General features: G+C 48.2%; 18 protein-coding genes and 6 long non-coding RNA genes across 40 annotated transcripts; 15 read left to right on the top strand and 9 right to left on the bottom strand.

Annotated features, from left to right (window-relative positions):
* Nucleotides 1-13,160: 13,160 nt before the first annotated feature.
* On the top strand, nt 13,161-102,744 carry LOC6902313 (uncharacterized). Of its 2 annotated transcripts, none has more exons than XM_002133804.3 (6): nt 13,161-15,052; nt 91,126-92,207; nt 92,274-92,528; nt 96,518-97,373; nt 97,450-98,093; nt 98,644-102,744. In XM_002133804.3, exons 1-6 carry the CDS (start codon nt 13,216-13,218, stop codon nt 101,005-101,007), a joined length of 7,038 nt encoding a protein of 2,345 aa, XP_002133840.3. In that variant the 5' UTR covers nt 13,161-13,215; the 3' UTR covers nt 101,008-102,744. The 2 variants fall into 2 exon arrangements, with proteins under 2 accessions (XP_002133840.3, XP_033237349.1); XM_033381458.1 differs by lacking the exon at nt 13,161-15,052 and adding an exon at nt 16,342-16,678.
* LOC26533866 (uncharacterized) lies at nt 18,758-19,820 on the bottom strand. Its single transcript, XR_004469683.1, has 2 exons — nt 19,169-19,820; nt 18,758-19,119 (listed from the first exon to the last, which is right to left on the bottom strand). It is a non-coding gene; the product is annotated as an uncharacterized lncRNA (long non-coding RNA).
* On the bottom strand, nt 92,641-95,708 carry LOC6902314 (ABC transporter F family member 4-like). 5 transcript variants are annotated; one of them, XM_033381459.1, is made up of 2 exons: nt 94,186-95,708; nt 92,641-94,050 (listed from the first exon to the last, which is right to left on the bottom strand). In XM_033381459.1, exons 1-2 carry the CDS (start codon nt 95,581-95,583, stop codon nt 92,884-92,886), a joined length of 2,565 nt encoding a protein of 854 aa, XP_033237350.1. In that variant the 5' UTR covers nt 95,584-95,708; the 3' UTR covers nt 92,641-92,883. The 5 variants fall into 5 exon arrangements, with proteins under 5 accessions (XP_033237350.1, XP_033237352.1, XP_033237351.1 ...); XM_033381461.1 differs by having other exon boundaries at nt 92,641-93,867; nt 94,027-95,708; XM_033381460.1 differs by having other exon boundaries at nt 92,641-93,732; nt 93,868-95,708.
* Nucleotides 102,745-113,100: 10,356 nt separating the features above from the next.
* Nucleotides 113,101-113,691, top strand: LOC117184505 (uncharacterized). Its single transcript, XR_004469905.1, has 2 exons — nt 113,101-113,214; nt 113,601-113,691. It is a non-coding gene; the product is annotated as an uncharacterized lncRNA (long non-coding RNA).
* Nucleotides 113,692-117,317: 3,626 nt separating this feature from the next.
* On the bottom strand, nt 117,318-127,447 carry LOC4815405 (uncharacterized). Of its 2 annotated transcripts, XM_001355687.4 has the most exons (5): nt 127,319-127,447; nt 124,928-125,093; nt 124,711-124,828; nt 117,802-117,872; nt 117,318-117,729 (listed from the first exon to the last, which is right to left on the bottom strand). In XM_001355687.4, the coding sequence occupies exons 2-5, from the start codon at nt 125,042-125,044 to the stop codon at nt 117,550-117,552; spliced, it is 486 nt and encodes a 161-aa protein (XP_001355723.2). In that variant the 5' UTR covers nt 125,045-125,093; nt 127,319-127,447; the 3' UTR covers nt 117,318-117,549. The 2 variants fall into 2 exon arrangements, with proteins under 2 accessions (XP_001355723.2, XP_015041382.2); XM_015185896.2 differs by lacking the exons at nt 117,318-117,729; nt 117,802-117,872 and adding an exon at nt 124,156-124,567 and having other exon boundaries at nt 124,640-124,828; nt 127,319-127,446.
* A 1,062-nt stretch (nt 127,448-128,509) lies between these two features.
* On the top strand, nt 128,510-132,055 carry LOC4815569 (mitochondrial fission process protein 1). Its single transcript, XM_001355685.4, has 4 exons — nt 128,510-128,542; nt 131,226-131,337; nt 131,412-131,637; nt 131,700-132,055. Exons 1-4 carry the CDS (start codon nt 128,525-128,527, stop codon nt 131,860-131,862), a joined length of 519 nt encoding a protein of 172 aa, XP_001355721.4. The 5' UTR covers nt 128,510-128,524; the 3' UTR covers nt 131,863-132,055.
* On the bottom strand, nt 128,606-130,926 carry LOC4815909 (hsc70-interacting protein 1-like). The gene is made up of 3 exons (XM_001355686.3): nt 130,651-130,926; nt 130,385-130,542; nt 128,606-130,271 (listed from the first exon to the last, which is right to left on the bottom strand). The coding sequence occupies exons 1-3, from the start codon at nt 130,827-130,829 to the stop codon at nt 129,325-129,327; spliced, it is 1,284 nt and encodes a 427-aa protein (XP_001355722.1). The 5' UTR covers nt 130,830-130,926; the 3' UTR covers nt 128,606-129,324.
* Nucleotides 132,043-137,837, bottom strand: Gss2 (Glutathione synthetase 2). 5 transcript variants are annotated; one of them, XM_001355684.4, is made up of 8 exons: nt 137,479-137,832; nt 137,182-137,413; nt 136,887-137,099; nt 135,618-136,003; nt 133,337-133,379; nt 133,022-133,260; nt 132,582-132,966; nt 132,043-132,514 (listed from the first exon to the last, which is right to left on the bottom strand). In XM_001355684.4, the coding sequence occupies exons 2-8, from the start codon at nt 137,338-137,340 to the stop codon at nt 132,215-132,217; spliced, it is 1,725 nt and encodes a 574-aa protein (XP_001355720.4). In that variant the 5' UTR covers nt 137,341-137,413; nt 137,479-137,832; the 3' UTR covers nt 132,043-132,214. The 5 variants fall into 5 exon arrangements, 4 of the variants coding, with proteins under 4 accessions (XP_001355720.4, XP_015041380.1, XP_033237453.1 ...); XM_015185894.2 differs by lacking the exon at nt 135,618-136,003 and adding an exon at nt 134,024-134,157 and having other exon boundaries at nt 137,479-137,829; XM_033381562.1 differs by lacking the exons at nt 135,618-136,003; nt 137,479-137,832 and having other exon boundaries at nt 137,182-137,320.
* Nucleotides 137,838-148,052: 10,215 nt separating this feature from the next.
* Nucleotides 148,053-150,230, top strand: LOC4815433 (probable serine/threonine-protein kinase mps1). Its single transcript, XM_033383188.1, has one exon. It carries the CDS (start codon nt 148,100-148,102, stop codon nt 150,128-150,130), a length of 2,031 nt encoding a protein of 676 aa, XP_033239079.1. The 5' UTR covers nt 148,053-148,099; the 3' UTR covers nt 150,131-150,230.
* A 6,595-nt stretch (nt 150,231-156,825) lies between these two features.
* LOC6902310 (mitochondrial import receptor subunit TOM70-like) lies at nt 156,826-158,541 on the bottom strand. Its single transcript, XM_002133801.2, has one exon. It carries the CDS (start codon nt 158,539-158,541, stop codon nt 156,826-156,828), a length of 1,716 nt encoding a protein of 571 aa, XP_002133837.1.
* A 12,188-nt stretch (nt 158,542-170,729) lies between these two features.
* Nucleotides 170,730-172,265, top strand: LOC26532215 (uncharacterized). Of its 2 annotated transcripts, none has more exons than XR_004470347.1 (3): nt 170,730-170,837; nt 170,890-171,028; nt 172,020-172,265. It is a non-coding gene; the product is annotated as an uncharacterized lncRNA (long non-coding RNA). The 2 variants fall into 2 exon arrangements; XR_004470348.1 differs by lacking the exon at nt 172,020-172,265 and adding an exon at nt 171,090-171,363.
* A 371-nt stretch (nt 172,266-172,636) lies between these two features.
* Nucleotides 172,637-173,214, top strand: LOC26534448 (uncharacterized). Its single transcript, XR_001452674.2, has 3 exons — nt 172,637-172,691; nt 172,744-172,882; nt 172,944-173,214. It is a non-coding gene; the product is annotated as an uncharacterized lncRNA (long non-coding RNA).
* A 34,581-nt stretch (nt 173,215-207,795) lies between these two features.
* On the top strand, nt 207,796-208,909 carry LOC26532277 (uncharacterized). 2 transcript variants are annotated; one of them, XR_001452672.2, is made up of 3 exons: nt 207,796-208,295; nt 208,343-208,432; nt 208,666-208,909. It is a non-coding gene; the product is annotated as an uncharacterized lncRNA (long non-coding RNA). The 2 variants fall into 2 exon arrangements; XR_001452673.2 differs by having other exon boundaries at nt 207,810-208,295; nt 208,343-208,909.
* An 8,730-nt stretch (nt 208,910-217,639) lies between these two features.
* peb (zinc finger protein pebbled) lies at nt 217,640-228,148 on the top strand. The gene is made up of 3 exons (XM_001355682.4): nt 217,640-218,228; nt 220,375-221,275; nt 221,617-228,148. Exons 2-3 carry the CDS (start codon nt 220,439-220,441, stop codon nt 226,630-226,632), a joined length of 5,853 nt encoding a protein of 1,950 aa, XP_001355718.3. The 5' UTR covers nt 217,640-218,228; nt 220,375-220,438; the 3' UTR covers nt 226,633-228,148.
* Nucleotides 228,149-228,371: 223 nt separating this feature from the next.
* Tpt (tRNA 2'-phosphotransferase) lies at nt 228,372-229,268 on the top strand. Its single transcript, XM_002133799.3, has one exon. The coding sequence runs from the start codon at nt 228,548-228,550 to the stop codon at nt 229,166-229,168; it is 621 nt and encodes a 206-aa protein (XP_002133835.2). The 5' UTR covers nt 228,372-228,547; the 3' UTR covers nt 229,169-229,268.
* A 499-nt stretch (nt 229,269-229,767) lies between these two features.
* Nucleotides 229,768-231,532, top strand: Cht11 (Chitinase 11). The gene is made up of 2 exons (XM_001355681.3): nt 229,768-230,863; nt 230,927-231,532. Exons 1-2 carry the CDS (start codon nt 229,887-229,889, stop codon nt 231,318-231,320), a joined length of 1,371 nt encoding a protein of 456 aa, XP_001355717.2. The 5' UTR covers nt 229,768-229,886; the 3' UTR covers nt 231,321-231,532.
* Nucleotides 231,473-235,440, bottom strand: Tmf (TATA element modulatory factor). Of its 3 annotated transcripts, XM_001355680.4 has the most exons (6): nt 235,236-235,440; nt 234,500-235,159; nt 232,855-234,439; nt 232,484-232,775; nt 232,196-232,423; nt 231,473-232,122 (listed from the first exon to the last, which is right to left on the bottom strand). In XM_001355680.4, the coding sequence occupies exons 2-6, from the start codon at nt 235,122-235,124 to the stop codon at nt 231,904-231,906; spliced, it is 2,949 nt and encodes a 982-aa protein (XP_001355716.3). In that variant the 5' UTR covers nt 235,125-235,159; nt 235,236-235,440; the 3' UTR covers nt 231,473-231,903. The 3 variants fall into 3 exon arrangements, with proteins under 3 accessions (XP_001355716.3, XP_033237583.1, XP_033237582.1); XM_033381692.1 differs by having other exon boundaries at nt 232,196-232,775; nt 235,320-235,440; XM_033381691.1 differs by having other exon boundaries at nt 232,196-232,775.
* Nucleotides 235,441-236,633: 1,193 nt separating this feature from the next.
* LOC117185105 (uncharacterized) lies at nt 236,634-237,083 on the bottom strand. The gene is made up of 2 exons (XR_004470617.1): nt 236,992-237,083; nt 236,634-236,919 (listed from the first exon to the last, which is right to left on the bottom strand). It is a non-coding gene; the product is annotated as an uncharacterized lncRNA (long non-coding RNA).
* Nucleotides 237,084-237,243: 160 nt separating this feature from the next.
* On the top strand, nt 237,244-241,270 carry LOC6902307 (E3 ubiquitin-protein ligase znrf2). The gene is made up of 7 exons (XM_002133798.3): nt 237,244-238,606; nt 238,667-238,793; nt 238,872-238,967; nt 239,057-239,162; nt 239,246-239,316; nt 239,908-240,115; nt 240,177-241,270. Exons 1-5 carry the CDS (start codon nt 238,103-238,105, stop codon nt 239,301-239,303), a joined length of 891 nt encoding a protein of 296 aa, XP_002133834.1. The 5' UTR covers nt 237,244-238,102; the 3' UTR covers nt 239,304-239,316; nt 239,908-240,115; nt 240,177-241,270.
* Nucleotides 241,271-242,283: 1,013 nt separating this feature from the next.
* nonC (serine/threonine-protein kinase Smg1) lies at nt 242,284-259,770 on the bottom strand. Its single transcript, XM_001355678.4, has 9 exons — nt 258,844-259,770; nt 258,380-258,788; nt 255,952-258,295; nt 252,294-255,878; nt 247,270-247,565; nt 245,785-247,195; nt 244,725-245,711; nt 244,290-244,656; nt 242,284-244,213 (listed from the first exon to the last, which is right to left on the bottom strand). Exons 1-9 carry the CDS (start codon nt 259,244-259,246, stop codon nt 244,014-244,016), a joined length of 10,002 nt encoding a protein of 3,333 aa, XP_001355714.4. The 5' UTR covers nt 259,247-259,770; the 3' UTR covers nt 242,284-244,013.
* mAChR-C (muscarinic Acetylcholine Receptor, C-type) lies at nt 249,096-250,898 on the top strand. The gene is made up of 2 exons (XM_001355679.4): nt 249,096-250,063; nt 250,152-250,898. Exons 1-2 carry the CDS (start codon nt 249,261-249,263, stop codon nt 250,882-250,884), a joined length of 1,536 nt encoding a protein of 511 aa, XP_001355715.4. The 5' UTR covers nt 249,096-249,260; the 3' UTR covers nt 250,885-250,898.
* A 1,339-nt stretch (nt 259,771-261,109) lies between the features above and the next one.
* On the top strand, nt 261,110-267,169 carry Usp16-45 (ubiquitin specific protease 16/45). Of its 3 annotated transcripts, none has more exons than XM_001355677.4 (5): nt 261,110-261,250; nt 261,873-262,306; nt 262,380-262,966; nt 263,035-264,272; nt 264,341-267,169. In XM_001355677.4, exons 2-5 carry the CDS (start codon nt 261,914-261,916, stop codon nt 265,648-265,650), a joined length of 3,528 nt encoding a protein of 1,175 aa, XP_001355713.4. In that variant the 5' UTR covers nt 261,110-261,250; nt 261,873-261,913; the 3' UTR covers nt 265,651-267,169. The 3 variants fall into 3 exon arrangements, with proteins under 3 accessions (XP_001355713.4, XP_015041376.2, XP_015041375.2); XM_015185890.2 differs by having other exon boundaries at nt 264,347-267,169; XM_015185889.2 differs by lacking the exon at nt 261,110-261,250 and adding an exon at nt 261,400-261,537.
* A 624-nt stretch (nt 267,170-267,793) lies between these two features.
* LOC4815571 (lysozyme) lies at nt 267,794-268,796 on the top strand. The gene is made up of 3 exons (XM_001355676.3): nt 267,794-267,975; nt 268,063-268,212; nt 268,279-268,796. Exons 1-3 carry the CDS (start codon nt 267,822-267,824, stop codon nt 268,422-268,424), a joined length of 450 nt encoding a protein of 149 aa, XP_001355712.1. The 5' UTR covers nt 267,794-267,821; the 3' UTR covers nt 268,425-268,796.
* Nucleotides 268,797-271,012: 2,216 nt separating this feature from the next.
* LOC6902306 (hornerin) lies at nt 271,013-274,251 on the top strand. The gene has a single exon (XM_002133797.3). The coding sequence runs from the start codon at nt 271,956-271,958 to the stop codon at nt 274,077-274,079; it is 2,124 nt and encodes a 707-aa protein (XP_002133833.2). The 5' UTR covers nt 271,013-271,955; the 3' UTR covers nt 274,080-274,251.
* Nucleotides 274,252-282,013: the final 7,762 nt, after the last annotated feature.

Consider the following 282,013-nt stretch of genomic DNA (forward strand, 5'->3'; position numbering starts at 1 on the left):
TCCTCTCGCCTTTCGGTCAGATTTGAATTGTGCTTTTACCGGTGCTCCCGCCGCCTCTTCACTTCATTAGCGCCTCTGTGCCTCTGTGCCCCACAAGCCAGAGACAAAAACGAAAGAAAAGATCCAAAAAAAAAAGAGAGAAACATTTTTAACACCTCAACGTGGAGCAGGGACGTGATGGGGCTATTGGATTACACCAAAAAAGAAGAGAAGAAAAGCAAAAGACACAAGAAACAAGAAACAAGACGGAAACCGACGGAAAACATAAGCGAAACAGGAGATGGGGCTTAGACTGCGGCGAATCGAAGCATCGAATACCCTGGAAGAACCGAGGGGTGCTGCCGCATGACGATGCAAAGTGACTTGGCAGACACTGAACAGTTGTAATCTTCTTTCATGTACAGAATCTCGTTTACGAAAGATCGCGCGTCATGCGGCAGCGTCCCTCGGTTTTGGGTGTGAGTTCAGTAAAAACGCGAATACCCCCACCGGAAAGGGTATGAAAGGTGGAGAGAAAAACGGGATGCGGATTCGTTCGGTTCACTGATAATGATCATCAATGCCATATTTAACGCCATTTAGGCAACAGGATGGGGATGCCACATCGAGGAGGAGGAGCATCCAGAGAGGAGGAGGAGTAGAAGAGAGATTGAGGATGGGAATGGGAATGGGGATGGGGATGAGGATGAGGCTTGGGGCACGCTGGCAGCTGTTGGCTGTTGAACAATGAAATGTAATGGCAATACGTGCATTTATTTATAACGGTGTAATGGACCAGACCAGACCAGGCCAGGCCAGGCCAGGGCAGAGATGAGAGGCGACCAGAAGAGATCTTGCCACAGAAAGTGGGGAAAGAGAGGCTCTGCCGCAAAGTTTTTTGTTTCGTTTTTGGTGGAAAGTTCGAAGCGTGAAGCGAGCGAAACAAAATCTCTCAAGAGATGCTGCCTCTCTCTCTCTCTCTCTCCCTCTCCCTCTCGCTCGCTCTTGTTAGCATTTGTGGGCGTCTCAGCATCCTCTTCCTCTTCCACTTCCACTCCCACACTTCGCTAGCTCTGTCCCTGTCTCTCTTTGTGAAATTTTCGCGAAATTTATATCGTACTAAACGGCGGAGAAAAGCAAAAGAGGAAACGTCGTGATGAACGCATTTTGTGTGGAGGAACCACGGCACGGCCATGGCTCTCTAGCGCTGCATGCTGCATGCCCCCCTGCTCTCCAGAGAGACAGATAGAGACAGACGGAGAGAGGGAGAGGGGTAGAGGGGGAGAGGAAATACTTTATGGGCATTGATAATTTGAGCCATAATGTGCAACGAAATTGACTCGCTTTAGTGCCGGCTAATTTATGTATGCCACAGGGGGAGTGCACACTCGTACGAGTGCGAGTGTTTGTTGCAAATAAATAAGGGATTTTATTTTGTGTGTAAATTGTATTGTGGGAAAGTAATGTTGCATCGCAGGGGGAGTGGCGTACGATTTTTTATGGCATCTTTTGGGGCAGCAACCGACTTGAGACTTGAGAAAATTCATTCAGTGCTTCCATTGCTTGGCATTTTATTTTAAAAAAAGGCTCTGTTCTACCGAAGGACATTCCTACTGTCTTCTGGTCTCTCCTCCCAACTGCTGTCTACTCTCTCTGATTCCGCTCCTGATTCGGTTCCCTATAGATATCGCTATCTGATTTGATCGATCTTGCTTGCTCTAATGTTGCCTCAATCTCTTTGAATACTTCATCTCTATACGTACAACGTACGTACTCCTCCTTTCCACTCCTTAGGCTCTTCCGTCTTCCTCGAGAACTGTCAGAATTTGTTCGACCAATCTCCGGCATTCTTTTTTCCCCCCGACACAATGACGGCTGCGATGATGGAAAGATGTTTCTGCTTTTTCTTTTGCTTTTTCTAAGAACGAACTCCCGGGAGATGCGAGAGATGGCTGATGCTTGATGTCTGATGTCTGACGATGGGAGGGTTGGGAGGGGGCCGTGCCTCATTTTGTCATATGCCAAACAATTTGCCATTGTCATTCCCTCGTCTAACACGGCGTATGCGCAATTACTTTAATTTACCCGCCGCCTTAAACGTTTTTAATGAACGTCTTGGCCGCAGAGCAGGAGGAGAGCCACGGGACAGATTGGGTGGCGTGGCATGGCATGGCATGCCAAAGTGGAGCAGCGCAGTAGCGCTGTGGCACATTAATTGTTAATGCCACAGCAATGACTTCAACTTCAACTTCGGCTACGACTACGACTACGGCTCCGGCTGCCGCTTGAGCTTCAACTGCAACTGCAACTGCATCTAACGGCAGCCTCCGCGCGCACAAATGGATGCAAACGATGACGCGGCGCGAATTGAATGATGCCTGCCCCAATGCAGTGCGGCAATTGTCGAGTCATTGCCCCATCTGGGGGATGCCTCTCCATGGAGATGGAGCTGAAGGGGGACGAGGGTGAGCAGCGAGCAGAAGCATTAGCTTCAAATCACAAATAGATTACGAAAATGGCCGCAATTTCATCTATGGCTGATGTTCCATGTTGCATCATTTAACGTCAAACATTTTCGGTGGGGCTTTGCCCCAAAGGAGGCTCATTCGATTGAAGGAACGTATGAATACGTGAATGGATATATGAAAGCGTTTCATGCACTCTCACAATTGCATATAGCCCAAATAACTATCGAAAAAGTTGACTGAAAATCGAGTTGGCATGCAAAAAACGACTCTTCTAGAGTCTCTTTAGAGCCTACAGTATCCCCAAACATAATAGCCAAAAAATCTATGTATACCGCTCTGTCAGTTATGTGGCAGTTCTTAGACGATTGATCACGCAAATGCCAAAGGTCCTAGAGAGCTACGCGTTTGGGTCAGAGAGTACATGTCTCGCATAAAGAGCAATTATTTCATGGAAGAATATGTTCTGAATAAGCTCTGTATCTTCATTGATGTACATAGGAGCTGGAACATTTTTTTCCTTCTTGCAAAATTCGAATTCTGCTGGAACTCACTTTCTCCAAAGCAAAACAGATCCACTTGCACATATTTTTAAAAGGATTCTAGAGTTTTATTAAAAGCAAGAAAAACAATGGACTGAATAATAAAGGGACCCATCTGCCCGAGCGGCTTTCCCCTCAACGTGTCCCCCGTGGAATCTCTTGTGATGTTTGCTGTTTTGCCATAAACACTTCATCGACACTTTGCCCAGTGTCTGTCCGTCCAAAGGCCCAGTTTTATCCGTAGCCACCTCAAGCCCCAACCCCAACCCCAGGCCATATCCTACGTCCTACGTCCTACGTCCACTTCCACGCGTCCGAGTCCGAGTCCACGTCTGCGTCCCAGTGTGTGCGATACATCAAACATGAGCTGCAAACAGAGCTTATTGTTGGCTGGTTGGTGGCCAGTGCCAGTGGCCATGCCACTGCTCCTCCTACAGAGGAGAGGCGAGGCGAGGAGAGGAGAGGAGGGACGAGGAGAGGCATCATCGGAGCCGCATCAGTTTCAACAACTCCTGCTGCTACACTTTCCTTTCAGGCCAAGAGTTGCGGAAGCGAACATTTAATTGACTTGGCGTGTTAAGCGTTGCATACCAGCACATAACAGCAATCAACCGACAAACAACTTGTGGGACGTGCAGCGAGAGGACTCCGACTCCGACTCCGACTCCCGACTGCCGACTCCCGACGACGACGACACACTTTGGCCACTTAGTGAGGGATTCCGGAGCTCCCAAGCTTCCCACCTTTGAGCACTCCCAGCAACTCCCCAGACTGCAGTTTGGCATTCGAACAATGCCAAGTAGCTACAAAGTTTATTGAGCGCATCTGATTGAGCGCATCATCATCATCATCATCATCGTCATCGTCATCGTCATCTGCAGCTTCTGCTTCAGCCTCATCATCATCCACGGGGGCTGGAACAGATGGAGCTTAGCTATGCGTGGCATGGCGTGGCATGGCATGGCATGGGGGGCTTTGCCTTAGCCTCTGCATCACTGCATCTCTGCCCATTAGCGCTGTCACTTTTGCCGCTGGACACGCATATCATTTACAAAAACAAAACCCCAAGCCCCAAACCCCAAACAGTGGGTAAACCACAATGAAACCAGGCAGTCATAAGCCGATTACCATCAACCCGCGGACAGTGGACAGTGGACATGGGACGGAGGACAGAGGACAGAGGACATTCGAGGTCAGGCACATGAGCAGTTGGACAGTCGCACAAACACTGTTGGAGCCTCTGATACACGTACAGTGGATGCGGTTTCAGTTTCGGTTGCATTTCAGCAAGAAATTTACGCGTTGTAAACTTAAGCGGCAAAATCAATTAGCGGACAATGTCCGCAGATGATTTCAAGGAGGGCTCCTCCTCCGACGAATTCCTCGCTGGCGATCCCGTCCTGATCTCGATCATTGAAGAGGTGTCAAGTGAAGGGGAGCCCCAACATTCCCAGACAACCACCAATGGCATCAGTGAATCGGGGATAGTGATGTGTGATGCTGAAAGATCCGATCCTGTAAAACGAGTGAAGATCACTTCTCAGAGAAATACAGAGAGCTCTCTTTAAATTCCTTTGGTGTTCACGATCGCATGTCCGAGAGATAGAGAGAGAGAAAGTAAAGCCGTCAAGCTTCCCAGTTACTCTCCAGCTACCGTAAATCCAGAGAAGCACCTTCCAGGGAAGGCAGCACCTTTCGTGGCAGAGATCGATCGCGTGTGATCTCTGAGGCCAGAAGATTGTGGCATCGCTTGGAAAGGTGTCGCTGTCAGCGGTGGCAATCTAACCTTTTTCTGCTGTGTAGCAAAACACTCTTACAAGCCTCAATTAGCAGCACAGCACAGCAGAGAAGATCAGTGTTGGAAAGGGGGGGGGAGGATCAGATCGGATCAGTTAAGGAAAACGTAACCTTGGGATCGTGTGTGATCCGAGATAGGAAATCAGTGGAAAGAACTGCACACTCCCCAGACAACAAAGGAGGGAAGAATCTTTGAACCTTCGGCGGCTATGGAAATGGAAAGCTAAAGCCTAAGGCTTCCTCCTCCTCGAAATAATCTCAGTTGGAATATCAATTGGTGGTTTAAGGTGTCAAGTGTTCAGGGCCTCATAGAAAAGTGCGTGAAGTGACGTGTCGTGTCGTGATGTGATGTGACGCTTGTTAATTAAATTTTAACGCAACGCACTTTTGGGTTGATTCACCCCTACACCCCCCTACACCCCCCTCGACCACTCTAGAACCCCTAGAACCCCTGGAACCCCATGCGACAATCCGCCAAACAGTCGTTGACTTTTGTCAACGCCCCGTGGAATGGAGTTTGGAGTTGGAGTTGGAGTTGGAGCTGGAGTATTCGTGTGAGCTTTGTCAGCGCCACTAAGTTTTGGAGTGTAACCCAGGAGCTGCCTATGGAGTCGCACTTGGCATCAAAGTATCTGCCACAGAGCGGGAGCGAGAGAGAGAGTCGCGACCTGCCCCGGGCAGGGGCCATGGAAGGATTCGCGCGCTTCAAGACCGTACCCGAATTTCCCTTTCCATTCCGGTTGTAGTTCCTTCTGGGTGCTGGGTGCTGGGCGCTGGGTTGCTGCTGCATTTTGTGTGAAGAAATGAAAACTTCGATGCTTAAAGGTTTAACGAACTCTCTCTCTCCCTCGCTCTGGCGGGAATCTCCCCTGTCAGTCAAGCTGCTAGCCTGGACGAGAACCAGGACCAGGACCAGGACCCCGGGATATGAGGACCACAAACGTCAACGTTTCTCTCATTCTCTCTATCTATCTCTCTCTTGCTGTTGCTGTTGTTGTTGTTGTTGTTTTGCCTTTGACGTTTGCTTCATGCAACAAAAAACCCAACAAAAAGAATCTGTGGGTGGGGCGCGCGTTGCAAGTGTAATTTTTACTTTCACCCTAGCCTCCTCCACTCTCTGGGCCTGGGATTGGGACTGGGATTGGGATCTCCCATGTGAGCCGCCCCGCCACTTGTCCCCATGGAGATGCGCGGACGGGGCGACGGGGGGATGGATGACGATGATGATGACATTCATTCATGCCCAAGAGCTACTCTTAATGGAACACACAAACAGGGCAGGAGAGGCAGGCAGGGAGGCTGGGAGGTAGGGAGGCGCTGGAAGATACACGTACTTGCGAGGGAAAGGATTGCTCCATCTGCTCCACTGGAGAGAATCCTCGAGGATGGATGGCTGGACGGACGGACGAGGGGTTGGCTGTGGCACGGGAATCAATCTTTCATTTCCTTGGCTCTAATGAAAATTGGGGAGTGGGAAAAACGTTAATGAATTGCATTGCATTGACCAGTGGATGGATCACCTTTTGAATGATATGTGACTCCAAGGCTACTGGCTACTCGCTTGCCCCGCCACAATGCGGCAAGGGCAGTGACCTTGTGACTCACCCTCCACGCCAGATACGACCTCCTGGAACACGGGAGCACTCCCCATGCATGGGGGAGAGGCTTAAGAAATTATGCACAAAGTAAAAGGCGCTTGAGTGAACAAAATAAAGAAGATGGAGCCGAGTCGAGCCAAACCGAGCCGAACCGAGCAGCCCGGCTCTGCAGCTCTTGATGATGACGATGATGAAGGAGAAAGGTGACCCATGCCCAATGCTAGATGCATGAGGCATGAGGCATGTGGCATTGTTCTATTTGCAACAGCAGCAGCAGCAGCAGCAGCAGCTGAGGGGAGACGAAACAATGGACCTGGAATGCCGCCTCCTGATCCCTGGGTGCCCCAACGGACCGACACCAACACCAACACCGACCCCTCCAACCATCCACCCATCCATCCATCCATCCATGTAATTATGTGGAGCATGTGTCCTGGATGTAGTTTGCTTTTCACAAAATCATGGGGGAGAAGCACGAACGGGCAGAAATCCGGCATCTTGAAGTCCTGCTCCTGGCGCGGAGATTCTCTTGGGGTGACTTTGGGATTTTTTTGCATAACTTGCTGTCAAGTGTAAATAAATTCGAGAGTTGGAGAAAACATGATAAATAGACAGAGAGATCTTTGACCCTTTGCAAAAGGGAGCCTCAACCTACAGCCCAAAGATCCTTAAGATCCTTAAGAGCCTCATTAAATGGAAGAGTACGTGTCGGGTTTTCGATTAATAATTGCACGGTTTCCCCCACAATCCACTCATCATAATCACATAGAGCCAGGCAATCGACACTCCATAGATACTGACTCTCAAGCCTTGCAAAAGAGACCATCTTTCTATGCCACATATTTCCTACGATAATATTCTGGGCCATACATACATTTCTCTTTTACTCGCACTCAGCAACACAAACGATAAAACTCCTCATCATCTGGCTTCTATGATCGAGAGACCAGCAATAGATTAACGGACAGCCAAATGGTGGATAGAAAGCAGAGGACCATACACTGTGAACAATCTTCTTCATGGACAGCCAAATACCCAAATTAAACTAAATTCATAATTAATAAATCGGAAAAATTATTAATAAGTGAGTGAGCTTGAGATTCCAAGAAATCCTATAAGGTCTAACATATGATACGATGTTCTTTACGTTCCTGAAGGAGAAGACGCCTTGAGTTTCGTGATAAAGCATGAGCTAAACTAAAGTCTTCAATCGGCTATTCCCACAGATCGTGAGGGATTCGTTGTCGCTCGGAAAGACCCAATCCCCAATCCCCAACCCCATTGATTTGCAATTAAAGCCCACACTTTTGTCGGATCAACGCACATCATATGCACAGTAATTTATTCTCTGCCTAGAGCGGATTCTGTGTTTGAGTACTGATGACACTGTAGTGTTCTATATCGATCCCGTCGCAGCTCTCCTCGTCATCCAGCATCTTGAATGAAACATAATGATGCGGCTTGGACCCACGACGAGCTCCACGACGAAACAACTTGAGGAGACCGCCGAAAGTCAACCGGAAAAGTCGAATGATGTGTTTAGCTCTCACTGCCATGATTGATTCTAGGCGGACGGGGCGGAATGCAACTTAAATTCGAGAGACTTGGGCCTTCCAAATGGGTGTAAGCAATGCCACGACTTATCCTACAATTTGGATGGGGCTTCGGCTTTAAATTTTGCTTCTAAAAATGAGTGAAATGAGTGAATGCTTGAAAATCGAACGCCAAAGACAAAGCCAACTCCAGGGGGGAAAAGTGTGTGTGTGTGTGAAAAGTGAAAGCAAAGCAATTGAGAAAATGTTCACAAATGAAAACGACACTTTAGCATGCACCCAGAAACAGAATTGCCCCATCCCAACTGCAGGCCAGAAAGGCCTAAAAGAAGCCGCTATTAGGGAAAGCCAGCATTGCACATGCACATCCAATGAAGCTTATCACGAGAGCGGGGAGAGAGGAGAGGGGGCGGCTGGCTGAATGGAAGAGGATATGCAGCATGGGATGCGAGAGATAGCGCACATCACGGCTTCACCTTTATCCCTGCTGCCGCACCCACTCCATCCTGATGCTCCTGATGTTTTCATTTTACTTTCTTGCTGGCAAAAAACGAAACAAAAATGAGAAAAATGAGAAAAATGTGGAAAATGCAGGCAAATCATGTTGAAGGATGTAAAGATGCAACTTAGGAGGGGGTGGCGGGTGGGGAAACTAGCCTCCATCTCCATCCATCTCTCTCTCTCTCTGTGTCTCTGTCTCTCCACACATTCTTGAGTGCACGTTGGTGCATTTTGGCTTCCTTTCACTTTGGAACGCTTTTCCCGCTTTTCCTCGTTTCACTCGCACTTTTTGACAATGCGAAGGAGTGGGGGCACTTGTGCGACAGGGCCAGGACACTGCCAAGTCAATGCACCCATCCGACACAATCAACGAAAGCGAGTGACAACAAGGGAACCCCAGAACCAGGCTCAGAGTAGAATCCATAAACAAAAAAAAACATGGGGAAACATACACATTCGCTGAAGGGTTGCTGCCTTTTTGTGTGGAGGAGGAGGAGATGTTGCTCTTTGGGGGTAGAAACACTGGCACAGAGTCCCTAATTGGTCAAGCTCTCAATGTTTGGACATCCAGCTACCGCTCTGAAAGCTCTGAGAGCTCTGGGGTAAACGCTCTCCCTAGAAGCAACTGGAGGATCTCCCTCTCCAAGCTGCCTTGTAGCAAACTCTGAAAGAAGTCTGAGGGAACTTCGATCAAGGAAATTCTGAGAAAGCATCTCAGATTCCCAAGGAATCTCGAAATGAAGGAAAGAACTGCAGCAGCTGCAGCAGCCGCTCTTTGGAGTTGCACAAACGGAAGGCGAGCACTAAATTCGAGATATGTTTTCTAATTACTTGTTCGCACTCGTGCCTCATCCAATGGATGGATGGACGGAAGAATGGATGGATGTATGGATGTATGAATGTATGGAATGGAGGGGGGACTGACTGCGATCTCCGACTGGAAATGGAGTCGGGAATGGGTTGTCTCGGAGGCTGAGTGAATTGGCGACACATAAATTGTAAATATGATAGAAGAACATGCAACACTTTTTGCTGCCTGCCTTGCTGCCTTGCTGTCTTGCTGTCTTTCTGCCTGGGGTTGTTACTGCCTCCACGCCCCAGCATTTCAGCATATAATTATCGCAATGCATTTCTGTTGTTGCAACTGCTGCTGCTGCTGCAGCTTCTGTTGCATGCCCCGTGCTTGCAGAGAGCACACGCGCCAAGCAGCCACGCAGCCATGCAGCCACTCGACACTCGGGGCTGGGAACGGGGAGTGGAGACTGGGAGTAGAGTGAAGTGGAGTGGAGTGCAGGAATGGCCTTCCTTCTGTTTACCCCATTAAAGTTATGCTGCAGCTGCAACATTTTTGCAGTGGCTTGTCCTCTCTGTGTGTTGTGCGGTGCGTGCGTGTGTCTCTAATTAAGTGCCCCATCGGGGTCACCACCGCCACCGCCACCGCAGCAGCCACAGCCACCACCCAATCAATCAGCGAAAGTCACTTGAGAGAGAGTGAGAGAGAAAAAAAACAGAGAAGTCGAGCAGGAGATAAGGAGAGAGAGAGGAGGAGAATGCAGGAACTTGAGATTGAGAAAGGAAGCAAAGACTTCCGCCACGCATCGCATCGTCAGGGAAGATGCTTGATGGATTTTCCACTCTTCCTCATTGCTTCCCCATTGCCTCACATCGTCACCATCCTCACCATCCTCCCCATCCTCTCCATGTGGCAACTTCACTTCACTTTCCTTTCAGCACACTACGGAGTGCACCATGGATGGAAAATGTGCCCCCGGGGGCTGCAGGGAAAATTATGAAAAAACAGAGACAAATACAATCGGCTTTCAAGCCCACACAAAAAACCTCGACTTAAAGATGCCCCTTAATATTCAGAAAATATTTAAAACACTTAAAAGCAGGCCTGACTGCAACAGTAATTGTAATCCAAGAGTAGGCCCTCTCATAAATCGCAATCCCTAAGATCCCGAGAGATCTTATATCAATCGATGGTCCTAGCTATAAGGCGGGCTTTAAGTCTATCGCGTCATGCAGACGCACACCTCGGTGCTCACTGGACTGTGCATCATTGTACATCGAGGGGGTAGCAGACCTGTGACACAAACCGACATACCCCATGCCCCTTCGGCCACTAATGGGTAGATCTTAAAATTATCAAACAGTAGAGAAAAACAGAAGGAGAGGAGACACAACAAACGCAAGCAAACTAACTAACGCAAGGGGAAGCTTACGCACATACGAAGAGCTATAGTACGGGATGGATGTTGTTTAAGGCAGCAAACAGAACGGAGCAGAGCAGAGCAGAACGGAAAGTTTACCCTAGGACTTGTAGAAGGTAGCTCAAGAGGGTGCCGTCCCGTTCCGTCCCTACGCCCAAGGGAAGTCCAGGGAGCCCCCAAGAGTCCTGTGCCCAGGGTTACGGGTGCTACACTCTCCCTGGTCTTTTCATTCGTTTTTCGTTGGGTCCCTGCTCCCCCCATCCACTCCAGTACTCTTGCTCCCAGCTCCATCTTCTGCTGTACCCCTTGCTACCGGCTCCCAGCTCTACTCCACTCCACTTCTTTCTGGCTGCGCCCCTTGTTGTATCTGGCTGTTGACAATGCCATGCGTTAGGGGTTTTTGATGTTTCCCCAGCGTCTCCAAACCCTAATCTCCCCTTCAAACACAGAAACCCTGCCTCCTGGAGATTCAAGTGCACGCAGAGCTTTAAAAATTCCAGAAGCAGAAAGAAGCTCATTGCGAGAAAGAGAGAGAGACAGAGACAGAGAAGCGAAGCGAAAGAGCGAGAGAGAGAGAGAGAGAGAGAGATTTGTTGAGTAGCTAAATTTAGACGCTAATTTGGGGACCTGCTGTGTGTGTGCCGACGTGATCGTTCGTGTCCAGTTCCCCAGTTCTCAGCCTCATCTCGGGTTACACCTCCCCCCTCCTTCCACCCGCCCAGCACAGACATGCCCGAATCGAAACAGAACCGACGGATAGACGGTTAGACGGACCGACAGACATCTACTCAAATTACCAGTTGAATTTTTTCGTCTGTCTTTCGGCTGTTGCTGGAAGGATCCCTGGGTTCACTCGGAAGAGAGAGAGAGCCATAACTTCGGTGGCATTATCATCGTCAACTTTATTATGTTCCTTCCCCTCGCCCTCGCCCTCGCTCTCGCCCTCCTCTGCTTTCTGCCCCCCTCCACTGTCCTCTATCTGTATAATAATCTTGCCAAACCACTGACATAATCATCTCTTTCGGCTTCGGCGAGAGGCTTAGACGGTAGTAAAATAGCTGAAATTATGATGAGAATAGGCTCGTACAAAAGCGGCTAACACATTCCTGGAGGAAAGCTCTTAAAGCGGAAAATGTGATCAGATTATAGCCCGTCGGTTACCTGATTAAAGCCAGTGCAGGAATATATTTTATAGGTTATATAAACTATAAGATATTATTTGTATCATAGAGTTGAAGCAAGTGCGTCGCTCCAAACGCTTCCATTTGTTCGGGGCACTGCTGTAACAGAGCCCTGGTTAACAGCCTGTTACCGCTAACGTTAACAGCCAGTGGCCGTTCCCTGTTACAGCGAACTGTAATGTAAATACTCTTTAACAGCGCTCGCTCTCACGTTCCACACGGCCCTTGATAAGGTGATTATTCCCAATATAGATATACTAGTTCCTAACCAATAGAACCAATAGTGTATGAAATCGATCCAAGTCTTGGGTATTCTTCTTTACTGGTAAGAGTACTATTTCTGACAGCTGTTCATCCATCAGCAAAGGCTTTCGGGGTAGTACTCAGCAGTACTCTACTCTCCTGCCCTGCATCTTCGGATCAGCCAGACGCCTTTCTTGATTCTGCTCTACTCTTTTCAATTAATGCTCGGCTAAACCTTTGAAGAGTGAGCCCAAAAAAAACAGAGGAAAACCAGAGGCAAGCAGAGGAAAAACCCTTTGGCTGTGGTCCACGGTGGCAGTGTCAGAGTCAAAGTCAGGGACTTTGTTGAATTAGTGGCAATTAATCACGGCGACATGTGTGGATGGGTAGGCTGGATTGTGGCATGCTGAAAGCCGAAGCTCTGAATGCGGCATTTACTTGCCGCACTCGAGCGTGCCGCCAAACGGTCAAAGTTCCGGGAATCAACCTCCCATCCGTCCACATCCACCGACTGGGCGCTGTGCCAGTTGTTGCTCCTATTTGTATGAAGAGAGAGAGAGAGAAAGAGAGAGATGGCATTCATGCAGGTGTACACAACTATGTCTATAAGAATTCCCTGGATTCCTGCTGGGAGTCGATGAATCAGAGGTAATATCATTATTTTAGCTGCGATTAATATTAACAAATCTCTGGTAGAGAAGGAAGGTCCGATTCGCCAGTACTCGTAGAAGGATGTGTCTTGTACAGATCCGCCACAAAGTTCGCAAAGAAAGGCGCAGAATAATTGACGATAACTTTAAGGAGGTGTCAGATGTTTGAATACTTCTGATGACAGTTTAAAATTTTAAATTCCACATCTAATGAGTACCAAACACGTTTTTGCATGTTCCTTTTTGCAGGTCGGAGCAGAGCGAGGAGTAGCATCAACCATGTGCCATGGAGAGCCTGGGCCTGGGAAGCAGACGCAACAACAGCGGCAACTCCAGCGCGGGTCCTACGACGGGCATCATCACTGCTTCCCCTGTGAATTCCACTGCCAGCAGTGCGGGAGTGGGCGTGCCAGTGGGCGGGGGAGTGGGAGTGGGAGTGGTAGTGGGTGGAGGGCACAGCCATCACCTGGGCAAGGTGCTGGTCCACTCGAAGATGAAGCATCAGCATCCCGCCAATCAGAACTACTACACGCAGCAGCAGACGCAGCTGCAGCGACTCAAGCAGCAGCAGAAGCTCCAGCAACAGCAGCAACAGCAACAGCAGCAGCAACAACTGGAGGGGATTCACGGAGTGGGTGTGGGTGTGGCTAAGCACTGCCTGCAGTTCCCGCCGCCACCGGACTACCCGCCGCCAGCAGCAGCAGCGGCAGCGGCAGCAGCAGCCCCTCTAGCGGCGACTGGAGGGCAGGAGCGGAATGGGGGCAGACGACAGCTGCTGCCCCGCTACCCCGATCCCGATCCGGATGCCATCGAGATCTGCAACGAACAGGAGACCTCACCGCACCACCTCAAACAGCTGGCGGCGCGCCAGAGCAAGACTCTCGGCAGGATCCACACCCATACACACACGCACACGCACTCGCACCATCAGCAGCAGCAGCTGCAGCAGCAGCAGCAGCATTCGCTGCAGCAGCACCATGTGCACCACGACTACTCCTACGCCTACTACGAGCCGGGGGCCGCCATGCGCCACTCGAACGTGCCCCGGCCGGAGGGAGCGGCGGCAGCCAGCAAGGGAGGAGGAGCTGTAGCCGCTTCAGCGTCAGGATCTGCTGTAACGGCTGGGACCTCCACCTCCTCCTGCTCCTCGTCATCGTCGTCCGGCGAGCCTCCGCCGCCCAACTCCATACGCGCCCTCCTGTCCAAGGGCAAGAAGAACAAACAGCTCGTCTCCCCGGCCACCCTGCAGTCCTACCAGACGCGCTACCACAAGCTGGCCACCGCATCCCGGCTGGGGCTGGGGCAGAGCGAGAACTTCTACGAGGAGATCAACGCGGCCGCCCTCCAGTCCTCCTCAACAATCATCTCAAAGCCATCCTCCTGCACCCACCAGCAACAGCAGCAGCAGCAACAGCAGCAGCTGAGGGGCACTGTGGGCTCCCATTCGGCGGGGTCCCTTAATCAGACGCTGGTCGAGGAGGAACTGCGTCGCGTACAGAGTCGCCACCACAAGATCCTGGGCGAGCTGAACCTTAGCGTGGAGGCCATGCTCATGCCGGAGAGTCCGCCCAAAGTGTTGCAACAGCAGCCCACTGGCGGAGGGGAAACTAATAGCAATCTCCTCGCCGAAACTGGCACTCCCTCTGCCTCTGCCTCTGGCACGCCCCCCAAGCCTACTGTCTGCGTGACGGCGGCCAGCGGACAGCCGTCAATGATGCTGGCGCGACTGACCTCCACATCGGCGGACAACATCTGTGATAGCAGCGAGCCCGGCAGCAGCGGCGTGGAGCAGCTGCTGGCAACGCTCAAGACGGCTCCGTCGACGGGGGCGGGCGGGACTGGCCTTGGAACCGCATGCGACCTGGACAGTGGCTTCAGCGGCAGCAGCGGCGCCAGTTATATTGGCAGCCTGCGCCTCACCAAGACGCAGCATATCAAGTGCGCCCGCCAGACGCCTACGGCCGCCGCCTCCACGATGTCCACGATGGCCACACAGAGCTGTCGGTCCTTCCAGCGGGCGGCCACTGTCTACGATGAGGCGGGCATGGGCATGGGCAGCGGCAGTACCTTCCTTACGCGCGCCTCCTGCGGTCGTCGCATCCTCAGCTGCGCCCGGATACGGGCCGCCGAGGATCCAGGGCCGAATCATCATCTAAATTTAAATCATCGAACGGTGTCGGCGACGGGAACGGGAACGGGTACGGGGGTACATCTGATGCCAGCAACGACGACGGAGTCGAAGGCGCGCAGCTTCTGGAACCGCAAGGGATGGCGCAAGCTGCCCGGATTCTCCACATCCACGTCGAGCATCAACGATGCGGGCCTGCAAGGTGAGTGGAAAACTAAAGATTAAGGGAATTCAAATATAAAAAAAAAAAGCCCGCCAATCCGTTAAACACCCGCTAGGTGGCAGGCTAAGCAGCAGCGCCACCTGTGGGACAGCAGCAGAAGTTGCCCGCTTCGCTTCCGAACTGCCACTGTCTGCCGCTAAGTGGCGTGAAACCTGTATCTTGTGTGCCTCACAGATGTCGCCACTGCTTGATCGAACAGCTATGTTGATCGAATCCGTTAAACACCCGCTAGGTGGCAGGCTAAGCAGCAGCGCCACCTGTGGGACAGCAGCAGAAGTTGCCCGCTTCGCTTCCGAACTGCCACTGTCTGCCGCTAAGTGGCGTGAAACCTGTATCTTGTGTGCCTCACAGATGTCGCCACTGCTTGATCGAACAGCTATGTTCAGGCTTTTCCCCACAGATGCCGCCAGCTACTTGTACTGGAGCATCGTCCCATTTATCGCACGTTGCCTGCCTGTCTGCCCCCCGGACGGGTCCAATTCGATCCCCGCTGTCCCGCTCTGTCGCAGCGTAGAGCGTTCTTTTATTTTTATCAGCAGCTCACTCGCATCTGTTTGCATGCACAACACAACAAGGCAGGCAACGATCCATGATTTTTGTGGCACATGCTCTGGTGACTGTGCTGGTGCTGGCTTTGGTTTTGCTCTTGCTTTTGCTTTTGCTTTTGCCCAGTGCTTGGACAAACCCTCGCGTTCGGTTTCTCGATTGTATTTTCGCGCTGCTCGCGGACTCACTGCCTGACTGACTCGAGCTCTGGCTTTGACTCGAGCTCTGGGGCTGCTGCTCCATTCACATTTACGTTCCCGCACTCGATGTGGATGTGGTTTCAGTAGAATCGATCTTGTCGGGCATGCCGCGTGCTTTTTTCTGTGCCATTCCGCTACCCAAGTGATTCGAGGCGCGCTCGCCGGTTCCAAAAAACACAAAAAAACAAAATAAAACTTACTTTCTGTAATAAACATTTTTTTTTTTGGTTTTTGTGCAAGTGCAAGTGGGGTGAAAGAATAGTTAATTTGTAAGGCACCTGTGTCCGAGTATCAAGCATCTGAGAGTATCTGTGTTCTTGTGCGTGTATCTTTTTGCGTGTGTGCGTTTGATAACTCCACAGAACACACATAATAAACACACACACAGAACGAGAAATTGTAATTGTAATTGTGTGGATTCCTTCAGATTCAGATTCAAATTCAGCTTCAGCTTTGAGGGAGGCGTTGACTCGCACTCGCACTCGCACTCGTTCACGTATTGATTTATAAATAATGCCCAAATGATGCCCGAAATGTTGAGTTAATCAGCGACCGATTTGTTTAAAAATTCTATTAAATTATTAATGTGTGTGCGCGTTGTCTTTTCGTCGGGCTATAATTAGCTGTGAGACGAGACAGAACGAGCGGGAAAAAGTGATGCAATTGTTGTCCGGCGGATGATCCATTGATCCATGACTAGAAAGAGAGACATCACAGCAGCGAGAGATGGCATTTCAATTGATTAAGTCCGCTTTGGATCAGCAGCTTACGCAGCAGCAACAGCAACACCAATCGCTGAGGCGCCACAGCAATCTGGGTCTGCCCCATCAGCACGCCACAGGAGTTGTCCTTCTAAAATGTGGGTAAACGTATACCAAAACAAAACAAAGCACCTCTACTACTACTACTACTACTATTTCTACTAAAAACCTTCCAAAATAAGTGGATGGATGGCGACTTAAATACGGATCGGGGCATTGCAATGCGGCTGGACAGCTGTTGACCAGATGATTCACTCCATGCCCCCGCTACACACCTCCCCATATCACCCCCCATAACCATTCCCTGCCAGTCGCCGCAATTTTTTGTTGTGTTGCCAAATGTTGCTGAAGCTATTTTTGTGCGTAATTCGCTATTGGTTTGGTTTGGATTGGAATGACTCACTAATAGTATGATTTGTAGTTGTTCTTGACGGGCCCCGAGACGAGACAAAAATAAACGAATTTCAGTCTATTTATATATTATTTTTTAAGATTAAATCTATAGAAAAAAGGGCAAAGGTGATACAAGCAGAGTACAGGAAATGAACGAATTTACGAACGTTTAAAGCTCAGTGGATCGATTCCCATAACTGGACATCAGCTATGGGTCTAAGGAAGCAATGGTGGTATAGGGGGGGGAGTAGAAGATATAGAGATATAGATAGATAGAGTACCAAAGAAACTGTCATCAGGAATCAGACTTCAATTTCAATCAAAGAATTCTCAGGAATTCCTTTAAAGCAGGATATCCTGCAAGATACATCTAGAAAGAAATTCATTTGTGACCAATAAATTAGAATAAATTTCAAGGAAAATAATATGAGGGGTTGAGGCCTTGGCTAACAGATTAATTCAAAAAGAAAGACTTTTTTCGCAGCTCAAAAACATGAAAGACTTCAAAAAGTAAGCTCTATTTATTTATTTGTTTTGCCTAGACCGAGATAAGCTGCTGCCAGGGCCTTTGACCATAGAATTATTTCAATGTATGTATATTATAAGGCTATAAGAATTATTTAAACTATTTACAGATATTAGATGGAGTTAAAACAAGTATTTAGATGTCGTGGCATATATGTGTTTCTTTTAGGTATTCTGTCACTATTTGTTTGTTTTCTGTGGAGGGATTTCCTAGGGTTTTGAACATTTTTGTGTGTTTGTTTGGATAGTTGCGGGACGTAGGTTGAGGATGTGTTCAGTCGGTTGTGGAGTTGGAGTGTGTACTATATTTAGCAACAATTGCAACATTTGCAGCTCCATTGAAAGCAACAACTTCACAGCACGAGTTCAAGAGCAAGACATCACAGAGCAACAGCAACATCCACTGACATTGGTTCAGGCAGAGATCCGAGATCCGTACTATGGGGACATTTTAGTACCAGAGTTGGGTCAATGCCCAGTGACACGCACATTCTGTTGCATCTGTGTATATCATATGTGTGTCTCTATATAGTATGCGAATATTCTCCATTTCTCGATCATCGACAGAGAGAGAGAGAGAGAGAGAGAGAGCAGAGCAGCCGCAGCGACGGAGTGCAACAGACTAACTTGAAATAAATTCGAAATAAATGCGTTTACTTAAAGCTGTCAAAGCTCTTTATTGTTGTTGATCTAGTACCTCTCCTCTCCCCTGCTTTTCCTTCCCTATGCACTCTCCTTCTCCCGTGCTCTCTCTCTTTCTCTGTACAAAAATTAATCATCAGGAGGGGGTGGCGCAAGGTTTTCAGTTTTCAATTAAAAACAGTAATTCAAAGTATTTATACAGATGCCTGGAGAGCACAGCCAAAAAACAGAAAAACAGAATAACAAAAACACATGCAACAAGTCTGTAGTCGCCGAAGAGATACCCTGTATCGGTAGCGGTACAATTTACAATTAGAGCAATGATTTATTGAATCTTGCCCCACCATTTAGTATCTTCATTTGGACCTCATTTCGAGTGCCATCGCCATAAAAAATATTCGAACAATTTGAAATTAAATATCATTAAATATTTTCAACGATTACAGGGTATGGAAATAAACAAATAAATGCCAAATAGTTCTTGCGGCTCGCTCTCTGTTCCTTTTCACTCCTTTCTTCTCCTCAAATTAGTTCCTAGAATCCCATTCAATTATTCATCATAAAAAATGCAAAAGAAAAGAGCAAAACAGTAGGAGAATAAAGAGAGAGAGAGGTAGAGAGAGAGAGAGAATTATTATTGCAGTATTTTGCCGCTTTTGTCGCAATTGCTGTTGACTTTTGATGCTGCTGTTGTGGTCTATCATTGATGATTGTTGGGTGTCTGTCGGCTGTGCTGCTGTATCGTTGGTGTATCTTCAAATATGTATGTATGTATGTGTCTGGTGTTGTGTGGTGGCATTGTGGCATTGTGGCATTAGCAGCGCGTGTCTGAGTGCCGCTTTAACTAAGCACTCGTTAATCAATGTCGCCACAGAGTCCCAGTGCCCAGTCCTCGGTGCCAGTCCCCCAACCGCGTTTCCAGTCCCAGAGGCAATAAACTCTCTCAAAGCTCGCGATGGTTTGCTAACTCCTTCATCATCTGGGGATCGATAGGTAGAATCAATAGATTTCAAGGGGTTCCAATTTACCCTCAAGTGATGTTCAATTGGTATATTTTTAAAGCGTTCATTCCATCTCAGAGATGATCCTAGTTCGATCCTAATTCGATCACTTTTATCGATGACCTTCCAACCATCGGCTATTACGAATAATGAATCGTGTTCGAATAATGTGTGTTCCATAAACTGTTCCTTGGGCATAAAGAAAAGAGGCAAAATGGCATTGGATATTTACATATATTTAATGACATTAGGGTGCATGGACGTAAGAAGAATTTCAGGAAGTAATAATTATGAAATGGGAGGGAAAAATACCCTTTTATGGCATTCGAGTATACACTGTACTTTTGGCTGTTGGCCAGGGCTAAGATGATGAGCCAGTTTGTTGTCCTCCCACTTCCACTTCCACAGGCACTGCGTCTCCGTCTCCCCCTACATTCCTGCATTATAGGCCAACTCTTTAGCCCCCCTTTAGGCCAGAGACACAGGCACAGGCACAGACACAGGCAGAGACGTAGAGGGAGCTGAGAGTTTGTCATGTACGACACGAAATTCGTGTAGCCTTTGGTGGATTGGGTTTTTGTTGTTGTTGTTGTTGTTGTTATGTGTCTCTGCTGCTTAGTGAAAGTGTTTAGACTTTGCCTGCATCTAAAAACAAGCAGCAGCAGCCGAAAAACCCAAAGGCAAAAACAAATGTGCTCATTATTTAATTTTTGAAAACAGTATTTACTTGGCATACTTTTTGCTCAGCACCAGCAGCGGCATCGAACACACCTCGGGATGGGATCGGATGGGATGGTTGGGGATGGGGATGGGGCATGGGGCATGGGAGTTGCAGGGTGTACACCGCGGCGTATGCGCAACATTAATTAAAATTCAAACAAAAAAAGAGAAGGAACAGCCACAGCAGTGTTGGTTTTTTTTTGGTGTTGTTGCTGTTTTTTTTCTGTGGCATTTGTTGGCCAAAATTTGCATAATAACAAACCACAACAGCACCGGGCAGCGAGCAGCGAGCAGCCAGCAGCCAGCGAACAATGTAACAACCGACAATCGTCGATCTGAAACTTATCTAAAATTATAACAAACAGTCCCCCAAAACAATGCTCATACGTACTGTTGTACTCACTGCAACAACAACAACAACTACAAAAAACCACCCAAAAAAAGTGCCCGAAAAAGTGGCATCGGTTAATTTCCATTGAGATATGGAAACACTTTCGGCTGATTAGGTTTTTTCCTTAGGGTCGGCTACAGACACTCTTTGTGAATGTGTTTTACCAATGGGAAATATAACAGAACGGAACAGACAGAGAAACAGAAGAATTTCTTGCATTTTTAACGGCAGTACAGATTTTGGATGGGCTAAGCGAGGAGGTGCCCCTATCAGGTTGTGAACCCTATCAAATATCTAAAAACAATGCTGACTGATTCGAAAATCTACATTCCAAATTTATTATTTTTATTTCAAAATATTCTTTCGTATCATATCCCTTTCTGTATGAAAATGGATCGTTCTTACTCTTCGAATAATGGTGGTATATTTTATTTAAATAAATCTTTTGTAAAAATACCAAAAATACCATTAGATTCGAATTGCATTATATTTCTTTCTTTTGTATAATTTATCTCTTAGAACGGTGTTTTTTGCATTTAAATATGGATTATTTTTTAGTATGAAACGATAGGTATCGTTCCTTATTGGAAAATACTTCGATCTAACTATAGTTTCTTGGAAATCTTTGGGACATCCCTCTCTTAAGCTGGGTTTTCTTGAATCAATTTTGAAGACTCGTTAAACGTTCTGAGCTTGAGTTCGAATGATTTTTGGAAAACATAACCAGCTATCGTAAATCGTATTATCGTATCCGTCCACACATGAGGTGTTCCAAATTAATACCACGCACTCGCTTGGTGTAACGAAAAGTTTTCTTAATTACCCGACGCGATACCGCGAATCGTTTCTGCGAGTGCAGACGGCTCTGCTCTCCTCTCCTCTCAGGCTCGTCGTGTTCACTTTTTGTGGGTTTGTTCTGCATGGAAAAGTTTTACTGTGTGCGGTCTGTGCTTCGAGTTCGAGTTCGTACTCTGTATTCGGTATTCAGTATTCTGAAAATTCTCCCAAAAGTGCATGAGCTCTGGCGTTTGGCAGTCTCTCTTCTCTGCCAAAAACAAACTTTCAATTTTCAGCAGTAAAATTCTGTCTCATTAAAATAAGTCCCTTTATTTGAGCGGATTTGAATTTCTGAGTTTCTGTCTCCACTAGCGGTTACTTTTATGCAATTAAAATTTACGTTGTGTCTGCTCATGTATCGAATTGAATATACCCTTGAAAACAGTCGACCAACAGTCTTAGTCCTTATTCTACTCCTCGACTGAGGAGTGAACATCATAAGCGATAAATGGCTGGATTGTTGCTTCCTGTGCTCAGATATCTATCAGATACATTGTGCTCTTAGCTGTACCCATTTCCCATGCAGATTTGCTCACGCTCTATAGTTCCAACGAAAGTGTTGCCATTTCTTGTGAAAAACAGCTCGAAATGCCATTACTTTGCCCATCGGTTGGCCAATCAAAAAGATAACAAATCATGCATACTCGTATGTTGCACTTCGATTGTCAACATTTTATCTGAATAATTCGACAATCTACGAGTATTTCCATATAAAATTGAGTCATGGAAATGGGCTTGTTTCCCCATCAAATCGAAAGGAGAACTGCCTTTTCCACTGAATTTCGTTCAATTTTGTGTGACCTGCCATTGCAATTTGCCAATGGCTTTTCTTTGTCATCGAAATATAATGGAATTGTTAGCTATCCTAGAATTATTTCTCATCCCCGCCCACACAGCTGTCAATTTTCTTGCGAAAAGTTTTCCCCCAACAAATATTTTATTGCGTCCTGCAAATGAGAGTGTATTTGTATTTTCCCCTCCATTAGCAGTTCCACCTGAATTGAATTTAACGGACAGAACTACAATTATTGTTACTTACTCGTACAGTTTGCATATGAAAAGTGTTTGCTTTTATTGCGAGTGCGAGAGTCTTGTTCCCTGTCTTTCAATCCATAAATATTGCAAGACCTTGTCGTCGAAAGGAAAGTGGAACCGTTGTTGGCGTTGCTGTTCTTTTGCCTGGATTCTGCTTCTGTTTCTGTTTCTGTACATCACTTTTGTAGGCCATGGCCAAGATGATTAATGGCCGAAATATACATACAATATACGTACATCGTGGACAGTATTTTACAAGTGGTGCTCTCTCCCTCTCCCTCTCTGTCTCTCTGTCTCTCTCTCTTAACTTGGCTTAGTTCGAACCGGCGGCACACGCGGCCAATTATCGCTGTCAATGCCAATTGAAAGCCATAAATAAATTTGTGAGCCTCCTTTGAGAGAGAGAGAAGACCGGGGCGGGGCGCCTGCGCGCCTGAGCGCCTGAGCGCCGACTCCTTGAGATCTACATTTGCCAATTGGCTTTCGGTGTTGACACCATTAGGCCGCCCCATGGTGGCGCTCGCGTTGCATGGCCGCGTTGCATGGGTTGCACGGGAGCACTCGTACTGGTATTGGTACTTCCACAGTGAAGCCAGCCGAAGTTTCACTGGCTATAGTGCTTAGAAATATTTATCGATTAGTTATCGACTAGTTTTTTGTACTATTTATCGATTAATAGAATATTGTTTTTATTTAATGAACGATTAATAACATTTGTATCTATTAATACTCGATAAATTGTCTAATTATTATAGATTTATAGTCTTTTAATAACAGATTAATAACCTATTTATTATCGATAAATATCCGATGTTTTACAGATGAGCAACCGTTTGTTTATCGATTATCTATGTTCAATTTTTCACAAATTTATCATAAAAGATATGAAAATGATTCGCAATTGTTGCTCTCAAGGCTCTTCAGTCCACACTCCTCCTCACTCTCCTCGGCTGTTGTGGCTGTTCCTCCTTAACCTTTGGTTCACTGGTTGTTCACTTCCTCTGATGATCTGCTTGCTGATCCATACGAATAGATAGCACTTTCCACAAACATGTATACATATACATTTCTGCCACAGAGAAGGAAGCACTTCCGACCCTCAAAAGTATTCCGACCACAAGTGCGATGTGTCATGTATTGTAATGTACTTCAGTTTTTGCATATGAAATATTGTATTTTCATATCGAATCGAGGTATCCCCTATATGGTATCATATCCTATATCTTCTATTACTATACCCCAAATGGAATGATGGATCTCCAAGGAGTTGTAGTACTTATCTACAGCGACAGCTCTTTTCCTTTTCCTTCGTTTTCGTTTTGGTTTTTGAGTGTCTCGTGTGTATCGTATCTTTGTGCAAAAGCCAATTAAAGTGCACCAAATAGTTGGCCAATTGTTCCTTTGCCCCGTCATGGGATTGCTCCACTTTACGTGATGCAAAATACGAGACAGAGATGCAGATAGAGAGAGGGAGAAAAGTTCAAGCGATGTGTCTTCCCTCTGGTCTGTCGGTTGACGGTTTTTGTTGCAATGCATTGCATGCCACTGATCAGTCGCCTGAGATTGTGTGCGGTAAGGCAAGTATCTGTCACCTACACCCCCTACTCCCCCCTTAATTGGCTGAGAGCCATTCAGTCCGTCCGTCCATCCGTCCATAGCCGCATTGCGCATACGCACCGTTGACCCAGCCGCATTACTTTCGCCTCAGAAACCGAAAATTCGATTTAGAATCCGAAGCAGCAGAATCTGGGGCAAACAAGTGTACTTTGCCGAATGAATGCATGCCCCCGTCAGCCACTGCCACTGCCACTTATAAGTGCCCCTGCCACTGCCACTGCCTCTCCACTGCACTCCACTCTCTGTGTCTCTGTGTCTGTGTGCTCTGTCGCTTAATTAAGTTTTTATGTTCGACTGTCAGCAACTGGATTGACTTGAAATCGCACTGCAATAAACAAAAAAGAAAAATGGCAAAAAGAGCGTATGAGTATCTCTAACCAAAAAGCGTATGGCCAGCATTTTGTGGCACAAAACGTTTTTGGCACGCATTCTGTGGCTGCTGGGGCTGCTGGAGCTGCTGCCAGCGATGACAGTGGGCTGCTGCTGCCGTTGGCCGTTGGTCAACAACATGATTTATGTGGCCAAGCGTTGAGCCTGGGCGTGGCCTAGAGCTGTGAGCCGGAAGCAGACGATGTTGGCCAGACGCGAGCCAAGGATGATAGACATGCTCCAGACAACATTTGCCGCAGAATCTCACAGGCACAAGCGACACAAACAGAAACCGAAACAGAAACCGCAGCAGCAGAGAACCACAGCCAAAAGATGATCATTTCCTGCTTAGAAGTGCTCTTCAGGTCTCTGCAAAGCTCCGCATCCGATGATCTTCTTGGGCTCCTTACTTTGTTGCGGCGAAACGAATGCTCGCTGGCTCTCCTGTCAGCGATTCGTTCCTCAAAATAAGCCCAGAACCAAAACAAAGGTCCGCAGCATATCGTCCCTATTCGTTGTCTTGAGCGGATCCAAAGATATAATCGTAAGGGAGAGGAAAGGAGAGTGCCGGGGGAATGTAGAACCAACTGGCAACTTCAGTCAAATTAGGGACTAATCATCACTCACTTGCCCCAAAATCCAGACACAAAAGCGGGGAATTTTTCGGAATATTTTGAGAAGAAAAATTCGCGAAAAATCTTAGGAGACTTAGAGCACTGCACATCGGAGGCAAAATAAATACTGAGCTCCGTTTCCGATCTCTGACAGGGATCTTTGGATAATGATCTAATCCTGCAGGAAATCGATTAGGATACTGCTGATACCCTTTGCATCTCCTTTCATCTCTATATTTTGCATATTCCTCATTGGCCATTGTCTTTTGAGAGCAGAGCAAACAGGGGATCAAAAGGGAAACGAGACCCAAAGATCATATCATTGTCCCATGTCTGACGATCGCGATTCGCACTCTTTTCCCTTTGTTGTGGGTTAATCAATAAATCTAACCCTTTGGCTTGTTGTCGCTTCTGATGCAGATCGACAGGGGATGGATGGCTGGTTCCCTTGCCACAAAAACCGAATGAACCAACAGAGAAAACAAAGCAAACAATACAAGAGACAGAAAAAAGCTATAAAATACGTTTTTGAATTTATTTTGAACAAATTTCGAGACGAAGAAGCAAGATTTCTCAAAGGATCAGTTCTATGAGATAAATGGAAATTAACATCACAAATTTAAGCTTAAACTTATTTCGGATGTAACTACATGCAAGAAGGAGTTCTTCTTCTTATGATAACAAGTAGAGAGTAAAGTCTGGGGATGAATTGCAAGATCGAAGATACAATTCGAATACCCTCTCGGTCGCTCTTCGTTTAAAAAAGAACCGCAGAGTATTGGTATGATATATTGATCACACTCTGACAGACTATATCTCTTATTGATTATTTCATATTGCTCCTCAAACACTGATTGATCTGCTCTCTGGTTGTGAGAACACGAGCATCGATTGTAGGTCTGTTTCCACTCCAACCGGATGGCAGCAACCCACAAAATCGGGGGGAATCGGGGGAAAAACATCTACATAAATCCATTCATTCAGCCATTTATCGTGTGGCATGCTCTCTGTTCCGCACTCGGATTGCATAATTGATTGCGGATTGTGCGGGGGACAAGAATGGAATGTCCATGTAATTGCATGCCAGGTGTCATAAAGCTCTTTGCAATTTGTGTGTGTTGTTACTCTTTTTTTTTGGTGGGGCCTGGGCGAGATCCAATTCTTTTTTGTTCGTTGTATTTTGTGGCAAGTTGCACTTTCGGTTTCGGTTTTGCTTACGATTCGGTGGTGGTGGTGTTGGTGGTGGTGGTGTCGAGTGCCCACGCACTCTTCCGCCCGCATTCTCAGACGACGCGAGGCGACAGAGTCCAACAACGACAACGACAGGGGGCCAAGTGGGGCAAGTGGGGCAACTGGGGCAACGCGGGACATTGCCCACTTTGGTGCTTATTTAACACAGTCTAGTGGTTCAGTTGGTCAGTTCTGGTGGCAGCCAAATTCGCTTTTAATGAGAAGCCGAAAAGCGTAGCCGCCACCGCCACAGCCACAGCCACAGCCACAATTTGCCTCGAAGTTGCAGCTGGAGGGAGGCCGCCGTTGTCGCTGGTGCAACTCCACTCCTGCTTTTGTTGCTTTTGTCGTCATTAAACATAAATTTCCATGAATTAACAACTGCAGCGACAGCAGCAGCAGCATAAAGTGCAGCAACAAGAGGAGCAGCCAGCCAGCCACAGGAGCTGCATCCATTGGTCCGGACAGTCGATTCCAGTTGCCAGCCACCTCCACAATTCCCCACATACCCTCTCGAGCAACAAGAGCATGCCCATTTTGTGAGACGACAAGGGAGAACAGGGAATAAAGAGCAGATTAAAGCAGTTCTTCAGTTAGATATATGTATGTCTTCCTATCCATAATCAGAATAATGACCTATATATGTGGTCCCATGTGGACCCTACAGTCCCATGAGCAATCGCTCATTAGAGAAGCTCCAGTAATTGTGCAAAAGATATGCATTCTGAGCCCTTTCTTTACCTTCTTTACCTCGTTAAGACTCTCTAGTAAAGAATGCCAATACTTTGAAGATTTGAGCCCCTCTTGGTTTTTGCAAAAGGTGGTCATTGCAGGGTGCTCAATGCTTCGACTAATGTAAGCCTTGACCTACCGCTCATTGCTTTGTTTTTTGCGATTGGAAGGAAGAGGAGGGTCAAGAGGAGCGAATGGCCTAAAACCCATCGACTAAAAACGAAATTAAATTGTACAAAAGAACTGAAAACCTACCAAACGTTGAACATTCAAACAATATTATCGAGACAAACCTGAGAGTTTGCATGATCTATCAGAAATTCTAGGAATTTTAATAGTTGAATATTTATCGGCAATACTAGAATATCCTGAGGTCTTTGACCCTCCGTCCAAATGGATATCAAATGGGGAATATTAAATAGAAATAATCTCCGAACGTGCCTGACACTCCATTTGCTGGTGGCCCCATTCGGAAGAAAATCTACGGTACGTTTACTTCTTGCCCCGCAAAAGTGGTACCCTTAAAAAGAAAAGGGAAACCCGAGGCCCATAAATACGATTTTTGTTTATGTGTACAGCTTTTATTTTTAATTAGTTTCCAAACAAATCGATCAGCGGATGACTGACAGATGGATGCTGCTGTTCACTTTTGCTTATGGCAGAGAATGTGCGAAACCTTCGATAGCCATAAATCCAGTGCGATTTATTCCTTTGTTCCCAATGTCTGAAACGACTCGAAACGTGGCTCCAGTTTGCCAGTTCGCCAGTTCTCCAGTTCTCCAGTTCCATTCACATTCACATTAACCCACTCAGAAGGAGCTGGCTCTGAAGGCCTGGCTCTGGCTTCCTTCTTGTGGTTTTCACATTTTATTATTTTGAGATTGAAACGCGTCAAAAGCACGCCTGTAACACGATCTTTTTGTAGAGATGAATGCCATTGGGGGAAGGGCGGAGAGTAGAGAGGAGACGTCTCTCGAACACTCGAAACAATCTCTTCGGGGCTCTGGGGGTTGTGTGCCATTGAGGAAAAGGGTTCTGTTCTGTTCTGTTCTGTTCTGTTCATTTCTGTGGTTATTTTTTGTTTGTTTTTGCTGTTCTCGAAAGCTCCTACCCCGCACTCTAGAGTCTAGAGCCCATTCGGGCAGCTGGTCGTCTAGAAGTCTGGCATTCTGTCGTCTGTCGTCTGTCGTTTGGTGAGTGATTACGGCACGTGAGTGGGGCAGTGTATCTGCGCGATACGAGTGTATTTGAGCTGTGAGGCATTTCCACTAAAAGATGGAGGAACTTTCGATGGGGTGTATCCCCAAGTATCATTGATTTCAATAAGCAACGAGAACACAAGTAAACACAAGAAGACTATCTTTTGATACGATGCGAGACTCATGACGATGCATATTGCTGCCTCGCTCAATCATAAGGTCAATCAATCAATGATGTCCTAGAATATACACTACTTGGGCCATGTAGATCCCCTTTCAGGTAGTAGCCATAGCCAGAAGTTTGGAGTTACAGAGTTACTCTTTCGTAGCAGAGAACGGAGACACATATTTCTTCAAAGATTTCAAGACTTCTGTTCAGAATTTCAGACATTCGAAATCTTTCATTGGGGAATATGGTTATGTATTTTGCAGTAGATAAAGGGCTCTGCTTCCTCCATGGAAACTCCGAACTTTAAACTTATTTGAACGCCCCAAAATGATTGCACATAGCCATGGCTCACTGTACTAAAGGCTGCCTTTTTGAGTGCGCCCAAATCTTTGGGTTTTAGGCTGCTTTTCGGCTGATTTTTGGTGCCATGTCAAGTGTCGAAAATTCGGGGGGCATACGAAATTGCGGTATGCATCAGAGACAGAGACCGCCACAGAAACAGGCAAATTAATTTTCGAACCGGCTCTTAAAGCCCATCCGCAGTCTTCAGTCCACGGACCACAGATGAGGCCGGGGCTTAAGACTTAAAGCCTCTGACGCAGTGTCTCTGCCCACAAGAATACTTACCTTTAAGAGCCCATGAAGAGCGGGATGAAAGGCGAAATCAGTTTGCATGAAATGCGATTTGCATTTTCCACCCAAAAATACACTCTGCCCCTCCGCAAAAGAAAAGGGGGGAGCGAGAGTAAGTAGGTATGTGGGCATGGGGGGCAGGGCCCACACAGGAAAAGGTGAGAGAGAAGGTGAGAGGCTTTTGTTCTGAAGGATGGATTATGGTTCCGATTGTTCTGATGTTCACCGCCTGCTGTCGCTGTTTCTTGCCAGAAATAGAACGTAATTAACGGCAGGAAATTTCACTTTTGCGCTTCCATTCAAAATTGTTCATAGAATTTCCCAAACCCCACAGAAGCGGCTCAAAGTGCAGACCCAGACCCAGGCCACGAAAATGATATATGGAAGTCTGTATGCAAATGTTCTCGTACATACCCACATATACTATACTGTATTGTGTTCTCTGTGCTTCGGTGCTCGGTGCTCGTTGCTCGGAGTTCGGTGTGTGAGTACTTATGTCGAAAGTTTCGCATCTGAATGGCATGCAACGCAACAGTAAGCTTGGGCGTTCAATTTCCACGAAAAGTCCACACGGTAATTGAGAGAAGCTCTAGGAAAAGTGTATTTTACAGTAGTCAGGGCGCTAGAGGTGGTCGTGATAAGGAGGAGCGATAAGCTTCGATAGGCAATAAATGGAAGACGATAGGAAAGACAGTACCATATGCTTGAAGTCAGTGTAAAGCGATAAGCTTTGAAACTGAAATCAGCTTCGATAGGCTTCGATAAATTGAAATCGATAGCAATTCAAACAAATTTTTACCTTCCTAAGATCTGTATCGATCATTTTGCAAAGTTCTGCTGTTTAATTAGTATCTTCTCCCAAACGTTCATGAGTTCAGGTTTCCCTGGTAGATTTCCAGCAATCGTTTATTAGTTTAACAAAGAATCAAACATCATCCACTGCCGAAATCTACCATCTGCCAGGACAAAGGCAATGACTGCGACTCGAACCCGCGAGGAGAGGGTATGTACAAACTACGCATTACGGAGAGAGTGCACGAGCACTCCGGACATCCCCGCCCCGTCCCCTATACCCATCCGTATACCTATACCGATGGACGGCTCCATGGTGTGCACTCACAGACACTCAAACACTCGTGAAAATCGCCAGAAAATAATTGAGAGCACGCGCACTGGATTACACGAAATTATTTTATGGCAGGACTTCCAAACGGGGGTTGGCTGCATTTGCATGGCAGCGTCTCCCTGCGGCGAGAGGGAGGGAGGGAGAGAGCGATGCTCTCCTGAAGTCAAAAGGGTAAATCGGTAACTCTACGAGTGCTCTACGTACATCTGCACGATGGACGAGTTGATCTTGGTTAAAATGTTTGCGGTTTGCGGAATGGGCTCAATGGCCTGGAAGCTAGAGTTTCGTTGTAATACACACCCCCAAAAAACGGTTTATAAATATTGATATCACTACTGTAAACATCGATAACCCCTCGATGGGTCATAAATAATACCGTAATTCACTTAACGATCCCCGAGATGGCAATCTGTGAGTTTTGCTTCGGTGTGAGGGGTGGAGGGTGCCAGAAGATTGGATTTAATGGCTAGATAGAGCCATAGATGGTTTCTCTAACGAAAGGGAGGGACCCAGTATAGTCTTTTGGATTATGGTAGAATATGCTAGAAGGGAAATGAAAACGATTCCAGGAAACAAGACTTGGGGGGTGGGGGGAGGGACTTTGTGCCAGTAAGTTATACTATCTTTGAGCCAGAGCTCCTATTGATTCTCAAGAGTATTTAAAGCTTTAGTTTTTCTTTTCGAAGTACCCCTGCCACATGCCACATATGCCACATGCCGATACTCTCTTTGAGCCCGAGATGAAACTCAAGTTTCAAGCGTTTTCCTGCTTAACGTTTCTTGTTGCTCTGTTGCTCTGTTGCGCTGTTGTTGGGATTGTTGTTTTCAATCGAACGATGAAATTAATTGTCTCCTTTTACGCCGGCGGACTGGCTGGCTGGCTGGCTGGCTGTCGGTGCCACTTGAATGGATGGCACCGCGCCTTACCTCAATGTGTGGCATCCTCACACCACACACGACGGCGATTTCGGTGCCTGCTCCGTACGTTTACGGGTGGTCCCTGAAAAGGTGTTAGGCACCCCCATGCCCCATCTACCACTCCCCCACTCCCCACCTTCGTTATTGTCCCGCCCGCCCGCACCTAACACTTCATCGGAGGAGGAGTGTAACCCTAAACGTGGAACAAAAACTTAACCTTGCGCCAGGCACAGCGCTGCAGGCACGGCGTTGCAGGCACAGTCACAGCCACAGAGACTCGAAACAGAGAGAAACAGAAATGTCATTGTTTACAAGTGGAAAAACAGTAACAGAAACAGAAAAAGAAAAAAAAAACAGATTTTCAGAATCGTTCAAGCAAATTGCCACAGCAGCTGCCACAGGCATCTATCGCCCTACTTTGGGCTTAAGCAAATCCCTCCCCCGTCCCCCGTCCCCCTTCCCGCGGCAGCCCACCCGCTAATTGTCTGCAATTTATATCGAGAGTACGATTATACGAGTATATGGCATATGACAGCTGGTAGCCCAAGCCGCAGAGTAAACACTGGATGGACTCTCCCCTAAAGCAATACCTTCCATTCTCACATTGGGATGCGGTACGATGGATAGTTCTTAGGTACATATATCCTAAATAGAAAGCATTACTCATCGATCCATAAAGCAAGCCATGAATGCTGAGAATTGGATGAAAAAATAGACCCTAAGACAGAGGTTTCAGTCAGAGAGAGAGAGATCGTAGATGGAGATGGAAATTCTTAGCGCATAACTTTGGCACAATCACGCGTCATGCAGCTGCACCCCTCGGCCTAGCAATTCTGGCATTGAATATTGATTAATTGGTTGTTGATTTGGTCTCTATCTGTGGCAGAGCACTCACTGTAGGCACGGACTGCAAACTTGCTGCGATCACTGTTTGACTGTAGACTGTAGATAAAACCGATCGATGGACATGGTACGGGTAAGGGTAAGGGACTGTGTGACTGTCCGTTGACCGTCAGGATCAATTAGTTAACATGAACAATTTCACGCCTCGTTTGGTGGCAGATTAAAGCGAAGCAGCGGGTGAAGAGTAGATAAATAAACCGAGGGAGCAAAGCAGAGAGGAAAGAGAGCCAGAAGGAAGGGGAGGCCCATAGACAGAGGAGGATAAAAGTTGGTCAATGGATCCATCCAGCCGTCGGTTGATGATCGATCTGAAATCGCGTGTCTGAAAGACATTTTGGTGGCTTCTTCAATTATTTTATGGATTCTCTCCCATACTCATACTCATACTCTCCCTCCCTGTCTGTCTCTCTCTCTCTCTCGCTTTTTGTGAGATCCACTTGAATGAATATTTTGTGAGGGCAACAACAATTTGCAGCCCATTAGAATATACATATAGGTCGTATCTATTTTGTTTATAGATATTTTGGAAGATTCTCCAGATCTTAGGAATTTGCATTTTAAAATTGTATTTTTAATTTTTCTGCACACGAGAGATCTTGGGCTCTACTTATCTCTCTCTCTACCTCCCTCTCCACCCCAATTTCTGTATACATTTTGTGCATTTCGCTGTTTTGGATTTTCCGCGACCTTCTCTTTGCCCCCTGCCCGACCCCCCCCCCCCCCCCCCCCTGCTCGCCGCGTCCACCCCTCTTCTGCTGTGGTTGCCTTTGGCAAAGAAAATGTTTTGCCAATTTGGCGATTTGAATGTCCGATACACTCGATACAGCGGACATGAACGATGCATAGTCATAATTTTGTTGGCCAGGCTTTTTCGCTTTTTAGCTTTTTAGCTTTTGCCAGTGCCCGAGAGTGAGATTTATCTAAGTTTTCGATACTCCCTGTCCGCAGCCTCTCTCTGGGCCCCGCCCCCTTGGTAGCCCCCAGGGGCCCCAACACAAAAAAGCAACAAAAGTTGATAAGTTGTTGTCGTCGTTGTCGTTGTTGTGTCGTTGTTGTGGTGTTTGTTGTTGTTGCTTGGGTTGTTGATAGGTAATTTACATAATTACCTCAAGGCGTGTCGACCAACAATTGTATGTGGCACCTACCTAGCAGCCCCCCAACCCCCCAGCGCCCTAGCCATCAGCCCGATGCTGCTGCTGCTCAACAGAAATCAGAAGTCAGGGAATTATCCAGACCACAGAGCCCCAACTCAACTCAACTCAACGACGGATGATAAGCCGCCAGAGAGCCAGAAAGCCAAAGAGCCAACCTGCTGCTGCTGCTGCTGCTTCTGCTGTTGCTGTGACACCAAACAAACAAGGCAACAAAACGACAAAAATTACACATATTCCTTGAGGCAGGGGATCGACTAGCAGATGCCCCTTGGCAGGCAGTCGCATAGCCCTGAGGTTGGCTTCCGCAATACGCATTTCCAGCATGGCATCCCTTTTCCAGTGTGGCTTGGCAGTGAGCGAAATGTAGGCTATAGATTGCTCCTTTTTGGAGGGACTTGGGCCTTGCAATCCCAAGTCGAATCATTTCAATAAATAATAACTTCAGTGAAAGCTTCTTCTTGGATGGAAAACCGGCTTTCGTTAAGCTCTAATAGCTCTAATAAGACGATGCTTAAAGACTCCCTGAGACTCCATCGAACCGATATACCCGAGGGGGCACACACTCCGCATACAATTGGTAATCAAGGCATAACTATGCGGAACTGAACAGCCAGTCCGCCACAAAGGGTGAAGTGCAGTGGGGGACAGGGCAGGGGCAGGGGCAGGGCATGAGATGGGTTGGGGTCTGTCAGGGGGCACATTGAACTTTTCTGAAGAACGAAACGAAAGAAGAAAATAAGAAGAAATCTGGTCTGCTGTGCTGCGGGTCGGTCACTGCCACTGCCAGTGCCAGTGCCAGTGTCAGTGCCACTGTGCAACAAATGCCAAATGCAGGCAGCTTCGCACACCCGGCGTTGCAGATGCAGTTGCAGTTTCAGTTTCATGTGGATAGATACTCGTACAAGTGCACGAGTTCTGGAACTGGTACTCGCACTCTTTATATATAGTACAGATATATCCATGAAATCCATGTTGTTAATGTTTGTTTGTGTGTCCCTTGTTTTGTTGCAATTTCTGGATTTTGCTGCATAATCCCTGCGCCCAGGAACTGTCAACACATTACATACTATATTGTTGTCCCTCGTTTTTGCCCTTGTGGAATGTACAGTGAAGATTCTGTGAATCAAGGAAAGAATTCCGCGATTCAGGGCAATCCTCCATTGACAGAAGGAGTATCTGTAGCTGGACGATCCTTGGTTGTCCATCTATGTCCATCTATAAATATGCAAAAATTACAGAGATGGGTATCCTGCTCCTTTGCATTGCAAATTAAATTATGAAACTATTACTATTTTCAATAATCGGATATCTTACATCATTTGGTCTTATTTTGGGAGCAGCACTCACCAGCCGTGTGGAACGTGTCCTTGCAACGTGTATCCATGTCCCTGCTCGGGCTTCGATTCATTGCGTAAAAGAGCAATTTGTCGTTTGCTTATTCTATGCTTATTATGCCACAAGGCCTTTCTTTGCCACACAGCAACAAGAACCCCTCCCCTCCCACTGCCACTCTCCTGGCTCTCTTCGACTGGGACTCCCACTGGGGGAGCGTGCTTTAAGTGAAACACGAGCTTTTAATTTAATCGACTTTTCCAGTGGCTATTTTTGTTGGTTTTCGGTTCGACGTTGGCATTTATGGAGCCTATAGCTAGTTGTTTCAGTATTTTCGGTATATTTAGTATATTTAGTATATTTGGTATATTCCGCACATAGTATTATTTATGCCTTTTTGGTAGAGTCTTCGTCTTCTAGGGTATTCGAAGATTCGCTTCTATTCGGCGTCTTTCCCAGGAAGAAAAGGATAATTGGATGGCTTGAATGTGTGTGTGTGGGCGTTGGCCTGCTTAAGCTGTTTACTTTGTGGCAGGCAACGGGAGGAGCCACTTGGAGAGTCAGTCGCTTGTGCCTCTGCTGCTGGGGCGACTGTCGTTTGTGTCCGGGGGCCACAAGGCGCACGTGAACGATGCGCATTCAACTGTCTTGCCGCTTGCCGGTCGTCCCCCTCCAGACTTGCCCCAGCCACGTGCCACAAACAATCGAATGGAAAATTTGCATCCTCTAGCAACTAACATCGCCCCTTCCTTTGCCGACAGGCTTAAGGCTGTTTGACATTCAAATGGTCAGGCCTCAACAGGTTGCCAAGTTAAGTGGATGGCGTGGCAAGGACTTGGCAAATCGCTTGGATCGGCCATGGCAGGCGATGGCACAACTTTCCTTTGCCATGGAATCGGTATATAAATAACAGCAGAACGGAGGATAACAGATACCGCTTTATACCCAGACAGGATAGATTTTCCAGTCTCATTTAGCAGGAGACTTTTCAAAGACATTTGATTGTTTGCTGAACTGTTTATTGTGCTTACAGGGCCTATATAGTAATATCTGTGATACTTTGATTCGACTCGAATACGCTACTCGTTCCTTCCTTGTTCCCTCAACATTTCTATTCCACTCGGATACCCGTTCTATTCAGCATTCCCTTTGCATTTATGTATTGCGGTAACCACTTCGTATATCATTTACCAGATTGCACAACATTTTGTTTTGAGTGGCACAAGCAGACGGCGGCGCTCATCTAAACCCCATACCCATGCCCCGTACCCATACCCATTCGGCTTTCCGTCTGCATCTGCAACTCCAATTCCAATTCCATTCCCGGTTCTTCCCGCTGGAGCACAATGATGATTTCGCAATCGATTTTAATGGTTTTTGGGCTTCGTTTGATATTTATCAGATGCTCCTCCGAGATGCGGTTCCCTCTCACTTCCGTGCCTTCCCTGCCTACCCTGCCTACCCTGTCTTCATTGTTTGTTGTGTGTTTAAGAAGCAGCAGCAGCAGCGTTGTGACCCATATAAAAATTAGATCACAATGCACACCTTACAATCGGGATTTGGTATTGAATGGGGGTAGGGGTGTATATATAGGAGATGGGTAGGGGCAAGGGGTAATGCGAGACAGACATTTGATGGCATTGCATAATCCAGGGAGTGCATCGAACCAGAAGCAATTAAAAGTCGATACTTTTATATTTCATTTGAATTTTTGTTGTTGTCTGTTATCTTAATGAGCAAAGCTACTTAGGTCTTAATGTGGAAAATATTTGGGTTACCGCAGCCCAGTCTCCCTCTCCTGCTGGGAAGCAGCCGACTTCTTCTCCAACTGCCAACTTCCAATCCCAATCCCACTCCCACTCCCACTCCTACTCCCACTCCCACTCCTGTCCCTATTCCTATCCACCTCCTCCTCCTGTGCCCAGTACTTGATGCTCATTGTCTGGGGCATTGTCTGGGCCATTGGGTTCTCTTTCGCTTATGCATCTTAAGTGGCCTATTAGAATATGAATGCCCTTAACACAGCCAAAGAGTGCGGTGAGTGGATAGAGGATGGAGTCCAGTCCCTGTGCCAGTCCCCCCTTCTATCCCTCCTCCTTTGTCCACATTATTATGTATTATGTATTATGATTATGTATGGATTTCATTTGTTGTCATTGTCGTTGCGTTGAGTCGAGTCTCTGGTCTCTGGATCTCTGGATCTCCGGTTCTTGGGTTTGGTATTCTCTAGCTCTCGATCGGACTGGCTCTCGTGGAAAGGTGTGAAAAGAGAGTCGTGTTGAGGACAATGCCAGCAAAATAGGCAATCTGCCTGAGGAGGCGGCGGCGGCAGAGTCGCTAATGAAGGTACTGTGCTGTGGCCTGTGTCCATGAAGAATTAACACCTACAGGAAAACGTTGGAAAACCCAAAGAGACAGGGAGAGAGAGGGAGATACAGATTTCTGTATCAGCTGGAACATATTTACTTTGAAGACTACATATAAGCACATATGTAGCTCGTATAAGATCTAGAAAACTGTTTATATCCGGCATGCAAGGAGAACAGGGCTTTCAGAACTTTTTCCTCACAAATAAGAAAGTTACTCATTTAAGAACCATGGACTCCATGGATAGTGGACTTGTTTCAATGGCGTGCCACAGAGCTAATGGTTAATGGTGGATCGATCAACGATTAGTCCCTGCCCTGAACTTGCATCAGAGTTTCTATTAATTGTAATTAAAAGGGATCACATCCCATCCCCCCTCGTAGACGGCGCCAGCCAACGCTCTGCGATTGTCTGTGGATCGATCTTAATTGAATTAGAAGGCGATCCGTATCCAATGGAATTCGTATTGCATTTTCCTCACGCTCAGTGGCTGTCTCTGTTCGGTTTCGTTTTCGGTTCTGTTCTGTTCCACGGATAGCGCGGATCGGGAAGTGTTGGGCAAACAAACAAATGGTGGAGCGATGCCCCATCCCCTTGGCACAACAGCCAAGGGAGCAAAACAAATTTTCATTAAGAAAAGCGAACAAAAAAAACATGCATTTCGATTTCAAGAACTTATGAATGGGTATACGCATTCCGTTCCATTCCACTCCGTTCCCATTCCTCCGCCGCCGCATACCGTTAAGTGCAATGCGAACTCATTTTTGGTCGAGTGGATGGCGAGGTTTTTCCCTTCTTCGATGCACATTCGAGTATAATTGCATTCAATTTCCTGTTGCCACCATCAGATATCTCTGTATACATTCGTTCGATATGCTATAGAACGATGTGCAGTGCGTTCTAGGGCTATAAGGCTGTAAGATGGTGGAGTATGAACGATAGAAGAGCGAACATTGGTTTTCATTGAGTTTATTCTACAACTAATGCCAGCCAATGGCTGTTCGACAAACTTCGATGAGGGAGTATAATCAATAAATGAATTAATAACTAATATCTTCGACAATTACATGTGTAACCATCTCTTTTGAAACACGCACAATGTTTCGATTCGGTATATAATCGAATGTTAATTTTGATAATCGATAACCTGCGATAGTCGATGGTTAATTTGATATAAAATCAATATCTTTCGATAAGCAGCTTCCTTTGAATCCTACCTTTCGATTCGATATACTCCCGAAACGCACTGTATGCACTGATCAATGATCAATGATCCAATTCGACTGTTGGCCAAGGTCTTCTCTCGGGTCTCAAATGAAACCCATGCTCCATTATCAAAGATTAACGAAGATTTTCACTTTCCGTCACGACTTGGAAAGCTTCTACCCATCGAATCGATTGCCCAATCGAGCCATACATATTTATAACACTTTCATTGGCGACCGACACCGACCCCCCAACTCCTGGACCATTTATTTATTGGATTGTAAAAACAGAAATAATTCGAAGAGCATTTCTTGGAAAACTCCGTTAAAAATGCATAAAACCAAATCAATTCTACCACCAACATAAACATTCTCGAACCGTATTTTTGAATACCACGAGTAATAGTAATAACAATGGCAATAATAAGGCCAGATATGGGGAAAATCAAGAGAGCTGGCTCCCTCCATCCACCTAGAAAATGCATAGAAAATCAACCAAAAGAACGGGAACGGGGATTTTTTTGTGGCAAGAGATAGGGAAGAGCCCCAAGAACTTTTGGGCCTGCCTCTCGCTTGCTGTGTGTGGCGTCGTGAAGTGGAGCTTAAGTGGTGACCCCGACGACTTCATTATGCAAATGCTCAGATGCTCATACACCAGCAGCACTTCAATCATTCGGACCAAAGTGGCGGCTATAATTATGACAAGGCGCCTCCTCCCGTTTTTCCAGCCCGAAAAATAGAGAGAAAATCATTTCTTGCTTGACCGCGTTAATAATGAGCCAGTCCCCGTCCAACTCCCGACTGCCCACTGTGGACCCATCATTTCCATCACAGTTTTCATGGGTTTTTAATTAGCGTTCGATTCGAAATGTAAGGTGACATCTGCCGAATCGAACTGCACCGAACCGCACCGCACCGCCTTCCAGCATTCGTTTTCCTTCATCTTCTATCTGAAATTAATTTAAAGTTTTATGCTAGAAGCATTTTTTATGGCCCACTTGATGGCTGCGTTGAAAGGGAGAGAAATTTATTTGGATCGTAATCGGAGCGCCCGCATAAACCTTTGACCATAGCCTTGGACACCGCGCTCTCAGGGCTCAGGGCACTTCTGGTGTGTCTTGCGTCGGTTGCCCTGGTTGCCCGGGAAGGACAGAGACTGTGTGTGTGGCAACATCCTGGACTCGACTCTTATTCCCTTTGTCATGTTTTATGTATGTACACAAAAGAGTGGACCCCGGGGCCAGAGTGGATCCAAAGAAGAACATTTCTGGGCGTGAGTTTTCGTGAGTCTTTGGCTCTTCATTTTGCTGGACCGAAACATTAATGCATATTTATGGCACAGGACTGCGACTGTGGAGACCACACTGAAATGGGTTGACAAGTAGGCTGGTTCTTGTTTTTTGATTTTTTTCTGTTTTTGGGGGCCCATTTGATGGCCAATTGACAGCTGATGTGGTGCGGATCATTAATCACAGCCGAAAGGAATCTTCTGCTTTGATGTTTGCTTCGCTCACAAGATCGAGAGTAATTTATGAGAAATGGCAAAGCCCACAACCGACCAAAAAGGGGTCAACCATATAAGAGTTTTCTCCTTGGTGCAGTCCACCAAAGTCTGAGAAGAGTTCCGATACTAATACACATCATTTCTTTACTTAATCTATAAACTAATTCCCGCCCACAACGACACTTGATTCCATCTACAATCTTGACAGGTTGGCAGTCCCGTGCCACAACAATGCATCGCTAGGGGTCACGACATGCGTCGCTGTCCTCAAATTGCATTGGTTTTAGTGCTATTTACATTTATTTCCTATTAATGCCTAAGCCTCTGGGTATATTATAGAAATCTAGAGTTGTTATAGAAAATAGCAATCACTTCGATGGTACTTACGACCTCTGTTGATATACAAAAACAGCTACCAAATTGGGAAAACATAAGTTTATATTCATCTTTCGGTTGGAAGAAGGTATCCGATGGTATGCATAGTTTTAGTGGACACAACAGGTATCCCATAGTCCCAAGGCACATCCCACTATCCCATATATAGCATTCTGTCGATTGTTTTGCTTCTCTGTTTTCCTGTTTACACGGACACGGTTTATATGGTTGCCAGTGATTTGAATCGAATTGGAATGGAACCAATTGACAGCCAGAGCTCTCTGTCACATACACAGAGAGAGGGACATCGGAGGTCCCTACCACGCGCCTTGTCCCCACTGCCGCTCTCCCTCTCTCTCCCTCTCTCCCTCTCTCTGTGTATGGTATGTCCCTAGGCAGCGTGGAACCTTGGGGATGGTAGGATGGTGGGATTATGACGCATTTCGAGTGTTATCCAGTGGATTTTCAGCGTTCTGTCACTCCGATTGTTGTCATTGTTTTTGCCCTTGATTTATCATCGCTTGCGGTTTTCCCCGGAAAAGGGTTCTGGGGGTAAGTGTTTTTGTGTTGTGTCGTTAGGGATTTCGAGGGCTAACGATGGGGGTTGTCCTACCCTACCTACCCTACCACCGTCTTCTTATTTTTCACGCATTTTCACACGCTCTCTGTTCGGTTCTGTTCTGTTCTGTTCTGTTCTGTTCGACCCATTCTCAATGAAGAAAATGACTTGTTAATTTTCTAATTACGAAATCATTTTCGTTACGAGAGCCGCTGCCTGAGTCCTACCTGCGTCATAGTATCACCTCTTGGGCCTACACCACACGTTCGTACTCCTCTCCCGTTCCCACTGGTGTTTCCTTTTTTGTTTTTTAGGGTTTAGGCGGCGCTGCTTTTGAAGGGCTCTACCAGGGCCAGAGCCAGGGCCAGGGCCAGGGCCAGGAGAAACCTGTTTGATTTGTCTTAATTTCTTCCACCAGCCGAAAAATGTTCATTATTGCGCCTGTGGCGCTGGCTGTGTGTGTGCGAGTGAGTATCTGAGTGTGTGCGAGTGCACAGGGAGAACGAAATCGAACAGTCCACATAGCACATGTCGGATACATTTATTTGGGACTACTTTTCTCTCAGTGCATCCTGTGTGTGCGTCTGGGTGTCCGACCCCGTCCCGCTATCAGCGCCAGTTCATCAGCATGTGAGCCGAGAGCCTGTCTGTGCCTCCTTTTCTCCTCTCACTCTTCCTTTTCATCTGCTGACTGCCTGTTGCCCTCTAAAAAGAGCAAAGGGCGGGTACATTGGCCATGGCATGCAATTCAAACTGGTGTTTGGTCGGTGATTTCCATCTCAATGACTTCTATGAACAGTTAGTTTCATGGTTCTGGAGATATATGTATGTTTCGTAAACGTTACTTGAGATGCATATGGTATTAGTACAAATATATTTATCAATATGCACATGTCTTGTGTTTTTTCCTATAAGTAAACACACGAGACATACACACTATAGACGCTATATGTACATTCATATGTACCTCCCTGAAGAGTGTCGTATTGCCAAGGTTACATATGGCTTTAACATTCCTTGGGATCTGATTGAAATGGTTTTTATTTATTTTTAGTCTGTGGTTTCATTGCGATTAAAGGGTATCCCCTCGGTCGATAAGCTTTCCCATTTAGTATTTTCAATTTGTTTTATGTTGTGCGTAAGGTACAATGGGATAAAAACATAGAGATGGATGTTTTTTACCTGTTCCCCTGATGTTCTTTGTGGCTTTGTTTTTTTCGTTTTCGTTTTTTGTTGTGTTTTTATCATAATCATTTGTGAACTGAAGCTGTCTCTGTTCCTGTTCTTTGGCCCGCTGCGTATGTCCGATGCGTATCTCAAAGGTACAACAAACACACATGCATGCACACACACATACAGTTTGATGCCTGCATGAATGATTTCTACTGCTTGGCAGTTTCAAGTACTGCTTCTCCCTCCACTTCTACTGCCGCTGTCTGTTGGTAATCATAATTATCTTTAATTTTAAGCAAGCAGTAACAAAAAGTAGAAGAAATGCAGCAGCAGCAGCAGCAGCAGCAGTCGCAGCAGCAGCAGCAGCAGCAGCAGCAGTCGCAGCAGCAGTCGCAGCACCAGCAGCAGCAGTGGCGTTATCTTCTCTCTCCCTCTGGCACACAAAAGTCGAATTACATGAATGAACAAAGCAGACAAGAGCTTGTCTGTCTCACTCTCTTTGCATCTCTGCTGATGCTGCTGCTCTGCTTCTGTCAATGTCACTCTCTTCACAACAGGTGGGTCGGTCTCCGTCTCCCCGTCTCCCCTCGCAGCAACAGCAGCAGCAGCAGGAACTGCACTTCTTGCTAAATACATATTTATCTGGGGATGTGGGGCCCTGGCCTAGAAGTCTTTTCTCTTGTTGTTTGGCACAATGCAGGTGCATTCATGGTGGCAGCAGCAACCCCCCCCCCCCCCCCTCTTCCACACCACCCACTATCTATAATCAGCTGTTATCACTGGGCAAACTTTCGCCCTAGAAAGAGACAGAACTCTGACCGGCTTTTGATAGGCTCTCAACACCGGCCGCGCCGGCAGCGCCCCAGCAACGCACCGACAGCAGCACCTAACGGCACCAGTCACCGGCAAAATGTTTGGCAAACATGCGCAGAAGCGCACCAGGCGGCATAGCATACGAATGAAGGGGGGACCATAATTCTGCCGGTTACTGTTTGCGTGGGAGAATTTGCCAGAACTGGCCACCCACCTCACACACACACGCTCACACAGTTAACGACACGACTGTACGTGTACGCAACTGTTGCTGCTTCTGCACTTTGCACTTGATTTCGTCTGCCTCTGTCGACGCCTCTATGCACTGCGCCGGCGTAGGCAATGCTGCAATTGAAAAGAGAGAGAAGGAGAGCGAAAGCCAGCAAGGGGCGGTGAGGGGAAACTTCGATCAATGCACAGGCAAAGGCACGGAAAACAATTCAAGTGCAACGTCAGAAACAAGAGCGGGGGAGTAACAGAAGAAGTAGAAAATGAAGAAGAAAGACGAAGAGCCAGAGAAGGCAGAAACAGAAGCAGCGACAGTACAACAAAACAACAGATGCAGTAATTTCCGGTGCCGCTGCCGCCCTGCCTATTGTTCTCAATCAGCTAACGCCATCTCCCTACCCATCCATTCTCTCTCTCTCTCTCCCTCTCTTCTACCCTCTCCCTCTGTTGTGGTTTTTGCGCAGACGCGACCGTTGCAATACTTCTGCTTCTGCTGCTGCGATATGCGGGTGCGTCATGCAGAAAATAGTGCATTGGGGAGAGTGGGGAAGAGGACGGACAGTGCATCATACAAGAGTGCGAGCAGATAAGAAAATTGACGCATTTTCGGGATTATCCCACCCCCTTTAACGGATTGCTCAATATTTCATTCATAAGTTGCGGTTCTCTTCTTTGCTTCTCTGCTGCTGCGGCGGCTACAGTGGAGCAAAACATAGCAGGAACCACATTTCTGCCGACAGTAATACAAATAAATAGCACATACATACATACATATGTACATATTTATATATAATACATCAACATATGGTATCCACCGTATCATTGAGAGCGTACATTGCAGGCGTGCACTGTAAAGAGAGAGAGAGCGAGAGCTCTCAGAGTGCCTTAAAGAAAAACAAAGCATGTAAGGAGAACGAGGTGAGGCATCATTGCAGGCTGTTGGCATTTCACCGGTGCGCCATACCTTTTTGTACATTCCCTTCAGATGCTGTCTAGCTACATTTGAACCGGTTTCCAGCAACATGAGTACGGACTACCGCAACATTATTGGCAACATCGCTCTCTGACTTAACTCAAAAATAGCTCTTCGCTCACTCAAAACTACTGAGTGAGTTTTCTCATGACATAGTATGCCAAGTTGGGGTGGATCTAGCTTGCATGCGTTGTATTTTTACTAATGGGCCATACCTTCTTTTTTTCCTTGCCGGCAGCATGTTTCTGGCAGCATGTGGCGAGCTACGCCGATGTTGTCTTCAAGGTATATTAAGCAAGTGGGGTGGATTTCACCTTTCATGCGTTGGCTTTTCTGGCCGTTTCGCCTCTTGTCCATACCCTCTTCTTACTCAGTCTTTGTAGCAAACGTGTAGTTGCCGTGTAGTTGCCATGTACGAAATTGAGCAAATGTAAACATTTTACAAACTGGGCAGAACGGCCTTCCGCCCCCAAAATCGAATGAACCGCGGAAAAGGAAACACCGAGTGTCGGATGATTTCGTAATTCAAAAAGTTCGCTGTTATCCGAAGGAAATATCCATATTGATAAATAAATATCACCTGTTATAAAAAAAAAATTTTTTATTTCGAATTTCGTCGTTTGGCGTTGATCCAGTGGAAGTGGAAGAGTTGACTTTTTTTTACCGTTTGGCGTTTGCCGTTTCTTTTTGTGATCCAAATGCAACCCGAAACAGAGAGATAACTGCAAATTTGTGAATAATTGTTGCACTTTTTTTTGTTTGTTTTGCGAACTGCAGTGACAGTGTTGCCGCGTGTGCTATATTGGCCAAGAACTTTGGCCGCTTTCTGCGAGTGTGTGAGTGTCCCCCCTCCCCGTCCAGGCCGGGCGGCAGAAGCAACAAGTGCCACACACAAAACACAAAACAAACCGAACATCAACATTTCGGAATTCTGAGACGTGCGTGTCGAAACAAGTGTCCAAAACTCGAAAGAGTTGGTTTTTTTGAAAAACGTGCCGCCCCAGAGAACCTTTTCTCGAAATATACGTTTTTTGCATCTGCAAACGCAAAGATCTAAAGTGCAGCCATAAAGCAGAGGCAGAAGCAACAGCTGTCATAGCAAAAGAAACGAAAGAAGGAAAGAGCAAAACAAAAGTGCAGTGACTCCAAAACCACAAAGCGATCAACAGAAACAGAAACAGAAACAGAAACGACAGAATAAGAATAAGAACATTGTGTGAATGTGTGTGTTTAGTGGAGAATAGAAAACACGAAAGAACGACAAGAACAACAGAAAGAAGCAACCAACCCATCATCCATCGGTAAAACGAGGAAAGAGAACAAAAAGAAGGTAAACGATTACAAAGCGAATTGCGCATGCTGCATTCGATGATGCGGTGGTTTAAGTCTGTATAACACTTCCCTATAGGGCAAAAAAAACGAACAAACACTTGCTTATGTTTGTAGGTACTGCGCGTACTGCTTTTCTGCTGCTTGTCCTGTCCTTGTTTTTGGGCTAAATCTGTATGACACTCAAGATAGGACCAAATTGGGAAGTTATTTCGGATATGAAAAAAACAAAAGGGAGTGGAATGTGCCAATAATGATACTGATAATACATTGAATACACAGGACAAAAATATTCTACTGCTTTTCAGATTAATCCTCATTAATCCTCACAGTTGGAGCCCACAGTTCCCAGTTGAAGATCAAACAGCTTGATAACTGAACGGAATCACTGTATGTACTTTTATATCATTTAATATACACACTCGACACCTGAACAAAGTACTGGTTTCACGGCAAAAAGTGTTGTTAAATGATTGTGAAATCTTTTTTTCTGTGGTTTTTTTGTGTGTGTTTTGGATTTGAAAACTTGGGAGCATCGACTCCCCATTTTGTTGCAAGATAAACCAAAACTGATCTCTAAATGTATACTGTCAATACGTCTAAGGTACCTATAGATATGGGAAATCGCAGTATCACAATTCTCCCGATCTTGCACGGTCACTTCTACAAATTCGTAGCTGAAACGATCATATGCTTGATTATTAGTTCTTCTATCTTTAATCATAAACGATATCTGGCCAAAAAATGTTTTTTGTTATCGAAATTCAATTGCATTAAGCAGCATGTTAGTGTAATCATGCATCATATGAGTGTAATTCATCTTCATGGATAAAATACCACCTACCGTATGTTGGGAGGGGCTGCTGCCATACTGGCTTGAGTTTTCAGATGAGTGTCATACAGGCTTCAAATCTAATGCGAGTGTCATACAGGCTTAGAATATGATTTAAGTGTCATACGGACTTTGTGTGATAGCGGGAGCGGTAGCGGGAGGGGGAATTAGAGATCGAACTCCGACTAATGTGTGTGTGTGCGTCAGTCAGTTTGCTTGGCGTTGGTGTGCGTGTGCGTGAGCAATTAATGTCTCTTCTTCTGCTTCTGCTTCTGCATCGTATTGATAATTGCTCTTCTGCTCCTGCTCCTGATCTCTGCTTCTCTTAATTTATGAGCCATTGCAAGAGAGCGGGTTGGGTGGAGTTGCTTCCTGCTGCTGGTGGCTCTTAAAACTCCCTCCCGGCCCTACCCCCGTGATCCGCTGGCACGCCGCCACCGCCCGCAGCAATGCATATTTATTGTTTGTCTCATCCCCTCCCCTCCCCTCCCTTACACTCCTTAAAGCCCCAAAAACCCAAAAATCAAACAAAAAATTTAAGAATTCAACACGCAGTTGCATTTACATTTTGGTTTTTTTTTGTTCTCTCGATTCCTGGAACTATTCTCAAAGAATGAGAAGCGAGAACGAAGCAGAACGGAAAAAGCAGTAATTGTATGAAAGGAGAGGAGTGGAGTGGAGAGAAGGTAAGGCGAAGCGATAAAGAAATCAACCTCTTTGTGTGTGTGTGGGGCCACATATCAAACTGCAATTGCCCTCCACTGTAATCCCCTCAGTACCCTCTGCCCTGCCCTGACCCCGCACCTTCTGACAAAGGGCAAACCGAAACATGGCCGTAGGCCAGAAATCCACAAAAAAAAAATGTATGCAAAACAAAACAAAAAACAAAAAAGCGTACAAGTTCAGGCGAAACCCCCGTTTCAGCCACACAGCCACACAGCCACAGAGCGTATCAAGTGGACTCTCTTCGTGCCGTGCCGTGGCCGCCTTCAATTTCAGGCCTCCGGCAAATTGATCCGCGCGCGCACTCTCTTCCGCCACTGCCGCTCCCGCTTCGCCATTGCTCTCTTGCTCTTTGCTCTCTTTGTATTGCAATTTGATTCGTTGTTGTCGCATCGCGTCGCTCGCGCATGCTCGTTTTCGAAGGTTGAGGTTGGAGTTGAAGTTTGGCTTGCGGCTGCTGGGGTTTTGGGAGGGGGTTGGAACTGTAGCTGGAGCTGTAGCGCCCACTGTCATGATCGATCGAACTATGCTTGATGCTCCTCCTCTCTCCCTTTGAGGTTTAATCAAATTAAATGCAGGAAATGTGCAGTTAAACGAATCCCCCCTCCCCTGCCCCTTGACGGTCTGCCTGGCTACCTATCTGCCCCTCCCTCCCGCACACAGCAGGGGCTGCAGCCGAGGGGCTGTGTTTCCGAGGAATCTGCTCAATATGTCGCACATCCATCGGCCACACATGTTTGGCATTTGTAGGGTTCGAGGAGAAATGCATAAACAGGAAGAGATCACACACATACAGAGACACACAGACGTACTGCACACAGCACTCCTTTTGTCTCTAAGTAGCGAGAGAGCGAAAGAGAAGACACCAGCCACGGGACACACACTGGACACACACACACACGCCGTTTGACAGGCGCTTGACAACAAATTGAGCTATTTCCAAAAAAGACAAAAAAGTGAAGCAGTTGAAGAAGAACAACAAAACATAAATAGAAAACCTAAACAAAATAAAGCACTGCACTAGCGAGAGCGAGAGATGGAGAGATGCAGAGAAAGTTGCGTCATCTGGCGAGAATTTTAAAGACGATTTGAAATCAATCGATCCGATCCTCCCTCTAGGGAAAGTGAAGCGAACAGACCCCCGATCCCACCCCCGCTACACTTTTTGTGGCCCACCGTGCGCGCTCTCCGTGGAAAAGCTGTGGAAAAGCAAAGCAAAGCAAAGAAAACGAAATCAAAGCAAACGCAGAAAGATGAATGATTATTTGTTTCTTGTCTGTGCTTTATGCCCGACTAACTGAGACAAAAAATTAGAAAAGGAAAGTTGATTTTCACTTGCAAACCCAAGGGCGGGGTGGGGCGGGGAGGTTTCTTGGGGGCAATGCGGAAAATGCCTAGAATGGGAAAATCAGCAATTAATTGGATACCCAGAAAATACTTTTGCCGAAGCGCCCTAGAGGGGAAATTCGTTTTATAAATGTACTTAAAAATATGTAGAAAAATACCAACCCCTCCATCTTCTTCGATCCCTTTCGATCCTCTCTTCGGGCTGCTCTTCGGTGCCTGCCCCTTCCCTTCTCCCCTTCTCCCCTCCTCCTGCCAGCGCAAACTGCAGTTAACATTGATTAATTCGTTTCGTTTTTGTTTTCGGTGTTTTCGACGCTGTCGCTGTCGCTGTCGTCGTCGTCGTCGTCGTCGCTGTAGCCGCCTGTCTTTTCATTGCTCTTTTCCTGTTGTTTGCATCTACATACATACATACATATTTTCTCGGTTGTTGTTGGTTGTTTCGCTTTTTGACAATTTTCAATTTTCCCTCGCATTTCTCAAAAATCATGTGTGTGGCAACATGTGTGCGGCTGTGTGCTCCCCTTTTTGGCGGCGGCACGGCCCGCCCCATCATCCATAAGGCCAGTGCATTTCTTTTCTCCATTTCCCTGTGTGTTTTCTTTTGTATTTCTGTTGTTGTCGGCTTCCTCCCTGCCTCTCTTTTAGCCCGATTTTTAGGTTTCGATTTCATTTGCGTGTAGAAATGCATTAACAAAAAACACACACACACACACACACACAAGTCCACAACAAATTGGAGTTGTCGCTGGTTCTTGTTGTTGTTGTTGTTGTTTAACCGAGAAAATTGTCTTCAAAGTTAATTTCTGTGGCCCAAAGAGAGAGAGACAGAAAAGATAATTGGTAGATCTACTAATGTATGGAATTTTCCGACAGCTTTTTGCTTTGGTTCTGTAAAAGTACATCGATCCAATCTACAAGGAACTATTAATAGTGCTGGAGAGTGTTCAAACAGTCAGGTGTTCAAACAACCAAAGCGGCAGGTGCACTTCTCAGTGTGTTTCTCTTCCAATCTGGCTATAAACACAGCCGATTTCGTAGAACATTCCAACAATCAGTCTGAATTATTTTTCCATAATTCCCCTGTGCAATCTTCATTTTCGAACTAGTTCAGGTTCAGCCGCGGTTCAGCTGCCAAATAATTCGAGTTCTCGCGGCTTTCGACCGTTTTTAATTACTGTTGCCGTTAATCTCTCAATCAGTTAATTGTTAATTGAAAGATAATCAAATGCTAAACAACGATGAATGACGCTCTGAACCGGCAGAGGTTTATTCCACTCATTCCCCTGCCCTTGCCCCGTTCCCACTCCGTTCCTTCGTTCCCTTGGAACGCGAATGCGAATCCGAATCCGAATCCGAATGGAGAGAACTTTGAACGCCTGCTGCCACTTGAACCACTGCACTTTTGTTGGGGCAGTCGCGCGTGCCAGATAAGCCTACGAAAAGCGTGTCATGGAAAGGCGGGGAAAGCGCTCTAGTCTCTCTCTCTCTCTCTCTCTCTCTCTCTCTGGGGTTCTACCCGCATTAATCGCTTGCGTGCAAAGGGCACAAAGCTCTTTTCAAGTTGAGGGGATTTGCAAGGAATAAGAAAGTATATTTCGTAAAGATTTCAAAACAATCAGGGACAAAAGCGATGGGGAAACGGGTTTCCCCCCCATTAATCATCTTAATGGATGGATTCCTAAAAGACTTAATAATAAAGATGCAAAAAAGTTCCCATAAGCGAACGGCTACTAGAAATGGATCTAGGGACTGGAACCACCAGATGAAATACACTCAAACGAACAAGAACGTGGCCGCTCTCTGGTCATCCATCCCTTGGAAAAGGTCAACTACTGTACTGCAACGTGTAAATGCAACGTGCCACCACCCACGCCACCCACACCACCCACTCTGCCACATAATGTGTTCTCTGTGTCCCTCTCTCTCTCTCTCTCTATCTATCGATGGTGTGTGTTAAGTGTTTTGATGAGCGTGTAATGGGCTCATGCTGCTGTCACGTTTAATTGATGGGAAATGCTACTCCCTATTCCCATTCCCATTCCCATTCCTATCCCTATCCTTATCTTGCCTCTGTGTGTGTTGCACGACCCTTGAATGCGAATTCGAATGCGGGTGTTGCAGCAGGAGAGCGGGGTGTCAGAGGGAGGGTCTCTTCACACAATTTTATTCTCACAACTAATTTAGTTTTATTTGATTTTACTGTTGTCTCTACCGCCGTTCCACCACTCCGGCACTCCACTCTCTACGCGTACACCCCGCCACTGCATTCAGAGGGGTATTATCATTCTGATGGACAGCTTGGCTCGGCGTAAGAATCCCGCTTCATGTGGGAGATCATATACTTCTTCTCTATCTCTATCTCTATCTATCCATCCATCTATCGTGTCTGTATGCCCAAAGGGTACACTAAAATTCGTTAGTTCATTTGGCCTTTGTTTCTGTTCTTCCTCCTCCTCCCCCTCCGCCCCTCCTCCCCTCCTCCCCCTCACAGCGACCAGCGACCACTTGTGGTTCATTAAACTAGCAATTTATCCATGGGGATGCTTAAGTTAATGCTATATTTAAGCAGAAGTTAAACTTCCATGCGGGTCATAAATAAATATCGGGAAATCATAGATGCAGGGACTCTCGAGGCGTGAGGCCAAAGGCCCGCCAGTGTTGTGTAATTGCTTGTCAATTACTGTACCGTTACGGCCGCGAAGAGCTTTTAAACCGAGAATAAAATATTGTTTTGTTCCCCGATCCGATAAACGTTCGATATTCGCTTTAATGAAAATCAAATTAAATGAAAGAAAAGAGAAGAAACAAAAAAGCGTTCTCATGCCGCCGCCTGCTCGAAGGAAAACTTGAATTTAATGTCATTTGGCCGATAAATCTTTTGGCTCAGATCGGACAAAAATTGGCCAACAAATTGTAATTTACGATGGAAGATGCTGCCTCTGCCTGCCTGCCTGCCTGCCAGCCTGCCACACACAAAAGATGATGATGATGATGGGGATAGAGAGCTCTGGAAGTCTCCACAATTCCCACGTTCAATTGTGCCACAAGTTGCACACTGTAGTGCCGCACTCTGGCAGTGGCAGTGGCAGTGTGGCAAGGGCAAGGGTCAGGACTGTGTGTGTGTGTGTGTGTGTGTTCCCTACATTAGAATGTGTGTGGCTGTGGGCCTCCCTGGTGGCGCCGCCGCTGCTGCTGCTGCTGTTTGGCAGCCTGTTGAGTCGAGTCCAGAGCCCTAAATCGTAAATCAACATCACACCACAACACATCCACGGCTGTAGCATGGGAGCCGAGGCGGGGGGATTCCGATCCCACAATGGGGAAGTGACAATGTCTGTCTCTCTGTCCCTCTGTCCCCTCCCCCTCCCCCTCACACACCCACAACACTCCACAGAGAGAATGTCAATCCCCCTGAGAACAATAATTGTGGAAAGATGGTGTGTTTGTGTGGAAAATCTGTGGGAACTTCAAAATCCATCAAAAGCACATATCGAAGAGATTTTCAGTTGCTATTTTTCGATTCTAATCGATAATTTATCGATAAACATCTGTCTATTCGATAGCTCGATACAACAAAATATGACACTATGATATCTCGAAGTTCTATTGATACTTCGATCTATCCTTCGATAACTGATTCTTCGATAGATCTTTCGATCGATAAATGATACTTCCTTTGATATTTTCCTTGATAAATCTTTCCCTCGATAACAGGATCTATCGCTCCATAATTTAACGATGGAATCGACTGAAAATCCAAAGCTCTTCCTGGAACCAAGAGAACAGACAAGCAGCAACAGCTGCTGACCCTTTCGTAGGGGTCATCCCCATGAGTCAACCTCCCACATAAATTTCCATTATGTCAGCGAACATTTAAAGAGGTGGAGTGAAAGATAGAGAGTGCGAGAGAAAGAGAAAGAGAATTTGGTCGACATATCCTCCCCGCCCCCGGTATTTCCCCAGCTCGTATTCCCTTGGCCGAATGGCCGAATGGCAGGGAGGCGGAGGCGGAGGAGGTGTAGGACAAGAGTTAGTTGAACTCTTGACCAGCTGTTGCCGCCGCTCAAATGTAATTCACTTAATTTTGTACCCCACTCTCGGACTCGGACTCGCACTCGCACTCGCACTCCACCTTCCTGCAGCTGCTGGAGCTACTCTGGAGCTACTGTGGAGCTACTGGAGCTGGAGCCAAATTTTTGCATGTTTCGCACATAAAAAATATAAAGAAAATAATAAAAAGTAAAGAGTGCTGGCCCGGTCTCCGGTCTCTGGTCTCTGGTCTGGTGGCAGCTTCCAAGTTGTGCCGCCACTTTGTTTTCAAATTGTTTTCCACTAGTTTTTATTGCCGCCACAAAAACACACAAAACAGTACGTAAATCTTCTCAGTGCTACCTGGAATGTGTGCGTTTGGCTAGAGCTTAGAGCCCCTCAGATTCAGATACAGATTCAGCTTCAGCTTCAGCTTCGGGCTCAAGAGACGAGACGCTGGGCTCCATCAGCCATTAGCCATCTCTTCCAGCTCCAGATCCAGCTCCAGCTCCAGCTCCATCTCAAACTCCATCTCTCCTCCACTCGGTTTGTATTTTCAAAAGATTTGTATCTTAGATTTTATGACAGTTTCTCGCTCGCTCTCGCTGGCTACGTGATTTTGCATGTCGTCCGAGGGGGCAACGGGGGCAACGGGGCCAGCAGGGGAACCCACCAACTGGGCAAACACGTACGGCATACGTACGACAAATTTGCAGTTCTCCATGGGGTAGATACCCCTCACCAATGGGGGTATATGTGTTGGGTTGGAGTGAGAGTACATGTTAGTATTGAAGATTGCTATCGCTATCGATTATCTATCGATTTATGTAGGAACAAAAGTGTGACAAGCAAATATGCATTAGCTGTGATTCCCTGTGAGTTGTTGCTATCGATTATCTATCGATTTGTATCAATGATCTATCGATTGCTATCGATTTTTGTCGATCACTGGGTGCACCCCTTCCCATATTCGAATGATATCTCCTGTATCTCGTTCTTATTTCCGTTGATGTTGATTTGTGCTTTTGCCTTTGTTTTTTTGCTTCTTTTCGGCTTAAAGTCAGTTGGTCGATGGGTTAATGGTGGACTGGACCGAACAATAAAACCCAATAGCAAATAACAGAAAACAAAAGCACCAGTCAACAAGGAAACAGGGAAACGAGCTAAGTGCACTCCACATACGAGTGCGAGTGCGACAGCGAGTGCGAGTACGAAGGCGAGTACTGTACTCGCCAGTCCCATGTCTCGTACAATAAATTCAGAAATTCGTTGACACTCTGCTTCTCTGCCCTGCTCTCTCCCTCCAGATTGAAAGTCTCGTCTCTCGTCTCTCGGTTTCCATTTCATTTGCTCTTTGGCCGCGAGTATGTAGTATTTTTTCCTGTTTTTTTCGGGGGAGGCTTCATCAATCATGGCACTCGCTTGCCCCAGTCGACGGCGCAGGCGCAAAGGCCAAGTGTTTGACGGACTGTTTGACAAATGTGTGTGACGATCAGTGTTTGCGGCGCGGGGAAGACTCCCCTAGAGGGTCGATGAAGCGTCGAACAAAGTTCACCGTCGATCGGATGTTTTCATCGGCGAAATACGGGATTTGTTTTGGGAATCGAAGCATGAAAGTAGCCCCAAAAAACTCAATGCTCAGCAATCGATTATGCTATCGATTAATGCGATACTTCGATTGCAGCCAAGAATCTAGTACGGGTTTTGCCTCCTCCTCCTCCCTTTCTCTCTCTCTCTCTGGCATTCCACACAATTTTCGCAATTGAATTTTAGTTGCAATCAAAATCCGAAAATATAACTCGATTTGTGGCATGCAATTTGGGTCAGGGGTAATCGATGCTGAATCCCGTCGAATGTATTTGAATGTTGCACAATATTTGGTGTGAAATTTCGAATGTGATGAATGCATCTCCTTCTAGTGCTACTCAGCCCCCGCCTCCGCCTCTGCCTCCTCAAGCTTCGGCATCATCGTTGTGGGGCATATGGGGCATGTTTCCCATGTAACCAATTAGTTGGGGCCAGTGTGCCCCCCGCCCGGTATTTGTGTGTGTGTGTGTGTGTGCCGACAAAGAAAGCTACTGCCAAGCACTACTGCCGTTAGGGGGCATCCGTCTCCTCCCCGGCCATCCTCCCTGCTGTTTCTGCCGCTCGTTCCATTCGATTTTAGGTCTGTTCTGGCAACCTGTTAGCTCTCCCCGTGCCGCCCCTGTTCTGTTCTGTGGCGGTGGCGTTGCCGATGGAAAGACATTAATTACAATCCCGGCCCAATGCTAATGATGGTCCATTCTGATGAGGCATATATAGTGGGGCTAATAGGTTGCTTGGCTGCACCCTCCCACATCCCACACCCCACATCCCACCCTGTGCTGTGCTGTGCTGGGCCTCTCAGTTCTGTTCTTGGAAATATATATGTCAAAGCGGGAATTGGATTGCAGAGACCTAGGGCCAGGGACCCCTAATTCCCTGTGTGGCATCGAAATTGTGTGGAATTCTCGTGTCAATTCGTGCTGAAATTATGGCCCAGCATCGGAAAGGACAGCAGTAGCATTCCTCGTATATTGGGGTCCTCGGTGCGGTTTCCTCGGAATTTTCATTACACTCAAATGCGGTCGTTGTTTCCCAGAGACCAGTAATAATTGCAATAAGCGTGTGCTTCCTGGAGCGGCAAACCAAAAGGCCAATAAGGGTCTGTTTCCTGGAACCCCGCTGCACCTGGTGCACCCGCTGCAATGGGGGGCGAGTCCTTGTTTTAAAAGCTCAGGTCTTGCTCTGAAGAGCAAACAGGGAAAATAATCCCTCGATCCTGGACTGCCTCGAAGATCATAGATCATTGAAAATAGGCAAAAAGTGTGATTTTATGTGAGATATTGCTATCGATTTATATCGATAACAGCTACATCTCTTGCCTCAGGGCATATATCTTGTTGTGGGAGGATAGATTTACATTTCCCCGATTCCTCTTTACCGACACTCTCTGTGCCCTGCCCCCAGCCCCTTCATTGCTCTCCACCTTGGGCTCCAGTTCCTGCTCCTGCTGCTGCTAATGCCTCTGTCCTCGTCTTCGTCTCTATCGTGTTCTTGATTGTCCATTTGAGACAGAGACTAACTGGGGGATTTCCTCCTAATTGGCTGCCAAATGAGTCGGACAGTAATCGACTCAATTGACACGCCTACTTCCCTCCCTCCCCACCACATTCTGGCTGCCGCTCCTTCCGCTTTTCTTCCCCTAATTTGTCTCTAGTTCAAGTTCAACCGAAACGACAAGGGGAGCGCCTCAACAAGGAATGTAGAGGGGAGTCAAGCATCGAGATAGAGAACCCTTCACTTACTCTACCCGGCAATCCATCTTAATTATTCTGTGCTGTGTATCCATTCGCTTATGGGAAATTCGGCTAACGAATGTGCCGCAGCTGGCACCACCGTGCACCCTTCGCAGCTCCGCGATTAGGGGAATGTAGAGGTGTGTGTAAATCAATTCTTGATACGTTGTTTATGCCACTCCACTCCGCGCTATCGCACATTCGGCGGGAGGTAGGGAGGCCGGGCGGACGGGAACTGCGTGCCCCTTGGGGCCGTGTCACTTTGCTGCGATTTCCGAAACAAACTTTTCAATCAATATTTAATACGAAATCTCTTTATTGATTTATACGATTTTTGTGTGTCTGGGCGGTGGATGGATAAATGGATAGATGGATGGATGGATGGATGGGACGGCCTTGTCCGTTGTTTTTCGTCTATCATTTGATATTCTTTTATTTCGCTTTGTCTTCTACTGTAAGTGCCCTTGAACTTTATTTGTTTCTTGATTTCTTGTTGATTGCTACGAATTCAATTGAATGGAAACGAGCGGAATGGAATGGCACTCGAATGGGAGTTGCTTCTGGACTTTGGAGATTTATTTGCGGCTGACCTTTGCCACACCGCAGTACCCCTCGCCAGGCCACGCCACGCCCCTCCTATTATCATAATCATTATGTTTTCTGTTTTATGTTTATCTCCCTTTTACACTTCCTCCATCGTTTACATAAATTTTCGGTTTATTAGAGGGAAAATCAATTTTCTCACTAATTGAATATTTTTTGGGTTTCTATTTTTTCGTTTTGTTTGAGGCGTTGCTCAAAAGATTTGCATAAATGTGCGGTAAATACTCGTACACTAAAAAATTTGCCTAATGCGACCTTTGCCCAAACTTCGGACGAGACCCAAGCAAACATAACCTCCAGAGCGACGCTAACCTCAAAGTTTGGCACCTTTAACCCGCTTAAGGCCCAGCCCATGGGCCCTCTCGAGAATAGTTTACTTAGGAAGCTTTTCGGTAAAAGATTAAAGCAAATTTCGAAATCGAAATGCGGAACGCAATTTGTAACAATTCGAATAGGTTTAGATATACATAGATAGAAGTGTGGAACAGGGCAAGATACAAGAGATTGAAGTGGGGTCAAAGGAGAGGCCCCGATAACTGTAATGCCAGGCGGAAACCAACCGATGGGCGACGCTGCATGATGCGCGATACGTTATAGCAGGATATCCATGTACCCAACACCAAGTACCTACGGCAGCCCACACTCTTCCGTTCTCTTGAGACCTGCAATCTGTAATAGCAAAACTATAGGAATACAGATGTGCGCTGCCGCATGACGAAAGGGAAATCTCTCTGCCACTCTCGGACCATGGAATGGAATCGAAACGGAGTCTCTCTTGAGACTCTTTCTACAGATTGAAGGAAGCACAGAAAGAACTACTGCTGCGAGTAGTGCCTATCATTGCAAAGAGCACAACGGAGTAGGAGTAGGAGGAGGAGGAGTTCGAGTTCGTGTTCGAATTGGAGTAAAACCGTACAATAAAACGAAAAAGAAACCCAAAACGAAACGGGAACAGAGGGTTCGGCACCCGATGGCCCCCATCGGGGCTGCTGATATCATTTATCATGCTAATGCCGGGAAATCGGAGCGAGAGAGCGCTGTGTGGTGTGTGTGGAAAAGTGGAACGAGCTTTGACACGCATCAACAGAGCAATAACAAACAATGGGGACTGGGAACGGGGGAGTAGGAATGGTAATTCCAATGCGAATGTGCGATGGATGGATGGATGGACGGAAGGAGGAAAAGGCTGCTGCCCCACAGCAGGCCCCACAGAACAAAAACAGAACCTGTCAAATGCTTGGCGATTTTCAGATATTTAATCTAAATTTATATTGACAATGTTTTTGCACTAAGCTATGCGACAAGTCGGGGCTAAATGCTAAATACTAAATACTAGATGCGGATGCGGATGGATGGAGGGATGGTTGAATGGATGGGTGCCCTAGCACTCCCTTTTGTTCGACGGCTTCTACGTGGAACAAACTTTTGCAGAACGAACTTTCCAAGAGAGGGGAATGGAGAGTGGAGAGTGGAGAGAGGGAGATGGATTTTCCAGTGGAAAAGTCAACAAAAGGCAGTGCCGCCCCACTTGTGGCAGTAATGGTATTGTAATGATGTGTGATAAGAGCCCTGCACTTATCAAATTTAAGCGTGCACACACACGTTTCATTATCAATGCCACACAGGCGACAACAATGTGTGGCGTGCGGCAACAGAGGACACAGTGTCATCCTCCCGACCCAGCACACAGAGTGGGCTGCAGGCACAACTGTACCGCACTTTGTCCGCCTCGATTGGCGTGTTCCGCACAGCTGTACCTGTTAATACCTCCATTGTGCGATGGCCACACAGATGCTCGGGTGAAGGGAGAGCGGAGAATGGAGAAGGACACAAGTGGCTGTGGACAATTAGCCAGAAGCCATCCTTTGAGCGAGGACGGATTGAAAGTGATTGAATTCGAAAGGAAACATAACATTTTGCCAACAACATGCCACACAGCAAACACAGCGAACACAGCCAAGGGAAGCAGCCAATGATAGAGATTCATAAAAGTGCTAATTGCGTATTGATTATGTGATTGAAGATAGCCATGCCACGAGGTGGTTGGGGTTATGCTTTCAATGAGTGCACGTAATACAGCAGGGCAATTTCCCCAACTCGCACTCTGGTGGACTCTGCTCATTCGGCACTAATTACTTGCATCTCGCAGTTTAATTGACAATTGCATTCGCTGATAGATTTGCCTTCCCTCGGGCCCCCGCCCCCATGTGAATAATGCCAATTGATCGATTTGTGAGCTCGCACGACAGTCATTCTGTTTGTTGTTGTGTCATCCATCCAGGGCGTCAGTCAGTCATTCCGGCGATCAGTCGATCAGTGCACCAGGCAGGGGCAGGCATTCGATTTGTCATCGTGAGCGTCATTCAGTTCGTCTTTTATCTAGAGCGACATTTGCTCAGTTTTCTAGAAACGACCCAAAAATACTAGAAAAATACTGAACTGTTTGCGAAAATGCTAGAATAATCCTGTACGAATAATATGAGTGTAATACCAGAATCAGACCTTCATTCAGAGGACACTAACGATAGAAAAATACCGAAAAATACCAGAATATACAAAAAAATACTGAAAAATACAGGAAAACTAAACACATTCTAGAATAATACTAGACTAATATCAAAAACTGAAAATTTCGTTAAAATTACTAGCTTAATACCGCAAAGAATCTTATCGCAGAATAATATCTGAATAATCCCATAAAAATTCCATTGAACGATACGTAGGATCGTACATGAAGCCATCAAGTCTGCCGCTCCATCATTCACTGCGGGAGTCAGTCAGGGCTACTCGAGTCAGTCCGGCAGTCAGTCCGGCAGTCAGTCCGGCAGTCAGTCAATCAATCATTCACAGATGCTTCGCCCTCATTAATTGGCCTGGCCTCTTGTGCTGTTTTCTGTGTTTCTGCTGCCACTTGGGTGGCGACTTTGTACGCGTTTTTATATGTACGCCGCACAAGTACTGTACAGAGAAATGCGAAAAACAAGAGCAGGAGCACGCAAATTGTTAAATGCAAAACGCCGGACAATTAAGCGATTTCCGTGGCTGGTTGCTGGTTGCTGGTTGCTCTTTTTGTTTTCACTTGACAACCGTACGACCCCGCTAGGAGCAGTCCCTGAGAGTCGTCCCAGTCGCCTGCTGCGGCGACTCTCGCGCTGCGTCGCAAAAAATACTCGTAATCGCCGGCTTGCAGCTGTCGTCGGCGAGAGATCCCCAGTATCAATCGCATGCAGCTGGAACGCAGTTTTCCCATTTGGTTTTTCCTGTGCATCTGACAAAGCCTCGGTGCAGCAGCCTTTGATATGAAACACAAGCAACCGCCAGAGCAACAGCAACAGCAATACAGCAAAAAGAAAAAGGCAACCGGCAGTCGACAGTCGGCAGTCGGCAACTTGGAAAAGTGGAAAAAGAGGGCAATGAAAATGCCAAGAATTAATTAACAAATTGATAAGTTATTCACTTTACTTCAGTTGAGTTCACTTCACAGTTAGCCGACATCTCTGATTGCCCCACAGAGAGAGAGATGAAGAGAGAGAGAGAGAAGTGGGCCCTAAGATGGCAGCACTCTTGATTGTGGGTGCCACAAAAGGGGTCGGGGTCTAGGTCTTCTTGTTATCAAGAAAGGCAGCCCAAGAGCTCTCATCTCTCATTAAGTTTCGATTGAGGAAATCGCCCAAGAATTGGCTTTAAGTGTTGATCTTCCGTCTGTCTGTCTGTCTGGCTTTCTATCTGCTCGACTGATGGATGATCAGGCGGAGGGATGATGCGACCCAAAGCAGTGTCAATTGGCAATTGGAACGAACGGAATGAAACGGTTTCGATTGGTTCTTTGACACTAGTTCTTCGATTGATTCCTTTGAGCGTTGCTTTAATACAGAAGTTCCCTATCCAGCTCGAGTTTTCTTTGGCATTCCTTGGGGCATGTGCTTTACTCTTTTGCCACAAGATTTGTTGCTTTTTTGTTACCGAAACTGGTTCCAATGAATGCCATTTACGTTGCATCATCTCCACTGGGTAGATGATGACGAATTCTATTCACGTATTCTTCCCATCCATTTTGTCCCTCTCCTCTCTCCCTCTCTCTCTCCCCTCTCTCTCCCGTTCGCTTTTCCTTCGTATTGGGGGGATCCAACCTTCTGTTTGTATTATGATTATTTTTATTATGCGCGCATTGTCAGCGTCAAAACTCTTTGGATTTTGCCATTTTTGCCTGTTTTTCTGTTTGCCATTTGACTGTCGTCGTGGGGTTTGAGGGGGGGAGTTCCTTTCCTTTCCTTTCCTTTCCTTTACTTTACTTCCTTGGCGCTTGGCTTTGGCTCTGCTTCTGGGATTGTCATCACCATCCATCCGCTTGGGGAACTTCGGTCGCCGATGAGTGGCTGACACATGGCTGATGGAAATTGTTGGCACAACATATTCTTTTATTCTTTCATCTCCATCCATCCTGGAGCCCTGCCTTCTGTTTGCCCTTCTGTAGAAGTTGGTTCGCATTCCAAGTTCCATGGTGCATGCTCCGCCTCACGACGAGGGAAAATCTTGGCACTTCTCAAGTTCATCCGCCAGTCCATCAAAGTGGGCGAGAACTTGACAACTATTTTTACATGTCTCTGCGTCACATAAACCAAAATCGAAGCCGCAAAGAGCCGCAGCAGCAGAGGGCTGAAGGGAATACGGCCAGGCGTAGTGGTTGGGGGAGTGTGGGGCAAGTTTACGATAGGCTAAGGTCTTGCCGACAGTGTGTAACGAAATTATTAGGCAAGAGGATGGAGAGCCCAGAATTGGAAACACTTTTATGGGTAGTCGTGGAGTATGGCATGGATATTCGGTTACAGTAATCGATATATTTGTCACAACTTATCGCTCATTTATCAAAATCGAGCAACAAAAATAAATAATTTGATATCGATGAATGATATCCAGAAGAACAGTCGAAATTCCATTCGCAATCGAAGCTCATCGATCATGCATACATTTGTATATGTACATTATCATCTATCAATCTATCGAGCTGCCTATCGACTCAGCCAGAATTCAAATTGTAAATATATCGTCATATATCGAACACAAAAACCAATGAAATATAAGATCATCTACGCATGAATGTGTGACTGCGATTCTGAAACGCACTGTCTTTGTAGTAGTACTCCCCCCTCCCCCTCCCCCGCCCCCTCCCCCACCTCTGCCTCCAGTTATGGGGGGGTTGGATTGTATTTGTTTATTGATTTGTAATTTAGTCGGTCCGGCCTGGCCTGGCCTCATTTCGTTAACCAATTTCCCCTCCATTGCCCCGCATTTCCCAGCCCGCTGCCGTATCTCCGTTTCACCGTTTTCCCAGTTAACCATTTCCACAGTTAAACATTTCCCATTTCCCCATTTCCCCATTTGCATTTCTATTTTTACTTTTATTTGCCCTTTTCACTTTCATTTGGGTCTAAGTTATTAACTTTGGTTCCACCTTACGTCTCCTTACGTCTGTATCTGTATCTGTGTCTGTGTTTGTGTCTGTGCTGCCCCCCTCTCCCCCCAGTCTCCCCGTTTCAGTGTGTCTCTCCCTCCTCCTCTCTAGTTTGCTGAGCTTTTCACTTTTCTTTTCTCTCTGCGTCTCCCTCCCTTCCTCCTTCGTGCCGCCACGCCCACACGCCCACACGCAACTTGTTGCGCTTTTACTTTTTTCTTGGACTGTTATTTATTTTGTTGTTTATCGTCGTGTTCCGATTTTTACCGTTTGTGCTAATTTGTATCTTCTCGTTGTTCCATTCCAGGTGAGTAATCCATCCATCCATCCCGTAGCCAGTGCGCCAGGCAGCCCCTGCTGGACTCCATACCATTCCATTCCATTCCTTCGTCCCAATAATCTTGATCTTTCGATCTCGGGTTCACGGGTAAGTGTTCGGGCGGTTATGCTAACGGTTATGCTAAGAACGCCAAGAAGAGAGCTCCGGCACAGTGTGCCGCAGGAGAGATGCGAATGGAGATCTCCCCCCATTAATCTTCGAAAGTATTCCTTCTGTCAGACGGGACGGCTCTTCACGGTGTGTGAGTCACACGGGTCTCACAGTCTCACAGTTCACGATGTGGTAGAACAGACCTCCGAATCTCTCTCTCTCTCTCTCTCTCTTTTCGTCTTTTCCTAACTGCAATCGGCAGTCCCTCTTCTGCGCAATACGATAAGTGCGAATACACAGAAAAGATGACTCACAGATCCACATACGCGAAAGAAGAGAGATTTGCCGCTGGGTTTCCTCCCTTGGCAGAGTATATTCGGATTATCAGCAGATGGAAACTGAATATTTTTTATTTTAGAACGAAATATATATTTATCGATAGTCGATTCTAACCGATCGAGCTAGTAAATCAATCGAAACATATCGATAATAGTTTTTGGATTTCTTTCAAGAAGAATTTTGAGCGATAGAACTATCGATATTCGATCGATGACCAGTTATCGAACTAGAAATTATCTTTAATTTCATGCATGAAAAGTATCTATCGAAACATATCGATAAATTATCGGTCACATCTAACGGTCAGTATCGTTTTGAAAGGGTATCAAGCATTCGTTCGGAACACACCCTTCCCCCAGATGGCGGCTGCTGTTCCTGTTTCTGTTTCTGTTTCTGCTGCTTTTGGCCATTTATTGCCGCCAGGGGCCTGAAAAGAACTTGGCAAATACCAAAACAACACAAATTTATACACATGTATCTCTCATCTCTCTCATCCACTGACGGCGGCTGACTCATCCATCTGACTAGAGATGTGCAACAGCAGGGGCAGCAGCGGCCGCCCCTCTGCTGCAACCTGCATGACGTCAGCCCCAGCGATGAGTCTGACTGAGGGGACCCCTGACCTGTGCCTCTGCAACGTACATAACCCTTTTGCATAGTTTTTGATTCGAAAAACATTGTTGTATCTTTTGTATGTTTGATTTTGGTGACCCCACCCTCTCTCCCTCGCCCTCTCCCTCTCTCTTTGTCGCGGTCGCTGGAATATTAGTTCACAGATTGCCTTTCACTTTTATCATTTGATTTGGGTTTTGCATTTGAGATACAATGGTTGTCGATTCCAATCCATTCAATGGTCAACCGCTGCTGCGGCGGCTGCTCCTGAACCTCGAACCCCGAACCCCGAACCCCGAGCCCCGAACCCCGTTCCTTCGTTATTGTGCAATCTCTGTGGGGCAAAGAGGTTCAGTCAACTTTCACCCTCAACCCCGCCAACCACCAACACCAGAAAAAAAGAAATCCACCATCAACGCACTCGGGCCGAAGGTCGCACTCGTACTACTACCTCTCCCACTTTGTCGTCATCGGCCATCTGCCATCTGCCATCGGCCATCGACCATCGACCATTTGGCAATCGTCAATCGATCTTATCAATAGACGAATGGTTCGATGCCCCACAATCGAAGAAGAGCCGGCGACGAGCCACACACGAAACGTGTTCATAATTTGTCAAATAAACGCGGCGGACACAAGGCAACTGGCACAGTGGAACGAGGAACGGGGAACGTGGAATGGAACCTTCAGAGAAGGCGTCTGCTTGGACGACTGATGAGCGAGGAGGGGAGGAGATCCTCAATCGAGATGTCACAGAGATTCGACTGCCAATCGAATATCAAGTGTCCACGATGATTTCTGGCACCACTGTGCCGGAATTGGGATGTGGGGCTATGGGGCTATGGGGATGTGGGGCTGGCTGCCAACCAATTTTCGTTTGCCCGTCAACTGTCGCGAGGTTTCTTGAACTCTCGCGCCTCGAATGTCGCCTCGCTTGTTCTCTGCTCGTCAAAACTTAATTGGGCATTCGGCGGCTTCCCACGCCACAGGCCACAGGCCACAGCATCCACTCGGAAGAAAAAGCACCCAAAATCGCCACCCACTGAGCCGCAGCTCCCCCCACTTCCCTGTCCCGTCCCTGTCTCCTTCCCTGTAAATGAAAATTAAATATCATTTAATGCAAACAAAAATAAGAAAAATACGTTTAAATACCCCACATTTATGGCATTTGTTGTATTTTTTTTTCTGTGGATTGCCTTGAACCTTTAAGCACAAAAAAAATACTTTTTATTTGGCAGTTTGTTGCTCTCTCTCTCTCTCCCCCTCTCTCCGTCTTGCCAGATAGCCATCTATCTCTGTTCTTGCCTCTTCGTCTTTAGGCGATTCCCGGAAGTCCAAATGTTCTTTTCTTCTTCGTCTCCCTATGGCTTTCGTTCGTTTTCATAGCTTTTTAAATGGTGCAAAATTGTGATGATTATCCATTATACGTATACACATAATTTGTTTATATATTGTGCACAATATTCTACCCCCGTCTGCCGATTCCCATTCCCATTCCCACTCCCATTCCCATTCCCATATGTGTTATTGTTTCTTTCTCGCGGGGTTCTATACTGTTTATGTTTATTTCGATCCATGATTTTTCGTATCATTTTCGTGGCGCTGCTTTTCGATTTGGCGTCTGCTGCAATCGACAAGTGACTTTAATTGGCTTGAACTTGCCCCCGAGAGAGGTGCCCCCCACGTGGGCTGTTGGCTCTTTTCGCCGGACAGTGCGGTACACAGCTGTAGGGAAAGACAAAGTCTATGGTCAGAGACTTTGATTCCATCGCTAGAAATAGTTCATGAACGATCGATATAATCAAAGCTCGCATCGTCTATCGATCAGTCTATCGATGATACGTTTTTATGTTAATTCTTCAACAGTTGTCGATCTAGTTATTATTATTACGTACGATCTTTTAAGTTCAATATGTAGTTATCGAAGTTATCGATATCGATTTTTGTAAAATTGTTCGATTTTAAGAGCATCAAACGGATGCCGATTCGATTACAGGCGTTGATGACGGATCGATAACTGATTGAACCATCGATAAGAGTTAAGGAACCCCAAAGAGTGACTCGTTCCAATGGGTAGGCATTTCATTCGTGTAATAGCTGGTAGCCTTACATCCCCTGGTACGCACTGTACTCGTACTCGCACTGCTCGTAATATTTTTACGGCCGTCTGTACGTGCGTGTTCGAGTTCGTGTGCGACTCGGCAAAGTGTTTTATGCAGTAAATTGTCGGAATAACGATTGCTCTGTGCTGAGGCTCTGCCTCTGCTGTTGACTAAATTGTTGCCCATACGAAAAGCTCAAGAATTACTCGTGTATACTTTTTCATCTATGATTTCTTCCATCATCTACAGATACTACATATGTATGTATCTTTGCATCTGCACATCTGCGTATCTGTATCTGTATCTGTCTCTAAATCGCTTCTATATATGGAATAGCGCTCCAGCTGTATGTTAATTTGCTTCACTTTTCTGACTCTGTCTCTGGGTCTGGCTCTGGCTCTGCTCTGGCTCTGCTCTGTCTCTGCTTCTGCCTTTGTTTTGTCGCATTTTGCCATTTCATAAAATTTCATAAATTATTGCACAATTAACCTTGAACGTTGAGCAGAGCAGAGCGATACATACGCGTAAATGTATCTACGTATCTGTGTATCTGTGTATCTGTGCATCTGTGTGTGTGTGTGTGTTTCCCTTTTTAAGTTCTTGCTGGGTGACTAGGCACCTCGGAAGCGATCTGTGGTCTCTGGTCTCCGGTCTCTGGTCTCCGGTCTGTGGGGATCTCTCTGTGAACTCTGCGTTGGCCTGCGCCAACTCTCGTTCTCGCTCTCCCTCTCCCTCTCGCTCGATCCCTCTCGCCCCCAGGCACATCGACACATCGACGGTCGGAAGATAACCCATTTGACACTCAACTTTATGACAGTTTTGCGACTCATTTAAAGCGTATTAAGTTCTTGCCTTGCCTTCCTTCTCTTTCGTTCATTTGGTGTCTTTTTGCTCACATTTTCCCATTATTACTCGTATTATTTGTCTTTTTTGTTTTGTTCTTGGGAACGCAGGAGGCTGTCTGTCGTTCTGGTCAGGGCCTAATGTCGCGGCGGCCTTTCTCATCGCCGGACGGAGTGCTTTGTCTAATGTTTCCGAATCGGAACCGGAATAGGAATCGTAGGTGCGGGACAGAAGGAACACCGGGACACCGATTATCCCCAAAAATCGCGTCAGACATGTGTGTTCCCCTTTGTTTCCGCATTGCTGTGGTTTCCAAGGCATTCGACACTGGAAACAGAACTCGGTATTGTTTTGTCTTATCAGCATCGAAAGAATATATGCATTTAATGTGTTCCTCTCTCCCTCTCGCTCGCACCGTCTCTCTGTCAGAGGAATATATTTTATAATTATTTATTTGACATGGCATGCCTTAAAATCACATTAAAAATAATTCAATTTGTGTTTTATTTTGTATCGATAAGTATTTATGTTTATATAAATGTATGTACTGCTGACGTGACGAGATCCAGGAGGTCCATCCCTCCAGGTGGGCATCTACGATGAGGAAACGATGTGGGCCACAGTCTGTCGAAGATTTATCTCCCAGAATTCCAAATAAAATGTGGCCCAAACGCTCAAATAGGCTTATCCGTGGTGCCTTGTTCCTTTGCCAGTCATTGGCGGCATGTTGATCTTGAAGGCCATTAACGATCATCGCCATGAGGCTTGACCTTCGATTGTCCATGAAGGGAATATTTTGGATTGAATAAACGAGTATGTACTGGTCAGCGGAGTATTTAAATGTTGACTGAAGGCATGACGATCCTTTCAATAATCTCAGGGCAACTAAAGGACTCTGCACAAGGAGGATCTTGTGGCCGCCCTGCCTTCAGATTTCTGTACTGCTTGAAGTTGGTTGCGTTTGCTGGAGTCTTTCTGGAGTCTTTTGCCTGGAGTCTGGCCCTTTCTCCATGTTTGGTTAGATAACTCATCTATATTTATGGGCCAGAGATCTTAATTAGATCTACTAACAAATCACTCTCTACCGCGGCCAACGCAACTGGGAAACTTTTGCCTTTTTCTTTTCTCTTTGCCCCCGACTCGACTGGGATGATTGATCGACTTTCTGAACGGAGCGAAGCATGTCAAAAGATCTCTGCTAATTAGTGTCTGCCACAGATAGAGAGCGGAGTTGCACAACTTGCGGCGGGAGGAAAACTGTATCTCTCTAATGGCCGGCAGGCCGAGGCAGGCAGAGAGATCCGCGGCAGTGTTTGGATGCGAATATTCAATTTATTCTCCGAGGAGTTCTGCTCTCGACATTTTCCATTAGTAAATGCTCTCTGTTCTCTTTCGGTTTCTCTCTGGCTGGGAGGCCTGCAAGGGCTTCCTGGGACTGGGGTTTCGTGTAAATGAGAATGCTTCTGGCTCGAAGCGCGCAAAAATCTGCATATAATTGGTCACGAATGGGGAAAGGTACAGCGTGGAGGGTGGAGAGTGCAGAGTGGGGGTGGGGTGGGGGTCAAGTGGTGGACACGCTTGGTTAGTGCTCCCAGCACATCCTTTGAAGCGGAATTCCGTTCCGCTGATGGTTGTACGGCAGCCACAACCTTCACCCACACAGCACAGCACACCCCACAGCCCACACCCCACATCCCGCATCCCACCCTTTGCAACAATCGACCGACTCCCTTGCCCCCAATATGATTGGCTGCTGCACCCATACAGATTTGCCCTCAAAAGGTCCGGAATGTGAAATAAATTGCATTTTGCCGCCAAAACAATTGAAGACTGAACCCCCGAACAAAAATTCGGACAAAAATTTGATTTGCAATCAACGAACCCCAATAGATCTCGAAACTCGATGGGGAGTCCACTCCACTCCACTCCACTCCATGCCACACACAGGTGCACAAACTGTGACAATGGATTGGAGTTTCGCTTCGCTTTTGGGCTTCGGTGTTTCGGTTTCAATTTCAGTTTTGGCTTCGGGCTTCTTCTTTGACTTGAACTTGAATGGATCTGTGGTGGAGAGCGCGCCAGCCAGCGGTTGTGTCAATTATTGGACCTACAAGTGCGTAAGAGTATCTCTTTAGTAAGCAAACATCTGCAACATCATCATCGTCATCGCCATCGCCATCGCCAAAGTTTGTTTCGGATTGAACCCCAACTGCGTGCATGAGTCGCTGAGTCGCCGAGTCGCCGAGCCGCCGAAGGGCAAACTTGCTATAAAAGTCACGTCCTTGACTCAAATGTACAATATTTGCGGGGCTCTCTCAAGCGACAAAGAAATACAACATACGACAACAAACAACAAAATTAACATTAACAACGAACAAAAATAAAAACAGAAACCAAAAGGCAACTGTGGAGGCAAGTGATGTTCGAGGTGTGGAAAACACTCGCGAAAAGTTGGTTCAAGTCTGTTCTACTATTTAAGATGGGGTGCTGGTTGCAGAGGAAGTCCTCCCCCCTCATAGGTAGGACTTTACACACCTTAAGTTTCATTCGTTCGAATATGAGGAGATTTGGGTCAAATGGTTTATTCCTACTGTTTCCATGTTGTATGACGGTACCACTAACGCCAGCCTATGAGCCAAAGTGTCCCATTTAGGAACACTAAGAATGGAACCTCGGGAACAGCCACCACTTGGGAACCCTGGGAGTGGAACACTCCCCACAGGGGCGCTCTATTTCTCTTCCTTCAACCATAAATCCAGCAGTGCAATCTCTCGTCTCTCCTTTTCAATTCCATTCGTGCCTATTAGGAGGGTACAACATCGAAATTCAGTGCAGGGGATCTATCAGAGATCCACTTGAAGATGTCTTTCTCTGCCTCTGTGCCTCTGTGTCTTCTCCGTTCTTCTGTTATCATTTGCCATTTGTTTAATTCTCCTCTGTCTTGCTTCTCTTCTGTTGTCGTTCATTCTCTTCCCATTCTCCCACACTTTCGTTTCTTCGTTCGCTTAACCGTTAGTTGCCCTGTGACTCATTTCATTGACGAAATCAACGCGGGATACAATCCCATCCGATCCAAGCGATCTCGTCCCAGCAGAATTCTGTGGAACTAAGTCGTGGAGTTCTGTCGAATCACCACAACCTCCCCCACCATCCCCGGCCCTCCCGCTTTGTATTATGGATTCCCCTGTTCTCTTCTGTTCGGTTCTGTTCTGTTCTGTTATTTCTCCCTTCGTTTTTTCGCATTCGCAGAATTTAGTTTCCATTTATTTATTTTGCTGATTCTGATATAATGGAAGAAGAACGGAGCATGAGAGAGAGGGGCAGGGGTCACAGCCATTGACCCTCGACTGCGCAAAAAAAAGGGTGCTGCCGTTGCGCCGGGGAAGCGATCATTCAGCATTCGCTCCTGGGGCCTGGGATTGGATGAAAGGAAGGATGAAGGAAGGGAGACAAGTGCTCGTGTTAGCATCTCTTGTCCTTTGGACACACTGTCTCTCTGTCCCTCTGTGGAGGAGCTGCCAGTCTGCCTGCTTTGGCTAATCAAATTGCTTGTGACGCAATCAGGCATCCCCCACAGGCTCCACAGCCACACCCACTCGCCCGTGCCTGTGGCCCGCCACAAAGCCCCCTCCCAAACGCTCCTCTTAAGCTGGCCGCGAGTGTAACATCAACTAAATTAATGTAAATTGAATGACACGCAATGGGGCCCGCAAAGCACTCGACCCGGAGTTGGAGTGGAAATGGGAGGGAGGGAGAGTGTTCTGCTCCTCTGCTCTACTGTACTCTACTCCACCGTTCATCCTGTCTTCCCGAGCTCTTCCCGGCGAGAGAGAGAGAGAGAGGGATTCCATAAGGAACGGCAGGAACTCTGGGGAGCTGAGAGAGTGGAGCAAATTAAATTTATTTTGCCGCCTGGACCCACCCTCCGAGACCGCCACAGACCCCCCTTCATCTCGCTTGCACGCTAGGATTCGGCAACGACTTCTCGGTGCTTTGTTCTCGTCAACTTACACTCCTCTCTCGTCTCGTTCTTCTGCTTCTCTCTCTCTCTCTCTCTCTCTGCCTCGTCAACGGAACAGACTTCCTGCCTAAGTCCCTCTCCTCTCCTCTTCTTCTGCCGCGTGCCGCGTGCCCGCAAGATGCATTTCTATAAGGTGGAAGAAGCACTTCATCGATTCCGATAACAAATATCGCTGTATAGGTCTAAGAGTCCCTTCACTGATGGTAGCTTTCGGTAGCAGGGGTATTCGTTCTACAAAGAGATGTATTCCCAGAAATACGCGCCCTACCCTATTCCTTCGTCCTTGTTCCTCTTCCTGTGGATACGTGCGTGCGGCGGCTCTCCTTCGCTTCCATCCATCCGTCTATCCGTCCGTCCGTCCGTCCGTCCGCCCGTCCGTCGTTCTCTGACTTTGAATATGCTAATGAGCGTTTAATTTGCTGTCGTAGTCGCTGCTAGCATCGGACTTTGGCTGTCTGTCCTGTCGTCTGTGTGAAATAAACCGTAAACGCTTAAAATTCACTTTCAACTTTGGGGCTTCCTCCGGTGCTCCTCCTCCCCGGCTGCTGCGGCGACCTTTAGTAGCTACTAAATTAGAATTTAATTTGAATATTGTCTTTGGCATCGTTAAGTCTGGCACTGGCACTGGCACGCCCCTGCGCGGAATCGTTGTGTAATTGTTGTAAATGCTCCGAACTTCTGGCTGTATCTGTGTATGCGAGGCAGCTAGGCTTGTATCTGTATCTGTAGCGACAGATGCTTTGAAAAAGATACAAAAAGATAGACGCCAAAGAATGGAATAGCCACCATTTAGGAGATACTTATTTAGCAAGCAATCTCCCACCGAGGGGTAGATTGGTAGTTTCCTGAGATACGACACCAACAGGTGGTAGCACTTCTGAGTACGGAAACCGGAAAGATATGGAAATGTATAGACACTGCAGTACAGATACAGATACTCCCAGTTACATCTGGGCGTCACCTCTGAGGAGATGCTAATGGAGATGCCCCAACGACTGTCAGATGCTTGTCCCAGAGGTTCTATCTGGAAAGTATCTAGCGCGATCGAAAGATAGCCAGACTCCACTGCCGTTTACAAGGCATTTCCTCAACTGAGCGCCGATCGGCGATCAATCAACATCGAAATTGAGCTCAATTGCAGCTCGGGAAACAGGCCCAATCGATATGTATCGCAGTAGCTTTCGCTCATTGAATGTCAAGTTTACAATCGTTTAACCCGTATGTTTCGCAATTAATTCTGTATCTGCTGTACTCGTACTCGTACTCGTATCTGAGTATCTGTATTTTATGACAGCTCATGAAACTCTCAATGTCAATGTCGGGGGCGTCTCCGGCGTTCTTGAGACGCTCGGACTCCCTCTCACATCCGTGGGAGTCTGTCTCTCGGCAAATAAATAAAATATTTATTTATTCATTGCTATTATTGCTTTTTTAACAACAATCGAATGGCGCTGGAGTGGCGCTGGAGTGGGGCTGGAGTGGAGTTGTAAAACTAAAGTCCAATCCGAAATGCAATTTGTCAACGCTGCACGGCTGAGAAGTGATTAATTTTTGGCCGGTTAGTGGCCGGGCTATGGGTTATTTATAGCCTGGCCTAGTGTTAACCCAACGTTCAGTGGGTGCCCTGTACAGTGCGTGTCATAGCAGGGGACACTCGGGGAAAAGAGCTCTGATGGCGCCTGGGGCGCCTTTTGTTTCTCCGAGTGTAGACATTCGTGAGTTTTTTGATTGCGAAACGCACTGTACTACATATGCAAAGTATCCCGCCGAAAATTGTTTAAACATCTGGACATATGACATATGTTTCGAGACCCACAACAACGGCAGACCGTCCACGTCTTTGCCATTCATTCATTCATTCAATTTGCATGTCGCCCACGTCTCCGAGTGTCTCTGCTCTGTCTCCGGGGGCCTCCGCTTGGGCCTCCGCTTGGGCCTAGGCCTGGGCCTGAGAGCTGAGGAAAAGCGTAAGATATTTAAGCTTTAAGCGCCTTAGGCAACGACTCCGATGACGACTGCAAATTAATCTTATTAACTAAAAACCGAACAAAAGAAGACACAAATTTCGCTTTCATTTCATTTTGCTTTTGGTGTTTTGTTTCGCTTCGCTTCGTGTTGTTTCGTTTCATCTTTTCATTGATTTCAGTGCACCAATCAGTGGGCGGCAGTCGAATCAGTGTGGGCTGTTGCGGCACCAGCCATAATTGGCAGGTCGTCTGTCTGCCCGTCTTTGGGGGCGAAGGATAATCGAGTGCTTGGCCTTTGACTTGATCTTGAATGCGCTGTAAAACTAATTCAAATCTTACTCTCTTCTTTTCGTTCTCTTCCGCAGGTGAGTCGAGTCGTGTCCATTCCAGTCGATAGTCCGAGCTTGGACTAAGGGCTGCTCTTCCTTCGTTGATGAAGAGGAGGTCGAAATGTTCGAGTGTCACGATGGATGTCATTTTTGAGTGTGGCAAGTGTAGAATACGTAGATCACAGTCTGTGTCCTCCTGTCTTTCTCGCTTTAGTCTTTAGCTGGGCCTACGATACACACACACACACACAGTAAACACTCCAAAAATGAACCCATTACAAAGGACACTTCCCGGACACTGGCCGGTGCGTGGAATAGTTGTAAGAATATTGTTATCGATCGATATAAACCTGTTAATCGATTAATCACCTCTGTTTCATTCCCATTTGTTTCCAACCTCTGAAGCGTCTGTTCTGTAATGTTCCCTTCTCATTTGTTTCCTTCTGTCCCTCTCTCTCTCTCACTCCATCCCCACCGCTTTCCCCGTTTGGTCTCTGCTTGGCTCATTGTTTGAGGAACCCCGATTGCCGTGGATCCCCGCCTAAGCAAACGTTGCCACAGTTGCCACACAGTTGGCGCCACACGCAGCCAGCCACACGCTAATCCAATGGATTGGATTGTTGTTGGGCAAACACGAGGGTTATCTTAATTAAGCCAAACTGCAACGTGTGTCAACAAGTCTGTCTGTCTGCCTCCCTGCCTGCCTGCCTGTCTGCCTGTCTGCCTGCCTGCCTGTCTGTCTGTCTGTCCCTCTTGTCACTTGTTGCAACCAAGCCCCAAAAAGATATGCAGCACGCACCTGCCCCATCCACTCCGTGCTCTTACTCGTACTAGTCTCGTCTCTTCCGTGGGCCTCCGCCCATTAGGCCACGTTTCGTTTGTCGTTTGGCACGTTTAAATGTTTGCGCATTTGAAAACTGATATTTCCCCCGTCGCCGAAAAGAACCTGAAGCCGAAGTCGAAGCCCATACCGCTGGCCTCTCTGCTGACTGCTGGCGCTCGTTGCCATGACAGACATTCTCTGCGCGCTCTGTGACACACATTAAAGACCTTCTTCGTCTGCAGAACCCCTGTCTCTCTCTCTCTGCTGTTTACACGCATTTACATGGCGGGAGGGGGTTCGGGACGGGACGGGACGGGAGTCATGGATAGGTCTTTAGTTAACTATAACCCAAAGTCGTGTGTGTTTCCTTCTGTCTGTCTGTCCATCCGTGTAGGGAGCTGGTTCTGGGGGGATGGGGTTCGGTTCTGTTTGGGGTTGGGTTCGGTTTGGCTTTGGCTTTGGCTTTCGAGTAGAATGAAACACACCCAAAAGCAACAACAACAACAACAACAACAGAGGGCAAAAAGAACGCTTGTTTCTCCTTTACAACATTGAGACAACATTGTCATGGTCTATTTGGCTTTGGGGTTCGTTTTGTTTTGTTTTGCTTACAACTCGGAATTCCTCTAAAAATTGAGCTTCAAATTGACGAAAGACTGTACTAGTTTGGAGTTAATATACGAGTGTAAATGAGTGCGAGACAGATACAGGTACATATGTATCCTTTAGAGAAGGATGCTCCCGCGCTTAAGCTGTCATCTGTTGCCCTTTCCAGTCCACATTTCAGTGGTTCTCCCTGTTCCCTGTTCCACATTCCCATTACCGTGTTCCTTTCCCATTCATTTCAGTGGATCTATGGCTGAGGCTCTCTTTTCCCATATTCCCAAAGTACGTGCCGTGTTCCATTACCATTCATTTCAGTGCTTCTCTGTCCATTTGCAGAGTCGGTGGGAGAGAGACAGAGAAGCAAAGAGATAGAGAGGGAACACTTTCCAAGAATAACATTTTTCGGTGGGTGCGTTTGGCGCAATGTTTTAATTGCTGCTTGTTGCTGCCCCGCTCGCTAGTCACGAGTGGAGTGCGGCATGGGGCACGGAATGCGGAGGAATGTGTTTGCGAGGGAGGAGGGAATTCAATTACGAGCCACGCCTGACACAACAGGAGAGAACACACACAGAGAACAGAGGAGAATCAAGAGAGAACCTACCAGAAACCTGGGCTGATTGCCCGACAGTTGTGGACGTCGCGGACTCCAGAGGGGCGGGGGCAGGGGCGGCGGAGGATCCAATTTCGCAGCTAAATTTACCTTTCCGGCCATGCCAGGCCGGAGGGTTAACTTAACTCCTCCCGAGCTTAAGGGATTCCCTGTTAGCGCCAGAGTATTTTTCCTTTGGGCTGCAATAATTTCCTCTTCTATATTTTTGTGTGTGTGTTTTCCCGAGGGATGTGGCGGCAACAACATTTTCTAAAATTACAAACAGCCTCCTCGACTTCCCTCTTTTTTGGCTGGAGGGGGCAATGGATACGATTTCTATATTAAGCATAATTTGAAATTATTTTACATTTTACGGGCTGCAGGAGCCCCCCCCTCATCTGGCAGTCCCTGCTCCCCCCATCGCCGTGTGTCTGTGCCCTGGAAGTCTCTGTCTCGGGCCCGAGTGGAAATTAGTTTGGGTTAAGTCGCTTAGAAATTGACTTATAATGAGACTAATTAGACCAAGGGGTTCGCCACTCCACTGGGCAATCGGTTCACAGAATGAGTGGAGGCGAGAGGCATCGGGGAATCGTTCGTGCAGCAATCGAATTCCCGTCATGCACACGGCATCTATGTTGTTCATTTCGTTTCACTCTTTAAGCGTCCTTTTTTGTTTTTAGAATATTCCACCCGCTGACGCCGACGCCGACGCTGACACCTAACCTGTCCAAAATCTCTGAAGTTGAAGTTGAAGCTGAATCTGAATCTGTTACTGATTCGTTCCGTCCTTCGGCTGTCGTGTGTCTGTTTGTCGACTGTCAAACGACTGGCTGTCGGGGGTCTCTCTCGGTGTCAATCCTGGTCCTGGTCCAGGTCCTAGTCCTGGGCCTGGCTGTGGGTACCGGTACCGGTGTCAATCCCAGCCGCTCGCCTGGTCCCAAACTCAAACTCGAACTCAAATATTTATACCATTTACATGGCTAAGCAGGCTGGGAGGACTCCTGTGGATGTGGATGGGGCTAGTCCTGGGCCTGGGCCTGCTGTGGCTCTGCTTTTGACGCTGACTGACATTGACTATCACGGGTCCCTCCACCACGTCCTTATGGACTGCTTTGGCCCCCAGGATAAAGGTCCTCGCACAAGATAAAGGCTACGCCCATGCCCGTGCCCTCGCCTGTGCCTGTGGCTGAGGGCTCCAATCTAATTAGTTTTCTTTTTGGTGGTATTTTTAGGCGACCATCTCTTAAAGTAGTCCGAAGGCATTCCACTGACATTCAAGAGACTCTCCGTTCTCCTTTCTCCGTTGCTCAACATTTAGTTTTTGTTTTGCTCTGTTTTCGATTTTGGTCGAAAGATTGGGACCTGGAACATGGCTTTAACCTCTGGAGATATGCGTTCACTTTTACATATTTTATGTTAATTTTCTGGGGCGGCGCCCCCCACGGGGAGCGAGAAGTAGCAACATATTTAGGCCATGAAATTGACATGATTACTCGTACAACTTGTTGAAGTTGAGCCTGCCCCTCGTCGTGCCACACCCCGTTCGAACGGATTCGGAGCCCCTCCTACGCGCTCCTCTCTGTCTCTCTGTCTCTGTCTCTGGTTAATTATGTCATGATATTTTTATGTAAGCAGATCGCTTCCAAACAGAGAGGTCGTCGTCGTCGGAGGAGGAGGAGGATCGGATATGATGTGGAAAATGTCGCATTTGCATATTTCATGAACCCCTACCTACGAATGCGGCGGCCGGGCGATCCATGCGATCCATGCGAGTAGCTAATGAAGCTATTCCCCCACACACACTATACAGATGACCCCACGAGAAACCCGAGAAACCCGTGAAACCCGTGAAACCCCAGATGCGACCCATACCCCCCGCCGTTAAAACAGTTTGTTTGCTCATTTAGCGCATCGATTCAACAAGTTTTTTCGGACCTGGATTGTGTGGTTCGAGCCAATTGCGAGAAAAGTTGGAAAATTATGCTAAACATCTTGTCTGAGTGTGTGAGAGAGACCCGTTGGAGCGGCGACCGGCGACCCGAAGCGGAGTCTCGAACGTTTGCCGAATCAATTAGCCCCGATGGCAAAAGGGTGGAGAAACGGGTGTAGGTACACTGGGAGAAAGGAAAATGGAAGAGACAACACGCAAATACAGGCAGAAAGTAGACACATTGGAAGAATACTCGCTAAGGGAATACTCGCTAAAGGAATACTCGCTAAAGGAATACTCGCTAAATGAATAGTCGCTAAAGGAATACTCCAATGAAGAGTACTCGTCAAAGGCATTCACGGCATAAAGATACTCTCTGAAGGATTGATATTCATTGAAGGAGTAATCGGGGGAAGAGTACTCGTTGGAAGAATACTCGCTGGAAGAATACTCGCTGGAAGAACACTCGTGTAAGATATACTTGTAAAAATAGTTCTCGTTGGGAGGAATAGTCGCTTGAGCAGTACTCGCATTATATACACTCGTTGCAAGAATACTCGCTGGAAGAATACTCGTTTGAGAAGTACTCGTAGAAGGAATGATCTAAGAAAAGCGAATATAAAAGCCCGGAGAACAGCCCAACAGTTCCAGTTTTCCTCGAGTACAATTCACACATTTCGCCGTGCCATTTGGCAAGTCTCGAACCCCCGTTTGCAGCGGTGCAACCTCTCGTCGCGAAGAGAACACGAGTAACCACCGGGGGACTTGATTTACTATTTGCCCTGCCCATTGATGTTGAAAGGAGGAGGAGGAGGCACTCCATTCAGTCATTCACTCACTCACTCGACTCGACTCCATTCGATTCGATTCAATTTGATGCGATTCGACTTGTGATCAATGTCAATTGGATTTTTATTGTTCAATCAACTCACGCACCTGCAGCGACAGCAGAGTCGTAGTCGATTAATGTTAATCGATTTGTTGCTGCCGCTGCTGCATTGTTGCATTTGACATGTTTGGTGAAATGGCTTGCCCCGAACGTGCACCTCCACCTTCACCTGCACCTCTCGAGTCTCCCATCCATCGTCCACCGTCTCCCGAGTGGCGGCAACTTTCAAAGTCAACAACCAGATTGAAATGAGAAAAGTAAACGGTTGCTGCTGCTGATGCTGCTGCTGCAACTTGTTGTGGCCCCCTCCCTCCCTCTCCGCTTCCCACCGTCTCTGGTTTTTGGTAGAGAGTTGGCTTATGAATGTTAAGTAATTGCATTGAATTGTTGTTTGCCCTCCCCGGCGGCGGCGGCAGCGGCAGCCGGGGATAATCGCCTAGGTCCCCGAGCTCCACATTTGGGGATCATCGCATGGCTTTTATTTTATTTCTGTTTTCTTCCTCTTCGTACGAGTTCAGTGCGTAGCCAAGCACCGTTTAAAGACGTGATTCCACACACCATAATTGATTGGCTTTTGAAAGAGAGCTTCGGAACGGCACTGCCTCCGAATGGTGCACATGCTGTGTCCAACAATACACAGGGAATGGCATACTATATGGATAAAAAGATGGATACACAGATACCAATCTGGGAGAGACTTCTTTGAACAATTCATTGGTCGAGAACTAGTTATCATTTGCCTAAATTTAGTGTTTAATTATCATTAAATTGTGAATAGAAGTACTTTTCCCATGAGCATAGGATTCTCCCATCTGCACACCTGTAGATTTATGTATGTAGCACTACATATATGTATCTAGATACATGCCACTGTGCCCGTACGTGGATACCATTGTTGTTGCTCATTCTCTAGTCGACTTTTTTTTACGTTTCATTTCGTTCACTTTTCGTGTTTTTTCTGTGGCGCCACTCGCTTGGCTTTTGTGTCTATTTGTTTATGCTTTTATCGCCAAATGAAATTCTTGTTACAAAATTATAAATCACAGACAGAGACCCCACCACCACCCCCACGCCCCTTTCCCCCCGCTTTCCCGCTTCTGCAAGAGTTATGCAAGAGTCTCTTTACACCCTGTAAAAGCGCCCAAGGTTGTGCTGTCTGCTGTCTGCTGTTACACATTTTCTTGGCCCAGTCCCCAGTGCTGACCACACGCTGTGCCTAGGCCCACACCGTCCGCTTGCCGCCTCCTCCTCAGCCCCCATGTCTTTTTGGCCAAAAAGTCTCTCTCGAGACAAAAAACGTTGACGTTTGCTGACAGTTCAAGCAGCCGGAGCCTCCGAAGGAGGAGGCACACAGGTGTCTCTTGCTGTTGCCACTGCAGAGGCCATAAAGGTTAAGTGGCCCCCTAATGTGGCAATTCCTTCAATGCTCTGTGTGCCGAATACCCCGCATAAACTGCAGAGACGATCAGATATTTCATACCTCTTTGGATTCAGTATTTGCGTGGAAGATCTCTTGAGGTCTGGGAGAATGTTAGCATAAGCGAACGGCTCTATTTCTTCGACTATCGTGGCCTTTCTTTGCATCTCTTTGCTCTTGGGGAGGCGATGGGGCGGCGATAGGCGAATTAAGGTCAAGTTTGTCGCCTGTGCGTGCCATCGTCATAGACAAAGTCATCATCATCATCATCATCATCATCACCATCGTCGTCGCTGTAGTCCATAGCCTGTATCTGTATCTGTATCTGTAGCTGGTTTTTGTGCGTGTTGCAATCTTTTGATTGTCGCCGCCGCCGGCGAAAAGGCAGCCACATGTCGCCGTCGTCGTCGTCGCCGTCGCCGTCGCCACATGCCCCAAACCCCGAGATACAAAGAATCAATCATAAAAATTTAACTTTGTTTTTAGTGCTGCTTGTTCCTTCTATTTTTTTCAAAGTCAGCTTCTGCGCGCACAGTCATTAAACGGAAATGTCGCAGAAAATGCTGCAAGATGGGATTCAGTGGGAGAGGAAAAGGAACGGGCTCCAGGAGTACCCTGTAATGCAGAATATTAGATGGAGTGGTGGAGGCGATAATGGTCTCCAGGGAGTCTTAGCTTGTGACATTTAGACAAGGGGCAAAATTCTTAAGAATTACACGTGCCACGCGTCATACGGCAGTGCCCCTCGGTCGGGTTTTAAGCGTTTCTGTCCGGCCAACATCTTCTCCCGCGCTTATTCTCAACTCTCCTCTGACAGATCTTATACATAGATCTGTGAAGATACCAACGACGATCCTGGGGTTTCTTTGTCTAATTTCAAGCGACTTTTGTGAGGGACTCTGCCTAATCGACCCCGTACGACACGGGCAATCCGTCGGTGGAACATTAACGACAATCTCAAATGTGTCGCACTGACACAGTGCCTCCCCCTCCGTCCCCCCAAAGCCATTAATGAATATTAGCAATAGCTTTTTTTGTGGCTGTTCGTTCACTCTTTTGGCAGTTACTCGACATCTTTTAATAGATCGTAAACGGGTTTGCGGCTTAACCTGTTGCCAAAATACACACAAGCAAACAAACAAAAATAAATATTAAATAAATGGAAGAACAATATTTATGGCATTCATTCGTAGCCCCGTCCCCTGTCCGCTCCACTCCGCTCTGCTCCGATGCGATGCGATACGATTGTGGAGCTTGTATTCGATTCAGATTTCTGTGCCTGACATTTGTGCCCGGTCATGTCTGCCGCCCCCTGAGGCGGAAATATGCTGCCAGAAGAGAGGCAGAACGACGATTTGCTAATTAAGAGAAACGAGGTGGCAGTCCATAGCCAAAGCCCCGGCCCCAGCCCCAGCCCTAGCCATAGCCTCTGATCGCATCGATCGAAACAGCTGCTGTTACGCTGCGCTGGTCGCTGGTGATTAAAACAATACGAGATACAAGATACAAGATACGAGATACGAGTGAGTATAAAAGGAAGAGGGGAACGCACTTTTCGAGCTAGGAAATTGAAATTCAAATCAATGCAGAAAATTATAGTGCGCGAGAAATACGAGTAAATATGGAAATGGCAAGGAATGGGGGAATTGGAAGTGAATGAAAGCCAAAGTTGAAGCCCAAGCTAATGTTCGTTCAAGCCAAAGTCGAGGCAGAGATGGCAGAAAGACATGGGCTGGCATATGAAATATGATGATCAGGCTGGAAGGGAGCCGGAGGGAGCACTGGCACTGGCACTGCCTCTGCCACTGCCTCTGCCACTGCCTCTGCCACTAGCCAGAAATCAAACAAACAGTCAAAAGCGCAAGACATGGCCAAAAGAAAGGAGGGCAAGGAGGATGAAGTACCCCGATGAAGCCCATGGGTAAAGGGCATTGGCTACAAACAGACTGCGTGTCTCTCGCATCGGATCTCTAACCGCAGAGGAGCAACCCCACCTTCGATGGGCTGGATGGGAGGGAAATTCAATGGATATGGAAATGTGGAAATGTGTGCGTCGTGTCGTCGATGATGCCTTGCTTTTATGATCCGTTTGTTGTTTCATTATGTAATCAAGCAACGGGGAAGTCGCAGGCGACGCCCTCACGCACTCGCCGTGCAAAAAAAAATAAGGAAAACCAAAGAAAATGCAGAGCTTAAATAAAGATACAGATACAGACACAGATAAAGATAAAGATAGATCAAAGACCCAACTTCCGATGGGTGTCCGCTTACAAAGCTGGATGTTCAAATTGAATTGAACCGAACCAGCGACAGCGACAACGACAACGAGCGAACAAAACAAACAAACAAACAAATCGTATAAAAATAATCATAATAATCCATCAGAGGCAGAGACAGAGAGAGGGAGATGCAAATCAAACGATGAAGGAAGTAATATTTATGGCATTGTGGAGCGATGGATGTTGATGACATCATTCGAAACGCTTTTGACGAGTGTTTATGCGAAACGTTTACAGAAGCAGTCCAACATGCACCTAAGCGGATCTAGAACCGCCTAAGCCGCTCGCTTAGGGGACATTTGCTCAGGGGACAGCCGCGAGCAACGTGGAAACCGAGGTGCTAGAACCCCAAGGTCTGCCATCTATCGAGTCAATTGGAAACGCATTCGGGTATACGAGACGATGAGATGCAAGAACTACATGCTCGGATACTCGAGTGCTCTTGGGGGATTCATTCACGGATTCACGGGTGCCACCATAGGGCATTCCCGTTTCGAGGTCTCTTTCGGGTTTTCGTGACTTTCGCTGGCGAGAAGATTGCCTTAGAAGTGAGTCACAGATCCCAGATTAATGTTTGTGCAGCACCAGTGGTCGTGCCCTTCTGTGTGCGCTTTCTGTGGCTTTTGAGAGAGTGTTGATGGGGGATGGCGGCCACCTGTATATGCCACACGACTTTCACTCTGAACTTGTGGCGCATTCTTGGCCAATGGCCATCTGCAAATTGATGACGGCCCCGTGGATGTGGACGGAGATGTGGACGGAGATGTGGATGTGGACGGGGATGTGGACGGGGATGTGGACGGGGATGTGGATGTGATGCATTCAACTTTCAGCTGCCACTTGTGGCATTCCTTGTGGCATAGCGACACACGGCGGACCAACGTTTACGATCAATTATCGATATTGCTTATTATTTTATTAAAGCCATATATTGGTTTGGCGTTTTTGGTGTGTTTCGGCTTTTGGCTCGGTATTTTTCTGGTCTGGTTTGCTCATCAGCTGCCATCGGCCAAATTATGTTGTTGCGCCGGTCATACTCGTAATTATAGCGCCATGGAAGCCATGGAAGCCATGGAAGCCACGGTTACAATCTGTACTGCAGTGTATGTACCTGCACTGGGCCCTTACTTTGGAATGGAGTGGATATTGTGCTGTTGTCGAGAGGTTTGCTGCCATCGAAACACAGCATTTCTTTGAAGAATCTCACAAGTGTGCCTAGACGCCACCATTGGGGCGATTGTAGTATCGAAAAAAGTATCGAAGATTATCGAAAGGTATCGAACGGTATCGATGGTGTGGGTGTTAAATATTTCTGAAAGTGTGGCCCATGAAAGGTGTGCAATGATTCTGCAAGAAAATATAAAAGTATCGAAAGGTATCAAACGGTATCGATGGTGTGGGTGATAAATACTATTATAAACTGTAGCCCAAGGAAGGTATGCAATGATTCTGCATGCATATAGAAAAGTATCGAAATGTATCGAACGCTATTTGGAACGGTATCAAAAGATTCGGCTCTCCTACGACTAGCCTTTCACCTTTTTGCTTTCATGTTTTTGGTGTTGGTGCGCAAAATGTTTATATTTCGAATCAAAAATTGTCCACAAATTGGCGCCTGGAACGCATGTGACGACAGCTGCCAAGCGGCCGCTGAACGACAACAATTTATGCAAATTGCAATTGCCGAATCCCGAAAACTGGGTGCCACAGCCAGCCGGAGAGGGGTGCGAGGTCCATGATGAAGACTGCACCAACACCAAAATTCCAAAAAAATACATATATCCATGCGTTTGGGGGCCACTGCGTTTACGCGACTTTGTCGGCGAACAGACGAATGCCGCCAGTGGAGCACGAAACTTGTTCCACTGATAAGAGAAGGGGGTCTCATGCCCGGGCCGGGCCGGGCCCCCTCCCCCCAATGAAAGTGAAACCATGTCACACACACAAGATACAAAGATACAGATAAGCCGCCACTGAAAGAGAGCGGGAAGGAGGGAGCGGGGGCGATGATTGGTTGTAGTATTTGCCGTTTGTAAAAATCATAAATAAATAAAAGAAGTCCCAAATGTAGTGCCGCCATAAGAGCGGAAAAAGGGGCAAAACCCTAAACGAAATTCAGGCAAAACTGTAGCTGAAACCGAAGCCGAAACTGTATTTACCTGTGGCGCTCGCTCGCTCGTTTGCTCGCATTTCGCAATGATGTTGCAACATTTGCGCGGGGGGCAGGAGAAGCCCAACAAATCTTTTAGTCGAGCTAACTAATTTAACACCAAGAAGGCCAAGGCCAAGGACATGGCCAAGCCTCCCGGGAGTCCTCCGTTTAGATGGAAATATAAAGCACAATCGTCCAGGAGAGCAATGGCAAATGGGAATAATGTTAGCAGGAATTTTCCCGAGCAGAACAGGCAACAGCCAACAATTTCCCCGAAGTGCAGCACGAAATTAAATAGAATTTTCCAGAAGAGGAAAAACGTGGATTCAAAGGAAACCTGTGGAAAGCGGAGGGACAGGGTGATGGTGAGGGTGAGGGTGGAACGAAGTGGAAGGAAAACACAATCTGAATCTGATGCACTCCAAGTGCAAAACTTAAGCGAAATGATTGGATAATTTCTTAGGAAATTAACTAAAATTTTGTTTTCTACCTTTAATAAAAGCCAGAAACAACAGTTAACAGCGGACAGCAGACAGCAGATAGCAAAACATCTAACAATCGGACAGGTGAGACTTCCAGTTCCATCCACTTTTCGAAGGAAAACGCCACGGAGAAATGCCCATGCGCTGTGTGCATCCCGGGGCAGTACATATTTCTTTAACTCTAAAGAAGAAATATATAAATGGGAAAGTTGAGAGCAGAGGCCATTCCTTTGCGCCGTTAATTGAAGGGCGACACTGGATACTTCCCTCTTTATGTTCCACCAATTAAGAGGCCACTAATTAGCGTGCGTGGACATCCTTCCGAAATTCGCTGGTGACTCGGCGTTTGATGGGTAGCAACTAGCAACAAAATTTGCATGAAAAATCCTTGTGAAATTTGAGATAATAACATAATTTAATTGGACGAAAAGCGGGAAAAGCGAGAAATGCGAAAACATTGAATATTGCATCGAATGAAGAAGAGAGAGAAAGGAGGAGAGAAACAGGAAAAGCAAAGGATATTACTCTTTCGATTCCAATTCGGATCCATCTTCGAGCAGACATCCCCTTCATGAGGCGATAAGCTTCTACGCTTTGTTAACGAGCTTCAGAATCCAAAAGTGTTGCCTTTGGTAAAAGTACATTGGGATTTGATCAAAATGAGAAGCGAAAGAACCTAGAAAATGCATGAAGGAAGAACGAGAAAATAAAAGGAGAAAAGGGAAACATGTTAAGATTTCAAGAGGTCGGGGTCACCCATTTTGGCACAATCCCCCGAGCCTTCAATCGAGTGACAAAACTTAGCGAATCAATGTCCCTGATGGGGCATGCTCTTCGACATTTGTGGGTGTTGTATTGTTTTTCGCTTTTTGTCGAGCTGCTGCATGGAGTTCACTAACGAAGAAAACTGCAGCGCGTGGCAGGGCATCGGGTTTCCTTTGCAACCACACAATCACATCAGTCTCCGCCACACAGTCTCTCGCACGGGTTGGCACAGCCATCGTTCAATCCATGGGTGAGAATTTAATTTCCGAGTGCGCTCTCGGGGCTTTTCAAATGCCGCAACAAAAGATCCTGCAATCCTACATCCTCCTGCCTCCTGTTCGGGGCAATATCCGTGTGGATTCGGCGTTGGACATTGACACTCCGTGCAGTCCGGAGGCTCCACAGTTATTGGCCAATGCAATTAAGCCACGACTGCCAGACAACACACAAAAACGGGCTTAAACTCTAAGGGCAATCGGCTCTTCTGGGCGGCATGAACCTGGAACCTGGACCTGGCAGTGACACTGCCAGGGACCTGATGATGATGATGACGATGCTGTTGCTGTTGCCACTGGGAGAACATTTTCATGGTGCCACTGGGGTGTGGGCCACTTGAAGTCGGTCGCCAGCAGCAGCACCAGCAGCATTGTTTTCAGCTCAGCGCCCGCTAAAAATAGTCAAAGGCATGTGCCCTCCATCTGCATCGCCAAGCGGCAGGCAAGCAGCCACATCGAGGCATCGACATCGGCATCTGTGGCTATGTTTCCCCAACGTCTCTTCTTCTCGCGTTCTATGTTTAAGGAGGGAAAGTTTTGTGCATCGGGAAGCACAGAAACAACCCGCCGGATACCCAGTGAAAAGACCGATAGGCGCTGCTGCAGGGCGCGTGAAACAATTGGATTGGAGGAAAACAGTTTCAATAAAGTGGAGCAATCGAGGGAAATAACTCGTATCATCCAAGACAGCGGTGGGCTCGTCCTTCCTCCCAGCTGTTCGGCGCGAAACTCTGATGCCCGATGCTGCGAAAGAGTATCGCTTGTCTCTCAATCTCGGATCAGACACAGATCTGCCTGCGCACTGATATGCCCCAAAACCAAGTAATGGGATGTGCCTTTCGGAAGGTAGGGAGAAAAATAAAAAGCCATCACACAATGACGAGACGAGACGGGTTTCCTTTTTCAAAGCGGCCTGCAAGGAAATGCCTTAAAATAGGCAACAAAAGAGTGAAGACTGCTGCACACACACACGGGGAACGGGAACGGGACTGGGACTGGGACTGGGACTGGGAATATTTTGCATGGACGAAGGCATCCCGAAGGCGAAGGACAGCCAGGAGACCAGGGAGTGCAGAACCGTCAAGTGCACAGAGCACCAGCAGCACCAACAGCAGCACCAGCACCAGCGCCCTGCCCCAAGTTGCCCAAGCAATTGAGTTCGAGTTGACTTCGAGTTGACTTGGAGTCGAGTCCATGGCGAGGCGTTCTCGTCTCCCGGGTTTTGGATGGTTGGGTTGGGTTGGCTGTTCATTCACATGAATAGTGCCGAGTAGGAGAAGGAGAGCCCACAGCAGTGCACCGTGCCCCATGCCGCATGCCGCATGCCGCATGCCGCATGCCTCCTCTGACATACCTCAAAAGCGCAGACCCACTCGAAGCCAAAGTTGCAATTGAAAGAAAGAAAAACGAGAGAACAACGAAAAGTGCACGGGCGGACGGGCGGACGGACGTACGGGTGGACGGGTGGACGGGCGGAGGAAAAATTATATGCCACGCGCTCTTTGCGGCGCTCTGTGGCACTTTGCGGCGCTGTGTTTAATTTGGATCTGGCGCTTTTCACATGGGCGCGAGTACGCCGAGGTATCCAATCAGCGCTGCACCGCTTAAATAATTCATGTGGGACAATGAGTATCTGTACCACTGACTGACTAGCTTTGTGGCGGCTCTCCTGCCACCTACGGCTACTGGAAAATGGGGAAAACTAGTTCCCGACCGACAAACAGAGACAGGGACACACACAGAGAGAGAGAGAGGGAGAGCGGGAGAGTGTCGATTGCAGAATCGGAATGGCGGATGGATTATATAGGAGGCGTGCCGCTTGACATTAACAAGGTCATCCCGGGGGCAATTGGCAATCGAATATCTATAATCAAAATGCCTTAACTATTGATGAACGGAAACGAACAGAACGGAGCCGCCAGGCGGAAGGCGGAAGGCCCTTTGGCCGATTGCCTCCACACCAGTCAATGGCCAATGGCCCAGGCAGTGGTTCGGTTCGGTTCGGTTCGGATCTCCTCAAATGGAACCAGAAGGCAGCCGTGCAACCCCAGATCTATTCGGTAAGGCCTCCCATTTGGATGCTTGAACACCTGGCCTTCGAACCCTTTTTAAACCTCTCGACGGCATGGCACTGAAATATCGCAGATTTGTTAGCCTCTTGTGCAGATTTTGTGGCAGAATTCCAGCGAAAGACGGCTCAAGGATGCACAGCAGCAGCAGCATCAGGAGCAGTTCCTTGAACGCCGTTCAAAGTGCTGCCACAAGAAGGGAGTAAACTCCCAGAACCCGGGCAAAGTTGCTTCCAGGTAAAATTCACTAATTCCCCTTTTTATTTGTCCTGCTCCGAAGGCTGGTGCGCCGTAAGCCTCTTTGCGGCTCGTGTTTTCCAGGTCATCGGAGAGCCCTCGCCTCTCGCCTCTCGAACAGTTTCCCTGGAGCTCTGGCAATCGCCTTTATCAACTTTTGAGTCACTCAAGTTTTCATGGAAACCATTCGCAAAGAGTCCCTCCCTCCCATCCCTCCCATCTATCCCTCCATCCGTGACCCTCCTGCTTTTCCTCACATTAACACCTTGCCCGCAGTTGCGAGGTTTTCCATTTTATTTCGGATATAAATGTGTCTTTGATTTGATCTCTTCTGCCGTTTGCGATGTTCGATGTTCGTTGGAGGAGAACTTAAAAAGCAATTTACTCGTGGAGCCCGCCAGCCCGCCAGCCCGAAGGGGCAATAAATAGAACACGAGACCGAAATCGAAATCGAAATCGAATTCGATGCAAGAACAAAATACGGACTTTTCGCACCACAAAATACACGGAGAAATACACGAATATTGGCCCCTGAGAGTGTGTCTGAGTGTTTGAGGTGGTTTCGGGCATAATTAAGTGCAAATCTCTGGGCAAATTGACTGTCTGCGGCAGCTGCTGCTGTTCACTGTGGCACAGCCACTCACCTCAACCCCCACCCACCCCCCCATTGACTCATTGATTGAGTCAACAAACGAAAAATCATTTAGCCAAAAACGAACATTTGGCCGATCGGTCGAGAGCCCCGACCGGGACGGACAGACCGACTCTGCGGCATTTTAACCCAATTTTTGGTTGGCGTTTTTTTCCTGGCTCTCTGGCAAATTGAACAGAATTTAATTGCTTGGCCCCCAATCCCCATGGAGTGTCATTCCTGCTTGCTTGAATGCATCTGTGAGCATCTGTGAGCCATTTGCCACTCAGATTGAGGCCCAAAGATGTGTCAAAGTGCCTTCCTTTGCTTGAGATACTTATTGCACCTCAAATGAGCGCTAATAGCGATGCGAATAGCGTTAGATGAACACATCCTGGGAATCTCTGTGAATAAGTAAAACCCATTGCAAAGTGCCTCTCGATTTGATTGCCTCCAGTCACTTGACTCCTGTTTGACGTCTTGTATTTCCATCGTCCCATCAATCTGGTGCTGGTGCGGCATTCATGAATATGCAGCAGGAATGCCATTAGCTTTTCCCTTCAGGAATCTACCGCTGTTGCTGTTGCTGCTTCTGCCACGTGTGTGATTTACATTATAATAATTAGTTTATGACAAAAGGCACGCGCCTGACTTTGACTTTGACTCCAGGACAGCTCTGGCTCCTGGCACCTGGCACCTACTCGGCGGTAGGGATGTGCGGCATCAAAATTGCAAATGGAAAGCAATTTCCACACTTATTACAGAGACAGACAACGTGTGAGAGGCGGAGTGCGGGAGGGTTTCAGGCTTCAAAGATAGCACCAGAGACAGGGACAACCCCAATCCCAAACAGGGCCTGTGCTTCGAAGAAGGAAGTACCTCCTCTTCTGCAGGACATCCCGCAGTATCCGCAGTCCTAGAACATTCGATGGGAACCTCTCAAGCAACGCATCTCCATGGACCTGTATCTCTGGCTCGGTTTGTGCTGAAGGTGTACCAAATGAGGTGGCGGTGCGGCAGCACCTTGTCACTCGATTAAGAATGATTTCCCAGAAGAACTTGTCGTTCCACTAGTTCCAGTTCCAGTTCCAGCTCCAGCTCCAGCTTCTGGCCTGCATTCGGCGGGCCTTTTCGAGTGATTAGGAATTCAGAATGAATCTTACCTCAGGCCTTTGAGACCTACAGCTACTCCGCAGCCGCGCGCGAAGAGCTAGATCTACTTTGAATAGATCTTGAGGGTAGCGTAATGCTCGTACAGCCAAAAGGGTATTCAATAATCTGCCTGTCTGTGGGCTCAACCTCCTCCATGGCTTTTCGTTTGGTTTTTTTTGCATTTGTCATTTCAATTAGCAATGGACCCGAGAACCGAGACCCGAGACCCGCGATCCGTGTCTCTCTTTGTCTTTGCCTTTGTCTCTGGCGGCGGCTTTGGATCTGTCTATGGCTTTGGCTCTGTGTGTTTTGGCCCTGTTCTGGCTTTCTGGCTGCTGCTGCTCGACCTGTGGGCGTGAAATGAGTTGGCAAAACAATAAAGAACGTATGTACCGAGTACTCGTATATAATTTGTATAATTTAAAGTGCGCTGGAAAGCAAGGAGGGAGGGGAGACAGGGAGAGAGGGAGGGAGCATTAGCATTCGCAGAGATCTCTCGCCTGTTGTTCTGCATTCGGCATTCGGCATTAATGAGTGGCTCATTAATCACTCGCAGCAATTGGCAGAAACGCAGAGACCAACTGAAATGGCATCGAATGGAGTGAATGATTGACTGAATGACTAACCGAATGACTAGATGACTGCCTGCCTGACTGACTGACTGACTGACTGATGGACCAATAGGCAGCAAAGCAATAGTTATGCAAAAAAGCTCACGAAAACTATTGCATGAGAGAGAATCTCGCGAGAGATGGAAGATGGAAGACGGCTACGGCGACTCCCCCGCGGGCTGCTGCCTCGCGTATGGCGTATGATTAATATTTGACTCGCAAAATCATTTTCCATTATGCAAAAAAGGAGTGGTGGAGCGGTGGAGCGGTGGATATCTTTTGCGTGCCATGTGGTTTCCGCTAACTGTTGCACGCGCACACACACTCACACACACACACACACATCGATATCCATATCCATATCCATGATGATAATTAATGAGCAAAACGATTCACGAAACACAAACGCAGTGTAGTGTAGTGCAGTGCTGTGCTGTGCGTATACGTGATTTCGTTTCGTTACATAATCCAAAAAGCGAAAACCAAAATCTATGCAGAGAGAGGATACTCGTATCCATTCGTTTTCGTAGAGTGGGATCGGTATTTGGGGCAACACTCAAAAGAATCTCCCGCGTAGGTGTACCCGCATATGCAGTACCCCCCCACCCCGCCAGTGGGCCTACAGGGCTACAGAAGGCTATCTGCCTATGGAAAGCATCCACAGATGTTTGGAAAGCGAAGGAAGCATTCGTCTGTTGATGCGTATCTATCTATCGTATTACAGAACTTCTTGGGCATAAAAATAGCAAGTAACTAGCTATAAGACAGATCGATGTCTGGAATAGATATATCTAGCGTTAGATCGAGGTGTTCGATAATAATTCCAGCCTCACTTCAAGTGAATATCTCTTAAAGGAAGTCAAGGAGTGGTGGCTACAACCTCAACAGTTTCTATGTACTATATTGGACTCGCTGCTCTATCAGTAAATACGAGTGCTGGCTTTTGACCAGGTGTTCAAACATCCCCGGCGCCCCGAGTGTGTCTTCATTGCCCAACCTGTTCGATCGTTCTTGGGATCTCTTGTGCAGCACAAGGCAATGAAAAATGCTTGAAAAATTGTATTAAACGCAAATCCACGGAGAAAGTTCAAAGGATACCTTTTTTTTCGGTCGGTGTATGAATTGAAGGTCTCCGCCAAGGATGGGGCTGTCTGGCATCGGCATATTGCCTTTTCTCATTCTCCCATCGAAAGTTATTTAAGATTAATTATAAAGACTCCCCTCCACTCCCCTCCACAGCAGTCGCGTGTCGCGTGTGTATTTGGAGATTATGTTAATCAGAGTGTATGCACAAAAAGATGTATGTTTTTGCCGGCAATCAACTTAAACGATGCCCAGCACCAGCCCCAGCCCCAGCCCCAGCACCAGCACGAGCCCCATTCCCCTCATCCAACGCTCTCTTTTCAATATGTGAAAAGTGTGGGGCCCAGGACTTGGAGGACTTTCGGGGCTTTTGCCTGCCTAAAAGTTACACAAACTCAATTTTGTAAAAGCGAATTTCATCCCCCTTCTCTCCCTTCGGTCGTAATCTGAAGATGTTTTCACAACTTGCGCAAAATATTTATACAATTTTTCTCCCTCTTTTTGGGGACACAAACCCACAATATTTGAGAATGGATTAAGTGGGGGATGGGGCGATGGGAGGAGAGTCCCATCTCCCGTCCAGTGCAGATTTTGGGACAGAGAAAGCAAAGCCCGAAGACCGAGACGGCTGTCCAGGTCCATGCCACGTGATGAATGGTCTCTGGTCTCTGAATCGGTTCCGATCTGGAATCCGTAATCGAAATAGCCATGGCCCAAGGTTTTGTCTTGGGGCTTGTCCCACGCCTCTGGATCCTCTCTCTCTCTCTCTCTCTCTCTCTCTCTGTCTGACTTTGGGCATAGGATAAAGATCTACAATCATTAAGATTTAGAGCTTCCATTGCCGTGAGGCACACAAACGAGGACGCCACAAAGGCAATGCCCGAGAGTGCAAAAACAAAATACGCACAACGAACGCGTGACGAGTCGCAGTGCCACTATTGCCTCCTGAAAGGTGAAGGGTATTCAAATATATTCTGCCCATAGCTGCCTCTAATTCGAATTCTAATGCTGCTGCTGCTGCTGCTGGTCGGGCGGAGTTGTGTGTCTGTGTGTGGGAGGTTGCCCCATGGCCACCAGGGCCACCACTTGACAGTTGTCCCACACTCTCCAGAGCAGCACAGAGCAGGCACTCACTCGTATTCGCATTCGCATTCGCACTGGCATGAGTGTGAGTGCTTGAGTGCTTGAGTGTTGGCCAGAACTTTGGCCGCGGCGGCGGCTTTGGCACTTTGATCAGCGCGAATCCCACGCCGCAAGCATCAAGCGGCAAGCGGCAGGCGACTGCTGCCACAACCAGACATGGCCATGGCCAAATCCTGTTTTCGGTCAAATGTTGGCCAACTAGATCTGCATATGGGCCACAATGTGTGTGTTTGCCCACAATTAACTCACTTGCAAAGCGCACAGTAATTGGCCATTGAATGGCTCTAGAATGGCTCTATACATGGTACGTGTGGATCCACATTCACACCAAATCCACACACCGTTTTCCAATCAATCATCGAAGTAACACTCTTTCCGGCCGTTCTTTTGCATCTTTCAGATGAGCATCGAATAAACTCCGGCTCATGGGAGGACACCTTGGACGACCAGCAACAGCAGCAGCAGCAGCAGCAGACGTCCTCGTTCATCCACTCGCCGTCGTCGATCAATCCGGGGCACAACGCCAGCATCACAACAGCGCAGCTGCATAGCGCCTTCAGTCGACGCATTGCCGAGCAGCGGGAGCAGCGAGAGCAGCAGCAGCAGCAGCAGCAGCAGCAGCAGAGGTCCCTTAACAATCTCTGTCTGAAGGCCAGTCCTAGCGCCAGCCAGGACATCGGCGCCCCCACAATTGCCGGCGGAAGCTTCAGCGCCAACGGTGGCCAGGCTGCCGTTGGTGTTGGCGTTGGCGTTGGGGCAGTCGTAGGCAGCAGCGGCGCCTGCAGCAGCACCAGCAGCGAGCGGGACAACAAGTCGCCGAGTCGTGAGAGTGAACGGGAGAGGGAACGGGAACGGGAAGCACCCCCCACTGCGTGCCACTCCGACGAGGAGGTATTAACCGAAGAGGAGCAGACCAGCAGCAGCGTGAGTTCTTTAAGCGCCAACAATCAACGCAATTCGCAATTGCGTTCCACCTTCAACAAGGCCAAGCAGCATTTGTCCTTTGACAAATGGCGCACGGCCGGCACCGGCACAGGCACAGGACCCGCTTCCGGTTCCGGTTCAGGCACCGCAGCAGCAGCAACCGGCACTTCTTCTAACTCTGGACAAACGGCATCCACTGATAGCAGCAGCAGCATGATTATGCGCAGGGCTAGCGCCTGCACTCTGCCCGCCTCTGGCGGCGGTGGGGGCACAGGCTCACAGCGCGAGGACCTCACGACACCCGGCGAGTCCCCAGGCGGACGGCTCTCGCGCTGGTTCTCGATACGTCGCGGCTCCACGCACCAGTACGATGTCCGCCAGTCGACGAATGCCAGTTTCGACACCCCAGATGCGGCTGCAGCGGCATCCGCATCGGCATCGGCATCGGCGGCTGGTACCGCCTCGTCAAAATTAGGGGCAGGAACCGCGCAGGACAGCGCCTCGCCCGGTAAGCTCTGCACATTGGGCGCCAGCAAGATGATGCCCGGAGTACCGGAGGTAAGTAGTCCCCCCAATCCGAAGGAAAGCACCTAAAAGGAGACCCTTGCCTTGTCCCTCTTTCAGAACGAAGATGACGAGGGATCAGCGGCAGCTGCAGTGGCCGGCAATCGCTTCGACATGGACATGATGCTGACACCGGGAGGCAGTCGTGGAGCCGCCAATGGGAGTACCCGAACGGCCCACGGACGTCTGATCGTGCCGATGCTGCCCCCGGCACCGGCCGGGCTCTCGCAGCAGCAGCTCAAGCGGCGCCACATTGTGGCAGCCATCGTGCACAGCGAGAACTCGTATGTGGCTACCCTCCAGCGTCTAGTCAATGTGAGTACCAGGCAATGTCCGACGATGCTGGTGGAACCGTAGGGGACGGATGTGGAAGGGAATCCCCTGGAAGGAAGCTGCAGCTACAGCTACAGCCACAGACACAGCCAAATATAACGATAGAACGATAGCCTAATTTATATTTAGAAAAAGCAAAGATCTGTAAACACTGTGTACTCGTAATTTTTAGTTGAAAGCCAGAGGACAACAAAATGGCTTAGAGCTCCACTCAGTCCTGCTCCGATCTCTAGGTCACTCTGCTCTCCTCTGGCTTCTGTTTAGGCTCCGAAATTATTGAGAGTGGGTGGTGCGGACTACCCTTCCATCCTTCTTCCTGTTGCTGCGGCTGCTGCTGCTACACCTCGGAAGAAGGTGCTGTCCGCGCATTCTGGCGTGGCCCTTGGACGAAGCGCTCTTTGAGCGAGAAGGTTATCGGGGGCACAATGATCATCGCCTCCATGAACTTTGGCGGCTCATTTAGAGTCTTCTTTTGAGGCTTCGCTTTATTGCTCTTCCCTTGAGGATCCTCCTTCTGGTTCTCCTCTTGAGGCTTCTCCTTCTGGTCCTCTTTTAGGGGCTCCTCCTTCTGGCTCTTCTTATTTTGAGGCTTCGCCTTCTGGCTCTTTTGAGGTTTATACTTCTGGCTCTCCTCCTGAGACTCCTCCTTCTGGTTCTTCTCTTGAGGCTTCTCCTTCTGGCCCTCTTCTTGGGGCTCCTCCTTCTGGCTCTTCGCTTGAGGCTTCGCATTCTGGTTCTTCTTTTGAGGTTTATGCTTCTGGCTTTCCTCCTGAGGATGCTCCTTCTGGTTCTCCTCTTGAGGCTTCTCCTTCTGGCCCTCTTCTTGGGACTCCACCTTCTGGGTCTTCGCTTGAGGCTTCTCCTTCTGGTTCTTGTTTTGAGGTTTATGCTTCTGGCTTTCCTCCTGAGGATCCTCCTTCTGGTTCTTCTCTTGAGGCTTCTCCTTCTGGCCCTCTTCTTGGGGCCCCTCCTTCTGGGTCTTCGCTTGAGGCTTCGCCTTCTGGTTCTTGTTTTGAGGTTTATGCTTCTGGCTTTCCTCCTGAGGATCCTCCTTCTGGTTCTTCTCTTGGGGCTTCTCCTTCTGGCCCTCTTCTTGGGGCTCCTCCTTCTGGGTCTTCGCTTGAGGCTTCGCCTTCTGGTTCTTATTTTGAGGTTTATGCTTCTGGCTTTCCTCCTGAGGATCCTCCTTCTGGTTCTTCTCTTGGGGCTTCTCCTTCTGGCCCTCTTCTTGGGGCTCCTCCTTCTGGGTCTTCGCTTGAGGCTTCGCCTTCTGGTTCTTATTTTGAGGTTTATGCTTCTGGCTTTCCTCCTGAGGATCCTCCTTCTGGTTCTCCCCTCGAGGCTTCTCCTTCTGGCCCTCTTCTTGGGGCTCCTTCTGGGTCTTCGCTTGAGGCTTCGCCTTCTGGTTCTTGTTTTGAGGTTTATGCTTCTGGCTTTCCTCCTGAGGATCCTCCTTCTGGTTCTCCTCTTGAGCCTTCTCCTTCTGGCCCTCTTCTTGGGGCTCCTTCTGGGTCTTCGCTTGAGGCTTCGCCTTCTGGTTCTTGTTTTGAGGTTTATGCTTCTGGCTTTCCTCCTGAGGATCCTCCTTCTGGTTCTCCCCTCGACGCTTCTCCTTCTGGCCCTCTTCTTGGGGCTCCACCTTCTGGGTCTTCGCTTGAGGCTTCGCCTTCTGGTTCTTGTTTTGAGGTTTATGCTTCTGGCTTTCCTCCTGAGGATCCTCCTTCTGGTTCTTCTCTTGAGGCTTCTCCTTCTGGCCCTCTTCTTGGGGCTCCTCCTTCTGGGTCTTCGCTTGAGGCTTCGCCTTCTGGTTCTTGTTTTGAGGTTTATGCTTCTGGCTTTCCTCCTGAGGATCCTCCTTCTGGTTCTTCTCTTGAGGCTTCTCCTTCTGGCCCTCTTCTTGGGTCTCCTTCTGGGTCTTCGCTTGAGGCTTCGCCTTCTGGTTCTTATTTTGAGGTTTATGCTTCTGGCTTTCCTCCTGACGATCCTCCTTCTGGTTCTCCCCTCGAGGCTTCTCCTTCTGGCCCTCTTCTTGGGGCTCCACGTTCTGGGTCTTCGCTTGAGGCTTCGCCTTCTGGTTCTTGTTTTGAGGTTTATGCTTCTGGATTTCCTCCTGAGGATCCTCCTTCTGGTTCTCCTCTTGAGGCTTCTCCTTCTGGCCCTCTTCTTGGGGCTCCTCCTTCTGGCCCTCTTCTTGGGGCTCCTCCTTCTGGCTCTTCTTTCGACGCTTATTCTTCTGGCCCTTCTTCTGTCCCGCGCCCTGTGGCTGCTTCTTTTGGCTGTTCTCTTGGTGCTCCTGCTTCTGAACCTTCCCCTGAGGGTACTCCTCCTTCAGGCTCTCCTCTTGAAGGTCTTCCTTTTGGATCTTCGCTTGTGGATCCTCCTTCTGGATGTTTTCTTGAGGCTGCCGCTCCTGTGTTTCTCCTCGAGGTTCCTCCTTTGGGGGATCCTCCTGATCCGCTACATTCTCCCCTTTTGTCTGTAAAGAGGCTTTGCAGGTTACTGACAGATCCACAACCTCCTGCTGATCCCCACTCTGAAGCACCTCGAGCACAATTGTCTCCCTCTCGGGCATCTCCTCCTTGACAATCTTCTGGACGTCCTGATGCAGCATGGCATCCAATTCCACATCAAACATGTCGCATATTTTGTCGCTGTCGATAAGAAGATTGATTTCAATGGGCACCAGCATGTAGCGCTCGCCCGTGATCGGATCCATTTGGATTTTCCCCAACTGCTGCTCGTCCTGCGGCTCGATCCGATTGATCACCGGGCCCAAGGGTGTGGCTGTGGCCCACCTGCCGACCTCCTGCTGGTCGGCTTCAGCGAACTCCTCGACTAGATCATCGTAGTAGCTGGCCACCACGAACTTGTGCACCTCCGCGGGCTGCAGCTGCAGATATCCCTCTTTCTGTCCAGCCTCCACCAGCACCTTGACCTGGCCGAAGGCTTCGGCCATCAGTTGCTCCTCTGTTTTCGGCAGGGTCGATTCTGCCAGCGAACTGCCAGACTCTTGACCCTCCTCCAGTACATCAGCCATGATAAACGAATCTACAAATCAATTCTTGTATGTAGTTTAGATCCGTTTGGGTTGTGGGGATAGAATGATATTGATTGTAAGGCTCTGATTACTCCAGACTTGATCTGACTCGTTGTGAAAATATCAAATGAAGTGTAAATCAAAGTAGGGAAAAGTCAGCTCTCTTATGGGCCCTTACGAGTACTTGTTCAACGAATTAAGAGGGGCCTTCCAAGACCCTAGACCTACAGGAAGGAAGCGGTGGGCATGTCCTTGACGCGGCCTATTGATGCTCGGACTCGGGACACACAGGCGAATGCTGGCAAAGAGAATGGCTTCAAAGGCCTGCCCACCGCTAAACGAGACTCTAGATCCAGATCCATGAATGCATGACACCCCTCCTTCCCCGTATTACTCATAGCTAAACCCACCGATATATCGTAACTATCGTAACCTCTGTAGCACCTGTAGTGTAAACCGCCTGTGATTAACCATTAACCATTAATCTCATGTCAAATCATTTGATCTCTTTACATGCCATCCATCCTGTTCCCATGCATTAAATATGCCATATGCCATATGCCATATGCCATATGCTGAATCTTCATAACTAATCGTAATCCTAATCTAAACACTAAACACCTAACACTAACCAACACTTGCACACACACATTGAATCTGTATCTACACTCGTACTCGTACACACAAAGTAGTTGCAAAATTAGAACCAAACAAAAGACAATAACCCGTATACCACACACAAAATCGAACCGAAAATCAAAGCACAAGCCAAGAGCAGGTCCTTGAACAGAAACAATCCCCAAGGAGGTAGCTTTTTTGGTAAACCAAAACATCATCTCGAATGTCGAACCTCGAAGGGGAACCCAACACGCAACTAATGAGAATCTCTCTTCTGTTCTTTGTTCTTTGCTCTTTGTCCTTTGGATGTGTTTAGGATTACAAGAAACCCTTGGAGGAGTGCAACCCACCCGTTCTGAATCCAGTGAAGATCGCCACCCTGTTCCATTGCCTGCCGGACATCCTGCACTCGCACAAGCTGTTCCGCATCTCGCTGGCTGAGTGCGTGCGCAATTGGGACAGGGACGAGAAGATCGGCGACTGTTTCGTGAGCGCCTTTGGGAAGCCGCAGCTGCTGGAGATCTACTCGGGCTTCATCAACAACTTCTCGGCGGCCATGGAGCTGGCCAAGATGGAGGAGAAGCGCAAGTCCGCGCTGGCTGACTTCTTCAAGGTGAAGCAGATCAGCGCCCATGACCGTCTGTCGTTCTTCGGGCTGATGGTGAAGCCCGTGCAGCGCTTTCCCCAGTTCATACTGTTCCTGCAGGACCTGCTCAAGTACACGCCCCAGGGCCACCACGACCGCATGTCCCTGCAGCTGGCCCTCTCGCAGCTGGAGCTGCTCGCCGAACTGCTCAACGAGAGCAAGCGCGAGGCGGAGCAGTATCAGGCCTTCAAGGAGATGCTCGGCCACATCTCGGGCACCTTCAACACGCGCGCCCTCAGCAGCGTCAGCGTCAGCGCCGACGGCAGCGGTCCCCGTCCCCGGTACCTTCTGCGCGAGGACAATGTCACCCACATGGAGTTTAACCAGGCCGGGCTCATGGTGAAGTGCAAGCAGCGACGGCTGCTGCTGCTCAACGACAAGGTCATCTGCGTGTCCGTGGCTCCCAAGCAGTCGCACGACTTTGGGGCCACCGAGAAGCTCACCTTCAAGTGGATGTTCCCCGTCAACGATGTCGAGATTGTGGACAACAGCACATCGGCGACGCTGTCGCGAATCCTCACAGCAGGTGAATACATCGTACATCGAATATATATTTTCGAAGTCCTTAATCCTCAACTCTTGCATCTTGCACCGTCTTGCAGGTCTCAATCGCGGCGGCAGTCTCAAGTCCAACGGCAGCACTGGCCACGCCACCGGCAGCCCCTACGCCCACGGCACGCTTCCTGGCCATGGCGGAGCGGACAGCAGCTCTCCGGCCGCGGCTTTGACAAGCGGTGCCGACAACCTGTGCAGCGAGATGAGCACTCTGATGTACGACTACGAGGTGATCTCGCGCATCCACGATCTGGTGGGGAGCCTCAAGGGCAGCTACAAGGATCTGAATGCCAACACGACGCGCACCGTCCTGAATGCCATACAGGGCTCTATTCAGCGCAAGGACGAGGAAATGGCCTGGGTGGACTCGTGCTGTCTGCAGGTGGTCGGCCGCCACAAGTCCGGCAAGGAGGAGACCTTCACATTCCAGACGCAGAGTCCGCACGTGAAGAAGGAGTGGATCACGGAGCTGCGCCTGGCCCAGCTGGCCCTCGATCCGAACAACTCTCCCGCCTGGGAGCGTAGTGGCTCCCAGCCGGGCCACCCGGCCATGCAGTCCGCCGATCGCCAGGTGCCGCATCACACACCCGAGCAGTTGCAGCTCCAGGAGGCTATACAGCAGAAGCAGTCGCGCAAGATGCCGCTCTTTGTCAAGGCAATGCCCATCTTCAAGTCACAGCATCAATCCGAGGTGCGTACATCTCGTGGAATCACGAGCCACCAGCGGGGAGCCACTAAGAGGGGCTCGTGGGGAAATGGAAGACTTTTCAGGCAGAATGGCAGCACACTCGTCCTCTCTCCACTCTCCCTCCGTCCCTCCTTTTTTCAAAGAATAAGCTAATCTTGTGTCCATCTCTTTAAGGCATCAATAAATGAGCCTGATTTATACCCCAATATACGAGTGAGTCATCAACGATTGTGGAACACGAACAACGGGCTTCTTGAATGCTTTGCAGAGAGGCCGATGGACATACTCGTAGTATCTCTCTCAGAGACGCGTCTTTGCTGCGGCACACGTCATAGCAAAATGAATTCAAATGAGACTGCCAATGAGTACTACTTCAGACGATACAACGATAATAAACCAATCCAATGCAATCCAATCCCTTTCGTTAGAACATCTTTAAAGATTCTATTGGTCAGGTGCTTTGAAGCATTCCCGAAAGACCCCAAAGAATGCACTTGGAATGCTCATAGCTTGCTTTTACCCATTTTATATCCTTTGTTTTGTTTGATTGCAGGTGCGCTGTGGATGCTATTACAGCATTGCCAACGACACGAAGCAGAGCGGCAATGCGCGACGGCGGCACAAGCAGCTGAACTACCTGTGGATGTGCAGCAGCGATGGTACCTCCTCGCACGTCGCAATCTTTGCCCAGCATCCGCAGCAGGCGGGCAATTTGAGGGAGGCCGGCGGCTTCGATCTGCAGGAGACACAGGTGTCGGCACTGGAGTTTATCAAGGGACTGGATCAGTGGAAGATCCAGCGCGAGGAGCCGGCAGCGAGCCTGCTGGGCGATCTCATTTGGATGGGCACCGACAGCCGCAAGCTGTTGATCTTTTCGGCCCGCAATCCGGAGCAGGAGGAGCAGCTCGGCAGCTACGCTGTGCCGGGTGCCGTGAAGCGGATCCTCTACCATTTTGATGCCATCTACGTGGCCCTCTCGAATGCAAGCGTCCTGATCTATCGTCGGGCCTTCGACGGGGTCTGGCAGATGCGCGATCCGCAGCTGATTGCGCTGGGCGAAACGGGTTTCCCCGTGCCCAGTCTGCTGCCGATCAACATGAATATCTATGCCTCGTGCTCGAACCGGGTGTACGTGCTGAACGCCCTCAACGGGGAGATCCAGCGGAGCTTCGAGGTGCAGCACGGGGCCACCCAGGAGGTCAACCTGATGGCCCACTCGGGCATCGGCCTGTGGATCTCGCTGAAGAACTCCACGGTGCTCTGTCTCTACCACACAGAGACGTTCAAGCACCTGCAGGATATCAATATCGCGTCCAGCGTGTTGCGCCACGATGGCCGAAAGGAGCAGCCGCTCAACAACACCTCTGTCTATGTGACCGCCCTGATGGCCTGCAAGGGCCTCCTCTGGGTGGGCACCAATGTGGGCATCGCTGTCACCATTCCGCTGCCCCGCCTCGAGGGGGTGCCCATAATCAGCGGCGGCATCAACATGTCGTGTCACGCGCACTTCGGGCCGATCACCTTCTTGCTACCACTCATCCCGAAGGTCTATCCCACCTACAAGCCGCCGCTGACCGGGCTTACTGTACCGACAGTACCCAGTATGGGCGACGACCTCCAGCTGCCGGCCATCGACGCCGATCCAAAGCTGGAGATCGACGATTGCTCTGTTGTTTTGCGCCGCGATCTAAATAAGTCGGCGGATAGCTCCTCGATTCCCTCTGGCTCCGTCATGATTCGAGACCTCAGCACGGAGGCCCCAGCCGCCAGCGGTGACTTGGCCGTTCCCTCGGCCGCTTCCTCGCCGCGCAGCTCCAAGCTGGACAAGCAGGGATCGCTGGACCAGAGTTTCACGGCCAAGATCCGGGCTTCACTGGCCAATTCGCCGGCGTTCCATCGCAAGCGGTTCCGCGATCTGGGCGCAGCCCAGGATGCCAGAATGTCCAAAACTCTACCACGGGGACACGGCTCGACGGGTGGAGCGGCTGGAGGCGGCGCATCAGGCGCTTCTGGGAGCGCTGGAGGGGGTTCAGGCTCGGGCTCCCAGCATGGCAGTGAGCAGGGCTACTGCGATGTGTACGGACTCTATGGCAAGCTGATCTTCGTGAAGGAGGACTACGATGCCGAGGAGGGGACGCAGGGCAATCTCATGGACATGATGTACGAGGGAATGCGTCGATCCGATCCCGAATTGGCGGCAATACCCGGCAAGGTGTGCACCCTGGATCGGCGCCTGCGCATGAAGGCCTCTAGGCCGCGCTCCCTCGATCTCTCCAATTGGTCCGTGGACTCCAAGTCCTCTAGCCTATACACCTCATCGGGCAGCGAGGAGAGCATGGGCATCCGTCTCTTTGGCGGCCGATCGGTCTCCCGCAACAGCAGCAGCGCCAGCCACAAGACATCCGGCACTGGCAGCGACCTGGGCAACATCTCCGAGAACGGCCTCATGACCACCGCCGACATCCATCATCATCAGCAGCAGACCCAGACCCAGACCCAGCACAGCACTCCCAATAAAACGGAGAACACCTTGGGAGCAGGAACCTCAGCAGCAGCAGCAGCAGGAAGTGCAGGAGCTGCTGGCCAGTCGTCGGACAAGCCAGCGGCTGCCGTGGCCACACTGAAGCGCAAGCAGAAGCAGAACACCAAGCAGCAGCAGCAGCAGAGCGCCGACGGGCCGCGCACCGTGATCACCCTGATGGGGGGACGTGGCTACTGGCGCCACTTGTGGCAAAGCCCAAACTCATCGCCCAGCCACAAGGGTGGCAGTGGTGGCAAAAACGAGGCCTCTGGCTCCGGCTGCGGACCGAGCGGCTCGGGGAATGCTGGCGGCAGTGGGGGATCCTCGCCGTCGAGTCCGTCACTGACGGCCAACTCCAATGATGCGCACATAGTGGTGTGGGAGAAGAAATTATAAAATCAGGAGTTGGTGTGCTGCTGCACCCTTCAGCAGCAACCCCACCAGCACCATCCGCCCCTCACGGAGCTGTGGCGCCGCATGGGAGAGCAGCAGCAACAGCAGCTGCAGCAGCAGCGGCGGGGACGCGCACGTGTCCGCTTCCGCGGATCGTTTATGCAGCGGGATCGCAGTGCCGGCAACGAGGGCGGGGCCCTTCGTCCCAGCACCAGCACCGGCGGTGGATCCGGAGGCATACTGAGCTCCAGCTTGAAGCGGCTTACGAAGCTAAAGCGGGGCGGCAGCTTGAAGGAGTTTTAAAATGGCAGGATGGAATGGAACGGGACAGAGTCCTGCAACCACAACCATAACCACAACCATAAATATAACCCATAAACATAACCACTTTTGGTGTACAATTTAGGCCAATATTTAAGGCACAAAGTCCGCGGCCACATATTACTTGTGTAGTAGTTTTTTGAAGGGTTTCCCCATGAAGCTTTGGGATTCCCCAAAATATCGAATATATTTATTACAATATATAGCGAATCGTTCTGAACAAAACAGCATCCCAGCCCCATCCCACACTCGATCCATTATGCATTAACTCCATTATCTGCACTATCTGCATTATCTACATTATCCATTTGTTTCCTTCTCGCTTATTCTTATTCTTTAATATCTAAAGTAGCCATACGAAAATGTGTTTTTTTTTTAGTTTTTATATATTTAGTAAATAACTGAATATCCAAATATACACGCGTGTTTTTTTTTTTGTCGATAGTCGTTTAAGATCTACATGTTATATAGCAACTATATAGAGTGCTAAGGAATATACAAATACATATACAGATACATATACATTTATATCTATATATATACATATATTGATATTGATATGGATATATCTATAATCTACAGATCTAGGCTAAGAAAAGGGAGCGGCAAAGCCAACAAAGCTAAGGGAAATGAGAAATGTTGTCTGTACAAACCATTTGTTATTAAGGTAGTAGCTGAAACAGAATGAAACCGAAAAAGAAAATGATAAATAGGAAGCGTGAATGAGAAGAGAGTTTCTATACAATATACATATGCGACACATATGAGTAGGGACTGGCCGGATTGTGTGAACGAGGGAACAGCGCTATAAGATATATGGATGAAAGTGTTTGTTGAACTGATTATTATTGAACTGGCAGGAGGATCAAACATACATATGTATGTACATTTGTATTTATATGCCTCAGAAAGAGTTAATTTTTTGGATCACATACTAAATACTCTATATTGTTGTGTAGCGCACTGTACCGTGCTTTTGTCCTCTTGTCGTCAGTGTCGTAATTTTGTTGAATTGAATATACATACATATTCGGAGGCATTTCCTCATACGATTTCATAACGAAATTAGTCGAATCGTTGTCCCCCACCATTATGGGGTTATGGGACACATACTCTTATATGCATTGGATGTGCACACGAACCACGGAAACGGCAACAATTTATAGAACTCTATGTGTCCACGAATATTTGTAAACGTTTACAACAAACAAATTAAACAAGTAAAACAAATGATTTTTTTCAACTAAGGCACTTGGTAATAATATACAACTGAAACAGAAGACGGAAAACAGAAGGAGGAATATCTTAAATATATACAACACATATACAATACTTATATACGATTTACATATATATATACAATACTTATATGAAAAATATACATGAGTGTTTAATAAAAACATATTCATCTGATAAAAAGAAAAATAACAACTAAAAGCGGAAAACCACAAAACAAACGAGGGTCGAATCGAATCGAATCGAAATGTATCCGTTTAATCAATCATATTTTTTGTTTTTTTTTTTCGGTGGATATCTTTTGGATATATGTATGTAAGTCAAGCATAATGAAATTATGTAACTTTTTTGATATCACACACACATACATATGTGCGTTAACGCGTTAACGCACCCTCCCTTACATGCATAGTAAAACATCTAAATCAATATACGCGTATACGCGAAATATATTTACCTAAATATCTACACAACAAATATTGTATTGGATCTACCCCGATCGACACCGGGAAACATCGTATACGTATATAGATGGCATAATTATCAGCAAGACGGAACATCAATTGCTTTCTCTGTGTATTAACAACAACAATATTATACGAGTTACATATTTATGCATGCAAAAAACAAAGAAAATGTATTAAAAATAGTCAAAAAAAATATATATACATTTATTCGCATTTTTTATTTTCAAGCAATCTCCAATGGTATCATTCAAATTTAAACTACAAAGGCCCAACAGACAATGGTCTGCGATCTTTTCAATGTAGAAAATTCTCTCCTGAGCAAAAGATTCGCGGTTCCAGCAAAGACAATGTAATAAGCTGTAAGCTGAGTAACGCCCATAAATTTTCAATAGCGCGGGCATAAAAAGCCCATGCAAGCAGGCAAAGCTCAGCCTCAGGTTCCAAGCGCTGTTTTGTTGCTTTAAAAAACAAAACCGACAGACATGGCTACATCGACTCGGCTATTGATGGTGAAGAATATATATGTACATATACTTTTTGCGGTCGGAATCGCAACCTTCTGGGTGTTACAAACCCAATTTCCCCACAAATCTAATATACCTCTAAACTCTTTTTGGGTATCGGGTATAGCAAGAAAATATTTTCGGCCCCGCTAAATGCTTCGGTGGCGACATCCGGCGGCGAATTCGGCAAGTCTACCATTATCTACATGCCGTTCTACATTTCATTCTAAATTCTACTGGGATGAACTGGCATACCGACTGTACGACCGAAACATCCCATGTTCGCATATACAAAATAGAGATATAGTTCTAGTTTTGTTCAGTTTAGATAATAAAGTGTAGTATACTGTATGGTTAGTGCTATTAAGAAGTCGCATGGCCATTCACTTGGTTCGTTGCCCGAGGAACCACCACGGATCCAAGAAGGTACGCTGCACTTTTAACAGCAAATTTGTGCGTTTTCGGTTTTCTCGAATCTTTAATATTGTGCATGCCACAGATCTTCCGCCTTTGTGGGGGCGGAAGTGGGCGGGGCTAAGTTTTGAAGTATACTTGTAGCAGTGACATCACAGAATCCCGAAGCTACGGCCATGTCGGAAGTATTTGTTTAAATTGAAATAAAATTATTTGGCGGCGGCGGTTTCGGCGGTTCCGGCGGCGGCAGCCGCCCCCCAGGCTGCTGAGTTCTGCATCGTTATGAAGGGCCCCTCCGGAACACTGTGGTCTCTGGGCCACTGATTCCAGATTCTGAGCGTCAAAATATTGTTACATTTAGCTTGTTTCCCAGAGGGCAATGCCGGCTAGCTGTCGACCCCAGGGCTGGGTAGTTCCCCTTGCCCGCCAAATGTAGACAAAAAAGGAGACACACTACTTCTCGGGACATCAGAACTAACAACAACCTAACAACAACAAAGAAAATCATAAACAGACGGCTATCAAGTGGGTGAAGCTTGGGTGTTATCACTTCGCGCGCCCGCCCTACCTGTGACCAAACACAACGTTCATTTTGGCCACCCTCTGCTGGAACGGTAACGGCTGGCCTAATCCATGGCTTACGCCACGCGTCCTCCCTCTATTTTAAATTTAACGCATCATACTTCAGTCTATATCCAAGCTTTAATAATTATAAATTGACAACTTCATATTTCTTATTAATAAATAGCTATACTCAAAATTATCCCTAACCAAAAAGAAACACCAAAACGTTCGACACAAAGACAAACACGGAAATAACTGCTGAAATTTCGTTTAACCTACAGGGATACCCTCACCCATTCGTACTGGACTATGTGTAGATGAGTGGGGACTGGATCCGTCTTACGGGAGTTAATTCAACTCGGGCCCCTACGGAGACCTGACCTACCAAGAGCTCTTGTTAAGGGTCCCCGGGACATAAACAATAACCAATATTTTCCACAATTCACTCGCCCAAATACGGTGGACTGATGGGACCCCCGCGTCACCCGCTAAGGGTTAATCTTCTGGCGTTGACCAGCTGATCGCAGATTTACGTTTGTGAAAGGTGTTGGTGTTTTTACATACATATTTTTTTTCACTGGCCAAGATTTTACTTTAAACGTTTTGAGCTTATACTAAATACAGAATAAAGGACAACACACGGAACAAAATAACATTTACAGTGGAACGGTGTTTGGAGTGCGGATTATTTGTTTTTCTTTAAGTTCAATAACGTGGGCTCGCTGATCGCTGGCCGTGGCCGGTCAGCCCTAAATTTATCTAGGTTCGTGTATACGTGTGCGCGTGTGTGTGTGTGTGTGTGTGAATAGGATTTCGAGGTTTTCCCTTTGTAAAAGAGCCCAAACGTGTGGCACGCACTGGACGGCGATGCAACGATCGTGCGGTGTGGCTAGAATCGCCCTGGCCGCTCACTCGACCTCTTTCACCCCCTCCCTTCACACGTCCCGCGCTACTTGGCTCACACACGCGCAACTGGAACGAACTCACTCAGGTCCCGTTGTATCGTCTTCTTCTCTGCAGTCGACTTTCTCGGACTCCAGTGTTCCTCTCCAGGAAATCTTCCGGCCCGGTTCTAGTGGCTGTATTCCTTGCCGGTTCAAATTCAAACTGTTTGTTTTATTCACAAAATTTCGGATCTCGACGTGACTCCGTCCACGCTCCACGATTTTCATAACCCAATCCACGTTTTCTAATCTTTTCACTCCTATTTATCCCTTTTTCCCTTACTAATACATATAACTAATCCTATTCTCTTCCTTATATCCCCAGTAACGGCTCCAGCTCCCCCCGATGTCCCCATCGACCATCGAGCCTCCCTGGACTTCCGCTAGATGGCGCGTCGCCCTCAGCCCTGGCCACCTATCGTTCAGGTGGGACTGGAACACCACCACGAGTATGTCGTCAGTCCCAGGAGGGACAACATACGCGTGGGCATGCCCACCGGATTCCGGAACACTATTGAGCACCCGCCGGCGTGCCCTGTATTCTTCTGCCGCGCCCAACGTAGGCCACACCCACACCTCACTACATTCTCAGGTCTTTGGCGTGGTACACTCCTATGGGACGGCCGTTAAGGTCCTCCAGAGCATACGCGTTCTCTCCTACTGGCTTCACTACCCGGCATCGGATGAATTTGCGCGCGAACTTGGCATTAAAGCCTTTTCCGAAGTCACTAAGGACAAAATTTCGGCGGAATACCTCTTGTCCCGGCCTCGCGTAAAACACCCGAGCTCGCTGGTTGTACCTTACCCTACTGCGCTCGTATGCCTGATGTAAACTAGCGCGAATCCTCTCTTGGATGAGTTGTCGCTTGTCCTGACCCTCCAGCAGCGATATGTCATGCTCGCCGATTGACCGCAGTCGCTTTGCCAACTTGTAGCATGACCCATGCAAATACATTTGCTGCCCGAAGACTGCAAAGAATGGCGTTACGCCTGTCGCCTCGTGAACCGAGTTCCTAATAGCCAGTTCTATCTCCGGCAGATGCACATCCCAGTCCCGGTGATCGTCTTCCAGAAACGCCCGAATCGCGCTGAGTACTGTGCGATTCACGCGTTCGGCTGCGTTACTCTGCGGAGAATACACTGGCGTCCTCATATGAGTGACTCCGAATGCATCGGTCATCTCTTTAAACGTTTTCGAGACGAACTGAGCCCCATTGTCCGAGTGAATCATCTCCGGCACTCCAAACTTGTAAAACACCTCGTGAACGAGGAATCTTACAACTTCCTTTGCCGTGGCCTTGGTCATGGTCTTTAGGAACGTGAACTTCGAGAAATGGTCAACTACAATAAATATCCACGCCTGACCGTTCTTTGACCGCGGATATTTCCCCAAAAAATCAATATAAAGTTTTTGGAACGGGCGCTCAGTGACCACTTCTTGCCCCATGCCGACCTGCATCCGATAATTCGGCGCTTTCGACTCCTTGCACACGGTGCACCGTCGGATATAATCCCGTACCTCTATCGCCATGTTCGGCCAGTAAAACTGCCTACGCAATAAGTGCAAGGTTTTCGCGATTCCTCCGTGCGCTGTCTTCTCTTCCGAATGTGCTTTGTCTATCAACGCGGCCGTCAGCGAACTCGGAACCCACAATTTCCAGACGGCGCCCTCCAGTTGATCATCCAATCGTTCAAAGCGCATGCGCTTGAATATCATGCCGTCAACAATCTGGAGATCAGGTAAGCGGTCTTGGTTCTCTGTTATTTCCTTCCTTAACTCCTGATATTCTACAGATTCAAACTCCACCGTTTCAAAACCCAGGATACTACTCGGATCCACTTCCAGCTCTTCAATACTGCGTGACAATGTATCTGCCACTACATTGTCCGCTCCTTTCCGGTGTTCTATGCCGAAATCGAAGGCCTGCAGTTGAAGGGACCAACGAGCTAAGCGACCATCCAGGTTCTTCATGGTCATGAGCCATTTGAGACTGGCGTGGTCAGTTATGACTGTAAACGGCATAAGCTCTACGTACGGACGGAACTTAAGGATCGCCATGAGAGCTGCCAGACACTCCTTCTCTGTCACTGAGTAGTTTTTTTGGTGGCAATTCAGTTTGGCAGAGAAAAACGCTATGGGCCTTTCGTTCTGCTCGTCATCCCGTTGGAAGAGTACGGCTCCTACCCCATAATGTGAGGCGTCGCACTGTATGTAGAAGTGCCGCTTGAAATCCGCGTGTACCAAGACTGGTGCCGAGGTGAGTGCAGCTTTTAGCTCCCCCATGGCTCGTTTTGCCTCCTCCGTCAATTTAAACTTCCCATTTCCCGACTTTTTCAGGGCGTCTGTGAGCGGACCGGCCATCTCAGCATAGTTTTTCATAAAGCGCCGGTACCAGCCCGCAGTTCCCAGGAAGCTACGCAATTCTCGAACAGATCGCGGCTCGGGAATGCGCAAAATGGCCGACACACGATCCGGATCCATCTTCAGCGCTCCTCCTCCCACTATAAATCCCAGGTATTTAATGTTTTTATAGCAAAAATGAGATTTGCTCAGCCCTATCGTTAAATTTGCTTCTCGTAGACGCTCGGCAACCTGTCGCAGAATCTTCACGTGCGTTTGGAAGTCCTCAGCTATAATCAGCAAGTCGTCGAGATACGCATAGACGTTTGAACGCATCTCAACCGGAATCACCTTATCGACCAGTCTACATAGGCGTTGTGCGGCGTTGCAGAGGCCAAAGGGCATCATACGGAACTGATACAGAGGGCGTCCCGGCACCGTGAACGCAGTATATGGTCGACTCTGCTCGTCCAGCTCGATTTGCCAAAAGGCGAATTTTAAGTCGACGCTGGAGATATATATCGTCTGATCGAGACGCGACAAAATCCCCTCGATGCTAGGAAGTGGGTAAGCGTCCTTGATGGTTACTTTGTTGAGCTTCCGGGCATCGAGACAGAAACGATTTTTGCCCGGCCTTCGCACCACGGTGGTACGGTTGCTCCACGGACTATCACTGTACTCGATGACTCCCAAAGCCAACATTTTGTCCACCTCACCACACACCACTTCCTGCATCGCTGGCGACAGCGGGTAATGTCGATCCTTCACAGGCTCGGTCTTCTCCACCAATTGAATTTTGTGAGTCTCTCTCGACGTCCTCCCCAGGCCTACGGCTTCGAAAGTCAGAAACTCTGCCTTCACCTGATCCAAGGCTGCCTTTTGCTCTTCTGACAACTCCCATTCTTCCTGCACTATCTCCTTCTCCGGGCCTTCCACATAGTGGGCGACTTGATCAGCCAGCACTTCTTCCACTAATCTGTGAGATGCCCCTACTGGACCTTCTCCCATCACCTCAGGAGCCAATGAGAATACCCGCCAAAAGTCTACCCCCAAGTAAATTTCCTGTTCCAAGAAAGGGCATACGAAAAACGTTAATCTTTTTACCTCTCCCTTGTATTTCACCGGTAATTCCACTCGGCCAACGATTGCGCGATCTTCCCCATTCGCTACCTTCACTATAGAAGAATATCGACGAGCCTCCACGCCCAGCTTCTCCAGGAATTCCTGACCATTACACCCTAGCATGCTGTGTGTAGCGCCTGAATCTAACAGGCCTCGCACGGACTCGCCCATTATAGAGATTTCTGCGAAAACTCTCGGGTCTTCCTTGCACCAACGCTTTACTGAAGCAATCACCTGCCTCCTCATAGCTCGCCTTTGCTTAAATCGGGATCTCGCCTTTCTCACCCGCACCGACAGTGCTCGCATACCATCCACTCGGAGTTCAGAAAATATTCTATTTCTGGTTTCTAAATAATTTCTTAAGCGCTCTTCATATGATAAGTTCCTTAACCTAGCATGCAATTTACGTCTATCTAATTCATTTTTATTTTCTTCTACTTTCTCTGCGCAGGCCCCTTCTGTGAGCGTGATTCGCCTGCTTGGATCGCACCCCTCTTCACGTTTCCCGCGCAATTCGGACAGGTTGGACAATATGCATCGGGCTTTCCACACCGGTAGCAGAAAATTCGCCTCTCCGATGCCATACAATCCCTAAAGCCATGATCGGTCTGCCCGCAGTTCCAGCAAATCAACTTCTGTGGACCACGCTGTGTCACTTGCGCTTCCTCAATGACCTCTGCCTCTTCATCGCTAATCGACCGATCCTGCGCGACCTCGCTGACGTTCGCATTCGCCCCGCGACCATAGTTTGTGGCTTTGGGTGCTCCTCGCCATGAAGATCGAGCCTTCCTCTTCAGATGTGCCTCTATTTCCACGCACTCATCCCGCAGTTGGTCTAAGGAATAAACCCGTAAGCCGTAGACGAAACTCGCTATCTCATCTGTGAGTGCCTTTTTGACGATTTTTATCATCTCCTTTTCAGGTGGTGGCATCTCCAACCTCGACGCGAGCTTTCTCATGACGTGGAAAAAGTCTTCCACACTCTCGTTTGACCGCTGCATTCTTTCTCGCAGTTCTCTCATGCGGTCGAACTCGGACGCCGTGCCTCGGAAACGAGCAATTAAGTCGCCCCTTAGTTCCTGCCAAACACCACCGCCATGATCACGGATGTACTGCCAGTACCATTCTCGCGCGTTTCCTGTAACCAGGTGATGAAATCCCCTTAGAACTTCATCCCACGGACAGCGGCATTGGGCTTGTAGGAATTCAATTCGGAACACAAAATCTTCGACTGTCATTTTGTTGCTGTCTCCGTCGAACGTCACGTCCCATTTTTCGACTCGGCCCCACCGTGGCCAAGGTCTATTACCCGGGGGATTTGGATGCGGATCTTCTCGAGGAATTCCACCACCTCTCCTACCCTCGCCACGACCCTGACCCGAGTGTCTGTGTGCTATTGGGTTTCGCCAATTTCGCGCTTGATGCCCACCCCGTTGATGCTGCTCACTGGATGCGGTCTGTCCTACTCCTGAAGACGGTTCCGGACCAATACCACCTCGCCCCGAGCGAGACAAAAATGGTTTTGGTGGCGGAATCGGCGCATCAGTCGTGCTAGACGGCTTCCTTTTCGGGATTGCTCCTCGATACTCCTGTTCGTGGTGAACCTCCTCCCGCTGCGGTTCCTTCTGCTGCTGCAGCTGTCTAACCGGCTGGAGTACCTCGTTTAGTTGGTGCATCATCTCGATAAACCCCTTACGCAACTCTTCCTGCAACACCCGACTAATCGAGTCAGTGTTCGCTGCCCTGTGTGTCGCATGAGCCTGGGCCAACGATACGTTGACTGCTGATGCCAGTTCGGAAGCAAGCGTGGGTGTAGGATCGGACATTGGCCATTCTTCTGACCTGGCTTGGACCGGTGTTCTTGGCAACCCACCCACAGCTCCAAGTTCCTCCCGAGCTTGATCAAACATCGCCCCTGACCTTTCTCCTATCTGGTCCACTGTTTTGTTTACGCGTGATCGCGTAGGATACTGTCGACTACCCCCTTCTTGTGGCATCTGCACCGAGCAACACCAATATTACAAAAAAAAAAAAAAAAAAAGGATACTCCTAAACTAAGATAATATATATAAATAAAGAAATAAATACCCAAAGAAATAACTAGTAAGAATAAATAACACCACGCTTCGGACCAATAAATACTCCGATAAATAAATAAATAAAGACGGATATAAATATTGCGTCAACTAGCTCCGTTAACGATAAATATGCAATTAAATATTTGAATAAATAATTAAATAATAACATACATGTATACTTGATCGACACCTAAAACACTCAAACTTCAAACACATTCAACACAACACAAAACCTAACAACAAAAATTCCTAACAGTTCTTCTTCTTCTTACTAGATTCATTAAGAGGGGGACACGTGACTAGCCGGGACCGGTAACCGCTCCAGTTTCTGCGCTCCACTTGACAGTCGCCCTACGGATATCCTACAATTACGAACACCACCTTTGTGTGGCCTGTCATCTACTCTAGTCATCGCTCTACGCGATGGCCGATAAACGAGAAGCCTCACGGTGCATGAGCTCACTTTGCTTGTGATTTGTTCCTGTCATCCATCATGCCGATCTGCCATGACAACAGATGCATCGCGGGTTGTCTTTGCGACTCCCGGGCCACCTACTCCTCACCACCTCTCGGCAGACAGACAACAGGTCCAAAAACACGAAAGCGGCTTTGTTTTAAACAAACAGGTGCGAAACTACAATGAACATTTACCTACATGACTTACTCTAACTTATTCCAATATCACATTCCATCACAGATTTATTCGATATCACAGTCCACCAGGCAATGTGTCCGTCGCAAACTCCCTGTTCATTTTTTTGTTGAACGGCAGTGACTTACGTTCACTTGTGACATCGAATAGCGACAAAATGTTCAACTGTAATTCGTAAGTCCCTATCACATATTTTATATTTCCGTTAACTGCCTCCGTCTATCCATCCCTAGCATCAATCACCCCGCGCCATTAAGGACCAGCTTTACGCTCACCTTAAGCCTGCAGCAGCGACTTCTGCCGGGACAGCTAAACTGCACTTCGCGAGCTGCCGTCTTCTCCACAAGATTTATTTTTTTTTTCATTCCCCCGCATCTGCCTTTACCAGCCCGAGTGACATTTGTTGTAATACCACTCGAACCTGCGTCAGTCCAGATGCATGCGAATTCGAAAAACGGTTGGGCGCCATTTGTTACATTTAGCTTGTTTCCCAGAGGGCAATGCCGGCTAGCTGTCGACCCCAGGGCTGGGTAGTTCCCCTTGCCCGCCAAATGTAGACAAAAAAGGAGACACACTACTTCTCGGGACATCAGAACTAACAACAACCTAACAACAACAAAGAAAATCATAAACAGACGGCTATCAAGTGGGTGAAGCTTGGGTGTTATCACTTCGCGCGCCCGCCCTACCTGTGACCAAACACAACGTTCATTTTGGCCACCCTCTGCTGGAACGGTAACGGCTGGCCTAATCCATGGCTTACGCCACGCGTCCTCCCTCTATTTTAAATTTAACGCATCATACTTCAGTCTATATCCAAGCTTTAATAATTATAAATTGACAACTTCATATTTCTTATTAATAAATAGCTATACTCAAAATTATCCCTAACCAAAAAGAAACACCAAAACGTTCGACACAAAGACAAACACGGAAATAACTGCTGAAATTTCGTTTAACCTACAGGGATACCCTCACCCATTCGTACTGGACTATGTGTAGATGAGTGGGGACTGGATCCGTCTTACGGGAGTTAATTCAACTCGGGCCCCTACGGAGACCTGACCTACCAAGAGCTCTTGTTAAGGGTCCCCGGGACATAAACAATAACCAATATTTTCCACAATTCACTCGCCCAAATACGGTGGACTGATGGGACCCCCGCGTCACCCGCTAAGGGTTAATCTTCTGGCGTTGACCAGCTGATCGCAGATTTACGTTTGTGAAAGGTGTTGGTGTTTTTACATACATATTTTTTTTCACTGGCCAAGATTTTACTTTAAACGTTTTGAGCTTATACTAAATACAGAATAAAGGACAACACACGGAACAAAATAACATTTACAGTGGAACGGTGTTTGGAGTGCGGATTATTTGTTTTTCTTTAAGTTCAATAACGTGGGCTCGCTGATCGCTGGCCGTGGCCGGTCAGCCCTAAATTTATCTAGGTTCGTGTATACGTGTGCGCGTGTGTGTGTGTGTGTGTGTGAATAGGATTTCGAGGTTTTCCCTTTGTAAAAGAGCCCAAACGTGTGGCACGCACTGGACGGCGATGCAACGATCGTGCGGTGTGGCTAGAATCGCCCTGGCCGCTCACTCGACCTCTTTCACCCCCTCCCTTCACACGTCCCGCGCTACTTGGCTCACACACGCGCAACTGGAACGAACTCACTCAGGTCCCGTTGTATCGTCTTCTTCTCTGCAGTCGACTTTCTCGGACTCCAGTGTTCCTCTCCAGGAAATCTTCCGGCCCGGTTCTAGTGGCTGTATTCCTTGCCGGTTCAAATTCAAACTGTTTGTTTTATTCACAAAATTTCGGATCTCGACGTGACTCCGTCCACGCTCCACGATTTTCATAACCCAATCCACGTTTTCTAATCTTTTCACTCCTATTTATCCCTTTTTCCCTTACTAATACATATAACTAATCCTATTCTCTTCCTTATATCCCCAGTAACGGCTCCAGCTCCCCCCGATGTCCCCATCGACCATCGAGCCTCCCTGGACTTCCGCTAGATGGCGCGTCGCCCTCAGCCCTGGCCACCTATCGTTCAGGTGGGACTGGAACAATATGCAATATTTTACAAAAATTCAAGCTAGAACAAGCTACAAATAGATATATAGATTTCTAATTGTGTTATTATTTCATCTAACTCGCTATTACTATTAATACTATTACTGTTGAATTTAAATATTTCCCGATGATTGGTGGTTGTGGCAACATTTGGCATGACGGCGCAATCCATATTCGTTAAATTTCAAAAGAATTTAAGTCGAATACATCAAACAAGTAAATATTTCTAAAATAAACCTTATACTGTGGCGCGGTTCTTATTTTACTTTTATTCTCTTCTTTATTTTACGTCTCTTTTATCTTCTTGACGATCCGAATTAATTGCCCCCGACTTATCGCAGTATTATATTGCCTCAAAACTATCGCATAAAACCTATCGCAAAAAACCTATCGGGATCGGGGTTAATATCGGTAAGGGCTAATATGGGGTTGGTTAGGGTTAATATGGGGTTGCCTTAGGGCTAATATGGGGTTGCCTTAGGGCTAATATGGTGTTGCCTTACAATGCTTAATATTAATTTTGGTCTTAACGATATTCATTTGACTGAATAGCCGTTCAATCACGGCATTTGATCACGGTAGACTTAAAATTCCAATGGCAAATTTATTTATTTTTATTTATTTATTTATTCGAAAGATTTGTTTTTGCCAGCACCTCCCCAACGCTTGACCATACTGTTGGGTTGGTACAATACTTAGAGCGATCAAAAAAGTCTTTGACAAAAAAGTTGTTTGTCATATGGAAGTTGATCCGATCGTTCGTAACCCCATCCACATCTAAAACACTCTTCTTCAAGTTGGAGAACAAATGGTATATGTCATACACCATAATCTTTCGGTTATCTTCGTCGATTCGGCCTCGGATGCCAGGTAACGGAAGCAAGACTTTACCGTCGGCATTAACTCTCGGGTCGTGTAGACAATAACCGGATCGTGGTCCAATTTTTCATCTTCATCATTGTGGACGGATAACCAATTCTACTTAATTTATAATTTTCCCATGGATGGTCAAAGACTTTTTTGAATTTACCGAAGGGATTGCGTGCGACTACCATGAGAAAATCGATCGCTCTAAATATTGTACCAACAGTAGGGTCAAGCGTTGGGGAGGTGCTGGCAAAAACAAATCTTTCGAATAAATCGCTCAATTTGCCATTGGAATTTTAAGTCTACCGTGATCAAATGCCGTGATTGAACGGCTATTCAGTCAAATGAATATCGTTAAGACCAAACTTAATGTTAAGTATAAGGTTTATTTTAGAAATATATACTTGTTTGATGTATACGACTAAAAGGAGTTAGACTAGGGAGTTAGATGAGATAATAACACAATTAGAAATCTATATATCTATTTGTAGCTTGTTCTAGCTTGAATTTTTGTAAAATATTGCATATTTTGACGCTCAGAATCTGGAATCAGTGGCCCAGAGACCACAGTGTTCCGGAGGGGCCCTTCATAACGATGCAGAACTCAGCAGCCTGGGGGGCGGCTGCCGCCGCCGGAACCACCGCAACCGCCGCCGCCAAATAATTTTATGTCAATTTAAACAAATACTTCTGACATGGCCGTAGCCTACAAAATGACCCACATGTATTATAATTTTTCTGGGACCTGTCGCGTGCCTGCTGTATGTCAATACGCTCACAAATTGGCATTTCTTGTAGCCGAAAGTATTAACAGATTCCCATCATCTGGGTTAGAAAATCAGCTATACTTCCTATAAAAGCTTTGTCAAAAATGTAATTTAAGTGTTGGACAAATATAATTTTAAACAAAATTAAAATACTTATTCTCACACTCATTCTTAATCAAAAACGTACAACGTGCAATGGGCAAACTGAAGAAGATTCAGTTTAGTCAATAGAAATAAGAATAAGTATTAGAAAAATAACAATAAGTAAGATGAAAAGGAAGAACCGCCGCAACCGTCGCCGCCGCAACCACCGCAACAGCCGCCGGAACCGCCGCAACCACCGCAACCACTGCAACAGCCGCAACCGCCGCAACCACCGCAACCGCAATTAGTCAATAGAAATAAGAACCAGTAAGAGGAAAAAGAAGTGGTCCGAGCAGGTCAAAAATATGGATATAATTGACACAGAGCGCTTGGTGCCGGCCTTTTTATAGGAAAAGCAGCAGTCGTCGACGCAGCCGCGTCAAAATGGCGGAGCTCTGCTTTGCCGTAATGTATGTACAGTATGTATATGTGTGTGTATGGGAATGGGCTATGGGCAGCACACATACACATATATGTACTAGAAATGGGCAAGGACTGAAAAAATTTGGCACGACTCATCGTGGTACTAAAGTAAAAAGTTCCAGCACGCACTACCCCGCACCGTTAAAAATATTCAAAACACGGTTCAACACGTTTTTCATGATTTATTTGTACATATGTATGTCCCCTCATTATATTCATATATGTTTTATTAAACAAAATAAGCATATAAAGGATCTACAAATAAGAAAGCAGATGCTGACATGACACCACCGTATCAGTACATTCACCATGACATCACCTTATTACTAATTTCACAACGGTCGCGACTGCGCTGTTGTCATTCGGCATTTTTCGTGGCTTCGAAAAGCACACACACACCCGTCCGCCGACATACATACATACAATGTATGCATGAAAACCCACCCTTTACTGCTACGTAGAAAAGTGAGAGAGAGAGGGAGAGAGAAGTTGTAGCATCTACTACTGCTAGCTATAAATGCGACTGAAAGGCGCATAGTAGCGAGTGTGAGTGAGATGGCATGAGTTGATTAACCCTTAACAGACCCATGGTGTTTAAAATTTTAAAATAAAATGATGTTACATATATATTAATATTTACATTTTTTGCAGGCATTAATACTTTTCGTCAACATTTTAAGTTATATTAAAACGTATCTTTTACATAATATATGTATAAATATTGCTTCTAATTCTATGTTATTTTTTTTATATGCTATATATATGTATATATTATATATATATATATAATATAATTTGCAATATGTAATTTTGTTGTTTTCGGGACACAAGGGTTAAGGGTTAACTAAATTCGTCCATGAACAACCTTCATGAACAACCACATCAACAAGCATGCATGCACTGACGGTAAAGGAAAACACGAAATTCTATGGAGTTGGAGAATGAGGAATTTGTCTTGTATACACACTGTGGGCACGTACTATGTAGGAGCTGCAGACTGTCCGTTGGGACAAGTTTGTATCCAGATTTCAGTAATTTTATTTGGGAATTTATTGGGGCAAATGGGAATTGATGACATCTTTGAATGCAATCACCGATTTTACGAACTTTTTTGTCTATTTTTGAATAGTGCGGACTTATATATATGTACATACATATGTAGGTAGGTCGATAAGCAGATTGTAGGACATGATTTGTAGAAAAACATATAGACACACATCTTTATTCGAATATAATAAATGACAAGTTGTTTGGTATAAAAGAAAGTGAGACAAAAAAAGTTGTATATGTATATGTAAGTATAAGTAAGTGTAACTAGCGCCAAAGAACGTTCTACAGTACAGCCGAAAAGTCCTTTTCTCGTTCTCGTTCGCGCTCTCGCTCCTGCCTCTATCTACATATCTCTCTCCTCCTCTGTCGTCGTCTCCTATATACTATAGGAGGATACTACTCGTACTCGTATATATGGCGTATATATGGGAAGCGGCGACGCCGTACAAATGCTTCGAGATTACAGATTCGACTTGAACACTCGCTGAAATGGGTTTGAGTATTGGTGGGGTAGTGGGATACTGGGGTAGTGGGGACTGCGGAGTGGACGCTGATGCTGCTGGTGGTGGTGGTGGCACTTAGATGCCGCGGTAGGACCGATGGGCCAGGAAGGCACTGATGAAGTAAAGAACGGCATTGACCAGACCCAAGACACCGGCCACCATGTAGCCGTCGTGCTTGACATCGCGCAGCCGGATCAGCAGGCAGATGGATGCGGCCAGGATCAGTATGGCAGCGACGCTGTGGTAGATCAGCTCCTGCAATAATACAACCAATACGGGCCCAATGAAAACATGGCAAAGATCAATGCAAGGGCTTGCGGCACTCACGTAAATCGTCTTGGCGATGATGCCCCCCGTGCTGAGGGAGGTGAGGCAGGCGAGCAGTAAGCAGAACGTCCCTATCATAAACGTGATGACCAAGGTCGGGGTCACCAAATGTTAATGTGTGTGTGTGTGTGTAGGAAGCTTGGTTGCATACGGTACATAAGCCGTCTACAGTTTGGTCGTCGCAACTAGAACTTGAACCAGTTGGACTGCGGAGTGGGTATCCTACGGTGCGCAAGGGAGGGTCTGAAGACACGGCGACAGCCTCTGATGATTGCGATGGAAGATGAGTGACAGGCAGTTATGGTACTGTTTCTGATACTGACTTTATTGATAAAAATGATTCTTATTTATAGGTAATCAAAAGGTACAAAAGTGCTGAGTCTGTAAAATATATGTTTGTATATTATGGATAATTTTAGTGTCTGGTGGGCAATTGCGACATTTTGATGGTCAGCAACACACCCCGACGCCTGAGGTGTACGAGCTATCTGCTGCCGAGTACAGAGTGCCAGAGTGGACAACGAACACCGCCAACCGAATCCTGCCGACGCCTCTAATCCAGAATGTACTGTGGCGACTAGAGCCGCGGGGACGGACCCTGTTCGATAGCTGGTGGTTCGAGAAAAGGTACAGGATCCACCGCCGCACGAGTCTTCGTAACTCTCGTCGGGGGAGAAAGAGGCGGGTGTAACGAACCTAAAAGGTTTCGATACAATCCGTCCCCCGACCTATAATGAGCGCATCGCACCGCACCCCACAACCAGCGCCCCCTCCGCAAGCAACCACCGATCAACACGCGCCAACTCCAGAACGATGACCAAAGACATCAGGTCACGCGAGCTTTCCCACACTCCAAGCCAAGCCATCGGCCGAGTGCGGTCTTCCGGGCTCATCGACGGAGGAAAGTCGGCGCCGCCAAAATCTGCAACGATCACCAAGAACGGCAAAGTGCGCCCCGACGCGGAAGTGCATTTGTCAAACCCGCCGACCCAGCAATACGGGCCTATAAAAAGACGGCGACGAGAACCAAAGAGCAGCTTACGCAGAAAGCCTTGCCACCGAAGGACTTTGGCGAGACTAACATGGGAAAACTATATATTGATAACTAGAACTGGTTATCCGTCCGCAATGATGAAGATGAAAAATTGGAAGATAACCGAAAGATTATGGTGTATGACATATACCATTTGTTCTTCAACTTGAAGAAGAGTGTTTTAGATGTGGATGGTCAAAGACTTTTTTGAATTTACCGAAGGGATTGCGTGCGACTACCATGAGAAAATCGATCGCTCCAAATATTGTACCAACAGTAGGGTCAAGCGTTGGGGAGGTGCTGGCAAAAACAAATCTTTCGAATAAAAAGACGGCGACGAGAACCAAAGAGCAGCTTACGCAGAAAGCCTTGCCACCGAAGGACTTTGGCGAGACTAACATGGGAAAACTATATATTGATAACTAGAACTGGTTATCCGTCCGCAATGATGAAGATGAAAAATTGGAAGATAACCGAAAGATTATGGTGTATGACATATACCATTTGTTCTTCAACTTGAAGAAGAGTGTTTTAGATGTGGATGTTCAAAGACTTTTTTGAATTTACCGAAGGGATTGCGTGCGACTACCATGAGAAAATCGATCGCTCCAAATATTGTACCAACAGTAGGGTCAAGCGTTGGGGAGGTGCTGGCAAAAACAAATCTTTCGAATAAAAAGACGGCGACGAGAACCAAAGAGCAGCTTACGCAGAAAGCCTTGCCACCGAAGGACTTTGGCGAGACTAACATGGGAAAACTATATATTGATAACTAGAACTGGTTATCCGTCCGCAATGATGAAGATGAAAAATTGGAAGATAACCGAAAGATTATGGTGTATGACATATACCATTTGTTCTTCAACTTGAAGAAGAGTGTTTTAGATGTGGATGGTCAAAGACTTTTTTGAATTTACCGAAGGGATTGCGTGCGACTACCATGAGAAAATCGATCGCTCTAAATATTGTACCAACAGTAGGGTCAAGCGTTGGGGAGGTGCTGGCAAAAACAAATCTTTCGAATAAATCGCTCAATTTGCCATTGGAATTTTAAGTCTACCGTGATCAAATGCCGTGATTGAACGGCTAATCAGGTCACGCGAGCTTTCCCCCACTCCAAGCCAAGCCATCGGCCGAGTGCGGTCTTCCGGGCTCATCGACGGAGGAAAGTCGGCGCCGCCAAAATCTGCAACGATCACCAAGAACGGCAAAGTGCGCCCCGACGCGGAAGTGCATTTGTCAAACCCGCCGACCCAGCAATACGGGCCTATAAAAAGACGGCGACGAGAACCAAAGAGCAGCTTACGCAGAAAGCCTTGCCACCGAAGGACTTTGGCGAGACTAACATGGGAAAACTATATATTGATAACTAGAACTGGTTATCCGTCCGCAATGATGAAGATGAAAAATTGGAAGATAACCGAAAGATTATGGTGTATGACATATACCACTTGTTCTTCAACTTGAAGAAGAGTGTTTTAGATGTGGATGGTCAAAGACTTTTTTGAATTTACCGAAGGGATTGCGTGCGACTACCATGAGAAAATCGATCGCTCCAAATATTGTACCAACAGTAGGGTCAAGCGTTGGGGAGGTGCTGGCAAAAACAAATCTTTCGAATAAAAAGACGGCGACGAGAACCAAAGAGCAGCTTACGCAGAAAGCCTTGCCACCGAAGGACTTTGGCGAGACTAACATGGGAAAACTATATATTGATAACTAGAACTGGTTATCCGTCCGCAATGATGAAGATGAAAAATTGGACCACGATCCGGTTATTGTCTACACGACCCGAGAGTTAATGCCGGCGGTAAAGTCTTGCTTCCGTTACCTGGCATCCGAGGCCGAAATCGACGAAGATAACCGAAAGATTATGGTGTATGACATATACCATTTGTTCTTCAACTTGAAGAAGAGTGTTTTAGATGTGGATGGTCAAAGACTTTTTTGAATTTACCGAAGGGATTGCGTGCGACTACCATGAGAAAATCGATCGCTCCAAATATTGTACCAACAGTAGGGTCAAGCGTTGGGGAGGTGCTGGCAAAAACAAATCTTTCGAATAAAAAGACGGCGACGAGAACCAAAGAGCAGCTTACGCAGAAAGCCTTGCCACCGAAGGACTTTGGCGAGACTAACATGGGAAAACTATATATTGATAACTAGAACTGGTTATCCGTCCGCAATGATGAAGATGAAAAATTGGAAGATAACCGAAAGATTATGGTGTATGACATATACCATTTGTTCTTCAACTTGAAGAAGAGTGTTTTAGATGTGGATGGTCAAAGACTTTTTTGAATTTACCGAAGGGATTGCGTGCGACTACCATGAGAAAATCGATCGCTCCAAATATTGTACCAACAGTAGGGTCAAGCGTTGGGGAGGTGCTGGCAAAAACAAATCTTTCGAATAAAAAGACGGCGACGAGAACCAAAGAGCAGCTTACGCAGAAAGCCTTGCCACCGAAGGACTTTGGCGAGACTAACATGGGAAAACTATATATTGATAACTAGAACTGGTTATCCGTCCGCAATGATGAAGATGAAAAATTGGACCACGATCCGGTTATTGTCTACACGACCCGAGAGTTAATGCCGGCGGTAAAGTCTTGCTTCCGTTACCTGGCATCCGAGGCCGAAATCGACGAAGATAACCGAAAGATTATGGTGTATGACATATACCATTTGTTCTTCAACTTGAAGAAGAGTGTTTTAGATGTGGATGGTCAAAGACTTTTTTGAATTTACCGAAGGGATTGCGTGCGACTACCATGAGAAAATCGATCGCTCTAAATATTGTACCAACAGTAGGGTCAAGCGTTGGGGAGGTGCTGGCAAAAACAAATCTTTCGAATAAATCGCTCAATTTGCCATTGGAATTTTAAGTCTACCGTGATCAAATGCCGTGATTGAACGGCTATTCAGTCAAATGAATATCGTTAAGACCAAACTTAATGTTAAGTATAAGGTTTATTTTAGAAATATATACTTGTTTGATGTATACGACTAAAAGGAGTTAGACTAGGGAGTTAGATGAGATAATAACACAATTAGAAATCTATATATCTATTTGTAGCTTGTTCTAGCTTGAATTTTTGTAAAATATTGCATATTTTGACGCTCAGAATCTGGAATCAGTGGCCCAGAGACCACAGTGTTCCGGAGGGGCCCTTCATAACGATGCAGAACTCAGCAGCCTGGGGGGCGGCTGCCGCCGCCGGAACCACCGCAACCGCCGCCGCCAAATAATTTTATGTCAATTTAAACAAATACTTCTGACATGGCCGTAGCCTACAAAATGACCCACATGTATTATAATTTTTCTGGGACCTGTCGCGTGCCTGCTGTATGTCAATACGCTCACAAATTGGCATTTCTTGTAGCCGAAAGTATTAACAGATTCCCATCATCTGGGTTAGAAAATCAGCTATACTTCCTATAAAAGCTTTGTCAAAAATGTAATTTAAGTGTTGGACAAATATAATTTTAAACAAAATTAAAATACTTATTCTCACACTAATTCTTAATCAAAAACGTACAACGTGCAATGGGCAAACTGAAGAAGATTCAGTTTAGTCAATAGAAATAAGAATAAGTATTAGAAAAATAACAATAAGTAAGATGAAAAGGAAGAACCGCCGCAACCGTCGCCGCCGCAACCACCGCAACAGCCGCCGGAACCGCCGCAACCACCGCAACCACTGCAACAGCCGCAACCGCCGCAACCACCGCAACCGCAATTAGTCAATAGAAATAAGAACCAGTAAGAGGAAAAAGAAGTGGTCCGAGCAGGTCAAAAATATGGATATAATTGACACAGAGCGCTTGGTGCCGGCCTTTTTATAGGAAAAGCAGCAGTCGTCGACGCAGCCGCGTCAAAATGGCGGAGCTCTGCTTTGCCGTAATGTATGTACAGTATGTATATGTGTGTGTATGGGAATGGGCTATGGGCAGCACACATACACATATATGTACTAGAAATGGGCAAGGACTGAAAAAATTTGGCACGACTCATCGTGGTACTAAAGTAAAAAGTTCCAGCACGCACTACCCCGCACCGTTAAAAATATTCAAAACACGGTTCAACACGTTTTTCATGATTTATTTGTACATATGTATGTCCCCTCATTATATTCATATATATGTTTTATTAAACAAAATAAGCATATAAAGGATCTACAAATAAGAAAGCAGATGCTGACATGACACCACCGTATCAGTACATTCACCATGACATCACCTTATTACTAATTTCACAACGGTCGCGACTGCGCTGTTGTCATTCGGCATTTTTCGTGGCTTCGAAAAGCACACACACACCCGTCCGCCGACATACATACATACAATGTATGCATGAAAACCCACCCTTTACTGCTACGTAGAAAAGTGAGAGAGAGAGGGAGAGAGAAGTTGTAGCATCTACTACTGCTAGCTATAAATGCGACTGAAAGGCGCATAGTAGCGAGTGTGAGTGAGATGGCATGAGTTGATTAACCCTTAACAGACCCATGGTGTTTAAAATTTTAAAATAAAATGATGTTACATATATATTAATATTTACATTTTTTGCAGGCATTAATACTTTTCGTCAACATTTTAAGTTATATTAAAACGTATCTTTTACATAATATATGTATAAATATTGCTTCTAATTCTATGTTATTTTTTTTATATGCTATATATATGTATATATTATATATATATATATATAATATAATTTGCAATATGTAATTTTGTTGTTTTCGGGACACAAGGGTTAAGGGTTAACTAAATTCGTCCATGAACAACCTTCATGAACAACCACATCAACAAGCATGCATGCACTGACGGTAAAGGAAAACACGAAATTCTATGGAGTTGGAGAATGAGGAATTTGTCTTGTATACACACTGTGGGCACGTACTATGTAGGAGCTGCAGACTGTCCGTTGGGACAAGTTTGTATCCAGATTTCAGTAATTTTATTTGGGAATTTATTGGGGCAAATGGGAATTGATGACATCTTTGAATGCAATCACCGATTTTACGAACTTTTTTGTCTATTTTTGAATAGTGCGGACTTATATATATGTACATACATATGTAGGTAGGTCGATAAGCAGATTGTAGGACATGATTTGTAGAAAAACATATAGACACACATCTTTATTCGAATATAATAAATGACAAGTTGTTTGGTATAAAAGAAAGTGAGACAAAAAAAGTTGTATATGTATATGTAAGTATAAGTAAGTGTAACTAGCGCCAAAGAACGTTCTACAGTACAGCCGAAAAGTCCTTTTCTCGTTCTCGTTCGCGCTCTCGCTCCTGCCTCTATCTACATATCTCTCTCCTCCTCTGTCGTCGTCTCCTATATACTATAGGAGGATACTACTCGTACTCGTATATATGGCGTATATATGGGAAGCGGCGACGCCGTACAAATGCTTCGAGATTACAGATTCGACTTGAACACTCGCTGAAATGGGTTTGAGTATTGGTGGGGTAGTGGGATACTGGGGTAGTGGGGACTGCGGAGTGGACGCTGATGCTGCTGGTGGTGGTGGTGGCACTTAGATGCCGCGGTAGGACCGATGGGCCAGGAAGGCACTGATGAAGTAAAGAACGGCATTGACCAGACCCAAGACACCGGCCACCATGTAGCCGTCGTGCTTGACATCGCGCAGCCGGATCAGCAGGCAGATGGATGCGGCCAGGATCAGTATGGCAGCGACGCTGTGGTAGATCAGCTCCTGCAATAATACAACCAATACGGGCCCAATGAAAACATGGCAAAGATCAATGCAAGGGCTTGCGGCACTCACGTAAATCGTCTTGGCGATGATGCCCCCCGTGCTGAGGGAGGTGAGGCAGGCGAGCAGTAAGCAGAACGTCCCTATCATAAACGTGGTGGCCATCAGGTAGAGGAACAGATCCTGCTGTCCCGAATAAAAGTAGTTGCGGTATCCCTGATAGTTGTAGGCCACGATACCCACAATAGCAGCTCCAATGATCTGTGTACAAATAGGCTCGTTAGACTCTCCGATGAGATAGTTGTGTATGTATTGAATGTTTTGGAATACATATGTCCAGGATCGGTTGGCATAACTTACCAGCTCAAAGAGCTTTAGAATTCCTGGAAAGGACTTCAGGTAGCCTGTGTTGAGCACGATGTACGAGGTGTTGGTGGTGCTGGTGGTGGTACGTGTAATGGTCACTGAGTGCGACATCTTGGCGTTAGTTTCTTTCGGTGGTTTTACTGGGGATATTAGGGATCTTCTGCAAAATAAGTGTTTACGGAAATATTGAAAATTTTTCAGTTAGTATAGTAAATACCAACTACCAATTAGAACCCACATCACCGATTTGATTTACGTTTCAGGCGGATGCCAAGTTCAGAGAAGTTTGAAACTTTACGAAAGCTTATCCTTGTGGATTGAATATCGAGTACCATCCAAATGGTTTTATTTCCATTTAATAAATCGTTTAGGTTTCTGGACCTAAATCCTCCCATTCAGATACAGTGGTTTCTTTGCACATCTCCCAACTCGTACTCGTACCTGCAAGTATTCTCTTCTGTGGCACACAGTGTCCTACATTTACGAGTAAACTTGTGGCCGATCGTATGGGCAGCTGTTACAGATCGAACGCCCTTGCCACGCCCATCGATCGGCACAGTTTCAGAATGTTTTCGGGATGCTGTTGTCTGTGTGGGTGTGCTTGTGTATTTTTGTTCATACGTTTGTTGTTGTTTTCGTTTTGGATTTTTTGGTTTTTGTCTAATTTTAAAACAAATTTCAATGCCGGCCTCGGGCGAAAGCGCCAAAAGCGTTATTGAAACATCGCCCGCCAGTGGGAGAATCGGAGAAAATGTATTTACTTGACACACAGATATCCTCCTCCTCGTCCTCCTTCGCCACCGTCAGTCTTTAGGGGATCTGCGCACATCTACTATATCTTTATTGGGTAGACACATACGTGCATAGATATGCCCATATGTATGTATATTCGTACTAGTAGGAGTGGGCACACATGTACATACATACATTCAGATGGGGTGACGTCATGAACTTTATGGTCTGCTGCCTTTTGTTCGTTGGAAAAACTGAGAAAAGCTCCTAGAAATGGGAACGCACACGCACACCCTAGTGTCTGAGGAGCGAACCAAAGACAAAAAGGTACAAAGTGGATATACTCTTCCCCGAATTCCCGGAAAATTCATAGGGAATCGAACATCACGCATCCCGTATAGCCCTCTCTATTGCTCGGATGTGTGTTTGGGATGACTCAAATTTCATTGGGGATGGTGTTGGGGAGGGGTTGGCTGTTGATTTCAGACCTTCCTCAAGCTCTGAGATCGAAAATCCGCGGCGCATTAATCAAGGCAGACGGTGACGCCATCACATCGAGTGACGCAATAACTTACAGTACAGACTGGTCTGACGGGAGCCCAGAGCCCCAGAGCCGCAGAACCAAAACCGAATCCGGCTATGATGAGACCAGATGAGAGATGCTAATCGCAATAAGCCATGCGCCCATTGCCAGAGGGAATGGAATGGGATGGTCAAGGGGTGTGGCCATGGCCATTCCATGGCATTCCAAAACATTTTGCCCGAAACAAAAAAGGAGCATTCTACTCGTATCATCCATCGAGTATGCTCGAACTTTGGGAGCATGTTGATTAGGCACCAACGGATTTCCGCTTGGCATACGAAATCGAAAACGAGTGGGGTGGGGAGGCATGTAGGAATGGCTGGGAACAACGCCAACGGCCCAATCCGTTCCATGATATCATGTCCAAATTATGCATGCAACAATAGCAACAAGTTGTCGGTCGGGTCGGGCCTATCAAATGAGTTGCCCAAATAAATTCTGCCTGCCATTTGTGTGTGTGTTGAGTGGAGTGGAGTAGTAGTGGGAAGTGGTGCGAAATCGAGTTATATCTTTTCTTTGCCGGAAATATCTTCTATCATTTGATGGGAGACGAGACTAAAGGGTGCCGCCGACTAGCGGTGCCTGCCGCTATCGATTTGCCGATAGCTGTCAATCAGTTTGTGCCACCTTCTCCGTGGGGTGGCGGTGGGGCTGGAATGGTCTGCTCTGCTGATAACAGGAGTGACTGCGACGCTGCACCGAAGCGCAGAATCGTACTCATGTTCCGATTCGGAAAATGATATCATCGCTTCTCTATCGGACGAGCGCACAGAGCTCTCCCCCCCTACCACACCACGATGCAGTTTTATGGCCATTTTGTTGGAATCGTAAAAAAACAAAAAAAAAAATCAAAAACAAGCGAAGGAACAACAGAATTCAATAGTTTTGCGAAGGAGCGGGGCGGAGGCTACGCCCCAGAAATCGCGCGCGTTTATCAAAAATGTTCCCCTTAAATTCCACATTCGCACTCATACATACATACATATGTACACCATGCAAATACATATGTATCTTTCGATGAATATATGTACCTACATATCTATACTTATGGGGGGGCATCTTAGTCTTACTTTTTGGATACTCGCTGTTCTGCGGGGGCTTTTCGAAATTTCCAATTTACTCTCGGGGTTTTCGGGGCTGTCTAGTGTGTTGGCGCGCGCACGTTGAAAACGAAACTGAAAAAGCGTTTCGCTTTTTTTTTTGCCAGCAAGCGAGCAGCAGCGGAGCTATAGAGCAGTCCCAGCCCCAGCCCCAGCCCCAGCGTCGCAGCCGACGCCGGCTGCGTCGTGTTCGAATGAAAACAATATCAAGCAGAAGGCTAAAGCGGTTACTGCCACCCGACTAGACGATGCCCAGTAAAATCTCATGAGCGAGAAAGGACCGATAAGGCTATACACAAGGCCCATCCTTGACTCAAGCAAGGTTAAGATACGTCAACCGTACTCAGCCTTAACCCTGAACGAATATCATCAACGTACATACCATAGATATGTTGAGGTTTTAAGGCATACAAGCCATTGAGCCAATTAAATTTACCTATAGTCGAAAAGTCACCTGAGAATGTCGCACATATGTACTTTCGACCTTTCGCCGCCTACAGGGTATCATCTCGAAAGCACAACAAGTTGTGGGCCCCCGGCCCCTGTTGAAAGGCGTCGTCCGCATTGACTGACTGGCTGCCAGTCGCTGACGCGCTGACGTCGTGATGTCATCGACGAACGCTCGCCGTTCGCCGCTGGCGAGTATCTGTCTGGCTGTCCTCCGGGCCCGGGCAACCTTCCCAATAAATATCAGTTATGGGTTTCAATGCATTTTTGACGGCCTTAAACGCGCCCCCGGCACGCACTCTGCGGTGTAACTGTTCCTTAATGGGGCCCCAAGAGCCACCCCGCCCAGAGGGAGAAGTTTCGCGGACAATTGCACTTATTATTATTAGTATTATACGAACATTCTGAGTCAGCGGTACCTGATTGCCATAGAGAGAGCGAGAGAGAGAGAGAGAGAGTGGTTGACTAACGGAGAGAGTGCCGGTGGAGAGTAGGTGAAGGCCCTGGAAGCTAAGCGAGTGAGAGAGAGCAACAAGAGCTTTGCTGTGGTGTGGCGTTTGCTATATCTATGAGTAATGCAATGCTTGGCAATGCCTGCGACGATGTCGGCGCTAGTTGAAGGAAAACACGTTGACACGACGCGATGCGATGCGATGCGACACCCACTGGCCCCACCACCTAGTACTGATCAGGAGGTGGGAGGGAGCCAATATCTGCAATACAGATCAAATGAGTAATCATCTCCAAGTACGTAGAAAGAGGTTACCGTTACCATTACCATTACCATTTACCGTTAACGAACTGAAACGCTTTCTTTCTGGGTTCTCAAATGTTTTATTTCCATTGATCTCTCGCTGATTCTGATGAATGTTTGACATGCGATTAAACGCATGTGCATATGTATGCATGAATGTATGTTTATGATGTGTCGAATGTGTATGTATGAGTGGCTGACTGTGAACGCAGTCCGATGTGGGTTGGGTGCGTGCTGGTGATGGCTTGTTTGCTAAATGCATATTTGCTTAGTAAAATTATTAATCAAATCCTATTCTCAGTACAATTTTGTTTAACAAATCTACATCCTTTTGTTGTTGTTTCTTTGTTCATTTTCACCTTGTGCTGCCCGGCTGTTGTGGTTGTGTGTGTGTGTGTGTGTGTGTGTGTGGGAGCAATAATTAAGGCTAAATTTGTATTATATGTAATTGCTTTCGTTTTGGGCTTCGCTTCCTATCTATCGAGCATTAGTTCAACTATATCGATCGACAGTTTGGCAGTATGGCATAAGGAAAGCTTTTATAAACAAACAAAAATTCAGCTCCGAGCGAGCTGCTACGAAGCGCCAGCAGCAGGGGCAGTGGCAGAGGTATAGCTCGTATGTGGCCATCCTGCTCTGTCTCGTGTGTGTGAGGTGTTCTAGTGTGTGTGATTTTATGTGTGTGTGAGTGTGTGTGTGTGTGCTTAACTTGTTTTTTTTTTTCAAAATTTGTTTGTTTTTGCCGCTGTCGCTGCTCCAAAACTGACTTTGACCCTTAGTCGAGACCATCGTCGACAAAGTCCGCCGATTCCTTCTTGGGGGCCTTCGGCTCGCTGTTATCACTGGCCTTCTCTTTCTCGTCATTTTCCTGGCCAAATAGTCCGGCTCCAGCTCCAGCGCCACCGAAGCCAGCTCCAGTTGGGTCTCCACTCGGGAAGAACTGCTTCATCAAGTTGAAGATCTTCGGATTGGAGGCATACTTGGAAATGTTGGCCGGATTGGCTAAGATATCCCGAATGGCGGCTGCCATCTCAGGATCCTTCATCAGTCCCAGCATCTCCGCTATTGAAGCGCCGTTGGGAATGCCGCCAGCACCGCCCATGTCTGGGAAACCACCGGGGAAGCCACCGGGGAAACCACCACCAGCTCCTCCTGGAAAGCCGCCGCCTGTCGAGCTGGCCGAAGCCTTTTGTTTTTCCTGCTCTTTGCGTGCCTTATTCTGAGCACGTAGACGATCCTTGACCTTACGCTCGGCCTGTTTGCGCTCCTGCTTGACACGGTGCTGCTCGATCTTTTTGGCATTGGGAGTCACCTCGCGCAGCCACTCGTCGGTCTCCTCGTCAAAGTCTAACTTGCAGGCCTGGCGCAGATCCTTGGCGGCCTCCTCGAACTGGCCCAGCAGGCGGTGTGCTCGTCCGCGGAACTTGTAGCCGGCTGCCGAGTCGCAGTTAAGTTCGAGGGCCTTATCGCAATCACGGATGCAAGCATTGGGCTTCTTCATCTTGAGGAAGGCCTGGCCACGCTTGGCATAGTAGAGGGCATTGCCTGGATTCAGTTCAATGGCCTTGGTGTAGAGGCCAACGGCCTCCTCGAACTTTTGCTCGCCATAGGCCTTGGCCGCCTCACCGCGCACGTCGCCGGCCTGGTCCATCTCCTCTTCGGTGGGCTCCTTCGAAGAGTCACCCATGGGCTGGGCTGGATCAAGGTCGGGCTCGATGACGCCTGTGGAAAGGAGTGGAAAATGATAGCGGTGGCTGGAGCAAAGATCAAAGATTGTTCCGACAATCTGAAAAGTCACGTGACTCTGCAAAAAAATGCTAAGGCTACCAACGCACCTTCCATATCCAGCTCAACATCGGACTCGGACTCCGACAAAGAGTCGTCATCCTCGCTGGCATCCGAATCGATGCTGACTCCCTCGGAGTCTGGGGTCGAGACACCAGCACCGGCCGATTTCGATTTGGGACCGGCATCGCCGCCGAACGGGCATTTTCTGGAAATTTCGATTAGCAAAAAGGCGAAAAAAAATTGTACATATGTATGTATGTGCGAAAAATGTGCGGAATGCGCGAACGTGGAGGGGGCCACAACCACAACTTACCCGCCTGCAGCGGCGTCTGGCATCTTGAAGTCGCCTGCCGGAACCTGGCCGCCAAACTTCTCAATAAAATCCTTGACAAATTTAAGTTGCGGCACATTCAAAACCGTGGGATTCGAGTCCACAAACTCGATGAAGCTCTTTAGCTTCACCAGGTCATCCTTTTCCATAGGCGCGGCCATTTTCGTTTTTAATTTTCAATGATTTTCAAGTTTTTACTTTTTTTTACTTCTATTCAGTGTGACTGCGTACTTATCGATCAAAAATACACTCTGAAATGAACCGATTCTCAAAATATGCCGATGAAAAAACGTACTTAGCCCACTTAAACCCCCTTTATTTAAACAGGATAACAACTTGAGTTAAAATGCGAAAAATAACAATAGATCTAATAGGCTAAGCACTCTCTGTCCATGATATGAAATCATGTTTTGACATTCGATACAGTATAAATTAATTTTCTTCCGTAAAAATAGAACGAACTTAGCCCACTTAACCCCCCTTTATTTAAACAGCCGAACAGATGTTCGTAGGTTGTTACTCAATTCTCGCTTTAAATAATTACGTACTAAACCCAGGGTGACACAGACACAATGGCAGCCGCAGCCCCGCCCCCGGATACAGCTTACGCGAACGAGAAAGCCCCCAAGGAAGTGGACATCTACCGTGATACCTTCATCCGTTACATGGGTAAGCGCAGAAAATACAATTGCAAATCGAAACTAGCCTCAAGCCCAACCCTGTGCGTGCCTCTGCTATTTCAGGCTACAGCAATGAGATTGGCGAGGCTTTCAGACCCCTGGTGCCCAAGTCGATTGTGGCCGCCTCCTATGGCATGGCCATTGGCTACGTGTGCACGGACACCTTCGACAAGTCGCTGCGCCTGCAGAGGACCGGTGCCTCCAATCGCGATTTGGCCATCTTGGCCGGGGACGTGTTTAGCTGGCAGATGATGGCCTCTGTGATCATTCCGGGCCTGGTTATAAATCGGTAAGCGTGCAGTTCCATGGCTCTGGGTCTCTACATTCTTCCGCACTACACTTCTTTTCTAGAATCACCTGGGCCAGCCGGATGATGCTGAGCAAGGCACCAGTGGGTATACTGAAGACGGTGCCAACACTGATAGGACTGGCGAGCATTCCACTGATCATCCATCCCATTGACAACCTTGTGGATCGCATAATGGACGAAACCTACCGTAAGGCTGTGCGGTAGTGAAGGCAAGGCCTACCGCTCCGCGAACCCCATTCAAACTTCTTGTTCCGGTGATAGTCTCTAGCTCTTAAGTATTTCCAAATGCCACATGCTACGTGATACATGCCACTCTGCTCTGCATCGTAGATGACAGCTAAGACCTTGGTCTAAATGCAATTTGAATCGATACATAGATCTGTATATATTTGACAAATTTACGTTTTATTGCAATTGAGACAGCACGGACATATTTGTGTTGGTAGGGTGGGGGGGGGGGTAGGGTGGTAAATGTACAATATGCTTTAAAAAAATAACTTTTCTCTATACACGCATGAGGCCACTGGTGGAATGCCGCTCGATTGGTGGACTGCATCTAGTTCTCGTCCTCGTCGTCGCTGTCAATCAAATACGGACTGTCCAGGGCACCCAGGCCGGCGGCCACGCCGCCCTCGTTGGCCGTCGCCAGCTTGGTGCGGAGCATGTGTCCGGCCTGATAGTTGTGAATGATATGGTCAGCATCGCCGATGACTACCCCAAAGATTCCCAGTTCGGAGACCATGTCCACAATGGTGGGCGGCATCTCGGCGCCTGGACGCACCATGTAGCCCTTGGTTAAGGGCGGATGTATGAGGTCCATTAGGATCCAGCCCGAGCGCTCAACGCGCGACATACGCTGCAAGGCAGACACAGAAGAAATTAGGGAGGATTATCTTGGATCAGGGATAGTGATCAGATCTCACCTTGAGGGCGTCTGGAATGTCCAGCCCATAGACATTATTGCCACCGCCCTCGCGTTGCGGCTTGAGCACAAACTTCTCGGGTGTGCGCAGTGCCATCTCGTAGGTGGCATTGCCTGCATCGTTGTCATCCAGCGAGTAGAGACCAGTAAAGATCTTGCCTACTGCCTTGATCTCGTCCGGATCGTTGATAAAGCGTTCCAGCACCGCCGGTTGGGCCAGTGCCTGCTGTACTTTCTTTGTCCCCGCTAGATGGTACTGGATTGACGGGCACTTGATGGCCAGCGATGTCTCCATCAGGTAGCGGGCATCCCACTCGTCCTGCGAGTGATAGTGTCCGGGCTCGTAGCCGGCACGGAAGTAGATCACAGCTACCTCAAGGCCACTCCTGAAAGAGGAAAAAAGACATTAGAAAGAGGCGGAGCTAATGGATTATTACGTACAGCAGGAGCTCCTTGTTCAAGCCGAGTTTTCCCTCGCGATGAACATCGGTGAGGGTACGACGCAGCACCTTGATATGGGGATAGGTCTCCCGTATGTAGAACTCGTGGAAGCGCTGGTCGCAGATGTTGTAGGACACATCCTCGATGATGAACAGGATCACAGCCTGCGGCTTGGCATAGATGTCCCAGGCCTTGACCATCCCGTCACAGAGTCCAGCCAGGGCGTTGTTATTGGGCATCTATTGGAAGGAGTTATCAGACGAATTAGCTAGATATATATTCAAGGCAAGGTATACGGGGCACGGGGATACTCACTTTCGGCAGCTTGTCGGCATGTCCCAGTTCTCTCAGCACAAAACTGATTTTGATCGAAGCAGACAGAGCAGAGGCGGAGAAGAGAAACGAGAGAGAAGGCGAGATTAGTATAATTCTGTGCCCAGACCAGGGACCAACAACAACAGCAACAGACAACAAGAACAACAGGGTTGTGGGGGACAAAGTTAGTTATATTTACACCGCAAAGAACACAAAGAACTCTTGGATTAGAAGATACTCAATGGTTTGGATGTGTATGGATTTACGTATGGTTGCGGTTGAGGGATAGGTATGGGATAGAGGCGGGTTTTAGATATAAAGATTTAAGCTGCTCAGAAGCCAAGATGGAAGATGGAGAATGGAAGATGGAAGGATGCATAAGCAAGGCATGAGCGCATGAAGAGAGTAGGAGACAGACTAAAGCCATTGTTAGATGTTTGAGGGGGCCGCCGCATGCAACAAAAGAGGCAGAGACAGAACAATTGAAGAACAGCAAAAGACAGGGAGAGAGAGAGATCTATGATAAGCTTCGATCTATGGAGATTCTACGGATGAGTGTGGGTGGTGCGTGAGTGGCAGTGCTTGGAGGGAGGAGTTAGAGGGTTTGTTGCAAGTGTAAGTGCAGGTGTGTGTGTGTGTGTGTACTTGTATACGTGTGAGTGTGATAGATAGAAGAGCGCTTAATACTTCTGCAGCTGCACCAAGTGTGTGGCAATGCCACCGAAACTGGAGGCAACCGTGTTGATTTCGACCTGCTTTATGGCACAGCCCTCGTACACGTGACCCAAATAGTCGGAACGCAATAGGCCGATGCTATAAGCCTGTAATTATGATCGTTATACATTATATATACATATACATTTCACAGCAGCAATTCCCTTAATTCTAATTCTAAACTTAAGCCAAATCAAAATAGGTAGGTAGAAAAAAAGTAATGATCAATCAATCAAAATGTATTTTGTTGCGCACCGTCCTCCACAGGCTATATAATTCATAGAGAGAGCGAGAAAGAGATGAGACCTTGATATAGATGTAGAGAGAGAGAGAAGGAGAGAGAAAGAGTGACAGAACTGGCGATTGTATGGCGATGGGTGGAATGGGGGTTACATGAAAGCTTTGCAGATTTATGTTGAAACAACTGCCAAAATATCTATATATTTAAGAAGAAAAAACTGCCTGTTTCTGCTTCGTTGGGCTCTACAGTAATAGCAACCAGGCCCCCTCCCACGATTACTTCTGTTTTGTGTTTGTTTTTGTGGAAACTCCGATAAGGCCCGCAGCTGATCCGCAATGGGTGGCCATATTTTGTTGTATATTAATTAAAAATCAATTGCCAGAACAGAAACAGCAACGTATATTATTCATACCGAACCAAACCCAACCGAACCCCTCCTCTGTTTGTCTTATCGCTTTACGTTTGAGCGCTTCAACACTTCAGCAAATATAATAATATATCAGCTGGCATTCTATCTATTATATTCCTATCTAGTACTCGTGTGGATAGTATCTCTCTAGAGTGGGGTCAGGGGAAGGGAGGGGAGGGACTGCTCGTACATGCACACTTCTGGAGATTTATAGTAGATATATGTATGTAGTACCTCTCTGGTCATGCGGGGAGGACTACTTAAAGACACAAAGAACGGCACAGAAAACATGAATTAGACTTGGTAAAAACTTGGATGATCTGGTTAAAGCGGTGTCGATTAGTTAGCTTCTTTGATCAGAAGATTAAGCAGGGATGCTGGCGGTCGGGCGTCGGGTAGGCGGTATAGAAGGAGGAGGAGGCGGAGGCGGAAGGCAGAAAGCGGAAGGCGGTAGGCAGCAGAACAGGCGGCAGAACAACATTACTCAGCATTCTGTTGGGGGGACTCAACCGAAAAGTAGTAATCAAATTAGTTAGCAAATACATGTAGAAAATACAAGTCAAGTTATACATATGTGCATGTGTGTTTAAAAGTAATTAAGACTCGAACAGAATGGAAGGAGAAAAGGAGGCTTTAGCCTCCTTCGATTAGGCTACAGGACACTACAAAGGCAGCACAAAAACACACGAGGCAATGTGAGAAAAAGACTAACAAATTCCGCTGTGACAACAAACGGTCTACGGTTTTAAAAGGATCAGTTATCATTGATCAATGATCACTGGGTGTGTGTGTGTGTGGGTGTGATCGTGAGAATGATATGCTCTATAATCTATTGGCAGTGGATGATTGATAATGGAGTGTGGATGTGTGAGGGTGAGGATTTGTTGGGTGACAGTGGTGGGGGTGGGGGACAGCACCTTTGTACGGTTTTACTTGCTGGTCCCAAATGGCCAAAGCCCGAAGCTATCGTATTGATCTCGACCTGCTTCCAGCAGCAGTAGGCCGCCGTCTTTCGATCCTTGGATGCCACGGTAGCGGTGGTTATCCCAGAGACTGTGGCCCGACTCAGATGCATATCCCGCTTGGCCTCCTCCTCTTCCGACCTCGCTTCTGCCTTGGACTTGGCCTTGCCTCTTCCGCCTCCTCCACTTCCACTTCCAGTCCCAGCAGCAGCAGCAGCAGCAGCAGTATCCGCTTGACCATCCTCGCCAGCCTCTCCTCGCAGCAGCAGGGCCTTGGGCGAGAGCTCCGGGCATCCGGACTCTAGCATTAGGTCGCTGCGCAGCATCCCCAATGATGTTCGCTTCGGATGGCGATTGTTTGATTGATTTGTTGGTTGGTTGGTTGAGTTGATTGATTGATTGGTTGATTGGAGCAGTGCACAGCGATGCAATGAGGTACGGATAATGGAGCAACAAATTGTGGTTGAGATTGATTGATAAATTTGGACAGATTTCGGTTTGATTCGGTGGGTGTGTCGGGTGATTGGTGGTGGTAGTGGTAGTGGCGGTGCATTGTGCGGGTTAGATTTTGGTTGAGTTGAGTTGAGACGCCGAGAAGAGCAGAATATATGTGAAATTAATTTCGTATTAAATAATAAAGTGTGAATACATATTATTCAATAAATAAAGACAGAATTCTTGCTAAAACATAAACGAATAGGGTAAGAGAGAGAGAGAGAGAGAGCTACAGCAAGGAGCGGGGATCTGGAAGTCGGAAAAGGGAGTGGGTCTGGGACTTGGACTTTCTGGCATTCGCTGATCGATTTACAAGCTAACAGATTGACTGGCGATAAGGAGGCCGCTCCTAAAGGATGAACGCATAAATTACGCCAGATTATCTGAAGCTTCCTTATGCACATGGCAATGGCTATGGCTATGACTTTGGCTGCGGGGCGATTTATGGATGGGCGATAAGATTACACCAGCCGATGTGCGCACGGATGAGAGGCCGCAATAAATTAATCGCCTGCCCCTAGACTAGCTCTAGCTCCTGATGGATGTTCACGCCTACACCTACGGCTACGGCTATGGCTATGGCTATGATGAGGTGTGTACTGGAGGGTGGCTGTGTGTGCTCGAGTGTGTGTGGATGCGGATGGAGGGATGTGTTTGTGTTTGTGTGTGTGTGCGTGTGCGTGTTTGTGGGTGTGGATGGACGCAACGAAGCAGAAGACGGCGTCTCACCTGTGTGAAGCCATGTGCCAGCACTTTCCGATAGATGTTAAACAGATTGGCGGTGAACTCATCCACCTTGATAGTCTCCGCCAGGGTGGTGGTGATGAACTCCTCATCGTGGGCCACATTGTGCATCAGACGGTTGATGATCGGCTGCAAGCCCACCGCCTTCTCGAACTCCTTGCGCGGAAACGAGGAGGGGACCAGCACAAACGGAGCAAACTATTACACATACACAAGGGGGCGTACAATTAGATAGGGCAATTGGATCAACACCGCTGGCACTCTGCACCACTCTACTCACGTTCAAGGAATCCGGACTGAAGCTGGTCTTGGAACGCATGGCCGCACCGTGCATGATGGCATAGTCCTTGGCCTTGCCCGTCACCTCGATCAATTCGTCCTCGGGCAACGGCAGGTGGATGCAGTTCCGCAGCACGGGTGTATTGGGATCGACGGACATGGTTCGGCTTCTGACTGTGGCTGCGGGACTGGTCTGGTCTGGTCTGGGGACTGGCTGCTGCTGCTGCTGCTGGCTGAAAGTACACAATCGATGGTCAGCAACTCTCGAATACTCCGATGGTGGCAGGGAGGGCCTCACAATTGCGCCTGTTCGCCGGGAATGCTCGCTGCTGAATGCCAGCAGTCAGTGTGCGCTTGTGCTTGGATAGTGCTATCGCTATCTCTTCCGCCGACTCGTATTTCGTCACCGGTCGCAAGCCCTGGCTGCTACGCTGCACTCAGTTGCTTGGGTCTTGGCTGTTTCTATGGTTACACTCGTCGACACTTGCGATCGGGCACACGATAATTTGGGCTATAATTTTGTGTATTGTGTAGTTTAATATACAAATTAAATTTAAAACAATACAATTGACGGGAAAACTAAAACAGAATACTTCAACAAAACCAAAATACAAAAACCAATATTAGGGATGGGCGATAGTCGACCCAGCTGACTTGTCACGAGCATGAGCACGACCACTAATCTAACCGCACAGTACATACATATGTAGATGTGCCAGTTCATACATCGAACATGTCAAAAACGAACTTTCTGGATTAGATCCCAATGTCATCCTTCGATCTATCGATCGACAACAAGGACATTGACTATGGCAGCCAAGAGAGCGGCTACGCGGACTACTAGACTCTAGATAGATATCGTTGTTGTTAGGTTTAAGGATATATAAGTATTTAGATAATAGATACATATGTTTATTTATTTGTACCAGGCTAAAACAATTGAAAATCATCCTTGCAGCATCCTGTATATGGGACACTATCCCGATTAGAAAAAAGCGTGGCAATACGTGGAAAACGAAATATTTTTTATTGGCAAAAATGTGCTTGAAACTGAAACCAGTATTACAAAGAAATGCAAATACGAATCTTCGGGAGGCTATATCTCCGACAAATAGGGCCAGATCGGTGAAGGACCTCCTTTCCCAGGATCGCGAGGATTCAGACTGTCGATCGGCATCAAAATCTCGACTTTGAAAATGAGGCCGATTTTTTGAAAATTTAATGATGGTTATTACATCATGATTTTTTGTGAAAATCGTGAAAAAATGGATGTCCTTTTTTCTGATGGCAGTCGATTAGCAGGACTCTCCCCATCACGAAAAGGCACACCAAGCCCCGATCGGATGCTGTATTGCAGAAATATAGCGTACAGAAAAAACCAGTATTATAAAAAGCAGCAAATCGGAATCTTCGGGAGGCTATATCTCTGACAAATAGGGCCAGATCGGTGAAGGACCTACTTTCCCAGGATCGCGAGGATTCAGACTGTCGATCGGCATCAAAATCTCGACTTTGAAAATGAGGCCGATTTTTTGAAAATTTAATGATGGTTACATCATGATTTTTTGCGAAAATCGTGAAAAAATGGATGTCCTTTTTCCTGATGTCAGTCGATTGGCAGGACTCTGACGATCACGAAACGGCATACCAAGCCCCGATCTGCTCCCGTATTACAGAAATATAGCGTACAGAAAAAACCAGTATTACAAAGAAATGCAAATCCGAATCTTCGGGAGGCTATATCTCCGACAAATAGGGCCAGATCGGTGAAGGACCTCCTTTCCCAGGATCGCGAGGATTCAGACTGCCGATCGGCATCAAAATCTCGACTTTGAAAATGAGGCCGATTTTTTGAAAATTTAATGATGGTTACATCATGATTTTTTGCGAAAATCGTGAAAAAATGGATGTCCTTTTTCCTGATGTCAGTCGATTGGCAGGACTCTGACGATCACGAAACGGCATACCAAGGCCCGATCGGCTGCCGTATTGCAGAGATATTGCGTACAGAACAAACCAGTATCTTATGGATATTCGAATCTTCGGAAGGCTATATCTTTGACAAATAGAGCCAGATCGGGAGGTGCTATCCTTGATCTTCTGGTAAGGACTCACACAACCCCAGCCAGTCATATTTCCCCGAGTCTGTGCATGAATGAATTTTCAATAATTTTATTCATCAAAACTTAGCTTACCATAAGTAAAGAAATAAGTTAACCACATGTGTATCTATCATAATCCTAATAACAACGATCCATCTAGAATCTGGTAGCCCACGTAGCCAATCGCTTGGTTGCCATAGTCAAAGTCCTTGTTGTCGATGGCCAGGTCGCTTCTGTCCTGCTGGGGTAGGTCTCGGTCTGAATCGAATACGCCTAGGTAATGCTTGGATAGTACTCCGTCCGGCTGGGGGAAATCGGATACGACTCGGTTTGTGGAAGACAGTAGGGTATATAAGTCCTGTGTGAAGGTAGATATATTCTAAAATATGTCCACCATTATATACTGAGTCACTTAAGTGTCTCGAAGCTGAGGCCCAGGGTTGCTGGCCCTATTTCCCGTGGGTGAAAACCAACAATCCCACCGTCGATCACGAGTCCTTCTGCAGCGGCGGACGAGACGCAATCATGACTATGGCTGGCTGGCTCATGATGGCGCCCCGGTAGACGAACGCCAGGGCCGTGGAGGCTGGGATCCAGTTTTCTGTGTTCGATGTGCGACGATTCGCTGTATGTACTGGCACATCTACATAAGTATTTAGTGTATGGTTAGTGGTTAAACCACGATAAATGATACCAATAATAAGATTAATAATTACTTTTGTAGGTCCATTTTATCCTTCAACTGTGTTCATCTTATTTCTTCTTCTTAAGTTACTATTTATTCGCTTACTCTAATTAACTCTTCCTATTGTTTTTTCAGGTCTTCTGGTCGTGCGAGACAGAATCGTATCCCAGCCGGATAGAAGTGCACCCCTGGCAAGATCCGATCCCAACAAGCCATCGTCATCCGTCGACCTGGCCATCGACAACAAGTATTTTGACTATGGCAACCAAGGGAGAGGCTGCGCGGGCTACTAGACTCTAGATAGATATCGTTTTTATTGGGTTTAAGGATATAAGCGTCCATTTATTTAGATAGTAGATACAACTGTTATAAACTTGTTTATTTAGTTATACTAAGCTAAGTTTGAAGTTTTGAAGAATAAAACTACTGAAAAATTATCCTTGCTGTTTTCTGTAGGGGGGAATCTATCCTGATTACAAAAAGGCGTGGCACAGATCGAGTCACACATAGTGGAGAAAACTAATTATTTTGATTGGGTAAAATGTCCTTGATCCTTGATAAGGACTCCATACAATCAGGGACATTTTTCCGGTCACAGGAAGCCGTCGCACGTCCCGATCGGGCCACAAATAACGGAGAAAACATCAAAAGTTGTTGTTGTTGTTCTACAAGAACAACTCTCAACTTGCGACTGCTCAAATCGCAGAAAACTAGAATTTCAAATCTGGGATACCAGGCAAACAGAAATCAGCAGAAGGTCGCTGGTTTCTTTTTTTAATTTTTTGTATTTTTCCTTCCACCGTTTCGCAAACCCCAAAAGTATGCTACATTATTGTTAAATATCTAAAGTTGCTTGCTGATGATTTCTGATCGCCTGGTAACCCAGATTTGAAATTCTCGATTTTGGCCATTTGAGCGATCGCAGGTTTATTGTTATTGTTGTACAACAATAAAAATTTGTTGTATAACAATAGACAACAACTTTTGTTGTTTTCTCCGTTATTTGTGGCCCAATCTAAGCGTGCGACGGCTTTCTGTGTTTGCAAGAGCATCCTTGATCTATTGCATTCCTTATCAAGGATCCAGGATCAAGGATATTTTCTCCAGACATATATATATTCTTTTCTCCCTTATTTGTGGCCCGATCGGGACGTGCGACGACTTCCTGTATTTGGAATAATATCCGTGGTCTAGTGGAGTCCTTATCAAGGACCAAGGTTCAAGGATATTTTCTCCAGACATAAATATCCCATTTCTCCCTTATTTATGGCCCGATCGAGACGTGCCATTGACCGATATGATCAGAAAAATCTCCTTAATCCTTCGGCAAGGACTCCAACAACCCTAAGAATACATATTCAGTTTTCTCTGCTATTTCTAGGCCAATGTGGGCGTGCGATGGCTTTCTGTGATCGAAAAAAGTGTCCCTGATTTGATGGAGTCCTTATCAAGGATCAAGGACATTTTCCCCAATCAAATATATTTAGTTTTCTCCGCTATGTGTGAACCGATGTGGGCATGCCACGCCTTTTTTTAATCAGGATAGATTCCCCCGTACGAAAAACAGCAAGAATATTTTGTCAATAGTTTTATTCATCATAACTAAGCTTAGTATAAATCTATAGACAAGTGAAAACATGTATATCTACTATCTAAAGTTTATCCTTAAACCTAACAACAACGAGATCAAAGTCAAAGTCCTTGTTGTCGATGGCCAGGATGAAGGATGACGATGGCTTCTTAGTTTCGTATCTTGCAAGATGTTGGGATAGGATTCAGTCTGTCTTCAATACGCCTCGCTAATGCTTGGATAGGACACCGTCTGGCGGGGGGGAAATCGGATAAGACTTGACTCGGTTTGAGGTAAAGCATAGGGTACATATGTAGGTCCTCTGTGAAAGAAGATATATTTAACAAAATATTTATACAATTATATACTGATTCACTTACACGTTTTGAAGCTGTAGCCTATCCGGCATCCAAAAAGTTCCCAGATTTCGCATCGTGCATCTCTCCTCCCTCTACGCCTGCAAGGCGCCTAAGGACCAATGCACCCTTTGTGGTTGATCTCCACCGGACAAACTATGGTAATAATTAGCCCATCTGTTGGGCTTTTCGCCAGCCCAATGCGTTGCCAGCTTGACTTTTGCCAGCGGAAAGGAGCCGTCAGACGGTTAATTATAGATTTTTTTTTCTATTTCATGTATTATTTTGTAGTTTTTTGTTTTTCTTATTACTGAAGATAGAGATAAGTTGGTTAAGGATTATTTTGATTCCGTTATCGAATAGTAAAATAAATAAATAAATACTAACATGCTTGATTGGGAAAAATATTCGGGATCCTTGATAAGGGCTCCATTAAGTCGGGTACATTTTTTCGATTACAGGAAGGCAGCACACTGATCGGGCCACAAGAGATATAGCCTCCCGAAGATTCGGATTTGCATTTCTTTGTAATACTGGTTTTTTCTGTACGCTATATTTCTGCAATACGGCAGCCGATCGGGACTTGCCATGCCGTTTCGTGATGGGGAGAGTCCTGCTAATCGACTGCCATCAGAAAAAAGGACATCCATTTTTTCACGATTTTCGCAAAAAATCATGATGTAACCATCATTAAATTTTCAAAAAATCGGCCTCATTTTCGAAGTCGAGATTTTGATGCCGATCGACAGCCTGAATCCTCGTGATCCTGGGAAAGTAAGTCCTTCACCGATCTGGCCCAATTTGTCAGAGATATGGCCTTCCGAAGATTCGGATATTCATATCTTAAAGATACTGGGTTTTTCTGTAAGCTATATCTCTGCAATACGGCAGCCGATCGGGGCTTGGTATGCCGTTTCGTGATCGTCAGAGTCCTGCCAATCGACTGCCATCAGGAAAAAGGACATCCATTTTTTCACGATTTTCGCAAAAAATCGTGATGTAACCATCATTAAATTTTCGAAAAATCGGCCTCATTTTCAAAGTCGAGATTTTGATGCCGATCGACAGTCTAAATCCTCGCGATCCTGGGAAAGTAGGTCCTTCACCGATCTGGCCCTATTTGTCAGAGATGTAGCCTCCCGAAGATTCGGATTTGCAATTCTTTGTAATACTGGTTTGTTCTGTACACAATATCTCTGCAATACGGGAGCCGATCGGGGCTTGCTATGCCGTTTCGTGATCGTCAGAGTCCTGCCAATCGACTGCCATCAGGAAAAAGGACATCCATTTTTTCACGATTTTCGCAAAAAATCATGATGTAACCATCATTAAATTTTCAAAAAATCGGCCTCATTTTCGAAGTCGAGATTTTGATGCCGATCGACAGCCTGAATCCTCGTGATCCTGGGAAAGTAAGTCCTTCACCGATCTGGCCCAATTTGTCAGAGATATGGCCTTCCGAAGATTCGGATATTCATATCTTAAAGATACTGGGTTTTTCTGTAAGCTATATCTCTGCAATACGGCAGCCGATCGGGGCTTGGTATGCCGTTTCGTGATCGTCAGAGTCCTGCCAATCGACTGCCATCAGGAAAAAGGACATCCATTTTTTCACGATTTTCGCAAAAAATCGTGATGTAACCATCATTAAATTTTCGAAAAATCGGCCTCATTTTCAAAGTCGAGATTTTGATGCCGATCGACAGTCTAAATCCTCGCGATCCTGGGAAAGTAGGTCCTTCACCGATCTGGCCCTATTTGTCAGAGATATAGCCTCCCGAAGATTCGGATTTGCATTTCTTTGTAATACTGGTTTTTTCTGTACGCTATATTTCTGCAATACGGCTGCCGATCGGGACGTGCCATGCCGTTTCGTGATCGTCAGAGTCCTGCTAATCGACTGCCATCAGGAAAAAGGACATCCATTTTTTCACGATTTTCGCAAAAAATCATGATGTAACCATCATTAAATTCTCAAAAAATCGGCCTCATTTTCAAAGTCGAGATTTTGATGCCGATCGACAGTCTGAATCCTCGCGATCCTGGGAAAGTAGGTCCTTCACCGATCTGGCCCTATATGTCAGAGATACAGCCACTTCTGTGGGTGGTAGATTTAGTGTTGTACATCGGAGAAACATCGACGGCAAAATCTGTGTCATCGATGTTTTGATGTAGTATGTAGATATGAACATATATCCAAACATCGACGAGACACCAACTCTGACTTGTTTAATGAAGGACTATTATGTTGAACTACATATGTAAAATACATAAATATGTACATAAATGTGTAATACAATGGTCTACTTTGTTTGGTATTCGTTTTAGTATTACTAACTAGCTGGACCGCTTATTATTATTACCGGTTATTATTAAGTACTTATTTTAATCGTTTTGTTTAAAAAATATGGTTTAACCAAAAAAACCAGAAAAGAAGTCAACAATTTCTACAAAAAATTATTTTTTTACATATTTTTTTACATGATACCTACACGGTAACTACAGATTTGCTACGTGGAAACTACACATAGATGTAATGCTCAGCAGCGACACCTGACGAGGTAATCAAAATAATTTGATTCAAAATTGAATTGAATATTTGCGCGGTACCACAAGGTGCGGTGCCACATTACCTACTCTTTTGGAACAGATCTTATGATTTTTCTTAAATTCCATGCGTTTTAATTAAGATAAGATGGAAACGAGACAAGACGCATGTATATCGTTATGTGTCTGATGGAAGCGTCGCCCCATTTCGTGGATGTTTTGAAACAGCGGGCAGCTCAAATTCAAATAAATAAAGGCAAACGTGCAGGGCATTCGGGATTTGGCACATCTGGCTGCCGTAAATGATTGTGATAAGCAACCGCCATCACCCGTCCATCTCTGGGACGACAGCACACTAAGCGGCTTTCTGGGTCACAGCAGAATCGATTAACACTTTTACTTTATGATTACACTACACACTCTCCTCAAATTGTGGCTAAGCGGAGGCCGCTGGCGGGACTCCGCCCATGGCCGACGCAGAGTTTGTGCATGTGCCACCATTTTGTTGCAACTGCAACATAGTGCAGGTGCAGCATCCCAAGGCACACGCACACATAGCCATAGGCCATAGGTGTACAGGGGCTCTGGGATTGGTCTGCGGCTGTGATTTGCTGCTGCCTCGTGGGAAAAACTCGTTTTGTGGCGACTCCGCAAGGCTTTGCACTTGTTTTTCCAGTAGCAGTAGCAGGCAAGGGGGAGGCGGCATGCGGGAAAGATGCAAATTGGAAATGAATTTGCTTATTTGCGCCGCATTCTTGTTTTTTGGGTAATTTTTTGATTGGTTCGATTTCGGCATTCCTCAAGCTGCAAATAAAAATAAAGAAAAATCATGAATATCATTAACAGAAACTCTCACATATAACTTATTGATTTGTGCGGCAGAAAGGAAAACACAAAATAATATGCTCACAAATTTAATGCACGAATTAATTATAAATTCCGTTGGGCACACGGTGACCGCTGCTCGGTGCCGGCGATGCGAAAGCGGACAACATAAGCAGTTGATAAAACATCAGCAAATTCATGATAAATACTTGTGTTATATCGTTTTTTTTGAGGTATCTTTTGCATTTAATTTGATTTTGAGACGAAAGTTCTTTATTGATGGGTACCTCTATGCGCCACAGGCGTTAGCCAACACTGGCCAGAGATGCTGTTACAAATGCAGTTATCGCGCGAAGAAAGTCCGTAGCGGCATGCAAATGAGAAGAAGTTAACTATTCGGTGTCCGCGATGTCTTGAGCCGCATTGTGCGTGGCTGTGGCTGCCACATCACATAATTGAATTCTAATTGCGTACTGATGGACTTTCTTGGTGCGTGCGTCAATTTCGATAGAGATTGGAGCATTGCAGGTGAGCTATCCGATCCCATCTGTGAGCATGTTCATGTACTACATATGTATGTACATATGTGCAAGTGTGTGTGTCTCTTTGGGATGTGTCGGCTATTAATGGAGCATGTACATATGTACATACCTCCACTGTATGTTGGCGTATCGCCTCCGGACAATGGACAGTTCTTGAGCTCCGCGATACGATCGAGAGATTGTGTGTGTTCGGTAGGGGGTTGTCTGTGCGCTCCATCAGATTACAGGTCTAATGCATCGCACTGTGAAGCTGATGGGTAATAATGGCACAGTAATCGATACTGCTACTCTGGCGATACCCATATATCGGATTTGAATTTAATTTTAAATTTAGTCAGACTTGTTATTGATTCAAATACAACAGATAACACTCGCAGTCCATTACAGCTCTTTCCTGGCCATGACTGGAAGGATCACCGATCGCAGACGCCTTCCACACACAACATACCCGGTCATACCCCGCGCGCTCTATGCTTCGAGACCATCGTTTCCCATCTAATATCGTTTTCGGTGAACTCTAGATGATGTCGATCGCGTTCAAGTCTATAAGAAATTGTGTGGAGTGCTGTGGTTTGTGCTTGCAATCAGCACTTGATATCAGGCCTCTCTGCCAAGAACAAGGTGTGTTCTTGTTACTGCCGATGTTACGGCTACTGTTACGGCTACTGCCACTGGTGGGTTCTTCAGATACTCGAACAACATACTCGAACTTCTGCTACTGCTGCTGCTGGGGCTGGGTCTGAGTCTGGGGCTGCGGCTGGTTCTTCTGCTTTTTCGATCAACGTGCGAGAGGCGACAGCTTCTACATACAAATGGAGATGGACGCTGGACGCCAAATAGAGGCTGGGTCCCCGACTGGGGGGGACTCCTACTGGGACTCCAACTCGGAGATGTTTGTGATTTAATGGCCTCTTTTTCCCCTCGATTATTATTCAAGCGTGCATTACCATCTCTCTCCCATACCCTAACAAGAAATATACATACAATATACAAACCAGCCTTTGGGATCTCTTTGGGATCATTATAGGGGATACGATATTTGAGAGAGTATCTGTAACCAGCACTCCACCCAGAAGATGGGAATGGGATGGGACTGCCTGCCACTGGTCGTGGCAATGGTCAGTACTTACATACATATTATGGTGTGCTGAATAGGAGGAACCTCTTCTGGGGCCTGCAAATTTATGATGTTTCATTAGCATGCACAAGAGTGGAGTGGACAATAAATGGCTGGGGCCACAGCATGGACAATCCGTGGTCGCCACAGTCGAAGCTGCCAAAGAAACGTCCGCTGGTCTAACCAGCTCTGACTCTGACTCTGGCTCTGACTCTGACTCTGACTCTGACTAACTCCAGTTAGTCACTCAGTTCGGGTCAAGCTTTGATTTGGAATGCTTAGCGGCTTTCGTTGGCCTTTCATAATCTCCCCCCTATCCATAGGCGAAGCAAATTCAATAAATTAATTTAGTTTTTGTAGAAACTTTTGTACCGCAAAGAAATCTGCATAACTGCTTCATCGTTTCTGTCGTTTCTGTCGTTTCCCTCGTTTCGTTTCTTTTGGCCAAAAGGTCAATTTCGCTTTTTTTGGGTTTTTCGGCTGTGTTCGCCTGAACTTTCGCACCACGTGTGGCATTCCATCTCCATCCTTTGTGCTCGATTAAATCACAGATAAATCATTTAACAAAAAACACCTTTGAATATAATAAAGGAATATCTTGGTTATAAATTTAGATGGCATACCACATGGTATAGAATTTCTATTTCAGAATACTCGGGCCCTGGCGCTGCTCCGCCAACACCCTCTTCCAGGCGGGGATCATCAACTTTCAACTCGTGGCTGTGACTGGCGTAGGGCTCAAGTGATTCATAGATGACCCACAAATGGCCCTTTGGCATGGCTAAATCAAAAATAGAAAAATAAACTTTCATCCGCCTTGTTTGGCAATCCCCTAGATCAGCGTTTGGCGGGGTTATTAATGATAGTGTCGATCCATTGACCCCCGGCCGAAAGCTGCTCCCCAAAACAAGTTCTAGAAATCTCGCTGCTCGAAAGAAAGCCACAGCCAGAGCCAAGCCAAAGCCAAAGCCAAAGCCAAGGCCTGATGCTGTCTGATGAATAATTCAGGGCCCTCCGGTTCGAGGAAACCGTTTTCGTATTTTTCTATATTTTGCTGCCATTTCTTTTCTTTTCTGGCAATTTTGGCAATTAGCTGTGGGTCAATAGGTCTGCGGGCGAGCTAATATAAGTCGCTACCAGAGCGTCGGACAGCTCAGTTTTAGACGCGAGTCGAAATGAGGAATAGCTGCGTTTGGGCCCTGCTGGCCATCATCGTGCTGTGGCTGGCCTTGGCCACGACCACGACCATGGCCGAGACAATGATCGAGGTGGACGAGAACGGGGACGAGTACGAGCTGAAGCGATTCTTCATTCAGGGCCGGCAGTTGGCCGGCGATGGGAGCAAGTCCCAGTGCGTGGTCACCCGCCGCAAGCGCTCAAGTCGGGCGGTGGCCCTGCCACAGTCCGTCTCTGTCAGTTCGCAGCAGCTGAGCGTGGAGCAGGTTCCAGCGGTGGAGCATCGCGAGGGATCCGCCACGATCGGGGCGGATCTGGAGGCCGGCACCAAGCGGCGGTATGTGGCCTTCACGGGTGTGCATCTAGAACCAGCAGATGTGGAGGACGAGGACGATGATGAGGACGACGATGAGGAGGATTTCAACGAGGACGAGGATATCGACCAACAGGAGCAGCAGCACCCCAAGGCCCAGTCTCAGTCGCCGGCGCAGTCACAGTCACAGTTTGTGCCCGCTGCCTTGGCCCTGCCTTTGGCCCAGTCCAGCGCCTCCCATCTACCCCATGGCGTCAGTGTGGTGGCCAATGCCGCCAGCCAGGCCAACGTGGCCGGAGATGCCGGCATTGTGGTCGTGCAGTCCCACCAGCCGCCCAAAGTCAATCCCGACACCCATGCCGTCTTCGAGCTGAAGCCCGTGAAATCGGATGTCGTGCAGGCGCCCATCCATTCCAGTGCCGTGACCACTGTCCAGGGCTACTATCCGTTTGTGGGCCCCCACTGGCAGGAGTATGGGCCAGAGGATGAGGACGAGGACGAGGATGACTACGATGAGGATGAGGACGACTTCTACTACGGCCAGGGCCTTGGCGGCTACTACAGGGAGCGCCCCGGCTACCATCCGCTGGGCGAGTACGACGAGGAGATCATCACCGAGGACAGTCCAATCAGCACGACGGCTGTGTGGAGCACAGGCGTCGACGATGACGATGACATCCATCCCGTCATCAATCAGGCCAACACGAGGCCCAACAATAAGAACAAGAACAAGAATAAGAACAAGAAGAACAAGAACCAGAAGAATCAGAATAAGAACAAGCGAAACAAGAACAAGAAGCAGCAGCAGATGAAGCGGAAGGAGGAGCAGCAGCTGGCGGACAAGGAGCAGGATCTGGAGGAGAATAACCACGAAAACGTGGACATCAAGGAGCAAAAGCAGAAGAAGAAGCCACAGCATCAGCAGCAGGAGAGCTCCCTGGATGGGAACAAGAGACCAAAGAAGAAGCCATCATCCAGCAGCAGCAGCAGCAGCAGCTCCGTTTCCGTTTCGACTTCCTCCTCGGGAAACACTGCCGCCGTCGCGGTGATCAGTTCTAATGGAGATCTGGGATCCTCCCAGCAGAACAAGAAAAAGAAGAAGCGTCCCACTGCCGCCAGCAGCGTGAACAAGCGAAAGACCAGGCCCAGCAGTCAGAAGAAGAAGCGTCCGAGCTCCAGCAGCAGTGGCAGCATCTCCAGCAGCAACAAACGGAGACGCCCCCGTCCCAGCTCGAGCAGCAGCTCCAGCTCCAACAGCGTTGGCGGCTACCGCCGCCGTCGCCCCCAACAGTCGCTCAGCCAGCAGGAGCAGCTCCAGCTGCAGAAGGAGCGCCGCCGCCGCCAGAAGCAGAAGCAGACCCGGAAGCGCCAGCAGCAGCAGCAGAAGCGTCGCCGCCAGGAGCAGCAGCGCCGCCGCAGGAACCGCAACAAGAATCGCCAGTTCTACGGCGATGAGCCCATCATCAATTGCATCTACATCAACAAGGACCCGCCCACGACCACCACACAGCGTCCCTTCTGGAATATCCTGGGCCGCGATACGGGCAGCAATGACCCCACTCCAGCCCCTGTCGCAGGAGCAGTCGCAGGAGGAGCCGTGGCCCCCGATGCGGATGCAGTGGATCCCGTGGCAAAGCAGGCCGTCCTTCAGGCGGTTAGACGAAACTTTGGCGACTTTGGCGGACGCAAGCGAACCAATTTGAGATTCGTCTCCTAAGTGGAGATCCCCCAGAGGTTCCCCAGGATGTTCGCCTTGGTGTTTTTTTTAGTCCTAGCCTTAGTTCTTTTTTTTGTCGTATTTATTTATTTATTGTAATTGGAAGAACTTTTTGTGTTCGATGTCGATGTCGATGAAAGTGCTTATACCGGACGACACGTGGACAACTTTCGTGGGTGAGCCCGGGCCCGGGCGTGGGCTCGGAGCTTCGGAGGGTTCACTGCGGATGCACTCTGGCATTCATTATTGATTTCTCGGGCCACACGGGACCCGGGGAACAGAACAGGTGTGTAACCTGAATCTGTCTCCTGATTCTTCAGCCCTCGGCTCGCCTCGCCTCGCCTCGGCTCGCCTCGCGTGTCCTGGGCCCGGGGCGAAGACCACCCCCGACAAAGGAGAGACGAGTCCGGTGCGGTCCGGTCCGTGTCCGTCTCGGATATATGCCTCACTGCACACGGGATAGAGCACAGACAGACACTCCCGCCGCACACACACACACACACTGAATTCTGAAAGTTTGCATTCATGCTGTGCCAGCGGTGCGCATACTTGCCGTGAGTCACTGTTCCATGGATCGATAGCAGCAGCAGCCAGGCAGCCATTCAGTTAGGCAGACAGGCAGCTGCATTGACTGCAACTTGCGGTTGAAAAAATTATCTAAAAGATACAAACCCACACACACACAAACACAGAGAGAGATATGGGCGCTCTTTTCTGGTCTGGCTTCCCGCCCACTGCGAAACTTCCAGGTGCCATGCCCCATCCCGGAAAGGGTATTCACATTTTGAATAGAATTTTGCACTTAACCAAGGGAAGCAATAGTTTTGGAGTTTATCACGTGGCATGCGATATAGCCCCTCGGTCGGTGCTAATACGAGTATAATCCGTATCCGTTCAGGAGTTACTGCTTGAAATATTCCTTCAGTGTGGAGGTTTACAAACGAATATTCCGTTTATAGTCTTAATATTCAGTATCGGATAAGATTATTGTACTTACGTATGACACGTGAACCCGCATCTATATAAGGGCTTATGTGGGTTTCCTTAACGCTAGAACTTTTCTTGGTTTCAATGGAATCATAGACCAGTCTCCATTATTCGCAAGACTTCGATCAGCTTTCGCATGAGATACGAAGTAGTTTCTAAAGGGTGCTAAATGCTTCGGCTGAGCACTCTTTCTCCTGATGTCTCTCGCTTTTTGTATAAATACAAAAAAGCGTGTGCACACAGGACGCAAAAGGTACGGCCGCAGGGTGCAGAGCTGCGGCTCTCGTGTCACAGTCGTGACAAGGGGTAAGGGGGGAAGAGGAGAAAGTGGGTGCGGAAGTGGGGCCAGAGGTGGGCACGTACTTGGGTGTCGCGTTCAACCCAATCCCGAGGCCAACATTCGGCAAACGCTTTTAGCAAGTCATTCTAGGCGGGGGCTGGCTGGGGCTGGCTGGGGCTGTGGTGCTCTGGGAATACGACATGGTCATGCAAGGGATGAAACGGACTGTTGTAATCTGTTGTTTTCTCTATATGAGCACACATGCAAAGATGTAGATACATATCATGTGGGGTAGGGCCTGTTGGTGTCCAGTCTCTGGCGAGAAAACCATAAAAAGTGCCACTTTTCCGATGCAATATACCATGTAGAACTAGTCAGAAAGGGCTTCGGATAACGATCAATGCGGAAGAAGAGAAACAAAACCTTATTATTTTATTTAAATTTATTGAAAATTCCCTCTAATTCCCAATCGAAAGTCCTCTTATATATTCCATTGCTGTTCCAGCAATATTCCATTTCCATCTCTGTTTCTTTTTTTAATATCCGAATTGCTTTGCTTTTCTCACGCTTCTTGTTTTCCTTGGGGTTGGGGTCTAGGGGGTTGCTTTTTTTTTGGGCTGAGGGCCTTAAGGTTGAGTCTGATAGTCTGATATCCTGCGTCCTTTCAAACTTTATTTCGGCTTATTTTTTGTATATATTTTTCCCATTTTACTTTGTTGTCTGAGAGCATGCAAATATTTACGCAGAACACACATAATTGTCTAAAGTTATCCTGGGAAATAAGACTAACTTTGTACACTCGCGCGCGCTCATTGATATCTATAGCAGATCTGAAGGATAGCTTAATATCTAGAGCGGATCCAAATAACAACAGCCATAGGCAGCAGGGACTCCTACACAGCTGTGGTCAAGCGAGGTCAATCGTTCAGTCTGTTATCCCAACTGATTTATGGACACTTAATGACCTCTCACTCCATCGCCGATCTGGCCAAGGTGTGAGCGGGCCCAGCACTCAATAGCAGATTGGTCGCGTCGCTCTGGACAGATGTTCTCCCTGCTGATCACTTTTTTATGAGCGTGGGCTGCTCTAGACCTGGTTACGCAATGATTTGTCCGATTGTGGGCGTGCTCGTGCCTTTTGAAATCCTCATAAAAAACTCGTGATGGGGGTGGATGGGGGGGAGCGGCGGAAAAGGTGCGTCTCTTTAGTCATAATTGGCTGCCTAATTGGTCCACTGACCAGGCGCTGATGAGGCGAATAAGTGATTAGGTGTCTATAACGTAGGAACTTTCATTAGAATAAGAAACCTGCGCCAAGAGATCAGCATATCTCTCTCTCCCTCTCTCTGATCTTTTCAGCTGTCATCTGAGGGATGCTGCAAGGAGAGTCTGCGGCAGCATCAGATCAGAACCGATCATCAAGTTAATTATAAAGCGGCTGCGCGGCCTCAGCTGTCCGGGAGTGGCCCAGAGGCAGTGGCAGAGGCAGAGGCAGAGGCTCCCTAAGTCGCGTTAAATTGGAGCCGAGTCTGGGGCAAGGCACGAGCCATAAGAAACCGCAGAAATGCAGCTTGCAGTCGGAGCCAGACACAGAGCCAGAGTCAGAGCCATATGAGTGGGAAAAGGGTCCCGAAGAAAGGGAGTGAGTACCAGGAACAGGTACCGCATCATCATCATCATGATCATCGTATACGGGAACGGGAACGGGAATGGGAATTGGAACATTCATCCTGCCACAGGACAATGACGCTGTCGACGATGATGTTGCAGTTGCAGATCGGACTCCCTCCCCCTCTCACTGCTGCCCTGTAGGGGCACGTGCCCCTCGGTTCGTTTATTTACGATGCCTCGGATGTTGTCTGATGATGTTGCAAGGATGCAAGAATGCCTGCAACATGCGCGTGCCGTCTCTCCGAGGGATTCTCAATGCACCTGTTGGACCCATTATTTAGGGTCCCGCTCCTCGGAGCAGGAACAGGTTCATCGCCCGCCGCCGCCGCTCTACCTGTGCCTACAACCCCTCTCTCCCTCTCTCTCTCTCTCTCCCCCTGGCTGACGCTATAGATGCTATGCAGCATCAGGATCGGTTTTATTGACCCCAGCGGCATGGAACAGTTGCCAACAGCCAAGGACATGCAGCAGCAGCAGCAGCAGCAGTTGCAAGTGCAATCGTTGTTATCCGATGCGATGGCATAGCGGAAAAAGAGCAATTCAAGGATAGCACTGTATGGAAGCAGCTTGGGGGAACAACATTTGTCAATCGATCCTTAACTTCTTTCCTATGAAAACCTCACTCTTGCCATAGATCTAACTTCAGGAACCCAGAAATACGAAGAACTGTGTCACAATTGTAGCTTTCAGATGAGACTAATTGGAAGAAAGTATTAGGTACGATTCAGTGATATATTTTATATCAGAATTCATATTCAGAGAGGACAAAGAGATCTTAGTAGAAGCAATATGAATTGATACAGTCAAACTGGAGTAAAAAGCTCTCTTTTTCTTCTTTTTGTGCTGTAAATGTTAGGGCTTCTCTGTATATAGGAATGATTTTTGAAATCAAAAATTGCAAGCGTACATCATAGAGTGGATATTAGACATGGAGCCGCCTAGAAAAGATAGTAGCGCCTTCCGTTCAGTCTTAGATATATCGTATGCAATGGCTTTTCAAGAATTTATTCAACACCAGAAAATTCCAATCGTTAAGCTATTCGGATTGAGATGTCGATTCCATCAGAGGATTTTAGGATCTAAGCTATTGGGCAGGGATAAGGATATTTCTGATGTCCATGGTTACGGCAGTAACCATATAGAGAAAAGGTTTTCCACCTTAACCCTCGGCAGAACCTTCTGTCTGTCGGCAGCAACTGACGTCCGGCAAAAAGGGAAGCCAAGGAGAGGGACATTGAGAGGGAGAGGGAAAGACATGTGCATGACTGCTTAATCTAATTTAGCTGCAATGTCCGGGGACGTTTTAATAGGAAAAAAAAACAACAAACAAAAAACAAAAAAATATAATAAAAAAGAGAGAGAAATGAGACGCAGAAGTAACAGAAACAGAACCAGAAGAAGAGCCAACCCCATTGTCGTAAAGAAGAGGGCTGAGAAAAATAAGGAAAACCTGCGGGAATGCCAGGACAGCACAAAGCCAGAGGCAAACGTAGAGGCCCAGTCCAGAGAGCAATTAAAGAAAACGAAACGATGACTGCCATCGTGGCGATGATGACGATAATGATGATGATAATGATGATGGTGAGGGAGAGGTAGACCTGCAGATACTCGTGGAGATGGAGTAGATGTGTATGGGGCATGGGTATGGGTATGTGTATGGGTATGGGCTTTGGGTAGGAGGGACGCGAGCACAGTCAACCGCAGCGCCGGAAGTGCTGCACAAAGAGATAGAGATAGATAGATACGAAGATACAAAGATGAAGAGCAGGCCAGACCCCGACCAGGCCATCGTCGATTTGGGCAAGACCGGGACAGACAGGGGCGCCCCGAGATCTCAAGACCAAAGTCGGGGGCATCTTCCTCATTTATCCAGTCATTCATTTGTAGCTGTTGTTGCTGTTGCTGTTTCTGTTGCAGTTGCATTTCGCGCTTGAGAGGGCACGTGCCCCTGTGCAGTCGTCGGTGAACCCACATGACATTTTTATACCCCGCAGCATGTGCCCCTCAAAATATACCCTATATTGTGATCGTGTATTTCGATGCCATCTGGTTGTCTGTAGAACTTTGCGAATCTTGAGCAATTTCAGAAGTACAGATTTGGGAACTGTATCCTTAAAAGACTTACCAGACAGTCCCATAAATAAAGTACCAGGTATCCCGAAGTCGTCGGCTTTAGTGTTCGCTCTTGTTTCTCCGCTTTTTTGCCTTTTTGTACTTGCCCCTGGACATGGTATTGAGCGCGAACGATTCGTCGGGGATGGAATGTTTTTCTCTTCGACAGGGGTCCAGCTGCTGCCCACTCGCTCTCTTAGAACCCTTTTTGAACACCCTCTTCCTTGGGTGACATTGTGATAATGTAAGAATGATGTAAAAGTATCCGGCATACTGTGGAGATGCACCTCCACTCAGAGGTATGATACGGCGGTGCATCCGAGGAAGATTTGCAATATTGTTAAGCTGGAAATATCTCTCACACGGTTTCTTTCTTTAGGTATTGCATTTAGGAGAGCATATCAGGATCGACCTTTTGTGGGTCGAAACTGAAGATTTATCTGGGCAGCAGAAGACAGCACAGAAGCCACCTTCCATCCATTCTGCATCATATCCATTAAGGGCGGGTCAGGTGCATTTCTACAATGTTGGGGGGAACATGGGGGCTTCATTTTGGTTCAATCCGCTTAGGACCCAAACAAAACCAAAAAAACACCTTGAATTGAGAGTTCTGAAAGGAAAAGCGGTAGAGAAGCGGTAGAAGAAGTTGCACAACTGCCATAATTCGAGGAGTGGGGAAGCCCACACGACGCGTCGCTTCCAGGGCAGCCCACATGCTGCCTGCCATACGTTGATGTGGCACTATCAAGATGATGACGAATGTCGCCTTACCAGAAATGACATCGAATCGGCGAGGTGTGGAGTGGGGTGGCCTTGCAGCTGGCTCTCTCTCTCTCTCTGTCTCTTTCTGTAATTTCCTTGGGTGGAGCTCTTGTAGCGCTTCTTCCCTGCCACAGCTCCTGCCGCACACAGTTCCTTCGTGGGCAACGCTTGAGCGACTCAGTTGATTTGGCGTTTGTCCTTCTGCTCGTACATAATCTGGACCGTGGCCCGTGGCCCGTGGTCCGTGGCACACGCTGTCGCGTCAGCTGGAAGAGTTACTCGGTCCGTCGATCCTTCTTCGATCGACTTGACAATCGCTCTCCTTCGCAGCCGTTGCACGTTACACTACACGGCGCACGGCACACGACACATGACATACGACATACAACACATGCAACACAGCCTACCCCCATCCATGGCTTACCGCCTTGAGGCCTCTCCCTTTCCCCTGCTCTTGATAAGATAGACCTTCTGTCTTGGCGGCTGTCTTCGGTTCGCTGAGCAAATGGCGGGAAACCAAATCCACACACAAACACATGTCCACCACCTTATCAGCCTTATTGCCTCCTCGCTTGGGAAATGCTCGACCCGACCCGATCCGACCCGATCCGACCCGAGCCTCTTTTTGGGATCCCATGCGGGCGGTGAAAAGCTCCAGCGATAAGCGGCGGCTTGGTGGGGCAGCTGGGGGCGTGGGAAAACGTGAAAAGCCAAAGGCCCGCTAAAGGTGGGAAAATACTCGTACTAGTACGCACTCGTACGTACTTTATCTGAAACAATAGGTAGGCGGAAAAAGCCACAGAATGGGATTATCGATGTGGATTTCGGATTTTCGACTAATAAAGAAATGGCCATATGCATATATATATTTCAACACTTTCAATTAAACTGTGGTCTTGGAAGGGTCGCAATCAATGCCCAATTTCTTCCTGGCAGCAGTGCGCGCCATCAACGCATTGCGCATTGAGCAGGCGTGCAGGACCTCGTTGTAGGTCCCGGTATGGAGACAGGACTGGTTCAAGAGCTCGATGGCCTTTTCGGGATTATTCCGCTTGATCTCCAGAGTGACCAGGATTGGATATGTCATGTGGCACCTGGGATCCAGCTCGATGGCCTCATAGAGCATCGGGAGAACCAGCTCGGCATTGCCATGCCGCTTCAGCTCCAAGATCGCACGGTGGACCATCAGAACGGGATTCTTGGGCGCCAGCTCTGTGGCCCGCTCAAAGCACAGCAGGGCTTCAACGAAATCTTTCCGTCTGGCCAGCAGGCTGCCCCTCATCATGTAGGCATCGATACTATTCGGATGCGCCAATGGGACCTCGCCAAGCTTTTTGAGCGCAGTCTCCATGCGTTGCGGGTCGTTTTCGAGGCTCGAGAGATGGTACTCGGTAAAGTGCTTGAGGACCAGGGGACTGACGTGGCCGGGGGCCAGACGCGCTGCCATTTCGAAGTCCATCAAGGCTACCTCATAGTGCTGCAGCTTGCTCAGGATGAGGCCGCGTTGGTGATAGACATCGGGATTGTCGCGAACCAGCCGCTCAGCCTGCTCAAAAGCATCCATGGCCTTGTTCTGTCTCCTTAGCTGAAAACAGAGGGCAGCACTCCGAATTAACGCATAGGCACGCAATTCGTTGCTCGCCTTGGCATCGCCGATCACTGCTTCGAAGTCCTGGTGGCACTCGTAGAAGGAGCCGGACAGCAGATGGAAGGTGCCGCGCATGAGCCGGGCCTCCGTCTTGTACTGGGACCAGTACTCCAATGTATCGATTTCCTCGGTGCAGGCCGGGATGACGTCCTCGAAACGCTCCTCACGGAAAGCCCAGAGAGCACGAGGGAACCCGCGCAGAACTTCATTCTCCTTCCCCGGTCGAGGGAAGCTCAGCTTCAGCAACGGATCTGCTATAAAGGCCTGCATATATGAGTTGATGCGGACCTTTGAGGGAAACAGTGGACCTCGTTGGCGTATTATCTTCTTGGCATCGGCACGTGCCCCCTGCAGAAGGACACGCTTCCAGAACGTTTGGATGCTCTCGTATTCGGGGCTCCCATTGGCGATCGACGAAACGCGGAACAGGGCGCGGGCAGCCTCGAGATCGTTCAAGCACTCCTGCAGCTCCCCGGTGGCGTCGTAGGCACGGGCCCGACTCAAGTACGCCATGCCGTTGCGACAGTCGTACTCCAGCGCCTTGGCGGAGTCCTCCTTCACCTTGTCCCAATTCTTGAGCACCACATGCCAGACGGCGCGGTTCTGATACAGGACAGACATGCCCTGGCAATGTTTCCTAATCTCCGTCTCCATGGCCATGCCATAGTCGCCGACATCAGCGACAAGGTGTCTATATTCCAGGTCACTGCTATCGCCGGCACCGTCTTTGGGCCCAAACGTCTCCACAGAGGCCTCCAGTGGGTTGTTTTCAGCCAGAATGGCAGATACATCGGGTCCCCCGTCTGGAGGCGGCTGTTCTTCTTCCTCGGCCTTAGCCTCAGCCTTGGGGCGCGGCGTGCTCATCTTCTTGACCAAATATTTTCCAATGCCGTAGACCACGGGCGTGCCAACAATGAGCCCCAGCTGCCATTTGTGAAGTGTCATATCCATTGATGTTGAAACTGAATTAAACTCTTTAAGAAATTTTGAAAATATAAAAAAAATTGATTTAGGAGTTAGGTTTCGTCTGCTCTGACTGTGGATCTTGTTTTCAGATGTTTTCAGAGCGAGCTCTAGACTTTAAATGAAATCGTACGGCCGCCTGTGTAAGTAGTAAACTGAAAACTGAAGTTTTGATGGAGCTACTGACGATTTGTCTATGAATAGCAACTGATTCTTTCTCTGTCACTGTCACTGTCAGTCTCCGTTTCAATTCCTTTCAGACTCCTTTCAGAGATAGTTCTTGCATAAATTAATGATTACTTCATTGATGATTCTTGGATGAGCTCATGGGAGATTCACGGTCGAATTGCCTTCACTCTCCATCCGTCCCTCCCTCCCTCCGCCTGGCGTTCCCCCTGCTTTGTACCAGTTTCATGGCTTGCACGTGATAATTGCCGGCCACTTGCATGGGATTTATATTCGGTTTCTGCTACTGTGTCTGTGTCTTCTTCGGTTTCGATTTCGTTTTCACTTTCGTTGTTTTTGTATTGCATTGCATTGATTATCTCGATTTAATTTATTATTTATACATACATAACTATATATAAAGGCAGAAACTCGTATTTTTCATCTGATTTGTAATACCAAAGTCTGTAATACTCTTGCTCGAGTGAGCCTAAAGAACGGCTTTTTGGAAGGGAAGGTCTGCATTAAAGTTCAATGTATTCTTGGGGCTTTGAGCTAAAATTGGTAGCTAGATCTGGTCTCGACCATATCCATCTACCAGGCTCCAACAGTCGCTCCGTTAGAGAGCCGTTAGAGAAAGACACACTCCAATGGCAGGAGCTCCATCCCGTCGAAGACTCTGCGATCTTCGTGTTTAAGTCTTAGATATGGGTGTATGTACGTATAGCTACATTGTGCATATAAAATATATGGAATTTATAGTGCTGACCGAAAGTCTGTCTAGCGTAAAGCTTAAAAGCACGAAAGGTGGAAAACCGTTTCCTGGTCATGCTGTGGGCGGAAGTGGAAGGAAGTGCATGTGCCAAAAGAGGAATGGAATGCACCACTCCACACTCCACACTCCATGCTCCAGCCATCTCTCTCCTGCTGGAAACTCTGGCAAAAATGTCAGATGTCTGGGCCAAAAAGAATCGGAGCGTTGAGTCGGCGTGCCGAATGCAATTATGGAGTGTCTGCTCTCCAAATGCCAGAGCCTTTGGGATTAGCCAACAGGAGAGAAAGAACAAACAGAAAAGCAAACAGAGCCCGAAAAAGAAACAGAGCCCAACCCAGACACAGATGCTTCCCGCAGAGCGTGGGCGAGACGTGGGCCACACCCTGTCCCAGTCCCAGTCCCAGACCCAGTCCTAGACCCAACAGCCACCCTTAATGGCTGCCGTTTAGTTTCACCTTTGCCCCCCGCGATCCCTGCCCTCCCTCAGGGGCGGAGTGTGCGTTAAAAGTCACGATTAAGCGCCGCATCAGCCCACTAAAGAACATCCCCCAACTCCCCGGTCCCCGATCCCCGGTTCTCGGTCCTCGGTCCACTCTCATTTCCCTGATGGTCCCGTTGTTGACTCTTCCGCTCGAGGTTTCGTCTGACCAACTTTTTTTTTGGGGGGTGGCTGTGGCATGGGCTTGGCTTTCGGGGCATAAACTGCATGGAATGAAGTAATTAATTGGGAAAAGTTCACTCCGCAGGTCACATCATGCGGCAAAAGGTCAGCGCCATCATTATCATCATCAGCAATGATGGATGCGTGGAGATTTATCAAACGATAACTTATGGCCGAAATCGGAAGGGATGAGCATTCGATTTGCAACGAAATTGGGCTGTAGAGCAGTTGGAAACGGAAGGGTCTTTAAGCCACTATTCTGAATAATGCAGGATCTCTCTCTTATATCTATATAAATTAGTCTGATTTGATGAGAATATGTGTACATGACTTACATATACCGCTTGGAGCCTGAAGAAAAATACTGAAATTACTGAACATTTTTTAGATATTCGAATCATATGCAAGTCGTCCGTCCTTGTCGATAAAATTGCATAGTATAGCATACTAAAAATCAAAACTGTAGGTCTATAGCCAGGTATATGAAAGCTGAAAAGCAAATTCAAAATTATATCGAGTATTTATGAGTTTCAGCATAAAGCTTTCTACTTATTCAACCTCTCTTCTTTCCCTACAAAAGAGTGGCCCCATAATCGAAGCATATAATTACTTAGGGAGAAATGTCATGGCATAGTTTCAACAGTAGCTCTGGCACTGGGGACTCTGGGGAATGGGAATAGGTGATAGGGAGCACAGCTGGTTCTTCCGGCGCCTGCTGCTGCTGATTGCCGCAAAATATGTCTCACTTCAGACCAAAATAAAAAAAAACGAAACTAGTTTGCGCCTAGAGCTTTGGATGTGGATGTGGTTCGGGCCCTGGGACCGGGCCTATTCCTAGTTCTTGTCCAACATGACATAAGAAAACAAAAGGCAACGCCCTGGACAATGGACCACTCACCGGAGGGACTGGGACTGCGACTGGAACTGCGAGAGAGATGGCACGAGAAGAGTGAGACAAAGACAAAGAGCACAAAAGCACAAAGAGTGGCCAACGGTCAAGAAAAGTTCCCAGCGCAAACGCCATCGCCATCGCCATCGCGACCCGATCTGGAAATGGGATAGTCACATGCACAGGGAGAGCACATCGGGCGCTAAATAAATAGACGAAGGCGCATCGCATCCCGATCGAGAGCGCGAAATATGCAAATGAGCTCGAGTACAGACCGGAATGGGATCGGGATCGGGATCGACATCGGGATGGGACACTAAGTAGCCCCGGACTGACCATTGTCCAGTGCGGCTCCTTGCTGGGGTTGCTTGCTCTTCAGCGATGTCTTAAAGTTTTAGGTCAATGCAATTTCCCTCTGTCTCACCCTCACCCTCTCCCTGTGCCCTTTGCCGTTTGCTCCCATTATAATGAGTTTTGCGCTCGTTATTCACCCCTTCGCAGTGCCCTTCTTGGCCTGCACCCGACCCGATCCTCTCCTATCCGAGCTCGGGTCGCAGTTGCATTTGGTCAGCAGTTGGCCGCCTTAATTTACGGCCCTCGGGCCCCGATCCAAGCGACCTCATTTGAATATTAGTAGGGTTGGGTTGGGGTTGGGTTGGTCAATGATCTTGATTTGCTCTATGAATGTATCTCTCGCGCTCCCTCTGTCTCTCTGTCTATCCCTATCTCTGTGGCAACTGTGAAATTGCCATTGCCAAGACATTCTCACATCCTTAAGCATTACACGCTTGACCAAGCGGTCCCCTCTAGATGAACCTGAACCCCTGCCCTGCCCTGATCTGCCCTGAACTCATATTTCATGCCACTGACCAGAGCGACCCGTCCTAGAGCGGTCATCCCGTTCTGAGACTGGGACAGGGACTGGGACTGGGACTTGGACTGGTCAACATGCGTATTACAATTTGATCCGGAATCTTTAGTTGATTAGGAATTTGTTTTATGACTGCGTAATTTTTTCGCCCCTCCCATCCACTACCATCCCCTCCCCGTTACATATCCCAATTGCCTTGGCCGTTAAAATGATAATTTATGGATCCTTGGATGGTGGCCGGTCACATCTTTTGGGTTAATGAGAGTTTGATCTCGCTGCGATTTATCTCTGGTCCCGAGACCAGGACATCAGGGCGGAGTCGTCGTCCTAGATGGGATTAAATTATAATGTTGTGGCTATTAGTTGGTGCAGATTTTTGCAAGCATAAAATATACATAAAATATTAAAAGTATATTAATTGGTTCAACAAAGAGCCAGCTCTTTGGTATCGAAAGAACTCCCCATTGAGTGGATCATGTTCCCCTCTTAAATATTTAGTCAATGCTCGCTATAAATTCAAATAGTAACAATAAAGGGAAATATTGAAAGGAAAAGGAATCAAGACGATTATATGCCACAATGCTATAGTTTCAAGTGATGTTTCAGGCGATACGGCTGGATCCTTTTCTTTCTTATATGGTTGGCTCTATCGGAATCCATCGATATCTTGAGCAAGCAAGGTCCCACGAAAACTCCATCATCGATCCAAGATCCTTCTAGCAGTCCGGTAGTTTCCAGCTGTGCTGGCCTGGCCCTGTCGGACCCCTCTATTCCTTGGTCATTTAGGATCCTTAAGAGCAACTCGTTCTTGTTTCGGTCTTGGTCTCGTTTCGGTTTCGGTTTCTGTTTTAGTTCGGCGCTCAGATCGGGCCCAGCCGAAGGGCGAACCCGATCGAAATGAGGTCAGTGACTGGCGCGTTGCAGGCGCGCCAAGAACGAAAAAAAGGAACAGGACAGGCTGGCAGGACCCTTGGGCATTGTGCTAAGACGTAACGGTTTTTCGCTGCTTTTTTATGCATACCTTTGTTTTTTAGTCCAGAGTCCGAGTCCAAGTCGAAGAGGAGGAGGTGGAATACAAGAAGAACAACGAGAATGAGAACGGGACGTGTCCGATGAATGGAATCCCAAATTAGAGCAGGACAAGTTTACCCTAGGATTAGACGGAGGGATATCTAACGGTCAGTTTGCTGGCAGAATAGAGTAAATGCCACGGCACGATAGCTGAATCTAAAAGAATATACAGAGTACATATATATTTGAATATAGATATGTAAATTAATACACACAGACAACCACATCTTAAAGCTATAATCTGTAAGGACTAGGGCTAAAAACCATGAAATTTAAGATGAAACCGATAATCCTCAGAGCTTTGCCATTGGCTCGTCTAGGAACTGGAGATGGATATCCCATTGGTCCAGACCGAAAGACCGAAAGAGCGACCCTTGTCCAGCCTCAATAATGGACGCGGAAAACAGACATTTTCTAACCCAAAATGTGCCTCTTAACTTTGGCGTAACCCCAACCCAAGAAGGCAAGAGCTCGGAACAACCCTTGGCATCGGTATCGGCATCCTTTGGGTTGAAAGTTCAAAGGACTTTGTCGGACATTTTTAATGGAATTGTCGCTGGTTCAGAGGCAGCAGCAACAAATTCAATTAATTTTTAGCCAGAAAGTTCAACATTTTCCGCCCTGGACATTGGTCATCATCATCATCATCATCCACATCCTCATGGATGTGGTACGGGCAGGCGGCAGTGGTCAGGGGGCAAGGGGCAGCGGGGTTCAGGGTTAGAGAAGCGTAACGAAACTGGATCTCTGGTCAGTCGATGACGATGCAGATGATTAAGTCACCCTCTTTGGTTCGCTAAGAAAAGGTTAAGTCGCTAAACTGGTTTCGCGTCTCATCTCTCCCGTTGTTGATTTATGAGTTCGCAACCCCTTGAGTGATTCTCTCCCCAACCCCTCTCTGTCCTTGGAAGGTGACAGGACCCCTGGGCGAAAGTAGAGCATCAGCAGCAGCATCATCCGAAGACGGTGATGTGAATGGGGATGGGGATGGATGCTATTTAGATGATCTTTGGCCTGGCCACTCGGCTGCGTGTCAAAATCCCTCTCGTCGGGTGGTGGCTGAGGCCAGATTTACCCTTCGATCTATTGTCCTGCTCCGATCGGCGATCCGCTGATCCCCTGATTCCCTGATCGCCGATCAGCTGCCTAACCAATTAGTCAAATGTCCTTTCCGCATCTCATCATCTCCTCATCATCGGCGGAACATTTCTCAGGCTCGAAATGGGAACGGTCCTCGTTTGGGTTTTTGTTTTGGTTTTGTGGAAGTGGAAAGTGGAAACTGGAAACTGGGGGCAGTGCAACCTCTACGAGTACGATTATTTCAACATAAATCCGCCTAAATGCTGGAGGGGGCCTTTGGGGGGACACTAGCCAGACATGGTGAGAGGTGAAACAAGTTTCGGATTTCCACAATTTCAGCATCATTTGCTTCGCTCCGTTCTCAGCACCTTTTGACCCACGCCGAGTGTCGTTTTAACTGCGCCCCAAACCGAGACAATCCGAGACACAGACACAACAAGAGTCACCACACAGCACCGCACCGCACCGCACCGCACTACTCGTAATATGTTTTATAGCCATAAAAGATATTGTACTCTGCTCTAGATGAAAGCTGACCGAACTGGGAACTGGCTGACGCAGTGGTCAATGGTCAGTGGCTGTCTCTTGACGGCCAGCTTGTGGCTGTGGCTAAACAGTTTCCGTTAGCACTCTTTCCCCAGCTCTCTCAAGTTGGCCAGAGAATCCCCGTACCCATACCCATACCCATACCAACTCCACCTGGTCCCGAAATAGCTTGTAGCTCGTCTCGTTCGCCGTAGGTCTCCCGACCACACAACAACGGCCAAAAGTGACAAGTAGATCCAACTTAATTATTTCCCCAAAAAGCCAAGATCTTCTTCTCGGTTATTTTGTGAACTTGGATGGATTGGAGATAGCCATAGATAGAGATCGGAAGTTGGATGTACTAGCAGCAGCTCCATGCTCCATCGAAGACTGTAAAAGAATGGAATTTTCTCCCTTTTGCTCATTCATTAGTAATAGATCGAATGATTGCTAGTGCTGTTAGGATGGGATTTACGAGTAGTTCAATCAGGACCAACGGATCAGGTCAGATCTTGTTCATGCTAAATACAAAAGTAATTCATGTACAAATTCCAGAGTTGTCGTAGAACTCCTAAAATCCTTTTAGCATGCAATCCGATGACTCATTAGCGGCTATGATTTGGAGGAGGCTGAAGCCTCTTCTCCAATGGGATTTTCGTGGATTTACTACTCTCTCACTCTCTGTGTGTGAGCAAACCCGGCAGTGATCGGATCGCGTTTCCAGGCAATTGATATGCGATGCGAACACTTCCTCTTTCTGGAGTGGAGATATGGATACATCTATGTATTTTATATATACTTATATACTTTTTTTGTTAATTACAACAGCAACAAGATGCCGCATTGCATTAACAGAAATCAAACATGCAACGCAGCAAGAGGCAGCCGAGCAGACAGATGGATGGATGGATGGATGGATGGAAGAGCGCGCTGCCAAATAGTTGCAACATTTTCAATTATGAAATGTTTCTGCTGCTGCTGCTGCTGCTGCCTACTTCTTTCAGTTTTCGAACAATTTTTCATTGGGTTGTGCAGTTTTTGTTCGTTTTTGATTATATAAAGCGAGCGCAAATCATAAAAGGCACCTGAAAAGCTGCGCCAACAGTTTCTATATCTTGCAGATACGAAAATTGCATCGCAGCGCGTGCCGCCAGTTAAAATGTTGGCTCATCGCCGTGCCACGGCAGAGGAACTACTGAGGGTGTTGTTGTTTTTGTTTTTGTTTTTTCTCTTGTTGCTGGGAGCTGGGACTGGGTCTAAGAGTGGGTCTGGCAGGGGCTGAACGGAGGGCTGGCTGTTGTTTTTATTAATTGCACGGCAGCCACTGCCACATTCGGAGGAGCAGCAGCAGCCACCACCTCACTCTGGAGGCGATGGAGAGTGGCTGCCGCTGCCTCTACCGCTGCCTCGTCGTCGCTTCTGTTGGTTGCGCATGCGCCACAAATTTGTTGCATTTACGCGAGATATTTATTATGATTTCGCTCGGTTTTTGCTTTTTTTTTGTTTTTTTGTGTTTGTTTGTTTTATGAATAGTACGGCAAATGGAAATGGAAATTGAAGAGGAAAATTGCAAGATGCAATTGCATTTGTTAACCGACACTCGCGGGTGTCTGCTTCTGGGTGGAAGACAGTGTGGTGCTCGTGTCTTAAGGCCATTCCTGACTGCTCATCCACTGCTGTGCTCTCAATTCCAGCAGAGGGTCACTTCTAGCCCCAACCGTTTTTACTGGGGCCCATTCGTACCCATTCTCCTCTCATCCAAACTCAAATCAGAACATACAGAACACATTGTATTCATTGGCTTGGCTTATGAACGATTTCCGACTCGTATTCAGAGTGGACATCCTACCTATGGGAATGTCGGGGTCACCAAACCCGAGGATAGCTGACCAAAGCTTTAATCTCGCGTTTCCAATGCCCGCATCGGCGTCAGTTCTTCGACTTTGCTCCATTCAGTCCCCCTGTCCTCACGCAGCTCCCAGCTCGATGCCCAGAGTCTCCAGAGTTCCCAGAGGTGTTCAACTTACACATGTCCATGGTCCCGCTATCGCATGTCTAATACGAGTATCGTATCACTTTCGATGGACGATGGCCCCGGCGTTATCGTGGCAATCGCCGCGGGTCGTCAACACCCGATGGATTGTCCGTTTTCCTCAGAGGTACGCCCTTACGTCACATCCAAATCCAAATATCACAATTGTGTACACTATCTGCATATCCGCCTGATCATATTGTATATCCATTATCCACATGTGCGGCAGACTGGCACCAGACCGTCGCGATATCCGAGGCCGGGTCTTACGTCAGGAGGCTGCACAACAACCGCAAAGGCAACAGCAAAAGCTCACTGATCAGCTGAAATGTTTTATTCCGGTTAGCATTCTCTCATACTCAGCTTTCTCCTCTCTTCTGGCTGTTTGTCGCTATAATGTTGCTATACCCTTCAGGAGGGTATTCTATTTTGGTCCAAAGGCTTGCTCCTAAGTACAGGATACTTGCTGATCGGGAGATTTTGCTGATTTCCACATATCCAAATAATTCAGATTTGGTATTTTAGCACGTCTACAATTTGTTGTTTGTGTTTAGTTTCCGGCTAAATACTTTCTTCTTGCTACATGTTGTATGCTTCTCAGTTTTGGAAGTGTATCTGATATTGCGGCACGGCACCCGGAGTTCGTCTTTCCTTCTGGTTCTTTCTTGAGATTTTTTTCTGCTGAGCTTTGTCGAATGGACTCCCCCGGTGTCCAGTGGATTTTTATGGGGAGTGTGGGGTGAAGGCAGAAGAAGCTCGTGCAAGTGGTCGTGCTGGGCGGTATTTACAGTTATCAACTATCGTCATGATCGTGATGATCTTCCTCTCTCTTCCTCAGCATTGAGAAGCTCCGACAATCGATAAACGATTGCTGGCGGATGGGTGATTCTGCTTTGTCGATTTCCTGCTTCACACATTAACAGTCTTGGGGCGTCGTCCACTGCCCCAAAGGGAGCCCCCAAAGAGAGTTCTGCGCGGCCTCTTCCACGCCTCGGGATTGGGCTCGGGCCAGCAGCTGCTTTTTTTTCGACGGTCACGTTCCGTACATAAATATCCATAAAAAGTAATGCTCACATCCGTCCGGATGAAATCCGTTCGTGTTTGGCGCGAGAGCAAGAGCACACCACAAAAGAGAAAGATAGAGAGAGAGAGAGAGTGAGACAACAGAGCGATGATTGTGGATGGGGATGGGAATGGGGATAGGAGTGAGGGTTAGAAGAGGCATAGAATCTGAATCTTGCAACACTTTCGTTCCTTTAGCCGTTCTCAAGCCATCAGCCATCCCAGCGCTCTATCATAAATAATATGCGATAAGATAAAGACTCATAAAAATAAGTCAAAACCTTCACACGATCAGAGCGAAATCAAATAACGATATAGACACAGTCAGTCGCACACTCGCAATCGTACTCTTATACGTACACATATGTACCTGAGAGATGCCCAGATATCAACCACCGTGGCATCCAATCTCCTCTCACCCGAAAACCCAGCCGAAACGAAACGAAACGGATCCGAAATTCGATCGAGTTGCGGCGCTGAAAAAGTTTATCAGCCAGCGCGCAGGTGTCCACATCAGCACAATCCATCCATCCATCCATCCATACATCCATTCGTATTCGTCCATCCATCCAGAGGGTCCAGAAACACACACACTCACACAAACAGAACAGAATGTGTCCCAGGGTGTTGTGATTTCGGTTTATTGCGGTTAAGTTGATTAAATATTTACCCTGCTTATCGAGCACCCACAACTCCGAGGGGAGAATGCACCAGGAACCAAGATTCAGAGATTCCCAGAGAGAGTCCGTGGGACAAATGGGGCAGAGCACTGCGGGGGAGCAGTGGCGATGAAGGGGTAGCAAGTCCTTGAATATATACAGATTCAGATGAGGATGTACCCTTAAGAGTAGCTTATAGCCTCCACATGGGTCTTTCTCTCTTCTAGCCCAGACCTTAGAATGGTTCAAGTGGCCCCAAAGCTTCAGAGGCTTCTGTTCAATTAACGGTTGGCCGGCAAGGTTTACGGACTCTTTGACTTGCAAACGCCTTGAACGCAATTCGAGCCGCATGCAATGGCAGTCCATGCCCAAGCATGGACAACAACACACAGCGGGCACACGGGCACATCCGCCCACATGGAAGACCATCAGAGTAGCAGAAGCAGAAGCAGAAACAGCAAGAAGATGGCACCTTGGGAAGAGCCAGCGAAGCAATCAGCGGCGAGTCAAGGCAGTCAATGTCGTGCTGAGCGGACCCACATCCTCCCGGCCAATTATTAATATTGTTATTCTAAACTTGTATACATAAATAATTCAATTAGCCAATTATCGGAACTCTTGCGACACATCAGAGTCGATTTGCTGATACCCTGAAATCGAGGATTCATTGTCCCAGCAGATGATCGAGAAGGATATGAGGAGCAAGATGGACCAAAGCTATCCATGAGCTATTGGGAGTACTATTAGCAAAAGCATCAAGGCGATCATTTCATTGTCCCATCAAAAGTACCTTCAACAAATCAAACGATCAATAAACTATCCAACTGGCACTCAAAGCACTGATACCCAAGCCACATATCTGCCAATCGAATGGTAGCCCTCAAGGTGTTAAAATCAATGTTGCGGTTATTAGAGCGCTCACGCAGAGGAGTGCGAATGCAAAAGTAAAACGAAGCCATTGCTAAAACGCCAAAAGACGACGACGATTCAATTAACCGATCACACAAGCCAGTATATACTCATATACGTATCTGTGTATCTACACGTACGAGTATCTATCCATCTATCTATTACACCTATGCAGATGGGGAATAGGAATGACTATGGCGGTATGTGGGGTGTCAGTGTGTGTTTGTTGGGGACTGGGGTCTGGAACCTGGGACCTGGGACCCAGGGGAACTTTAAATGAAATGCCTAATGGTGTGGGGCCAACAAACCCATTTAACCCACAACAGTGGCCAATGTCTTGGGAGTGCGTCCGTTTAATTATGGAAAATGATCATGACAGAGAGCATTTCCTGTCCCTGTCTCTCTCTTTCTCTTTTCCAAAGTCCACAGCCAGGGCCCCAAAGCAGAGGCAGAGGCAGAAGCAGGGGCAGGGCAGGGCCAGACCAGACCCGTTTCCATATGCGACGAGTAGTATCTGTGCAATGTCTTTCTTCAATTTACCTGGCTGTCTCCTCCTTTACTGGTCTTTCTTTCACTTTGATAATTTCTCCGCACTTTGGCGGCGACATCGGACATCGTACATCGTACATCGTCGTACGTCGGACAATGGCCATGCCCAAGACTCCACTCCACTCCCATCCCCCTGCTGTTGTCTGGCTTTTACGAGCCCGAATAGTTGGGCCTCTGTGCTGCATCGATTTGCTCTCAGAATTTTAAGTACTTGCGAGTACCACACGCCGATCGATCAGTTAGTCGATGCCAGAGTCCCTCGATCTGGCCGCCTGCCCAAAACAATAATCCCAGAGATCCCGTGCAGGGTTTCTTGAACTTAACTGTTGCTCGGGCTCGAATAGATCACAGCAGATCCGTAGATCCATAGATCGAAGGCAGTCAGGATTCCCCCGCACAGGCCTCTTGAGATCGCCAAGGCACGTGATCGCACTGCTGATCAGAATGCTGACTAACAAGAGACGCTTCTTGTGGTCACTGATCCTAGACAATATGATATAGAAACCGATAGAGACTCATTCCAAAGGCAAAATAAGTTACGGAATGTCCTAGGTCTCAGAATACTAAGGAGGATAATCATGAATTGAGTAAAGAACTCCTGCCTTTGATTATGGATCCTATTGGGGACTCTTTTGTAACTAGATGCCATGATTGTTCCCCAAACCAGATGGAACATAGTCCCGCAGCAAGCAGGAGATAGAGGGTGATGTAGATCAACATTCAATACCAAAATTTCTTACAATCTTCGCAAATCTTTGCAATAAGTACATGTTTTGTGGTGCATCAACGACAAATAAATTCGGATATCCAATGGCTATTTCAATGCCTACTTGATATGGACGTTTTGCAACCGAAAAAGTGCGAAATAGTAGTCTGTGGAATCGTTCAAAAGCAGATTTTTGAGCACCAGAAATGTGCTACAAAAATATTGTGTGAAATATTCAGTTCACATTCATTGCTCATTGGTTCGAGAGCAACGAATGGAAAATACACAAAATACACTTTTTTTGTTTTTTTGTTTGACATTTTAAAATGGGTAAGTGTAAATATTCAAATGAAATAAATCCAATAATAACGTTTGCAAAAAGCGTTCCCAGTTTGCTCACCTGGGAACGCCAGTACCACCACGGTACTATAAGGTATAATAAAGCTCGGTTTCCTTAATGGAAAACACTACCCTACACTTCTACTCATGGCTACATTTGTTTAATCGTTTCTTTAAAATGGGTAAGTGAAAATATATTCCAGTATAATAATTTTAATGATAATTATTGCAAAATGTCCTCAGCCTAATTCTACACAAATCGTTGGATGAAATAAGGGAAATCTGCTCGCATCCCACAGCGCACCACTGAAGTCACCAAAAACTACATCGGGATGGACACCCAGCAGAGTACCGCACATATTTCGGTACCTAGTCTGGTATTTTCGTTGTCTCCCTCAAAGAGGACTACATCTTCCTTTGCGGCTGGCCCGCATTGCTAGAGGATACAATATGTATAACTGTGATGAAATGCGCACTCCTTCTTGTTATCAATAAATAAAATAACGTTTACTATCAAGTATATCTCTATGGGTTTGAGGGATGAGTTGTTGCGAAACTAAATGTCGATGACATGTTTTCACAGCTACTGAAACTAAGGCTATTCGTTGTCCAGCAGACATCGTTTTCTAAAAGCCTTCTCTGCGTTTGTGTTGTTGCTGGCGAGGGGTTCCCTCAGTGCTCGAGGGTTCATCGTAACTTAAAGAATCCTACCCCACCCTGTGGGACAAGCCGAAAAGGCGACAATTAGTAGGCTGTGGAATCGTTCAAAAGCAGATTTTTGAGCACCAGAAATGTGCTACAAAAATATTGTGTGAAATATTCAGTTCACATTCATTGCTCATTGGTTCGAGAGCAACGAATGGAAAATACACAAAATACACAAAATACACTTTTTTGTTTTTTTGTTTGACATTTTAAAATGGGTAAGTAAATATTCCAATGAAATAAATTCAATAATAACGTTTGCAAAAAGCGTTCCCAGTTTGCTCACCTGGGAACGCCAGTACCACCACGGTACTATAAGGTATAATAAAGCTCGGTTTCCTTAATGGAAAACACTACCCTACACTTCTACTCATGGCTACATTTGTTTAAACGTTTCTTTAAAATGGGTAAGTGAAAATATATTCCAGTATAATAATTTTAATGATAATTATTGCAAAATGTTCGCAGCCTAATTCTACACAAATCGTTGGATGAAATCAGGGCAATCTGCTCGCATCCAACAGCGCACCACTGAAGTCACCAAAGGCTACATCGGGATGGACACCCAGCAGAGTACCGCACATATTTCGGTACCTAGTCTGGTATTTTCGTTGTCTCCCTCAAAGAGGACTACATCTTCCTTTGCGGCTGGCCCGCATTGCTAGAGGATACAATATGTATAACTGTGATGAAATGCGCACTCCTTCTTGTTATTAATAAATAAAATAACGTTTACTATGAAGTATATCTCTATGGGTTTGAGGGATGAGTTGTTGCGAAACTAAGTGTCGATGACATGTTTTCACAGCTACTGAAACTAAGGCTATTCGTTGTCCAGCAGACATCGTTTTCTAAAAGCCTTCTCTGCGTTTGTGTTGTTGCTGGCGAGGGGTTCCCTCAGTGCTCGAGGGTTCATCGTAACTTATAGAATCCTACCCCACCCTGTGGGACAAGCCGAAAAGGCGACAATTAGTAGGCTGTGGAATCGTTTAAAAGCAGATTTTTGAGCACCAGAAATGTGCTACAAAAATATTGTGTGAAATATTCAGTTCACATTCATTGCTCATTGGTTCGAGAGCAACGAATGGAAAATACACAAAATACACTTTTTTTGATTTTTTGTTTGACATTTTAAAATGGGTAAGTGTAAATATTCCAATGAAATAAATTCAATAATAACGTTTGCAAAAAGCGTTCCCAGTTTGCTCACCTGGGAACGCCAGTACCAAGACGGTACTATAAGGTATAATAAAGCTCGGTTACCTTAATGGAAAACACTACCCTACACTTCTACTCATGGCTACATTTGTTTAATCGTTTCTTTAAAATGGGTAAGTGAAAATATATTCCAGTATAATAATTTTAATGATAATTATTGCAAAATGTCCTCAGCCTAATTCTACACAAATCGTTGGATGAAATCAGGGCAATCTGCTCGCATCCAACAGCGCACCACTGAAGTCACCAAAGGCTACATCGGGATGGACACCCAGCAGAGTACCGCACATATTTCGGTACCTAGTCTGGTATTTTCGTTGTCTCCCTCAAAGAGGACTACATCTTCCTTTGCGGCTGGCCCGCATTGCTGGAGGATACAATATGTATAACTGTGATGAAATGCGCGCTCCTTCATTTTAGTAATAAATAACAACACTTTTACGAATTTAAATTCAAACTCTCTGATGAAGTATTTTTCTAAGGTTTCTGGGATGAAGGTGGGGTTCGAGACTTACGTATCTATATTGGAGTGATGAAGCTCAGCCTATGCGATGTACGGAAATCATGGAAACTAAGGCATTTCCAGGCAATACCCACTTCGTACTCGAGATTGTGTTGAGATAAGTGAGTCCCAGGGGCGTTCATTGTAGACTGATTTGTAGTATTTTGGGAAGCTAAAACTATTATGCGAGTATGTTCTGCGATTTGTAGTAGGAAAATTGCGCAGTCTTTGGGCACACATTTCAGATTTTTTACTATCAATACACTTTCATAAGTTCGATTACGATTACGTTTACGATTACGATTTGCATGGGCTTTACGACCTGCAACTTGGATAGTAAACTGACATCCCGGGACCAGAAGATTCAACTGTATAATGTGGCAGAGTGGCAGAGAGGCAAACGTGTCAGACATACTCGTAAAAATTGAGCCTGGTTCTTTGAGGAGCATCATTCATCCGGAGACGGAGAATGAGACGGAGCTGGAGCTGGAGTCAGACTCGAAGTCAGAAGCATTTCCTTCGGCTGGAGTTGTCAATGGCAGGCACCGCTCTTCGAATACTAATTTCGAGAGGGAGGCGGCCCGGCCCCATGGCCGGCCTCCGCTTCCAGAGAGCTGCCATTAAATTGGTACTTGATGGGGATGAGAGGTTGCTGCTCATGTTGATGTCGTCTCTGTCTCTGTCTCTGTTTCTGTCTCTGGTTGGAATGTCTCTGGCCGGTCTCTCTACAGTTCCATCTCCACATCCACATCCATCTCCATCTCCAGCATTTGCCATTTTTGAGGTCGCTGCTGCGTCTCGTCTCTCGCTTATTTAATGGCTTTCCAGGCAGCGATGCGATGCGATGCGAGCCAAAGCGATGGGATGCATACTAATTGAGCGGTGGATGGATGATCTGGGCATCCGATGATCATGATGCGTTAGGTTAGTTAGGTAAGGCCCCAACAGAAGAAGAAGAAGAAGATTATGTCGTTGTTGTTGTCGTCAGTGCGTCCGCCCACGCTCGTCCGCCGGTTGACGCTCCGTGGGAATCGTTTAAAAGGCACTACAACGAGCAGCTACCAAAAAGAAAAAACCGAAAAAAAAACAACAAATTTCGGTCGAAAATGTATTTTATGGGGAAAACGTGAGGATGCCTGGGCTGGAGAGGGAAGTGCTGCTGCTGCTGCTGCTACTGCTAGCCAAGGGGCTGGCTGCTGCTGGGCTTATTTATATGCCAGCCGGAACATCATCAATGGCCCTCAGAAATGTGCGCACTCGGACTTGGACTGGGACTTGGACTAAGAGTCGGAATTGGATTTGGATTCGGAATCGGAATCGGACTTGGACTCTGGCATTCACTCGTGCTGTGACATAATCCACCAGACAGCAGCAGCCGGAGACGCACTTGAACCTCTTCATTGTCCATTATCCACCTCTATCCACTCCCCACTCCCCACTGCCCACTGCCCATTCCCCAATCCAATTCAATCCAATCCCCCGACAGCAACAGCAACAGCAACAACATCCTGAAAGAGGTCAAGTGATTGCCCAATGCTGCTGTATAGTATCTCATTGTGTTTTCTCCTCAGGTGCGAGCTCCGACTCTTTGACTCTTTGTCCCCGTCTCTGTCCCCCCCGTTGAAATATGAGACGAGTGCACACACACATATTGTGTATGCATGATCGTCCACACCAGACTCAGACCCAGTCTCTGGGCTAGAGCTCCGACATACGGACATACGGATGCCCCATCCTAAGTGCTGGAGCCTGGAGAGGAGACCCACCTGAACGTGATCGGTTACAGTTTGCATCCCGTTCATTGGCATCCTGAGGAAGTCAGGTGCCTAATTGTTTCCGTTTCTCTCTCTCTCTCTCTCGCTCTCTGTCTGTCCTGTCTTTATTGATTTCTTCTCCATTGTGTGGTTAATTTTTGTCACCTGATCCCATCGATAAGCCGCTGATCTTGTGATCTCCGTGTTCCCCTTCTTTTGTTCTTTTTTTTGTAGAGAATCAGCGTCCATAGGGTTTCTTTTGCTCCTGTTTTTCCCTTGGTCTCTGGTGTGTTGTGTGGGATCGTTGTATAATTGGGGAATTGAAGGATTCTTAGGAAACTCTGACATAGATTGGTTCCCATTGTGGAAAGAGATACTCCTGGAATGGGATGGGTCATCGGAGTATTATTAAACGGATACTTTTTATGCAGAGCATATAGAAATACACTTCTTTGAACCAAACAAGCGCATACTTTGGGCTTTAAGAAATTTTGATTAATGTTGACATTATTACTGAAAGAGCTGGTAGTACAGTTGCGAAAATATGTACTCTTCGCTCCGATAAGGTCGAGTAATTCCCTAAGAATCGTTGAAGTGAAGTCAAGAGCATAGTAGAACCCAACGATTTCGGCAAACGCTAAACTTCAATCTTCGGATGAATTGAAAATGCTTCGAGTTAAGGGCTGCTGAAAACGTACAGCTTTCCCGAGTATCGAGAGCATTGTACAAAGTAGTTGATATTCAAAAGCTGGTCCCATCGGGTGCATACCAAGTGGAGTGCACAATGAAGTAGTGACGATATGTATCTTTGGGCAATTGGAGCACAACCGAGTGACAAGGTAGGGGCAAGGAAGGGGCAGGGAAGGGCGACACGACGCGACTACGCGACCCCGGTGATAAGGTGGGTGCCAGGTGGGATTGGATTGGATTGGAGTGGGGTTGTGGTTGTGGTTGTGGTTGGGCCTAAGTAGTGGCCCATGTGGCACATGTGGCACATGGAAGACGCAGTGTGCCTGCCCCAGCCCTTCCCCTGCACGGCATGCTAATTGAATAAATGTAAAAGGCATTTCCACTTAATGAACTCGCTCGCTTTTGTGTCTCCCTAATTTGCATAAAATTAACTTAATAATCTTTGTGCCAATTGCGAGCCCCCTTCTCCGCAAGTCGGGAGCTGTGGCTGGAGCCTCGAGGGATCGTGGGAAATACATAGATTAAATACATTTTCAATTATTTTATCAGACACAACGTTTTGCGGCTGTGGTTTTTATTGCATGACATATTTGTTTTCGTTTTTCTCTCTCTCTCTCTTTCTCTCTCTCTCTCCCTCTCTCTCCCTCTCTGTCTCTATATATCTGTGTCTTTTTCGCTTATCAGAAAAACAAAAGGGTTACGGATCAGACGGCTATACGTATACGTAGAAGCTCCGCTTCTTGTCACATAATGTGGCGCAGCAATTAAACGAAACGGCCTCAAACAGAAATTAAGCCAGTCTGCGCACTTTGCATACCAATTGCTCCGATTTGCCAGAGACTCGAGTCTCGAACGGAGGCAGAGGCCACGAGACTGAGCGGCGGAGATTGGAAGGGGATTGGATTGGGATTGGGATTGGATTGGATTTAGGGCGAAAACGAGAGTGGAAAGGGAGGTCAGAGCGCGCAGAGACCACCACAGAGGCACCACAGAAAACCCTGAGACCCTGCGGCCCAGAGCAAGTTCCGCAGAGCTCTGACCCCGGGAATGGGGTAGGTCATAACTTTTAATGATGCGCGGATTTGTCTCTTGATCATGCTGGCCGTTGGCCATAAAACCCAAGGATCGTAAGGCAACACGGTTAGCGGCTAGCGGCTAGCGGCAGGGGCATGCCGCAACGGGGTAAGGTCAGAGCCGGCCGGCCGGGTGGGCTAGCCCTAGGCCCGGCCGGTATCGGTGTCGGTGTCGGCTGCTTCTTTGGTGTGTGACTAAGATCCGGAGATCACCGCCTCGCTCTCTTTAGTATCTTTGTTACTTTGTTATCACATCTCGACTGATGTCTGATGTCTGGTGTCTGGTGTTTTTGTTTTTGTGGGCAAATATTAAACATCTTGTGCGGAGAGCTTTAACGCCGCGCCGTTTATACGAGCATGTCCCTTGTTTGTCTTTGTCGGCATTTTGATCTTTTTATCTGTTCCGCGGTGATGCTCCACATACATCACACATGCCCCATCATGAAGATCTTCAACGATCGTAATCGCTATCCGGGCCGGAACTGGTCGCATGCCCAGCCCCCCGACTGATCCAAGCAACAAACACAAAGGGGAAAGGGGCTCTAATATATGACATGCTCGTATGGTATATGAATGGGTCCAAAGAAGCTTAATTTGGTGGAGATTTGAGAGGTTTGGTTATATAGTAGATCCCGATCACCCACTACTTATTCATCTTTCCCTACTTATCATCGGGTAAGCAATTGTCGCAATCACAATTCATGGACTACAGCCAGAGGCAGAGCCAGAGGCAGAGCCAGACTGGAGTCAACTGGGTCAAAATCAGCATAAAAATCCGCAACTGATGTCGCGGATTCGATCGTATCGTACCCGTACCCCTAACGTATCGGAGTGGATTGGAATGGATGGGTCGGATCCGATTGGATCGCGCGATCGGATCAAGTAAGTGCCGGGAACTTATTGCAATTGTAATGCGTTGAATATTGATGAGAGATCGAGCAAGCGAGGCGGCTTGCTCTTGGGGTTGAGATTCGAGGGGATTCGATTGGATACGATACGATGTTCGGTTCGACACGTGGAAGAACCTAAGCCGAAGCTGAAACAGAAACAGAAAATGAAACTGGAAACCAAACAAAAGTCCCATTTAAATTGTTAAACACTCGAGTAATTCATTGAACTGACTGGTACGTATAAATTTCCCCCTTCGCGATGGAACGAACGAACGATCTTCGGTTGATTAAAGATCGATGATCATGGGTGCTCAAAATTTCCATGGGGTAGAGCCAAGGCCTCGGTAAGGCAGCAATCTTTGGTTAGTGCATACATATGTCTCTTAGTTGATGGTCGAAGTAGTATTCAAATGAGCCAGCAGACAGCGAATAACTAGACTAGAAATATGCACTTTGGGTAGATACATCCTCACGAATACCACTAATACTTCCGCTCTAAATGGGAAGCGGACAAGGGATACGGTGGCCATGGGATGTGGATGTGGCCTGGGAGATAGCTGCTGCTGGCGACTGCTTACTCACTGCTTCCTGTGCCTGTGGTGCAACATTTGAATGCCACTGTAACTGTGTTGAGTGTTGAGTGTTGACCTTTGCCACAGATAAAGACTGAAGCTAAGAGAAACTGCGCCCAAAACTGTCACAACAGAAGCAGTAACAGCAGCAGATCCTGGTCCTACGACTACCTGGTCCTCATTAGGCAAGGCAATTCACTTCCATTTCCGTTTTGCCGGCTGATAACTACTGCTACGAGGTACTGGTACTTGTATGCATAACTCTCAGATACATTTCCATTAAGGAGAATCGGTGCTTATCTGCCACACGAAGACCAAACAACGAAACAAGCAACAACATAACCAAAGCCGAAAATTAAGTATTCAATGAGCAATTAAAACCAACCGAGAAGATCAATCTCTATCTCTGTCCCTCTGTGCCTCCGTGCCTCTTTATGGGTGTACCTGAAAGATTTCAAGAAGAAATCCAAGTGCCAGCCAAGCTGACAATGGCGAGGCATGGCAAAGCATTTTAATATAGAAATTTTCTTATGATTTTAGGCCAACGGCCTACAACGGCCTCTGTCTCTGGCTCTGGCTCTGTCTTCTTCTCTGTCTCTGGCTCGAGACAACAGCAGCAGCAGAGCCAGAAGACTGAATGGGAGACTGAAGAAGACCCAAAGAGACGAGGGCGATCCAAAGCCAAAAGTCTGCAGAGCTCGAGCCATTGAACAGCCATCGATGGGCCCACGATTCATTGTCCATAGAAGGGCCCATGCTCATGCTCATGCTCATGCTCAGGCTTGAGGCTTGAGGCTCTACATAATCCCCATCCCCCTTTCCGACTGGATTGGCTGACAGCGGTTTTTTGGTGGCTGGTCAAAAAGAAAGTCTGCCTGTCTTTGTCTTTGGCTTTAGCCTCAGCTTTTGTTTCCATTGAAGATTGGCGCAGCATTGAGGCAGCAGAGCTCTCATGTTGCTGCCACACAGAGCCGCCGATGCAGTTGGCCATCGACAGAGCCACAGGCCCAGGCACAGCCACAGCCACATCGACAGAAAGAAAAACACACCATGAATCTTTAATGAAGAATCACCAAGTTGGGGGCCATAAACGCGCCAACCGCCAATCGCCAGCGTCGCCATCGCCATCGCCATCGTCGTCTTTGTCGTCGTACATTTTCTTTTATTGAGCCGTAAGATTCGAATTGTAATTGTTGTTGGTTTGTAGTATTTGTTTGCATGCCCAGTACTCGTAGAGTCCCAGGGGTATGCTCTATTGGCCTAGACACATATGAACATATACATATATATGTACATATATCGTACGGAAGTGGAGTTGCCTAATAGTTCTTGAGAGGATCTTGAAGGACCTTGGACGAAGAAAAAATAGCCGCTGTTTCTGCGGCTATAAAGATATAAATATCCTATTACAAAACGATCATGGGTTCAGATATTTTTTACCAATCTATTGAAAATCTAATCTAAATCGGATGTCTCCACTCGCTGTGAGAGTGTTGCTCACAATCGATGAGATTTGATAGTTATTCGAGGGAATAATAGAGTTGGAAGATCTATGGAAGGTCTATGGCTTGCTTACCCGTTTGTTTTTTGGATGTGATTTCGTATTTGGCGCGGCATTTGAAGAGTAGAGGAGGAACAGCAGCCATCAGCGGCCATCGATGACATCGAGACAGTATCGTGCCCAAAGCCCCACCACCACCACCACCACTACCATCGTGCACCCATCGCAATGTTAATGTATTTGGAAATCGTGCCCGGCTATGCTCCTCCTGCCCCGTATCTTTCTCTCCGTCTCTCGGCGGCTATCTCTGTCTCTGTGGGATTTGAGAAAAGAAGAATGGAAAGCTTTCCCTGATCAAAACGAATTGGAAATGCTCTTCAGGTTCGATATCCCTATCCATATCGATATACTGATATATATTACAGATGGAGCACTATTGAAAGATATTGCCAAAGCAGCCAGAAATTGTTAAGATATGATCCCAAGATCATGCTGTTTAGAATATTGAGAAACATAAGATACAAAGAAGGATGAATATCCCTTGAGCGGGCATTTCGAATGCCTCATCAAGAGAGTCAATGTAAATCTTTGGCCCAGTGCATGTAGAGTATGGTAATGAAAGAAATTTATGGACAAACTATGCATTATTAAAAAATGATGTGTACATGCGGTGCGTGGCTCGTTTGAGATTTGTTTAATAATCAAAATTCATTATGCGAGTGACAAATGGAGAGGGCTGGGCGCAGAGGTGCCCGTGCCCGTGCCCCCCGGTGAAATTAAGCACACATAGATACACTCAATCGAAGGGAGCCAGGCCAGACATAAAGATGGACAGTACAGTCAACGAACCGAACCGAACCGAACGTGGACCGTGAAAGTTTCCATACACGATTCTGACCCAAAAAAAAGAGCCAGGAAATATTGAATATGCGGTGAGGGTGGATCATAATTAAACGAGTAATTGTCGTAATTTAAGAAAGATATCGAACAGAAGAGAGGAGTATATTCCAGTATTGTCAGTATATTCCAGGCAGAAGACTATAAGATTCTCAGAAGTCCATCTCCATCTCTATCTCCATATAAAGGACAGGACATCTACTCCTTCTTATCCTTGTCTTTCTGCTGCTGCTCCTCCATACGACTGTTATGCGATATGCTCCTTGTAAAGCTTCTCTTTCATTCAAGACCAAAAAAGGAAACAAGGACCAAGTCCAGTCGAGCATTACAACGTTTCCGACTTCCGATTCGGCTCTCGAATTACGCCTGAAATGTGATCAATGTTCTGGGGGAAGGGATTACTGCAAGGATGGGATGTGCGATGGGGTTGGAGATGTGGACATGCCAGTCAGTCGGTTTAACTTCTGCCTTTCACTTGATTAAACACTTTTAGCCAAAGCAGCCAATATGACGACGATGACCCTCCTCAGAGCCAGAGCCAGAGCCAGAGCCAGAGCCAGAGCCATGGTCGTAGCCAGAGTCCAAGTTCGAGTCGGAGTCGACATTGGAGGCTCGAGTCCGAGTCCAAGTCCCTGGCGATTCTGTGAAATGTGGCGAGGGTTGAGAACTTGTTCCCCGGTAATTTGATGCCAGTCAACGATCCGTTGACGCTCTTGATCTTCGCTCTGGCCAAGCTGCGAGCGCGAAAGGCAACAAACTGTTTAGGAAAGGTAGGGAGGGGAAAGGAAAGGAACGGAACGGTTACCGCAATGACAGGTGCACCGCCAGCACCATCAGCAGCAGCAGCAGCAGCAGCAGCAGCACCGCCGTTGAGGATGATGATGATGATGATGATGATGCAAGGATGCACCTTTGTGCAACTGCAGGGGTTGCTCTTGCTCCTTCTGCTGCTCCGGCTGCTGCTGCTGCTGCTGCTGAACGGTGCGCTCGGGTGTAATGCAAGACGTGTGTCGACCGTTTAAGCGAACCAAACACCGCAACAAAAAACAAAAAACAGAAAACAGAAACTGTGGCAGGAACGGAGCCCAGAAAGACAGAGGACAGGTTTATGGTAGTACAGGTCAGGGCAGAGGAAGCTGAGTTCAGGCTGAGGCAACGTTCATTCAACTGCTGTCAGGATACGCAGGACACAGGACACCTGACCAGTTGCCGCCTTCCACTAGGCCAGGATCAATGCTCTTCTTGGCCGCCAGTTTATTGAACTATGCCTCAACCGGCTGGCGGCTACGCTGGCAGCAGATCACACTAGAGGTTGAGAGCTCTCAGCAAAGGAAAGGGAAGGGAAGGTAAAGGATAAGGGAGAAGGGAAAAGGTAACATTGAGTCACATTCGAGTGGAACATCCTGGATTCTGTAAAGAGCATCAAATCCCACTCCACTACAGCCCACCGTCCAACCAAGCAATCCATCCATTCATCCACCCATCTATACCATACATCTGGTTGGGCAAACAGAGGAGCGTTACGGCCAAATATCGATTACCAGAAATGAATATATGTACATACAGCCTGAAAGGGGAAGAGCAGGAAAAGGAAATACTAACAAGAAGGTGAGGACAGGTTCTGGGGCCGAAGATGGTAATACCCTGGGATATGTAGTCCAAGCAAACCGTTTGATATAGTGATTCGATTCAACAACTATTCAGCCAGACATCTTCAGAATTGAGTCATCTACTGAGGCAGATGGCACTGGATATATCCTACAGTATTAGGACTACTTTCCTATCGGCTTTTGCAAACTTGTAGGCAGACCCACAGTACCCTCCCTCTATCAGAGTACAAAAAGGTGTGTCTACTCTGCTCTGGTCTGCTGTCATCATCCTCATCATCGTCATCGTTGTCCCCATCGCTGTCGTCGTTGCTGTGTCAACAAATTAATCAGTTCAAATATAAGATACAGATACATGGCGAACGTTTACGGTTACATTTGAATATGCAGCCGTCAGCCTCTACCACCACCTCCACCTCCACCTCACCCGATACAAACCACTTCCACTTCCATCTCGTGCTGCAACTTCCTGGACTACGAGACTACGAGTATCGTGTATAGGGCTACGTAGAGGGTTGTCTCTCGCTAAGTCAATATTTTCGTTGGCTTTTTGGTGCTTCTGCTGATAAAAAAACGAAATCGAAATGAGAGCATAGCCGGGCTCTGGCTCTGTCTCTGGCTCTGACTCTGACTCTGACTCTGAAGACCAGCAGGAGAGCTGCGGCGATATCCACACTTAACCCCGAATGCAGATGCATTTTACGCGCGCACGCTCCTGTGTTTGCCCAGCGATGGTATGGAAGGGGTATGCTACATATACTCGTGCTCGTATTCGTACAGATACAGATACAGATACTCGTAGAGAGATAGTTGCCATGGCTATCGGAACCGATTGGGTGGGTGGGGTCAGAGTCGGAGTCGTAGCCGGATCCCACATACGAGAACGTGTGTCTGTAAATGTGTACGGGCAATCAGTTGGACGGATGGAAGGGTAGTTCTCCAGCGGCAGAGAATCTATGCGGCCAGGACCAGAATAGCCACAAAATGGGGCGCGCCTGAGCAAACTTTGCTGAAGCAGGAATACTTTTTTGAGCAGCTGAAAGTGGCTAAAGGTGGCACGGAAAGGATACGAAGCAAGCGTGAAATTATGGGTTGATTAGGATACTAAAAAGGGGAAAAAGATCATATTGGCTAACCCCTTTCTCCTGTAGTTCTTCTCTTTCCCATTATTTTTTTTAGTTTCTTCTGCGGTTGTATCTTTTCTCTTCACAGTTTCTCGTCCTGTAGTACACCGTTAAAGTTCATTTCTTGGGAGTCCTCCATCGTTAAATGCATTCTGCTTACATCTGTGTCCCTTTTCAGAGCCATCTTCTTCTTTCCCTTTGGAGTGGCTCCCATCCTTCTGCCCTATGCCGTGATTCGCAATCTTTCCATGTCTTGACTAATGCAATAACAAATCAAAATCAAACATCAGCAATGGCACAAAGTCTGAATGAAACATACGCACACACATATGTATGTGCTATATACATGTGTAGATGTGTATTCCATGGGTATTGGTGTGCAGGCATTATCAGGAAAAGAGATAACGGATAACAAGAACGGTTGGGTTGAGCAACCGATTCAGACTCTCAAAGAAAACCACACATAAGAAGCGTATCATAAAAATCGTATTCCAGGTAAAAAATTCTCAGGAGGAACACAGCCACAGAAATAGCAGAAGCAGAGCTCGAGAGCACCAGAGAATCGGAGACCCACTCTCCGGCCGCCTAACACTATTTCAACACCTTCTCCAACGCCTTGGAGCGGCATTTCCGGGGCTCCGCTTATCGCCGGGCAAATCATCGATCATCTCAAATTCACGATCCATCATCATTAGGCAACGCATTTCGGTTCGCTTTGGTTTACTTTCGTTCGCTTTGCGATAAGACCTGTGGGGGTTCTCGTTTCAAATCGCATTCTGTTCGAAATACTCTTGAAGTTGTCCCCATTCGCCGCCCCCACCGAGGTCGGCTTTGACTGAGATCACTCTCGATTGTACCCCTCTGTTAGCTACCCTTCAGATACACCTGGTCCCCACTCTGTCCAGGGCCATCGTCCAATCGAATTGAATGCATTTGATCGCGACTTCTGGTCATTGGTACGGGCACTGGTGCCATTACTTGGATCGCTTGGGTTGCGTTTTATCTTTATGAGGCGGCTCGAGGCCCCGAACTAAAGACGCAGAAGAAGTCGAAGAGTTGGCCAGCTGCTGCTGCTTTCATTAGTTGGAAAACCATGTCACGTGCCCGATTATACATACCGGCACACTACATATATGTCCATGTATTGGGACGCTGTGTAAACGATTTCTAATGCCCACCGCCAGCACCACCACCAGCACTACCACCTTCTCTCACCTTCTGCCTCTCCCCCGGCTGATCTCCCGGGGATCGATTGCATTGGCGTCGTACCTTTATGGAGCCTTACAGTGTAATGGTGTCTGTGTATGAGGAACGATTATCTCTTCGTCTGCGACAGTTACTGCGACTGGGAGTGGGCCTGAGAGTGGAACGGACGAGCGGCTGTGTGTTGTAAGAGGCCCCGCACTGATAGTAACGAGACTCATAAACCTATCGATCTATAGCCCTATAGATAAGGCCGACTCACCCACAGATAGGCCAAAAAGAATTTTCAGTCATCGTTTTCCATTTCTCCCATTTCAGTTGCGTTGCACTCTTGCTGTCCAAAGCCCAAAGAAAAAACCCCCACTAGGCTCACAAAAATAACGAAAATTATCAGAAATATGTATAGAAATAGTATCTGTGGACGGCACCTCTCGCTGTTGTCTCGCTGTTTCTCGGTGTTGTCTCTGGGATTTGGCCTCAAAGACGCTGTAAGCGATTTTTAAGCCCCTCTACAGAGGCGCGTGATAATGTCTAAGACTCATTCTATTCCGCTCCATTCCATTCCCTGCGATTCCGCTCGATTCAATTCGATTCGGGCGATATTGCATCAGTGATCGCTATCACGCAGCGAACTCTTTCTTCTCCAGCTGACTCAGCTGGTTCGACAGCTATTCCATCGGTTGAGTCATCATCATTCCGCCAAACGCCTTTCACCTTCCCTGTGGCCGTGTTCAAGGTCCCCCTCGGCCTAGTTTTGGCCATATCTCCCTGCCGAAAACCTATTCACACCTCCACCCTCGACACGTAGCTTAGGTTGTCCATCCTGCCGGGGGTTGCGTCATCGTTTTGTTGGGGATTTTGCCAGATACGAAACGGGAGATCAACAAAGTGGGGCCCCACTTCTAGGAAGGAGATAAGAGACATTAGATGGAACGGCTGATTTCGCCACCTAGGAATCGGTGTCCATATTATACATATATCACTGGATCGTATAAGTATTATTCTTCGATGAGCATGCGTGAGGATGCTTATTTCTGTGGCAAAATATCAGCAATCCTTCGATATCTGTAATATGACATGTGTGGCATAGTTGCTCTGAAGCAGGATTTCCCTGTTGTCTCGATGAAATGCGTTTTCGAGTGAACGACTTGCGTAAAGAGCTAAAACGAAAATCGTTTCCAGTTAACCAATTAGATGCATGCAATCATTGTCTATTAGTTGCAAATCGAAATTGCAGCCATCTTAGAACCCTATGCCACATGCCACTTGCCACATGGCGTATGCCACAAGCCAGAGACTCTGTGGACATGGGGTCATCCCGGATAGACAGCGCGTCTGATGTTCAACGGGGTGAATCAATAAAGGTCTCACGCATAATTTATGAGGCTAAAATGGCTTTGGAAATTGAACTGTCGGGAATCGAGGAATAGTGGAACATAGGAGCATAGGTGGTGGAGCAGTGGAGCGGAGGAACGGAGGAGCGGAAGAGGAAGCGATTGAATGGCTGAGACTGTATCTATTGTCAGAGTATTGATTGCCTGGCCACCTCTCCACCCCCACACCACCTCTGCTTTGATCCACCCCATCTACCCCATCTACCCCATCCTGGAACCACTCTGAACCACTCTCGACGACCTGACCAACCTGAAGAAGAGCAATGAGGGGGATAACATCGCTAAGGGTGGATGAGGCGGATTGGGTGGGCGGGTGTCGACTGACGGCTGGGTTAGGGTGGTTGTTGCCTTGCGGCCAGATACACAGATACGGCTACAGATACACCGCCACAGACACAGATACACAATTGTTGCTTGGTTACCAACAACAAAAAAAGCCACGAGAATTTGTACATAACAAACCAAAACAGTTCGCTGTTCTCCGGCATAGGGGTTGGCCCGGTCTTTGGGATGTCATTGGAATGGGATCGAGTGGGATCTAATGGGATGGCATGGGATGGGATGGGATGGGATGAAGTAATGAAGTGGAGTGCCGCATTGTGGAGTCGCAATGGGATGGGATGGCCACCCTGCGGGTGCGGATGTTGCGACCATGTTTTCTGTCATTGGCCAGGCCCGAGACCAAGCCAGAGGCAGAAACTGGAGGAGGATAGGCCTCGTTCACTCACCCGCATGATTTCATCACCTTATGTAATCATGACCTGCTGGAATTGGATGCACAGACCCCGGCCAAATCAATAAAATGTGTCTGTATCTGTATCTGGTGCTGTGGCTGTAGCGGTAGCGGTAGCGGTAGCTGCTGCTGAGCCAGCAAATGTATCTGCAGCTGTGGCTGCGAATGGCTTTTTTGTGGTTCGTTGACTAAATGCGGGCGCGTGCGTTGATGGCGAGAGAGCAAAGGCAAAGGCACAGGTACGTATATACATATGTGGATATACTTATATACCTGCATACATACATACATATGTATGTACTCCTGCATATACATATGTAGATAGTAAATCTAGATGGATGTGTAGATACAGTGCGAGCAGACTAGGATGGACCAAAAGTGAGCTGGCATCTGGCATCTCTTAGTGCAAAAGACAAGTGTCTTATACTAAAAGATATTTTCAATGTGAAAACGATCAATCTAAAGTATGTGTTGGACCATACAGGAAAAGCTCTCCTTGGCGACTCCTATTATAATCTGCTCAACGTATCGGGCTTTTACTGTATATGCGATGCAAATAATTTTGATTAAAGGACCATCAAGGGAATCGGGCTTTTTCCAACTCCAAGGTTTTGTTCGAATTTACAGTAGCACTTCGGGCCTTTGACGCCATTTTCAGAGACGGAAAATCGAATGAAGTCCGCGCTGGGCCAGGCTCCACTGTAATGTACAGCAAGACCATTATGCTGTGTATCCGCAGAGAAAAATCAATGAGCAGAGGAGAGCAGAGCAAAGTAGAGAAGAGCAAAGGAGAGCAGAGTAGAGCAAACGAATCAGAAGAACGCAAGTCAACGGCAGTACATAAGGGAAGATGTATGTACACACACACACACACACCCGCAGATACATTCGTTCGTGCATGTGTGAGTGTATCTGTGTGTGTGTGTGGAAATGGACAGTCCTGCGCAGCAGCAGATACACAGACAGAGACAGAGATAGCAAGCATCAGATGAGAGCAGGCTGCTGTGGTTGGCTTACACACATATACTCCTGCATTCTCTGAAACACACACTCTGAAACTCTCACGCTGCTGCCACTCCTACGAGAACAAATCTTAACAGGCCAAAGGAAGAGCCCACCCGACCCAACCATCCCCCAACACAGCCATCCATGCAGCAGCTTAGCCCGAAAGCAGTAGCAGCAGCAGCACCCGAAAAAACTGTGAAAACGAAAGCACACGCAACGGCAACGTGAGCGAGGAAGCGAGAGAGAGAGAGAGAGAGAGAGAGAGAGAGTAAGAGAGCCCAGAGCCACAGAGCCACAGAGAGAGCGGAACAACATCCAAAGACACGAGCACGAGAGCGAGCACGAAACGAAACGAAGAGCTGGCGCTGACGCTGACGTCGAAGCGGACGCTGACAGCGACTTTGCCCAATTGCCAGGCGGCAATTTATCAGCTAGGAGATGTTTTTCTGCTGCTGCTGCTGCTGCTGAGACGCCAGAGCAGCGCTGCCTTGATTGCTCTCTCTCTCAACCGGCGGCGTATCTATGTGAGGCGAGTATCTGTGTGAGCTGTGCTGTGCCTGTGTGCGTGTGTGCTGCTGCGGCTTTTATTACACCTGAGCTGCTGCTGGCGCTGTTGTTGCTGCTGCTGCTGCTGCTGCTGCTACTGCTGTTTGGTGTTTCTTCTTCGGCGATGTCGTTGAACGCTGCTGTCGGCATCGCCATCGACATCGGCGTCGCAGCCGCTACTTCAATTGAATTGTAATGAGCGGAGCGGCAGGGGCAGGGGCAGCGGCAATGTCGCGTCGCGTCGAGTCGTGGCGGCAGTGGCAGTGGCAGTGGCAGCGGCTGCGGCTGCGGTGGGTGGCGTCGACTACTTCGTCTCCTGCGTCTCTGCCACTTAATTTTCTCCTACTTCACCACAAATTCTTGTTCTCCCAATCACATCTGACCCCGCCGAGTCGCTTCCCATTTCCCATTTAACACTTTTCCTTTTTCAACTTTTACTTCGGTCCCATTTCTCTCCTGCTTATCGCTACTTCTCCTTCCACTCTCTACAACCCCACTTTTATGTCCTTACCTAATTCCCTCCTACTTTCCTATTAATTAATTTTTTCCTAATTCATTTCCTCCTGCTCAAATTATCCATTTTATCTCCTGATTGCCTCCTTCTACTTATTGCTCTACTCCAACTTCGTCATCTTCCTTTTCTCTCTTGTTCCTATATATTCTCCTTCTTCATCCCTACTTTAGTCTTCGCCCCCCATTTCTCTCATTCAACTTTTTTCTGCTGCTTTTTCACCCACACCCACACCCACACTCTCAATCGCACTCACACTTCTCTTTCTGTTTTCTTTCCTCTCACACTTCGTTTTCTCTCTTCCACCCAGCTCCTACTTCTTAATTCTTCGCACAAGTTGTATTTGTTTTGGGAAATTCGACAAATTTTCGTCGCCATCTTTGACGGTTTTTCACATTTTGTCTCCTCCTCCTCCTCCTCCTCCTCTTCTGCTTGCTGTTAATGCGTTTTACGTTTTATTTCCATCTCCATCTTCCACTCTAATTTGTTTAAATCGTTTTTTAATTAACTGTCAGTGACATTTTCTTTTCATTGTTTTGTGCGCTCTTTGTACGATCATACGCATACCCTTTCGACGAGCGTATCACCATTCACGACAGCTTTCAGTATTCCTTTATCATATGGCTTCGATGAACCACAGTCCTGTCCTGTCGTGTCCTGTCCTGTTCTGCATGAATCTCCATATGTACAGAATATTTACAGCTCCTATTATGGTTTTCCGATATCTCTATTCAGGTCGCATGAAAATCATCTTTCATTGTACAGTCAACAGTGGATTGGATATACTTTCGTTGGTTGCTTTTGTAGGGTATGTAAAGCTTCGGTTCTTGAATCTTTATTTGTGTAATTGTTTTGTTGGGGTTTTGCTTTTGCTTTTACCTTTGGTTTTGTTTTTGGCTTTTTGTTTGCTTGGGTTCTGGCCATAATAAAGCTGTTAAGGGAAAGTCGTGTTGTTGTTGCTGAAAATTGCTTTGGCTGGAGAGAAAATCTGTGAGGGAAAATGTTGCTAGTAGGTTTTAGAATCAAATCGTGTAAGAGAAGAAGTGTTGGTTGGGCCCACCCCCTAGAGCATCCCCTTGAACCCACTGTAGGAGGGTGGGTGGTGGGTACTATTTTTGGGTTCCCCGGAATATGGGGCAATCATAATCGTAAATAGCTGAAGATATTTTCGTATATTTTCGGTGAACGGAATCTATCTGGAAAGTACATACGTGATGGCCAGTGCCCCTCTTCCTCCCAGGCAGCTCCCCGTCTCCACTCCTCCCTCTGTCTTATCAGGTGGGCATGATTGAACGGCTCCGACGAATGCGACGGCGGCTGCTGTTGATTTTGCGCCTTTGATGGCTGCCTATCTAATCGCAGCCCCAGTCGGAGTTTCCCACCTTCCTCCGGTCTCCGGTCTCCGTCTCCGCTGTCCGCTGTCCATTGTCCATTGTCCGCTCCACGTCTCCGGACAGTCGCAAGATTAGCGAGGCTGGAGGAGGCGGACGGGCAGGCGAGTGAACTCTTTCTGCGTCTTGGAAGCAATTCCTAGAATTTCAGCTGTCTGTAGGGTATTACACATGTCTATCAGCCTGCAGTTTCCTTTCCAGGCCTGCAGCCATCAAGAGATTATTTGGAAACACGCAGGGGACAGGCGGCCAACTGAGTAAAGTACAGTGACTATTGTATTCAAAGGAGAGAACTTCTTAATGCAGAAGATAGGTATATCTGTACATGTATAGAAAGGCATAATCTATCAGAAGACAGCTTCGAAGAGAAATTAATCGGTTATGATCGATATATGCACATACATAACAATTGCTTGAAGTATCGTGTTGTTTTCGATATGCAATGGAGAGTAATTGAATGACTGAAGAATGGGGAGAAAAGTGAGAGGCTAAAGCCACTTCATCGATTCAAAACCAGTAAGATATAGAGAAAACCGAGCCAGCACATCATACAAATCGATTCAGTTATCGATACTAGAGGGGCTGCGAATAAGTGATGGTGTCAAAGAAATAGTCAGTGATGATTCCATCGGCCAAAGTGGTGCCCACTGTGGCTAATCAATAGAACTCTCTCCAGCTTTCGGGTCTTGGCTGATAGCCGATATCAGTCTGTATTAGCATAACTACCACTAATCTTGGCCAGCTCTTTCGCCTCCCCTCTTTTGTCGATTGGACAGCTCAAGGCTGCCTGCCTGCCTGCCTGCCTGCCTGCCGTTGGCAATCTGAGTTGACTTTCTGGAATTTTCCGATGCCCAGAAGATTGTGCCGGCCCCCTCATTCCAGAGGTTCCAGCTCGAACTGGGCACGTCCGTGCACTCGTACGCCCTGCTCGCCCCCACCAAAATTATGCAAGTGCGAGTACGGGAGGACGTGTTTAAATTCAAATTGCGATGACGAAACCCACGAGCCACTTCCGAGCCACATCCAAAGCACCCCACCCCCGCTCCACATCCTATAGACCCATATCTCTCCGATGGGATCCGATGCGATCCCATCCAATGGCATGCTGCATGACTTCTTTATCGTTTATTAAATGCGAGTACAAGTATTCTTCAGACAATGGTAATCCCTGGGTATTGCACGCGTTGCCGATAAGCGATCGAATTGGAAACTCACTCAATGCAATCAGGCCATTAAATTGTATCTGCAACTGTATGCGTATGCGTATGAGTATCTGTATCTGTATCTGTATCTGTAGCTATAGCTATACCTGTGTTTGTATCTCATGGCGTGTGCAAAATATATGTAGGTGCCACAGTTGGCACCTTCGTCTTCTGTCTCTGGTTACGGCTTACGAGTTGCAGCCCAGCCCAGCCTCATGGCGCCAGTGGTAATTAGAACACCCTCCCGACCATCTCTATCTCCATCTCTGTCCCTCTAGCAGCGCTGGTTGCGTTGACCCATTCACCGTTAACCGTTAACCGTTCACCGTTCACCATTCAGTAATTACCCAATTTTGCCACTCTATTCCGCCCTATCATCGGCTACGTGCCGAGCGATACATCGAATATGCTCGCATAATAGAGCTCGTTCTGCCAATTGTCCCCCGAACTCTACGCCAGAGACTCTATGCCCCAAGTTTCCGAAGCTCCCCCGTGCTCACATAAGAGCGTTCTGGCCAGAATATTTCTTTACGGCAATACGGATTTGCTCATTGGGAATCTTGCTTGCATAATGGCAAAATGTGTCTGCCAATGTGACCACTGACTCAGGTGGAACAAAGAAACCAGAGAAACCACACATGGATGTATCTGTGTATCTGCTCTGGACTCAGAGCAGAGGAAGGCCGCAAGGAGGGCTTCTTGGGTACTTGGATTTCCAAGTACATGTACATACATACATATGCCCTGACTATTGTGAATCCAATTCCGTTTGGGAGTGCTCGAATGACTGTGCCGGGATACAGCCACAGAGAAAAGCCATCTCCGACCCGAATTTAGGGGGATAATTGTGGCTTGTCTTGTCTTGTCTAACACCCAACAAAAATTTCCTTTAGATCAGAACAGAAAAGTACTGCCAGAGAATCTTCCCCCTTTGCCATTTTCATGGTCTGGCTTTGTCATTGCCTTTGTCTTTGGTCGTTTATCGTCTGGGTTTTCTTCTCGTATTCATTCTCGTTTTCATTTTCATTTTCCTGCTGCTTGTTGCCTAATTTCCATCAAGAAGTAATTACGTTGCTGCTCATTAATTTCGTGATCGCATGCCATGTGAAATTGGACGTGAGGAAGAGGCAACAGAAAGCCAGAGAGAAAGACAAGACGACGAAGACGACGACGACGACATGCAGGAGCTGGGGGCTAGGGAATGGCTATAGCAACAGAGAGCTATAGCTGGAGGGTGAGTCAGGGGCTGAGACTGGGGCTGGGGCATCGTGCATGCCGCACACCTTGGCAACCGCACGTCGCATTCACCGGACAACACCTGCTCCGGCTCGGACCTGCTTGGACCTGCCGCTTGTATCTCCAGAGGGGTAGATAGATCAAGAGAGGGAGAGAGCATAGCAGCTGGTCTCCGCTCGTGGCATGTGTCCCGCTCTTGGACTTGCCGTTGCCGTTGCCGTTGCCGTTGCAGTTGCAGTTGCAGTTGAAGGAGTGGCAGCGGCAGCGGCAGTGGCATTGGCATTGACAGTTTCAGCTCCAATTCCAGTTGAGCGAAAATGTAGTTCAAGCCACCTCTGGCCACCCACAAATCAAGCTCAATCTGAGTCAATCAGAGTCCAATCAGTGGCCATAACCGATTGGTGGGCGGTCACGGCGACGCCCTTGGGCTTGGGGGGCGCGGCACGGCCAAGCGTCGAACGTTTAGCACGGTTCAGCGTTCAGCGTTCAGAATGCATGCAACTTTCCCCAACTCCCCAACCCAAAGAAAGTTTTGTGCGCATCCCAGGAATTCAGGGTGACCGTCATGGCACCGCTCCAGAACACCACCCACCACCCACCACCCAACGTGGGGGGAGTTAATCATTATGGTTACCACTACGTAACCTGCTACGGATGCAAAGCTGCACTCCAGTTGCAGATCCACATCCAGCTAGAGATACAGATTCACACCGATTCAGATCCAGATGGAGACAGAGATACCGAGATGGTGATGGGATGGCAAGAGCGAGAGGGCGAGGGACAGGGCGAGGGAGAGAGAAAGAACACAAGACAATGGCAAAAGGCAGACGGCAGACCTTGAAACAGTTCAAAAACGTAAACGGTTCAGTGATCATTGATGTAAAAGCTGAAAACGGAGCAAGCTGTGGCCAAGAGAAGTGAACAGAAACACAAACACAAACAGAAGCACAAACGGCAGCGACAGCAACGGCAACAACGGCAACAGCAACCAGCAACAGCAACCAGCAAACGGCAACAACAACAACAACGCAAACGAAACAAAGTCAAAGTTGAAGTTGAAGTTGAAGCTAATGTTGGAGTGAAGGCAGAAGATACAATAATGACTGCCAGAGAAGAAGAACGCGGCCGCTCAACATCCGTCATCTGGGCAAGTCACAGTGGAAGTCTGAGGATGAGCTCGCTGATCATGAGGGTCTCTCTCTGGCGTTCTCCGAGTCTGAGAGACTGAGTCTCAGACTTCGACTGACTCCGAGACTGAATCTGGAGCTGTAGCTGTAGCTGTAGCTGTAGCCGGAGCTGGCGTGCGCTCTGATCTGCCTGACTGCTTCGCATGGCATCGCTTGGTCTTGGCTTGGTCAAAAAAATCGGTGAGCCGTTGAGCGGAGTTTGGGTACACATCTGTCAGATGGAGAACATTGCTCATGGGGCTCTTCAACCACTGCCCAATAGGATGTGTTGGGATTATAACAGAAGAAGCTCTTTCTAAAGCAACCGCCATTGCGCTCGCCAAATAGATCCTCTTCGGCTTTTTCTCCCCCTGTCAGTGTCGCCTAATGGTCACTTGGCAGTCGACCCTCCACTGAAGCAATGGCTGCTCTTGTGGTTGGCCATGCCCCACTTCCCTTACTGAACTTTGCCTTGGGGATGCAGCAGTCCCTGCCAGATCAAAACCGCCATTTAAACGGGCTTTGGTAAGAAGACGTTGTCGTCTAGCTGTGGGTCTGGGTCTGGGTCTGGGTCTGGGTCTCTTTCTCCCTCTGCGAGTACGTGTATCTCGTTGTGTGTGTCTCCCTCGGAGTGCTGACGTTGCCCCCTTCAGACTGTCGTCTTCGTTGTTGCCGGTAATGATCTTTAACCAAGCGTAACGTTCGCTTTCAGTGCGTCTACATCTGCGCCGTCACCATCATCATCATCATCCCCCCCACCATCATCATTATCATCTTCTTGCAGCCATTTCTTCTCTGCTCTTCCCTGCTCTTCCCTGCTCTTCTCTTCTCTTGGCGAGACCGACAGACATTCAGGTTGGGTTGAGTAGCGTGGCTCCACCCGCCTCGCTTCCGCCCGCGTGGACGTGGCGACGGTCGTGGCTCGTATTTAAATGGCTGCAGAGCGCAGCACACAAACACAAAACTACAGATACAGATGCAGAGAGATGCAGATGCAGATGAAGATACAGATACAGATACAGACAGATGCTTGAACTGGTAGCATGTGTGTGTGTTAGTGCATGCTTGTAAATGTGTGGCTGGTGCACTCTGAACGCACCATTAAAGATCAGTCAGGCAGTGACTGCTCAGACCTTGATACCCCTAATGGCCGCAAGCCTTGACAAAGAGTTGGTTGAAGCTCGGATCAGTGCGGATCTTTGGGAGGACTGAGTGTCCGTTGAGGATCGACTTTCCTTAATCGTTTTAGATCTAAGATCAGTCTGTAGTCTACATATGTACATTTTCTGTTCGATTGAGCTGTAACTTTAGTCAAATGGGGGGAATCCTCTTTCAGTATTTAAATAATCAAAGTTACTGCGAACTCTTGACCAAAAGGAAATCCTCACTGAGTTAATTATACTGTTCCATCGATGTTCTGAGAGATCTTTTGGTAGTCTCCGAAGCTCAACTGAATTCACAGCCACAAAATGAGTTAGTAAGAACATAGCCGTGTCTTGATCCCATGTTCGGGCCATGGCCAAATGCTGGCTGGATCACAGAGTGGTAGGGGGAGGGGTGGGGAGTAAGAAGAAACCGAAAGGCATAGCAAGTGGCTCAAAGATCGGAGGAAGCGAGTCAGACAGCAGACAATTTCGCAGAAAATTTCAACAAATACAAAAGCAAACGAAAACGAAGATACACTCACATGTGCATACATACATACTCGCAGATACATATACAGATACTCGTACAGCCACAGAAACAAGTATATGTTCACGGATACAGATGCGGATACAGAAATGCTAATGCGCCTGGTCTGCCTTCTATACCCTTGCAAAGGGTATTACAATTCAAACAGACACCAAAAAAGAAGGCACGACTCTCACTATAGAGTGTATCTAGATATATGTATATTCTCGATAGGCATGAAAAGATTTCTGGGATATCTCCTCTTCCAGTCGGTGAAACGCTGATCAAAATCATATAATATCATTATCATTTAGCTTCCGTCGGAGTTTCGGACCTCCAAGGGTATCTTGAGCTTCGGCTCTGCAGGGTGGGTTTCCTTTCTCGGTTTGATGGTAATTTTGCCTTCACCTTCAATGAGAGATGACCATAAAACTTTGGGCCCATGCATCGTTGCCTGGATGGGATCGGGCATGGACTTGGACTTGGACTTGGACTCGGACGCTGTGCCCCGTCAAGGGGCAGGGAAGGGTAGGGCCAGAGCCAGAGCCAGGGGCGGGAGAGTGTGGTGTGGTGTGGTGGTGTTGAAGGTGGAGCGTCCAAGTGCCGTGTGAAAAACGCCAAGTGATTTTGCTGCTGTTGCGAAATTGATTTTCTTTTTCTTGAATGCCATAGGCAAAAGATACATATTTCTGTATCTCCACGCCATAGCGGGGAATGAGAGAAAGGAAAAGATAAATACGGAGAGAGTGGAAGAGTGGATGAGTGGAAGAGAGACAGCGACAGCGACAGCGGCAGCACTGATATAAATAGCTCCCTGACGACTTGTCTTGATCTTTACTCCGTCTGCGCTGTGTATCTGCAAGCAGCGTCGGCCATAGCCATAGCCATTGCCATAGCCATGGACACAGATACAGAGCAAGATACAGATACAAAAGTATCTATAGATGTAGGCGTTGAAATCTCAGCAGCAGCAGCAACAGCAGCAGCAAATAACAAACCAGAAGCGGGATCATCATCATCATCAACAGCGTGATCAGCGCGCGCAGCCACCGCCAGACACAGCCACAGACACAAATACCGATACAGGCAGGCACCCAAAGCTGTGGATGTGCATCGGTGTATTGGTGTATCTGTGTATCTGTGTACGCGCGCGCGTCTCGTTCACCCATAAGTGCTTCATTAATCTCTGTCAGCGAGGTTGCTCCCCCTAGACCCCAGCCACGGAGCCAGTCCCAGCCCCAGCCCCAGCCCCAGCCACCGCTCGTCTGAATGATTTTCGTTTCTTTTCGCCTCTTTTCTCGCTTTGTATCTGTATCTGTGGAGGGGTCTGCCTGTATCTCTGTATCTGTATCTGTAGCTGGCACTGATGGCTGCCCAGTTCAGCATTGATTTAGCCTCTCTCTCTCTCTCTGTCTCTCTCTGTCTCTGTTTCTGCCTCTGTGTCTCTCTGTATGTGGGGTGGAGTGGGGTTCAGTTTGGGGGCAGACTTCATCTTGTTGTCTTTGATTTGTTTTGTTCAACTGCGATTGGTGGACTCTGGCGATCGATAATCGATGGGGATATACAGTGGCTATGCACTGGGTATACTGTGGGGATGCACAGAAGATAGAGATTGTGGGATTTGGAATTCATTTAAATATTCCCCAACTATCGATGGAATTTCCGTAGACATCTTTCCCAAAAAGTAAGCCAAGTTCTTTTTGCTGCCATCCTCCTCTGCCTCTGCTTCTGCCTCTTCCTCTGCCTCTCTCTGGATCTGACCATACCCTCCCCCCTCACCCCGTGGCAGACACATTCGTCACGTTCGAGTGGGCAGAAGACATCCAAGACGACGACGCTACATGCGTGTACCTCGCAGATCGCGTGTCCGGATCCAGCGTGCCACGGAACCAACACACACACACACACACACACACACACACACAGAACAAAAATCAATAGCCAAAAAAGTACCAGTACAAGAGTGAGACAGTAAGATGTGGTGGTGGCGGCAGATGCTGGCCACCGCCACCGCGCACCACCAACTCATCCCTGGAACCCGGACCGGGACACACCCAAGAGGGCGAAGGCGACGGCGACGACGACGGCAAGGGCGAGGGCAGTCCCAGTGTCAATGACACACCTTTGGCAAACATGAGGCAAGGAAGCGTCTTTCGCTCTGGGACTCTGACTCTCTGACCGACTGACTCCGCGCTTGCCACGCGGAACCAGCGACCATGAATAATCCCCGAAAAAGTGCTGCTGCTCCGTTACTCACTTCTAAAGCTAAGCTCCACAGCCGCTTGACTGGCGAATACCCTGCCGTAGGAGTACTATCCCCAGCTTCAAGAATCAAGAATCAAAATGCCTACAATTCCATTCGTATCTGAACAGTGCAGAATATATGCTATAGGTATGTATATATAAGATGCATGCACATATATGTATACATATATATATGTATATATATGTATCTTGTGGAATCGCCAGAAGTCCATCCGATGTTCCTGGATGCGGGGTACAAGCAAAGTTGTCAGTTCTCACGCGAGATGCCATCGCTGTGGCAGTGCCAGTGGCATTTGTTGTCGTACCTGGGCCTGGGCCTGGGCCTGTGTGCCAGTCAGAGTCAGTACTGGAGTGGAGGCTATATAGATCCCAGCAGTAGTCAGTCTATTCCAACTCAAACTCCAACTCGAACTCCAACTCCTCCTCCATCTGCAGGCCACCCTCTTTGATGTAGTGGCAGTTCTGCATCGGGTTTCATGTCCAGGCAACGTCAACTAATGACGAAGCCAGCGACGAGTCGACATCATCAGAGGGTAATTACCATCAAAGTTGGCTCTAACACCAGCTCGGAGTTGGGCCTCGGACGTCGGGCTTCGGGTCAGGTGTATCGGACGTCAAGGGTATGGGGGGATTGCATGGACATGGAACATGGGACATGGACATGGCATGCTCATTAGGCAAATCCTTGGAGAGCGTTAGACTCTGTACACAATCGTTTCGCCCGCCGATGGGGTTGGGATATTGTCACTGTCATTGCCAGCCAGCGGATGAGTAATGTTTGACCCGCTGCAAAGCGGCATGGGGCGGAGCAGCAGAAGCAGCAGAAGCAGTGGGAGCCTTCAAGGTCCGAGAGCCACAAATCTCAATAAGGAAAAGCCCATCAGAAAACAGCTCGAGCACCAAGGCAGACCAATCCGAGTCCATGGCTGACATGATTTACATCCTTCGACTGGCACAAGTGGCATTCGAGCGATGTCAACCCTGGCAGCAGTACGGACTGGGCGGTGCTGGGAGGTGCTGAGAGGTGCTGGAAGGTGGTTCTGCTGCCTTACATGACCCAAAAATGTAAGCGTCATTGGAAATTTATTACGCGGCACGAGAATAATTTTGTGCTTGACCTACCTCCTCCACCCACCTCCTCCTGAGGAGAACAAGGCGGAAAATGCAAAGAATGTACACTGTTGGGAAAACCTGGAAACCCTGGCCATGCACTTCGGGGCTGGCAAGGCATGAGAAAGCTTTCACAAGTTCAGAAATACCATCAGATCCCATGTAAAGGGTATCTTTTAGTCAAAGATAAGTCCGGCAATGCTCGGGCAGTACTGTCAGATCTGGAAAACCCTCGGAAAACCCTGTACATATGTACATATGTATGTACATATTGCCAGGGTAGTCACCCCATTTGGCGGGCTTTTTTCTGCTTCTCTCTCTGTCCTATAGCTTCCAGCTTTGACAAAAGCCATTGGACACATCAATGTGGCCGCTGGGATGAGGAGGCAAACTCTCGAGGGTAGCCCCAACCCCAACCACGTCCACCCCCTCCAGAACGTACACACGTACGTGTGTGCAACGTGTGTAATGTGTGTGGGGTGGTCTCTATGCGACAATTTCCTGTTTTTCAAAGTTTCCACTCGACGGGGAAAAAAAACAACAGGCGAAGGATACGGAACAGCAGCAGCAGCACAGGCACTAGCAGAGGCACCAGAAGCACCAGAAGCACCAGCAGCAGAAAAGTTACAGCAGCGATAAATTCGAGCGAAATGTATCTGACGATTGGGCCCCCTTTACCCTTTACCCTTTTCCCTTTCGCCGTTTTTCTGCTGGAACGACCCCTGGGGGGCAACGGCAGCCCCCTGCGGTTGGCGTGCGGCAAAAAAGTTTCGTTGTTGCTGTTGCTGTTGCTTTTTGTTGGCAGGTTTTTGCATACGAAATGCGAGCTGTAAATTGTATCTGTGCGCTACTTAGATACACCAATGCGAAGCGCACGGGGGTGGCACATTCAACCACCGCACACACCATCTATTTCCATGTGTGTGTAAGTGTACTTTTTCGGTGGTTTCGTTTGCCCGCAATTGGTTGCCGCAGCAACGTTGATTTAATAGATTTTTCCGTTTTAGCTGGAAATGTATTTTGCAGATACGACGACGACGACGACGATGGCGATGGCGACAACGGGGACAGAGACAGCACAGTGGGAGAGGGGTAGGGAGAGGCAGGCGTAAAGAAGGAGAATGCGTGGTGGTTGCTTTGGCTCACCCTGCATCCCAGGCCCACTGTTGCAAGCCACCCACAGTCATCCACAGTCAACCAGAGGTCGGGTTGGATCTCGACTGTGATTTGCCAGCTATCTCAACCCTCATTGGAGGAGGGTTGTTGATTACCCAAAGCTCATCCTTCTCAAAGCTATCATCGCAAGGAGATGGCTGTCATTCACATTCACGCACAAAATGGCGCTAGGGGGTGGAATATGCTGGGTGGAATCAAAAGCCCAGCGAACGGCGCCATTTTGGTATCCTTGAAATACATTTACGGATCTGCTTCGACACCCTATACAATTAAAGATATATCCAGATGGGCACTTCTTCGTCTAGCAAAGATCTTTAACAGAATATGGACTCAAATTCCTTAGAGTACAAGACGGTACTCAGATCCACTTGTCAGGCGGAACCTCTTTCCACAATGTACAGCCGAAATCAATGGAAAAACAAAAGAACAAAACTATGGCGAGACCCTGGAGAAGGGGGCCCAGGTGCCTGGGAAACCCCCAAAGCAGACCGCACTGTCCCACGGCCATTGGAATCCGTGGCAACCGCTAGGACAAAAGCCCTCGTCAGCCCCACGTCACTCGTGCTCGAGTCGCACAAAAAAAAACCAGAAAAGAAGAAGATGACTGGCTCTACGGAACGAAGTTTTTGATACCCTCGCAAATCCATCGTCCCCATTTTGATTAGCCTTAGTCTAGCGTATGTACTGCGTCCAAGATAAAGAAAGGTTAAGGAGGGTTTTTGGGACATGTTTTTACTTGGTGGGTCCGAAAGGGCTCTCGACGGAATCCTCTCAATACCATTTATTAGGGTATAAATAGTCACAAATTACAGCAGAGTAAAAAACAGAGCAGAGACATTCAGATTCATGGCTTTGGTTGTGATTTCTGTTAGTTCCTTTCCGTTCTACACATGACCATACATATACATATATGTACAAGGGTATATGGTATATAGTTTCGGGGGTAAGGAGGAGTACCATTCGACATCCCTGGAAGTTGAGCTGAAAGTCACCCAAAAAAAAAAACTGCGACGTTGCTTCCATCCCCAATATCTGCAGAGTCTTTCATTCAGCTTACCTGGCCCACCCTCGCGACTCACCTGTGCCCAGGTCCTACTCCTCTCCTCTCCGCTGCTCTCCTCGCCTCTCTACTCTCTGCATACCCCATCACTTACCGGGGGCGGCACGCAGCAGCGGGGCCTTCAGTTAGTCAGAAAGCCTTGTCAGCTCGTCAGTTTCAGGTTCCATCCACATCCACATCCATATCACAACAAAGCAGCACCACAGCACACCTACCTGCCCCACCTCTCTGCTGTGTCTGTGTGTATGTTTGTGTGTGTGTGTGTGTGTGTGTGTGTGTGGCACCTTGACAGGTGAATTATTTCCCTCTGCGGGCATTTCTAATTGGATTTTCCCTCAGTTCTAAGAAAAAATCTATGGAACAAGAATTTTTTGTTCGTTTCTGTGGACTGTGGCTGTGGCGGCGACCTTCTCTGGCAAAGCCACCCCCTCAGCAGGGAAACACACAGAGAGCAAGAAAGAGAGACCAAGAGCAAGAGCAGAAGAGAGAGAGTGAGAGTAAGAGTGAGAGAGAGAGTGCCACCCTCGGGGGGAGGCAAAGGAAGCCACCCCACGCAGCAGCTCGACACAGCCACTACCCTCTATGTGACCTCTGCCCACCTGAGCAACCTGCACACACCTACCCACCACCCAATCCCCTCCAGCTTTCATCCCTGCCACCATCATCATCACCCTCTCTATCTCTGCCCCCTGCCCCCTGCTTCCTGCTACCCACCTCAGGGATGATGACGTCGTCGTCGGTCTTCGTTTATTGTCGTCGTTGTCGCTCTTGTCGTTGCGGCCCTCGTGTGCTCGTGTTTCACTGTAGCTTTTTGCCTTGGCCGATTCTCTGGTACATAAACCAGCACCACCCCTCCACCCCACCATCCCCCCTGCACTTATGTACTACAGTATACATATATGTATATAGCATGTATGTATGTGTATATGTGGTATATGGCCACGTAGTCAAAGCTGCCTCACGGCAAAGTTCCTCTGAATTTCTGATGTTGCTCTGATAAATACTTCACTGCGCCATTCTCACATTCTCCGTCTTTTTCATTCCTTCTCTCGCACTCTTTCTCTCGTTCTCTGTCCATGTATGGGTATATCCTCCGCATCTGAGAGGTAGAGCCAATGATGGGGGCAGAGCTTAGCCCGCGAGACGTATGTAGCTTCGCTTTGGCCCCCGACCCAATGCCAGGCACTTTGCAGCATTATGTGGCAACAATAGCAGGGGCAGCAGCAGCAAAAAATCAATATGGATGGACAAAGAATACCCGTATACACACAGAGGTAGAAGCTCTTTTGGGCGGACAACTGCGGTAAGACTAAAATAAAAAGGTGGAACTGAGGCAGAGAACATACAGTACATTCATGGAAATATGCATCTGCTGTGGGTTGAAACAGAAAGAGTCCACTGCCCAGATGAGGTTCTGCTGCACTTTTGAGGTTAGCCACCGTCGTTCCAGTGGTACCCATGAATGGAAGCAATGGCAACATTAAAAATAAAATTTGATGAAAATACCACCTCGAACTGATCAAAGATTGAAGAATTCTTCTCGAACGAATCTGAGATTATATTTGTCAGCTGCTGGGGGTGGTTGGGGTTTGTTGGGGTAGGGCTCTTGTCTTGAAAGTGCTGCCCATGGCTGGAGAAGAAAGCATTAGTGAGGTTAACTTGAGAATGCCATCTTCGACTGGACGCCACGATTAAGAGCACACTGTGACTCACAGTTCGACTCCTCTCATTGAGGAATGTGACTGCAATGCGTATAAATATATACATATGTGATATATGAAGAAGTTTACTATATATAGAAAAAGAGCCATAGAAAAGGCCGTATCAGTGGGCGATAAGCAGGAACATCTGTTAAGCAAGTCACACACCGAAACAGCAACAGTACCAGCAACAAAAATAGTAACCGTAACAGTCAATTGATCTATCTATATAGTCCTCGGGGGAAATTCGAAACTACAGATATCTGGAGCAGAACCCAAGACGCACAAGTGAACAGATCTGAGGCGAAATCAGGTGGAGTGCGGTTTGGTGCGGAGTGGAGCGGAGCGGTAAAGTCTTTTTATGGGACACACGATTCCATGTTGATTTTGATAATCGAACCCGTTGAGCGTTCAGTTATAGAGCCTTGAGCACTGAACATCGATGACTGCCACTCTGCGAGACACGCGGCTGCTAAGCTCATCCGACTGATTGGCGACACCACCTCCCTTCCATTCCATTCCATTCAATTCGATTCCATTCGACTCGGAGCGAGTCGAGTCGAGTCGATAGCGTTTGCTGCAATTTCCAGCTAATTGCATTTCGTCGCCGGGTAGTTGTAAAAAATATTTGTGCAAAGATTTAGGCGACAGGCCACGAATCGGGGGCGAAATATGCACGGGTTTCTTCGTGTTGGTGTGTGTCTCTGTGCCTGTGTACCTGTGTGTGTGTGTGTGTGTGCGCGGCAGATTATGGGCCTCATAAGGAAGAGCCTTGTGTATGAGGTGCACGCTTATGTAAGCATTGCAAATCATTCGAACTATCTGCCACTTGTACTTCCCCTCCACCCCGAACCTCTATCTCGCTCTGTGCACTCGACTCTCGTTCCCAGATATTCTCCGATTTTGCGGTCACTATAACATATGATGGATGGATGGATGGATGGAAGGTTTGTTCTCCTTGTCTTGGGGGCTTTTTTAAGTGTTTTTTTTAGGGACAGAAGCTGTGCGAGCCTCCTAATAAGACAGCATCGTAATCATCGTACGAGGGGCCAGGCTCTCACAAATTAAAATGGACCCACAAATTTGCGGTTGCCTTTCTTATAGATGTGACCCATCTGGCCGGCGCTTTGATAAACACCAAAATCTGGGGACAAAAACAAAGTGGAGCGAACCCTGAGATATGTAGTTGTAGTACTTGCCTCATTCAAGGCGTTGTGGATGCCACAAAAGTAATTGCGATAGCAAATCGTGCACTCTACACCCTGAAGGGGGGGGTATTTCAGGCCGATACGAAATCGAAATAGAATCCAACCGCTACGATATGAATGGTATAGGATGAGGTTGAATAAGATGGTCTTCTATCGTACAGATCGTACAGATGTTTGGGTTTTTCCATATATGTGTGTAGATATAGCCAGTGTGTTGAATGTAGAACCCCGATCGGGACTCTCTCATGACCAAAGTGTCACTCCGCTTTAGTCAAGAGCCACAGCCACAGCCGGCCCCGACCCCGACCCTGAGCCAGAGCCAGGGCCAGTCCCTGGATTGCGGTTGACCATTCTGCATGGGACATGTTAACGAGCCAGCAAAAATATTATAATTATGATAACGCACAGGGGCGTGGCGTGGGGGGGGGGGGGGGGGGGAGGAGGGAGTAGGGTACGGTACGTATACTGTGTGTTGCGCGGTGGATGGGAGGCGGGGCACTCGAGAGCCGCCCAAATTGTCCAGATAAGATTGAAAATTTGCGGTGATCTGTGGCCGCCTGGGAACAAGAACGGGAACGGGAACGGGAACGGGAATGGGAGCTGAGAACTCTCTCGACGATTACGCTTGAAGCAGTGGAGCGACCCAAGGTAAACCGAGGCACTTCCAGGAATTTTGTTGGCAGAAAAACATTTTCCATATTCCATGAGTGGGCAGAAATCCAGAAGTCGAGCGAGGCGAGCAGCCGGGGATTGGATGGCCGCTGGCGATCATTGATCTGCGAGTTTAAGGTACTATATACAGATATATATACTTGTGGAAAATGCGAGCGATCAGCGAAAACCAAACGCGAAACCGTAAACCAAGACGCAATACGATCCGAGTATCTGGAAATTAGCGGGTAGATGGTAGATGGTAGATGGTAGACTGTAGATGGGGCGGGATCTTGGGACAATGAGTGAATATGTCATTCACCCGATCAGCCTCAACTCCCAACTCCACTGAGAGCCTACTGTCTCTGTCTGTGTCTCTGTCTCTGACTTCGTCTCTCGCTCTCTAGTTCTGCTGGAGCACGTGTCTGGTAAGTGGAACGCCGTATCTTGTTGCCCACTGCCGGCACTGCCTCCACTGATCAGACAGTGTCTGCTATTAATCATCATCTCATCCACGAGTGCGAGCGATGTCTGACCCACCTGCAACTGCATTGCATTGATCAGTCCCCCTCTACCTCCAGCTCCAGTTCCAGCTCTGAATTGGATCCGATTTCATTATGTGCATGTTGCAATATAGTGATTCTGATGTCAGTGACTAGAAGAGCGGTGCCGAGAACATCTCACCCATTACATTCTTCCATACATTATATATTCTCATACACAGTACATACTCGTATATTCATTTGGGTTTTCTTCTTTTTTGTAAACATAATTGTTGTTTTTGGCCTGAATTTTATATTGGCAATGCAGTTTTTTGATCGCATGGTACACATCCATTCGCCGGACTTCGATGATGGAGTGATGGTCGGGGCCAAAGAATCGTATTACAGAGTACATCGAAAGGGGCTGAGATATTTTGAAACGAATTTTATTAAAAATATGCTGATTCTATGCAAATCGAGTTGATCGCTGGGTTGGGCCATTGGCAAATCTGTCGGTCTTATATGTATGTACAAAGAAGATGAAAATGTTCGTTTATACTTGTGGGTTGGGAGCTTCTAGATACGAGTATCTCAAGAGATTGGTTATCCATTTGCTCAAGAGAAGTTTGGAAGTCTGTGGAAGTCCAAGCTCTATATCTATTATCTATATCTGTTATATCTTAAGAGATTGCGTTCTCTGTCGATGGTTTGAAATGATTTCTGTGGTATTTTTCCAGGAACAATAATTATTCCAACCCTGAATCGAAACTCCTCCTTCTCCATTTAATAGTTTTAACCCAAAAGCACCGTGACTTTCGGTTATGGCTCTATCTGTGGGTTACTCATATCGTCGAATATCGGGTGAACTTCGAACGCCTTTGCCATATATTTATCACATGAGACGGCCATAAACGCCGTGAGGCAAATGATAAAAAGTTCTCAATAATTTTACTCTCTCTCCCTCTCTTTCCGCCGCTGTCTCTCTAGTTATTTCGTATACATATATGTATTTTCTGTACATTTCTGGCGATCCACGAGCTCGGGATCTGTATGGTTTTTGGTGTGTGTTTCTGTCTGAGGCGGGTGCTTGGTGTTGGGTGGCATTATTCATGGCGCCTAAACAGCTTTGGACAAACACCTTGAGCGAACCCCGGTGCCCAGACCCCTTCTTCTTCGATTCCCTTCATTCTAATGAGCCACTTGAGCTTCCCCAGAACCACATGAAACAACGCAGACGACGACGACGACGACGACGACGACGATTGTGACTTTCGTCGGTCGAGAGGGGCCACGGGCCAGGGGCCAGGGGACAACGGACAGGAAGGTACCCTCAATGGCAGCGTTTGTTCCCCAGGCCAGACCCATGGGCAGAGACAGAGAGAAAGATACATACACATAGATATAGATACATGCATACATGTGGCGACCCACATCGCTTGGCCATTTTCTTATTTACTCTTATCGAAGCCGACGCCAGATTTTCAACATTTGATAAATGGGGGCGCGTACATTATGGATTTGGTTGGGTGGAGGGGGAGGGGGAGAAGGAGAAGGAAAATAACATGACCGCCATAGACTCAGCCCTGACATAGACACACACACACAAGCCCAAGTAGATCCACAGATACATATGTATATGTACTTATGTAGATGTATCTTTATGTACATACGACCACTTCCTCCGACTCGCAGCGCCCTCCCACTTACCCAAGCATCATGGGATCGATCCCTTCGAGGCCCATTACCCTGGATGGAGTGGAAATCGAGTAGCGATCCAATGACATCAGGTATTTTTTTGGAGCAACATTCGTGCGCAAATATTTAACTTAATTAAAGTTAAAGAAAGAGAAGGAGAAGGAGAACAAGAACGAGAGACGACGGTGTGTGGCAGAGACGAAGTAGAAGAAGAATACGTAGACGAAGACGAAGACGAACTGCGCGTTACGCAGTTGGCAACCAGAGGCAACTCTCGCAGTCTCAGTGCCCCAACAGGCTGTCTCGAATGCAGATATTATCTAACGCCTCGACAAATCCCCCCAAAAGCTTCCGGAGAGGGAGCCGAGCCGAGTGGAGGACGTAAATATGACAACAGCACATCATCATTCAAAATACGAGGTATCTTATCAGGCGAGAAGTGCGGAGTGGGGAGTGCGGAGAGGGAATGCGAATCGATTTTGGATCTGAAGTCGAATCGAAGGTCTCTTGGGAAGACACTGACATGTGGAGGAGGAGGAGGAGGGTGCTACGACTACGACTACGACTACGACTACGAGTACCTGTATCTGTATCTGTAACCTCGCTATATCTCTGTGTGGTTTCAAGGGGAATCGTTTCGGCAAGCCCCGCTATTTGCCAATAGCTCACGAGGCCAGCGGGGCGGGTCCCGAGCGGGTCTCTCTAGCTTGCACCGATAACTTGTAATGCGTTTTGCTCTATATATTGTACGAGTATCTCTCTCCCCCCCAAGCCCCCTTCCGCCGTCTTCCAGTATTTGCCCATGCCCAGAGGTTGTCAAACGAGCACTTTGGTCTGCCATAAAGCCAAACGGGCCGGCGGCTTTCGGGCTTAGAAGTTTCACAGTTTTCTGTTTACCGAGTGGCAGGCGATGACAGCGATGCCCAGTCATGAATGTAAACCGATCGTGGTTCGGGGCCCGTGGTTCGGGGTTCGCGGTTCGCGGCTCGTAGTTCGTGGGTTAGCTGGAAGAACTACCGATGACGCGCGCGCCCCCATTCAGCTATCGGCGGAAGGTCGTCGGTGCATCCCCGCGATAATTATCGATCAATCTGAGCGATGCAAGCCCTTCGCCTAAGATATTTAACACGGATATAAACGATCAAAGCAAGGCCTTCTCATCGTACATTTTCTAATATGTTGGCCCTTGATTTTTCTCTGACTTTTGGCCGATCAAGTAGGCCGGGCACTGGGCGAAAACTGTCGAGATATCAGATCTATTGGGATACAGTCAGTCCTTGCTCACAGTTGCTCGAGGCAACAGCATTTCAAAATTTACAAATTATTCAAATTCCAAAAAAATATGCTGGATTGTTACCCCTTTTGTGCACTGTCTGTGTCTGCTGAATGATTCTGTCTGCTGTTCAAAGGCTGCCACCTTTCTCCGAGGCGTCGTCCAGAATCTAAACATCCTTGACCGCTACATCCTGGAACCAGCTTTCGTGCATCTGGGTCAACGCAACATTCTCCAGGTGAGCGCTGGATGACCATTTGACCAACATTAAGACCTGCGTTTTAGCCAGCCAAGGATTAAGCACCCCCTCTCTAAGAGCTGATACTAGAAGCTGCAATCCATGAAGGCCTTGCTCGATCCGGGAATCGTAGTGCAGTAAGTGCAAAATTCTTTACCAGTTGCTCGACCATAGGCGATCGTAGGCGGCAATGACGACAAAGTTGTATGAAATCCACACGGATCCGATCTAGTGCCATGGAAACCCAAAAGGCATGCGAAACATTTGTGTAGATCTCATAGAACTTGGTCTTCATTGGCGCCTATGACTGCTTATGAACCGGGAACTGGATGGAGTTTTCAGTGGGTGCACTCGAACATCCCCCCTCCAGTCCACGGCGTCGTGGGATATTCCCACCGTAAGATCGCTGATCTGCTCCGACAAGCTCCGTCTCGTTCTCGACGAAGTACAATTGGCCGTACTGGACTCAGCGGTGGATGGTTAAAGGCTTCGCACATGCGTCGGGATGTCGTCCTTGGGGCAGTACACTCCCAGCGGTAACATCCGCTTTAAGTTCGAGCTCCCAATTTTCAAAGATCGTTGAATAAATGCATCGAAAGATGCTCCACAGCTTACCTTTCGAGGTTTTCTCATTGAAGCAGTGGTGCATCTCATTGAATAAGTTTAAGGGAAGAGGGCGTGAGTAGTTGATGGAAATGTGGATCCCATAGACGGGATAGATTACACTCTCCCTCTCCGAGCCCCTGAGTGCAAGAGGTGGCCTCTTTTTGGGGCTTCTATCTGCTATCGGGCGGCCTACTATAGAAATGATTTTTCTCATTAATACCCAGAACAGAAATTCAATTAGAGCACCTGCGATGATGGACGTGGCTTATCAGAGGAACGCCAGACAGGGGGATGGGATGGAGCAACTGCCAACTGACGGACACACGAGCGGACAGAGAGCTCTTTCATTTTTGTATGTTCTATTTTCGGTGTGGCACCTTAGCCGCGTCCCGTAGCGGTGCGCCGACTCTATCTCGACTCTACCAGTGCCCGCCTCCGTACATCCCCCTGCAGCCAGTACACTTGCCCGATTGGGTCAGATGATTGATATAGAAATTTCTGGTGATTAACTTCCATTTGGCATTTCTCAAACGGAATCAGGCGAGTGCCAAAAACCATTGACGATAAAAAGCGGGAGCGAGAGAGCAGAGCCCCTTCTGCTCTTCCTGTCACTCGGGGTCTTTATCTCGTATCTGCTAATGAGTTGTGGAGCTAATGACACACACAGAGGGAAGCACAAATCATCATCTGTAGCCAACACCCACACCCACACCCACACCCACCCGAAGTTGTGAAAATAAAGTCACGATAGGGCACAGTGTGTGTGTGTGTGTGTGTGTGTGTGTGCGTGTGTGTTGGAGGTGTGCAAATACCTGGGCTGCTCAACCCTCATCCGCATCAACATCCGCGCTATCAGCGGCCCCTTTGATGTCAGTGGGTGGGTGGGTGTCGAGCCGCCAATTCCCCACATCAAAGCAGAACCAGAAGAGCGTCACTGAAGTTGCACAAAAAACATCTCTAGTCCGGAGAGCAGCCGCAGATCTCCAGTTCCAGAGCGGATGGTGAAGATGATGCGAGAGGTAAGGGAATTATTGTTTGCTTTGGTTATTAGCAAACAATCTTATCAGTCAGCTAGTGGGTTGCACATCGATGACGATGATCATCGCGATGAGGATGCGGCGATGGAGGAGATGTCCGATGTCCGATGTCAGATGTCTGTGTTGGCGCTGGGAAAACAAAACTGAAAACTATAGGCGCAACACACATATAAGGAGAGAAAGAGAGAGTAGTAGATGCAATAATCGATAATAGAAAAGGGAACAAAGCAAAGAGCAAAGAAATCCAAGGCGTCCAAAGAAAACAGTATCCGAGAGATACACAGATACAGGCATAGGCGCAGGCAGAGACACAGGCACTGGCACTGGCACAGGCACAGATGCAGATACAACATGTCAAGCTAAACACGATTATTTGCTTAAGTGTATCTCGATGCGGCTGAAATCGAAAACTCCACTCAGTCAGCCAGATACAGCAACAGACCACAGCCTACAGCCTACAGATACAGCAACAGCAACAGCAACAGCACTAGCTGGAGATACAAAGATACGGCTACGGAGACGGAGACGCGTACCAAGAGCAAGTGAGTGGCCAGAGACGAGGCGCTCGGATGGCGGTAAACACCGATCAGTTGACAATCAACGTTCAAACAATAAAGTCGAAAAAGAAAAACAACAGAAAGCAACAAAACTTCGAACGTTTATTTTCTCAGATAAAAGATACAAATAGCGCAAGGCAAGCGGCCAGATACAGGTACAGATACACACACTGCCAGAGACGGAAACGGAGATGGAGATGGAGACATCACTCATCAACATCCAAGCCGAGCCAAGCATCAGGCTTTAGGCATCAGGCTTCAATCCAATCCACTCGACCACACTGCTCCCTTTGGCGATCAAAGACAAAGCTAACGTTGATCTTGCCGCAAAAGCTGAAGATGAAGCTGAAGCTGAAGCTGCTTGCTCCAAGACCACCGCATTTCGATCCCATCACCATCAACCATCTCCATAGCCATCATCATCATCACAATCACAATTACGAGAGCATCTGTGTTGTCGCATTTACAATTCGCAATTACACTTGAGTAAATATCAACACTGAAGCGAACCAGTCTCCAGATCTCCGATCTCCGGCAACAGCAACAGCAACAGCAACAACCCCACCGAAAACCTAATGAGCAATGTCTCTTTTGGCCCACCAAGCAATACGAGTCGCGAAGAGGGGGTCTGGGTCTGGCTAGGGGTCTGGTTGTGGGTCTGTGTCTGGGTCTGGGTATGGAGCAGACTCCCAGATGCCATGCGATCGTTGCTCTTACTCTTGTGATAAATCTTGCAATTGACGCCGCCGCTCGGGGTTTTATTATAAACCTGATAAGGGCCGTGTCCGTGTCCGTGTCCGTCTTTGTGTATCCGTGTCATTTTATTTTACTCAGCCGAAACTGTGGGAAACATCTAACAGCCAAGGCCAAGGCCTCAATGAAAGTGCCATTGTAGACCCTATATCTGCAATGGAAGCGGTAACGCGGATGGGTCGATTGATGACTCACATAACACAGGAGCTTTTCGATGGCTTTCTTTTTCCACAAAGATAGTGGCTCAGGATGGTAAAGATAACTTTTCCAAGAACTTTGATTATTATGGATCTTTCCCAGGAACTCTAGAGCTCTGATAAAACATTTAATGTGAAATTATCTTTGATCTTGGTTAAGATCAAGAAATTTTCGATTATCGGTAAAAGATCATTTAAGATCATTTAAGAATCCATGAAATTGCAATAAATCTTCAAGGAGAACTCCCAAGGATCTGCATTGCGCTGGTGGGTGTTTCCTGAATGGAGTGGCATAACCCGAATGGAGTGTTGATCTCCATCGATCATGATGGCAGAACCAGCACCGGCACCCTTGCCGAATGCCCCTCCCTGGCAACCCAAGAAAAACACCCTCGCCTCGCTCGGGTTATCTTTTCCGTGGCGCACACCTTTGCTTGCCCGCTGACTAAGTGCTGACAGATCTTACAAAGCACTTTTTCGGGCATCCCCCCAGCCCTACGGCACTGCACCCCTCTCAGCGCACTCCCCACACCCACAGCCACACTCTACAGACTGCAGACTATAGTCACAACACAGCCGATACTTTTCACGAAATTCCAGAGATCCGAGATAATGTGAAACCACAATCGAGTTAGCAGAACTTGGTAGTGAGTGTGTTCGACAATGATTTCGAGCGAAGCAGCCCGTCCACGCACTCCACTTCCACCGCCACCTCCATGGCTCCTATCTCGCCCCTCTCTACGACTATATGGGGGTTTATACTCACTCTTCTACGACTGTAGTGTGTTGTGTGTTACGCGTGTGTTTGTGGGGTTGTAGACTCCCAGTTCCAGTTCCAGCTGCTTATCGTTTACGAGCGCTGGGTGGATGGACGGCTGGATGGATGGATGGATGGATGGGCTGGGTTCGGTTCGGTTCTGTTCGGTACGGTACGGTCGATATTCAATGAATGTTACTGATGACGATGACGCCGCAGAAGAGGCACTGTTAGGTGGCTCCCAACGATGGTCGTGGTACTTGTTGTACTTTCGTCTGATTCATGCCCAGATACGACACAACAAATTGTGGCGCGCAGCCCCCGAAACCCACTGACCATGATGATGTCGCACAACCCGAATCGATAGAATCGCGTATATTCGTACATTCGATCGAGAGGCGTACATTTAGAGCGGATTTGTGATTGGGCAGATTGGATTGGGTACAGAGTCGGAGTAGCATGCTGCACGAGGTCTTTCACACGCCGGAAAACCCCCAAAACAACCGCAGATATGGTCGCTTGACGGGCGTCACCTTACCACCTTATCGAGCCCCCACCACCGCCACCATCGCAGTTTACTAAGAAATCGTTGGGGGACTAGAAATGAGTTATTCATCACGGGGTAATCAATTCTTGTACGGTATGATTTAGTGATATAAACCCGGCGTTGCATCAATCCATTCCATACCATTCTATCTATTCTATTCCATCGATTGCCGCCGTCATAAGTCCCGACGGGCGACGCGTCGTGTCGTTCAGTGCGAGTACGAGTATCATAAAACCCTGACGAGGCTCACGATGATGATGATGAACATGCTAGTTAGTTCTCGTACCTGCTCCGGGGTCCGAGGCCCGGGATCCGGCGCGTGCGCTAATCGCCGATGAAAGATCGGAGTGCAGTCAGTGACTATAGATAAACACACACACACACTCCTACAATGGACAATGGGCAAATGATGGCCAGACTCTGGTCTGGGTGTCGATGATCCTGCAGAGTCAATTGGTTTCTAATGAGCTTAGCTCCTGTACGAGACCTGTTCTGCCAGGAGTCGGTCGTCATCGTGAATGAACCAGGGCGTTAGCTAGTAGAAAATGAGGTAATGCTATTCGTTTTCCATGGAATTCCCCCCAGCTCCACCAACTCGCCAGCTCCGTGATTACCAAGAAGTGTATCGAGCTAGCATCGAGCTTCAAGGGTACAATTTTGCCATACTTTAAGCGGAAAATGGGATATCCGAAGCCAGATATTTTTCATCTGCATCCATTCCTAGGTATTCTCAGGTGGGGCGGCCCGTCTGCGGCTCAATTTGCTTGTGGGTATTATGTTTTTCCGCGGCAATACATTACACCACCTCCCGCGCGATTCCGGTCGGGGAATTTCACCAAAACAACAAACTGTAAAGTGAAGCATTCTACCAGCTAACGGCGGCATTTGTTTGGTGATACGCCTTTGGGAACCGCCGCCCTCGGGATATGATCGTTTTGATTGTTGACAGAAAGTAATCGGTAATCAGCATTGGCTGAAGCTCCAAGACGATGATCTATGGAAGAAGTGATCTAAATAACGCCTTTCAGACCCTGATCAGACCCTGATCATCCCCCGATCGTTATATCATTCCTATATACTATATAGAGAAGGTATTTCAAGCTTTTCAAGTAGTTTTAAACAGAAGATTGATTCGATTTCACATGTATGAACTTTTTAGGTAGACTCTTGATATTTAGAAAACAGTGCCCATATATTGTATACATATTTGTAAAATTGGGTTAAGAGGGTGGCTCCACTTCCGTTTCCAGGAAGGGAATGTATGGAAGGTATGCCCAAGGCCCAAGCGCCTGGACGCACGGCACTCTTGTACCCCTAACGGTATTCTACTTTTTGTTGTCTTTTATTGTTATTATTAAGCGGTACCGTTTGCCTGGTCATAGTTATTGCTCTCTTGTCCGTTCGGGTGTGGGGGTGTTAGAATAAAAAATCGTAAAAAAAAAATAACAAAAATGCGAGGCGCGCGCCTTTTCAATAACAAATATCAGCTGGCAACGCTGTTGGTCTGTGCGTGGGGAGGTGGTGCGTGCCCACTCACCTTGACATGTCGCCACACACACACATACACATACACATCCACATAGCAAATCACATTAACAATAACACCTATTAAATACATTAACCAAAGCACCGACAGCCGAAAGGAGTGCGAGTTAAAACAATTATTGTTTAACTCTTTTCGTTTTTTGTTTTTTGTTTCGCTTTAATTGAAAACATCGGAAACAAGCGCGAAGGAATCCGAAGCATTTGATACCCTTGCCGAATCATCGTGCAACGAAGAAACGGAGGTTGCAAGGAAGGTAGTATCCGATATGACACAGTAAAAAAAGCGAAAGGCATCCGAATACCCAACATTTGATTGTACAAATCTGTAGGCTATTCGTTAATAAATATATTTGAAAATTAAGTACTTTACTATGCCACACGGGGATCATGAATATCCTATGGATTCTGTGGCTTGCAGACTTCCAGTGGTAATCGTGGTGCCTTCGCTCTGAAAGGGTATTAAAACGAAAGTGAATTTCAGGCATTGCTTGCAGCACAGCAACAAAAACGTCAACGCCATGCGACGAGAGCCATTGACAAAGTCAGATAGAGATACAAAGAGAGAGAGAGAGAGAGAGAGAGAGAGGAGCAGTCAAAGTTGAAGAGCAAAAAGCAGAAAAACAAAAGCAAAGCGTGGGAGCTTTTGTCTTAGCCATTTGTTTTATGCTAAATGAAATGTTAACTAAATGTTGGGCAATTAAATGTTAATGTTGCGTCTGCCCCACCCACACCCCACACCCCACTCCCCCCCCCCCCAATCGCCTCTCCTTCACACTGTCTCTCTTTGGAGCTCTTTAACACTTTCGGTCTCCATTGAACGGCCGCCATTGAAAAGGGAAATTGAAATTGAAACAGAAACAGTGACTTAGAGAGGCGACAGGGGGATAGAGGGATAGAGTGGGGGAGGAAAATTAGCAAGGGAGAGAAAAATGTCTGAGGGCGAGGAAAATTGGCGAAGACGAGGAAGGCGGCAACAACAACAACAACAACAACAACAGCGGCAACGGCGACAGAAATTGAAACGGTTTCCCAGCTGTTTGCATATGGCAAAAATGCAATTGTTGCTCTTGCCTTTTGGTGCTGTTGCTGTTGGCTGTGTTGCTTTTGTTGCTGCTGTTGGCTTTAATGTTTATTTAACACGCATTGCCAACACGTTTACAGTTACCATTTAGCGCCGTTGCCACCGCTGTAGCTGTCGCTGTCGCCTACCACCTCCGCCGATGCCACCCCCGCCAATGCCACCCACGCCAATGCTCAGGCAAAGCCCAGGCACAGTGGCACCAGCCTCATTGGTATGTTTTGGCCAACCAGCCCACAGTTGATCACCGGTGGATCTAATATTGATCATTGACAGATAGATAGATAGATCAAGCCCTGACCATTAGCCATTCCCCTTTCTTTTGAAACCGAAAAAGGAGTCCCTAAGTTCGGTTTACTGTATCAAATAGAAATGATCAGCGGTATTTTTGTTAATGAAAATAAAACTAGTAATGCAAAATAGAAGAAAGAAGCGATCGAAATCTAGAGGCCCTCCATATCAATATATTCTGTTGGTCCAAATTGATGCGGGGAAAGCGGGGGTAAGCCTGTGAAGACCTTTTCAATTCGCTTGGAAACGGCGGTGGCCCCACTGTGCCATGAGTATTTCAAGTTCATTATAAATAAAACGTAAATATTATTAAATTGTATACAAACGGCACGTTGCACGGGTCTGTGTGGGAGAGTGTACTCGTCCGTATACATGCAGGGGCCCATGCGGGTGTGTGCGTGGGGGCGCGTGTGTCTACGGCTGTGTGAGTGCGAGTGTATTGAACTCTTGCTGCATTTTTTGCACAATATTTTCGATACTGCTGTTGTTGTGCTTTTCTTATTTTCTTTTCATTTTCGTTTTCGCTTTTTTTTGCTCCACTCTTTCTGTGGTATGGTGACAATTGTTTTTGTTTTGCTTTTGATCGCCGCTGACGCATCGATCGTTATCGGGCGATACCGATTGTGCCACAGCGCTGCGATCGAAGGGAGAGCTATCGATTGCTTGTGCCAGCGATGCTGTGGCAGCAATAGAAGAACGGAGAGATGGAGGAAGAGGCAGAGACAGTGGTGTAGTAGTGATGGCGGTGGGGGGGAGGCGACACAAAGGGTTGCTGTCGTTGCTGCTTCTTTTATACTCGTAATCCAATTTACATTTTACATTTTTCGGAGCAGCTGACACTGACCTCTCCGCGCGCACCTTTGAGGCGGTCAACTGTAACGACGACGACGACGACGACGGCGACGACGACGACACCGATGATGTTCAAGATGATGATGATGATGATGACGCACCCAGAAAAGGGACTTCCGTTCTGAAGAAGCTTGAGGTTAAGGTTGAGGAACTGACACCAGGAAGTGCATAAGTGACCATCGGAGGAGGCCAAAGATCAATCCATCGGAATCGTATCTATAGGTCTCTGTTCCATTAAGAGTGAGAGAGGGGGAGAGGCAGCCGGAGAGTGAGAAAGCAACAAACATGGTAAATGTAGCCAATGGCAACGGGATTTTACCCAAAATCTAAAATGCATCCAAACAACAACAAAAGATACTCGTAAAAATGTATCTGAGTGCGCGTGTGTGTGTGTGTGTGTGTGCCATGTACTGTCCCTTACTCCTACTGGATGCAGTCGAAAAAAGATACATAAATGTATCTATGTATGTACTGCCCCCCTCCATCAGCTACCAGATTCCTCAGTGGCGGGGGGGAGCATGAGAGGTGTGCTGCTCTCCTGCTCTAACACACAGTGCGTGTGTGTGTGTGTGTGTGCGTAATCCTATTTGCAGCCAAATAAAACTAAAAATAACAACAAAAAAAACGAAAGAAAATCCGACAAAGAATTGATTCTGCTGCTGCTGTTCTGCTGCTGAGCTGCTGAGCTGCGTTGCTTTCTGCTCTCTAAATCTTGCACGTCGAAGGAAGCGGCAAGCAGAGCAGCAGCGGCAGCAGCGCAGTCTCTGCACTTTTATCTAACCAATACCAAGGCACAAAAGAGCAGCCACCACCAGCAGCAGCAGCAGCAGCAGAGGCAGCAGAGACAGCAGCCGCACGCACACGCATAAACAGCAGAAAGAGAGCAAAAAGACGAAGCAAAGAAGGCAGCCATTGTGTCCGCTCTCGCCAACTGACTGCCGAACGAACGCGACGGCTGGCTGGCTGGCTGGCTGGCTCTCTCTTCTGGTGCTGGCGCTGGCGCTGGTGCTTGTGCTTGTGCTGCTGCTCTGCTCCTCTGCTTTGACGCTGCTCTGCTCTGCTCTGCGCTGCTGCTGCTGCTCCTGGACGTTCCTCTGCTCTGCTCTGCTCTGCTCTCACGCTGCTCGTGCGCTTTTATAAATACAACTCCGTAGATACACCATCTATACAGTCGAGCTTCATCTGCCTCTGCCGAACGGTTGCGCTGCGGCTGCGCTCAGAACTCGTGTGCGCGTCAACGCGAAAGCATCTGCAGCGCCTCTAAAAAATAATACCAAAAAAGATACAGCTACAGATACTGATACTGAAGTAGAAGCAGAAGCAGCTAAAAGATACAACAAAATAACAAAAGTGCCAGGGAAAACTGCTACAAAAATACAAGAAACACTATTGGTGCAACACATTTTTTTTGCGTTCAACAAAAACCCTTTGGAATACCCATCAAAAAACAGTGATTTTTTTTGCCCATCTACCAAAGAACTGTGATTAGATCCATCAACGGATCGAGACCACACCGAAGTGACACCCAAAGTAATAAAAAGTGCAGACAAACCAAAACTAAACTAAATCGAAATCGAATTCGAATTCGAAGTCTAGACATCTAGAGATTAGTGTACAAGATCTGAAAGAGTGGCGTGCCCCCGTTCCCGTTCTCGTTCCCGTCTAGGCCCAGAGCGGGAAATGCCGCCGCAACTACGAAAATAATCAGCGAAGGTAAACCTTATTTTTTTATGTGAAACAAAACATATTTCCACAATATTTTTTTTTTTTTGTTTTTTTCTTGTGAAAATTAATGTTTGGATGTAGCGAGGGGAAGCCCTGGGATTATCGACAATGTGGATTATGTCGAAGGATAAACTTGAGATTTTTGCACTGAAATCACTGATCTGAGGACGGAGAGTGCGAGTAGGGAGCGGAGTCTAGAGCTTTGATTAAATCTGACTCTGAATGTTCCCTGAGTCCCCTGTGGCCTCTGATTGCTCTGATCTTCTCCAATTGCATTGAGTTTCCAATTGAGTTTCTCATTTCATTCCATTGGATTCAAAGTTTACCTGAATTGAGAAAAAAAGCTTCTAGTTTTTTTCCATTTGTTTAAAAAATGTTCTCAAGTTTCCAATTGGAAACTCTCGGAAAATCAATAGCAAACTCTTCCTTAAATTTCTCGATTGAAGATATCAGATGTTGTAAATCTTTGGAGGTTCAAAGTACCCAAAAGAAATTGCAGATTCCCATTTATGTATTTTGCTTAAAAAGTTCACATAAAATGGGCATTCTGTCATCAAATGTCTGATTAATATTTTATATAAAAAAAAAACACACACAATCAGTAGCTTTTTACAGACATCTCCACTTCCATTCTGTTTCGCATAGGAACCGTGTCGAAATACCGGTCGAAAATCCCCCTAAAACCAGAGTTGAGATCTTCCCTAATTTTTGCCATTTCCTCTCCCATTTCGGGTCAATTTATTTGGGTCAAGCTGTGCCTTCAATTACGGACGATCTGACCCCTTGAACTTTGACTCTCTGACACAGTGAGGGATGAACCAGGAGTCGGAGCGGAGTCCCCTCTAGGATGGGATAGGGTTAATGGTTAATTTAGATTGACGATCTGTATAATGGGAGGTGTTATACGCCACAACTCAGTGGAAGTGGAAGTGGGAAATTCAGTTGGGTACGCTGCGTTAGTATGATTAGCGCGATTATTTTTGGCTTAAAGAGAACGCGAAACATTTGATTGATAAATGTAAAAACGCTTTATTACTAGCTCCCACCTCAAGGACAGACAGAGCGATTAGAGAGAGAGAGAAAGAGAGCGGGAGAGACAGAAATAGAGGGCCCAGGGCAGAGGGGCCTTATCTTTATCTCAATGACTTTTCATGTGGGGGGACGATGACTCACGGGCGAAATTGAAATCAGCCAACCAAAATGAAAGGCCAAACCGAAAGCCAATGGACAGCAAACACTCGCGGGCCATTTGGCTTTGGCTGTGGCTCTGGGTATCGCTAGAAAATGTTGGTATTGATTTTGGTCAAGTAAGGATTTCCACAAGAAGGAAAACCCTTTCCCTCCTCCAAGAGAGCGCTCTCAATAAGTGTGGCAACATTAGCATTGATAGCGGGGAAAAATTCTAATGAGCCTGCCCCCACATTTTCCCCACAATCGTTTATGCAAAAATGCAGTACAACAGCGCCAAAAGCTAGATAAGCAATCGATTCACCTTGACAGCATTGCCAGATGTCTCTTACTCTCTCTCTCTCTGTCTCTCTGTCTCTATCTATCTCTCTTTTGCCTGTCATGGGGCATGCCCAGGGCCCCAAACGAGTAGGTTTACCGTTTCACCAGTCCCTTCCACAAATGCACTGGCAGCTGATTGAAGTCTACCCAGAAATTTGATTTCGAGTATCCATTGCACAAGTGCTCGTCTTAATGGTATGCACAAATGCTGATACATCTATCGATCAGCTGTTGTTGCGATTCGCGGAGAAATGGGTATGGGTATGGGTATGGGTATGGGTCTGGATGGCGTCTGTTTTGCAACTGTTTTCCTAAGAATGGAATGTTGCCAGTTGAATGTGTGCTCATTCACTCATTCGCCAATGATGCGCTTACTTTTGCACTTTCTTAGGTTAGTTTTTGCCCGTAAGGAAGTAACTTTTTGGGCTGGCAATGCCTTTAATTTGCCTAATCATTCGTTGAGCATGTGCAAGCTTGCAAGCTGGCAATGCCTATTAAGTGGCAGTGCTCTGGAGAAACCTGGCAATGCCTTTTTTTGAGACTGGCAGTGCCCTCCCAGTGCTTTCTTTCTTTGTCAAATCTGACATTTGTCTAACCCCTTCTTCGTCTTTTTCTCTCCTTTCAGAACCACTTAAGTCGAAACTCAAATCGACATCTACTTCGATCTCAGCAGAGTATAAAGCAGCAAAATGCTGGCAGCCCAGCAACAGCAGCAGCAGCAGCCCCCCCAGCCACACAGCAGTGCCACCGGCGCCGTCACGCAGGCAGCGATGGAGCGCCAGCGACGCGAGTCCACCACATCGGAGTCCTCGCTGGAGCACCTCGACCTCGGCCGCACACCAAAGAAGCTGAGCAGCAGCAGCGGCCCACAGCCCACATCGACGCCGCACGACACGGCTACAGCGTCGGCGGTGGTGTCGGCGTCGCGCAAGCGCAAGCTGCGACAGCACCAACAGCAACAGCAACAGCAGCAGCAGCAGGATCTGCTCAGCGACGACGAGGAGGAGGAGGAGCCGCGTCCGCTTGAGGAGACGATGGCAGTGCAGCGGCCGCGCCACAAGCAGCGACGCAACGGCCCCGCCTCCGCGGCGGCGGCCAGCGCCAGCATCGTGATGGACTACAGTGCCGGCGACGCCAGTTCGCTTCGCAAGAAGTTCCGGCTGAACCGCAGCGGTGCCAACGGCGACCTCTCCGAGTCCGGGTTCGTCGACGCCAGTAGCTACAACAACAGCCATGCCGCATTGGCCGTCGTCTCTGCTGCAGCGCAGCAGGCGTCGAATGCCTCCAGCACCAGCAGCAGCAACAGCAGTGGCAGCGGAAGTGGCAGCTCTGGCGCCTCCTCGCCGGAGGGTCTGTGCCTGTCCAGCGGCGAGTCCGGAATCGGGGCTGGCGACGAGCACATGAAGTACCTCTGCCCCATCTGCGAGGTGGTCTCGGCCACGCCCCACGAGTTCACCAACCACATCAGGTGCCACAACTACGCCAACGGCGACACCGAGAACTACACCTGCCGCATCTGCTCCAAGGTAAGTCCACACTTGAATCCCCCATTCCCATTGCCCACCACATAGTGGTCGCTCGATAGCTTGAGCCGTGAAAAGATTACACCCGGAGAAAAGAGCGCTGAGATGCACTTAAATTTTCACATATGTAAATATGAAAATATTTGATAGTATTTATAGAATCCACTTTGGATTATCCGTATCCTTAAATGATCTACGGATCTTTTGACTGTGGGAAATGCTCGGAGCCATGAGCGTACCTTTCGATTTCTTTGCTCATATATGTACATATATTGTCACTCTATCGACATTTCCTTGGCCAATTCTCACCCTTTCTCTTCCCCCCACTCGGTCTCCCATTGCAGGTGCTATCCTCGGCCTCGTCGCTGGACAGACACGTGCTGGTGCACACAGGCGAGCGTCCGTTTAACTGCCGCTACTGCCACCTGACCTTCACCACCAACGGCAACATGCACCGCCACATGCGCACCCACAAGCAGCACCAGTCGACGACGACGACGTCGGCGGCGCAGCAGTCGGCTTCGCAGAGCGCCGGCAGCGGCTCTCTGTCGCAGTCGCAGCAGCAGCAGCAGCGACGCCTGTCACAGCAGCAGCAACAGCAGCAACAGTCGCTGTCGCAGCACCAGCAGCAGGGAGGTGCAGGGCATCCGGGACGTGCGGAGAGCTATGAGAGCGATGCCAGCTGCTCCACGGATGTATCCAGTGCCCACAGCCACACCCACAGCCATGGGAGTAGTCACGCCCACGCCCACGCACACGCACACAGCAACAACAACCACAACAACAACAACAATCCCCACAAAGCGAACAACAACCACAAGGAGATGCAGCAGCAGATCCAGGAGCGGATCAAGCAGCGTCGCCCCAAGACCACCATAAACAACAACAACATAATCGACGAGGGCTCCCAGGCGGAGGAGGAGGAGGATCGTGATCGGGAGGAGCAGGACCAGGACCAGGAGGAGGAGCACCCCGATGCGGACACTGACGATGATGTGGCCATGCCCCTCTCCATTACGAGCACCCCGGATGTGGCCACCCTGCTGGCCGGAGTCAACGGATCCTCGCGGGCAGCCTCGCGTTCCCGCTCCCCCTCGCCGGCCATGCCCCTGCTGAGCTGCCCCGCCTGTGGTGCCTCCGACTTTGACTCGCTGCCAGGGCTGTGCGCGCACCTGGACGCCCGCCACTCGGACATACCCGCCAAGTGCCGCGACTGCGACGTGATCTTCGCCAGCCACCGCCAGCTGCAGGCGCACTGCTGCCGCGGCCTGGTGGGCGTGGATCTACCGCCGCTCCTGGGGGCCAGCAGCTCACCGCTGCACCACAGCGAGGACGAGGATGAAGAGGATGCCGACGACGAGGCGAGGACCGAGAGGGAGGCGGAACAGCACGGGGACTTCTTCCAGCAGCTGTATCTCAAGGGCAAGGCAGCCGCAGACGCGGCCGCAGCCGCCGGGACATCCACCTCCTCTCCACCGTCCCCCATCAAGCACGAGCCGGCGGACAGCAAGGACCTGGCGGACATCCAGAGCATCCTGAACATGACCAGCTCCAGCTGCACCTCCAGCTTCCTGCGCAACTTCGAGCAATCGGTGAACACGCCCTGCTCCAGCCAGTACAGCCTCGACGGCCGCGACCAGGAGGAGGAGGCCCAGGACGTCTTCACCTCGGAGTTCCGACGCATGAAGCTGCGCGGCGAGTTCCCCTGCAAGCTCTGCGCGGCAGTGTTCCCCAATCTGCGCGCCCTCAAGGGCCACAACCGGGTGCACCTCGGCTCCGTCGGCCCCTCCGGCCCGTTCCGCTGCAACATGTGTCCGTATGCCGTCTGCGACAAGGCCGCCCTCGTGCGTCACATGCGCACCCACAACGGGGACCGGCCGTACGAGTGCGCCGTCTGCAACTACGCCTTCACCACGAAGGCCAACTGCGAGCGGCACCTGCGCAACCGTCACGGCAAGACCAGTCGCGAGGACGTGAAGCGGGCCATCGTCTACCATCCGGCGGAGGATGCCAGCTGCGAGGACAGCAAGTCGCGTCTGGGGCTCGGCGATGATCTGGCCGATCTGAGCTTCCGCTCGGTCTCGCCGCCACCCCCGCCGCCGCCACCCCCAGCTAGTGCTCCGATCGCCGAGGGCTCTCAGCTGAAGCACATGCTCTTGGGAGAGCCGTCGCCTCCATTGCACACCCCCGCGGTGGCCGCTGCTGCTGCTGCCGTTGCCGGGCCACCCTCCAAGATCCAGGTGAAGAGCCTCGACCAGCTGGTGGACAAGAAGCAGCCTGCCGCAGGCCCTGCCCTCGACTTTAGCATGGATGTGCTGGATCTCAGCAAGAAGCCAACAACAGGAGGATCCTCCACCGCCTCCGCCCCGTCGGGCCCGTCGACGGTGCCAGAGCTGGCAGCCGTCCTGGAGCAGCAGCAGCAGCAGCAGCAACAGCAGCAACAGCAGCAACAACAGCTGCTGCTGGCGCAACAGCAGCTCTTTGGAGTAGCAGCCGGAGCGGCGGGAGCTGGCGATGCCACTTCCCAGTACATGCAGCAGCTGTTCCGCAACCTGATGTTCCAGTCGCAGACGCCGGGCTTTCCCTTCTTTGGGTTCATGGCCCCGCCGCCACCACAAAGCAATCCCGAGAAGCCGCCGCAGCTGAGTCCGCCTACGCGGATGGGCGCCCTGCCCCTGCCGATGCCAGTGGGCGTGCCCGTGCCGCCTGGCGGCCCCGTCAAGATGGTCATCAAGAACGGAGTGCTGATGCCCAAGCAGAAGCAGCGCCGCTACCGCACCGAGCGGCCCTTCGCCTGCGAGCACTGCTCCGCCCGCTTCACGCTGCGCTCGAACATGGAGCGCCACGTGAAGCAGCAGCATCCCCAGTTCTACGCCCAGCGGCAGCGGAGCGGACACCACGTGATGCGCGGTCGCGGAGCCTCCAATGCCGCAGCAGCCGTGGCCGCAGCCGCCGCCGCAGCGGCAGCCATGAGCCAGGGCGGATCCGGGTCGGGCCATGGGCACGGCCATGCCCCCATCTCGGACCAGGTGAAGTACGCCATTCTGACGCAACAGCTGAAGGCGCACAAGAACACGGATCTGCTGCAGCAGGCGCTGGCCCACGGATCCAGCAGCCTGGCCGGTGTCAATCCCCTCCTGCACTTTCCCTATGGCGCACCCCAGGCGCAGTTCCACTCCCAGTCGCAGTCCCAGTCCCACTCGAGTAGCCATGGCCATGCCAGTTCTGGGTCCCATCTGCCGCATCTGGTGAACGGGATGCACAATGGGCAGAACAACGGCCAGGCGAGTGCCATCGATGACGACGAACCCAAGCTGATCATTGACGAGGATGAGGATGGCGAGGGCGATGTTGAGGAGTTCGACGAGGACGAAGAGGAGGAGGAGGACGAGCCCGAGGACGAGGACCCGGAGCCAGAGCCAATGGAAGAGCCGAAGCAGGCCCACGACGAGGAGCCAGAGGACGAGGAGCAGGAGCTGCCCAAGCCCCTGGAGCACATCTCCCAGACCAGTGCTGCAGCGGCCCATGAGGCGGCCAATGAGGCGGCCAAGAAGATGGCCGAGACCATCCTCGAGCAGGCCATCAAGGCGGGCAAGGCCACGCCCAGCGCCACTGCCACTGGCACGCCCATGAGCACGCGCACGCCGTCCCCCAGTCCGGAGCCGACGAGCAACGCGATGCCGGAGCCGAGTCCGCCGAATCCCACCATGAAGTCGATGATCGCCCAGGCCGAGTCGGTGGCCAAGTCCCTGAAGGAGGTCGCCAGCTCCCCGTTCAAGGACGAGTCGCAGGACCTGGTGCCGGTGGCCAAGCTGGTAGACAACGCCACCAGCAGCCAGATGAGCTTCAACAGCTACTTCCGGCCCAGCGACGTGGCCAACCACATGGAGCAGAGCGACGAGGAGGGCCTCGTGGCCTCCGGCAGCGCCAGCGAGAGCAACAACTCCGGAACGGAGGACGTCACCAGCAGCAGCTCCGGCAGCGAGCCGAAGAAGAAGTCCGCCTACAGCCTGGCCCCCAATCGCGTCTCCTGCCCCTACTGCCAGCGCATGTTCCCCTGGAGCAGCTCGCTGCGGCGCCACATCCTCACCCACACCGGCCAGAAGCCCTTCAAGTGCTCCCACTGCCCCCTGCTCTTCACCACCAAGAGCAACTGTGACCGCCATCTGCTGCGCAAGCACGGCAACGTCGAGTCCGCCATGTCCGTCTACGTGCCCACCGAGGACGTCAGCGAGCCGATACCAGTGCCCAAGTCTGTGGAGGAGATCGAGCTGGAGGAGCAGAGACGCCGCCAGGAGGCGGAGAGGGAGCGCGAACGCGAGCGGGAGCTGGAACTGGAGCTGGAGCGGGAGCGCGAGAAGGAGCTGGAGCGCGAACGGGAGCTGGAGCGGGAGCGGGAGCGCGAGCGCGAGCTCGAAAAGGAGCGCCTGGTGCTCATCCAGAAGCTGGCGGCTCAGATAAATGCCACGGCCGCTGCTGCCTCGGCGGCCGATGCCGGCGCTGGCGGAGATCTGCCGTACAAGTGCCACCTGTGCGAAGGCTCCTTTGCCGAGCGTCTGCACTGCCTCGAGCACATCAAACAGTCGCATGCCCACGACTTTGCCCTGCTCCTGGCCAAGGGAGCCATCGAGCCGGAGTCCCGTGCCGGTGAGTCCAACCTCCAGCATCTCCTGCAGCAGCAGAGCACCCCGGGGGCCGGCTCCGATGATGAGGCGAGCGGCGGCGGCGGTGCACGCGGAGCCTCTGGCAAATATCCGGACTACAGCAACCGCAAGGTGATCTGCGCCTTCTGCCTGCGCCGCTTCTGGTCCACCGAGGACCTGCGCCGCCACATGCGCACCCACTCCGGGGAGAGGCCGTTCCAGTGCGAGATCTGCCTCCGCAAGTTCACCCTCAAGCACAGCATGCTGCGCCACATGAAGAAGCACAGCGGACGAGCCCACAACGGCGACAATCCTGGCTCCGACTGCTCCGACGATGAGCAGGTCGCCACTCCTCCATCCACCCCAGGACCCACTCCGGCACCGGCCACCGGCACCACCCCCATACCCACCAACAACAATAACAGTTGCCAGAACAACAACAACAACAACAGCAGCAACACCAACGCCAATGCAAAGACGGTTCTGCGCCAGCCGATGCTGCAAAAAATGCTGCTGGACAATTCGAGCGAGTGGCGGGCCAGCCGCCTGGGCGAGCACAAGGAGAACATCGGAGAGGCGGCAACCCCGTCAGCCGCGGCGGTGGCCAGCTCCGATCTGATCGGAAATCTCCTGGGCATCAGCGACCAGGGCATACTCAACAAGCTGCTCTCCTCCGCCGACGAGGCGGCCAAGCTCCTGGGAGTGGACAACAAGTAGGGGGCCGGAGTCATCCCAGTAGGCAAGGTATAGCATACTTTCTACAGTCAAGCCTCCTCCACACCTCCATAGAGGAAGAAGAAACAGCAAAAAGCAACAGCAACAAGCAACAAGCAACAAGCAACAACCATTTACCGCCTTACGTATACCAAAGCTTAAATAGTTTCAAATAATAATGATAATATCTGTAATCTATACTCTTAAAGAAATCCTCTTTTTTTTTGTATGTTTGTATGTAGGTTTTTTTTCCAGCATTATTAATATTATTATTACTATATTTTTGTTTCAAAGTGTGTGGCATTCCATTGTTTAAGCGGTCCAACCGGATGTGGTAGACAAGTTACAAAAAAAGAATGAAAGGAAATATGTAATCAAAATTAGCAAGCGAAAAACTAAAGCAGATGATCGTATAAGACCCCCACTAGATATAGCGATTGATTCAATTCGATTCGATTCGATTCGAAAAAAAGGATTAGGAGATAAGTAGCTGCAATGAAACAACGAACATTTTTACATGACATGAAACAAAAACGAAAAGACTTGATGGCGAAAACCAGAGGCGATACTAATACAAACACAACCATATAGATTAACCATAATACATGCATATATCATAAATATAGTACTATACCATACGTACATATGTGTAAGCCAGAGATTGTAAATTGAACTCGGGGGCCTTGAGAACCGCAGCGTGGCTTAAACTCTAGACTAAGCAAGAAACTACATTTTAGTCAATTAATTAAGATTAGACATACATGTACTCGTATGTACATATATGTATTTGTATGCATGGCTCTTTTTTTTGTCTGTAGTACTTAGTGGTAGATGTAGTTTATTTAATGAAAACTCATTCATTCACACACACACACCCCCCAACATTCATACACCTAAATACATATGTATGCACACATACATACATACGGTACGATACGATACGATACGAAAGTATATATAGACGGATAATTCATATAAATATAATTATATTAGTCGACTTCTTACAGCAATAACCAAAGCATTTCACTTACGAGTATTTAGCGTTTGTTTAAGCTAAACCACACACAGACACACACACACACACACGACAACAAATATTAAGGTTTATTTAAATCAATTTCATGCATATACCATACATATGTATGTATATATATATATATATATATATATAATTCAATATACGTATGTATTGTAGTATCAAATATACAACTACAAAAACAACAAAAAGCAAATGTTCGAGTATATCAGTTATTTATAATGAGGAGCAACAGCAACAGCAACAAAAAAACAACAACTTAAAACATACATTTATTATGGAACAAATAAATTATATACATACCTAGCCTTTTATGACTTACGAGTACTTAATTTTAACGAAAAGTGTACTTAATTCTAAACTGTAAAAGACATGTTGCACACACACACACACACACACACACACACAACACAAAGAGAATGGATTAAAAATTGAATTCAAATAAAATAAAGCGATGTCAAAATCGATTATACGATGCCTATACATCTACTCTGCACCCATTATTTATTTCCCCTTGAAAAAGTAGCTCTTCTCAAAAATAGGAGAACAACTTCTCAAGAAATCAACCATTTTCAGTTGACTGATGTCGCCTGATATATTTCTCTAAAAGAAATCTGGCTGCAAAATCTATTAAATCAATTGTATTCCTCCTAGTCAGAATATACAGTTTCCAATCCACCTTCTGTTTCGGAATTTGAAATTTCAGTTTGAAATGGCGTTGAGCCTGTAAAAGTGCTGTAAGGCGCACCTGTCACCGATACCTACATCAAAACATCGATTCCATAGAATATTAGCATCGATGTTTCTCCGCTGTATAACACTAATTCTACGTGCGGTCCAAACTGGCGAAATTAAAATAAAAGTTCGTTTTTTTGGCAAAATATGCCTCCCAAACAAGAGAGCAATGTACAGTTGGGCAAAAAACTCACGTGGCTGTTGCGGCATGGAGCTGTCAAGGAGGGCATTGCCATCCAACCCGATGGCTTCGTGAATATCTCAGACATACAGTCGCACCCGCGCTACGCAGTCTTTAGTCTTCCAAAGCTGCAAGAAATTGTAGCTGACGATGCCAAACAGCGCTATATCCTGCGCTGGAATGAGGACGCCAAATTCCATGAGATACGCGCCAACCAGGGACACTCGTTGGCGGCAGTGCAGGGCGAAGCGTGTTTGGAGCGGATTTCGAACGCCAAGCAGGTTCCTCTAGCTGTCCATGGAACCTACTACAGGTGCTGGGAGGCAATCAAAGCACAAGGCTTGGGCCGCATGCGGCGGAACTATGTGCACTTTGCAGTCAGCGATGTGGGTGAGACTTTGAGTGGTTTCCGCAGCGATAGCCAACTGTTGGTCTACTTGGATGTGGCCAAAGTGTTGGCCGACAATCTGCCGCTCTTCCGCTCCAGCAACAATGTGATCCTCTGTGCTGGCGTCGATGGCTTTATAGACAAGACATACTTCAGTCGTGCGGTGGACAGACGGACTGGGCAACAATTGACATACTGATAAAGTGCACTTAATAATTAACTTTATATTTGTGTATTATATGTCATTTTAAAGAATAAAGAAAGGGCCCGCAAATGGCAGAAGCCCACATACACAAACACGCCGGAGACGGAAGCTCACCGATTCACTGTTATTTAGGCAATGCGATGTCAGTTACATCTATATGTAGTTGCAATGTAACAACTGTGTATTAACCGTGTAATTACGACAAATAAATTTAGTGGCAATTATTGTTACACTTTTTGGTTAAACGATATTTTATAAAGAATCCAATAAAAGGAAGATGTTAGTATAAACCAGTCTTGTAGAAAATTGATTAATTTATCGGACCAAATTCTATGCTCAGGGCCAAACGTCCTAGCTAGACAGTAATACCAAAAGGAATATGAAAATCGAGGAATATATCCATTTCTAATCATGACCCTTAGCCCATTATGGCCCAGGGGAAATTTAAAAGTATGAAACTAAAGATTATTAATTGTGGTAATTTTTTTTGTGAGGAAAGAGAGAAGATGAAACTACAAGGAAAATTGAAAAACTGTATTATTTTCTGCGTTTTGACTCAAGGTTTTCACCTGTTTATGTAGAAGTTTTTTAACAGTGGGTTCGATGGGTTAAGGATCACTGCAGTCAAGAATTTGTTTTTGTTCGTTTGAATAACAAAACAAAATTTGGTTTGATAAGAAACCCTAATGTCAGCAGTCAAAACACAGAGAATATGGCGCACTACAGCAGAATCGAGGACACCGTTCCGGGGAAACCGATGGCCATGACTGCCAACTGGATCAGCGACCAGCGAAGCGGATACACCACGCCACAAAACAGATTTCCGCGAACTTTGATCTGTTTCAGCGCCCTGCTCTCATTAGTGGTGTTTATTGCCATCGCAGTGGTGGTGTGCATGCAGCTGAAACAGGGAGGCGTGAGCTGGGAAGAAGCAGAGGAGCCTAGGGCAACGCCCCATCGATTGGTTTGCTATTACTCAACCTTGGATGCAGACGCGGATGCGGATGCCCTGAGCTTGCTAGACGTGCCTGGGGACCTGTGCACGCACATCAATATCGGAATAGCCAGCCTGGACAATGCCACGCTGTGGCTGAGCCCACGACTACGGCAGGTGCTGCAGAACGAGACGCTGGCCTTCCGGGCGGCCCATCCACAGGTGAAGCTGCTCCTATGGATTGGCGGCGCCGACAGTGGCACCCAGTTTGCCCGCATGGTGGCGAACCATGCGATGCGCAAGCAGTTTCTGCGTTCCCTTAAGGCCCTGCTGCGCCTGTACCCCGCCCTTGATGGCATCGATCTCGACTGGGAGTTTCCCAGTGCCTACGACAAGGATCGGCAGCATCTCTCCCAGCTGCTATACGAGATTCGGCAGGAGTGGCGACGCGAGCGCCGCCCCAACGCCCTTCTCTCACTGGCTGTGGCTGCCCCTGAGGGCATTGCCTTCTACGCCTACGACACCCGTGAGATCAATCTCTACGCGGACTATGTTAACCTGATGGCCTACGACTTTCACTTCTATCGCAAGGACACGCCCTTCACCGGCCTCAACGCCCCCCTCTATGCCCACGCCACCGATATGTCGATCATGGCCACGTTCAACATAAATTACACGGTTCACTGGTGGCTGCAGAACGGCTTGGAGCCGCACCGTCTGGTCGTCGGGCTGCCGACCTATGGACACTCCTTCACGTAGGTCCTATGTCATCCTCATGATCTGCTCTGCTAAAACTTATTCTCTTGGTTTTTAAATAGTTTGGTCAGTCCGTTGAATCATCGGATTGGGGCACCTGCCTCGGGCTATGGACAGTGCGGCCAGTACGGCTATACAACGCTCTCGCAGACGTGCGAATGTGCCGCCAGATACCTGAAGCCGATCTACTCCTACGACACGGAGACGTGCTCGCCGTATTTGAGCGGCCTGCAGGAGTGGATATCGTACGAGAACCAAACCAGCATCGCCTGCAAGACGAGCTTCATCAAGTCGCTTAAACTGGGGGGCGTCATGGTCTTCTCCCTGAACACGGATGATCTGAGGAACTCTTGCCGATTCCAGGCCACGTCGGAGGGGGACCATAAACCTATTTTTCCTCTGACGCAAGCGGTAAAGGGTATCCTGGATGGAGAAGGAACGCTGCGAGAACGCTGACCGCTGTGTCCCTCAATGGATTTTAGGATCAATTATGTTGTGCATTCAATGGTGTTTCGATTTATTATGAGAGAGAAGGGTTGCGGGATGCGGAAGTCCCTCTCCCTTTAACTGCTTATCGGACTAGAACGGAGAACGGAAACAGCTTTTTGTACATAGTCATAGACACGATAACTTTTATGTTTAAGTATAAATTAAATTATCACAATCGATCGAATTCATAATATAACTAGAGGGGGGAGGTGGGTGGTTTCAACCACACGCAAAAGAATATTCTATATGTATACGATATATCGGGGTAAACAATGGGGGAAGGGGGGAGGGGGAATATCATAAATATTGTACATGGGGAGGACCTGGATCTAGATCTGGGATTAGAAGGAAAGGAATGAGAGCCAACAGCTTCTGGCCGCATCGTCCGCCCCCCCCAATTCCCCGACGAGAGCCAGAGTATTGTATGATACAAATATGAGCCATCGGGATGCGGAATGGGAGTGGCGACTGGGGAATGGTTCTAGGTTCGCCGCAGGCATGCCAGATCGGGCAACGAGTAGGCACAGTAGATCCTTCTTCGTTCCGGCAATCATGTCTGCTTCGCCGGCCTCTGCAGGTTCGGGGGTGGATTGGCCAGCAGCTCGTCGATCTGCAGCTTGTAGGCCGACTTCAGTTCAACCAGATCCAGTTCCAGCTCCTCCGTGCGCTCCACCTTCTCGCCGTACATCTGGAGCAGGGCATCGTAGCGATGCTGCAGGTCCTCGTAGCACTTCTCCATGGTCTCGTACGACTGCATTTTCTCCTTCATCTGTGAATGGACAAGTATACGTCCTTTATATACCCAGTTAACTGGAGGACGGACGACTCTAGCGACTACTCACCGTTTCCAGTTCAATTGTCAAATGGGATATCTCTCCATCGAGGACTCCGCGCTCGGCCTGCAGGCGCGACAGCTCCCACTGGAGGTGCGTGAGTTCGCCGTCGCGCTGCTTCAGCAGGGACTGCAGGTGCTCCAGCGTGGTGGTGTTGCCCGCCATAAAGCTCAGATGGACGCCCTGGATGATTCCAGACTGGTTGCGACCCGAGTTGGAGGCACAGTCCAGGTCGTCCTGTGGATACGAAGCCAATGAGTCATCGCACAGTTGTCCCAGGGAATGGCCCAGGCTTACCGTCTGCCAGTCGATGATGCCGGCCATCATCGCCTCCTCCGCGGAGCCGCTGTCATCGGCCAGACTAAGTGGAGGCGAGTGCTCAACGGGGACTTTCTGTGGCTGCATCTCGCTGCTGGCCTTGACGGCCTCCACGGTAAGCAGGCTGGGCACGGGCTGCCGCTTCACAGCCTCCTGCTCGGCCTTGGCACCGGCATCGGCGTGCTGCTGCTCCTGCTGACACTGCAGCTCTTCCAGGCCCACAATCCTCTCCTGATGCACCTGCAGCTCCTCCAGCAGCGTGGCCAGCTGCCTGTGGATCGGAATGGATCGAAAGTATGGATTAAGGAACATTTTTTGGAGCAATCAAGATCTGGAAAATGCTGACAAACCTGCTGTGTGCGCTCTCTTTGAGGCTGGCATCGTGCTCCAGCTGGCGCAGGGACATTCTGGCACTCTCCGCTTCCGCCAGGGCGCTGGAGAGCTTCGCTTCGAGGAGTCCGCAGCGCGTGCGCAGCAGCTCCTGCTTCTCGTTCTGCACGGACTCGAGCTGCTGCACCGAGCGCAGCTGCAGCTGGGCATCTTCGGCCCTCTGCAGCAGCAGCTGCTCCTCCTTGTTCCACGAAGCCGTGCGCTGGTTGAGGGTCTTCTGCAGTGATTCGATCTGGCGGATGAGCGGGGTGGTGGTGACGCTCAGCTCCTGCGTGGAGCTCTCCGCCCGAAGCTCGGCGGCCTCGAGGCGCCTCAGAAGCTGGCGGTTCTCCTCCCGTAGCTGCTGCTCCCGCTTGGCCAGGCTGTGCTCGGCGTGGCGCAGCTTCTCCCGCATGTCGCCCAGCTGTTGGACATACTCCTGGTTCTCGGCCCTCAGGCTGTCCTGCTCCACGCGCGTCCGCTTCACCAGATCGCCCTTGACGCCGTCGAAGCTGGACTGGAGGGCCGACAGCTTCGACTGCAGATCCTCGACGCGGCTGCGGCATTCTGCGTTCTCCTCGTCGACGCGTCGCTTTTCGTGGGTCATCCGGCCCACCGCCTCGATTTGCGAGCGCTCCATCTCCTCCTTGGCGGCCAGAGACTTTTTCAGCCGCTCCGATTCGCTGGACAGCAGCGAAATCTGATCGCCGTTTTTCTTGAGAAGCGTGTCCGACGTCTTCTCCTTCGCGCGCAGTTTCTTGATGATGATCGACTGCTGGAGGATCTCCTTGGAGAGCTTCTCGCCCTCCGACTGGAGCGCTGCGATCATCTCGTTGCACTCGGCCAGCTCGTCCTTGGGTATCTTGTTAAGCAGCTCGTCCTTGAGGCTCTTAATCTGGATGCGCAGCGCATCCCGCTCCCGGATGCTTGTCTGGAACTTCTTCTCCAGCGCCGACAGCCGCTGCACTGCCTCCGCGGCATCGGGACTGTTGGCGCTATTCGCCGCCGCCTCCACGGAGGCGCGCAGCTCCTGATTGCGCTCCAATAGCTCGGCATTCTGGCGCTCCGACTGCAGCAGCCGCTGTTCCCGAGCCTCGATAACTTGATTTAGCTCACTGATGCGATTCACCAGCTTGTCCAGCTCCGACTGCGAGTCCTCCGACAGCAGCGATATCTCCGAGGGCTCACGATAGTGTCCCTTGGTCTTGAGCACCTGTCCTGCCAGCCCAGACCCTGTCCCTGTCCCAGCCCCAGACCGGCTGCTGCCCAGCTCCTTGAACTTTTGCGGACTCGTGCGCGTCGTGGTACTGTTGGTGCTGGAGTCCCCGTTCGGATTGGAGATGATCTCGATGTCCGAGGAGGTGGACGAATAGCTCTGGTCGACCATCTCCGCCTTGGCCCCGGCCTCGGCCCCCATTTGCCCTTGTCCACCGGCCTTGTCCTTGTGGCTCATCTGCATTTGGATGTCCTCGAAACTCTGCGTGGAGTCCGAATCGGCACCCCCCGTCACATTGGCGGCCGCTTGAGTGTCGCTGAACACCAGGGCCTTCATGGTCTTTGTGGAATCTAAGAGGATAATCGAATCCACAGGCAATGAGGGGTTCCTTCTGTTCTTGCACTACTCACCATTTAGATGGTCTTCCAGGTGCCGCTCCAGCTGTGTGCCATCATCTTCGTCGTCGTCGTCGTCTTCGCCATCTCCTTCGGCATTGTCGGAAGTCTCATTGCTGGCTATGATCACGATGCTGTCGGGCAGCGAGGGCTCCGTGTCCGGCGACATTTCTATCTCGCTGGCCGTCGTCGCCGTGATGAGCTCCAGCGAGGATTCCGAGTTCTCCATGGCGGAGGCAGCGTCGCCCTCGGGCGAAGTGGGCGATGGCGAAGACAGCAGGTCGACGGAGTCCGATGTGGCCGACTGTCGCTTGGCATAGGGATTACAACCCATGCCCGTTGCAGCGGATGTGGATGTCGGTGTGGGCGTGGTTACGGCCGGATCGCTGGCTCTGGGTGGAATGGTTACCATCTCGTTGGCGTGGGGATTGTCGAAGAAAGTGGGATTGGGCGTGTCCGAGGCTGGCGTCTGCGAAACGGATGCGGTGGCAGGGACCGAAGCGCCTGAGTCCGATAAACCTCCGCTTTTACCGCCCGACCCCGAAGCGACGCCCTCTCGCTCGGCGGCCTTGTCCCGGTCTTCATCCTGGATGTCGAGGGCCTCGATGAGCACCGTCTTGGCCTTCTCGAACCAACTCATCTCGCGGCGTGGGCGTGCTTGATTCTGAACTGCAACTGCAATCGAAATCAAATACCCAAAATATCAATATTGTTTGCCCTTTTTTTTGACGACGTTGCAGGAGGCGCATACAATATTGTTTTTTTCTGCTCTGCTCTTGGGGACGGGGCTAGGGAGCTGGGGGCTCACAGGGATGCGTCTGACGGGCCCACTAACCAAGCACATGCAAATCCCAATTGTTTTCTGGCACCAGGTTGTTTCTTAAAATATATAAGGTATATTATCCAGTAAATATATTTATCGGAACCGATATGCCGATATGTAATTGGCAAAAAATATTATCGATATTTTGACCAGGTTTTGGGGGGGTCGACCGACCGTTGAATGGCATTTAAGGGCCTGTATATTTAAATGCGTATTTATATATTTTTTTTCTTAATTTTGGCGACAAAATTTCATTAATTTATTAAATTTTGTTCTTATGTATGGGTAAGTATGTATATATATGTAAAAGTATAGGGTATAGAAGCATCCGAGCGCAAGTTTTTGTTAAAACGCTTTCTCAAATCGTGTTATGTTACGATTAGACTAAGTTTTTTTTGTAAATAATTTGTGTTTAAGCCTTATTAAACCATCAATAGGAAGCAGCTCGAATGATATCGTGGTTTTTTTGGAGGTAAAGATTAAAGATATCAGTGTTTTTTTCCGCTGTATATTTTGGTATATTTTGAAAATGAGATTCTATTTTGGTATATTTCAGATATATTTCACTCACTTAAAAAAATTCAATTTCCGAGTATTTTATTTTTAATTATTTAGCGCATATGTATTAAATAAGGAACATATTTGGTTGCTTAATTCCAGCACGCCATCCGTCAAAATTTTGCATTGAATACGAGTATCTCAGTGATAGAAACAAAACTTGGTTTTCAAGGAAGTTGGCTTGTTTGTGGTTAAACTGTCAAAGATCTCCACTTTCCCGTTCACGGGAATCTCCTTCTAAACCATGATTTTCAGACTGGGGATCTTAAATTTGCTATGTGTAAAAAAATGGTACCGCAAGTACAAAAAAGCTTTGCTTGCTCTAGTCCAATATTTCTTCAATTGTCGAATGTATTCCTTTTAAAAGTCACCCTTAAATCGTTGAAGGTCCTTACAGCCTGGCCGAAAATGAAAGGAAAGTGTTTTAAAGATTATTAGCCATAATATTTACGCGTCAAAAGGTGCGAAACGGTAAACGTAAACGGTGCGATATTTTGATGGCAAACCATCAGGAATTCGATGTTAATCACGTATAGTATTCGATGTGGCCGCTTGGGACATGGTTCTAAATGGCAGCTGAAAAGGTTTTGAAACGGAAACGGCGCGATTTTTTCTTTAAGGAAATGTTTGTCATCCCAGTCAGTCTCTGTTTAAAAGGTATTTCAGAGGTATTTCAAAGCTATTTCTCTTACAGAGACCAAAAATTGGTATCGGGATCAGGATATAGATATGTACATATGTTCAAAAAACTAATCAAATGCATTAATACAATTTGAGAACACGAATTTATTAAATACGTTTTAAAACAGTTTGGAAAACAGTATCTTTGTAGAAAGTTAACGAAATAGGGTATACAAATGGCCTAACTCCGTTTGACAAGCAACAAGTCTTCAAATACCAAGAACATTGACGTGACAACATTGCGACTGTTGTTTTTGCTTAACTTTTTTGTTGAAACCTTCTTTTAGTCCAAACACGATAAAAGCAAGGGCTAAAAACTAACCGATCTTATAGAAAATTTGTTCATCAATGGGATAAAACTATGTGGGCAGAGCTGAGGGTCTTGGTCAGCCAGAATTATTCAACGAAATATCATATTGAGCAATAGGAACGATTATTCTCTTACGTTTGTTTGATTGACATTTTTCGCCAAAACCGTCTTTTTAGATCAAATCCAATAAAACAAAATTTTTAACTAAGCCAGCCAAGTAAAAAATTGATTCATCCATCGGATAAAATGATGTGTTCAGAGCTGAGGTTACTAGCTAGCAAGTAATATTTCACGGAATATCAAAATCGAGGAATATTGATGTAACTTGAATAATTTGTCAGTATATTTACGGTAGATTTTGAAATTTGCTACGTATATTTTGGTGTATTTCTGAGGGTCAGACGGTATATCTTATCGATAAATTATCAGACTGATATTCGGGCACCTCTATTTTATAAAATTAATACAAAGAGTACACATAAAACGAAACGAAAAACCCAGCGGAGGCGAAACGGCCGTTTAAATTAAGAGTGCAAAAAACGCGGATTAAGCGCAATCACAACGTAATTTTGGCATACGATCCGCAGGACACCGTCAACAGCAACAGCAACAATAACAATCAACTACGCACCGAACCGAACCCCAGGCACCGACCGATTAACGCCCTCCCCGATCCCAACGCCTGCCCGCACTTTTGCACACACACATACACACACACCAGCACCAGTGCACGCACACTCGCTAGCCAGCACCCGTCGCTAGCTCCCTCGCTCAGCACCCGCACACACACACCCAAGAGTCCACGCACACACACAGATATCATCTATACGGACGGAGTGGACAGGCCGACCAACCGACGGGAATTCATTATCATCGCAGAACACACAAACACACACACGGCGAGTGCTATTGTTGTCTACTGCTCTCGGCTCCCCTCCGCCCACCCATCCATTCAGCACCCAACTCCATCTCCATCGCGGCGCCCCGTCAAAGGAGTCAAAAGCAGACAAAGGAGCAGCGAAACGCAGCGCCCGCCGGTGGTAGGGGGGTGGCCGGAACTGGAACTGACCGGCGCAAGTACGTCACAAAGGTAGCATCAGCAGCAGCAGCAGCACCAAAGGAGCCCAGTAACAGTGCGACGCAATCGAAATCAGAATCGGAGGAGAAGGCGGAGTCGTGGACTGTAGCTGTAGTGGCTAGAGGAGAGGAGGAGGAGCAGCAGCAGCAGTAGCAGGAGGGGTTCTCTATGGGTCAAAAGGCGAGCACACCGGCGACCAGTGGCCAGCAGAGCCCGCGCTCCAGGACATTCTCGAGCAGCTCCACGGGAGCCGCTGACACATCGCCACCGGGTGGGGACTCGGGCGCTGTCGGCAGCCGCCATGTCGTCGGCGGTGATGGCGGCCAGGGATTCAATCTGCTGCGGACGCTGCCGGGATTGCAGGTGTACCACAACCAGAACTCAACTTCCATAGACAGGCAGAGGGCTCGCAGCCTCAGCTCGGTGCCAGACATTCAGCAGCAGCAACAGCAGCAGCAGCAACAGGGCTCCATCACCTCATCCGGCAGCAGCCCACATGCACACACACACAACACACACCCACCAAACACCGGCGTCGCCGTGTCCGTGGCCTTGTCAGCGAATCCGGCGAACAGCAACAGCAACAACAGCTTCTCCGCTGCTGCCAACAACAATGGCACCTCGACGCAATCCTATATGCCCCAACGACGCACCCTAGGCGACTCCATACGGGTGAGTACTCTCGCAATCGCACTCGCACTCTTTGCACTATATTCGGTAACCGCTCTTCAGGATATGGGACTCACTGGCGGTACAATTGCCGAGAGCATCGCCCTGGCCGCGTCTGCCACTTCCGCCAATGGGATCGGACGCGTATATACAGCCACATCGCTTCCATCGCACATCTGGTCCTTCAATGGTATGTCTTCCAGCATCTGCTGCTGCATCTACTCGTTCATCTGTGACTCATCTGTTCGTCTGTGATCCCCTTCCGCAGGTATCAAGTGCCCCGTTTGCAACAAGTTTGTGCTCCCCGACGATATTGAATGTCACCTGGTGATGTGCCTCACGAAACCACGTCTCTCATATAACGGTAGGCCAATGTCCACCCCTACCCCCACTCCCACTCCCCACTACACGCACTAAAGCCCTTTCTCTACCTTTCGTTTTCTAATTTGACAGAGGATCTATTGACGGACGCCAAGGGCGAGTGCGTCATCTGTTTGGAGGACTTGAGTCCAGGAGACACAATCGCACGGCTGCCGTGTCTCTGCATCTATCACAAAGGGTGAGGGAGGCGAGGAATACCTGCCTAAGGAGGGCCATCGCATTGCCAGCAGTAGTATATCAACGCTCTCTGTCTGTTTTCAGATGCATCGATCGTTGGTTTGAGGTGAATCGCTCCTGTCCCGAACATCCTGGAGATTAGTAATCCTCATACGGTAAGAAGCCTTCGAAAGTGAAAAAGAAACGATTAGCACTTCGGAAGTCACCAAAATAGAATCGGGGAACAATCATAGATTTAAGCCCCTGGTAGGAGAGAAATGCAGACCCACAAAAGGAGCCTTCGGTGTCCCTGAAGATCCACCGATTTAGATGAAATTAATGTAGAAACAGACAAGACTTGTTTTCCGTTCAATAGTTGCCACTAGATTTTTGAAATACAGTCTGATCCGATGGGAACAGATGGAATAGTAGATATTTAGATATAACATACTATATTGTAGGGAAGATTCCAAGTTTTGGAGGTTGGTTGGACAAATAATGTGGTTTTAATTATGTATTTAAATGGAGTATTTGCGTAGTGATTGCTTTGAAAACAAATTACTAGTACTTTTTGTAGGTAATTATCAATTATCCGCACTGACCTATGATGGGGAGGGGGAACCCAACGGAACGGAACAGCATTTAAGCGGAGAATGTGTAACACTAATCAGAGCAATCGGCTAGCAGCTAGCAGCTGCTTAGTATATAAGATCTCTCGAACATATGGCCATGATTTCTAATGCGAATATCTCTTGTTTCTATTGCAGTGATTGCTGTTGATGTTTGCTCGTTGAGTTGTTCGTTATGCAAGAGATCGGGAAAGTACGTAGACGGAAGGGAGAGACCAAGAGAGAATAAGAGCGAGAACTACTGACAGCAACAGCAGCAGCATCACCCCCCATCGGTGCCAGTTGCCAGGTGCCAGGTGCCAAGAGGTGCGTGGGACAGGGGTCCCAGGCTACAGTTTTGCGTAACGTATGTCTTGGCATTTTAAAATTATCTCGATAACCAATATATAGATTTATTTTTCGTGTAGACAGTAGACAGTGAAGATGAGAGGAGAGGAGAGGAGAGGCTACCTATATCGATCTACATATATCGGATAATTTGATCTACCACCCTCAGACCGCGTAACCGTAGCGACACGATCGACTGCTGTAACACACACACACACAACTCCCCCCAACCCACAATCACACACAAACACAAAAAACAATTTAAAGAAATTAATTTACAAAATGCTAAACTGGCATAAGGAATAAATATGTTTTGGTGATTGAGACGATACCAACCCAACCCACAAATACAACACAAACCACAAAAACCAGGAACAACCAGGAGAGAAGGCCACGACGTCGATGGAGATGCGGGGGATCGAGAGATCGGATAATGATAGAATGATGGAAATGTTAAGCGAAGCAACCAACCAACCAACAAAAGAATGTCAACCAATGTGATGTTAAATTTTATATTTTGTAACTATAACGATAAAGCTGTAATTGTAAATGTAATTGTACGAGTACTATATGTATATGTATATGTGTATGTATTTATTATTTTAAAACCACTAACAAAAAGATAGATGTAAACAACTCTAAAAACCAACAAACCAACAAAAATGAAACCAAGAACACCATAAAAAACCACAAGGAGAACAACTCCCAAACACAACAACAACCCACACACATACATATACGAAAAGGAAACATTATAAATATTGTGCAAAATTAGAGAATATAAGGCGGGAGAAAAAGGATTGAAAAGACAGATAAAAAGCAAAGCAACCAAAAAAAAGCTCACAAAAAATAAGAAAGAAAAAGCTAAAAAACTTCCACACAAAACTTTCAAACAAACAAAAAACCCAAAATTTATAATGAAAAATGAAAACTTCCACACAGAAATGTTCGAGGAGATTCTAAAAATGTTTCAAGATTTGTTCAAAACAATCGCAAAAATTTTAGTTTGTGCGCCAGCGTTTTTAATATTAGAATGTCGCTAGGTTACACGATTTTCTATAATCTTTTATTCCTGTAAATTTCTGTTTGTTATCTGTAATATGTATAGTTGGTTTTTTGTTTTAAACAAAAGAAGAAATTCGAAAATTCTGATAAGAGAGATAGATAGGCGCGAGAATATTTCAAATATATCCTCCACTTTGTTTTCCCGTTTGCAAAATGTGAGAATTCTGGTCAAACACGAGGTCGTAGTAGGGCTGAGAGGATGCCTAGGCCTGCGCCTCCGCCTCTGCCTCCAGCCATATCCAATGTATCCGATATCCGCCGAAGTCCGGTAGTAGTCGTTGACGTTCAAGCCGTGCGTTTATTACGATTACAATTTACAATAAACTGTTTTTTTTTTGTTTTTTTTATATTTTGGAATGGATGTATTACCAACTACATGTTATACATATATATACTTTTATTATTGCTCATCGATACGGATCACGATGATCATGACGATGATGATTGATGATGGATCCGCAAAAGTTTCCTTAGCAGCAAGCGGCGGCCGCTCTCGCTCGTAAGAACTATTTTGTAAATGATATACTTTAATGTATTGTACAGATACAGGTGTGGATATACATATATCTATATATATGTATATGTATAAATATAAATTGTAACTGTATAACTATAGCGTTGCATTAAACGATTGAGGTTTGAGGAACCCCAAACCTCTCCAAAAAGCTAAAAAGCATATTTAAAAAAAAACAAACAAATAAAACCAAGAGAAAGCGATAAATATTAGGTACTATCGATCGACGATTGGCAAACCATTGATTTATATATGATAATTGTTTGGAAAATACTGAATACGAGTAGTAATTGAATGCCAATCACATTCTGTCTTGATCCTAGAAAAACCAAGTCACAAGAGAACGGAATCTTTTCACTTTTTACACCCCGATCGAGCGCGTTGCAAGGTTAACTTGAATCTATTCTCGATTTGTCGATTGAACAGAATCGATTACGCTCGCGATTACCACGTAAAATGAAAAACAAAAAAAAAAACCGAGAGGAATTCTAGAAAATAAACGAGTGATTATATATACCATATACAGAAGCAGTCTGACTTTGCGTCTCTTCTTTCTTTCTGAAACAGATCCCACACACAGGCTACAGCGAACACATCGTATAATGATATATCATATTTAATCTTTATTCAGTATATTAACTAAAACAAAATCAGGAGGGAGGCACACAATTCGAACCAAACCGATAACACCATGTATCCGCCTTAAACAAGGGACCGTAAGTAATCAATAATCAGAGCAAATAACAATATAGTATTGCATATATATGTATGTATGTGCAGTTGTTCGGTTAAGAGCATATGGAAAGCTCATGGAAGAAACAAAAACCAAGAGGCTGTGGTCCCGCTTGAACGACAATACGGGATTGTGTTTGCATACCCTTGCAGGAGAAGAACTTTTAAAATTTCGGCTTACAAACTAAATAAAACCATACAAGTATATTGGCTTTTAAAGATAATGCAATGCACTTGATTAACTTTTAATATCTTTCTACATAATTCAGTCAAATTTGATCCAAAACAAAACTACAACTAAATGAAGCAATTATAAAATGTCATAAGTATTGGCAACACACGTTTACGGGTTGTGGAACTGCAAGGGTATATAAATAACAATACAATACAATCGTCGACCATCACGAGACACTCCAACGACCTTAGACATGCTTTTTGGAATCATGTAGCTCTACATTTTATGGCACTGAGCAGATCTGTGATCTGCTGACAGAAACCATCTCCAAATTAAGAAATCAGGGACTGTATTCATTTGGGATTGAAACGTAATATATACGATATGCATATATAATCGAGCCAAAACAGATTTCCAATCAAAACAACTTGATATTGATCGCTAGACAGACATCTGGCTTGACGGCTTTTTGGAGTGCAGGACATCCAAAATACAGAAACTTTCCATGGCGTGATTATATATTTACTTACATATCTATAAACAAATAAAGTACTGCCATCCTTTTCTTTTTCATTGGCAGAGGCCCTTGAGGCCACAGACAATCCCGCATCCACAGCCTAGATGTTCCTACTTTGTTCCCATTTAAAAAAAGCTTAAGGCTACGGTCCCTTCCTAAAACTATGGCTTTCGTAGCCCGTGGGCAGGAGGACACAGACAGACAGACGCGCACTGTCGGGTAAGGGCGAGACGGATCTATATAGGGGTTGGGTTGGGGGTATATATATAGGGGTGGGGAATGGGGGATGGGTGGTAACTTTACTAAGGCTGCGCGTAAATTGAAACACAGAAAATTTCAGAGCGGACTGGGGGAGACGCGGGGTGGGGCTGGCACAAAATCAGCTTACAAAATATAATTAAAGAATATATCCGGTATTGTATCGGTATCTAGAAAAACGAATATAAAACTTGTGAAATTTTGCGTAGATCCAGCACAGTTCGAATCAGGTGTTTCGGGAGTCTGTCTTTCCGCTCATCGACGGGAGCAGATGTGTCCAATGTATGTCCCCTTTGTACGACCCTTGCCCAAGACTATTCGGAGAGGAGTAGTTGTGTAGGAATCTTGGTTCTGGTCCTGATCTCGAAGCTGCCGTCGCATTCGCAGTCGCACTCGCACTCGCATTCGCTTTCTATCGTGTCATCAGCATTTTCATTTGATTGGAGTGGTGGCGTCCGGTCCGCCATGGCACTGGGGAGTCTTCCCCTGGCTACTGGCTACTGACTACAGGCTGGTGGATTCCCAGCCCGTCCCGGCTATGCCAAAAGTGTTACCGCCCAAGTGTTGAATGTAGTCGTCCGCCCCTCTCGCCCCCTCCGCTGGGGGAGTGCGTTATGTCAGTAAGGCCAAAATGCGGCCGTTTATCCTGTCGGGCCCTAGACCCACGGCGTCCAACCCTCGTAGAGGACGGCCAGATTGTCCGGATTGGTGGCGTCGCTTATCACATGGTCCACCTGCTCGGCAATGCTGCTCCGCTGGCTGCCGTCCGGGTCGCGGCCCTCCAGCTTCATGCGGATCTTCTTCCAGACGGACACGCCATAGGCATTGCGCTTCTGTTCGTGCAGATTGGCGGCACCTTTACGGGGGAGGAGAGGAGAAAGGATGAGCTTTAGTTTTTTATATAGGGGAACGTAGGTAGTGGCGGCGCGTACCCTTGGAGTGCGTAAAGGTGTCGTATGTGAGGGAATCGGAGTCGGCGACCTGCAGCAGCAGCTCCTTGATACGCTTGAAGTATTCGCTGACCTCCTGGCCGGCCATGGCCTGGATCTGCTGCAGCTGCTTTTTCCACCCTGCAACGAGCTCCGGCTGTAGGACGTGCCGCTCCGCGCAGATGTCCTTGCGCAGGGCGGTCAGGTGCTCGAGGAAGGTCTGCAGTAGCATCTGGCTGTCGCGCAGATGGTCGCACAGCTGCTGCACATCCGCGGGCACCGCCTTGCCCCCGTGTCCGTGTCCCATGGCCTTGGTGGCATTCGAACAGAAGTTGCCCACAAAGAAGCGCGGCACATGCTCCAGCAGACGCTGCGGGTAGTCAAAATTCAGAGAATGTGAACAGAGATCGGAGCAGGGGCTTTAGGGCCAGGACTTACCTGCGTCTCCTTGAGCAGGGTGCAGATGAACCGCAGCTTGGCCTGCTGCTCCCCTGAGAGTATGGCAAACTCGCGCTGCACCTTGCACGTCTGCTCCTCGATCAGGCCCTGGACATTCTGCAGCCAGTAGTCGTCGATGCCATCCTCGGGGTCCAGCAGCTCGACCACGGCCTGCTCCACCGCACTGACGCTGGCACAGCTCGCCTTCCAGTTGCCGAACGCCGCCAGCCACTGCTCCAGATGGTTGTGCAGGGCAGCGATCTCTGTTCTGGAGCCTCCCGGCTCAGCTATGATCTGCTCGAGGTGGCAAACGGCGTTGGCCCCCTCCATCACCTGCCGGACGAGAGCCAATTGGGCGGCCACCTGGTGGCGTTGCTCCTGCGCGTTGCGCAACATGCTGTCGATGTGGTTCCGGTTCCAGTTGCTCCGCAGAGCCTCGAGCTGCCCCAGCTGTGCGTCCAGGCTGAGCAACAGCTTCTCCAGCCCAGCTACGCTCCGCACCAGGCCGCCCCAGCTCTGGCCAATGTCCGACGTCAGCTTTTTGCGGTCCACGATGTGCAGGCCACCGCGCAACTGCGATCCGAGGGCCTCTGAGTAGCCCCAGTACTGGGCGGAGGCCACTAGCGAGTGGAGCTCGATCTGCTGGCTGATCGTCGCCACCTCCTGTTCCTGCTGCAGCAGTCCCGCGTCCGTCTGCATGGCCATGCACAGGCCCCCGCACAAATGCTCGGACTTTTCCACTTCTGCGAGCGGAAAGCTACTCTCGGGTGGCAGGCAGGTGGGTCCGTATCCGATGTAGTAGTCATAGGCCACCACGGGCAGCAGTCCCGAAACACACTTCGTCTGGATGCAGTGCAACAGGGTGCCCATGGGTCGCGCCATCTCGCGCGCATCGCAGCTGCTGCTGGTCGCCAGGGTCTGATGGATTAACTGAAAGAAGCAGTGGTCGTTCAGCTCCAGCTGGTGTTCCTTAAAGAGGTTCAGTTCCTGTGAAAAATAAACGGTTGATGCTTAGATCGGGGGATGGAGATTGGAAAAGGTGATGGGATGGATTCCCTACCAGGTACTGCTGGGCATTAGAGCCATTGATGTCGTCGATCCACTGCTGGAAGCACTTCCGCATGTCATCGAAGGCCTTAGAGACCAGCTGAAACTGCTGTTGGACGGGCTGCAGGGAGAGCATGAATCGCTGCTGCTCAGACGTCTCCTTGGGCCGCTGCTCGGCCAGCACCAGAGTGTCGATGTAGAGCTGCTGCAGCCGCTTCGGTCCCAGCTTGGAGAGCTCGTGCAGATGGTCGAGATTGGGCTGGAGCAGCAGATGCCGGAATATGCTCAAAGGCAGGTCGTACTCGAACAGCCGCGTTAGCTGCATGAGAGCCGTCAGCAGGGTATCCAGCAGCCCGAGATGCAGCTCATGCTCTTGCTGGTCGTGGGCGTCGCCGCCGCCAACGCCGCCGCCACTGCTGTTCCTTCTGACGCCCAGTACGCCGTGGCACATGGACCGCACCATGTGGATGTAGTTCACCTGATGCAGCAGGAGATCTTTGTCCTGCTCGGCGATGCCCACCGCCTCGTAGGAACGGAAGGAGGCTGTGGCCAAGTCCAGGGTGCGCTTCAGTCGGCTGCTGAGCAGCAGCAGGCTGCAATCGCTCTGGAGGAGCATCTGGAGTATGGTTGCCGTCGGCGTGGGCGACACGAGGCTGAGGATCTGCACCTGCTTGGCGGAAAGCCGCTGAGCGGCGTCGTGCAGCTGGCAGCCGAGATGCAGCCACACCACCTCCAGCGTATCGGCCAGATTCGTCACGCTCGTCGCGCAGATGGAGGCACTGGTGGTCGCCGGATCGACGGCTCCCTCTAGCTGCAGGTACGCCGCATAGCTCTCGTGGAAGCGCACCAAAAGGTTCTGCCGATGGCACTGGTTCGGATAGAAGGCCATCACGGCCGCGTACTTCTGCATGAGATCCGCGCAGTGGCGTGCCCCCTTGTTGATGCCTGCCAGCAGGGAGTCCACCTGCGTTCGCGTGCTCTCGATTCCTTCCAGGAGAGCTCCGGGGACGTAGATCTGCAGCACATCCGCCAGGGCCAGGTGCTCCTCGTGCCATCTGCCGACGCCGCCTCCCTCGTCAAGGTGCAGCGACTGTAGCTGGGCGTACAGCTGCGAGAGGTGGTACGGCTGCAGGCACTGCCTGTAGCTGGCGAGGATGCACTGGATGAATGAAAAGTCCGCCCGCCGTTCCACCGTCAGCTCCATGAGGGTGGCCAGGTGTTTGCGCGTCTGCTGCAGCCGGAACGGGGCCGTGTTGAAGCTGTGGCTCTTCATGGCCGGCCCCAGGGACTTGATCTCCGCCACCAGGGCGCTGCGCTCGTTCAGCTCCTCGAGCTCTTTCTCCGCTGCCAGGCGCTGCACTTGGGCCGCCTCCAAATGGGCCACCTCCTGTCCCACTTCCTGCAGCTGCAGTAGGATTTCCTCCCTAAAAAGAAATCCGAAAATATTGATGGACAGACTTTCCCAGCCTGGGGTCGCGGATTCCCGTGGACTACTCACTCATTGGTGGACCAGAACTTGTGCAATTGAGCCAGCTTCTCGGTGAAGAGCGGACGCTTGGCCTCCCAGTCGGGGGCGCGGTGTCGCTGGGCCTTATCCTTGTTCTTGTGGCACTTGGCACTGCTCTCCGCCTGCGGTTGCTTGGGATTGATCGAGCGACGCTGTGCCTGGACATCGTCGTTCAGCGTCCAGTCGACGAGGGGATCGTAGACGAACGCCTCCAGTAGGGTCAGTAGGGTCTCGCGCTCCTTGCGCATCACCTTCAGCACGTACTCGCAGCCCAGACGAAAGGCGCCCTGCAATATTATTTAATGGCCGTCCCATAAATGGAGCATAGATATCATAAAACTGTTTGTATCCAAAAAAGATACACAGATATTAGCAATGCTGATTTTATGGTTCATGGATAACCTATAAACCAGAACCATACCATAACCATGTTCTACATGAGGCTCCACTCTCTCGCCCTCTCTCTCTCTGTCTCTCGGTCAGGTATACGAGTACGATACCTCTCGGTGGGACGCAGGGACTGCGACTGGGACTCTAATCGCTGTTGACAATTGTAGATTGCCCCGTAATTCATGCGATAAGCTCCGGCACGAATCGCGTCCGCCTTTCATGTACATAAATCTATATCTATTGTTCAGATTTTGTGGCCCATGGAGGGAGCTCCATGGCAGAAGGCCGCATTCTCAGTTGGTTCTCTTTTGATTACCCCCTGATGGCCCCCTGTCTATCTATCTATCGATCTATCTATCTGTCGCACTTGAGAATTGCATATTCTGTATCTACGAATTGTACTTGAAACAATGAAAGGGTAATCTTTGGAGAATCGAGGCCTCTAATACCCCCTACCCCCAGGAGCTATCTCCTCAGATATATCAGGGTCCATGGGATTATGGGATTAGAAAGGGGTCTGACATGTGTGCCTATATATGTGTCTATATATGTTCGATAGTAAGGGGAACCAACTACAAAAGAAACTAAATGTGTACTCCAAAAACTTCAAACCAACCGAGGTGCTCTGCTGTATGACGCGTCGAAGCGTGATTCTCGTGGACCCATTAGACAGAGGGGAGATACTGCTCCGCTACTAGAAAAGAAAGATTCTCCTCCAAAATCGAAGAATTTATACATATGTAAAAATAAACCAAGAAGCGCTACTGAACGATACGTGACGCATATATAGTTCTTGTGCGACTCATTTTGGATTTGTCCCTACAATACATCCAGCCAATATATCCTGAGCTGAATTAGCCGCAAATCCAAGATAATACTGCAAAAGTTTCCATTTTTCAGTAGATCAACCGAGGGGGGCTGCTGCACGCATACGCAGACTTGTTTGATGCGAATATATATGATATTTGAGCCAGAGAAGGAGTAGACTCTGTATGCTTGCAATTTGCAACTTGCAGTAAGCGAGAGAGGTACGAGAAGGTGCATATCCATATCCATCTACAAACTGGCCGCACACGACGGCACACGACAGCACGGAGTGCGCCAGACGCAAACAGGGCCCTGGGAGCCCATAGATATCAATGGATCATCTATGGCACATCTATGGCTAGATATCGACGTGGATACAAATGTGTCATCTGTTGGCAGAGAGCGAATTCCATTCGTTCAGATGCCCAGAGCAAAGATAGATCTGTATCGGCGCGGATGTTCAGTTTTTTCGGGTTTATATCAGCTCTGAAGCCGAAACTCTGAAGCCCCGAAAAAACTTTATCGTTCTATTTTTGTTTTGTTCTGTCTTTTTTTTTTTTGGGGCCCGCGTAGACCCAAACGACCCAGAGACCTAGAGGCTAATCTGTGAAACCCCCCAGCGGCGGATCTGTTGCTGTTATTTGCCCATTGCCATTGCAGCTCCATGGCTTTCGGTGGCTTTCCGACTGCTGTTCCCTGATGTTCCCTGCTCTGGCCCGGGGCCTTATCAACGGATTGCGGTTCTCACGCTGCGGATCTCTGTCGTTCGTTATCAGGGCACAAGGATGATGATGATGATGTTCATCATTATCATCGATGACGATGGTGGCACCGCCACAGCCACAGCCACAGTCAGAGCCAGCGGAACGTCAACAACAAACGACGCCCACGAATCTCTGCCTTTGCCTCTGCCTCTGCCCTATGCTCTCTCTGTCGACACGAAGAGCCGAATAACCGAAGTCCTTGCCCCATGGACGCACGGGGGTTCTGTAATATCTACTGGCCCACTGCCAGATGGTTGCCCACTGACGTCGCGTGCGCTTGGATCTGCTCTCGTACTCGCGATTCTCGGAACTTGTGTTTTCTGCGTGCGTGTCGGCCGCCTCATGGCCTTTGGAGGGGAATCATATCCATATCCGATCATGTGGTCCGTGCAGAACGCCACTAAATGGAACGACTCCCTGGCGGAGGAGGAACATACGGTAGGAGGAGCAGGAGCGCTACCAGGAGCACACTCATCCGGTTTGAGTGCGGGCCATGTGCTCTGGCTGGCCATCAATGCGCTGCTCTTTGTCCTCATTCTGGGCGGGAATGTGCTCACCATTGTCGCCGTCCGCACCTGCCGCAACCTGCGCTCCGTCATCTCAAATCTGTTCATCCTCTCGCTGGCGATATCCGACTTTTGCGTGGGCCTGGCCCTGCCCTACCACCTGGTCTTCTACATGGGCTCCGACCTGGGCGCCATGCAGGGCCCCTGCCTGCTGCGCTTCTTCCTGTTCATCTGCGCCTGCTGCGTCTCCATGCTGACGCTCATCTCGATAGCCGTCGATCGGTACTTGGCAGTAGTCTACGCCCTTCACTACAGGAGGTACGCGAAACACTCTCTGGCAGGCACACGAGCATCGTCACTCATCATTGTTTTTACCATTTACCATTTTCCATTTTTCCTATGACAGATACATGACTCGTCGTGTGGCCTATGCCATCATCACCTCCAATTGGTGTGCCGGCGCCCTGGTGGCCCTGATGCCGGTGTTCTGGAACCGCTGGACTCTGGCGCAGGCCTGCGAATTCGACGAGGTCCTGTCCCCGGGCTACGTGGCCGGTGTAATAACGCCGGGCTTCGTGATCATCTGGATCTGCATGCTGATGGTCTACTGGCGGATAATGCGCGAGGCCTCCAAGCAGGCGCAGCGGCTGAGGCATGCGTCGTGCGTGGTCTACGACACGGACAGCAGCAGCAGGGGCCTGCTGCATCCCGACTGGAAGAGCGTCCAGATCGTGGTCTTCATCATGGGCTGCTTCACGCTCTGCTGGCTGCCGTACTTCTGCGTGGCGATTGCCCAGCTCTTCAGCATCTGCCGCAGCAGCTCGATGATCTACAAGATCACCTTCTCGTTGGCCATCGCCAACTCGGCCCTCAATCCGATCATCTACTCGTGGAAAAACTCCGGCTTCCGGCGCGCCTTCGCCCAGACCCTCTGCTGCAAGTCGACGCGTTTCTGCCACGTCGATGGCGGCGACGAGGAGGCCGATCAGCTGCCACCGGACTGCAAGCATCGGATCGATAGGGAGTTGGAGGCGGCCTCCTCCTCCGCCTCATCATCGGCCGCCTACCACACGGCCATCAAGTCCGACTCTAAGTCCAAGTCCACTCAGTCCCCTCCCCCCCTCTCGCCCACACAGTGATCTTCGTCAATAAAGCAGCCGAAAGAAAGAACCGCATTTATCATTCGTGTATTCGCCATTCGATCCAACCCGAAGATCTGTAGAGGATTTGTCCACAGATGCAATTTCTATACCCGATACTCAAAAAGAGTATCAGATTTGTGGCGTGCGTGTAACAGCTAGAAAGAAGCGTTTCCGTCCCCATCAAGTATATATATTCCTGATCAGCATCAATAGCCGAGTCGATATAGCCGTGTCTGTCTGTCCGTCTTGTTCTCATAGACTATACAAGCTAAAGCAATGAAATTGTGGATCCAAACTCCTGTGATGTCACATTGAATCAATTGTATTTCAAAATATTGCCCGCACAAAGAGCGGCAATGTGTGGCGTGCACAATTTTGAAGATACCCAAAGCGCAGAATCTCGTACAGAATGACCACACCAAATCGGATCAATATTATAGCCACACGGAACATATGAAAGTTTAGTGGTTCCATTCTGACTCTCTCCCACACTCTTCTTGGTGCAGTGTGCGCCCTCTGGCAGAGGGAAGCCATACTGACTGAGTATTGGGTATAAATGTGGCCGTAACAGCGACTCACAACGCTGCTAAGTCACTTTTATCGACTTTGTGACTTACTATTATCTGTGATCTTTTGACCTCTACTACACATAGTATCTACAAATGTATACTGGTCTTTTTTATTCCACGATAGGATGGATGTGGACAATCCCTGTACTGAATGCTTATGAGGGCAGGGCATTCAAATATGTTGGATGGGGTATAGAAAGACACAAAATGGATGTTTCAGACCGACGGATAGGCGCTGCATCAGGACGCTCCTGCTTCCAAAACTCAACTGCTGATCAGTCTCGTTTCTACTGTGATACGTTCTCTATCAACAAGTGATATTTACCGTATATACTGATCCTAGTTGTGGAAAACCTATAATACTCGTATAGTGTCTGGCTTATAAGGGTTGCTGTAGTTTCTGTTGTTGTTCTTTTGGTATTGGATTGCTCCCAAACTCAAACTCCCAAAAAGCGTGCCTCCGCTAATATATAAAACAAGGGGGATCCTTATATGGATTTCCATATAATATAGGGATCCAAACTACGAAAGAGTTATCCTACCCAAGAAATCTCTATGTAATACTAATTTCTCCTATGGATTTCTATATCCATAGTGATTCAGTGATATCATTGCTATAGATATGGAATATCTATGAAATATTAGAATATAATAGATAACTCTGTAATGTGATCATAATTCTGGAATCTCTATACTGTACTGATTCTAAATAGCCTTCATTAATATTGATTTCTATGATATAGTGATCCCTGACTGTGGTATGTGTACAATATAGTGATCTTTACTGTGAAATCCTTTTAAAATAGCAATCCTAATCGTAAGGACAGAAGGACTTACCTCGATGCCAGTGATGCCGAGGGCATTGATCAAATTCTGGGTGAGACGGAAGGGCACCTTCTCGGGTATGCGCAGCGTGCGTCCCTTCTCGAAGCAGACGTTGTAGTCGATGTGGACGATGTCGCCGGTGACGAGGTTGATCAGCACGTTGTCCAGATGGCGATCGCCCAAGCCGATCACATAGCCGATCATCGACATGACGGACATGCAGGCGGAGTAGCGGCGCACGGACTGGCGCCACTCGGCGGCATTGCCCGCCTGGCACCACAGCTCGCGGGCTAGCAGATCGTTGGGCGTCTCCGCCGACAGTTCGCTGTGGACCTGACGCAGGGCGGCGATGGGCCACTGCCGGCGCGGATCGTTTACGCTGAGCCCGCTTTTGGCCAGCAGCGGCGTCAGCTTGTTGTAGAAGAGGTCCGTGAAGCGGTGCGAGGGGGCACAGCCGCCTCCGCCTCCGCCTCCACCCGGGGCGATGGCCGGCTGGCGCTGCTGCCACTTCTTGTAGAGGGCGAAGAGCGGCGTGACGCCGTCCACCCAGCTGATGAGCCCCGACTGGGGGCCCAGCGGGATCACGGAGTAGTGGTGGGCGCGGTAGTATGTGGCCGCACAGCCTTGGGGGCGGGGCTGGTCCCTGCGGCAGGCCATGATGGCGTTCGAGATGGAGAGGAACTGCATGATGCGCTCGTCCAGATGCAGATCCTCCAGCCCCTTGAAGAGGAACGTGTACCGCTGCCCGTTGCTGCCGTAGAAGGCTACCTTCTTGGGCTTCGTCTTTGTGGGCAGGATGCACACCGTACCCTCGACACTCTCGATATGCACTTGATCGGACTCCTGGTCGTCGGCGCCGTACCCGTCCTGCTCGTCCAAGCCGGGCATGGAGATGCGCATGCGTCCGATGTCGCACAGCACGGGGCTGACTGTCTGCATCTTGAGGGTCGTGGCCGTGCCCCGGATCATGTTCGCCTGCAGCGTGTGGTAGAGTTGTTTGAGCTTCTCCCAGGCCTCCGGGTAGCGACGGGTGCGCAGCACCTCCAACGTGGACTTGATGTGCAGATCGAATCGCTTGCGGAAGCTCCGCTCGTAGCTGGTCTCCGGCGGACGGGCTGTGAACGCCACGAGGGCCTCCAGGTCGAGCAACAGCTGCGGCCGCCAGCTGTTGAAGCGGTTGTTCTTGCCCTCGTGATCGTCCGGCTTGAACTCCGTGGCAAAGGCATTCACGCGGCCCACATACGTGTTGTAGATGTGCGCCAGCGAGTGGATCCAGTACTCGTCCCACAGCAGGCACACCCTCCGCAGCTCCTCGACCATCAGCTGTACGTGCTTGACGGCCTCGGGCGCCTGCTTGGACAGGGCGCCCAACAGGTAGCCGTAGCAGGCGTTTTTCTTGTCCTGTGGCTCCTCCTTCTCCCTCTCTTTCTCTTTCTCCTTCTCCATCTCCTGCCGCTGCTGCTTTTCTCGATTGGCCCCCACGACGGCTGGGAAGATCACCAGCTGGGGACGACTCTCCGCCAGGCGGCAGAGCAGGGCGCACACGCTCTTCCGGACGTAGAGCTCGTGGTGGTAGAGGCGGCTGAACAGCTGCGGTATGATTACCTTCCAGGGGGCAATGGGCGTGGTGCGCAGTCCCTGCTCGAGGACGTCCTGCAGCCCGCTGGCATGCTTCACGATCAGCCGCAGGAGCCGCAGTGTTGTGGTCACCAGATTGCTGTCGTCCACCCGGAATCTGTCCCCCTTCTGGCAGTGCCCCGTTTTCAATCCGGATCCCGTTTCCGCCTTGATGCTGAGATACTGAAAGTAGGAGCGGGTCGCATCCTTGTAGAAATCGTACGTGTTGGCTATGGCCTGTCGCCATATCCGAAGGATCTCCTCCAGGACACTGTCCGGTTGGCCCTCCAGCAGGCTCAGCTGCCGCAGGCAGCTCTTGGAGGCTTCGTCGTCGCGTATCTTGGCGGTCTCGGGACATACCTCCACGCATCCGGCGGGGGGCTGCTCCGTGCTGAGGGCCTGCAGCAGCTCGTTGAGGCGTTCGCTCTCCAACGGCGTCTGGCGGTCTAGGACACGACTGAGGGCGGCCACGTCTGACTGGGAGAACACGCTGCCGCTGTCGACGATCTTCTTGCCCCAGCGGTAGGACCAGTTGCCGTACGCGATCAGCGCCTCCTCGCAGTTAGGCCGCTGCTCGAGGCTGGCGTGGATGAGGCGGGCCACCAGCCGCTCGCCCTGTGGAATGGCCACCAGCTGGGTGGAGCTGGATCCTCGCGTGAGCGGGCATTCTGGGAGCTCCTCCAGTAGCTGGTCGACGGCGGGCGACTGGAGATTGGGGGCCAAGGCCATGGCATTACCATTGCAGCAGCTACGGGCGCTGATCCACTCGGAGAGGGTCAGCAGAAGCCCTGCGCACATGTCCGGGTGGGGGTGGGTTCTCCTCCCTCGGTGCAGGCTGAGGCACAGGGAGGCGCACACGTTGATCGCTGGCCCCAGATCCGAGCTGATGCACGGCGTCTGCGTCTGCTGGAGGTGCAGGCACTTGGCCAGTTCGCTGTAGCTGCGCAGCACCTGCGCGTTCTCCGTGTCCAGGATGTCTCCTCCATTCAGGTTGTGGGTAATCGCCTCCAGCGGCTGGCCGAAATACTTGGTGAGAAGCCACTGGCATGTCTGGAGGTTGCCCTCGTCGCGGGCAGCGGCCGCTGCATCGAGGCAGAGGGTCTCCCAGCTGCCGGCGGCGCAGTGCTGGCGCAGGAGCTGCGTCCAGGCCAGGCAGCGGACTAATATGTCGCTGGAGACGTTCGAGGGACGCCGCCGCTCCGCGACCAGAGGCAGGAGGGAGAGCTCCTGCCCGCTGGCCAGTCCCTGGACGATGTGCTTGAGCAGGATGAGCTCGCGGCAGGGCCGCTGGTCGCTGCTGGGATTTAGGAGGCTGTCGCGCCAGTGGAGGTCCATCAGATGGCGGGATGGAGACTGGGGTTCGCGAAGGCTGTGTGGCTCAATCAGCGTCTTATGTAGCATTATGTCCTCCAGGCGGCGGCGCACATGGAGATTGGAGAAGCTAACGTGGCTGTGGCTTCCGCCGTGGCTCTCCCAGTTGTTGGGCCACAGGCTAAGCTGCTGCAGGGCCACGTCCAGTTCCTCGGAGTTGGAGTTGCTCTCAGTTCTGGCCAGCAGCCGCTCGAAAGCACTCACATCCACGTTGCGGCACTGCAGGAAGGAATTCAGTTCCTTGTCCTCAGGGCGAAGCAGCTTGTGCTGCTTCAAGTCCACCAGCTGCGACCACTGGCCCGTGTCTTGGAGGCACTGCATCATCTGGGCAAGGACAAACTGGTGTGTGTGCGGCTCCAGCTCCTGCCTCTGCCCCTCCTCGGCCAACACGTTCTGGTAGCCGCTCAAGGCAGCCTCTCTTCGTCCGGCTGCCTGCTCTGCCGCATGCTGCAACCACTGGTAGGACTTGCCGCTGCTGCTCTTCGCTCGCGCCCACACATACAGGCCTCGCAGGGAGTCCGCCTCCTGGCAGCTGATCCAGGCCCAGGCGAGGTACACCAGCGCCTGGCTGTAGGTGGCATCCTGCGTCTTTTGTGTGACGAGGATTTGCTGCAGGAGGAATGGAATAAATGAACATGGAGAATGACGTTTGGGGGGAGGCTCTAGGCACTCAGACACTCACTTGGGCATAGCGGATGACCAGCTCCGGCTGCTGGATGTGCATGGCTGTGATGACGACGCCGATACGGATGCGATTGAACCACGACTGGCAGGTGGGATTGTTCAGGCGAAAGAAGGCGGCCACCGGCTTCTCGGGTGGGCGCAGGGCGAAGGCGCTGCCCTCGGCCGCGTTGTAGATGAGCTTCTCGAGGGCATCGAGGAAGCCCAGCAGCATGCCCAGGTTCACCTGGATGGCCGACAGTTGCTCCAGCGACAGGCCGTCGAGAGAAGAGCGCTCAGCCTCCTTGGCACAGCCGCTGAGGAGGCGGGCGTGCCGCATGATCACCGCCTCAAAGCCCAGGAACGTCTCCTGGGGCTTGCCGAGCGTCGTCCGCAGCCGCTGATCGACACAGTAGCGGGCCGCCTCGAACTGCAGCCAGGCGGCGGACAGGCGCTGGCAGCGCCGCGTGCACTGTGAGAGCTTCTCCTGGCGCTCATCGGGCGGCGCCACCTGGTAGCTGCGGACAAACAGCTCGCGCAGGCATTGCGTCAGCTGCTCCTGCTCCGGCCGCTGCAGATGGTCCACGAACTGCTGGAACACGTTGTCCCGCACGGCGCTACACTGGCTCATCTTCTGCTGCCACACGCACACCCGACGCCCCTGCAGCCCCGACTCGAACAGCGTCATGTGCAGCGGCAGCTGGGCGTAGATCTGGGCGTAGGGGGCATGGCCGCTGGTCGTGAGTACCTGCAGCTGCTGGAGGGCCGTGTCGCGGTAGAGAACAAGTAGGTCCTGTTTGGTGTGGAGGGCCTGGGGGCCAAAGTCGAGCACTGCCTGCATGCAGGCGGCACTCTCGAGGGGACGCCACTTGGCGGCGGCGCCCCCAACGCTGTAGCAGATGCCCAGGAAGCCGTCTTGCTCCAGCAGCAGCGGCGCCCGCTCCCGGCACTCGGTCAGTAGCAGCTGCGTCCATTGCAGCAGTAACTTCAGATTTTCGGCCGCCAGTCTGCCGGCCTTCGTAAGGATGCTGTCCAGGAAGCGGATGATGTACTCGAAACTGTGCGCCGTGGGCGAGGTGTTCTCCGTGGAGAGTCCGGGGTCGCGGAAGAGAATCGAGTTGGTGCGGAAGTTGTGGTTTGCCTGGCAGTGGACGACGAGCAGGCCAAGGAGCGCCTGATGAGTGGTCGGATACCTGGCCCAGAGGCACAAGTCCTGGGCGCGGCAATTGCTGATCAGCAGCTTCAGGATCGACGGCTGGCAGGCGTACATCCCAATGATGGCGGACGTCTGCTTCGCGAGGGACGCCAGGGCGGCCAAATGGAAGATGAGCATTATTTCGGCCTCGTTGGAGCTGGAACTAAAGTTGGAGTCGGAGTACGTCTGGGGTGTGCGGGCGGTGGTTTGGGTGTGTTTCTGACGCAGCTCCTGCATGCAGGCATTGATGTCCCCTACCAGATGCCTGTACGCCTGCTGCAGCAGGGGCACGTTCTTGATGAGCAGCGTCTCCTGGCAGGCGCGCAGCAGCATCTTGAAGGCCGGCCCGCCCGTCTGGCAGCGCACCTCGGCCACATAGGGATGCCCGTCGGGACCCGACTGGAAGATCAGTTGCACAAGGCTCGAGGGCAGACGGACGCGCAGCCGCCGTACCGTGCACAGCAGTAGATAGAGCGCACTATGGCGCTGGTTCTCGCTGAGGCGGTGCACCTGCTCGAACTGGCAGAGCAGCACCTTCTCCATGGCCTCGGGCTGCAGGCTGCCGCCGAAATTGTGCATTAGACAGATGCACAGCAGCTCGTTGATGTTGATCAGGGCGTCGGAATCCGCATCCGGAAGGAGGAGAAGAACCCCTGGCAGGATTCTGGTGATGTGATCGACGGCCACCTTGACAATCGACTCGCAGGCAGGATGGCCCTTAAATATCTGCGTGCGGACGGAGCACTTGAGCAGCGTATTGAAGGCGCCTACAAAAGCGCCCAGCCGCTCCGACCAGCTTCCCTTCCGCTGCCCATCGCGTTCCTGGTGCTCCTGTTCGCCCTCGAGCACCGTGATGTCCTCGACAAATTGGGCCAGCAGGCCATAGCTGAACTCGATCTGTTTGCTGAAGTAGGGCGTCAGCTGTTCGAGCACCTGGGCACAGTGGGACGTTAGGCACTTCGGCTGGCCCTGCTCCAGCTGCCAGCCGATGATGATGTCTACCACGTCGGTGAAGTGGCACTCGAACGGATGGCGGTAGCTGCGCGAGAACTGTACAATGGTGCTGCTGACGTCCATGAAGCTGTCGGCACTCTCAGCGCTCTCTAGAAAGTCCTTCAGCATCAGCATCATCTTCTCGGAGTACAAGTGCAGCTCGCAGTTGGTGTCACAGCTGTGCAGGAATAGAATAGAAGCGGAAGAGATGTTCAGTTAACGGATCAAATGGACCGAAGGATCGATGCTGTGGTGATCGGACCTTAGTGTGGTTCTTAGGGCGACTATCAGGTAGTGCTGCATGCGCTTGCAGGAGCGATAGTTCTTCACAAGGAACTCCTCGTAGACGGGATAGGCCAGGCGATTGAGGTAGCCCATCAGACCGAGGGTCTTGCTGCACTCCTCGAGGACAGGCGGGGCGCAGTGCTTGTACAGCATCAGCATGTTCTCGAGAACCACGTCGAAGGAGCGCGCCATATAGGCCATGTTGAGGGGCGTGCGAACGGCCAGGGCCAGCTTGCTGCACAGCTCGAGGGCTGCTGCGTTGTTCGTTTCCGTGTGCAGGCGCCGTATGATCTTGGTGAGACGCAGGTCATCGCTATTTCCGCCGCCCCCATGGTGGTTGTTGTTGCTGTTGCCCGACTGCTTGTTGGAGATTTGATCGCGCTCGCCTGTGGAAGCGCGGATTAATGGACACACTCGTAACGACAACGGCATGGAACTCACCTTTGCAAGGATACGCCCGGCGCTGGTTGTTCTGTTGGATACACCTTGGGGCAGCCGGGGCCATGTCGTTTGGCATATTGGCATTCCTCGACATCATTGGCGCACCAGTGCTAGAGCAAGCAGCTGGCATGACACTAGATGCCGCCGCGGATGCGGCGGAGGCAAAGGCCTGTGCGACCGCCGCCTCGTGATTCCACATCGACTCGCTGGCACAGCTGTAGCTGTCACTTCCGTCGAATCGAATTTGGCTGTTGATGGCATTGCCGTTGCTGTTCCCCAAAACGCGGTCTAGCTGCACACGCAAGGCGGACGCGGACGCGGACGCCTCTTCCTCGTATTCATTATCGCTGTCCACGGATGGTGCTCTTCGCATTGAATAAACTGACGGCACTACCGCAGACATCAAGTATCCCGCACGGTCTTCATTCACGCACTTCGTTGAACACACACTTACTTTTTCTTTGGATTTTCTGTTTTTCTTGAATGCTCTTCTTTATAGGTGGCTGGCACGTTATCGTGATCGATGCAAACGATAGATCGATAATGCACTTGATCGAGATGGTACGGTCGCGACGACCACTATCGTTGGTGATACTATCCGCAAATGAAAATCCGCTCGCAGAGAACTCCAAGAAGCAGGAGAGGATTTACTGTTTTACTTTTTACTTTTTTGAATAATTTTCTCGGGGCTGGTGTAAAATTCGGTTTGCCTTTATAGCAGCACAGACCGAATGCCTGCCAAAACGTTTATACAACTGTCGCATTGCTGGAAAGTAGTTCCTCTTAGATTCTTTGCCTACTAGATTTAAAGAAATTTGAACACAGGACACCTTTCCAAAACAATCGGGGTATTCGCGTAAGTGGTGAAGCGCCGAACTGTAATTAGCGGTTGCACACAAAGGCGGGACTTATTTATGTATATTTCACGAAATGAGACAAGACTTAAGCTCTTGGATTCTTCAATTAGATCATTAATTATGTTATCAGTTAAAAAAACTTGCTATTTTCCTTAATTGAATCGTTTATATCAAACAATATATATGTAAGTGCCCAAAATGTATACATTTTTGTATAGAATTACTCTTATCAGCAGCTGTTAATTGTATATATTTTGTTGAAGCAGCTGATTGAGTCGATAACATATGAAATCGAAAACATTTCGCAAAATTACCCCCACCTCTGGGCAATACTAGTTATCGATATCAGTTGTGACTGGTATTTTTTGATTTCAAAATTGAGCCGACGGTATATTTACGGTATATTGGTATATAATGGTATATTTGATCAATTTCAACTATTCAATCAAATTTTCGAAGTTATATTCGGTTAGGGCTCTCTTTGAATCATCTATGAATGGCAATGAGTGCCAATCCATGCACAACATTCGCAGCAACATTCAATTTGTATGGGCCAGATTCATCTGCCGACAAACGAACGAAACGAACAACATTCTGCATACTCTAGGGAATGTGTTTTATAGAATGGCGTAAGCTTTTTTCATCGCAGGCTCTAATGAATGCGGAAACGAGTCAGTCTCTGTTTAAAAGGTATTTTAACGATATTTCAAGGAAAGTGGTCTTCTTACAGAGACCAAAAATTGGTATCGGAATCAGAATATATATATGTATGTAAAAAAGACTAATCAAATGCATGAATACAATTTGAAAAAAAAATGATTAAATAGGTTTTAAAACAGTTTGGAAAACAGTATCTTTGTAGAAAGTTAACGAAATAGGGTATACAAATGGCCTAACTCCGGTTGACAAGCAACAAGTCTTCAAATACCAAGAACATTGACGTGACAACATTGCGACTGTTGTTTTTGCTTAACTTTTTTGTTGAAACCTTCTTTTGGTCCAAACACGATAAAAGCAAGGGCTGAAAACTAACCGATCTTATAGAAAATTTGTTCATCAATGGGATAAAACTATGTGGGCAGTGCTGAGGGTCTTGGTCAGCCAGAATTATTCAACGAAATATCACATTGAGCAATAGTTACAATTATTCTCTTACGTTGGTTGACCTTTTTCGCTAAAACCGTTTTTTAGACAAAATCCAATAAAAGAAAGTCTTTTAAATAAGCCAGTCAAGTAAAAAATTGATTGATCCATCGGATAAAATGATGTGTTCAGAGCTGAGGTTACTAGCTAGCAAGTAATATTTCACGGAATATGAAAATCGAGGAATATGTATAATAGAACTTGAATTCGTCAGTATATTTACGGTTTACTTTAAAAATGAGACCGTATATTTTGGACTATTTCTGTTGGTTGGTCGGTATATTTGATCAATAAATCCGCGGTCACACTGGTTAAAATACCCAGAGGTATACACCTACCACCTACTTACACATGTATATGCAATCGAAGGTTTAATGTGCAACGCATTTTGCATCGACTAACTCAAGGTAAACCATAACAAAGCCAAGCTGTGAACAAAAACTAGGGCCAAAATCTAAACAGAGATGGCCTGCAACAAAGCGAAACAAAAACGACATGTTTCTCGGAACAACGTTGCTCTCGACCTCTAATGTCGCAGAGTCTACCTATGCTCTGCCACTGCCTCTACCTCGGTTGGCAGCGACGCGCGACGGCGGTCCGTGTGGAGTGTGCGTACGAATTGTGCAGGAATTAGGTTGAATTGAGTGGCCCTACGCCTGACCAACCCTCTGTCCGGCCAGACAACAAAGCGTCCGTACGTCCATCGTGGGGTTTTAGGTGGTTGGTTTGAGGGGGAGGGTGGGGGCGTGTGCCAAATATGGCAGCAGCCACGGCGGGCAAATGAACTTAACCTCAAAGGCAACGTGTGACGAAAGATTGCGCCCCAACGGACGGGATACCCAACACAGAACACACGCACACAAATGAAAACGAACTTAATTTGTGTCTCCAAAGTGTCAGATCAGATCAGAGAGTCGACGTAGTCAGGGCAATGGCCAACGGAGGCAATAGAAAAAGCTCCAGCCAAAAACAAAGACACCATCGAGGCATCTGCATATCTAATCTCGCTCCATTCTTTGTTCCTTCCAGAGCGCGCCAAAAAGGGGGCTAGAGCGAAGCAGCTGCTCGCCATGGGGAAGAAGCGTCAGATGGACAACCACGACAATGCCAGTTCAACGGACTCTGGCCAGGAGGATAGCCACGGGCAGACGATCGGGGCCAGCGGCTCGGCAGGCGCTGCTGGTGTTGGCAGTTCGGGGGCCGATGGCCCCATGACCAGCTGCTGCCAGCACATCAAGAAATCGGTGGATGCGGCCCGACTGCGGCGTCAACTGAAGGCCACCGGCCTAGTCTACGAGTGTTCGCAGTGCCAAAAGAATCAGGGCGCTGCCTCCGGTTCGGGATCAGGCTCAGGAGACCTGGACTGCGACTTTGAGATCGACAGCACGCTCTGGCTGTGCCTCAAGTGCGGCACCCAGCTTTGCGGGCGGTCACGCAAGCAGCACGCCCTCCAGCACTATAAGGTAAGAGCACCAGCCTGCCTGCCTGCCTGCGCTCAGTTTTTGTGGCTAATGGACACGCACTTCTCGTTTGCAGACACCACACTCGGACTCGCATGCGTTGGCCATGAACACAAGATCCTTTGAGATATGGTGCTATGGCTGCGACAACAAGGTCACCCCCAACTCCCGCAAGAACCTGCTCGAGTGCGTCGAGCTGGTGAAGCGTCTGGCCCAGAAGCCACCCGCCGAACCGCCCGTGGAGGCCCCCACCGTCATCGCCGTGGCCACCCCCAGTCCGCCCACTATAACCGACATCGAACTGAAATTTAAATCGGCCCTGCAGACGCTTGGACCCATTGTGCCCATGACGGGTGGCTCCTTTGAGGATATCAACAGTGGCATCAGCGGGGGCAACCTAACGGCCATACCCCTGCCGGCACCGCCCGGAGCCACTGCCCTCACCAGCAGCAGCCCTGTTCGAGGCATGGCCACGGGGACCGACTCCACCGCCGGCGGTCCAAATCCCCCAGACTCGCCCAAGAGCGAAGTTGAGCGACTGCCGCGCGTCCGCGGACTGACCAATTTGGGCAACACTTGCTTCTTCAATGCCGTGATGCAGTGCCTCGCCCAGACCCCGTTCCTGCTCAGTGTCCTCCGCGAGCTGTCGGAGCCAGGAGAGGAGTAAGTGATCGCGAGAGGAGAGCCATGAAAAGATCTCTAACTGAATCGCTCTTCCATCGCTTCCACAGATTCGTGCTGCCCGGTGGGAAGTTCGACTTCAAGGACAAGGGCTCCACCGAACTGCCGATCATCCGGGGTACCCTCTCCTCCTGGGGTAGCCTCACATCGGCCTTGGCCAATGCCCTCGAGGAGCTGCAGGTGGGTGGTGGTGTCTTCACGCCCCGCAAGCTCTTCGACAAGTTGTGCGCCAAGTGTCCGCAGTTTACGGGCGGGGACCAGCACGACGCCCACGAGCTGCTGCGGCAGTTGCTGGAAAGTGTGCGTAACGAGGATCTCAAGCGCTATCAGCGCGTCATCCTGCAGAACCTCGGCTACAAGGACCAGGACAGCCAAAACGTATCGGAGGAGATGCGTCGGAAGTGCAAGATTTACGGCAAACAGGCCGGCGACCGCATCCTGCGCCCGGAGCAGGTCTTCCGCGGCTTCCTCGTCTCGACGCTGACCTGCCAGGACTGCCACAGCGTCTCGTCACGGCACGAGTACTTCCTGGACATGTCCCTGCCGGTGGCTGTCGAGAAGCCCCAGCCACCGCAGCGGCGCAAGCCCAGTCCCGAGAGCTCGCCCTTCCCCATCAGCGGCCAGACGCAGACCCAGAACCAGAACCAGTTGCAGTTGCAGTCCCCGACCAAAATAAACACCAAGTTCACGACTCCCGAGGATGGCAACCCCTTCGCGGCGGACGCCTCCTCCTCCTCGTTCTACCTGCACGCCAACCAGCAGGAGACAGTCGGTCCGTCCAAGTCGCAGGTGAAAAAGGATAAGGAGCGCGAGCGCAAGGCCAAGCGGGCGGCCAAACACCTTCGTTACAAGCAGGCCCAGAAGCTCACCCTCAAGCTTAATGGGAACGGAACGGGCAGCCAGGCAGATGCCGATTCCGAGGCGAACAATGAGCTGGATGCCGTCGACACAGGGACGGGCGGCGGCGACGGGGATAGCCAGACGACCAGCGATGGCCAGGGTCATCACAAGGAGGAGCTAATTTCCTCGAGCTCCACCACATCGGAGAATTCGGACGCCGATATTGAGGATAATTTGGTGGAGGAAACGGCAACGACCAGGGACAGGGCCAAGACCAGAGGAGTCGCCGGTGGCTCATCATCCGCTTCATCCGCTCAAGGAGGCAACAGCAGTAGCAGCAGCAGCAGGTTTTTCACCGACACCAATGGGAACGCCCAGCCGTTGGGCGAGAAGCGGGATGACACGCCGGAGAACATGGACAAGGACTCCCTCGAAGAGGACGAGAACGGTAAGCAGACCTTCGATGGGGGTGATCCCCTATTCTCTATCCAATTATTCTCCTTCCACATTCCACAGACTCAGGCATAGCCACTAGTCCGTTGCCCAGCGGCATCAGTAAAACGACGACGACCACCACCACTACCACCACCGCCGCCAACAACAATGAGGCCTCCAGAAGTCCACAGCAGCAGCGGGAGCGGAGGAAGGAGGACGGCCGATCATCTGCGGACATAGTCACAGCAGGCGTGAGCGAAGTGGGAGCCTCCTCCATACGGCAAATCTCGGTTGAATTGGACCTGCCACCGAACGGAGTCGTCCGAGAAGAGGCGGGAGAGGCGAATACGGATAAGGTTGCTAAGCTCCAGCTGCAGGAGATAGCCACCCAACTGGCTTTAAGTGACTACACCTTGGAGGCCACAGCGGCAACGACAGCTGCAGCTTCGGCCACAGCCGAAGGAGTGGCAGCATCAGCAGCGGCGGCAGGAGTAGCGGCAGCTGCAGCAGCGGCAGCAGCAGCACGCGCTAAGCGCGTGCGAACTTACAGCTATTCGGACTGGAGCACCACGATAGCGCCGCGGTACCAGTGCGAGGACGGAGAGTGCTCTGTTCAGTCCTGCCTCAACAGCTTCACTGCCGTCGAGCTGATGACCGGCCAGAACAAGGTGGGCTGCGACAGCTGCACGCAGCGTCTGAATGGGAACGATCCGAAGGCAAAGTCGGTCAACACGAACGCCACCAAGCAGCTGCTGGTGTCCAGCCCGCCGGCGGTGCTCATCCTACACCTGAAGCGCTTCCAGCTGGGTCCGCGCTGCATATTCCGAAAGCTGACGCGGCCGGTCAGCTACCCAAACATGCTGGACATTGCCGCCTTCTGCGGGTCCAAGGTTAAGAATCTGCCCAATATCGATCGCAAGCAGAAGAAACTATTGTACGCTCTATACGGTGTGGTGGAACACTCGGGCGGTATGTACGGCGGTCACTACACCGCCTACGTGAAGGTGCGGCCCAAGGTGACGCCAGAGGACAAACGCTGGAAGTTCTTGCCGCACGGCAGCAAGGCCGAGCTCGACCAGGACGACGATCAGCTGAAGAAGCTGGAAGAGTTGCTTGCGAAGGAGAAGGCGCGGGAGCTGCACTTGAACTCGATGAACGACAGCGACGACTTCACCAACTCTAGCAGCAATTCATCTACCTCTGAGGAGTTCAATACCAACCCCAATGGACTCGGACCCGGCCAGAAGGATAAGCAGGAGGATGAGGCTGCCAATGTCCAGGCACCGCCAGGAAAATGGTATTACGTATCAGACTCGCGGGTTCAGGAGGTTAGCGAGGACACGGCGCTCAAGGCCCAGGCCTATCTGCTCTTCTACGAGCGCATCTACTAATGGGAAGGAAACTGGGACTAGCCCAGTCCTAGGACTGGCCCTAGGGACAACGACTACTACTAGGCACTACGGAGGGGAGGAGAAGGAAAGGAGGAGCAGCCATCGTTCCATTATACGATAGTCCTATGAAATAATTTTTACATGGATAATCCATTTTACTAGTTTTGTTATATTTTCTTTAGCTCTCTCACTCGCTTTTTCTTTTTTTTAACATTTGCATTTTTTGTTATAATCTAGAAGGAAAGTAAGGAGCACGGAAATGATAGGTTTAGGAGTAAGACAAAAAGAACAGAAACAGAGGCAGAGATCAGCCACTGGAAAGTTGAAATAGGCACTAAAAGGCCAGAGTAGAGTAAAGTAAAGTAAAGCTCGAGACGTAGACGTAGTGATCACAGCGACACAGAGAGACACACACGCCAAATGCATTTGTTTTATATCCCGATCCGAAAAAGGTTTAACCATTTCGAAACTTCGTTTATTGTGTGGCGTTTGAAAGGCTTTAGTGGAGCCAGCTTTAGTCGGCCAGCTTTGGAAACGTTCTCTAGAGATTGCAGCAGGGAGATTGTAGTAGGACCTCCTTGCTTATGAACAAAATGTTGTAGAAGGGAAATTCAGAAAAAATAGAGATATAATGTTAAGATATAAAATATATTTTGTACTCAAAAACGACATAGAAAATGGCGAAAAATAGAAAAAAAAAATAGAAACGGATGAGGTTTATTATGAGTATTGCAATGTTTATTAGTTCTAAGTTAATTGGTTTAATTTTTGTCTGTGGTCCAATCATCATCACCAAAAGCATTGCCCTCTGAGAAGACAAGACCGACCCCGTCGTGGCTTGTGGATGTGAGACTAGTGGGCTAGTGGACGGTGCGAAGTGAGTGCAATCAAGACAGCAAAAAGCCACGAAAAAACAAAAGCAATTACAACCACAATGTGTTTAGTGTTACGAGAAAATCGAACATAAAGAACAAAAAGAAAAGTATCAATCGAAGCAGACCCCAGAGGTAAACTATCTAGTGAAACTATCTAGTGTGTGAGGGGAGGGGTAGGGGGATCTATTTAGTATATCGTAAAGTAATCTAATACGAATACGAATACGAAACAACAACCAATTGCTCGCTTCTGCCAATAAATGTAACTTGTATCGCGGTATATTTAAAATACAACACAATACTTTATATATATATATATATTTACTCTATATGTAATGGGCTATATATACATACATACATACATACATACAATACACAACATATATACAATCGTAGATATTTACAATTCCGGAGTAATTAATTAAATTGAAATTTGTCGCGGAGCTAGTAGCAACGGAAGGAATTCGATAGACGGCAACGAGAGAGATTTTTACCATAGGGAAACATACATAATTAATTATACAAACACACCATTTACATATATTACACATAGGGTTAATTATCGATCTAATTACAATTACAATTACAATAATAACTTACCTTCCATGGACTCTATGTATAATAAAGAGAGAAACGATTTGAGATACAGTCGTGTTTTCCCGATGTCGCTGCCGCTGCCGCTCCATACGATAGCATTCGAAGCTAGGCAAAAGCCTTAGGGTAGGACACTGCCTAGTCCTTTGATCCGACCACCTATTTTCCAAGGCGGACCGAGGGGCGCTGCCGCACATGCTCAGAGTAACGAAGGAGACTTCTCAACGAGGCGAGAGGGGATATAAATGCCAAAACTTTTCTTTCAAAGTCATTGTACCCGTGGTAAGGGTATAAAAACCATTAGCCATTGTAGAAAAATGATGGATGAAAGATGAAAGATGAATGACGGCATAACCGGATATAGCCGGAATAAAACTATCTCCACTCGTTTGTTAGACTCCCATCGTATGCAAAATAGCTCCGGAGTGATAAATGAATTCTGGGAAATCCCGATCTTAATCGTAGATTGTATCGTTGTAGTTCATCCCGCTTCCCCTTTCGTTGCATAAGAGGCAACACGCCAACAAAGCGGGTCCGCTTATCGGGCACTGAGCATCTGCCCCATCCCGACCCGGAGGTGGCCAGGTTCACACTCGCAATCAGATGCCACACACACTCGCCAGAGCCAACCCAACGCAAAAGTCTCAGTCCGAATAAGAATCAAAGTCAGAGTCAGAGCTGGAGCTCTGAGTCAGTCGCACGATGAGAGCAGCGGCGCTTGCATTGTTCTATCTGGGTCTGGTTCTGGGTCTGCTGTGGGTCTCTCCCGGGGCACTGGCCAAGCGGTATCTCCGCTGCGAGCTGGCCCGCAAGCTGCTCGACCGGCACGGCTTTGAGCGCAGCCTTCTGTCCAACTGTAAGTAGAATGTGGGAGTGATTGTCTCTAGAGCCAATGGAATTTTGAATATTCTTGGCTTTTAAAACACATCCCCACCGGCCGCAGGGATCTGTCTTCTGGAGCACGAGAGCGAACTGGAGACGACCCGAACCACTACGAACCCCAATGGATCGCGCAGCCTGGGCCTGTTCCAGATCAACAGTCGATACTGCCAGGAGGGGAGACGCGGTGGCATCTGCAACGTCAAGTGCGAAGGTCTGGATGACAGTCTCGATAGTGGATCGTAGAAATATGTCTCCTCACACTTCGCTTCTTTTGTAGATCTCCTCGATGAGAATCTGATCGAGGCGGCCGTCTGTGCCAAGCGGATTCAGACCACGGACGGGTTTCGTCATTGGAATGGCTGGCAGCGCTACTGCCGCAACACCCAGAACCTGCCCAATCTGAAGGTCATCTGTGGCATCTAGGAAATGCCTGTACTAAAGGGGTACATACAGTGCGCGTCGCTAACATAAGATCACCACTCTGAATCGGAGTACGAGTGTGGAACATTTTTGGGAATAATACAATATACTGAATGTACATCAAATTCTGCTGATGGGATAAGTAGAATAAGCCTTTTTTTGTCACTTCAATGGAACCTTTTGTTGCAACTTTCAAGATCCTTGATTTGAACATGTTTATGTGTATATTTTGTTCTTATATATACATATGTATATGTAAGTAGAGCTCTTACTGTTTTATGGTATGGTACTTCGATGATATTCATCTTTACTTTTGGATTGTTTTCGAAGTCTTTCTGGAGAAGATTATATTCAAAGGGTTTATTCCTCCTCATACGACCAAATTGACTTATTTTATTTATTAAATATATGTGAATACTTGATTTCCAATAAACAACTCCATATATTGATTCAATAGCTTTCTTGTTATGATTCCAGAGTTCCAAATTATGGCGGCGTTTCTGCTTTGGTAGGGTCTTTGCATTGCCTTACAATATGGCATTTGAGAAGATCGTACATATATGAGTCTTGCCTTTCAGCTTTCATATTGGCATATGTCCAGCTCCTGTCTGAAGCCTGTCGAAATGCTATGGTGTTTTGTTAACAATACAAATCGGCTCGAAAGATCTCAATTTTCTTCTTTATGGTGCTATAAACGTGAACCAAGGTGTTCCCAATCAGCAATCTCTCGGTCTCCCTATATCAGTCGGGACGGGTCTTTCAAAGCTTTCGCTCTCGCGAGTCTTTATCAGCCAGAGAACACCACTCGGCGAGCAGAGAGCCCCCACTCTCTGGCTCTCTCTCCCAGAAGCTCTTTCGCTCCGATTTCATTGAGACTCATTAACACAATTGGGGAGCTTACACTCAATCGGGGCTTACGTGGGGCTTTTTGGACTCTGTCCCCTTCGAGGGGATTTCATTTGTCATTTGACGATACCACCCGCTCCAGAGCAGCTGCTCCCCACCCGAGTACAGTTTTTCGTTTCAATTTGGCAACGTGTTCAAAAAAAACCAAAAGTAAAAAAATAAAAATTGCAAAATTATGAAATTTAGTAGAACAAAAGTCTATTGAATATCAATAAATGTTGAAGAATACATACATAAATGAATAAAGACCAGTGCCCAGTGCCAGAGATACATATAAACGCTCCATATACATATATGTATATATATACATAAATATACAAAGCAGATTTCACGCAAATTTGCAAATAAATGATTTTGTGTTTGATCTCAAGCCCTGCGCTCCCCTGCCCTTGTTCCTGCCCTCCCCTGTCCTTGTTCCTGCCATTGAACCCCACCCCTTAAACCCCCAAACCCCCAAACCCGTAAACCCCCTGCTCGTCCATTTGTGACTCACATGATGATGGAAACCGGGTATGCTTGTTTTTTGAAGCCACTCTCTCAATTTCCCCTCCGACTAGACTCTGATGATCAGTCGTGAAGCTACCGTGGGCCCCAGTTGAAGCCTGAAAAATAAATCCCAGTGGTTAACTTTTTTTTATGTTTTCTGTGTTGAAGTTGGCCCCAGACCCAGACCAAGACCCAAAACCAGAGCCAGACCACAAAATATCGTATGATGGTGGCTCATGAACACATACATATGCACATATGTTGATATGTTGTGAGTGACTCACGAATGCAGATTTCACAACAAAAACGGCCAAGGTCTATTTTCTGATATGATGAAATTCGCATAGTCAAGTGGAAGAAGATAAGTTTTTCGGATGAAGAACTCATACGTGTCGATCTAAATTGTGTGTTGCGTTGCCCAGTTCCGATTGTGTGATCGCTATATACCAATGCGAACAAGTGATCTCTAAAGTTTCCGAAAAGAATTGCCAGTAAATATCTCTTTTAGGTATTGTATTTGGGAATCTGTAAGGGAGAAGATCACTCCATTGTGTTTATATTTGTGCTTAAAATACAATACGTTGCAAGATCTCAATTCTGTGATCTGCCTGTGTGATATTTACCTGATACAAAGATACTGAAGAGAATGAATATGTTCTTTTAATTGTGAAATGATCTGAGGATTCATCAATGAGAGATCTACATCTAGTAGACTGCGGTTCCTAGTGTATTTCAATTCATCTGTGAAATGAAGCTAAATAGGAAGTTATCTTAGAGATATTGTGATGGATATATGTATACTGATCAACAAGAATAAGTTCAGCCCCTTTGAAGGTTGGTGTGTGAAAATAAAGCTAAATATGAACTAATAAAAATATCTCTTATAAGAGAAAATGTATCCATGAGTTTGATTTGTGATATGTCTATGCTATGAACTTTTAAATGGACTTTACTGTCAATTAAATGCATGAGTGATCCCTTTCAAGGAGTGATCATGGAGCATTCATGTTGATTAAAATGACTGATCCCTGCCTGATCCCGAAACAGTGTTGCGACCCTCACGATTCCCAATGATTCCCGTCCATTAAGACGGGATTATAGAAACAAAATGATCAACTAAATGCATGAGTGATCAATACAACAAAGAGATCATGGAGCATTTATCTTGATGCTGAAATTGAATCAAGTCAATGCATGAGTGATCCCTTGGATAGAGGGATCATGGAGCATTGCTTTTGATCTGTTGATCTTTCCTTAAAATCAAGTAAATGCATGAGTGATCCCTTGGATAGAGGGATCATGGAGCTTTATGTTGATTAAAATTAATGATCCCTGTCCCTCACGATTACCGATGATCCTTGATGATCCAACCTAATAATATTTCTATATGTCTTCTTTTGAATGAATAATTGATCCATTGATATTAGCAATTGCTTTAGCGATGTAGAATCATTTAAAGATGATCGGAAGGACGGCAATTACTACCTGACGCTTTTGGGGATGGGAAATTTCGGTGGAATGAGCCTTAAAGCTCGCCATATTGATGAAATGCGTTATATTTTCATGCTTTTACGTAATTCGTTCGCTGCAAATTCCACTCATCCGCATTATTATAGTTTGGTAGGGGTATTTCATCACGTTGTGAAACGATGGAAATTTCCCCGTCCCGACCAGAGAGTGGCTTTGGCCTTGTTCGTGTGGACGTGTGGGTGCGTCAGTGTATCCGTGTATCCGTGTATCGGGAACGGGAACGACGACGCCAAATCCACGTAGCTGATAGCGAATCGTGCAATCGGACGTCGGGGCGTTGGGGCGTCCTGGGTATGGGGGGTATTCACCGACGCCGTCGGTTATTTTTATCGCTCTCTCCCCCCACTTTCTGCCGTCTGCGACGCAGTTAGCAATGCTCCATGCTCCAGTGCTTTGACGGCTCTCTGCAGCTGTCAGAAGCAGCTTTCTGGGAGAGTATAAAAGATGCCGGCCGGCGAGCGTTCTTTACCAGTTCGAAGCTTGCGACGACAGCGAAAGCAAAGCGAAGCCACAACCACAGTATACTCGTTTTAGAAGCAGCTACTATACGATACATCTATACCCTAAAAAGCATCTGAAATTACGTGTGATTGGTGCGAGGTAGACAGCAACATGAGTGAAACAGGGAAATTGCAGGAGCAGCAGGGCCAACAGGGTCAGCAGCTGTCCGTGGAGCTGCTCGAGTGCGACATCGATTTCGACGAGGAGCTGCCGCAGTCCTCGCTGCAGGCCCAGGGCTCCGACCAGTCCAAGGCCAACAATCCTCGCTCGGAGAAGCTCTTCAGCCAGGCGATCAAGAAGGTAACGAAGGTGCAGCGCATGCTGGAGCAGGCAATGGCTCTGCTGGCCGAGGAGGAGGCCGCCGAGGGTTCCAAGTCCCAGCCGAAAAAGTCCAAGAAGCAGCACAAGAAGGACAAGAAGAAGGACAAGAAGAAGGCCAAGAAGCAGGAGAAGAAGCTCAGGAAGTCCGCAGGAGCTGTCGGCGAGCAGCCGGACGTGGAGCTCGTCGGCGAGGAGGAGGTGCCCACCACCAGCCGCCAGCGCTCCGACAGCGTCAGCTCGTCGAGCTCCAGCTCCAGCTCGAGCAGCTCCTCGAGCAGCTCCAGCTCCACTTCTAGCTCGAGTGACAGCTCGCACTACTATGCGTATGGCTGGGGTCGCAAGCACTGGGGTGCCGGATGGCCCTATGGCCCTCACGGCGGTCATCATCATGGCCACCATGGACGCGATCGTTCTCGATCTCGCAGTCGCTCTCATGGACGTCATGGCCATGGTCATGGACACGGTCATGGAGGCCATCGCCATCACGGCCACGGCCACGGCCACGGCCACGGCCACGGAAATGGCCACGGACATGGACATCGTCGTCATGGACATGGGGTCCATCATTTCGGACCCCATCATTTCGGTCACCACCATTTCGGACCTCAGAATTTTGTCTCCCATGGGTTTGGCCCACGCGAGTGGGCTGCTGCCTGTCCGGCCGGATTCGATCGCCGTGCCGCTTGGCTGGCACCTTGGCCCGAGCAGTGCCGGTTTTTTCGGTCAGCGGGCCTGCCGTGGGCCCTGGAACACAGCTCGGCAAGAAGGAGGCGATCGATGTCTAGACCAGGCCGTGGAGATTGTAGACATCAGCACGGAGAGCATCAGCGACGTGGACACGGACACGGACATGGCCACAAGGGTGGTTCACATGACCGTCGAGTAGATCGATCGAGCTCCAGCTCCAGTTCCAGTTCGAGTTCCAGCTCGGACAGCGAGTGCGAACGCGGACGCGGGCGCAAGGGTAGATCGTGTCGCCGGAGCCGTCATGGCAAACGCTCCAGCTCCAGCTCCAGCTGCCGTTCGGACAACGAGAAGAAGAGCCACAAGAAGAAGAAAGGTGGCCGCAAGCAGTGTCGTGGAGAAGGACTTCGATTTAGCACTTCTTCTAGCTCAAGCTCCAGCTCGAGTTCCAGCTCCGATGACGAGAAAAAGAAGAGGAAGAACAAGCGTGAAGGGCGTCATGGACACCACCATCACGGACCACATCATGGACATCCCCATCACGGTCCACATCACGAACCACATCATGGACCACATCACGGAAATCCCCATCACGGACCGCATCACGGACCGCATAACGGACCGCATCACGGACCGCATCACGGTCGTCATAGCTCCCACCACGGACCTAATTTTGGACTCAATCTTGGGCCCGATTTCGCCTGGCATTTTCATGGACGCTATGGAGGACATCCAGCTGTCGGCATTGGAGCACCTGCCTTTGGTCACCCTCCGTCTCCCAACTATGGTCCACCGCCTGACTGCCGTGGTCGTAGACGTCATTCCCGTTCCCGTTCTCGCTGTCACAAAAAGAAAGAACGGAAGGGTTCTCGCTCGCGCTCGCGCTCCCGCTCAAACTCGCGCTCAGGCGGGAAAAAGCACGGCAAGGACATGAAAAATAAACATCATGGACATGGAAAAGGACCGGGTTCCCGTCGTGGATCCGTTTCTCATCATCCATGCAGACCGCATCGCGGATCCGTTCCGCATCATGGATATGGTGGTCCCCATCGGGGATCCGTTTCCAATTCTGGGCACGTTCCGCATCGTGGATCTGTTCCTAATCCTGGACACGGGCCGCATCGTGGATCCGTTCCTCATTTCGGACTCGGTCTACATCATAGACACTCCATTCATCGTGGATCTGTTCCCCTTCATGGTCCGGAGAGCCCCTGGGGCTGGGGGGTCTAAGCGACTAGTTGCTGGTCCCACAAAAAATATCAATTTATCTTCAACATAACCTTTCACCAACCTCAAGCATAATCTTCGATGTTGTACCTACCTGTATACCAAAAAAAAGCATTATACAATTATTAAACTATTAAAAAAAATAAATAAAAAGTATTAAACTAGAAAACTTAAATCGATTGTGTTTAACTTCGTACGAGCTTTCGCCCTTTCAAAATGTTTGGCTGTCGGCTCCGTTGGGTTTGGGAAATTGGATGCTTTTCCCTCTGCTGCTGAAACATCATCGCATTTAATTGCAATCGCAGGTTCCCATACAGATGGTTGAACAATGGCAAACTATTTAATTGCATTAACTCATTAATGCATCCACTCAGATAAAAACATCGTCAGACGAAACCGCAACAGCAAAAAAATAAATAAATATAGAAAAGCAAATTTAATCCCATTTGCGGGACTTGCGGAAAAGAACAATCCATTTGATGTACCATATTTATGAAATGTAATGTTTTTAGTTTAAACTTAGTGTGCTTCTGCAACCGAACAGATAACACAGATAGCAGAGTGAGTGGGTCGAGCCTCGGGGGGGCTTAAGTCCCATTGTCGGGGCATGACGAAGCCCGATAAGGAGTGGTTCGAGGGCGAGGTTTTCCCCATGCAAGTGACGGCGCTATGCCAGCGATAACGCGCTCGATAAGTTGATTGATAAGGCCCGCGAAATCGTAAACAAATTGGAGACATAGAGACATGAGACGCAAGAGGAGCACTCTCTCTATTTTTACCCAATTACTCGTACGTATGTATATTTTTGGCGGTGTTCTGGCGAAGGGGAATCCAAGGGGAATCCATATAAACGTGTACATCTTACTTATATACGTACTACCGAACATGTCGCGAGTGAGCTTTCTAGATTGGATCCCAGGGACTTCGGCTCTGGTGTTAGTCTCCTCTCGCATTACCCTGAGCAAGAGCCAGCCCAGCAATGCCTTTTCATGGATTAGTGTTACCCAAACAATATTTTCTCACAAGAGTATGTGATTGTATTAATTGTTCATTTGCAGCGGTGGAAATGTTTCGTTTGGTTTCTGTTGTGGTTATCTTGTGGTTCCAGCATACTGACTGATATCGGGTATGACTGTAGAGTCGCGGCCCTTGCCGCAGGCAGAGCTCAAATGCGTGCACAAAGAGCACATGGCCTCAGCCGAAAATAGAAGACTAAAATAATTTTCTAAGTAACCGGTTGGCTCCCTCCAAAAGCTTTTATTACGTTAATATTGTATTTTGTACACAAAAAAAGTTTTCAAATGATGATTTCCCATCAATTAAAACTCTTACCAGAAATTCTTTGGGGAAAACGAAATTAAAGTAACAGTAGATGGAGTGGATGATGGTATTACACAAAGCGTGAAATATTTGTAATATTTCAAACTGCAAGGAACAGGTTAACACCCGCGCGTGTTCGAAGACAAGTGAGTTAGGCCCATGGTACCATTGGTTCTTTGCAGTATCTTGAGAACTTTCCGGAGGTCGGGCACCAAGGTATACATATGTACATTTGTGCAACTTTTGCGGAGGATGGAGCTTCATCAACCCTTCAAGGCGCACCAAAATCGTGATGATCGCCATAAACTTGAGTCGTTTCCATGTTCACGCGTCAAAAACATAAACAACTCTTCCGGAGCCTTGGAGCAAAGAAAACAAACATTACAATCACTTAACCACTGTGAACTGGTAGCTTTAAGAAAATTGTTGTAAATATAATCGGGCAATAAAGCAACCCATTATTATAATTATTTGAACCCATTTCGAAATTGCTTTCCCCGGCAAAGAGAATCGCACAGAACACACCTCACCTAAATCTCTTCTCAGACAAAAGTACACATTCTGTTCCTGTGCCCAGACGCTTGCCCCTCAATGTGTTCCCTTACAGTAGGCGGTAAAAGCTTTCCCTTTGAGCTAACTGTTCCCAGTTAAAGCTGTGCCCACACAGAGGCTTTTACAATCTGTTCCCATATACGGCCGAAAACAGTTCTGTACTGTTCCCATACCTAACTGTTCATACCCAGAACACTGTCCCACTGTACCCAGTTAAGTAGCTTTTTTCTCTTAAGCGCTCTCTTAACCAAGAAGAAGAGAGGTCAAGTCGGTTTCTCCAGTTGGCTTTTTTGTTGATTAATGGGCTAAGGCACACTTCCCCTGCTTGTACGTGTGAGTGGCCTAAGAGAGCGATAAGGAGAACAAAAATGTAAATACTAGGTACAGCTAATGGTGCATTTGAGCTATGTGTGGGAACAGTCAATAGCTGTTTTCCTCAATATGTATGGGAACAGAACAGATCGTGTAGCGGTTGTGTGGGCACAGCTTATGTGGAACAGTTACGTCAAAGGGGCAACTGTCTGGGAACAGAATGTGTACAGTTTTCCAAAACAGCTGCTGCTATCACTGCTATCCTCAACCGAAAGAAACCCCTCCGCTTTGGCTAATTAATGGCAGCGGCAGGCCAAATGGGAATGGCTTTTGTCTCTAGCTTGTCTGGTGGCGGAAAAGGGGGAGATGGGAAGGGGGTGGCTGGAGCTGTGGGCCAAAGTTGAAGGCAATGCCATTGGCCGGGTAGTTGGCCTGTGTGGTGGTAGTGCTGCCCCAAGGTGCTGCTCCTCTGCAACAATGAAAAAAGGAACAGGAATCCTCGAAACGCTCCAACGCTTGAACGCTGAACGTGAACTCTTGAACTCTGGGGCCCAGTGATTGAGAGGGCAAACATTGGACCAGGAAGTGGTAGAAACAGGCAACAGGTGAGCCCCCCCCACACACACACATACACACACGGAGAGTGCTGAGGGGCATACGTTTTCAAAGGAAAACTTTATTAAATTTTTGTGACAATGGTGACAGGCATGAGGCATTGCCCTTTCCACTCTTTGTTGGTCTTTTATTTATGTACTTTCGCTGACATTTTTGGAAAAGTTGATTTCTTCTCTACCGTTACTGTTACTGTTACCGTTATCCCCCTTCGAAGGAATACCCACCACCCAACACCCTTATTGTCACTTGCAGGCCTCTTCACTCCAAACTGGAAATCTGTGATTTACTCGGGGCTGATTCCCATTCGAGCCACACGAAAAGATATACGCCGACGATTCTTTACTGGCGTTTACATTGTTCCATAAATTCAGGCACAACTAACATGTGGGCTGCGTTTCCATGACTGAAGGAACCGATTGAATGGTATGTGAGTGGTATCGGACTTAGGCCGTCGTAGAAAGCGTCGGTGGAAAATTTAGCGTCTAGAGCACCTTAAACGCTTAGGAAGCAAAAAGATTTCGCTTTTTTTTTTCAATTTCCTAAAAACAAAAAGCGGATAAACAGAAAAAATCAAAAAAATTACGGTAGGAGGGGGCGATATATACGGATAGAGTGGGGAAAGTGAAGGGAGAGGGGCAGAGAAAGTGTGGCACGAATAGAGGAAGTTGCCGGAAGTGGATTTTTGAGCGGAAATAATTTTGCCACATGTTGGCAAAATAAACACGTGGCAGGACTGCGCCCAGGCACAGGACAGGACCAGCGGCTGTGGCAGGGTACGGGTATCGGGTATCGGGGGATAGGGGCATGTGGCAGGGTAATACTAAAACAAAGTCACGCGCAGACATCCGTGGGGGTAGAAATCCATTCGCTGGCGTCATTGTCGAAAGCTTAAAATTCAATATAAGCAAAGAATATCCTTTCTTCGCCCTCCCCCTATAGGCATCCTCTCCTCCTTCTATGGCTTACTTTTTATACGTTTATACATTTTTATACCCGGTACTCGAAGAGCTTAGGGATGCATAAATATATTAGTTTTGTGGCTACGTAACCGCCTTCCTCGTGATTTGTTTCTCTTTCTCTCTCTTTCATACACTTGCTCGTGCAGTGTGCCCCCTCTATAACGGCGGTCGTGGATCCTCTCTTTTTCCCACTATGTTTTCCCCATCTCTCGTGAGTCATGACAACTGCGAGCAAAATTGAGAGAGATCCCGCACTAAGCCACAAATCTATTCGTCCCTTTTTCGAATGGCGCTACCAAAAGATAAGATGAGAGAGCATACACCAGTCATTAACTAAAGTTCCATAATCTCCATATAATGTCCATGTTAGCTCTGACTGAGCAGCGAGTAAAAAAGTAGAACCGCGGCCCTTGCCACTATTCGCAACGTTACCGCTTATTTAAAAATATTTTCCTCATTTTCGACAGTCAAGTTGAAAACAGCCTTGGGGCCCAAGTTCGTGTTTCTGACGAGCACAGCGAATGTTTAGTCATTTAAATGTGGGGTAAAAGACAGGCGGGAAGCAGCCGAAGAGCCTTCCACACTGCAGATTGACATTTAAATCCACTGAATCCTCTGGAAACATTTACTTTAATATTCAACAAAGATTTTCATTGATTACAGCTGGGGCTAAGACTGATTGTTCTATGAAGGGACATTGCATTAGTAGCTGTTATTTCACTTGAAAGAATATTGATATGGTGTTAATGCGAGATTACAATGAAAGAATAAAAAGAGAGTCAGCAAATGGTATAAGAAAAATTGAATGTGAACTGCGAATTCAAATCAAATTAAAAGTGTAAAATAATAAAAAAACAAACCAAAATAAAAAGTATATCCCAGTGCCGCAGTCGCAGTCCCCAGATCCAGTCGCAACTACTGTAATTGTCAGGATCTTTAAATATATTACGCCTTCCAGTACGCGTGAATGCCTCCGGTTCTTCAGTAAGTCGGACTCAATGCTTGTGGACTCAAAGCTTCGGACTCAAATGATACCTTTCCGCCTCTCGGGGGAGAAGTCGCCCTTGTCAACTATACGAGATCGCACATACGTCGACTGGTTTGTTGTAGAAATCCTTAGATCTTTAGATATAATATATATTTACTATAGAATTTCCTTCCTTTCCATTCCCATTCACTTCCATTTCCAGATCCCCAACAAGACGTGGGTGTTGTCTATCGTATCTGTCGGATACTCCATCCAATCCTGCTGCCTCTACATGAAATCTACCTACAAACCCCACCCAAAAATAGGCTATAGAATATAATTATACAGAGGCTATGTAGCAAACAGATCGACGAAGGTGGCCGTGTAATCTGATCAGATCTTATCAAGAAAGTAATTTTTCAATGAAATAAGAAAGTTTGCGGTATGACTGACTATATGAGTTCTATACTAAATCGGAGCAAAAATATCGAAAAATCGGACGACTCCAAGAGGGAAGTTTGTGATTTTGTTTGTATTGAAGTAAAATATGGTAAAAATTTGAAAAGAGCCAGGCGACTTATCACTAAACTCCTAACACTCTGTTGCAAAATCGGGGAAGAATACGGTTTTAAGGCAAGTTTGGAAGCTGTAGAAAGCTTTTTCGGAGAGTTAAGTCCCCACACCATTATGCTACCCGTGTAACTGTGGGTTCGACTTAAAACCCATTCCTCCTTCGTAGGTCATGATAGTAGTAGTTATAGCCGACCGTTCCGTCCAGCTTTAGCTTCTTCATGACAGTGGAGTACCACCTTGTTGGAGGATTTGTGCTATTTTCCAAAGCGAAGGCATATCTCCGTTCACGCGGCCACAGCAGCATAATACAAGAATGGTTTGAAATGCACGTCACCGGGATACCTTCCCTTCCCTTCCCATACCGAAAGATCTCACGGCCACCGTAATACTGCACAATAGATACATCTGTGCGTGCCCCAAATGTTGGGGAAACGGGGTGGGATGGCAAGCAGAGAGTTACCAGAGTGTTAGGTGCGAATGCAGATACATAGAAAGTTATCCGAATGTTACGTGAGCGAAATGCCAGAGCACTGGAAACTGTAACAACGACACCCACCGACACACAATCCGCATGGCCAGGGAGCCCGAGAAAAATACAACCCCCGATTGCCCTCAGTCCGGTTGCAACGCATTTCGTATGCAGCGCTTGTCCAGCAACCTTTACAGTGCCACCAAACCAGCTAAACAAACAGGCCAACAAACACGGGGAGCATCAGAAGAGAATGTTGGGGAATGCTGCACTTAACGAAGCTATATATTAGAGATGGGCACGGGCCTGGCCGGGCCGGGCCGGGCCGGGCTTCGTGACCCACGGGGCGAAAAGCCCGAAAGCCCTTTGTGCCCGAGTAGGCCGGCTAGGCCCGACAAAGCCCAAAATCCATATATCAATGTGGGGGAAGTATAGTAGACACATCTGTGACTGTATGGTTGCATAGATATGATCCCTAGTCTTTCTCTAGCTCGGCTTGTCCCCAACAATTGTGCTTGGTGGAAAGTAGGAATGATATTTACATAGAATATCGAAGATATGTCGTAATAAATATTGGAGTGGTTAGATATTGTCAAAAACCTTGAAGAAAGGCGTTAAACCCGTTGGAGTTCTACTTTCATTATGCTCCTCGATAGCATTTAGGAAGCTCAAAAGTACTTCAGATATGCCGTCAGAGCAATCGCTATCGACTTGTTAATGAGAGCATCGTCGCCAGGATGAAAATAAGGACACGCATAGAGAGCACCACCAACAGATGAGAAAAGGAAGGATGAAAAAGTGCAAGGTGAAAGTACAACGTTGCGTATGCGCAATGTTGAGGTGCCCAAAAATCAGCAACGTGACTCCGGATAGCCGCCTATCCCCTCCTCCCCTCTCTAAAATTTTGAAAGTCGACTTTATTTCAGGAACCAACCAGAACATAGGCTTGAGTTGCCCACAAATTTGTGTGGGGGAAAATGCTCTACCCCGAAATTGTATTTCGGAGAATGCAATACACAAATTGGCAATAAATATTTTTTACTTTATCCGTAATTGGAAATTTCGCAGCACCAGAAATATGCCATGCGAAAGAAAATCAACGGAAAACGGAAAATGCTGCGGGTATGACAAAAAAAAATTAAATTGCTTTAATTTTGGCGCAGCACGAGGATGTGTCCACCAGTTGATTGTCCGTGCGGAGGTTGTAAATTATAGCAGCTCTACGGCTCTGTGGTCGTATCCAACATTGTAATTTATTTGTAATTTGTGTCTGGCAATCGGGAATCGGAATGAAGTTCACTCTGGGGAAGTCTATAGAGATTTAAATATGTTACGATACTGATACACGAACACATGTGAGGGGTCCTTGGTTGTGGCTGTGCCCTGAGAGTTATGGTTTTTGTTCAATTTCAGAATGGAAGAATGCAATTATGTTGGTACTTACGTGCTGTTGTTCTGATTAGTTTCAGTATTCCCAACATCCCGTGATATATTTCAGATCTGAACAATTAATTTTGTTACCATTTTGAGAGATGCGACGAATTTGACGCGATAAATGCCAATTATTTCAGTTTCTTAGTCCTCGCCCAAGGCACTGCCACACGCAAGGAATTGAATCAAAATCTTTATTAAAACATTTTATGCAAATGAATAAATAAGCAAGTGGCAGGACTCTGAGAAGGATGGGGCTGACTGGAGGGCTGACTGACAGCCGTCAGAAATGCCACAGACAGTGGCAACAGTTACACATTTACATAAATATTACAAGGGCATTACTTGCCGCCCCGTGTGGCACGCCCCGAACGCCCACATATCACTCAGCATCCTCATAGGCAAATACTCGAACGCGCATGTGTGTGCCTCCTCCTTTGTGCATTACAATAATATGAAAATTATTTGTAATGTAATTTCAACTTAATAAATGTTCATTTTCACATAAAGCGAGCGACAACTCATTTTCCACCCACTCTCCCGGGCAGAAGCCAGAAGCCATTCCCCCCGACTAAGTGTTTGAACAGGAACAGGAACAGGAACTGGAACTGGAACAGAAACCCAACAAAGGCGAGACGAGGCGTAGCGAAACGGAACGGAACGGAGCGAGACGGTCCTGGGGAGGAGAGTCCTGCATCATTACGGAAGCTGACAGCGATGTCGGCAAAGCAAAGGTACT

Source organism: Drosophila pseudoobscura, chromosome X (assembly GCF_009870125.1).
Source record: "Drosophila pseudoobscura strain MV-25-SWS-2005 chromosome X, UCI_Dpse_MV25, whole genome shotgun sequence".
NCBI lineage: Eukaryota > Metazoa > Arthropoda > Insecta > Diptera > Drosophilidae > Drosophila > Drosophila pseudoobscura.

Excerpts from the sequence above, each read along its gene's own strand:
- LOC6902313 (XM_002133804.3), top strand. The coding sequence starts at position 13,216 with ATGAAGCATCAGCATCCCGCCAATCAGAACTACTACACGCAGCAGCAG. Across the intron at positions 92,208-92,273 it reads TGATGCCCGGAGTACCGGAG|AACGAAGATGACGAGGGATC; the intron begins GTAAGTAGTCCC and ends TCCCTCTTTCAG. Across the intron at positions 97,374-97,449 it reads GTCGCGAATCCTCACAGCAG|GTCTCAATCGCGGCGGCAGT; the intron begins GTGAATACATCG and ends ACCGTCTTGCAG.
- LOC6902314 (XM_002133805.3), bottom strand. The coding sequence starts at position 95,583 with ATGGCTGATGTACTGGAGGAGGGTCAAGAGTCTGGCAGTTCGCTGGCA.
- LOC4815405 (XM_001355687.4), bottom strand. The coding sequence starts at position 125,044 with ATGTCGCACTCAGTGACCATTACACGTACCACCACCAGCACCACCAAC. Across the intron at positions 124,829-124,927 it reads TTCTAAAGCTCTTTGAGCTG|ATCATTGGAGCTGCTATTGT; the intron begins GTAAGTTATGCC and ends ATTTGTACACAG. Across the intron at positions 117,873-124,710 it reads GGCCACCACGTTTATGATAG|GGACGTTCTGCTTACTGCTC; the intron begins GGACGTTCTGCT and ends CGTTTATGATAG.
- LOC4815569 (XM_001355685.4), top strand. Across the intron at positions 131,338-131,411 it reads TACCTTCATCCGTTACATGG|GCTACAGCAATGAGATTGGC; the intron begins GTAAGCGCAGAA and ends CTGCTATTTCAG. Across the intron at positions 131,638-131,699 it reads CCGGGCCTGGTTATAAATCG|AATCACCTGGGCCAGCCGGA; the intron begins GTAAGCGTGCAG and ends CTTCTTTTCTAG.
- LOC4815909 (XM_001355686.3), bottom strand. The coding sequence starts at position 130,829 with ATGGCCGCGCCTATGGAAAAGGATGACCTGGTGAAGCTAAAGAGCTTC. Across the intron at positions 130,543-130,650 it reads CCAGACGCCGCTGCAGGCGG|AAAATGCCCGTTCGGCGGCG; the intron begins GTAAGTTGTGGT and ends CGAAATTTCCAG. Across the intron at positions 130,272-130,384 it reads TGTTGAGCTGGATATGGAAG|GCGTCATCGAGCCCGACCTT; the intron begins GTGCGTTGGTAG and ends TCCTTTCCACAG.
- Gss2 (XM_001355684.4), bottom strand. The coding sequence starts at position 137,340 with ATGTCCGTCGATCCCAATACACCCGTGCTGCGGAACTGCATCCACCTG. Across the intron at positions 137,100-137,181 it reads TCAGTCCGGATTCCTTGAAC|TTTGCTCCGTTTGTGCTGGT; the intron begins GTGAGTAGAGTG and ends TATGTGTAATAG. Across the intron at positions 136,004-136,886 it reads TGGCACATGGCTTCACACAG|CGAACATCATTGGGGATGCT; the intron begins GTGAGACGCCGT and ends CGCCATCCGAAG.
- LOC4815433 (XM_033383188.1), top strand. The coding sequence starts at position 148,100 with ATGAGGAATAGCTGCGTTTGGGCCCTGCTGGCCATCATCGTGCTGTGG.
- LOC6902310 (XM_002133801.2), bottom strand. The coding sequence starts at position 158,541 with ATGGATATGACACTTCACAAATGGCAGCTGGGGCTCATTGTTGGCACG.
- peb (XM_001355682.4), top strand. The coding sequence starts at position 220,439 with ATGCTGGCAGCCCAGCAACAGCAGCAGCAGCAGCCCCCCCAGCCACAC. Across the intron at positions 221,276-221,616 it reads CCTGCCGCATCTGCTCCAAG|GTGCTATCCTCGGCCTCGTC; the intron begins GTAAGTCCACAC and ends CTCCCATTGCAG.
- Tpt (XM_002133799.3), top strand. The coding sequence starts at position 228,548 with ATGCCTCCCAAACAAGAGAGCAATGTACAGTTGGGCAAAAAACTCACG.
- Cht11 (XM_001355681.3), top strand. The coding sequence starts at position 229,887 with ATGGCGCACTACAGCAGAATCGAGGACACCGTTCCGGGGAAACCGATG. Across the intron at positions 230,864-230,926 it reads ACCTATGGACACTCCTTCAC|TTTGGTCAGTCCGTTGAATC; the intron begins GTAGGTCCTATG and ends GTTTTTAAATAG.
- Tmf (XM_033381692.1), bottom strand. The coding sequence starts at position 235,124 with ATGAGTTGGTTCGAGAAGGCCAAGACGGTGCTCATCGAGGCCCTCGAC. Across the intron at positions 234,440-234,499 it reads CCTGGAAGACCATCTAAATG|ATTCCACAAAGACCATGAAG; the intron begins GTGAGTAGTGCA and ends TTATCCTCTTAG. Across the intron at positions 232,123-232,195 it reads TGACAATTGAACTGGAAACG|ATGAAGGAGAAAATGCAGTC; the intron begins GTGAGTAGTCGC and ends GTCCATTCACAG.
- LOC6902307 (XM_002133798.3), top strand. The coding sequence starts at position 238,103 with ATGGGTCAAAAGGCGAGCACACCGGCGACCAGTGGCCAGCAGAGCCCG. Across the intron at positions 238,607-238,666 it reads CCCTAGGCGACTCCATACGG|GATATGGGACTCACTGGCGG; the intron begins GTGAGTACTCTC and ends ACCGCTCTTCAG. Across the intron at positions 238,968-239,056 it reads ACCACGTCTCTCATATAACG|AGGATCTATTGACGGACGCC; the intron begins GTAGGCCAATGT and ends CTAATTTGACAG.
- mAChR-C (XM_001355679.4), top strand. The coding sequence starts at position 249,261 with ATGATGATGATGATGTTCATCATTATCATCGATGACGATGGTGGCACC. Across the intron at positions 250,064-250,151 it reads TACGCCCTTCACTACAGGAG|ATACATGACTCGTCGTGTGG; the intron begins GTACGCGAAACA and ends TTCCTATGACAG.
- nonC (XM_001355678.4), bottom strand. The coding sequence starts at position 259,246 with ATGTCTGCGGTAGTGCCGTCAGTTTATTCAATGCGAAGAGCACCATCC. Across the intron at positions 258,296-258,379 it reads GCCCTAAGAACCACACTAAG|CTGTGACACCAACTGCGAGC; the intron begins GTCCGATCACCA and ends ATTCCTGCACAG. Across the intron at positions 244,657-244,724 it reads CCCTGCTCAAGGAGACGCAG|CGTCTGCTGGAGCATGTGCC; the intron begins GTAAGTCCTGGC and ends GACTACCCGCAG.
- Usp16-45 (XM_001355677.4), top strand. The coding sequence starts at position 261,914 with ATGGGGAAGAAGCGTCAGATGGACAACCACGACAATGCCAGTTCAACG. Across the intron at positions 262,307-262,379 it reads ACGCCCTCCAGCACTATAAG|ACACCACACTCGGACTCGCA; the intron begins GTAAGAGCACCA and ends TCTCGTTTGCAG. Across the intron at positions 264,273-264,340 it reads CCTCGAAGAGGACGAGAACG|ACTCAGGCATAGCCACTAGT; the intron begins GTAAGCAGACCT and ends CACATTCCACAG.
- LOC4815571 (XM_001355676.3), top strand. The coding sequence starts at position 267,822 with ATGAGAGCAGCGGCGCTTGCATTGTTCTATCTGGGTCTGGTTCTGGGT. Across the intron at positions 267,976-268,062 it reads GCGCAGCCTTCTGTCCAACT|GGATCTGTCTTCTGGAGCAC; the intron begins GTAAGTAGAATG and ends CACCGGCCGCAG. Across the intron at positions 268,213-268,278 it reads CTGCAACGTCAAGTGCGAAG|ATCTCCTCGATGAGAATCTG; the intron begins GTCTGGATGACA and ends CTTCTTTTGTAG.
- LOC6902306 (XM_002133797.3), top strand. The coding sequence starts at position 271,956 with ATGAGTGAAACAGGGAAATTGCAGGAGCAGCAGGGCCAACAGGGTCAG.